Consider the following 209,369-nt stretch of genomic DNA (forward strand, 5'->3'; position numbering starts at 1 on the left):
GATTGGAGTTATATTTTTAACTATAGAGGCCTGGATGCAAGAAAAATGGACATTTTGGGGACAGAACTTCTACGAGATCTGGTGCCTGACATAAAAGACTATCAAAAAAACCGGCAAAGAGGAGCAGAGAGAGAATTAAGAGCCTCGGACGTGAGATCGCCAGGCTGACACTAGATAGACCGATGGGTTTTGGGGATTGAAACCGGGAAAGAGGGGAGGGAGAATGGGAATCCAAAGGGTGTACAATTATATTTTGAATTTTTCTTTCTTTCATATGTTGTTTTGAAGTGAATATAAAAAAGGGGAATTCGTGGAAGGGAACAGGGGTTGATCTTAGGAAAAAGAGGTTTATGTTTAAAGACGGTGGATTATGAAAGAGGGTAGGTAAAATGAGCTAAATTGAATAATGGGTCAAATATGATAAGGTCAAAAATGTGGGATAGGAACTTGTTGAATTAAACAAATAGAAATGGAATACAAGAAGGGGAGGGGTGGGGAAGTCCGGGAAAGATGTTATTGAAATTAAGGCTTGAAATGTAAATGTTTTCTATTTATTTTTTTCACTGTTTTTCTTTTTTTGGACTTTTTTCTTTTATTGTTGGAAAATTTAATAAATATGATTTTTTTAAAAAAATGCCCATCTTTGTTCAGCTATGATATAAAGGGACCACCATATTACATCAAATTCAATTTTCTTAGCTATCCCTCAAACCACATAATTTTGGGTGGCCCTTCTTTCCTCTAACATCACATCCCACAGTTTATCTAGCCAACCTTTCATCCAGCAGTCTTCCAGTGACCTGCTATCCTCAAGTGTGCTGCTGCCAGGAGTAAAGACACCAGGTCACATTGGATTACCTGTGCGTCAGCATAAGATGGGATCATTCGAAGTCATAAGGCTGAGTCGGGTGGGATGATTTAATTCATGGTGGCTGAGATTTTACCAAATTATGCACCCCCAAAGTCCTTAATGTAACAATACTTCTACCAGAGAAAGCAAACACACATTGCTTGTCTCTGGGCAGCCTAAGTTTGTTTTGTTTTGTTTTTTAATTCGTTTTTATTGGGTTTTTCATTTTTACAATATCTGTAATCATTACGTTACAGGTACATTCAAGTTTCAATTTCCCTCTTCCCTGCTGACTTCCCTCAACTTCCATCCCTGGTTTATTACATCCTGCTGTTTATATATACTTCTGTATTAACATACTATTAAGTTTCTTGGTTTTTTTATAAATAAAATTGCAAATGTTTATTTAAATCCTGCCAGTGACTCAATATTTTTTGTTGTTTCTGCAAATATGATGTAAAAGGTTCCCATTCTTTTTCAAAGTCACTATTGTCTTTTTCATGTAGTTTATCTGTTAACTTTGCCAACTCTGCATAGTTCATCAACTTCTCTTGCCATTGTTCCTTTGATGGTATTTCTCCAGTCTTCCAGTTCTGTGCTATCAGAATTCTTGCCACTGTTGTTACATACATAAATAATGTCTGTTTTTCTTTTGGCAGTTATCCTAAAATTCCTATCAAAAAAGCTTCTGTTTTTTTTTAGTAAATGTCATTTCAAACATTTTTTTTCAATTCATTATATATCATTTCCCCCAAAATTGAATATTCTTACATTCCCACCACATATGGTAAAAGGTACCTTCCCCTTCTTTACACCTCCAACAATTCTTTTGTTCTGGTTTATACATTCTTGCCAATTTTATTGGTGTGACATACCACCTGTATATCATCTTCATATAATCTCTTTTAACAATATACAATCCGTAAACTTCAAATCAACTTTCCAAAGTTTTTTAAGCAGATTTATGATGCAGCGTAAGGCTTTTTTAATGTTGTAAACTGCTCTGTGATTGTCAGTGCAGTACATACATTTCATTAATGATAATAATAATTTATCCTATGAACTGCTCTGAGTCCTGTGGTTATAGGGTGGTATACAAATTTAATAAACACACAAACAAGCAAGCAAACAATTCTTCCTATTTCTTCTTTGACTGTAACACAGAACATGCTTTTCATTCTGCATGAGTGCCAGGCAAAAGTAGCTTCTTAACATAGGCACAAAGAGAGAGGTAGCACAAGTACCTTCACACTTGGCAACCGGCAGGGATTTCTCGCTGCATGCTGATAAGCATTGCATCAAATGGATTGAGTTACCAACGAACTATATATAGAATCTGGAGAAATAAAACCCTCTGACTCAGCCTTAGAAGACTGGAGGACTGGGCTCAGCCAATAGGGGTGAGATGTGCATGTGCCCGCCGGGGATGATGGGAGTTGTAGTTCAAAGCCCCTGAAGGGCGGCAGCTTGACAAAGTATGGAACAGCCAATTGCCAGCAGCACACAACTCACATAGTTCCACTTGTAGACTGAATACAGTTACAGATAGGTAGCTGTGTTGGTCTGCCATAGTCAAAACAAAAAAAATTCCTTCCAGTAGCACCTTAAAGACCAACTAAGTTAGTTCTTGGTATGAGCTTTCATGTGCATGCACACTTCTTCAGATACACTTCTTCAGATACACTTCTTCAGATATCTGAAGAAGTGTGCATGCACACGAAAGCTCATACCAAGAACTAACTTAGTTGGTCTTTAAGGTGCTACTGGAAGGAATTTTTTTTGTAGACTGAAATGAGCCTTTTTCTCTTCACTGCTCTGCTGAGTAGTTTGAGACAACCCTCCAGATCTCCATACTTAAAAAATAATAATAATAATAATTCATTTTTATTAAATTTTCCACTTTAACAATCCAATCCAATCACATTAAATATTCCATATACATATCAAATAATCCGAATATTCTGCCAGATTATAAATAGGACTTCCCATGCTTCAAGTTTGGAGGGTTCTGATCATATCATATCTCTACTGCTTTTCATGGCCACTTCCGATGGTTCCTCTAATTCTTCCTGTTGTTAACCTTCGTTCTTTCACGGTCTCTGAGTTGTTCCCACAAGCGACTTGAAGCAAGCAATGATGTGTGGATTTTCTGTGTGGATTTTATGTCTATGATTCCCCTCTATGATTCCTCACACGCTGGTGTTTCTGCTGAATCAATCCAAAGGTCTTTACGCTGCTGGCAGCTGTCATCTTCACTCAGTTCCGATGAAATCAAGTCTAAGTGTCTGCTCATTAATTTCCCCAGACCGGTTGCATCAAACATTAGCCTTTCCAGGGGAGATTTACCAAATCAAACTGGAAATACAAATATAACAACATATTAAAGGCTCACCTCCTCCAAATTAAAATTGTGACACAGCTCCCACATAGATTCTAGGAAACCGTCCAAGGTTTTTTAACATCTCTCCAGCGGCTAATGAGATTCTGCTTCTGTCTGATGTCCACACCCTGGAGAATCTTTTATCCTCTTCCAGGCAAATCAAATATCAAAAGCCTTAATTATGTAGTATTATTATTTCCAAACAGTTTATAATTTTAGAGCCATATTATATAAACAAATGCAAAACTTTCCAATCTCGCTTGTTATAGTTAATGTAAACAGTTCTTCTGGGCTTTTTTTCTTTTGCCAAATAATATAATAAAGCAAAGTACATTAATAAGAGAGGCTCTCCCCCCCCCCTTTTCGTTCCATTCCAACATACCAACTTAGATGTTAGTCCTTCTTCCACTCAGTCTTTTTTGGCACTTCAGTGGCTGGGTTAATTGGCAGAGTAATTTCTCCCTCCTCGCTCGAAGCATGTCCAAACCTTAAATCCAATTTTTCATCTTAAGAAATGGAACTTGATTCGCTCGCAGAGACAGCGTCCAGGAGAGCCAGACTCTCTCGGGGGCTTTCCATCCAGTGCCCCCAGCCCCTCCTTCCTTCCGAATTTGGGGCTGGTTTGTTGGGCATCCCCGGATGAGACTGTGTCTTCCTGTACCCCCATGAAGATTTTGGGAGGCTGATTACTCCCATCTCAGCCTCTAATTACCCCGTGGGAGCCGGAGCGATGGAATTTTCAGCCATCTTCCATGGCGCCTCAAGCGGAAGTCCCAGATCCCCATACTTTAGAGGCTCTCAAAGTGTGTCAGGCTGGGGCTGGAGGGTCTCACTCCCATTGGCTTCTCCTCTGGCTGGGGCTGGTGGGACTTTCTGTAAACACCTGGAGGGCACCAGGTTGGATAAGGCTGTTTTGCATGATACTGGGGTGCAAGACAAGGTTGCACAAGCCATTCCTTTGATTCCCATTTCAACATTGAGTAAGATTGATTTGATTCCCTCCACCCTGTTCCCATTCTTTATTGTCCACCCTTGTTCTCTTGTGAATTTATTATTATTATTGAAACCCATGGATTTCATACACAATCTTATCTACATGTAAAGGGTAATAATGATGATAATAATAATAACAACCTTAAATGTTTTTACCATTAAATATTAATTTAAACTTATATGTGCTCTTTTCTTATATTTTCTAACTAAACAAAAATAAACCAAACTAGAATCAAATAAACTAAACTATGACTTCCCGTAATTTCCCAATGTACTTTACATTTACAATATTGAATGAACTTAGACTTATTACCTTACTCTTAATATATTTTCTAATACTTTCTTAAAACACATCATAGCATTTTTCCTTATTTATTAATATTCAATTTATACAAGGGTCATTCAGAAGCTGCCATAGATGTTATATTGTTATTATATTTTTGTAGGTATTTCTTGAACATATCCCATTTTTGAGTAAATGATTGTTTTGTATTTCCCCTTAACCTATTTGTCAATTGAGCCATTTCTGCATAGTCTAGTAACTTCTTCCGCCATTCCCTTACTGTTTCCCCCTTTCCAATTCGATGCAATTAGTAACTGGGCAGCAGCTATCGCAAATAAAAAGATTTCTCTTATATATCTCTTGTGCAATTTTTTCAGTAACCAGCTTTAAATTCTTGGAAGAATTTAATGCTGTTACATGACAGAGTGTGCAAGACATTTGTTTTTCAACTTTCCTAGATTTCTCAACAAACATAACCTGCATGATTATTGTGCATTATAGGTCTAATGGTTGTGGCTGCGGTTGCGAAACCTCCCACATACTGTCTAAGGCTGCGGTCGGGAAGGTTTTCCTCGCCTGGGCCAGTTCACTCCCGCGGAGATCACTCCGTGGGTTGGATCGCGTCTGTGGAGATGCGATTTTCAGCATCTATGGAGAAGCAATTTATGGCGCCGCAGAAGCAAGTCCCCGCTCCGTGCTGCACCGGTTTAGCACAACACGCGGGGACTCACCGAGCAGGCCGCTTGGTTCGGGGGTGGCTCGTGGGCCCTTTAAACGACCCCCATGGGCTGCTTGTGGCCCAACCCCTGCTCTAAGGTGAACCAGCAGTAAATCACATCATTATTAGGCTAATTGAATTCTTTACTTTTTTTTTTACTATACAGCTCTAGCCAGCAATTTGGAATTTTTATTACTTTGTTCAAAACATTCTCTTTTCAAGAAAATCAAATCTCTCTGCACTTTTCCCTTATCTTTATTTTCTAACTCCTTCCTTTTGTAATTGTGCATAACTTCTTTTATATTTATCATTAATATATTGATTTTCCAATGGTCCTAATTTCTGCCTCTACCTTTTTCACTGCTTCTTGTTGTTGTTTTTTCAATTTACTGGATTCCCTAATACCAATTTCCCTCATCACCACTTTCATTGTATCCCATATTATTGCATCAGTACTTTGCCCCTTCTCATCAATCTCCCATATGTCAAATAATTCCTTTCCTATCTTATTTACTGTTTGACTACTATTGAAGATCCTTGTATCTAACCTCCATCTTCTGGCTTCCTTATAATCTTTATTTTTAATATTGCATTAACCAATGTGTGGTTGGTTACCTTTACAATATTATTCCAATTTCCATATTCATTGTTTTATATATTAAGTTTTTTGAAACGAATCCTGGAATTGGTCTTATGCAATGGTGAGAAGAAAGAATTTCTCTCCATACACGTTTCATATCTTTCCCTTTCACAATTTTGGCTAATCCTCTAGTGTTACTACATCTTTCCTCTGGAGTAGGATTTGACTTACCGGTTTGTTTATCAAATACCATATTGAAATCTCCTGCCATAATCATATAGCCCTTTTGAATATACCTTGAACACTTCATAACAAAATTCCATCTGACTTTCATTAGGACCATAAAAATAAATCATAGTGTATTTTCCCCCCTGTTATTGTTCTCTGGATTATTATCATCATCATCATCATCAAACCTTCGCTGGCATCACTTACAAACATTCATAATAAATAAGCCAGTGTAATCTTGTCGTCGCCCAAGGGAAGAAGAGGCGAGCAATCTGTTTCATCTCTGTGGGTTTCCAGCAAGGGCAGGATCCTGTAGCATACTTCGGTGACAAAAAATCAAATAGAGAAACTGGAGGTAGTTGGAGGGTGGATGGAGGCTAACAGATTGAGGTTGAAGCCTGACAAGACAGAAGTACTGTTTTTTGGGGACAGGGGGCGGGCGGGTGTGGGGGATTCCCTGGTCCTGAATGGGGTAGCTGTGCCCCTGAAGGACCAGGTGCACAGCATGGGAGTCATTTTGGACTCACAGCTATCCATGGAGGTGCAGGTTAATTCTGTGTCCAGGGAAACTGTCTACCAGCTCCACCTGGTACGCAGGATGAGACCCTATCTGCCTGCGGACTGTCTCACCAGAGTGGTGCATGCTCTAGTTATCTCCCACTTGGACTACTGCAACGCGCTCTACATGGGGCTACCTTTGAAGGTGACCCGGAAGCTGCAATTAATCCAGAATGTGGCAGCTAGACTGGTGACCGGGAGTGGCCGCTGGGACCACATAACACCGGTTCTGAGAGATCTGCATTGGCTCCCAGTACATTTCCGAGCACAATTCAAAGTGTTGGTGCTGACCTTTAAAGCCCTAAACGGCCTTGGTCCAGTATATCTGAAGGAGCGTCTCCACCCCCATCGTTCAGCCCGGACACTGACATCCAGCGCCGAGGGCCTTCTGGCGGTTCCCTCATTGTGAGAAGTAAGGTTACAAGGAACCAGACAGAGGGCCTTCTCGGTAGTGGCACCCACCCTGTGGAACACCCTCCCTTCAGATGTGAAGGAAATAAGTAGCTATCCTATCTTTAAAAGACATCTGAAGGCAGCCCTATTCAGGGAAGTTTTTAATATTTAATGCTGTATTGTTTTTAGTAATTGATTGGGAGCCGCCCAGAGTGGCTGGGGAAACTCAGCCAGATGGGCGGGGTATTAATAAATTGTTGTTGTTGTTGTTGTTGTTGTTGTTGTTGTTGTTGTTGTTGAGTTACCACCAGCCTAGCAAATATTCATTGTTCCTTATTCATTGCTTGTGCACAAATATCCGGGACCGATGGGCCAGATGGGCGGGGTATTAATAAATTGTTGTTGTTGTTGTTGTTGTTGTTGTTGTTGTTGTTGTTGTTGTTGTTGAGTTACCACCAGCCTAGCAAATATTCATTGTTCCTTATTCATTGCTTGTGCACAAATATCCGGGACCGATTTCTTGCAGTTCTCCTGTGTGTTTCAGAGACGGCAAGGGATTAGCTGAATAAACTATTTGGTCAGATCTATGTTCTGAGCTGTGAGTGTATTATTAATAAAGGATGAGCTGTTATATGCCAGCCCACTCTCTGTGAGTGCTACAAGATTCTAAGGGTTGCAGGCACACTATAAACAGGAAATGAATGCATAGCCGCTGTGGTTTTAAACTCGTTCCGGGACCACAGTTCAAGAAGGATGTTGACAAGATGGAATGTGTGCAGAGGAGGGTGACCAAGATGATCCATGGTCTGGGAACCAAGACTGGTGAGGGAGCTGGTTATGTTTAGCCAGGATAAGAGGAAAATGAGAGGAGATATGATGTTGTTGTTTAGTCGTTTAGTCGTGTCCGACTCTTCGTGACCCCATGGACCAGAGCACGCCAGGCACCTCTGTCCTCCACTACCTCCCGCAGTTTGGTCAAACTCATGCTGGTAACCTCGAAAACACTATCCAACCATCTCGTCCTCTGTTGCCCCCTTCTCCTTTTGCCCTCCATCTTTCCCAGCATCAGTGTCTTCTCCAGGGAGTCTTCTCTTCTCATGAGGTGGCCAAAGTACTGGAGCCTCAGCTTCACGATCTGTCCTTCCAGTGAGCACTCAGGTCTGATTTCCTTAAGAATGGATGCATTTGATCTTCTTGCCGTCCATGGGACTCTCAAGAGTCTTCTCCAGCACCATAATTCAAAAGCATCAATTCTTCGGCGATCAGCCTTCTTTATGGTCCAGCTCTCACTTCCATACATCACTACTGGGAAGACCATGGCTTTAACTATACGGACCTTTGTTGGCAAGGTGACATCTCTACTTCTCAAGATGCTGTCTAGGCCTGTCATTGCCCTTCTCCCAAGAAGCAGGCGTCTTTTAATTTCGTGGCTGCTGTCACCATCTGCAGTGATCATGGCGCCCAAGAAAGTAAAATCTCTCACTGCCTCCATTTCTTCCCCTTCTATTTGCCAGGAGGTGATGGGACCAGTGGCCATGATCTTCGTTTTTTTGATATTGAGCTTCAGACCATATTTTGCGCTCTCCTCTTTCACCCTCATTAAAAGGTTCTTTAATTCCTCCTCACTTTCTGCCATCAAGGTTGTGTCATCTGCATATCTGAGGTTGTTGATATTTCTTCCGGCAATCTTAATTCCAGCTTGGGATTCATCCAGCCCAGCCTTTCGCATGATGTATTCTGCATATAAATTAAATAAGCAGGGAGACAAAATACAGCCTTGTCGTACTCCTTTCCCAATTTTGAACCAATCAGTTGTTCCATATCCAGTTCTAAATAAATAAACTCGTTCATTCCTGTTGATGGAAAAGCTGTTGATGTTACGCATGACCTGACCTGCTCCTATAGATCAGATAAGAAACTAAATAACTGATCAAGCTGGCCGTAATGAGGTCACCACAGGTGTCCTGTACTAGCCTACGCATAAAATCTTCTTCACAATTTTCTATTTCCTTCTGGAAATAGTCCTTTTGAAAATAGCAGGAGTAGCAAGAAGGAGCAAATAATTGACTCGATGAATATTGAAGAAGGCAAGCTGCCACCTGGTGTATACATAGTACTAAACTGGGTTTACCAACCACAAAAATGGGTTGTTCCACTGCCCTCAGAAGCCTGGGGTGGTGGCAGCCCAGGAAAGGCATTATTTGTGGCGGCCCCTAAGTTGTAGAACTCCCTCCCACCTCTTTACCCTGGTTTTTGACACGTGAGATGCGTATATTTTTAGAACCCACCTTATTTTTATAACGTAAAGTTGTTTTTCTGGGGGAAACCAGCCAGATGGGTGGGGTATAAATCATCATCATTATCATCATTGTATAATATTGAACCAGGCAGAGGGCCTTCTCGGTAGTGGCGCCCTCCCTGTGGAACCTCCTCCCACCAGATGTCAAAGAGAACAACAACTTACAGATTTTTAGAAGACATCTGAAGGCAGCCCTGTTTAGGGAAGCTTTTAATGTTTGATGTATTACAGTATTTTAATATTTTTTGGGAAGCCGCCCAGAGTGGCTGGGGAAGCCCAGCCAGATGGGCAGGGTATAAATTTTTTTATTATTATTATTAATTATTATTATCTTTAATAATCTAAATCCGCATCTCTTTGAAATTATACAGTCATACCTCATGTTGCGTTGACTTCAGGTAACGTCTTTTCAACCTGTGTCCCACGGCAACCCAGAAGTACCAGAATGATTACTTCTGGGTTTCACCGCTTGCGCAGAAGCGCTAAATTGCACCATGCACATGCGCAGACACAGCACTTCTGGATGCGAACACTTCAAGTTGCGGACGTGCCTCCGGGAGAGATTACACCCGCAACTCGAGGTTCCACTGTAGTTGCTATCCCTCTGGATTTTGACATACCATATGCGTTGCGTGGCAAATCCCCTCCCCCCATGTGAAATGAAGACACCGGACACATTATTTAAGGTTAATGGGCATAAAAGGCCACAACTTTATTGATTACAGGAATTGAAAGGTATTGGCCTTAGGCATTGGCTCCTATCGACTACCCGGCATGGAGACCGGGAAGGGTTATCCACAAGCCGTGGGAGTCCTGTTGAAGTACGCCAACTAGGATCCCATGGGTGTCACCGCTCGGGGGCGTGCCGGAGGCCCTTACCTCCTAAGGTTTTGGACAAGGCAGCACCCCCCCCGGAGTCCTCTACCGGACTACCCTTTTCCTTGGGGGAAGGTGATGGCGCTTCCTTCCCCCCTTCATTTGCATAACAATTACCCCTGCCAATGCCTGACCGCCAATTGAGCAAAGCTAGCCGCCAATACCTTCAAACCTGTAACCAACTCCTAATCCCTGCTATGATGTCCCCCAACCAGATATCATTTCCAGCATCTGACAGATGCACGCCATCCAATCTGTAGAGGGCTTCGTTGCTGTACTGGATGCCTGGGTGGCCTATGACGCACCCACCCAGAGCCGCCACTCTACGTGCCACAGCCCGCTCCAAGACCTTTCTTGCTTTATTGATTCCAACCGGGTTCAAACTATCCCTCCATGTCCTCCTCTCGAGCAACGAGGACCACAAGATGGTAATGTTTGGATAAGCCGCCATCAGATCAGCAAAATCGTCAAAAATGTTCCATCTCAAGTCTATAGCTTTGCGGTACGCTAGGTCGTTCTCCCCCAGCTGGATAACCAGGGCATCAGGTGGGCCTTCAGAGGCTGCTCTCGCCATCACGGCTGGCTTGAATTCATTCCAGCGCATCCCCCTTTGCGCTATCCATGCCAGCTCAACATTTGCAGGTAAGTGAACACTTCAAGAACACTTCAAGTTGCGGACGTGCCTCCAGGAGAGATTACACCCGCAACTCGAGGTTCCACTGCAGTTGCTATCCCTTTGGATTTTGACATACCATATGCGTTCTCATAATTATTTATACCTCTCAGTTTGAGTTCATTAACCACCTCTTTCATCTGATGCGTTTGCTGTAAAAGTATTGTATCTCTTTTGTCATTATTCGGTAATGTTTCTGTCCTTTTCATTAGCGCTTGGACCTATCCCTGGAATGTTCCTGCAATGTATACTTGATGTACTTGATGTACCGGCACTTGAAGTCCTTGTCTGAAACACCTTTGAGGTTTGGTAATTGTCACTATTGACAAATGTACAAATGCTGGAGGCAAAGCTGTAACGCCTTCTTTGTAGGAAGAATATGAAAAGCAACCCAACCTGCCTCAGACATCCCAGAGCAGAGCTGAGGCTTAAACCCAAGGTGGCAATGGAGATCAGCAGCTGCCTTGCAGTTCTGGCGGTGTCTCTCCTGAGTCTGCAGTTCTTGAAGCTGCAGTGGGCAAGGCGCCACTTCCCACCTGGACCACTTCCGCTACCTCTCCTGGGGACCCTGTGGTGCTTTGGCTCTGGATGGCATCAAGACACCCTCTCCAAGGTATCCTTTTTTACATATTAAGGGTTGTCTCCTAATACGAGGGTGTAGCAGCAGGACTTCCCAGCATCTGCTCTACTGGGGAATGCAGGATCCCTTGGGTCACAGAGGAAGGGCCTCTATTTGTTGCTTCAGACACCGACCCAGTTTCCTGAAGGCTACTGGTGGCATGTGAGGTGGGGTCCTTCACCACCCCTGAAGGCCACAAGCTGACTTATGGGGCACAAGGCAAACTGCTTATTGCTGTGCCTTCCAATACCTCCCCTCCTCTCTCTCTCTCTCCCTCTCCACTCTGCCTGACACAGGGGTGCCAACTTGAGTAAAACATTGAGGGTAAGCCACGTCCCGCATAATCAATCACAAGACACACATCATTTAAATGGCACTGTCCGTCAACTTTGGGGGGGGGCTGGCCCCCTCAAATATTTTATTGGGGAGGCTGAAGGGACCTTTACCCCTAGGAGTTGGCTCCTGTGGCCTGGCATATGCATTCTTGTCCCCTCCAACTCATGTTTCAATGCATGTTATAATTCTGCCCACCCTCCTCCAAATAAATAGTAGGGAATGGGTCAATCTGTCTGTTTCAGTTTCTCCCAGTTCCTCATGTTTCCCATCTTAAGATCAGCTGTCCACATTTTCCAGCATTTTTTCTATTTTTAAAAAAATTAAAATCTCATGAAAATCAGTTGGATCTCTGTATCTCTCCCAAACTCTCATTAAAGATTTCCTAATTATATGGTTAAGGAACCAAACTATTAAGTTGTAACACCCTATGCAGCAACTGAGTTATGAAACTGAAGTGAAGTAACTGGAAATTAGCTGAGCATTTGCCATCTAGTCTAGAAACTTTTGACATCTACCTGAAGCGTAATAGCGGAACATAAACAACTGAAGTTTAACAGAAGCTGTGCTTGATTAGAAGCCTGTAACATCCATTAGATTTAGTATAATTAATAATAGGTTAACTGTTTCCTGAAAAGGCATTATCTCCCGATACATCCTTTTTTTTTATCCACTTCATTCTGTTAAATAAATCTTTATTGCTTGTTCAACTTCTGCCTGAGTCTCCCAGTATCAAATTTTCCCCTCACAGAAGAACCAAAACATAACCTATGGTGGTTGAAAAATACATATTATGGAGTGTGTATGTGGGAGGGATCCGCTACATATTGGTATACAGCAGTGAGATCCACTACATTTTGGTGGTAGCGGTGGGATCTGCTGCACTAGTACATGCACTAAATAAGTTAGTAATGAAGTAGAGGAGATGTTTACCCAACAATTGGCAGTTTGACTGGGTGGTCACAGAGAATCGTAGAGCAGTTGAGTTGGAAACCAACCCCCTACAATGTGAAGTTCGGTGTAATGAAACAATTCAGAATAAGAGATAGCCTTGCCCTATTCTCGTTTTCCCCACCTACTCCCTGCCACCAGATACAAGTGGATGTGTCTCAGCCAAATTCAAATGGGGGGACATGAATTTACAGCTAAATAATGATCAAATGTGGACAACAAAGGAATCCTTGGGCTGCAGAATCCTCCACAATCTGTCCTTTGTCTTGTGCGTGGACCTCCGTTTCTGTATTGCTCAATATATGTCTCCTTTTGTGTGTGTGTAAAGCTCAACACTTTAAAATGGCTTTTAAAAATGTATGACGGGATGCTTCCGGACAACCCTTTTTATGGGTCATTTACTCTTAGGTGGGTTAGACAATACCCCAGGCCTTTGGATAATTAAACAACCTGGAGTGGGATAATTAAATAACCTTTAAAAGAGGGGAGGGGTATTGTTTTTGTTTGCTATGTTATGTGTTTTTATGTTTTCATATTGTGAAGTGCTCTGTGATCCTTGGATAAAGGGTGTTATAGAAAATAAACAAAACAAAACAAAATAAAAACTATCAGCTTATCCCAGGAGTTTGGAAATGTTGGAGGTGGAGGAAAAGAGGAAAGAACTGGATGACATTGCAACAAAGATGTACCGTATTTTTCACTCTATAAGATGCACCAGACCACAAGACGCACCTAGTTTTTGCAGGAGGAAAACAAGAAAAAATATATTCTGAATCTCAGAAGCCAGAACAGCAAGAGGGATCGCTGCGCAGTGAAAGCAGCGATCCCTCTTGCTGTTCTGGCTTCTGAGATAGCTGCGCAGCCTGCATTCGCTCCATAAGACGCACACACATTTCCCCTTACTTTTTAGGAGGGAAAAAGTGAGTCTTATAGAGCAAAAAATACGGTAATTACCCTTTGTTGCAATTTGGCTGTGGAATTTCATAGAGTTGGTCCTGAGCTCAGGTCATGAAGGTGAATGATGCAGAGCAATGTAAAGGTAAAGGTACGGCGCTCATCTCCCTTTATTGGCCGAGGGAACGGGTGTATAGCTTCCGGGTCATGTGGCCAGCATGACTAAGCCACTTCTGGCAAACCAGAGCAGCACACGGAAAAGCTGTTTACCTTCCCGCTGGAGTGGTACCTACTTATCTACTTCCACTTTGACATGCTTTCGAACAGCTAGGTGGGCAGGAGCAGGGACCGAGCAACGGGAGCTCACCCCGTCGCAGGGATTCAAACTGCCGACCTTCTGATCAGCAAGACCTAGGCTCTGTGGTTTAGACCACAGCGCCAACCGCATCCTGCAATGCAATGTAGCATGCTGTAAACCCAGTTTGTTGCTTTAACTGCACCTGTTTCTCAAATCACACCAGTCATGGACTTTTCTAAAGCATGGGGTTAGTTGGGACATGTTGCAGAGAAAGTTTTCAGCTGTGCACAACTGGAAGGGACTCATTGCAGGTGGTTGGCTATGTTTATTTGAACCCAATGGCCTGCACTTATTATGCTCATACAGTTATGCTTTTTAATTTTATTGTTTAAAATACTGAATTTTGCACATAGTGTAGAAAACAATACAACAGAATAGGGGAGAAATGATGAATCACATTTTGGTGGACAGTACATATAAATAATATAGACGACTAGTGTCCCCGGTGCTATTTTTCTACAAAAAGAAGTGCAGGAACTCACCACGAATGCCTCTCTTGTTCTCATATATGCCTTTTTAATTTTAAAATGACACAGCTGTCCAAGGTTTACGGGAAGGTCTTCACCATCTGGGTTGGGCACAAGCCGATGATTGTTGTGAATGGCTTTCATTTGGTGAAGCAAGTGCTCAGCAACTACTCGGAAGAAACCTCATGTCGTGTAGTAACGCCCTTTGTCAGAGACACAATGAAAGCAAAGGGTAAGTGTAACCCATAAAATCATTCCCACTGCCCCCACCTCAATGTTGTTGTTGTTGTTTAGTCCTTTAGTCGTGTCTGACTCTTCGTGACCCCCTGGACCAGAGCACGCCAGGCACTCCTGTCTTCCACTGCCTCCCGCAGTTTGGTCAAACTCTCATTAGTAGCTTTGAGAACACTGTCCAACCATCTCGTCCTCTGTCGTCCCCTTCTCCTTGTGCCCTCCATCTTCCCAACATCAGGGTCTTTTCCAGGGAGTCTTCTCTTCTCATGAGATGGCCAAAGTATTGGAGTCACAGAACAGTGCTTTCCGTAACCCAATAAGAAAGATATGAACACAATAAAATTCAATTAAAACTAGTTTAATTGATTCAATGAAATTGATCCAGTGATGCCAGCTTCTCAAAGCCTGGTAGTCATTTACACCTTCAGTGCACAGCTGCCGCCCTCTAGCCTCTTAGTGTTCCAACTTTGGGAACTACTGGTCTAAGAAATTATTCTTCTATTATGTTCTGGGTCAAACCTGGGACTCCCATTTGGATATCTGGGTAGCAGCCTTCCCATGATGCACAGCTCCCTGTGGAACATCCACCCATCAGATGTCAAGGAGATAAAGAACTGTACAACTTTTAGAGGACATCTGAAGGCAGTTTTTTAAATGTTTGACATTTTATTACATTTTTATACATGCTGGAAGCTGTCCAGAGGGGCTAGGGAAACCCAGCCAGATGGGAGGGGTATAATGATGATGGTGGTGATGATGATGATAAAAGGTAAAGGTAAAGGGACCCCTGACCATTAGGTCCAGTCGTGACCAACTCTGGGGTTGCGGCGCTCATCTCGCTCTATGGGCCGAGGGAGCTGGCGTTTGTCCACAGACAGCTTCCGGGTCATGTGGCCAGCATGACTAAGCCGCTTCTGGCGAACCAGAGCAGCGCACGGAAACGCCGTTTACCTTCCCACCGGAGCGGTTCCTATTTATCTGCTTGCACTTTGACGTGCTTTCAAACTGCTAGGTTGGCAGGAGCAGGGACCGAGCAACGGGAGCTCACCCCGTCACAGGGATTCGAACCGCCGACCTTCTGATCGGCATGTAACAATTCCTAAAGAAAATATGTGCAAGTAATGGTGTTCATTCAATAGCAATAGTGGGTCCACTTACAATATACTACATGAGAATCAGAAACTTTATCATGGATAAAGATATGAAGAAGGAAGGCCTGACCGGGGGGGGGGGGGCTGGAGTGGGGAGGGAGGGGGGGAGTAAATCGGGTGGTATTTTGAATTGATTTTGTTTTTCAGAAACCATATAGATTAATCTTATGTAGTTAGGCATTGTAGTATGAATGAATTTTGTTCTGTATTCTTTGTTTTATAGAATATATATAAAAATGTTCTGTTACTAAGCAAATTTAATAAAACAGGAGGGGGGAAAGAGAATCAGAAACTTTATTGTTAGTTAACCTTTGTTTTGCTTTGTATTTATATGCTTAAACCTTGATTTTAAAAAAAATTAATTTATTTTGTGTTTGTTAAATTGTTGGCTTTTGTCATTTTTGAATTTACTGACATGGTCTGTATTTCGTATATTTGTATTTCGGCGTTTTGAATGTTTGCTGCAAGCCACATTTGACACAGCTTGTTGCAGAAAACCGGCATATTAGTAAACTTACAGGGAGCAGTGCTGGCATCTGTCTATCTCGAGAAACAATGGAGGAGTGCGCCTTGTGGGTGAGGTCAAGCTGTTGGAAGGCTGCAGCGCCTGCTGTGGCCGTAGAGACCGATGTGGGAGAAACATGTTTTGTTGCAGCTGGGGCAGATGAAGGTGTCGGGTTGTGCCGCTCCAGATGCAATGTCCCACCTTCTCCCAATATCCACCTATTCCAAAGGAAGTTTGTGCCCTTAGGCCTTACTCACAGTCAGTTCAGGGGTGCAACCAATGAGCAAGGTTCTCGTAGACTCAGAATTTCAGAGCTGGGGGTGCGTTGCAAGAGGGAACTCCAGCAGGTGGCAGCAGAGAGGGTGCGGGCGGTGCATTGGAGTAAAGCACAGCAGTCGAGCGGCTGTCTCTTAGCCATGTTTTATACAGATGGTTGGCTTGCAAAATTCATTTCTGAACAATAATATCTTGCTGCCCTTAGGTATCCTGTTTTCAAGTGGCCACACCTGGAAGGAGCAGCGGCGTTTTGGGATATCTGTGCTCCGATCGCTGGGCCTTGGAAGAAGAAGCATGGAGTTCTGTGTGCAAGAGGAGGCTGGCCACATGGTGGAGTTCTTCGCAAGCAAGAGAGGTCAGGAATATCATTGATTCTAAGGCACTTTTCCTGACACCAGGAATGAACCAGATCAGCCACCACCAACCAGGTGCCCTCCAGATGTTTTAAGAATAATAATAATAAATTTTATTTATACCCCGCCCTCCTCAGCCAAGACCAGTCTCAGGGCGGCTAACAACCAATAATAAAAACAAGTTGATTGAAATACAACTTAAAAAACAGGATTAAAATACAACATTAAAACATTAAAATGCAGCCTCATCACAGGAGGAGAAAGGAAAAAAGAAAGAGGGGGAAGGAATCAAACTGATTCCAAGCCAAAGGCCAGGCGGAACAACTCTGTCTTACAGGCCCTGCGGAAAAAAATCAGATCCTGCAGGGCCCTGGTCTCATGAGACAGAGCGTTCCACCAGGCCGGAGCCAGTGTTGAGAAGGCCCTGGCTCTGGTCGAGGCTAATATGACTTTCTTAGGGCCCAGGACCTCTAGGGTGTTGCTATTTATGGACCTTAAGGTCCTCCATGGGGCATACCAGGAGAGGTGGTCCCGTAGGTACGAGGGTCCTAGGCTGTGAAGGGCTTTAAAGGTCAAAACCATCACCTTAAATCTGACCCTGTACTCCACCGGGAGCCAGTGCAGCTGGAAGAGTGAATATGCTCCCATGGCAAAGACCCTGTGAGGAGCCTCGCTGCAGCATTCTGCACCCGCTGGAGTTTCTGGGACAGCTTCAAGGGCAGCCCCGCGTAGAGCAAATTACAGTAGTCAAGCCTGGAGGTGACTATTGCATGGATCACTGTGGCCAGGTCGGGGCGGGAAAGGTAAGGGACCAACGGCTTAATGTGGCAAAGGTGGAAAAATGTCGCCTTGGCTGTTGCTGTAACCTGTGCCTCCATGGAAAGGGAGGCATCAAGGATTACACCCAAACTCTTAACGGAAGGCAATGGCACTAATTGGGCTCCCACAAGAGAAGGGATTTAGTCCTTCATCCCCATATCATCCTGGCCCAGCTAGAGGACCTCTGTCTTTGAAGGATTTAGATTTTGGACTGCAATGCCCATCATTCATAGAATCATAGACTTGTAAGGGATCTCAAGGGTCATCTAGTCCAGCCCCCTGCAATGCAGGAATCACAGCTAAAGAATCCTTGACGTATGGCCATCTGTCATGGACTGGTGGGATGCGGAGGACTGATGGGAGGCACCAGCTGGGGAACTCCCAAGGGAAGAAGGCTCAGAGCCCAGGGAGAGGTGGTGGGATGGTGATGAGTGGTCAGTGGGAGAAGATTGGGAAGAGGAGGTGTTGGTAGCCGAAGAGACAACAGGGTTTAGTGATCAGGAAGAGGCTGAGGCAGAGAGCAATCCAGAAGGAGAGGCAGAAGCAGAGGTTAGCAAAGAGAGAGGGCAAGAGGCAGAGATGAGGCTGGCTGCTGCAGAAGCCAGGAGGACTCCTCTTCCTACTGTGACCAGTTCCCCTCCCCGCTGGTCTCCCAGAACATGAAGAGGGATGAGTGAAGACAGGCAAGATGATGGAGCCTCAGATTGCTTGGGATGGAACTGGAGAAGGAGGAGATTTAGGGAGCTGTGGGAAACCGGGGACTTTTAGTCCTTGAAACTACCTCATAGCTGCAAATCCTACCAGGAAGCGTTGCTGTGCTAGGCCTGGCCTCCTGAGTTGTCTGTGTTTTTTTGAATAAAGAGTTAACCTTGCTGATGCCGTGTGAGTTATTGCTGACTCCAGCTGCCCAGGGAGTCTGCTCCACTGCCAAACAGCTCTTGTCTACACTGACATGGGCTGATGGGTATTGTTCTACAAAACATCTGGAGGGAACCAGGTTGAAGGCTGCATCAGGCTATGCATCTATGAGGACTGGTGTTAACCTGGGAATGTGAACAGTTTTGCTGGGTCAGAATAAAGGCCCAGGAGTGGCTGCATGGAGAAGCAAACAATCAAGTCACAGGGGGTGTGCAGTCTGTTTCTATCTGCTGTGTGTCCACTTGGTGCCACAATGATATCAGGTGATTGGCAGGTAGGTTGCCCTGCCCACTTGTCAAAGTTGGCCCCTTGGGGTGGATTCCTTTCCCCCTGTGATCAGAAGGCCTAAAGGAGCAATATGGTTAAAAGAAGAGCAAAACAAACAAGTTGTTCTTAGAAGGGAGCAGGAGCTGAACGATTATGCAGATAAACTGTGTGACCTTTCCAACACACATTCAACACTGCTCATAGTGTTCATTGTGACAGAGGACACCTGTATTTTTCTAGGCAAATCTGTAGACCCTAGAACCCCCCTCTTCCATGCCTTCTGTAGTGTGATCTCCAACGTAATTTTTGGACACCCTTTCGACATTGAAGACAAAGTGTATCAGAAGCTGATAGAATGCATTGAGTACGAAGCACATTTTTTCCTCTCCACATTTCATTTGGTGAGCGACTTTGCTATTTTGCTATATTATATTATTGCAAGACAAAATGCCATCATCCTGCAGTTTGCACAGCAGCTGATAAGCTGTGAGGGGACAGGGGTTAGGATGATGTTTAAAGGGAGAGGGTTGCAGGTAAGTGGGGTTGCTGAGCAATGCAAGTGGCGGGGAGCAGCCTCTAGTGTGTATTTATACCCGAAGGAACATCTCCACCCCCATCACCCAGCCTGGACACTGAGGTCCAGCACTGAGGGCCTTCTGGCGGTTCCCACACTGCAAGATGTGAGGTTACAGGAAACCAGGCAGAGGGCCTTCTCGGTGGTGGCACCTGCCCTGTGGAATGCCCTCCCATAAGATGTCAAGGCAATAAGCAACTATCTGACTTTTAGAAGACATCTGTAGGCAGCCCTGTTTAGGGAAGTTTGTAATGTTTGATGTTTTATTCTGCTTTTAATCTGTTGGGAGCCACCCAGAATGGCTGGGGGAACCCAGACACACACCACACACACAATCTTACCAGTTTTGCAAGGCACTTTCATGCCTCCTCTTGCCTGGCCTGATCCTTCTTCCGTTTGAGGGAGATACCAGTCGCCAGAGCGAATGTGCTGGAGAAAAGTTGATTCCATTTGTGAAAGCTTGATGGGACACCTCAGGCCTACTTGGTGTCAGCAATCCAATAAGCAGAATTCGAATCCCCACTCAGCCCCACCCTGGGAGACCAGGATTCGAATCCCCACTCAGCTCACCCCAGTGGGACACCTGAGCCAATGTGGAGCCGTGCTCAGAGTGTCAGACTAAGACCGGGGCTATTGTAGGGATTACCGTATTTTTTGCTCTATAAGATGCACTTTTTCCCTCCTAAAAAGTAAGGGGAAATGTGTGCGCGTCTTATGGAGCAAATGCAGGCTGCGCAGCTATCGCTGAAGCCAGCAGAGCAAGAGCAAGCGCTCTTGTTCTGCTGGCTTCCCAGCGAAGAGGGAGAAGGAACAAAAGGGAGCCCTTATGGAGGCTCTTCCGTCCCTCATCCTGCTTTGCTGGGAAGCCAGCAGACCAAGAGGTGCTGCGCAGCTCTCCCTCTTGCTGTGTTGGCTTCAGGGATAGCTGCTCAAAGCCTCTTCAGCGAAGCAGGAGCGTTCCACCTGCTTCGCTGAAGAGGCTTTGCACTGCTTTCGCTGAAGAGGCTTTGCGCTGCTTTCGCTGAAGAGGCTTTGCGCTGCTCTGCTGATGCCAGCACAGCAAGAGGGAGAGCTGTGCAGCGCCTCTTATTGTGATGCCTTAGCCTGATCCTCCCTCCTCCTTCCTCTTCAACAACATTCGATTCAGAATATTTTTTTTCTTGTTTTCCTCCTCTAAAAACTAGGTGCATCTTATGGTCAGGTGCATCTTATAGAGCGAAAAATACGGTAAATGAGGAGAGAACCATGTCAACTGCCTTGAGCTCTTTGAAGAAAAAGCTGCCCATTGAGGCATCTGGTTGGCCACTGTGAGAACAGGATGCTGGACTGGACGGGCCATTGGCCTGATCAAGATCCAGGACTCTCCTTACGTTCTCTCTCTCCCACCCCCCTCCAGTTGTACGAACTGTTTCCGTGGCTGATGCGCCACCTCCCAGGACCCCACCAGAAGGCCTTCTCATGCTTGGAGCACATCCATTCATTTGGAAGGAGTGAGATCAGAAGGCACAAGGAGAAGAGGGAAACAGATGAACCGCGGGATTTCATTGACTTCTATCTGGATGAAATAAATAAAGTAAGTGGCTGTTGGAATGGGGACAATTTGCTCTTCAAGGGCCCCGAAGGAACACCATTCTCTGTAGGTTGATGGGCTCTGTCCAAAGCATGGATGTACTGTATGAGTCTGCCAGTTTTGGTTTTCTCTTCTTCTTTCTTAGCCTCAAGTCCAGTTTGCCACGTTTCTGCATCAGCTTGTGGGTTTACTTATTTCATAAGATTTATATACTGCTTGATAGTTTAAAAAAGAGAGAGAAAACCAAAAAAAAACCTCAAAGCAGTTTGCAAAAGGAATAAGACAATGAATTTGTCTAGTGTTGGACTACTACCTGGGAGACCAGGATTCGAATCCCCACTCAGCTCACCCCAGTGACCATGGCCCAGCCACTGCCCCTCACAGCCTAGCCTACCTCACAGGGGTGTTGTGGGGATTAAATGAGGGTGGGGGAGAACCATGTACACCACCCCCCTTGAGCTGCTTGGAGAACAAAGATGGGATATCCGCGCAATAAATCAATATATATTCATTGTCGACAACAGAAGAAGGATGACCCCGAATCGACCTTTGACGAAGCCAACTTGGTTCATGTCATTTACGACCTCTTCACAGCCGGGACAGATACTGGTTCATCCACTTTGTGCTGGGCTCTGCTCTTCATGGTGGTTTATCCAGACATCCAAGGTGAGAGCCGGGATGTCAATGCTCTTGAAATGTTTCGGTCCAGAGGGAGTTTGTGCAGCATCTGGGCACCGGAAAAGCGGAAGAGGGCCGTGGCCCAAATCAAGTACAGTTTTTTTAATGTGGGGTGTGTGTGAGAAAACCCACATATTCATTGTTGGTTTGAAAAGTTCCTAAGCATTTCTGTACACCCACACCAACATGTAACAGCTAGGGCAACTCATTGTATCTTCTGGTATAAAGTCCTGTCCTGATGGCACCACCGGTTTTCAGTATGTCTTTCTGTGATTTGGAACTTAATATGGTGTCCATGGTCACCATATTGTATTACTGTCAAAATGTGTATATTCGGAGAAATATACACAGTTTCTCTCTTTTTTCCAGTCTTCAGGTCTCTGTATTTCTGCACCAGTTTGCAAATTCCACTCCCTGCCCCACGCTCCTAGTCCTCATGAAAATCTGTCAGCATTTTAAGTGCATATTTCTTCCCCCAAAACCACATTTTTGTATGCAGTGTTTGCCTAATATAGATACTTTTGCAATATCTAAATAATATAAAGCATTTTCCCCTGTTATTTTAACTACACCAGGCACACCTTTCCCTAATACACATATTTCTGTACACATTTTCTATTGGGGAATTGCATGACTTTCAGGGCTGGTGCTCAGCGGCCATTTCTGATACTTTGAATCACTCTGAGCTTGCGTTGGAATGCATTAATTGTTTCATGAATTTGTTTTTGTTTGTTTGTTTGCCTTATTTATACACTGTTGTGTTTTTTATATGATTATAGAGATTGTAATGTTTGTTAATTTTTAATGCTGTTGTTAATTGTGAGCCACTTTGCACTCAATAATGTTGTTGCAAATGTGGGATGCAAACCATAGAATGATAGAATTGTAGAGATGGGAGGGACCCAAGGGGTCTCTCTTCCAACCCTCTGTGATGCAGGAATCACTTTTATTATTAAATTAGGTCAAATCAAATGATTTGGAGAAGGGCACATTTTGAAGAGTAGTTATTGTTTTGCTACTTGTTTTGTTTTGAAAGGGGCAAAATGGGAATTTTAATGCAAATCAATCAAAATTTCATCCCCACCCGTATCCTTAGGGATTCATTTCCACCTCAATTACAAATGTATTTATGGACTGAGGGTGCCGTAGGGTTTCTAGAGCTGCGCGGTCATCGTAGTAAGATTGCTTTGGTTCTAAATGTGAACATGATTCCACAGAGAAAGTTCAGGCCGAGATTGATGCTGCCGTGACACGTTCCCAACGCATCTCCTATGAGGATCGGATGAACCTGCCCTACACCAATGCTGTCATTCATGAAATCCAGCGCTACAAATACGTTCTCTTGGTTGGAAATTTCAGGCAATGTGCAAAGGATGCAACTATTTTTGGTTTTCCCATGAAAAAGGTACAGAACTCCCCCCCCCCAAACAACAAAATTAAAATTTAGTGCACATCCTGCCAATAGCTACACCGATGAGAGTCTTCTAGATAATGGGCAGCATGTGGCCAGCAGATCAAGTCTCCCTGGTTTATTTATACTCCACACTTCCTCACAAATGAATCCCAAGGCTGCTAACAAATACATCATAATACAAAGTACAATCAGGGCTCTTTTTTTCAGCCAGAACTCGCTGGAAATCAGTTCTGGCACCTCTCAGGTGGGTGCCATTGCAAGAACAAGAGAGGTATTCATGGTGAGTTCCTTCACCTTTTTTTCTAGAAGAATAGCACTGAGTACAATGATAACAAAGCCCACCTAAAATACCGATTAAAGGCATTCAAAACAATCATAATGAAAGAAATGGTGGCAGTAGTCTGACTTCCTGCATTCCTACAATGTTTTCCTGAGCTGGGCTCAGAGATGAATTTCAGGAGTCACAGGTGCCCATATTAAATGAGAGCTGGATTCTTCACTGGCTTGGATCAAAATCTGAGCCTTGGGAGAATTACAGGATTCCTTCCATGTATGTCTACCAGCCGTCCCAGCCTACCAGAGCTCTCCTCCCTTTCTGTTTATCTGGCAACTCAAGGTACCAAAAGCAGCATTATACAGCGGTCCGAAGGCCAGGTTAAACTCAGGCAGTTTGTGTCTCTCTTTGCAGGATACTGTAATTATTCCTGATATAGCCTCTGCGCTATATGACCCTGAAGAGTGGGAGACGCCTCACCAGTTCAACCCAAACCACTTCCTGGATAAAGAAGGGAACTTCTTCGTCAGAGACGCCTTCATTCCATTTTCAATAGGTAAATGTGACTTGCCATTCAGTGCAGAGCGCATTGGAATGGCTGGTTCTAGAGCAGAGTTTCCCAACCTTGGGTCTCCAGCTGTTTTTGGACTACAATTCCCATCATCCCTGACCACTGGTCCTGCTAGCTGGGGATGATGGGAGTTGTAGTCCAAAGGCAGCTGGAGACCCAGTGTTGGGAAACACTGGGCTAGAGCAAGGAAGGGTGGGGCTACATTTTTTCAAACCAAGGAGCACATTTCCTTTTGGGCAAGACACAAATGTGGGCAGGGCAGCGAATACAGATGTTGCCTTGTGACAGTTTTCTACGCACACTCCCTCTGTATCCCCAAATCCAGGCAAAAACACCCAAGAAGGGTATGAAGAAGGGTTGTTGAATGGTGCGACTCAGGAGGGCATGGGATCTGGGGGGAGCTCCAAGGGCCAGGTAGAGAGGTCTTAAGGGCCACATACCTTAGGCCTGAGGTATCCCAATCCCTGGACTAGAGACGCCAACACAACATGGGCGAAATCTCTTGGAAAACCTTATGTTGTTGGTCACCCTAAGCTGTCCAGTTATTACAGTGGGTAGTATCTCCTTCCTTAGGGAAGCGTCTCTGTCTTGGGGAGAATCTGGCGAGGATGGAGATTTTCCTCTTCTTCACTAACCTGCTGCAAGCGTTCACGTTACGGCTGCCTGATGGCGTGCGGGAGTTCAACACAAACGCTGTGAGAGGAGGGTTAGCTGTGCAACCGTATCCTTACATGATCTGTGCGGTTCCTCGCAAGGTTACAGCTTGGAAGAGGGAACAAGAGGCTAGCCCAGAGAGCCTAGAAGCAGACGTCACCAAACCAAGCTGTTGTAGTTTAGGCGTTTAGTCATGTCTGACTCTTCGTGACCCCCTGGACCAGAGCACACCAGGCACTCCTGTCTTCCACTGCCTCCCACAGTTTGGTCAAACTCATGTTCGTAGCTTCGAGAACACTGTCCAACCATCTCGTCCTCTGTCGTCCCCTTCTCCTTGTGCCCTCCATCTTTCCCAGCATCAGGGTCTTCTCCAGGGAGTCTTCTCTTCTCATGAGGTGGCCAAAGTACTGGAGCCTCAGCTTCACGATCTGTCCTTCCAGTGAGCACTCAGGGCTGATTTCCTTAAGAATGGATGCATTTGATCTTCTTGCAGTCCATGGGACTCTCAAGAGTCTCCTCCAGCACCATAATTCAAAAGCATCAGTTCTTCGGTGATCAGCCTTCTTTATGGTCCAGCTCTCACTTCCATACATCACTACTGGGAAAACCATAGTTTTAACTATACGGACCTTTGTCAACAAGGTGATGTCTTTGCTTTTTAAGATGCTGTCTAGGTTTGTCATTGCTTTTCTCCCAAGAAGCAGGCGTCTTTTAATTTTGTGACTGCTGTCACCATCTGCAGTGATCATGGAACCCAAGAAAGTAAAATCTCTCACTGCCTCCATTTCTTCCCCTTCCATTTGCCAGGAAGTGATGGGACCAGTGGCCATGATCTTAGTTTTTTTGATGTTGAGCTTCAGACGATATTTTGCGCTCTCCTCTTTCACCCTCATTAAAAGGTTCTTTAATTCCTCCTCACTTTCTGCCATCCAGGTTGTGTCATCTGCATATATAAGGTTGTTGATATTTCTTCCGGCAATCTTAATTCCAGTCTAGCCTTTCACATGATGAATTCTGCATATGTTAAATAAGCAGGGAGACAATATACAGCCTTGTCGTACTCCTTTCCCAATTTTGAACCAATCAGTTGTTCCATATCCAGTTCTAACTGTAGCTTCTTGTCCCACATAGAGATTTCTCAGGAGACAGATGAGTTGATCAGGCACTCCCATTTCTTTAAGAACTTGCCATAGTTTGCCAATGAAGCAAAAGTAGATGTTTTTCTGGAACTCTCTAGCTTTCTCCATAATCCAGCGCATGTTTGCAATTTGGTCTCTGGTTCCTCTGCCCCTTTGAAATCCAGCTTGCACTTCTGGGAGTTCTCAGTCTACATACAGCTTAAAGCTGCCTTGTAGAATTTTAAGCATAACCTTGCTAGCGTGTGAAATGAGTGCAATTATGCTGTAGTTGGAGCATTCTTTGGCACTGCCCTTCTTTGGGATTGGGATGTAGACTGATCTTCTCCAATCCTCTGGCCACTGCCGAGTTTTCCAAATTTGCTGGCATATTGAGTGTAGCACCTTAACAGCATCATCTTTTAAATTTTTTAATAGTTCGGCTGGAATGTCATCACTTCCACTGGCATTGTTATTAGCCATGCTTTCTAAGGCCTATTTGACTTCACTCTCCAGGATGTCTGGCTCAAGGTCGGCAACCACACTACCGGGGGTGTACGAGACATCCATATCTTTCTGGTATAATTCCTCTGTGTATTCTTGCCACCTCTTCCTGATGTATTCTGCTTCTGTTAGGTCCTTTCAACTTTTGTCCTTTATTATGGTAATCTTTGTACGAAATGTTCCTTTCATATCTCCAATTTTCTTGGACAGATCTCTGGTTTTTCCCATTCTGTTGTTTTCCTCTATTTCTTTGCATTGCTCGTTTAAGAAGGCCCTCTTGTCTCTCCTTGCTATTTTTTGGAAATCTGCATTCAATTTCCTGTATCTTTCACTATCTCCCTCACATTTTGCTTGCCTTCTCTCCCCCGCTATTTATAAGGCCTCACTGGACAGCCACTTTCTTACATTTCCTTTTCATTGGGATGGTTTTCGTTGCTGCCTCCTGTATAATGCTACGAGCTTCCATCCATAGTTCTTCAGGCATTCTGTCCACCAAATCTAAATCCTTAAACCTGTTTCTCACTTCCACTGTATATTCATAAGGGATTTGATTTAGATTGTATCTTACTGGCCCCGTGGTTTTTCCTACTTTCTTCAGTTTAAGCTTGAATTTTGCTATAAGAAGCTGATGATCTGAGCCACAGTCCGCTCCAGGTCTTGTTTTTGCTGACTGTATAGAGCTTCTCCATCTTTGGCTGCATCAATTTGATTTCGATACTGCCCATCTGGTGATGTCCAAGTGTAGAGTCGTCTCTTGTGTTGTTGGAAAAGAGTGTTTGTGATGACCAGCTTGTTCTCTTGGCAGAACTCTATTAGCCTTTGCCCTGCTTCGTTTTGAACTCCAAGGCCAAACTTGCCAGTTGTTCCTTTTATCTCTTGATTCCCTACTTTAGCATTCTAATCCCGTATAATGAGAAGAACATCCTTCTTTGGTGTCATTTCTAGAAGGTGTTGTAAGTCTTCATAGAATCGGTCAATTTCAGTTTCTTCAGCACCGGTAGTTGGTGCATAAACTTGGATTACTGTGATGTTAAAAGGTCTGCCTTGGATTCGTATCGAGATCATTCTATCATTTTTGAGATTGCATCCCAGTACAGCTTTCACCACTCTTTTGTTGACTATGAGGGTGACTCCATTTCTTTTACCGGATTCTTCCCCACAGTAGTAGATATGATGGTCATCTGAACATTCGCCCATTCCCATCCATTTTAGTTGACTGATGCCCAGGATGTCAATATTTATTCTTGCCATCTCATTTTTGACCATATCCAGCTTACCAAGGTTCATGGTTCTTACATTCCAGGTTCCTATGCAATATTTTTCTTTACAGCATTGGACTTTCCTTTTGCTTCCAGGCATATCCGCAACTGAGCATCCTTTCGGCTTTGGCCCAGCCGCTTCATCAGCTCTGAATCTACTTGTACTTGTCCTCCGCTCTTCCCCAGTAGCATGTTGGACGCCTTCCAACCTGAGGGGCTCATCTTCCAGCATCATAACTTTTATGTGCCTGTTGTCTTTGTCCATGGAGTTTTCTTGTCAGGGATACTGGAGTGGCTTGCCATTTCCTGCTCCAGGTGGATCACGTTTAGTCAAAACTCTCCACTGTGACCTGTCCGTCTTGGGTGGCCTTGAATGGCATAGCTCATAGCTTCTCTGAGTTATTCAAGCCCCTTCGCCACGACAAGGCAGTGATCCATGAACCAAGCTACTTTCCCATGAATCCTGATGGAGAACACTCAACTGCATTGGTTAAGAAATCTGATGTTGCTGAACAGGAACTCCTCTGTGGAAACCCAGTTTGTGGGTACATGGCTTTCTAACCAAACTCAACAGTGATCTTCTAGATGTGAATGTCTTCCAGCTGCTAATTTATTTGCAATACGATTCAACACTTGTTTTCAACTGGGACCTTCTGCATGCCGAGCAGTTGATCTACCATGGCTCTTTTTCCTAATTGCCATAAGGAATAAACCAAGTCATTTCAATCATGTGTCGGCCATGTATTGATGAAGAACCTAGCATATAATGAAACTGGTCCTTGCAGGCTACAGAAAGATACAGCTCTTTCACATGAAGGATAAGCATGAGTGCAGCTTTCCCAAAAAGCAGCTCAGGTTTCGCACAAATTGTGGCCCCACGCATATCAATTTTCTGGCTCAAACTTCATCGTTCATGGGCTGGTTCATTGGCAAACCACCCTCTCAGCCTGAGCCCGTGTCTGTATTGTAGTAATAATACTGACCTGCTATACAGGATTGCTTTCTTGCCAGTGTAGGTGCCTTGCCAGTATCATGTTTGAGGCGTTCCCAAAGTAAAGGATGGATTGAACTCTGATTAATAAGAATACACACAGAGGCTTGAGCCAGCAAGACTCTGGGAAGGGTGCGTATAATAATCTCTCTCCCTCTACCCCTCGGCCCAGGTCGTTTTATTCACAAAAGAACTTTTTACACAGTGTTTGTAAGAACCAATCAGATTTCTTCTGAGCATTTCAACAAACCCCACGTGGGGACAAAGTTAAACTACCAAAACTAATTAAGCACGGGGTAAACAAAGAACAGAACTACAAAGGAGTACATTTGTCAACCCCTGAGGTCATAAACAAGCAATACACATGATAAGAAGGATGGCCAGGAGGACAGCGATCATTATCACCTTGTGAAACCTGTTTCCTGGCCCTAAGATTAACATCCTAGGATTAACATATCAGAAAGGCTACTTCCAAGAAACTTGCCCACTGTCTTTGATGACCCAGGATGCCTGCCTGGCTGTGTATGTGACTTGTCAAGAAAGAGAAATGGAACAGGGATGCAGAGGTGTGGATTGATCAAGAATCATATCAAAATAGTTCAAACCCAGTCAACGCAATGCTTTCATTGCTGACAAAGATGGCTTACTCTATATTTGTTATAATTCCTCATAGCAATCCCACCTGATCACCACATCTCACCGTTTTTATTAAATTTTTATTTTTTAAATTATGTATTTGTTTTGTTTTTGTTAAGAAGAGTTTAAGATAGTAGAGATTAAGGTAGCAGGGGTACTGTGTTCTCTTCATATTCATGTATGTGTTCTTGTATCACATAAAGACATCTAGCAGACATTCCTAAAGCAGAGTGCAACAACCTTTGCCTATTCTTTTCTAAAACTGAGCAACCAGGCAGGACCCATGTCAGTCTGTTGAGGCAACACTGAGCATCAGATAAATTTGCAGGAATGTAGTTATAACTTCTTTGATTACACGTGAAAAACCAGCTATCTGGTAAGCGCACATGAGCATAATTAAAAGTAATCTGCTGAACACGTGAACAATTCCAAGTTGGCCTTCCTCCTTTCCAGACAGTTATCTACTTTCTTACTGCAGTTCACAATCTGAACACAAGAGGTGTCTGGCGGTGCTGCAACTCTAGGTGTTTATAACGAGATTGCGTCCAGGGGTAACTTTTGTGTCACTGTTCCCCTATCATGGAGATTGGTATAACTAATGATACCTTTAGAAACCCATTTAGAGAACCACTTTCCCATGTGTGTGGCATGTGCCTGTTGGCTATTTGCAGTAGGGTAACACTGCAGAGAGCCTGCTGGGGAGACCATGCATTAAAAAGCGACTCAAAAAGTACTTAAAGAAGGTTTTAATAAGAAAAACAAAAACTCCGTTTACACTAAATACATCAACAACAAACATGACCCAACCACCAACCCATCCCCCAGGGCAATGGGAGAGCTAGGTGCTGCTCCTTATATACTACACCCAATTGCTGACACAGCTTAATCAATACAACTCAGCAGCACCTGCTATGTTTCACAGCTGTAAAGCTGGGTCTCGTTATTTTGCTCTGGCCCTTGCTCTGGCCCCTTAAAGACATACACATCAAGTGGAACAATGATGAACCTTTGCATTTAAAGAAACCATTCAACATTGCCATGTGAAAGGCTGTGTACAAACTGGGATTATACAATTTCCTAAGGTAGTGTGCATACCATGTTTCACTCAAACAAAAACGAGAGACTTTAGCAATTTCAGCTAAATGCATCCACATATTATAGCTATGACTAGAAGAAGTTTAAGGGGAAGATAGATACAATGAGTACTAGGTATCAAGAAAACAAATAATATACATGTTAAAAGCAGCATAGAGTTCATATTTAGCTGAGTAATTAGAGCTACTAAAAAGTCTCTGGTGCTTCTGGAACATCATGATGCTAAAATCGTGTCCTGGCATCAGAGGTCAAGGTCTTCAGCATTCCCCATGTCACCTTCGGGCATTCCTCAGCCTTTCGAGGATGAGGATGGACACGATGGACTTTTGCATGGGGCTGCTGAGCCTGTAGATGTGGAGTCAGGGTCATGGTCCTTGCAAAGTCCGGAAGGGATTCTGCAGGCCTTTGTGCCAGTGCATGTCTTGGCCTATAGGGATGGATACAGTGACTTGGAATCCACACAGGACCTGAGGAAGTACGAACAGTAGGGCATCCTTGCCTCTAGGTAATTAAAGAACCAGGTCCCTGTCACTGTGGGTTGGGGAGCTGCTGGTATGTCACTAGAGAGCGTTCCAGAAGTCGTTCCAGAGATACCTCTTTCCTAGAATGGCATTCCATAGGAGAAAATTTATTAAGAAAGGAAACAGTTACTGTATTTTTCGCTCTATAAGACGCACCAGACCACAAGACGCACCTAGTTTTTGGATGAGGAAAACAAGAAAAAAAAATATTCTGAATCTCAGAAGCCAGAACAGCAAGAGGGATCACTGCACAGTGAAAGCAGCAATCCCTCTTGCAGTTCTGGCTTCTGGGATAGCTGTGCAGCCTGCATTCACTCCATAAGACGCACACACATTTCCCCTTACTTTTTAGGAGGGAAAAAGTGAGTCTTATAGAGCAAAAAAATACGGTAATTGATTTAAGGTAAAGAGAATAGGAGTTAAAGCGCAGGAAGGACATCCACCAACAATATCCTTAGCTTGTGTCAGAGGAATGAAAAAATTGTGTTATCAGCTGTATAATTCCCTGATGAAAAAATGTGTGAGTATCAATTGCATTAGAAAATAATGGACAGAAGGATTTCAGAGCAGAATCAGCATATAGATTTCCTTCTGAAATTATATCTTTGAATCCTGTATGGGAGCAAAATGTGAGCAGCATAGAAAGGCATAGTTCTAGGCATTAAGAGATATTTCAGTGTCAAGAACAAAGAGAGTAGATTAAAATCTAGCATAGGAGAAAGATAGGAATTAGCCAAATGTGATTTAAAAAAATCCCACTTCACACAAAAATCACAAACTGCAGTGGAAGTGTAGGCTGGTCTCTGTCAGTTTTCTGATTAGCTGCAAAAAATATGCCAGTTATTTTCAGAATCCTTATACGTAGAGGTGTTGAATAGGAACCTGTTTTTGGACAGAAACCAATTTTCAGGGTACCTGTTGAATTAAAACTAGGCGTGACTCTTTAGGAGGGTTAAAATAAACTATCCCAAGTTAATCAGTAAAAGCAAACTGATAGGAAAGAGAAGAACTCATTAAGGATTCGTGCTCCTGTTTTAGAAAAAAGCAAATAACAAACAGCAATCTCAAATCCAGTGTTAGGCAAATGTAGCCACTTTAAAATCACTATTCTATCAGCAGCGTCTGGGGAAAAAAGTGGTTCTGTAGGTGAAAACATTGTATTAAGGAGAAATCACGCGTATGAAGTGACTCCAAAACTCTGCAACTGCTGTAAAGTAAGTTCATTAGGAATTGTAAGTTCAGGGAGGAAAGGAGAAAAAAACAGTCTGCAACAAGTGATGACGAATGAGTCTCACTGTCTGAGGTGGAATCAGACCTGTATGCTATGTCTTAATTTTATAAACCACCATAGGTGTGGGAAAATGATTGCTTGTACATGAGAGCATGAGCAAGGTTCTTATTGTTACAGGGTGATTTCATAGCTAGAAGCATCCTTGGAGCATGAACAGCGCGTGAACAGCTCGTGCTGTCCTATGATTGGCTAATGTGGCATGGCCTGATGCTCGCATAAGTCTAGTGCGAAGGTCCTTATCTGCTTGCTAGAACAAATTGTTGGCTTGTACTTTTGTATCTTTCTGATTTCACACAATAAAAGCTGCGCTGCATCAGCCCTAGGGAGCAGCCATATTTCGGAACCTAATAAGGTGTGAGACTGATTTTTCCCTGGATGCCGAGCTGCAACTCGACAATTGGTGCCCCGTGTGACTGACTTCGGATTTCACGTTGCTTCTCATCGTTCAGCGCTCACCACGCGTCTTTCATCCGCTTCGGATCCCGGTGAGTGCTCCCTTGCTACCCCGTGTGACTGCCTTCGGACTTCACGTTGTTTTTCATTATTCAGCACTCACCAACACGTCGTTCATCCACGTAGTGGATCCCTGGTGAGTGCTCCCGTGTGATTTCTTTCGGACTTCATGCTGTTTTGCAACGTTCAGCCTCACCTCGCCCGGCAGGGCTGCAGACGCGTCGTTCATCCACGTAGTGGATCCCCGGTGAGAGCTCCCGTGTGAATGTGATTCTGGACTACGTTACGGACTTATCAGCACTTACCTCGCCCGGCAAGGGCTTCAGGCGCCATTCATCCTTCCGAGGATCCCTGGTAAGTGCTCCCTGCTCTTTTTGCAACTCTTGCAATCATGGGAAAGTCTCTCTCTGCACCACAGAAAAAAATTTTTAAAGACCTTAAATTCCTTTTGGCCAGTAACAACCTTGCTGTTCGGAAAGCTGACCTTAAGTCCCTTATAAAAGCCCTGGACACTCACTGTCCCTGGTTTCCCCAGGACGGAAATTGGGAGTTAGACGATTGGAAAAAAATTGGACACTTCTTTCAAAATCATCCTCAGATTGATGTCAAGGTTTTGCATGCCTGGGGTAACGTCTACAAAGCTATGTCATGCTTAACTCCTTCAAACATTCTTCTGGCTGCTGAAACAACTTCTTCGCCCGCCCTCCCAGCTCCCGCTTTGCCTGCCTCAAACCTACCTCCTAAACCGCCGGACATTCTCCCTTCGCCTACTCCTGTCTCTCCCCTGCATTCTTCAAATTCTGCAGCACCCCCCGCTCTTCCACCTCCTCCGCCCAAGGCATTTGGCACTGCTTCTACTACTCCTCTCCAAGAATCTCTCCGTGCCGCTGCTCCGTTGCTAGCTTTTGATTCTACAACTCCTAATCTTTTTCCTGTGAGTGTTCCTGCCGCCCCAGGGGGCGGCCCAGCCCGGCACGAACAGTTTGATTTGAGATTCATAAAGGAACTGTATTCTTCTGTCAAAGACAATGGCCCTGCACCCCCAGCCCCCATTATGCTGAACCAAACTGATGTTCTTGATGGCTTAACTGGCGAAGGCAATTTTCTTACTATTGCCCAACAGTTGGCCCTTGATTCCATGTATTGGACAGCTACCACTGCTGCCGCCCAAGAAGCTTTGTCCTCTGTTCCTGATGACAAGAATGAGAGCGGTGGCAGCATCAGACAGGGCCCTACAAAGCCCTATGGACAATTTGTCGATCGCTTGGATAACACTCTTAAGCGGCAAGTTCAGGACGTAGCAGCCCAAGAACTGATTGTCCGCCAGCTTGCGTTTGAGGACTGTAAGCAAGCGCTGCGCCCTTTGATGACAACGCCAAATATAGCCATTGCAGATGTGCTTAAAGCCTGCCAGTCAGTGGACACTGAGACGCATAAAGCTCGCCTGCTAGCCACAGCTTTGTCTTCCACCGTGTCCCAGAATCCTGCAAAGGATAAAACCTGCTTTGGATGTGGCAAAATGGACTATTTTCGTGCGCAGTGCAGATCTACCGCACAGCAATGTCACTCCAGCACAAAGTGCTCCATCTTTGATACAGGCCAGGACTTGTCAATTTTATGAAGCACATCTTAGATTGGTCACCCTGGTTATTTGGCAAAAAGAATTTTACGCCTGCTGAACTTCATTTCTGGAAGGAAGAAATATTGCAGCGTCCTTTAGTGTCTTACAGGTTGCTTCCAGATCCACAGTGGAAGGGTCCAACTCCCTTGATTTCCTGAGGACCTCCCACTTAATCTCAACCTGCACTGCAGTTGGAGACATCGCCATATTGATGTGCCCTGGATAAAGTCACCTTCCACAGTTGTTCTAGTGTTTCTTGGCACGTTGAAAGACCATCTTCATCTCCACCGCATTGGCCCCCCTTTTCCCTGGGAAGCCACTTCAACCATCAAATATCATTACAGTTTTGTTGCTTCTTGTTTGGGAAATGAACCTGGCTTTGAAGGATGCCCTCGCCGGACTGGCATCGCTTGGATTTTATCCCCCAGATCTCTTCTTCTTTTCTCCCCCCTCAGGATTCCTGCCCTATGATGTGTTCCCCTGAGCATGTACAGAAAACTGTCTTTGAACAATTGTGGACTCTTGGCAGGCGAGGGGGTGAGGGGATTTCAGTGTGTTCCAGTTGTTTCATTCTTGTGCTTTGGCATGGTTCCCGGACAGAAAGCAAGTTGCAATATGGTTCTTTAGCAAGGTCTGCGAAGACAATGGACTCTGTTCTCTACCTTGTTGCAATCTTTTTAAGTTACAGCAAGCAGCATATGCTTAGCTACTGCCTTTTAGCTGCTGAGAAAAATGATTTTGAAAAGCTTTGAGAAGTTTTGAGCTTGTTTTGGTGGTGGTATTCCAGTAAATGCTTCATATAAGATTAGCAATAATAATATGGACAATTGTATATGTTCACCCCCTGTGTCTTATTAATAGCAATTAATTTTAGGTCATTATCCATATTGTAATTGGACATATGAATACATTAATGGATCTTCTTGTTTTCTTAATGTTACAACCATGAGTGGCAGACCAAAGGTTTTAATTAATAATGTTACAACTTACATGACCTATGAACAACAAGCTGCGTGTAGAGACTTTTATGTTTGGTTCGACTGGATGAGAAAGAGCAGCAGAACTACATGTTTGCTTCAATCTGATTTATGGTTATTTTGTGGCACACGTGCCTACAAAGAAATCCCCTCTGCCTTTTCTGGTACCTGCACGTTAGGTATAGTAGTACCCTTGGTATATAAAATAGATAAGCTCCCAGCGGTCCGTTTGCGTAACAGAAGGGAAGTACAATCACCTATTTCTCAATATACAGGGACAGCCATCTCTAGGTCCCTTCTGCCTTCTTTAGGTGTAGCCATGAATTACCGTGATTTGCATAAATTGGCAAACTGGACAGAAAATTTGTTTAATTCCACCATTTTGGCTTTAAAAATGATTAACAAAGAAATATCAGAAATAAGAAATGTAGTTCTTCAACATCATTATGCTTTAGATGTGATCCTTGCTTCTAAAGGTGGAATTTGTGCCTTAATTCATTCTCATTGCTGCATGTATATAACTGATCAATCGGCCAATATCTCTGCTACTATTGATCATATGGAACAAATGATAGCCCATAATCCTTTGAATCCACCTGAAGGTTTTGATCCATGGGAGTGGTTGTCTTCTTGGCTACCTAATGGATTATGGTTAAGAAAAATATTATTGATTGTAATTGCATGTATTGCTGGCTTCATTATGGTGTGTTGTTGCATTCAATGCATACCCTCTTTGATTTCCCAATGCACTGCATGGTGGTACCGACCACGGCCCACCACAGGGGTTACAAGAGGAATTTATGTTGCAAAGTGTAGACGCTTAGGCAATGAAGTGTACGATTTGGACTAATGGTCCCTCTTTTCCTCTAATAATATAAACAAGAAAAGGGGATATGTGGGAAAATGATTGCTTGTACATGAGAGCATGAGCAAGGTTCTTATTGTTACAGGGTGATTTCATAGCTAGAAGCATCCTTGGAGCATGAACAGCGCGTGAACAGCTCGTGCTGTCCTATGATTGGCTAATGTGGCATGGCCTGATGCTCGCATAAGTCTAGTGCGAAGGTCCTTATCTGCTTGCTAGAACAAATTGTTGGCTTGTACTTTTGTATCTTTCTGATTTCACACAATAAAAGCTGCGCTGCATCAGCCCTAGGGAGCAGCCATATTTCGGAACCTAATAAGGTGTGAGACTGACTTTTCTTTGAATGCCGAGCTGCAAACTCGACAATTCACTGTCTGAGGTGGAATCAGACCTGTATGCTATGTCTTAATTTTATAAACCACCATAGGGAACTGGAACTGAAAAGTAGCAAGTTCTGCTGTCAGTAGATTCAAGCCAGCACTGCCCTTAGTGGCATGGCACAGATTTGTCACAGGAGACTGTGTGTTAACAGCAACTGTGTTAGAAGAGATAGCTGGCTCTCTGCTGATTTAGCTTCAGCAAAAGACTGACAATCAGCTGGCACAACAGTCTTTGTTCTCCCATTTAAACTCAGGCTGGAAGGCCACCTGTCCTGGCATTGCCTGTCTTTAGCAGGATGCACTGAAGGAGACAAAACTGCTGCTAGGAGGGCAGATTTGTGAGTCTCGGTGTCAATATTCTGGCAAGGCTTAATCATTTGAGCAATCTCTGTTTCTGGCTTCTGGTACATCACTTTAAGAGCAGTCTTGCAATCAGCATTTTCATTTGCATAAGCCAATTGTTTCATTAAAACTTCAGAGGCTTCAAGGTTTGGAATTAAAGTACTGGCCGCTCTTAGCCCATCAAGAATGCCATGCAAGCCATTTTCTGTCACACTTCGCTTCAATTTCTTAAAAACTGTGAAGGACAATGGTTCATGGGCTCTCCGTCCCTGTGCATTCTGAACAACAGGACAGACTGATAATAACGGTAAGGTGTCAGCTATTTTTTCTTCACTGCTTCCTTCTGCCATATTTGAAATAACCAATTTTTGCATTGTGGTCTGAGCCCCTTGTGGGCATTGGTCCACGGAAGGTGGCATGGAATTTACATTTGACCCAGGCAAATCTTTAGCAAAAGAAGGTGCCAATGGAATTACCTTTGGCATGACCTCAGAGGAGAGAGGCTGGAAATCTAGAGGCTGAAATGGAGGGAACAATATTATGGTATTTTTAAAGGCAGCTAGGAGTTGCAACAATTTGGGAGCATTCACAGAGACAGTTGGTGGTTGCAGTAAAGGGTTAGAGAGCTTTCCAACTGCATCTGTACACAAATGCCAGGTGTGCAAGATTTGTACAGATGCCCCAGGATGTCTATGGAGTGCATCTCCCAGCTCATTCCATTTCTTAATGTCGTAAGTAACCCCCTCTGGAAACCAGGGGCACAGTCTCGCAATCTCTAACATCAATTTTTCTACTAGGGGTGCTAAATGCTTATCATGCCCTGCCTGAGCTAGCAAAAATAACAAATTATTCCTATGCTTTTCCTGCCCATGTGAAAGCTTGCTTCCCATGATCTCACCTGAAGGGTAATAGACGCGTGTCTTTTGGGCTCGTTCCGAGCGAATGAGATCCTAAGTCCGGGAATCGTTTTGCAGGAGATGATCCACCGCAACCGAAGGATAGCAGGCTGCTAGCTCTGAGGGGAGTCCAATCCTGGGGGTTTTCCTTTTGTTGAGGTTTCCTTTTTGCTTTGCCTCAAATGCTGAGGTTTCCTTTTAGCTTTGCCGCACATGCTGAGGTGTGTTTTTTTACAAGCCTCACACAGTTCCCTTTTAGGTTTGCCTCACACGGTTTCCTTTTTAAGTTTGCCTCACATGGGGCACCACTTGAGGCGTTCCCAAAGTAAAGGAAGGATTGAACTCTGATTAATAAGAATACACACAGAGGCTTGAACCAGCAAGACTCTGGGAAGGGTGCGTATAATAATCTCTCTCTGTGTGCCTCCAGCCCAGGTCGTTTTATTCACAAAAGAACTTTTTTACAGAGTGTTCGTAAGAACCAATCAGATTTCTTCTGAGCATTTCAACAAACCCCACGTGGGGAAAAGTTAAACTACCAAAACTAATTAAACACGGGGTAAACAAAGAACAGAACTACAAAGGAGTACATTTGGCAACCCCTGAGGTCATAAACAAGCAATACACATGATAAGAAGGATGGCCAGGAGGACAGCGATCATTATCACCTTCATGTGAAACCTGTTTCCTGGCCCTAAGATTAACATTCTAGGATTAACATATCAGAAAGGCTACTTCCAAGAAACTTGCCCACTGTCTTTGATGACCCAGGATGCCTGCCTGGCGAAGCAACTGGCTGTGTATGTGACTTGTCAAGAAAGAGAAATGGGACAGGGATGCAGAGGTGTGGATTGATCAAGAATCATATCAAAATAGTTTAAACCCAGTCAACGCAATGCTTTCATTGCTGACACAGATGGCTTACTCTATATTTGTTATAATTCCTCATAGCAATCCCACCTGATCACTACAACGTTCACCCAACTGCCTGCTTTCCCCAGGTTTCCACATTGGGGCCATGAGTTTCATTTAACATCCTAGAGCCAAAAAGGGTAGCAAAAACCAATCTTATCATTGTGAAACTACTGCTTTACTTCACCAGGGTAGTCCCTCTTCATGGTCCCTATGCAGGATGCAGGATGTGCTATGGGGGCCAGGAAGGAGGGGCCTTTTCAGTGGTGGCTCCTCCCATTTGGAATTCCCTTCCTATGGAGGTGGGTTTATGGGTTTGGGCAGCTGGTTAAGACTCGCCTTTTTTCAGTGGGCATTAGGAGGAGAAAAGACGTGGTTGGAGAAATCAGCTGGTTGCTGCTGCTGCTGCTGCTTTTAATAAATCACTGTTTTGTAGGTTGTTCTACCTCGTTGTGTACTTCAGGGACTGTGTTATTTTATGCATTCTTTTTTCCATGTTTGACTTTTATAAACCGCCCTTTGTACAAGCCACAGGGTGGTTTGGAACAATCACCCAACTGGATAAATGAACAAAATGAAAGAAGTGGACTCACTATCAGGGTTTGAGTAAACACTCACAATTAAGAAAACAAGCAAAAAAAGTTAAGTTGTAATAATGGGGAAATAACAAAGGGTAAGAAGTAATGTGGAAAATATGATACAAAATTGGTAAGATTATAACAATATTTAATTAAAAGATTATAAAATGAAAGTAGAAGAAAACAGGCAGGAGAAGTAAATATATAATGAATCAGAAGATTGGGGGAAGTGGGGGGGTAGGGGTTTATATATCATTTTTTTAAAAAAAACATTGATTGTGATGAATATAAAATCTGCAGAACTCAATAAAAACTATTTTAAAAAATGAATGAAATGAAAACAAGGTGAGAACATCAATGTATGTTACATATGCATTATATAAGGGTCTGGTGACTTCTGTTTCAGTGCATCTGAAGAAGTGTGCATGCACACGAAAGCTTATACCCAGAACAAACTTAGCTGGTCTCTAAGGTGCTACTGGACAATTTTTTAATTTATTTTGACTGTGTCAGACCAACATGGCTACCTACCTGAACATATGCATTCTGTTGATTATAATTTATTTTATATTGCTATATGAGGTCTCAGGAGAGAAAATGATCTACTATTTTATATGTAAGTTAAGAGAGGTGTGTGTGGTGTGTGTGTGTGTGTGTGTGTGTGTGTGTGTGTGTGTGTGTGTTTAATTTCTGTTGGGAAACCGCATAATGTTAATATAACCTCAGTGGAGGTCTTGCTCTGGCATTGGAGGGGACACTTTGAGCAGTATTCTACTAAATAGTTGAGCAACTCAGAAGACTTCCACTTGCAAAATGGGACTCCCTCCCATCTTCTCTCCCCCCATGTGACACCCTGCAGCACCCTCAGGTCTGTTCTGAAAGGTTGGGAAAACTTGAATACAGTGGTACCTCGGGTTACATACGCTTCAGGTTACATACACTTCAGGTTACACACTCCACTAAGCCAGAAATAGTGCTTCAGGATGAGAACAGAAATTGTGTTCCGGCGGTGCGGCGGCGGCAGGAGGCCCCATTAGCTAAAGTGGTGCTTCAGGTTAAGAACATTTTCAGGTTAAGTACAGACCTCCGGAACGAATTAAGTACTTAACCCGAGGTTGTTGTTGTTTAGTCGTTTAGTCGTGTCCGACTCTTCGTGACCCCATGGACCAGAGCACGCCAGGCACCTCTGTCCTCCACTACCTCCCGCAGTTTGGTCAAACTCATGCTGGTAACCTCGAAAACACTATCCAACCATCTTGTCCTCTGTCGCCCCCTTCTCCTTGTGCCCTCCATCTTTCCCAGCATCAGTGTCTTCTCCAGGGAGTCTTCTCTTCTCATGAGGTGGCCAAAGTACTGGAGCCTCAGCTTCACGATCTGTCCTTCCAGTGAGCACTCAGGTCTGATTTCCTTAAGAATGGATGCATTTGATCTTCTTGCCGTCCATGGGACTCTCAAGAGTCTTCTCCAGCACCATAATTCAAAAGCATCAATTCTTCGGCGATCAGCCTTCTTTATGGTCCAGCTCTCACTTCCATACATCACTACTGGGAAGACCATGGCTTTAACTATACGGACCTTTGTTGGCAAAGTGACATCTCTACTTCTCAAGATGCTGTCTAGGCCTGTCATTGCCCTTCTCCCAAGAAGCAGGCGTCTTTTAATTTCGTGGCTGCTGTCACCATCTGCAGTGATCATGGAGCCTAACCCGAGGTACCACTGTATATTTAGGGGGCAGTGTATTTGGGGGAAGAGCAGGGAATCCCCATTGCACAGGTGGAGGTTGTTCTGCTCATGCAAGGAGTTACTTATTGTGGCAGCTGAATGCTTTGGGAAGCATCTCCGGGACTTAATGATAAAACGAAATGATTCAATACGTTACTGGACACCTTGGAACAGAGGCCAGTTGTTCACGGAGCTGAGAAGCCATGACGTCACCAAGAACTTTCATTTGCCATCTGGACATACAAAAACCTCTGGAGTACTTTTGCATTTCTACAAAAACAAAAGGTCCTTCTTGTAATCAACAGGGGAACAAAAGAACAAATGAACACAGTAAAGTAAGGCAGTGTAAAAAAAAAAAAGCCCAAGAATTAACCAGATGTCTGGGGGAAGGGGCAAGACCGAAACCTGAGCTAGTGTTCAGTTTGCTGTTATCTAATATTTTGGTTGTGAAGTTGGAACAAAAGCAATTTCTGTAAGCTTAGATGGGGAGGGGGCTATCTTCTATCTCTCAGTTTCTCAATTTTCCGGTCATAATGTCAGTCTGCCCCAGTTCCACAGCCGTTTGCAATTTTTGTAAGAGTATGCATAAAAAATTCATATGCATGTTTGTTCTCGTGCCTCTGTATGTACCCCCAAAATATCCATTTTCATGACTTGCGCCATCCCAACATTTGCTTAAAAGCTTTGGTGAAAACTCCAGAACAGATTTAGGAGACACACAGGGCTTGAAGAAGGGGGAATCTTCCATTTTGCAAGGAGAAATCCTTGCCCTGATGGAACCAGTGACTTAGGACTGTAACCCCATGTAAAAAATAAAATAAAATACAATGACCTCTTAGAAACCAGGGGCTGAAAATCCAGCATTGTGATTTCCTCTCCCATCCATCCTCTAAGATCAAGAGCATGGAGCCTATGGCATCCCAGATGTTTTGGGAGCCCAGTTTCCATCAGCCCCAGCCAGCATGAAGTGCCCAAAGCCTTATGGGAACAAAAAGTGCACTCATGAAAGCATCTCAAAATCTTCTGCAACCTTGGACTTCTCAGGAGACAAATTCACCTGGAAAGTGTTCCCAGAAAGTAAAACCACTGACCTAATAACTTATGTACTTCTATGTCCCATGGCTTTCATTCTCTGATTTATCCAGTAACCTGGCCTTCTTTTCAAAAAATCACATTCCATTCAAACACACACCACATGCTGCAATCCTCCCAAAAGTATACCAGTTCTAATGGCAGACCAATTATTGTAAACTGTATGGTGGATTACTTCAGCATAGAAAGTGCTTGTCTGTGTGCACACATCTGCATTTAGGAGATAATTTGAGATGAGGGGTATGGTGACCATCCCAATGTTGCTGGACTTCAACTCCCATCAGCCTCAGCAAGCAGGGTCAATAGTTGGGGACGATGGGAACTTTAGTCCAGTAATTTCAGGTTCCACTGCCCTGTGCTGAGCAGCAAGAGTTCAGCACCCTGGAGAGCTCCAATGTTCTGCTTCAGATGGGGCAAGGAACTGGGTGGGCTAGGGGGGAAGGGCCAGGAACTTGGAACCAGTGGCACCTCTGAAATTGCTGGACTCCCAGCTCCCATCAGCCCCAGCCAGCAGGGCCAATGGTCAAGGGTGATGGGAGCAGGAGCCCAGTGTCCTCTGGGGGCGGGGGTGAGGCGTTCCCAAAGCAAAGGAAGGATTGAACTCTGATTAATAAGAATACACACAGAGGCTTGTCTTGGTGTTGCCAAGAGACCTCAGCAGAGCATGAACAGAAACAAGTCTGTCCCAGATACGACTGCTCTGCAGCATCCAGCAGTAGAACAGAGTAGGAAAATAATTCTCTATGCAAAAAAGAAAGCAAAGCAGAAAACTAAGCGACACAGGAGGAAATTTTTAACTGATTAAGATCTTCCATCCTTGTGGGTGCTTTCTGCACCTTTTTGAATAGAAGGCTGCAGCAGTGTTCATGGAAGCTGGACATGATGTCAGGTAAGGTCAGAAGAGAGAGACAATGCCCAGTTAGGGTGCCTATGGCTGAAAGACAAGAATAAAAAGAGCTGCGTAATGTTGAAGTCATACCTTAGACCAGTCATTCCCCAAATGTTTCTGGACAGTGACACCCACCTTTTTGGTTCCATAAACTCATCCCCAATGCCCTATCTGGCCCCACCCTCTAAAAAGGATTATTCATTGTAGCGGTTTGACAAACCCGCTAAGGAAGATAATAACACAATAAAATTCAAAATAGTAACAACTTCACATGTATTCAAAATCCAGTTTAAAATGTTTCATCTAATTAATTCTACAAAACGGAAGAACTTGACCCAGTGACCCCAGCTTTTCAAAGTCTCTTAGCTGCCCCCCCCCCCCCAGTAATGCCCCTGCCCCTGTGGGGTGATATTGCCCACTTTGGGATCCACTGCACTCAGACCTTATGCACAGGTATTGTTGTGTATTTTCAGGCTTTTCCTTTGCAGTCAGGAGGTCTAGAAACTTATTCCTTTGCTCACGACAAAAGTTTTGATTCTCAGGACTCTGAAGTACCTACGCAACCCCACACCAACGGCGGCTTTGGGTTAACAGTACAGCATGTTTCCACCTTGCAACTTTTCCTAAACAGATTTCCAAAGACATGAGATGCCGGGTCTATCGAGGGATAGCGCAGACCTCAAAGTAGTGAGGCTGCAAAGTGCCCCCCAAAACAGGCTCTGTGTTGACATCTTTCGTCCCTTCCGCCAAGTGGAAAGTGAACGCCTGCAGGAGGTTGGAGAAGAAAAGAAACATCTCCGTCTTGGCCAGGTGATCTCCCAAGCACACTCGCTGCCCTGTAGGAGAAGGAGAGAGGTGAAGTCAGGCTGCGCACCGTAAGGACATAAGGAGAGCTCTGCTGTTGGATCAGGAAAAGGGGGACCCACCTAGTCTGTTCTCACAGTGGCCAACTAGGTGCCAATAAATTTACATCCATTGCCATTTGGAGAACTCTTAAGTTGAAAAGCAGGGCATACCTTTCTTAGAAAAATAATATCTAGATCTTTCACAACACTTTTGCTCAGTGTTGACACAAAACCCCACCACCCTCTGCTGCTGCTGAGGGCCTGAGGCTAAGCGCTCATTAGTGTGAAGACTCAGCCCAGGGCATGAAGATGCATTGGGAGCCTAGAGGGGCAAACTGGATTCCCATGGGGAAATCTGCTGACCTGAGCCAGTGGTGGAACACCTCCAGGAATGGCTTAGAACAGGCATAGGCAAACTCGGCCCTCCAGGTGTTTTGGGACTACAACTCCCATCATCCCTGACCACTGGTCCTGTTAGCTAGGGATGATGGGAGTTGTAGTCCCAAAACATCTGGAGGGCCGAGTTTGCCTATGCCTGGCTTAGAAGGTCCTCCTTCCCTGCCCCACATCTGAAACCCTGGAAAGACACCGCCAGGGTAGACAAGGCAGCCCCCGTGTTTCTATGAAAATGAGCCCCTCCTAAGAAAACATGTATTCCTACTAGCCATGGTAGCTTGTCTCCACAGCTGGAGAGGCAGCAATGCTTCCAAATACCAGTTGCTGGAAACCATGGAAGAGGAGAGGGCTCTTGTGTTTGAAACCTGCTTTGTAGTGATCAGGTGGGATTGCTATGAGGAATTATAACAAATATAGAGTAAGCCATCTGTGTCAGCAATGAAAGCATTGCGTTGACTGGGTTTAAACTATTTTGATATGATTCTTGATCAATCCACACCTCTGCATCTCTGTTCCATTTCTCTTTCTTGACAAGTCGCATACACAACCCAGTTGCTTTGCCAGGCAGGCATCCTGGGTCATCAAAGACAGTCGGAAGTTTCTTTGATGTAGCTTTTCTGATATGTTAATCTTAGGATGTTAATCTTAGGGCCAGGAAACAGGTTTCACATAAAGGTGATAATGATCGCTGTCCTCCTGGCCATCCTTCTTATCATGTATATTGCTTGTTTATCACCTCCCGGGGTTGCCAAATGCACTCCTTTGTAGTTCTGTTTTATTTACCCCATGCTTAATTAGTTCTGGTAGTTTAACTTTGTCCCCACGTGGGGTTTGTTGAAATGCTCAGAAGAAATCTGATTGGTTCTTACGAACAGTGTGTAAAAAGTTCTTTTGTGAATAAAACGACCTGGACCGGAAGGTGGAGGGAGAGATTATTATACGCTGAAGGGAAGTTCTCTTTCTGCACATAAGTTCTCTTTCTGCACATAACTGTGGCCTTATGGGAAGTCTTGCTATGGGAAGTATTGCTTCTTTCCTCTGGCATTCTGGGAAGTCTCGCTTATAATCTTTTCTCTGTTTCTGCACACACTGTACAGACCTGTTCCAAATACCAAGACATTCCCTCCTTGCTCAGTTCATCTTAAGTTCATGATGACCTGTTCTCAATGCATAGCTGACCACATCTACGGAACTCGATTATTATATTCTTTCATGTTATGATCAATCATTAGTAATTGTTTTATGCTATATCAATCTTTAGTTATAATTTAATTAGGAGGTTTCATGCCTGTCTAGTTCCAACCTCGTTTCCCAGCCTTTAATCTATCGGTGATTAATGTTCACATGTAATTCCCACCTCTCACATGTAATTCCCGCCTTCTACTTATGTTAACCAATCAGCAACAAGTTTCTTTGTGTTTGTATCAACCAATCAGCCACAAGCACACCTGTGGCAATGTTTGTAATATTCAATAAAAGAGAGTTCCCGGGGCTTGCCCCGGCAGATGCCTCATGTGACACCTGCCTCTTGTCTGCCGTGATTTTCATTCCTACATCTGGTGACCCCGACGTGATTGGTTACGCACCCTTCCCAGAGTCTTGCTGGTTCAAGCCTCTGTGTGTATTTTTATTAATCAGAGTTCAATCCTTCCTCTACTTTGAGAACGCCTCACTGCTTGAAGGCATCTCACAGGCGTCTGGTTGGCCACTGTGAGAACAGAATGCTGGACTAGATGGGCCATTGGCCTGATCAAGCAAAGCTCTTCTTATGTTCTTATGTTCTTCATATATGCCTTGGGCACCCTTAGGCGTGCTATGTCTTTCGGTTCCCAACAATGCAAAGCAAAACCCTCAAGGAAACCACCAAGATTTTGTCTCCAGCCTTTTCATCTACCTAACGAAAATGGAATGAAGGCTTCTGGACAAACAAAATTTCCGTCCTTGTCAAGGAAGTGGTTGGGGTTGAAGCTTTCAGGCGTCGCCCATTCTTTGGGATCGTACAAGGCAGAAGCCATGTTTGGAAAGATCATGGTGCCCTGGAAAAAAAGAGTCAGAGATTGAGTCCTGCCTTGCTCCAGGGAAGCAGACCATACACTCAGCTCTCAGTTCAGTAAAACCCCTCTCTCAAATAATTGCATGATTCGCTACCAAACTGGAGAAGCAGAGGGCTCTGGCAAAGAGAGATTCAATTGGCCTCTTGTTGGCCAAAGATAGTGCTCTGAGCATCTTCACCTCTCAGGGATGGTGCAACATCTTCTGCGATGGGGAAAGACACAAAGGCTGTGTGGACACCATACTTGTACAGCACATTTAGTGACGATGGCTTCCCCCACAGAATTCTGCGCACTGCAGTTTATTGAGGGTGCGGGGGGCTGTAGCTTCATTGTGGGTAAACTACAGTTCCCCTGATTCTCTGGGGGAAGTCATGTGCTTTAGATGTACGGTGGGCAGAATGTCATTTCCTGCCCCATAAGAAACATGGCCAGCTTTCCTTTGATGGTAGAACTAAAAGTGGTATCTGATAAACCTCTGCTGCATTTTCTTAGACATTTGAAGGAAGCGAGGGATGTGGGCAGTGGAGGTTCACTTACCCTCTTAATGGTAAATTGTCGAATCATGGTGTCCTTCACACATAACCTGGGCAACCCAACTGCGATGATGTTGCTGAAGCGCTGGACCTCATGGATCACGGCATTGGTGTAGGGCAGCTTCTTGCGATCCTCGCCGCTGATCATTTGACCGGGAGCCACAACTGCGTCAATCTCCTTCTGGATTTTCGCTGAGTGGAATCCAAACACATTCATTTATTTACACACACAAAAAAGCGCATGCAAAACTTTTTAGAAAATTCATCCCAACACAACGGTTGGTTGGCATGAAAGACAACGTATTGTTTTCTTCCACGTCATTCAGAAGACGCAGCAGTTGAACATCATTTGCACAATTCGAAAGTGGTGCAGCGTTACATCATCTCACCTTGGATGTCTGGATAAAGCACCATATACAGAACTCCCCAGTAGAGAGTGGTGCTGGATGTCTCTGTTCCACCCAAGAAGAGGTCAAATATACACTGGATCATGTTACTTTCATCGTAGGCTGGTTTGGGCTGGTCTTTCGTCTGCAGAAGAGAAGAAATAGAAAAACGGACACACCTAATGTCACCCTTGCAGCTGTAAATTTCCAAGGGCTTGCAGCTAAACATTCATAAAGGAGCATTTCCCAGCAGGAAGAAAAATCCAAATTCTAATTGGGGATGCAGCAATTGCTCAAATTATGGAGAAGAGGATGAGGACAGCACATCCTGAGCAGTTCTGGTCATGAACAAAGAAGCTACTTACTTTCTCTATCTGAGCAAGGTAACTATAAATGAAATCTTGAGGGTCATCTGGCAGTCCTGCAATCTGGTGCTTGTTGATCTCCTTCCTTATGAACGAACACACAAAGTCTCGGGCGGTCAAGGCCTTCTTGTGAGGCCCTGGGATACACTTCATAAGCCAGGGTATGACATTATAAATCTGGGGAAAGAGACATGAACAGATGGAGGTGCGGAGAAAGTTGCTGCGCAGTATTAGAGCACCTGTCCTGTGCACAGAAGGGGACAGGTTCAATCCTTGTCATCTCCAGGTAGGTCTGGCAATGTCTCCACATCTGCAACCCTGGAGAGTCGGTGTGGACAATACTAGCTGGAACCGAGGTCTGACTCAGTGTGAGGCAGCTTCTTCATGTCCAAGGCAACCATGGGATCGCTTACCTCTATATGAACCTTCTCAAGCAATGTTCAGGTCATCTGGGAAAGCCCTGAAGAGGCTTAGGTGACAGCTATAAGGAGCTAAGCCTTCGTTGGAAATCCCTCCCTAGAGAGGCCTGCCACACTCTTTCAACTATAGGGCTGGTTGAGGCCTAGATGCTTCAGAAGACCTTTTAGGTAGTAGGCTGAAATAGGATACCCTCCAACACATCGAGGCGAAAAACTGGGTGCAGGTCTTCCAGGGCAAGTCATGTGACCCATGCGAGAGCGTGGCCCTGAGATTGCAGTGCCCAAAATGGGCACCATGCTCTCATGAGAAAAAGTGGGGTGTCCCGGTTTTATCAGGACACTTGAAGGGTATGAAATAGTTCAATAATTTCTGAACTGCACCAGAAAATACTTCCCATAATTGACGTGTGAACAGAACATGAATTAAGTTTGGTTTGGGGTAGAACTTTGAAAGATTTCTAGCTCATCTTCAAGTTCACTTACATGCATTTAAAAAAACCAAAAACTTTGTGGACTCCTTGGGCCTTCAAACTTAATTATCATAATTGTTGGGGGATATTGTAATTGTTAAATATCATAATAAATATGATTGTATTTATTTTCTAAGGAAATTCTTCCCTCACCACAAACTGTCTAGCAAAAGTGAAACCTTTTACTGCTGTTCCTTTCGGGAAAGGAAATATTGAAAAGCAAAGCAAAATAGTGGCTTGCTTACGTTGTGACCGAGACTGCCAGCAAATTTGAATATGGCCTCCATTGCTTCCAGGAGCTCGTGAAATTTCTTGTCCTCGGTAGAGAAGCGATGCCCAAACACCACGGCGCAAATCACGTTGGAAACGGCGAGGGTCAGAGCGAAGGACGGATTCATGGGTTTTCCTGCAATTGGAATCATCAAGTGCCCTTTTGTGAACCAACCCTGTCAATGTAGCAGAAGTGACAACCAACTTTTGCCCCCCTGGTGTCCTCCAGATGATTGGGACTACAATTCCCATGAGTCCCAGCGAGCTTCTGGATCCAGCTTGGTCACGGGAGGCTCAGATAGTTGTCGTGGCTAGAAATGCCTTTTACCAACTGAAATGTGTAGGTCAGTTATGACTGTTCCTGGACTGGGAAAGGTTGGCCAAAGCGGTTCATGCATTGGTTATTTCAACGTATGAATGCTGCGACACAATTGCTGCCAGGAGCGAGGCCTTGTCAGCAGATGACATCTGTGCTCAGAGACCTGCAATGGCTGCTCATTTGCTACCCAGCCAAGATCAAGGTGTTTCCATTAGTATATAAAGCCCTTAACAACTTGGCACCTGAAAGATCGCCTTACCCAATATATGCCTAATTTGTAAGAACTCCATCTTTTAGTTTCTTCCTACAGTGGTGCCTCGCAAGACGAAAAGAATCCGTTCCGCGATTCTCTTCGTCTAGCGGTTTTTTTGTCTTGCGAAGCAAGCCCATTGACAGCTTAGCGGATTAGCGCTACAGCGGTCTAGCAGCTTTTTGCGATCAGCTGTTAAGCGGGTTATCAGCGGAACAGCTGATAGGTGGCTTAGCGGCTTAGGAAAAGGGGGGGGAGCGGAAAAAACCCGCGGGGACGCACAAGATTTTTTCGTCTTGCGAAGCAACCCCATAGGGAAATTCATTTTGCGAAGCGCCTCCAAAACGGAAAACCCTTTCGTCTAGCGGGTTTTCCGTCTTGCGAGGCGTTCGTCTTGCGGGGCACCACTGTATTTCCACCACACTTTGCTTCCTGTTGTTGGATAAGTTGTTTTTTGTTTGGTTTTTGTCCAGGGTGGGGCAGGGGCTGCTTTAGGAAAATTTATTTGTTGTTATTCATTATTATTATTGTTGTTGATTAAATTTCTATACAGCCTTTCATCCAAGCATCACAGAGCAGTTTACAAGATAAAAACACAAAAATCCATGACATAATTTGTATACCTGCAGGTCTCAGGGTAGCTACACCACAAAATCACAATATATACAAAATACATAATAAAAACAAAAACAACTCAATAAGCCAGCCCAAAAGTTACAAAATAGTCAGCCAGCCATGCAGGATCTGACCCCAAGATAATTCCTACACAGCTGGCTATTTTGTAATTCTTTGGCTGGTCTTAATAAATATATTATTTTTGGGTGAGATGTAACCATAAACAAAAATAGCCAAAGTGTGTGTTGGCAACAGGTGGTGTGGGAGATGCTGCAGAAGAAAAGCCCCAGTGTGGGCCATGATGTGATTTCAGAACTGTAGAAAACTTAAATTCAGAAGTAAAAGAGAAGCATTTCTTTCATGCTACAAGTCTGAGATATCAAGAAGTTCTCATCTCACCCATGCTTATTATTTCAATGTGAAGCAGCATCGTTTGATTCCTGGGATACCTTAATTGCCTTGCAAGACCAAAATATTTTGATGCTGAAATTCTCTCATTGAGTAATGTGGCAACAGAGACATGGGGTCACTTTTCTGGTTTAATCTGAGGAATCAGCCATGGCTTCTGCACTCAGCCAACCCAGGATGCAGATCTGAAGAGCCAGCATGGGGCAGCAGTTAGAGTATGAAACTAAGATTTAATAGATCCAGACTCAGCCAACCTACTCAGCCTTGACTTTCATATATCACTCTCTCTCACCCTAACCTACTTCACAGGGTTGTTGTGAAGGTAAAAATGGTTGGGGGTAAGGAAGATCAGTGTATCCTGCCTTGAGGTCCTAGGAAGGAAGCTTGGCTATAATTGTAATAAATGCAGGTATCCAGTTCTTTTTTTTCTGGGGGGATGCTGGGGTACGCATGTCCCTAAACCAGGAGGAGGCAACCTAAGGCCCATGGGCCACAAGCAGCCCACAGGGGTTGTTTAACTGACCCACGAGCCACCCCCAAACCGAGCCACCCACTCGGCAAGTCTCCGCGTGCTGCGCTAAACCGGCGCAGCGCAGCACGGGGACTCGTTTCCACAGTGCCAGAAATTGCATCTGCACAGACGCAGATGCCGGAAATCGTGGCCATGTGCGCGATCCGGCCCATGGAGGGATTTCTGCTGGAGTGAACCGGCCCAGGCCAAGGTAAACCTTGCCGATCCCTACCCTAAACATTTTGTGAATCTAAATTTGGCCTCATTGAGGGGCAGGGATGCGGGTGGCGCTGTGGGTAAAAGCCTCAGCGCCTAGGGCTTGCCGATCGAAAGGTCGGCGGTTCGAATCCCCGCGGCGGGGTGCGCTCCCGTTGCTCGGTCCCAGCGCCTGCCAACCTAGCAGTTCGAAAGCACCCCCGGGTGCAAGTAGATAAATAGGGACCTCTTACCAGCGGGAAGGTAAACGGCGTTTCCGTGTGCTGCGCTGGCTCGCCAGATGCAGCTTGTCACGCTGGCCACGTGACCCGGAAGTGTCTCCGGACAGCGCTGGCCCCCGGCCTCTTAAGTGAGATGGGTGCACAACCCCAGAGTCTGTCAAGACTGGCCTGTACGGGCAGGGGTACCTTTACCTTTTTATTTCAATATGAGTAGGAAAATGAAAGTGCCCCTAAACATTTTTTTTTTAAAAAAAAGCTCTGCAAGCATCTATTGCAGTTCTTCATACAAGGTTTGAAAAAAGTATATTGGCTGCGCAATTCCAAAAACTTGCTGGTTTTCCCTTGGTCCCCAGCCAAAGGTATTTTGTTTGGTGTTTTTGTCTCCTCTTTGAGAACAGGAGAAGAAAGCAGGTTAAAACTGGAATCCAGTGCAATCAGTATTTATGGCTTGCAACCATTGGTCAAATCAGATGTCTATTAGCACAGACATAAAACGTGAATAAATGCATGTTCCATCTAAGATGCAATCAAAACTAAGAGGAACCGTAAAACTTCCTGAGGTTGCTCTTAGATTTAGCTTGGTGAAATTAATGAGAGCATAATAAGAAAACAGGGTTCTGGACTGGAAAATAAATTAAAGGGCACATTCTCCCTCCAACCCTGAGCTGTGCTGTACCTTTAGTGCTCTTAAAGTTCTCCACCAGGTGATAAGCTTCATCTTGGATCTGGTACTCCAAAGTCCTCTTCCCCAGCCCCAATGTCTTCAGAGTCATCAGCGAGAACTTCCTCTGGTGCTTCCATGTACTGCCCGTTGACAGCAAGATACCTGGAGGCATTGAAAGTCAGCAGTGGACTGCTGCAGTGACCCCTTATTTGCATTCAGAGGACAGAATCCAAACCTTTTGGAACTATGCCAGGAGGTTGCCACCAAAGCCCTGTTTCCAGTGCCAGGACTTTGACTAGCATAGACCCTGACTCCAGCTACAAAAGCTGAGGCTGCTAAAGAAGCCAAAGAGCATATTGGCTGTGAGCCCTGGAAGACCTCCTTCCATCTGTGCTGGGAGGGCAGAGCCCTGAAGGACTGACGGATGGATGGACTGACTCCAGCTACAAAAACTGAAGCTGATGAACAGACACTTGAGCTGGGTATTGCTTGGGTGTGGAAGGGCGGGTTGTTGCCCTTATTGATTTTTTCTTTTTTTGTATCTTTGTTTTATATCTTATGATTTATGCAAAATACATTTTATTTATTGTTTATGGCTAATTCTATCATGATCATACATGATATTTCATGCCATAAACTGCCTTGAGCATCAATTTGTAGGAGGGGATTGGAATTAAGTCCTTGTGAAAATTCATCAGCATTTGGGTGGAAATCTTTGCAAAACAGTTTCCCCAAATATAATGCAAAAGGGATCTGGGAGGAGCTGCAAGCCCCTCTCTCTGGAAACCGAGGAGCTTGTGGGGTCTTGCTAAGCCAAGATTTGCACCGTGTGAAGCAGCCAGTTGATTTCATAAGCAATAGGTTTTTGAGCACTTTATAACCAAAGTGTACTAAAGAGGAACGCCACTAAAACCACAGAGCCACTCCTTCAATTCCATTATGGGAACAAAATGACTCTGTGGTTCCTACGCAAGTGAGAGAGACAGCCTTACCTTTATTGTTTGCCAGAGCTCTAAAAAACGGGACGACTGGCCGGCCAACAACATCTTCTGGGTGGGTGGTGAGACCGTCTTTCACAGCTTGGAACCCATCCAGAACTACCACAGGGTGAGGACCAAACCATACAGTATAGATGTCCCCGTAGGATTTTGCCACCTGTAGGAAAACACCAGGGAAGCTCAGGCAAATAAAAACCACACCCAACCTTTGAGCAATTCTGTTCTTAATTTTGGGTTGGGCTAAGTTCATTAAATTCATGCATCGCTTCCCAGTTTTAAAAGCTCCAAAGTTTTTTGGTTGCAGCGAAGTATCTAGAAATGCCATAACAAAACCATCTAAACACATTAAAAACAGCAATACAGTATTATATCGCTGGCGAGGAAAACAAAGAGGTCTTTGCTTGGTGACTAAACGATGGCAAGGTTGGGCATCACCTGGGCAGAGTGAGGCCACTTTGCCCTCCATGCAACCTTCTAAAGCCATCAGAGCCACGTACGGTGGCTCACAAGGGGCTCGATAAACCTTACTGATTGCTTCACATTGCAATCGGCTATAAAGAGGAGATGGGCTGAACCTCGTTGCCAGACAGTGATGGGTGAATCTGAGAGTTTGGGCATCTCTCAGTTTCTCACTTTCTCAGTCTTAAATGCAACCCTCCACATTTCTGCAGCAATTTGAAATTTTGCTTTTGAATCCTCGTGAAAAATCACTCGGCATTTTAGAGGGAATTTCTCCTAATAACCCTATTTTTGCATGCAGTAGAATCATAGAATCTTAGAGCTGGAAGGGACCCAAGGGGTCATCTAGTCCAACCCCCTACAATGCAGGACTCTCAGCTAAGCCATCTATGACAGATGGCCATCCAACCTCTGTTTAAAAACCTCCAAGGAAGGAGAGCCCACCACCTCTCGTGGGAGACTGTTCCACTGCTGAACAGCACTTACTGTCTGAAAGTTTTTGCCAAACATTTAGTCAGAATCTCCTTTCTTGTAACTTGAAGCCATTGGTTCAAGTCCTGCCCTCCAGAGCAGGAGAAAACAAGCATGCTCCCTCTTCCATGTGACAGCCATATATAGGTAGAGGTAGAGGTAGAGGCAGAGGCAGAGGCAGAGGCAGAGGCAGAGGCAGAGGCAGAGGCAGAGGCAGAGGCAGAGATAGAGATAGAGACAGAGATAGAGATAGAGAGATAGAGATAGAGAGATAGAGAGATAGAGAGATAGAGATAGAGATAGAGAGAGATAGAGATAGAGATGATAGAGAGAGAGAGAGAGAGAGAGAGAGAGAGAGAGAGAGAGAGAGAGAGAGATAGAGATAGAGATAGAGATAGAGATAGAGATAGAGATAGAGATATATAGAGATATATAGAGATATAGATATAGATATAGATATAGATATAGATATAGATGATATAGATATAGATATGAAGATGGCGCTCATATCTCCTCTTTTCCAGGCTAAACATACTTTATGGATAGAAAGAAAAGTCAAGGTAGCCTATAAGTAAAATATAAATCTATGGCATGCACAATACAACTTTAAGATTCTAACTTAATAAAATCAGTATCCTAGCCTAATGGCCAATAGATTCATCTTCATATGCTACGCCACTGACAAACTGGAAATAACATGCAGAATCTCATGAAAACAAACATTGTGCAAAGCCAGTATCATACATGTTTTGATTGATCAGCCTTCTTCTGACAGATAAAGAATACAGAATTCCAACTTGAGCATGAATCCAGAAGGTATAGTTGCTTTTACGATGCGCTGCAGCAAGAATTTGTTTCTAAATTTCCAAATTTTAAAACGCAGAGACTTCTAACAAAGCACACTGACCAACCCCCCCCCCAAAGTAATAATCCTAAAGACGGCCGATACCCTAATTTGAAAATGAGGGGGCTGTGGCCACAGAGACCCCAGAATTAAAAAATCATTTGACAACCAAGACTTTAGCATATCCAAAGTTCCAAAACCTAGAGCATCAAAAGAAGTCCTAAGATGACTATTGGTGCATCCAGTGACTTGTCCATAGGGACTTGCAGGTGATTTTTAGGGTTTTAGAGAGAGAAGACTACCATCAGATGCTGGTGACTAAACCAAGGACCATCTGCATGAACAACGGATGCTTGACCACTGAGCTTGACCACCCTTCTCCTATCAATCTCCTCTTATCAACCCACTGGCCATTACGCTCCCTTTGCTACTGCCCATTCCTCTATCCTGTCGGCCAATCAAACTGCTGGAAACAGATACCTTGGTCAGGCTCTCACGAGTGACGTTGAAAAACTTCACCTGCCATAGGCATCCGATAAAGGGGAGAGGCATTGGTCCTGGAGGGAATTGTCGTTTTCTCCATTGCAGCTTCGCAAACTGGACAATCAGGAGGCAGAAGAGGAGGAGGAGGAAGATAGAACTTAGTGCCGGCATTTCCATGTCTCTGAGTTGCAGAGAGGCACAAGTCGGGCACCTTGCGCTCTGTCCCGTGGGTGTGAGTGCATCTCGTTTGCTGTGCCTGAATTTCAGGGCCTTCCCCCCCCCCTCCCCACGCGGATTTCAGATCCCGTCTCTGAACAGCTCCAGGCAGGCACTTTTCCTGCGTCGTAACATGTTCGGAAAATTGTTTTATGGAAAGTTTATGAAAGTCCTCCCTCGCCTGAATATCAGTCTAGGAGCGATTAAAGTTACGAATTAATTTAAAGATGACAGCTGACACATTTGGTTGAAGTTTACCTGGTGAATCAACTGCAGCTGTAAAAAGTATGGTTGGGTGAGCACTTCTTGGGTAAAAAAATCTGTCTTTTGTCATACTTCCTTGGTGCATTTGCTGTTAACAGGTTTTACGTTTTGTGTACTTTATGGACTCATTGCTCACTTTTCGTTTGGAAAGCAATTAAATAATAATAATAGTAATAATAGTAATATCTGATTTATCTAACCTACTTTACTGGAAGACAAAGAAATGCATTACAGTCTCAGGAAACTGCAAATAATCACAGTATCCATCAACATCAGATGCAGTTACTAAAAATGAGAACAGAAACAATGAAACATTCACACAATTCGAACAAAATGCCCCCCTCTTTTCTTTTCTTTTCTTTTCTTTTCTTTTCTTTTCTTTTCTTTTCTTTTCTTTTCTTTTTTACAATAATCACTGAAACATCTAATACTTAAACAGGTAACCTACTTGAGTGACTTTTCCCTCATTTTCGTTTTGGGAACCTATCATTTAAATAGTCAAAAGAGATCTGCCAAGTAACAACCTTATTTCCCACTGAGAGCAGTATTTTAGGGCCAGGGTGAGATCTTTCCCTGTGGCAACTGGTTTTCACTGGGCTGGGTATTCCTGCCAGGGCTGTGTGGCCCAGCCAGCCATGATATGAGGATGTAACTTAGCATTCCTACAGTAGGGCGTATATAGCAGACACAAGTCCTTTGGCATAAATTTGATTCATGGCAGGCAGTATAAGTTTTTGCCAAGGTTATGGCACCGTCCTGAGCCCCTTTAAAAAACATTTTAACAAAAAGCCAAAGCTCTTCACGCATCACTCTGCAACCCAGATCTGATGGGTATATTCCACTGAGTAACTGAGCACAGGTCACAAATGACATCTATTTTATTGGTATCAAATAACTGAACCAATATATTTTGAAGTGCAGCTTTGTAGGGGAAATGAGAGACAGCTGGTGCCAGAGAAATAATATTAATAATGATGAATAGCAATGAGGATGATGAGGAAGAAGTTGTCAAACCTTATGCAAACTAAGGCATATCAGTCTGGAATCAAAGAGATAGATAGGTCAGTTCAAGAGGTTGAAGATACAGAGATAATCCGGGAGGCCCTAATATAGGGTGGATCTAGACACAGAAAACCCCCCACTATAAATAAGTCAGAAATTAGATCGTTATAACAAAATAAAAAAATCTCTATGGAAAATCACATTTTAAAATTTCCTGCTCTCTGGCGCCATCTGGTATTGCATGTTTATAGCGCATTCAAATTGCTGTTTCTTTACTAATGTAGCTGAGTCCACTGTCTGTTTTATCCCACGCGGAACCCCTCTTCTGCAAGCTGAGTTGCATTCAAACATCCAACATGAACAACCACACAGAAAACATTCAAACACCTAAACATTTAAAACCAATCAGTTCTATGAACAAATCAATTAGTGAGACTCAACAGTAAATCATAGAAGCAAATTGAGTCATAAAACCAGCCTGTAGCCAATGGCACCTGACGACATGCATGCTGATATTATCAGTTGCGAACAGATTGCTTCTGTGGCCTGGAAATTATGCCTGTAGCTCAGGGGTCAGCAAACTTTTTCAGCAGGGGGCCGGCCCACTGTCCCTCAGACCTTGGGGGGGGGGGTGGACTATATTTTGAAAAAATATTGAACGAATTCCTATGCCCCACAAATAACCCAGAAATGCCTTTTAAATAAAAGGACACATTCTACTCATGTAAAAACATGCTGATTCCCGGACCATCTGCGGGCCGGATTTAGAAGGCGATTGGGCCGGATCTGGCCCCTGGGCCTTAGTTTGCCTACGCATTCTGTAGCTTTTCCAGGGATGCATTTCGTTCTTCACACCTTCTAAAGATAAAACAAATGGTGATGAAACTCTGCCTCCAGCTCTTCCATTCTGTCCACCCGGTTCCCTTCTGCCTTGACCAAGTTCCTTCCGCACAGGCCTTTCCCATCTCGTACGCCCTTCTACTCTGAGAGATCAGACTGACAACCAAAGCATAAATTTAGAAAATTGTTTTGCAATTATAATCAAAGGAATTGTAAATACATGAAAAAGGTGTCTTATTATGGCACTTGGAAGACCAGTGGATTTATTGTGGCACTTGAGGCCACATGTTTCTGATGAAAAACTTTGTGCAGCAATTAATCTTCCGTGTGTGTGTGTGTGTGTGTGTGTGTGTGCGCGCGCGCATGTGTCTGTTTGTGTACAATTGCTAAAACAGCTGCCAAGGCTCATTCAGTTGTCTTCAGCTGCTTCCGCACTGGGCAGACTAGGGAGATGTGAGAGAAATCTGATTCTGTTCACATTTAAAAGCAGTGCTATGTAACTTGCAATTTCCAAAACAGGATGTGAAGCGAAGTACAACCATCCCTGGAAATTCACACCTCTCCAAATTTTCCAAAAACGCATATACTAAGGTGTAGTGGTTAGAGTGTTGGAGTAGGAGCTGGAGGTCCAGGGCTCAAATTCCAACTCAGTCATGAAGTTCATTGGGTGATCTGGGGCCAGTCACTGCCAATCACTGCCAACCTATCTCTCAGGGTTATTGTGGGGACTGAATGAGGAGGGGAGAACCAGGCACACTGCCTTGAGTTCCTTGAAAAAAGCTGGATATAAAAGCAATGAATAAATAAATAAAACGAAGTGTGCATAAAATTCAACGTAAGTGAAAATAGCATACCAGAAAGATTAGGCAGAATTGCATAGAAACACGTGTTTAATTGAGGACATTTGCTGGTGAGTTTTTACGAGGACTTTTAAAAAAAATCAAACCAATCCAGAAATGTGGAGAACTGAAACTTACAACTGGAAAAATAAGAAACAGAGAAACCAAAATGAGCAGATCTGCCCGTTTCCCTCCTATACAGTAGCCAATGCTTCCTTCACACTTCTTAGAAGGCATCTACATATCATGATCAACAAAGAAGCTGAACAGGTCAACGGAGGAGCTGGACTAAGAAAATCACCATCGTCATCCTCATGCTCTCCAAAGGATGCTCTTTGCATGGTGGCAAGAATAATACCATTGCTCACTTGTTCTCCTCCTCCTGCAGACTGGGGAGGAACAGGTTGTGGCAACCCGTTTGTGGGAGGTTTTAATGTGCCTTTAATCAAAGCATATAATCAGTGGCTTGAGGTGGTTCCCAGAACTCAAACCTTCAAAGTAAAGCTGGCTGGGGAGAGATCGCATCACAACACCTGAACAGCAACTTTAGCCTGAGACTCATGTTAAGGACAGCGATGATTCATAGCTGTTGTCAGACCGGTTTCTCCAAACAAATCCATGAGGAGGGGCATGCAATTAGAACCAAAACCTTGAGATATCAATAATTGCACAAGCTTCAGGCCAGAGCTGGTTAGATTTCTGAGTTGTCATCAGACCCCGAGTCTGAGATGAGCCAGGAGCCAAGAAAATAACACCCGTGAGAGCAGCCAGCGGTCAGGATCTGACAGTCAATGAAGAAACCAGAAGCTGTGAGCAAAGGCTCCATTTTCAAGTTCTTGGTTTAAAAAAAATCCTCTTGTATGTGCCGTTTTTAATTGATGAAGTCAGCTGGCCTGGGAAAGGCCAGAGCTCACTGGGAGAGTATTTGCTATGCAGGCATGTATCCCAGTGTCACGGTCCAGTTTACAGGCGGGTGAAGTCCTGGCAGAGGAGATCAGGACCGGGGGCAAGACAGTGGGGTGGGAGCAGGAATGAGAGTCCGGAAGCCAGGAGTCCAGAAGCCAAGGGTCCGAGGGTCAGGAAGCAAGGAGTCAAGAAGCCCAAGGCAGGAAGCGTGTTGCTGTGGCAAAGAGCCAACGGGAAATGCTGACCTTATATCCCTTCCCAGCTCTTGCCACCAGGTACTGTGAGTTACCAATTGGCCTCGCCTGTGTGGCCACACCTTGCCTCTAGAGAACAAATTTAGGAAAGCCCCAGTCCTGCGAAGCCCTACCGGTCACAGGGCCTGGCTCCTGCACGCACTCCTGACACTGAGGCTCAATTCCTGGAATCCCCAGGTAGGGCTAGGAGAGACCTTCTGTCTGAAACCCTGGAGAGATGCTGCCAGGCAGAGACCTAGATCTAAAGAGAGAAAGCTGTGTTTCAACATTATGTAATAAATGTCTCCCACTGATTTCAATCTGACTAAAGTGTGGCTAAAGTTCTCTGGACTGGGGTCTTGTGGATGCTTGGCTGGCTGGCTGGCTGCTGAAAGTGTTTGCCACCATTCCACTATGCACCCAGGACCATAGCTGCCAACGTTTTCCTTTTTTTAAGGGAAATTTCCTTATTCCGAATAGGATTCCTCGCAAGGAAAGGGAAAAGTTGATAGCTATGCCCAGGACCCCCGGGGCCTCTCCCACAATAACAGTGACATGACATGAAGCGTCGTAAAATATCCCTGAGCCATAAAAGAGCTAACAAATTTTAGTAGAACGGGCTCCGCAGAAAAACCCAGCGGCAACTGCCTATTGTGGTGAGAATTCACAACACGAAGCATTGTAACACTGAACATTGTAAAAGGTTCAAAGGCGGCAACACCCTAAAGACAACAAAGTGAAATCTAATTTCAGTGGGTGCCCAACACTTTTATTGAATCAATGTGATTATTCCTCACATGTTTCACTGACAAGTTGTTACTTAGGAAGGGGTCCAGAGAGGGAGAGATGGTATAAACCAGCATTTTGAAAAGCTCTGGGGCTGGTTGGCAATTATCTGGGCCCATTTCCCTCTGCTTTCAGGTCCATTCATGGCACTACAATAGCCTTGGACCCATGGCTGATGACATTTTCTGAGAGAGAGACGGGGGAGTGTGATTCTGCTCAATCACCTTGATCTATCTGAAGGTTTTAAAACCACTGACTGGGGTGCTCTTCTGTAGTGGCTCTGGGCAGTGGTGAGGTTGGAGACCCTTGTATTACAGTCGTTCTGCTTCTACCTTCAGGTAGAAGAAGAAGAAGAAGAGTTTGGATTTGATATCCCACCTTTCACTCCCTTTAAGGAGTCTCAAAGCGGCTAACATTCTCCTTTCCCTTCCTCCCCCACAACAAACACTCTGTGAGGTGAGTGGGGCTGAGAGACTTCAAAGAAGTGTGACTGGCCCAAGGTCACCCAGCAGCTGCATGTGGAGGAGCGGAGACGCGAACCCAGTTCCCCAGATTACGAGACTACCGCTCTTAACCACTACACCACACTGGCTCCTAACAACAACAACAACAACAGTTATTATGGCTATCAAATTCGTATGTTGTTGAGAAGATGTACAAGGCACAGAGCTGGCCCAAGACATTTTGCTGCCTGAGGCAAAGGACAAGATGGTGCCTCCCCTTCCATGTTCATAAGGTGGCTGGTCTGAGAAATGACTCAAACATCAACACTGGCAACAGGATAGCAGCACCCCCAGCACACCTGAGGGTTGCTGGCTAGTTCAGTGGGGGCAGAGCAGCCACAGAGGCAGTACTGCTCCCACCCATCAGCAACTTCGCCCTGAGGTAGTTGCTTCCCTCTGCCCAACGGTTGTGCCAGCCCTGACAAGCCACTTTCAAATTGCTTTGCAATGTGCTGTCACAATCCTGCACTGGACCAAATGCTCATTGGCATTACACTGGCATTACATTGGCATTACATTGGCATTACACATTAGGAAGGATCAGAAAGCATTAGGTGGAGCACATTTTGTAAGCAGAAGGTCTTCTGTTCCATCCCTGGCATCTCTAATTAATAATAATAATAATAATAATAATAATAATAATAATAATAATAATTCTGGGCGGCTTCCAAAAAATATTAAAATACTGTAATACATCAAACATTAAAAGCTTCCCTAAACAGGGCTGCCTTCAGATGTCTTATAAAAGTCTGGTAGTTGTTGTTCTCTTTGACATCTGGTGGGAGGGCGTTCCACAGGGCGGGTGGCACTACCGAGAAGGCCCTCTGCCTGGTTCCCTGTAACTTGGCTTCTCGCAGTGAGGGAACCACCAGAAGGCCCTTGGCACTGGACCTCAGTATCTGGGCAGAACGATGGGGGTGGAGACGCTCCTTCAGATATACTGGACCGAGGCCGTTTAGGGCTTTAAAGGTCAGCACCAACATTTTGAATTGTGCTCGGAAACGTACTCAGAAAAGGACCAGATGACTGAAAATATTTCTTGAACGTCTCAAGAAGCCAGAGCTGGTCTTGGGTGAGTGTTACAACACAACTTGCAAGAAAGTGATCCAAAAGCTCAGGAATTTGGCACATGCTCTAGGTACATGCTACAGATCCAAGCTTGGGGCATGATACTGTTAAGTTTGAACATGCAAAATGTGGGCTGATATGGCTTTGTCACTCTAATTAAGAGAACTGGTTTAAATGAGACAAATGCCTAAATAATTAATACCACAATTTAGAAGATGTCACAATATGTTTACTATTACAACTTTACCATAACCTTGCTCAGCAAAATGTACATGAATCTATGCAAACTTCATCGCAACTCTGTGAAACTGGTTTAGCGTAGCCTTGGCAGCGCAAATGCTAGGAAATGTGTGGCTAGTCTTTCCCCCTGGCAAATATTCAGTTTACTGATGATGCAACTATTCTTTACCGTTGCTGTGTTGCAATGCAGTATTTCTCTTAATTAAAAGCTAACAGACAGACAAACAGACAGGGTTTTATACTTTGGAAATGATCCCAAATTCAGGGGGTGGGAAGCCTCATATTTCACTTATTTACAAGGGCTCTTGGGTCTGTAATAGTGTACAGCCAGTCTTGAGCTCAGCTCACATCTGCAGGCAATCTCTACGGATGCAGTTTAAAAGGTGGTTTTAAAAATGTGGGCTGGGGGCTTCTTCAGTAGGAGTCTGTCAATGGGAAGATCAGTAATGTGTTCCCCTCCACTCCCAGCTTCATGAATTGTCTGTCTTTCATTACCGTGAATGGGATCTACTGCCGATGGGAGTACGAGATATGATAGAAGTATGTTAATGGGTTTTTTATAGCTGCGGATGGTCCTACGAATGGGCAGGAGTCGGGGTCTGAGCTGAGTGCTTGGCAGATTTATTCATTCTTTTGGGGGGTTATAGGTCTCCTTTCTCCTCTGAGAAATGAAGTACTCCAACTGCAGCAAAATATTAGAAACAGGAGAAAGCAAAAAGTCAACAGAAAAACAACCTTTTAAATTATATATATATATGGGAGCAGTAAAGCATGGAAACCCCCAAAAAGCTAGGACTAAACAAAATAAATCTGTGCAACATATTCAAGAGAGAGCTGGGGAAGTGCAATGAAACCAGTAGAGGATGTTATGATGCTCCCCTGACCTCCTGACAGTTGTGTTGCTTCTGTTTATCGGGAAGAAGAGGTGGAGGTTCAGGGGAGGTCAGCACAGTGCATATGCACTGGCAGGAACGCCAGATTAGCCCTGATGGTGTAGACGCACCACATCCACCTCAGACCTCCTCTTCTCTTTCTTGGTAAGCAGCAGCAATACAGCTGTTGGGAGGTCAGGTGAGCACTGCCACCCCACCAGGCCATCTGCTGATGAATGGAACACCCCTCACACTCCAGGGAAAAGGCCCTTTCCAAGCATCCTGCCCACCACCTCAGAAAGCAAAGGCATGTGTGAAAGGACCGCCCCAGATTATCTCAGAGGGCAAGCAGATGCATGGCAACCGAAAAAGGCATCAAATTAAAAACATGCCAACTTTTTGGCGCAAAGAAAATATTGGGAGCACACTAATGAGTGGTCGTAGTTAAACCCTTCTGGGTCCAGGGAGCTTCACTTCCTTGATTTCCAGTAGCGTTGCCCAAAGAGGGAGGGAAACAGCCTACCTTGTTTCTGTGCTTTTAAAAGCACCTTGATTTGTAAAAATGATAGTGCCACCGATTGCTAATCTCTGCAAATCAAGCTGCTTCTAGAAGCACGGGTTCATAATTTCGCTTTTTAAAAAGCTGTTTCCCACACCGCTGACTTCGTTAATCGAGTGCACAAGTCTGAGTTTGTTTTTCAGATTAGAAACTAAAAAAGGTCACCCCAGTCCTCCTCTTCAGTTACTACGACGTTCCCCAGGTGCAGATCTCTTTCATCCACAGCTGTCAACTTTCAGATTTGAAAATAAGGGATCAGCAGCCTCACCTGTCCCCGGGGCCAGTCTACGGGATATCTAACAATGCGGGATAGCAGCGGGAAACGGCGCTGGAATAAGGGAATTTCACACAAAAAAAGGGAAGGTTGACAGCTATGGTATTTTGAATACCTAGATAATTGTTTTGCTAGAAGAGAGAGAGAAACAAACACGCTGATAAGATGTTGGTTTCCCAACAAAAGAGTTTCCCATAAGCGACATCTTCCTGTTCCCCTCAAGCATGGTGTGGAAACCCATTCTGTGAGTCACCTGGCAGATGCCTTGGCATCAGAGAATACTCATAAATCACACCTTAATTAATGACAGATTAAGGAACGATCTCGACAGGATGGCAGAGATTCGTGACCAGCTGTCCTGACTCTTTAAATCTGAGAAGAAAGCAGTTGAATGGGGAGCAAAAAATGAGCTCAGGTTATGGCAAAAAAGCTCTGGGGCTGAACGATGGGGGTGGAGATGCTCCTTTGGGTCAGCAGCAACACTTTGAATTGTGTTCAGAAATGTTCTGGGAGCCACGGTAGATCTTTTAGGTCAGGGGTTGGCAAACTACGGCCCCCGGGCCGGAGCAGGTCCACCAGGGTTCTAAATCCGGCCCGCCCGGCCATTTAAGAACCTGCCATGAAGCCGAGACTCCTGACAATGACGACGGGAGGAAGAGACGGAGTGGCGGCAGCTCTGCCAATCAAACGCCGCGCCTGGTTTACCTCATCGCGGGGACGTCTCTGCCGATCAAACACCGCGCTGTGCTGAGGTAAACCAGGTGCGGTGTTTGATTGGCAGAGACGTCCCCGCACCACGCTGAGGTAAACCAAGCACGGCGTTTGATTGGTGGAGCCGCCGCCACTCTGCCTCTTCCTCCTGCCACCCCCGCCCTGGTGCTCCTGCGGCTGCTGCTGCTCTGCGTCCCCATGAGGGGGGCAGCAGTGGCGTTCCTGGAGGACAGCCGACCCAGGCTAGGCCTCGGCAGGGCCGCCGCCGCCACACTCTCATTGGCAGCCAACGTGACGGTGGAGGATGGTGAGGCTGGCAGCAAAGTGGCCCAGGCGGTGGCCTTCACCTCTGGGGAGCAGGAGGACAAAGGGGCATAAACGCCCGCACGGGGTGGCAGCTGCAGGTGAGGCACCAGCTTGTCCTTGTCTCCATCTCCATGTTCCTTGGAGAGCGACACTGGGCAGTGCGCACCACTCTCAACCAGCTCCTGCAGGCTCCCAACTTTCGAGGCGCTCAGCTCCCGTGAACACGCCAGCCCATTCTCCAAAACTTTCTGTCTGGCCCCTGATAGTGTCTGAGGGACAGTGAACTGGCCCCCCATTTAAAAAGTTTGAGGACCCCTGTTTTAGGTCTTATAATAAATGCATTCTATCCTTAGAACAAAGGAAGGAAGTCAATATGTGTATATGTATGTAATGACTAGATTAGAATGATAATATGGTTTTATTTGTAGATGTGTGTTTTTGTTTTTTTGTGTGTGCTTTTTCTCTTGTGTTTTTTTTTCTTCCCTTGTTTGCACTGTTTTATTTTGGATTCAATGTTTGTAATTTTTGTTGTAATTTTGCACTGAAAATAAAAAAAATTAAATAAATAAATGCATTCTAAACGCATTTACTAAATGCATGCATCAGGATGAAGTGCAGGTGAATTTTCATGAGGAGTTAAGGAAATAAATAAATCATGAACTGTGAAGAACTGAACTTAAGATGGGGAAAATGAGAAGCTGGGAGAAAGCAACACTGAGACAGAGTCATTCATCCCTACCTGAGATTCATTGGGAGCCATCCCTCCTTTCTCCAGACCTGCCCAGCTGACCTCATCACCGGCCGCTGAGCCAGTGAGAGCTCAGAGTGCACAGTAGGTGTGGCTTAGTCAAATAGTGGGGGCCCCCACACTCATTAATGCCATTTTTAAAATAATAATAATAATAAACCAAAGAAAAAGGAAGAGAGAGAAAGAGAGGCAATGACTGCAGACACATCTCTTAGCAATAATTAGAACCAGGAGGTTTTCTGAAGGAGAGACCGAGGACAAAGGATGAAAAGGGATGTTTAGGGGGATGATTGGGCTAAGTGGACTTTTCCTACTCGCAGTCCTCTCTCTCTTCGTTATACAGTTTCTGAAGCTGCTATGGGCACGGACTCACTTCCCCCCAGGACCGACGCCTCTTCCCGTTATTGGGAATCTGTGGCTCCTGGATTTTTCCCTTAAGAAAGAGATTCTTGCTAAGGTAATTATTGGCAGTGGCTGGTGGGCAGGGAGGGGGAGGGGGACAAAGGCATGGTGCCCGGGGTCAGGATAAGGTGGGTCATTTGCCCAGAGCTTACTTCAGCATTGTTTGATCATTACTGTGATATTGGCTGAGCCCCCAGAGGACATCTGGGGAGAGATTAGAGACAGTCAAACCTGTCCATTTTGGTTTCTCAGTTTTCTGATATTAAGTTCAGATTTCCACATTTCTGCATTGGCATGCTATTTTTAAAAAGTCCTTGTGAAAGACCTCCTCAGCATTTTTCTGCAAAAATTTCCCAATACACACACGTTTGCAAGCGATTTCCCCTAATGTAATGCATTCTTGTATGTTATATCCACTAATGTATGTAATGCATCTCGATGCACACATTCCCCAGATATGCACATTTCTGGGTCACATTATTTGACTGGGGAACCACATTGCAAAACTGAGAGAGGTGCAAATTTCAAAGGATAACTGTTTCGGTTCACGTCATGGTTTCATGAAGTGTGTGTTCAGGAGTTTCATATTAATGAGGGAACGGAAGCAAATTTCTTCCCCATCTCAAGGAGGGTTGGACTAGATCAGGTCAGCAAAGTGTGTTTAGAACAAAGTTAGTGACCTTCAAACTGGGGAAAACAAAGATAATTAAGTAGAGGAAACAGAAAGAGAAGATTGCAAAACTGAGTCCTCTTACCTGTTTTATTGGTGCCTCGTGTTTCTATCCAAATTCACTATTTACTTTTAACCCAGCAAAGTTGAATTAGAAATCCTTCATCTCCCAAAAGAAAAGAAAAAATTTATCTGGGGTCCCTTGATTTTTATTTTCTGTAAATAAAAAGTTACAGGGACCCTGGAGAGCCACTGGCAGTCAGTGTAGACAATGCTGAGGTAGATGGACCATAGCTGTCAAGCGTCCCTTATTTGGTGGGACAGTCCCTTATCCCAGCGCCATGTCCCGCTGCTGTCCCTTATTGATGATGTGCCTTAAATAAGCTACTGAAGGTATTGGGGCCCTTTCTATGTCCAGCTGTCCTTTGTCAACAACAAATTGTTGCTTTTTTGTGTTGAATATATGCTACATGGTAATTTATGGACCTAATAGGTATCTAAAGCCATTTGCACGCAACAAAATATGTATTTTATCAAAGTAATTATTGATCCCTTATTTTGGCTGCTGGTCCCTTATTTTCGAGGCCGATGGTCCCTTATTTTCAAATCTGTAAGTTGACAGCTATAAGATGGACCATTGGTCTGACTCAGTAGAAGGCAGTTTCCTATGCTCCTATCCTAGTAGGTTCCCAGCTGACTGCTGCATGGCAGGGGGAGAGATCTTTTGCCCTCCCCAGAAGGCACCATGAGTCAGAAGGTTATTTAAAAAGCAACTTGTTTACCGAGACGCTCTCAAGTTGGTTAAGTAGTCTTTCCAAAGGCAAATAAGTCTTCTGTCTGGAAGAAAAGGACTCCCCAGGAAGGAGAGATGGTAATCTCCACACTCGTTCTCTGGCTGCTGCTTTAGTGCCCTGCAGGCATATATATCATAGTCCAGTTTGGGTGCAATGCTAAACCATAGTTTTAGCGTTATGCACATGGTCAGCATTGCGCCTCAGGCTGGAGTGCTCCCCCTAATGGTGGGTGGGCTGGGACCACGTCAATTTGCACGCATTTGCAAATTGCAAATTCATTTGTAAGTCTGTATATGTGTGCACACAAAGAATACAAACAGGAGAAACTTCTCAGAAGTGCCAACCCCCCCCCCCCCAAAAAAAAAGGTTGATTACAGCTCAATACATTCCAGAACACTGGTTCCTTCTTTAGGAGCAATTGTAAACGTTCAAATTGTGCCTTTACAACCTGGTGTTTTGGACCACGACTCCCATCAGCCACAGGCAGCACAGTCGCCAAAGTCGCACTGCAGTTCACCAGGAGACTTTGCGAGGCAAGACTTTTGGGAAGCCCTATGCAAGGCGTCTCCCCGTATTGCCGGGCAGCAGCCTGTAGGCAGCCAGCCTGATCTGGTCTTCTGAATGCCAGCAGTCATGGAGAACCTGGCAGGGCAGATGCCAGCACCCGAGGCTCTCTCTAAAAGTACTGCAGTTCTTGAGGGAGAAGGTCCACCATTGGTGCTCCATGACTCAGCAAGGAGCCAGCTGTGGCACACCCAAGCAAGCGGGATACTGGCTTGGTCCTGGAGTGCCCAACCAGACAGCTGCCAGCATCAGGGACCAGAGCAGAAGTAGCAGCCAGGAAGGGCGGGCCTGCTCCAGGGTTGTGGTCATGTGGCAGCAGAGCTTGGGCAGCTGGGATGGGATATGCCCATTTCACAGAAGGCCAATATGCCTCATGGTAGGGCTGGCACCCCTTCCTCTAGCTGCTACTTCTCCACTCCACATTGTACATACTAGCTGCTCCCAATCTTGTTTACACATTGCACTGCAGACAAGTAGATGTTGTTACCACATATGTACAAGAGTTTGTGTGGTTAGAGCATGGTGCTGATAATGCCAAGGTCGCAGAGTTGATCCCCCTACGGGACAGCTGCATATTCCTGCATTGTAGGGGATTGCAGGTGATCTTCAGGGTCCCTTCCAACTCTATGGTTCTGAGGCTCAACTATAGCAACCAACTAGACGACTGTACAGCTCAAATATTTGTGCACAAGGTACATAGATTGTACCTTCATTGAACGTTGCATGTGAAGAACCCTGCAGTGATTTGGGGTTAAAGGACTTCATGTTCCTGACCTCAATAATCTTTGTAACAGTCCTCTAAGGCAGGTCAGTGTCCATAAGAAAGTAGTCTCCAAATATTTTCACGGTCAAGGCAAAATCTGAACTCAGAGCTTTGTGGTTCACAGAACTGCATAATTCCCAGACCCCAATCCTTTATTGACCCCTTGCTAAAAGAAAAATGCCAGAAAATCTCCTTTCAGCTCACTTCTTCAGCTGTGGTTTTAACCACACTGTGCATAGCTAAACTATGGAACTCCTTGCCACAGGAGGCAGTGATGGCCACCAACTTGGGAGTCTTTAAAAGAGGACTGGGCAAATTCATGGAGGAGGAGAGGGCTATCAATGGCTGCCAGCCAGGATGGCTATGCTCTGTCTCCACATCTGGAGACTGTACTGTTTCTGAACAGCAGCCGCTGGAAACAGCAGGAGGAGAGAGTTGCTCTTGTGTTCAGAGCCTGTTTCTGGGTTTCCTGTGGGCATCTGGTTGGCCATTGTGAGAAGAGGACGCCAGACTAGATGGGCCATTGGCCTGATCCAATAGGAACCGTCTTATATTCTTGCTTTTTAAAAAAATAAAAATGATAATGAACTTTCTAGCTGGCAAACATCTATGGAGACATCTACACCGTCTGGGCGGGAACCATGCCTTTTGTTGTGCTGAATGGATACAAGGCAGTGAAAGAGTGCCTCGTCACTCACTCGGAAGAGACTGCGGGAAGAGCGCTCTCACCTTTCTATAAGGATCTGATGGGCGAAAAAGGTAAACACCGATATTATTATTTTCTTGGAAATTAGACTAAAGCAGATCTTTGGTGTCCTTCTGATGCCTTGAACAAACACATGACAAGAAGAAATTTGGTAAACTGCTGGCACAGAGATACTGCAGAGCTGCAGCTCTTTAAATTCTTCCTGCCAACTGAGGTCCAATTTCAGTTTTTGACATCACCCCATCTCTTTCTTAGTATCCAAGAGATAGATGATAGATAGATAGATAGATAGATAGATAGATAGATAGATAGATAGATAGATGATAGATAGATAGATGATAGATGATAGATAGATGATAGATAGATATAGATAGATTAGATAGATAGATAGATAGATAGATGATAGATAGATAGATATAGATAGATAGATGATAGATAGATAGATGATAGATGATAGATGATAGATAGATAGATAGATAGATGATAGATGATAGATAGATAGATAGATAGATAGATAGATAGATGATAGATAGATGATGATAGATGATAGATAGATAGATGATAGATAGATAGATAGATAGATAGATAGATAGATAGATAGATAGATAGATGATAGATAGATAGAGATAGATAGATAGACAGATAGACAGATAATAGATGATAGATAGATGATAGATAGATAGGTAGATAGATAGATAGATAGATAGATTGATAGATAGATAGATAGATGATTGATAGATAGATAGATAGATAGATAGATAGATAGATGATAGATAGATAGATAGATAGATAGATAGATAGATAGATAGACAGATAGATAGATAGATGATAGATAATAGATAGATAGATATAGATAGATGATAGATAGATAGATAGATAGATAGATAGATAGATGATAGATAGATAGATAGATGATAGATAGATGATAGATAGATGATTGATAGATGATAGATAGATAGATAGATAGATAGATAGATAGATAGATAGATAGATATAGATAGATAGATGATATAGATATAAACAACATGAATCAGGAATATGGAATCCTGTTTCAGGGATATTAAAAGAAATTGTTTTCTTTAATGCTTTTATGAATAGAATAGATGTTAACCTTTACAGGTTTGAGCACTATCTGTGTGGAGTATTTATTACAAACACACACATACAATGCTATTTTTCTAGAAAAAAAGAAGTGCCAGAAATCACCATGAACACTTCCCTTGTTCTCTTAGAATGGCAATGGAGAGGTGCCAGAACTGAGTTGTCATGTAGCATTACAAAGAATCTATCATTCAAATTTCTTTGTGACTGCCTAATAACTTAATTGTCACAATCTGTACCTTCTGCAATCCATTTCCCTCTGACCTCACTGCTTCCCATCCTGCCAGTAGCTGAGGATATCATTGTGCATCTTACGAAGTGGACTGTGGTCTAGAAAGCTCACACTGGCCTTTGTCAACCTGGTCCTCCCCAGATGTTTCGGATGACAACTCCCATCAGCCCATCCAAGCCACCCGGAGAGCCCCAGGTTAGCAAAGACCGGCTTGTGTCATAGTTAATTTGCCAGCCTTCAAGGCGCATCTTTATCTCTTTAGCCGCAATGGATAAAGGCAGTTGAAAGAATCTGTCATTGCCAACATTATTGTGGAGGGCAAAAGATATTGTCGCCCATCGTGTTACAGCTGCACTGCTTGACACAGAAAAAGGATTTTCTTTTGTGTCACACAGGCATTTATCCTACGAACAACCATAACTGGAAGCAGCAGAAATACTTTGCCATGATGGCACTAAGAAGTCTTGGGATGGGGAAGAAGCACCTGGAACACAGAATTCACAACGAAGCCCACCAACTCCTAATGGCAGTGACAAGCAAAGAAGGTAAACTCACGACCAGGCAGCTTTCAGTTTTTGCTTATGATAGCCCTCTCCACACGACACATGATCTGGGGTTCCTTGTTGCAATGGACCGATCTGCAAGGCACTCGGAAGACAACTGTGCAGAAATGAAAGGGTACAGCCCCATCCCTCTGGAATTCCTCTGACGGCTGATGCACTTGCCAAAATAACTGATTATCTTGCAAAGAGGGGGACGCAGCTTCCTTGCAGTGCTTGCCCTGCACAGCAGCTGTTTCCAAGTGATTCAATTGTCTTTTAATTTGAGATAAGTCCCTGCCCAATACCTTGAGCAGGTTTGTTTTGTGGCTGTGAACTCATCTTCTGCCAGTTCTGCAACATATGAATGCAAAGCGGAGTGTGGACAAAATGAAACAAATGAGGTTCGCTACAAGAGAGAGGGCCTTTTCAGTGTTGGCACCCCAGAGGGGTCTGCCTAGTGCCAACATGACAATCTTTTTAGGTGCCCGGTGAAGGTGTTTCCGGTTGTAAATGTTTTTTACTGCTTTAAAAAAAACACCTCATTGTTTTTAAAAAATTAATGCAAAATACAAACAACATTGAGCATATTTATACAAAGGATGGCGGGGGGGGGGAGGAAAACTAGAATATATAAGCGGGAGGGGAAGAAAAAGGAAAAGAATACCCTACATTAATTCATTGACGATGGTGTGTGAGTGTGTCTAAAGGTAAAGGCAAAGGGACCCCTGACCATTAGGTCCAGTTGTGACCAACTCCGTGGTTGCTGTGCTCATCTCGCTTTATTGGCCGAGGGAGCCGGCATACAGCTTCCGGGTCATGTGGCCAGCATGACTAAGCCGCTTCTGGCAAACCACAGCAGCGCATGGAAACGCCGTTTACCTTCCCGCCGGAGCGGTACCTATTTATCTACTTGCACTTTGACGTGCTTTTGAACTGCTAGGTGGGCAGGAGCAGGGACTGAGCAACGGGAGCTCACCCCGTCGCGGGGATTCGAACCGCCAACCTTCTGATTGGCAAGTCCTAGGCTCTGTGGTTTAACCCACAGCGCCACCCTGAGTGTGTGTACCATGCCACTAATTCTTCCTGCATTCACAGGTTTAGCCTTTGACCCCCAGACCCCCATAAACCACGCTGTGGCCAACGTCATCTGCTCTTTGCTGTTTGGGCATCGCTTCGCCAGTGAGGACAACTCTTTCAACCGATTGATAAAAGCCACCTATTTGATCGTCTTCATTCCGGCTTCTTTCAGGGGTGGGGTGAGCTTCCTTCTATTCCTGCTCTTGAACCTCTTGAAAGCCGCTTTCCGTTACGCTTCCTGAAATTAAGTGAAAACAGGGGCCTTTCTGCTCAGGGTCCTTGTGTTCTCACCCCACACAGTGCATGCTGCAAAACTCCACCTATTTTCTGGGTTTGGCACGACCAGCTGCTGCCTTCCTTTTTATTCTTTTGCAAGATCAATCTGCATCCTTTGCAGAAACATTGCATTCTTCTGAGAAATGGCCTGCCTCCCCTTTCCAGCACATTAAGGTTCTCTCAGAGCCGTTTTTTGGGCTCAGTCGGAATTAATTTCATGACACTCCTCCTCACTTGCATTTTCCTTTGTTGCCACAGGTATATAATGTTTTCCCGCGGATTATGCGCCGCCTACAAGGGTCGCATCAACAAGCGTTTGAATACAACAACTTCCTCCATGCCTTTGTGAAGGATGAGGTCCAAAGCCACCAGGAAAGATGGAAGGAAGGTCAAGAACCAGAGGATCTCATTGACCTCTACTTGGACCAAATGGCAAAGGTAAGAACATAGCTTCTGTCCAACTTCATCACCATGCCTGTCCTGAGGCAAAGCGACCTTGGGCAGGGCTCAGCATGGCTACTAAGAAGAAGCCGGGCTCTGATGTGGCTTCACCCACAGCCAGCTAGCTTTAGGGCACATTCAAACCAAACATTTAAAGCACTATCTGAAGAAGTGTGCATGCACATGAAAGCTTATACCCAGAACAAACTTAGCTGGTCTCTAAGGTGCTACTGGACAATTTTTAAATTTTTATTTATTTATTTAAAGCACTATGATACTGCTTTAAGCAGCCACGGATTCCCCCAAAGAATTCTGGGAGCTGTGGTTTGTTAAGGGTCCTGACAGTCGCTCAGAGGCCGCCATTCCCTTCACAGAACTACAATTCCCAGAATTCGCTGGAAATTAGGGGTGGAATCCCTACTACAGTGGTACCTCGGGTTAATAACTTATTTTGTTCTGGAGGTCCGTTCTTAACCTGAAACTGTTCTTAACCTGAAGTACCACTTTAGATAATGAGGCCTCCTGCTGCCACCGCTGTGCGATTTCTGTTCTCATCCTGAAGCAAAGTTCCTAACCCGAGGTACTATTTCTGGGTTAGCAGAGTCTGTAACCTGAAGCGTCTGTAACCCGAGGTACCACTGTACTCTGGAGATCACGCTAGCAAGGCCCACGAGGACCCTGACTGAGGTCGAATGGGTCCTAAATGTACCACCTCCATATTGATGAATTGCATTTATATGCCACTCACAGAACGTCAGAAGTCCTCCGGGCGGTTTAAAACTCAGTGCCAAATGCAGTCCAGAGTCCAAAACAATTAAACTGGTTAGCAACAATAGAAAGCAGCAGAAGACAAACTATCTACAAACAGGTCCACATGAGGCAAGATGAAGTGATTGCCTCAGGTGGGACGATCCAGTGGTAGCAGATCCAGTCTTCAAGGGATGCCTCATTTGTAGCAACAGCTATGAGACACCCCTTGGAGGCCGGATCTGCCTTTCCCACAGCACCCCCCCCCCTCACAATACCACCTCAACAGCAGCCTCTTGGTGAATAGGAGGGTCTGCTAGTCTCCTTCCTCCCCTAGGAAAGAAATGGCAGAGGCTGCCCTCTGTGGTCTCCTGGGGTCTGCACCCACCTGGCATGAGTCGGCCCCTTTCCCCCACACAACGGCCTTTGATTCCCAATTCAACCATCGGGTCAGGTTGATGTGATTCTGCCCCCTGTGTTTCTGATGTGGATCCCTGTTCTTTCCTGGTGGGGAAGCCCCGCCATTTTGTGGTTCACCACAGGTGCCAAAATGTCTTTGAGCTGGCCCTTCTCTACAAACCAGCCTAAGCACAGCAGCATAAAATCAATTTTGAAGCAGCCAAGAGAGGAAAAAGTTGGAACAAGAATCTGAAAATATCCGATAAATATAGCTTAGTGCTTACCCTTCTGAATGTTGCTGCTCATTATTTGGAAAGTTTCCCCCCAGGTTTCTGGGGGGCAGGGATAGGCTGGGAGTGGGGTATAAGTAGCTGCAGAGGAAAAGGAGAGTTTTGGGAGCCCTGGCTGCTCAGCAACTGAATCTCTGGCAACTGAATCTTTGACTCATGACCTGGCTCTGCCTCCAAGCCTGGCTGGCCAAAAAGGCCAAGGAAACTTCACAAGCAGCTCTTGTTGGATAGGGATCCACTAAGCTTTTGTGCATTCTGCCCACAGAGCAAAGATGAGCCAACGTCCACTTTCAATGAAGACAACTTGGTTCAAACTGTAGTTGACCTCTTGATCGGAGGGACCGTGAGCACCACGACTATCCTGTACTGGGGATTGCTTTACTTGTTAAAATATCCAGATGTTCAAGGTGAGGCACTCATCATCATCATCATCATTTTATTTGCAACCCGTCTTCCCATACTTAAAACCATGCTCAAGGTGGCTTACAACAGGAAGAGGTTTACATCTGATGTGAGGAAAAGGCACCAAGGGGTGCACAGCCCAATTGAACAATTTCCACATTAATCGTAACATGATCTAAAATAAAGATGTACAAAAAATTAAAATCAACAACAACAACAACCCCCACTGAACCCCCTGGGCCAAGGGTCTGTTCAGCAGCCTCAGCTTTTGTAGCTGGAGTCAATCCGTCAGGGCTCCACCCTCCCTGGCCAAGTGTAAAAAGGCTTGCAAGGCAGGCAGCAGGTCTTCCAGGACTCTTTTTTGCTGTTTCGAACAGCAAAAAAAAAAAAAAAAAAAAAAGTTGAATGCATTCAACAAATAGACTAGCTAATAATGACTGTAGAATAACACAATTGCACGTTCCGTCGACTACATGTGTGAAACTCCTAAAATTACAAAGCAAGCTGACAATGGTGCAATCCCAGATTAAAGAGCAGTGAGAATTGGGTCAGACTTGCAAAGCATTTTGCAAAATATCAAGAGAGTTGGAGGAAGGGTGTGAATCTTCTGTAACAGGAGCCAAATGAACAGGTCTAGGCAGAACCTTGAAGAGCTGGGTCTCACTTCCTGCTGAACCGCCGCAGGCAGAAAGTCAACCAGTGTAGCTTCCCTGTCGATGTGTCTCCTTACCCAGAAAACTGCACCGGGGGAAATACTGCCTGCCATGCGGCTGTGAAAGAAATAGGAGAGCTTGAGGGTAAAAAAGTGAGGTGACCACAGCATATTGGTATGGCCCGGGGCAGTGAGACATTCACAAAGGAAGGATTGAACTCTGATTAATAAGAATACACACAGAGGCTTGAACCAGCAAGACTCTGGGAACGGTGCGTATAATAGTCTCTCTCTGTGTCTCCAGCCCCCCTCGGCCCAGGTCGTTTTATTCACAAAAGAACTTTTTACAATGTTCGTAAGAACCAATCAGATTTCTTCTAAGCATTTCAACAAACCCCACATGGGGACAAAGTTAAACTACCAAAACTAATTAAGCATGGGGTAAATAAAACAGAACGGGACGCTGGTGGCGCCATGGATTAAAGCCTCAGCGACTAGGACTTGCCGATCGAAAGGTCGGCGGTTCGAATCCCCGTGGCGGGGTGCGCTCCCATCGCTCGGTCCCAGCGCCTGCCAACCTAGCAGTTCGAAAGCACCCTCGGGTGCAAGTAGATAAATAGGGACCGCTTACTAGCAGGAAGGTAAATGGCGTTCCGTGTGCTGCGCTGGCTCGCCAGATGCAGCTTGTCACGCTGGCCACGTGACCCGGAAGTGTCTCCGGACGGCGCTGGCTCCCGGCCTATAGAGTGAGATGAGCGCACAACCCTAGAGTCTGTCAAGACTGGCCTGTACGGGCAGGGGTACCTTTACCTTTTTAAATAAAACAGAACTGAGTTTATCACCTGAGGTGATAAACAAGCAATACACATGATAAGAAGGATGGCCAGGAGGACAGAGATCATTATCACCTTTATGTGAAATCTGTTTCCTGGCCCTAAGATTAACATCCTAATATTAACACATCAGAAAAGCTACAGCAAAGAAACTGCCCACTGTCTTTGATGACCCAGGATGCCTGCCTGTCTAAGTGGGTCAAGAAAGAGAAATGGAACTGGGGTGCAGAGGTGTGGATTGATCAAGAATCATATCAAAATAGTTTAAACCCAGTCAACGCAATGCTTTCATTGCTGACACAGATGGCTTACTCTATATTTGTTATAATTCCTCATAGCAATCCCACCTGATCACTACAGGGCAGTATGTTCTACAGCCTTGCATTAACTTACAAGGCACATTAACAACTTAGGGGCAGGATACCCCAAGGACCACAAACTCACTATATCGCTGCCTGATCACTGAGATCTGTGGCAGAGCGAGTGGCCCTCTGTGGCTCACAGCTATCAGGAGCTGTACATTCAGTATTGTGGGCCCAATCCTGTGGAGTTCTCCAAAGGCTGAGAACAGAGAGGCCCCTCTCTGTTGAACCCCTCAGGTGTTTTTTATTCCAACAGCATTTCTGGTTTTATGGTGAATTTGAACTGGCTTTGTATTTTGTAATTCAGTTTGTGGAATTGAGTTTAGTGCTAAGATGCTCACATTGAGCAATGGAATGTTCTCCTCCTACCAGACACCTCCAGGCACATTCCAGGGGTGTGTGAATCAATATATAACTTGTTGAAATAAAGCAATCAACCTTATGACTGCCCATTTTCCATATGCCTGAAATCCAAAGAGTCCGGGGCAGAAATGGGGAGCCTGCGGCCCCTCCAGATGTTGCTGAACTACAATTCCTTTCAGCACCAGCCAGCACGGCCAATGGCCAGGAATCATGGGAGTTGTAGTCCAGTACCATCTGGAGGTCCACAGGTCCTCCACCCTTAAAAATAAAATAAAAAAATCAACGAGATGGTATGAGGAAATGAAGACTAACAAGTAAGAAGAATTCTGCTGGCGTCCATTAAGGAAATTATTTATCTGCAGAGAAAATCCACGAGGAGATAGACGCCGTTCTGAGACCTTCCCACGTCATCACTTACGAGGACCGGATTAAAGTGCCCTACACCAACGCTGTACTTCATGAGGTGATGCGCCATTGCAATGTGTCCATCACCGGGCCTTTCCGGAAATGCTTGGAGGACATCACATTGCTGGGCTTCCCCCTTAAAAAGGTACACGATGCCCCTTCCCCCAAAGGCTGCACAGGCGGAAAGGCGGTGTATGAATAAACATACAATAAATATAATAATCCTTGTGACCATTATTGGCACCAGTCAGGAGCTGGGATGCTTTGGGTTCCTCCAGGCAGCCTGTTTATTTGATTACATGGAGGGCAGACAAGGTCCTGTCTTGCAAAAAGGATTGCCCATCAGTTGTTTCACACGATTTTGAATCATGTTTCTCGTTTGTTTTTATTTTGCTTATTTATTTCATAGAATTCATACGCTGTTCGATTTTTATTATTTTTTAAAAGCAGTACAGTCGTACCTTGGAAGTTGAAAGGAAACCATTCTGGAAGTCTGTTTGACTTCCAGAATGTTCAGAAACCAAAGCGCGGCTTCTGATTGGCTGAAGGAAGCTCCTGCAGCCTGTCAATAGCCGTGGAGGCTCGGTCAGACGTTCAGCTACCAAAAATCGTTCGAAAACCAGAACACTCACTTCTGGGTTTCGATTGTTCGGGAGCCAATTAGTTTGAGATCCAAGGTACAAAAAGGATAAAACAGTAAAATTATTTCTAGAAAGAACTAACAAGGATGTTCTGATGGCAACAATTAATTTGCAAACTCATCCGAAGTAATTCTCTCCTTCTCCCTTTTGCGCAGGGGACCCTGGTGCTGCCCAACCTTCACTCAGCGCTGTATGATCCAGAGTACTGGGAGACCCCCTGGACCTTCAACCCAGGGCACTTCCTCGACTCGTTTGGCCAGTTTGCGAGCAATAAAGCCTTCTTGCCTTTTTCGACAGGTAAAGAACCTGCTCCTTCTCCTTCCCAGGATGCAGATCTAATGGTGAAATCCCATTACTGTGGTGGTGGTGGTGGTGATAATGATAATAATAAATAATTAATAAATTAATATTATTAATAATAATAGTAATAGTAATAATAATAATAATAATAATAATAATAATAATAATAATAATAATAATAATTTATTTATTTATTTATTTATACACCACCCCCCATCTGGCTGGGTTTCCCCAGCCACTCTGGGTGGTTCCCAACAGAAAATTAAAAGCACAATAAAACTTCAAACATTAAAAACTTCCCTGAACAGGGCTGCCTTCAGATGTCTTCTAAAAGTCAGATGGTTGTTTATTTCCTTGACATCTGATGGGAGGCCATTCCACAGGGCAGGCGCCACTACCGAGAAGGCCCTCTGCCTGGTTCCCTGTAACCTCCCAGTGAGGGAACCGCCAGAAAGCCCTTGGAGGTGGACCTCAGTGTCCAGGCTGAATGATGGGGGTGGAGATGCTCCCAGGTATACTGGGCCAAGACCATTTAGGGCTTTAATGGTCAGCACCAACACTTTGAATTGTGCTCGGAGATGTACTGGGAGGCTTCTCCTGGGAGCCAATGTAGGTCTTTCAGGACCGGTGTTACATGGTCTCGGAGGCTTCCAAGTTAAACAGACCACCTTTGATGATAATTGGGTAACATCAAATGAGCATGACCAACACAGTAGGCGAGGGCTTGGAATTGTGTCTTTCTTTCATGGAAGCGATTCTGTTCCTTCGATTCTCCTGCAGGGCGCCGGTCCTGCGTGGGAGAACCTTTGGCAAGGATTGAGCTTTTCATCTTCTTCGCTAACCTGCTGCGTGCCTTCAAGTTCCACCTTCCAGACGCAGAAAAGGAAGTCAACATGGAAGCCATTAATGTAGGTACCTGTCAGCCACACCCGTATAGGATCCTCGCAATTCCACGCTAACCCAACCTGGCTGCAATTTCCTTCCAGGAGCAGCTGGGTGGGCCAGAAGGGGAGCTGTTGGAAGAGCCCATGTCATCCATTCTCATTGCCAGCAGTGGCTCGCAAGCTTCTTAGAGCTGCCACCCTCAACCTTAGTTACCTGTTGTTCAGGTGAACTTCAGCTTGCACCAGGAGAAGCCTCCCGGAAAGAATCGATGAAGGTGAGAGATCTCTCACCTCTCCAGGTGAGAGATGGAGAAGTGGCTGAGAGAGAAAGCCCAGGTGGGAGCTGGGAGGAAAGGCAGCCACAGGTGACAGGTTTGGCTTCCACCCAAGGCTTGCGGGTTATTGCAGTGAACTTTCTGGAATAACAATTCTGCACCTCCCCCAATTCTTATGCTGCCATTTTATTTCTTTGTTAGGCATTCTTCTCTCTCCTGTTCATTTTTAAGTGACTAAATTAGGTTAGTTTATTCGTAGTGTTTTATACAACTCAGTAGGGATTGGTTCCTTTGCATTTACTTATTGACAGTATTAAATCTAATTGTTCCTAGTATGTCTCTTGAAATGTTATCCTGACTCTTTGGGAACCGTTTTGTGGAGATCACACTTCGTGATCCCAATGGAAGTGGGCTGAGGTTCATAAAAGCTTGTGCCATAATAAATGTGTTTATTAAGTGCTGCGAGACTCTTTGTTGCTTTATCACAGATACCATGATAGCCCAGGTTTTGAACACCTGCCACGCTTAATTCCATGCTGCTTCCTGTGTCGTTTTGTAGACAGCAACCTGGAAATGTAAGTGTTTGCATTTCTCTGTAGCTAAACGGTTATAACCAGACCGCACCAATGACTGCAAGGAGGCGCCAAATAAACCATGCAGGGCTGGGTACTGTGCATATTGACAATCCAATTAGGAGAGATACCATCTCTTACCTCCAGGATCTTCCCACCCACCCTTTCCCACTAACAGGGAAGGAAAAGGAGATTGCATATACACACATACATATATACAAATACATACAGGCACTCCCTGGTCTCCAAGCTTGCTCTGCTTTTCCTAGTTTCCCGTGGTAGCATGTTGGAGCAAAGCAACAAAAGGGATATAGGGAGTGATTGCCACTACAAAGAAAATCATTGCCTTTGCTTTTAGAAAAGCTGCTCTGCAATCCCAGGCAGGTAATATTTTTTTTTTAGATGCCTCATTCTGTTTCCTGTACAGGCCTGTCAATTTCCTTTATCCAAATGGGGCAGACAAATTGAAAATGTAACAGTTGCAAAGTCTAGTGGGCAACACAGATGCCTGGAAGAGTTTTCTATAGCAGAGAAAAATGAGGCCATTTTCCATTTTCCTTACCGTTTTCAACACACACACACACACAACCGGCAAAGCATCATCATGAAAAAGCACCACAGTATAAAAGAACACAACTCCCCAAAAAAGCTCGTGTGAACGGAATGCCATTTAACATTTTAATATATTATTTTCAAAAGACGTTTCACCGACGACCTCATTTATTAAAAAAAAATACAATATTTTAAAATCTCACTTAAGAAATGGTTTCCAAGGAAATCTGGAAAAAGATCAGTTTGAACTATAGAGGCATAACTCTCCCCAACTAATAATTTTAAAATTATAGCTCTTCTTAAATCCGTCACGTGCGATTTCCTCCCCGCAAAGAGTTTCAAACCAATGCCTTATTACAAAGGGGATTATTCTCGCTTCTCCAGCTCACATTCTCCTGAAAGAAGCTCCTTAGAATCTCCCCAACCAGATAAACACAACTGTTTAAATAACTTAAATAAATAAATAAGACGTTCTGGGGGAACTGCAGCCCAGCTGCTGCAAGTTCAGCCCCACCAAAAGGCTCACCTATGCGGCTAACTAAGGCAGGAAATTCCAGCCAGGATTATTGGGAGGTTTTTCCTTCATGCCTCCCCAGATCCTGGCCAAGGTGGAGATGATCAAGTGGAGGGAATCACCGAAATCAGGAGGCGGAGGGCCTGAAAAAATGAACGTTGGAATGCGATGGAAGAGCGCAGTGGGAAATTGAGAAAAAGGAATGGGAATCCAACGAGGCAGAAACAGAAGCATGGGGTTGGGCTAGATGACCCTTGCAACTCTATTCTATGGAGCTGGGAGAGGAATCCAGTTTAGACAGAGCTGTTATACCTCCTGAGTCCTGTCCTCTTATCGCCCTCCACGCAATACTCATTTTTTGGGGGGAGCCTTGACCGTGAAGGACTAAGCCACTAAGGGATAGGATGAGAGGTTTGCTACGGGGATGGTTTTCCCAAGCAGTTTTGAGCAAGTCTGCCCAACAGCCAACCTGCCTTTGTGGGCTGAAGACAAATAGGTTTAGAAACGGATTTTTTCCACCCTTCGGTTAACTGTTCACAGGTGGAGACAGGCAGGCTGCTCACTCACTGGACCCCTTCACGGTTATTGTCTCGAGGCGATACTGGTTCCATATATTATTAATTATTACTATATAAATCTGGTTTTATTTTTTGTCTTGCGTGTTTTAATGGAGAGCAAGATAGAAATGCCTCAGATAAAATAATGTCAGCCATCTCCTGCATTTACACCTCGTTTGGGGCAGCCAATACAGTGGGGGGGGGGATTGTCAAGCACCTAAGACGCTGCACCCAGCTGCGAGTGGCGTCTTGCATATGTGGAAAGCATCGCTGGCTGCAATACCGCCATCTTTTTAAAAACTTCCTTCCTGAAAGGAGGGTAGCATTTCCTGTCTGCTTCCTCCTGGCCTCCTTCCCCTTCTATCTGTTTCCAAAGCTTACTTGGTTAACGGTTTGGGCTCCGAGAAACCGACTTCCACTAGGAACACACACACATACACACACACACAGGGCAAAAGTCTCACCACCACAGAATCAGAACAGATTTGAACACAGCACATGCACAGCGGTGCCTTTCCGCCGATATTTAGAGGGCACTGAACGAAATACAACGAGCAAAGTCCATGGATCTCGACACAGTTCATATGGGGGTATTTGAAACAAACAAACAGAAGAGGAAATGGAGGTGAGATGTCGTTCCGTTTGATTTTAAAGAGAGGGTGACTAAGAGGACCAGATGCGACTCTGCCTGGGGGAAAAACCCAGTTGGGCCCAACTTCCGTCAGGTTAAAGCAAAAACAGCGTTGCCCTTCCCAAGGCGCCCGCCACTTCCTCCCTTGCTGGGTGTGCCAATTCCAAATTACATTTTCATCACAGCTTTGAAGGAGACCTGCAGAAGGAAAGAAAAACAAACATGCACGCTGTTGGAAACAAAAACAGAAAACTGCTGTTTTGTGGACTCCCACCCAAAGCCTTCAAGAAAGAGTCCGAAGGAGAAATCCACACAGTCAAGATGTCCGACACGAATGGCATGGAATTCAGAGAAGCTGCACTCTTATAAACAAGCAGAGTGCCTAGTCCTCCTGATATGTCCAGAGAAGGCTTTCAGTACACGGATGCTAGTTAGAGAGAGGTGTGCTTCTAGGGCGGGAGTCTGAATCAGGTGCTAAGGGCCTTTTAAAGCAGATTTTAGCTTGTCTATGAAGCAACACACCTGAGCTCACAGCTACCAGGGCTGCATCATTCAATAACATCCCAAACCTCTCTGGGAGGGGTAAGATGTGTGCCCACTTAGCTGACTTGATCATCCAAGTTGTGTTGTATGTCTTGGGGAAGACTTGCATTGTTTGTTGATGCTAGATTTATAATGTTAGGAGTTGGGGAGTGCTTAATATTTATATTCCACCCATCCGGCTGGGTTGCTCCAGCCACTCTGGGTGGCTTCCAACACATATAAAAGCATAATAAAACACTTTTCAACACGGGGTTGCCTTTAAATGTCTTCTACAAGTTGCGTAGTTATTTATCTCCCATCTGATGGGAGGGCGCCACCACCGAGAAGGCCCTCTGCCTGCTTTCCTGTAACCTCGCTTCTCTCAGTAAGGGAACCACCAGAAGGCCCTTGGCGCTGGAACAATGGAGGTGAAGATGCTCCTTCAGATATACTAGGCCAAGGCCGTTTGGGGCTTTAAAGGTCAGCACCTACAATTTGAATTATGCTCAGAAACGTACTGGAAGCCAATGTAGGTCTTTCAGGACTGGTGTTATATGGTCCTGGCGCCCACTCCCAGTCACCAGTCTGGCAACCGCATTCTGGATTAGTTGTGATTTCTGAGGCACCTTCAAAGGTAGCCCCACATGGAGTCACATCGCAGTAGTCCAAACAGGAGACAACCAGTACTCTGGAGAGACAGTGCGTGGCATTAAGGAACTACTTTTGAATATTTGTGTGTGTCTAACTTGCACTCAACTGACCCCCACAAGAATTCTGGCCTGCACAAGCGTGTTTGGAAAATTACGAAGGTTGCTCTGTAGAAATAAACTTTAAAAAGGGATATTCTAGGTCTGTGTTTCTTGGCTCTGCTAAGGCTTCTCCATGGTGATTTAAAAACAAGCCAAGTAAGAACTGTCCACACAGGAGGGAGATTTGGCTGTCTGGCTCTGAGTAACACATCTGCCATATAATAACACTGACCTACCTCACAGAGTTGTTGTGAGGCCAGCAAGGCTTTAAAAAGCCTCTCCGCTGCCTTCGGATGTTATACCTGGCTACTCTCTGCCTTGCTCATCCAACTCATAAATCACAACTGCTGGCAACTTATTTAAATGGCTATTTTCAGGAGTGATTTTAAAAGCCTTTTTATTGTTCTGAGAAATCTATGCACATAGGCAACAAAAGCTGTAAGAGCACAACTGGAAGGGATGTTAATGCTTTTAAAGCAGGGATGAGGGGTTTGTGGTTCTCCAGATGTTGCTGAATTAAAACTTCTACCGTCCCCGGCCTCTTGGCTCTGCTGGTTGCAAGGGCTGATGGGAGCTGGAGTCCCTCAACATCTGGAGGGCCACGGGTTCCCCATCCCTTCGTTTTACAAAGTCAGCTTAACATGACCAAAGCACCTCACAGACCAGCAAATTAGTACTAGGGTGGCTTGTAAATTCGGGACTCTCAAGAAGACATGCAGCAGGATCCCATTTGGAGATTGCATTCCCCTTTTTTATATAGTAGGAAGATCGGGGGGGGGGGGCAGAACAAATATGGGGTGCCTGGAGTGTTTTGCTGTTAGATTTTCTCTGGGATTTTGGGTCAAAATAGCAATGCCAACCCAAAGGGCTCTTTCGAGCTCCTTATAACTTCATTGGGAAATAGAAAGGATAGCTCAGTTGGTTAGAGCATGGTGCTGATAATGCCAAGGTCACAGGTTCAATCCCCGTATGGGACTAGGCGCTCCTCAGGGTCCCTTCCAAATATGCAATCCTATGATAACTTGAAAAGAGGTGGCAGTTTGGCCTGATCCAACCCCTGGGCAGGCTTGTTCATAATAATAATAATTTATTATTTATAACCCGCCCATCTGGCTGGGTTTCCCCAGCCACTCTGGGTGGCTTCCAACAGAATATTAAAATACAATAGTCTATTAAACATTAAAAGCTTCCCTAAACAGGGCTGCCTTCAGATGTCTTCTAAAAGTCTGGTAGTTGTTGTTCCCTTTGACATCTGGTGGGAGGGCGTTCCACAGGGCAGGTGCCACCACCAAGAAGGCCCTCTGCCTGGTTCCCTGTAACTTGGCTTCTCGCAGGGAGGGAACCGCCAAAAGGCCCTCGGCGCTGGACCTCAGTGTCCGGGCAGAACGATGGGGGTGGAGATGCTCCTTCAGGTATACTGGGCCGAGTCAGGCAGAAGGCATCACCTGCCACTGCATTTCTCCTTTCCTCTCATTCACGTTGTTTTCCGAGCTACTCCAGTGGTAATTTTTCAGAGCGCTTGAAAGGTCCAGAAGAGTCTGCTTCCAAGGTCTCTTCCAGACAGTCTGCCTGTTCAGTATTCACCCTGATTTGTTTGCAGGGAGACTAGGCAACACTGGCTTTTGAAGGACATTGGCTACTGTTTGTGGGAAGGTTAGATGGTGTTGCCTCAAAGCAAGCAAGTGGCCCTGCACTCTCCTTTGCATTTCCTTATTGCACAATGTTTCTCTTGGGACTGCACAGTCAGCTACAGTTGCCCAATTTGAATTTGCCTGTGTGTGCTGGAATCCCACCCAAAAAGAACGACAGTCTGGACGTGCCCAGGAAGTACAAGGGCAGGGGAGAAGGGCACCCCTGGGAGCCACATCTGCAGTAACAGGGTGCCCAGAGTCAGCTGAGGCAGAAGGTCCCTCTGGGTTATTCAGGGAGGCACACGAAGGAGGACCCCAGAGGGTGATCTCAGGGTCCGGGCTGGTTTATACGGGGAGAAGTGGTCCTTGAGGTATTGCAGTCCTGAGCCATTTAAGGCTTTGCAGGTCAAAACCAGCACTTTGAACTGGGCCCGGAAACTAATTGGCAGCCAGTGCAGTGCATTAAAAGAGAAAGGTATTATTCTTATTATTATTACAGTAATACCTCTTGTTACGTTTGCTTCAGGTTACGTGTTTTCATGTTGCGTCCCATGGCGATCCGGAAGTACCGGAAAGGGTTACTTCCGGGTTTCGCCGCTCACGCAGATGCGCAAAATGACATCACGCGCATGCGCAGAAGCGGCGAATCACAACCCGCGCGTGTGCAGATGTGGGTTGCATTCCTTTCATGTTGCGAACGGGCCTCCGGAACGGATCCCGTTCGCAACCAGAGGTACCATTGTAGTACTATTATTATTATTATTATTAATTGAATTTATATACCTCCCTATACCCAGAGGTCTCAGGGCGGTTCACAGAATAAAATCAAAATATAAAACCACAAAATACACAATCAAAATCAAAAAAACAACCCACTCGTAAACCACTTTGATGTTTTGTTTTTTGTACAAAAATCAATCAGTGTATAAATTTTATGAAATAAATATAATGTCTGGATGGCACCAGACTGGGGAAGGCTGAACTCCATTCTGATGGGTAACAGCTCTCTTTCCAAGAATCTGGATAGGAATCTTCCAGCACCACTGAGGTGTCTCACTGAGCCAGACCCATGGTCCGCGGATACCTCAGTATTGTCTACACTGACTGGCAGCAGCTCTGCTCTCCAGCCCAGGCCTACCCGGCAATGCCACTGGGGTTGGAAGCTGGGGCGCTCTGCACATGCACAGCAGATGCTCTACACTGAGCTATGGCCCTTCCCTCCGCACGAGGCAGGAAGAGAGGAGAGGGGCAGAGACTGACACTGATGGGAGGAGCCTCGAGGAGGAGAGCCCAGACAAGCCTACAAGTCACTGTCCGCTCTTGGAATCAGGGCGTGCCCTAAGTCAGCCTCAGCCAACCTGAAGCCCCCCTATCTGGGGCTGATGGGAGTTGTAGTCAAAAACAGCTGGAAGGCACCAGGATGGCCTGATGCTGCTCTAAGCGGCTGCCTCCTGTGCCAAGGTGAGAATTTCAGCGCTTTAAAAATGCAATTAAAAACACAATTAATTTAACATGAACTGGTTTTAAAAAGTGTCACTTGCCTCTTGCAGCCTTTGCCCCAAGGTCTCCTTGCTCCGAATGCTCTTCCTGTGTAAAAGAAGATATTACTATTGCAAAATACAATGTAGGGCCAGTCCTACATCACTAACCAACAGCTTCAGAGATCTCCTGAAGGAGCCATTTTTTGCTGCTGCTGCTGCTTTTTTTAAAAAAATGATATTTATTAAAGTTTCAAACAAAATTACAATAAGAAAAAAGAGATAAGAAAAAGAAAAAAGAAAATACAAAAAGCAGAAAAATAAAGAACAATTAAAAACAAATCAGTCTTTCCATATCTTGTCTTTCATTTACTTGTTTCCCTCACCTCCTCACACCTCCCTTTTTTGCATTCCAGTTCAATTAGTTAATTCAGCAAATCCTTTCCCTCTTTGTTTTTATCTTAATCCTTTGTCTTGATATATTATAACTTTAGATTCACATCTATTAGCAATCCATTTTTACATACACCTTTATAACATTGCTGCTAAAACCACTTAACTTCATTCCAACATCGTTCTAACATTCAATGCTGCTGCTTCTTTTGCTTCACACCTTGCCAACACTCACCACCCGACTTTGCCATTAGAGGGGCTAACGAAAACATGAGCTACAAATGGCAATTTCTGTTGAGAATGGGAAATATTTATCTATTTTTTACAGTGCTTACACTGGCACCACTGGCATCAATAAAATATTATCTTAAAGATTTCAAAATAGGTAAGGTAAAGGGAGCTCTGGACGGTTAAGTCCAGTCAAAGGCGACTATGGGGTGTGGCGCTCATCTCGCTTTAAGGCCAAGGGAGCTGGTGTTTGTCCACAGCTTTCCAGGTCATGTGGCCAGCAGGACTTCTGGCGCAACAGAACACCGTGACGGAAGCCAGAGCGCACAGATTTCAAAATACAACATTACAAAGGAGGACAACTATAAAATGTGGCAAAGTTAAATATAAATATAAAAAATAAGAACGAGAGAACACATTTCAAAAGAAGACATTACTTAAAGGAAGTCAAATATACCGTATTTTTCCATGTATAAGACTAGGTTTTTTTAACCAAAAAATTAGGTTTAAAATTGGAGCTCATCTTTTTTTTTTTTTATACACGGGTAGTGCTGAGGGGTGTTTTCTTAATTTGGAGTCCCCCAAAATAGGAGGCGTCTTATACACAGAAAAATATGGTATTATGTTTTTATTATTTATTACTACGGATTGTTCATTGGTGTACGTGGCATTTTGTGCATTTTGTTATGTTATTAAAATTACTTTTAAAAACCTAGTAGTGAAAAATTGGTTTATATTTGTAGTGTGGATCAGTTCCTAGAACAGGACTCTCAAAGAACAGGACTCCCCAGCCAAAACGGGGGGAGACAAGACAAGGCAGGTGCCCAGGCCTGTTTTGCAAAGATATCCATGTGGTACCTTGGTTCTCAAACTTAATCCATTCTGGGAGTCCGTTCGACTCCTGAAACCGTTCAGAAACCAAGGCATGGCTTCCAATTGGCTGCAGGAGCTTCCTGTACTCAATTGGAAGCCGCAGAAACACTTCCTTCCGGGTTTGCGGCGTTCGTGAGCTGATTTGTTCGACAACTAAGCCGTTCGAGAACCAAGGTACCACTGTATTCTGAACCTGGTGCTCTCCAGATATTTTGACACTCCAACTCTCATCGTGCTGGAGCTAATGGGAATTGATCGTTCCAAACATCCGGGAGGCAACAGGTTCGGGAACACTGATCTAACAGAAGCAAACATGGCTTTACCTGTCTATTTTGGTAGCTACGATCACCGTGAAGCTGCCTTCTGTATCTGGCAAATACGTAGAAGGAACAATGGCGTAATTCCCTGAAGAGAGGCGGCACAGCTGGCTTACTTCCTGCGAGTAGCAATGGGGCACACAACTAACCACTGGCTCCAAGTGCAGGAAGGAAGACGAAGGCATTTTCACGTTGTTGTTGTCGCTGGGGACCTAAAAAGGATTGCAGGCTGTTAAGAAGGCTGTGACCTTCAGATATCGACTCCCTTAAGTCAATGGCTGGGCTCAATTGTAACACAAAACCGAAGTCTGCCCACAAACCATGGTTTGTTTCAGGCCAAGAAACCAGCATCTGAAACTGGGGTTTGAAGGAGCTTGCAAGTCACAGCTTGCGCTAACCACAGTTTGCTTTTATGCCCAAATTCAAAGATGGCTGATAAACCACATTTGAGGGTACCGGTCTGCCTCAGGAAGGAACTGAACTGATGAGGGACAGTCCCAAGAAGATAGGAGAGAGAGACAAAGACAAAGACACAGAAGCAGAGAGAGAAGCAGTTCCAAACCATGGTTTATCGGTTGTACTTATGGAAGCTCCAACCATGGTGTGGGTTCTTAATCACGGTTAGCCACGGCAGAAAAGGCCTGTTCTTGGGTTGCCACCATCTGGACCTCAGGTGAAGGAGGCACACGAAGAAGGGCCTCAGAAGATGAATGCAGGACCCGGTCAGTTCATATGGGGAGAGTAGGTCCTTGAGGTTTCCTACCTGGAAAATGTGAAACCCTATTGGGCGGCACTTGTTATCTGGGCAGTGCTGGCGGAGGGCAATCTTGATGCTGCTCTGCCCCACGCCGGCGGGGACAGAGAAAGGGAAGCAGGGGTTGGTGTGGAAGGACGGGAAGTTGCGGCTGCCGCCGGCGTTCTGCCCTTTCCTCCAGCAGCCCTCCAGCCGGGCTGTGTCCCACTCGCCCCCCGGGAGCTCTTCGCGGATGGCGTTGTCGGGCGACGGGAGTTTTATCTCACTGCAAAGGCAAGGTGAGGAGGCCAAAGAAAAGAGATGGGGGAGAGAAGGGAGAGAAGTAGGGTTAACAAAGGGCACTTCTAGACCACAGAACCCATCATGGTGGTTCTGCGTTAAAAGGTCAACCCCCATTGGTCAGAAAATGGAAAGCGTAATGCTGGTGGACAACAAAAGAGGTTCAAAGACTCTCTTGAGGCAAATCTAAAAAAATGTAGTATAAACACCGACAACTGGGAAACTCTGGCCTGCGAGTGCTGCAGTTGGAGAACAGCCTTGACCAAAGGTGTCATGGGCTTTGAAGACACTCGAATTCAGGACGCAAGGAAGAAACGTGCGAAGAGGAAGGCATGCTTGGCTTCCCCATGGTCAACTCCTACCCGGAAACCTATGTCCCAACTGTGGAAGGACATGTGGATGCAGAATTGGGCTCCACAGTCACTCACAGACTCACTGTTAAAAACTGTGTTTATAGAAGACAATCTTATTCGGCTACAAGGGATCGCCAAAGAAGAAGAAGAACCTGGGTCACCAAACCCATATGTGATCCCTTAAATTGAGATTCATCTGGACATGTTATGCTTCTCTAAAATAAATTTATAGCCTGCTCCTGCCCACTCCAACCTGGCTTAAGACCTGATCTTGGAGGGGGAACCGCACTGCTTGATGACCTGCAGTGGGGCATGGACCACCTCCTGGTTCTCTTGGAACCTCTTAGTGGCTTTTCATAGAACTGTAGAGTCAGAAGGGACCCCAAGAGCTTTTAGTTCAACCTCCTGCAATGCAGGAATCACAGCTGAAAAATCCCTGATGGATGGCCATCTAACCTCTACTTTGAAAACCTCCAGCGAACCGTGAACCCCACAAACTGCTGAGGGAGTCAGTTCCACTGTCGAACAACTCCTATGGGAGGAGGTTTGTCCTCTTGTTGGGGGAGCTGGGCATGTTTAACCTGGGAAAGAGGAGACTGAGAGGAGATATGATCGCCCTCTTCAAGTATCTGTCACACAGAAGATGGGGCAAGCTTGTTTTCTCCTGTCTTGGAGGGTAGGACTCGAACCGATGGATTCAAGTTACAGGAAAGGAGATTCCGACTAAACATCAGGAAGGACTTTCTGACAGTAGGAGCTGCTTGACAGTGGAACAGTCTCCCTCAGAAGGTCACGGACTCTCCATCTCCGGAGGATTTAAAGCAGAGGCTGGATGGCCGCCTGTCATGTACGAACTAGTTGAGATTCCTGCATTGCTGGGGGTTGGACTAGATGTCCCCTGGGGTCCCTTCCAACTCTACAATTCTATGATAAAGCACTTGCAGTAACAGTGCCCACCATTATGTAAATCAGAGGGTGGGAAATCTCAAGACGCAGTTTCACACCAACTGCCAAGCTCGGTGGCACAGGACCTGCTTCCCAACCCTCAGCATCTCCAGGACAGAACTTGTGTCTGAAACTGCGGAGAGATGCTGCCATCCAGAGTTGGGAAAACTGAGCTAGATGGACTCATGTACCACCCTCCCTCCCCACGCTGCATTTCCTTTCTTTCGGATGCACCTGAGGGAGATTCTTCCGCTGGAGAAGACCCGAAGCAGGAAGTTGCCCTCAGCATCGTTCAGGAAGGTGCTGGGGATGACCAGGTAATAGCCAGGAGGGAGGTCACAGTGCAGGTGCACCTCTCGGTTGTAGGAGTGGCAAACGGTGCTGGAGACTGGAGGAGCAGAGAGCGTCTTTGGGAGGCTGAACTGTTTCTTTTCGACCTGGAGGGTGGAAAAGCAATGGCAGTGCTGCAGAGGTCTTACAAAGTCCTACAAGTGGTCAAGGCAAACACAGAGGAGGAACACAAAAGCATTCATGTCCCCTGGAAAGAGCTGTTTGTGCTTTGCCCCAGAAACCTACTGCAATGTATACAAAGAAAGCCCCCATTACCTGACCTTAGAACAGGTTTTGTGCTCAGCAGTATTATTATTTATTAAATTTGTATACCGCCCACCACCCATACATTTCAGGGCAGTTCACAAGATAAAACTACAGTCGTACCTTGGATCTCGAATGGCTTAGTTGCTGAATGTGAGTGTTCCAGTTTCTGAACATTTTTTTGCAATCGGGAAGACCAAAATTTTAACAAGGAATGGGGAAAATTTATAATTTATCTTAAAAACCACTGTAAACAGCTAACATCATTAGTAGGATTGGAATAACACTTGTAGTTTAATGTTGAATTTAGGATATAATGGAGATGTAAAAGCTTTGGATTATTATAGAAGATGCAGGAGGAAATGGTTAACAAAAGGACCCACAAAGGGGAAGAGGGAATTTCAGGAGAATCTTGTCTTTCTGTTGGTTGTTGGATAATTGACTGTAAAACTTTAAACTGAAAAACTAAATAATTGTATTTTAAAAAAAGAAACATTCTGTATAAGGAGGCGGCCCAGATCCCCACCCTAGCTGCTTGTTACCTTCCATATGTGGAGTCCCACCGCGTGGTAATTTTTGCCTCGGATGCCATCGTTTAAAGCGGGATCCGCTTCCACTAAGCGGGGCCAGTTGCGGATCCTGCCCGCCCAGTCGGTGCTGTGCTTGCGGTGTTTCTGCAGGAGGGCAATGCACACCTCGCTCTGCTCAAAGACCCTCAGCCAGAACTTGGGGTTCGTGGGGAAGGTGCTGTTGTTGCGGCAACCGCCTGCGGACTGGCCCCTCACCCAGGACCCGTACAGTTTCTGCGTGTGGCTCAGCACTCTGTCTGTGGGGAGAGATGGGGGGGGGGAATACCGTATTTTTCGCTCTATAAGACGCACCCGACCATAAGATGCACCTAGTTTTAGAGGAGGAGAACAAGAAAAAAAATATTCTCTCTCTCTCTGCTCAGCGCCCCTTCAGAGAAGTGGCAGAAGAAACAGAGCCCCTTCCATTTCTCCTCCAGCTTCGCTGAAGGGGCGCTGCACAGAGAGAGAAAGCTGTGCAGCACCTCTCCAGCGAAGTGAAGCCAGGAGAGCAACGCGAAGCCTCCTGAGCACAGTGGGAGGAGCACTCCCGCTGCGCTCAGGCTTCGCACGGCTATCCCTGCGCACCGATCCCTCTTGCTCTCCTGGCATTAGGGATAGCTGCGCAGCCTGCATTCGCTCCATAAGACGCACACATATTTCCCCTTACTTTTTAGGAGGGGGAAAGTGCGTCTTATAGAGCAAAAAATACGGTATGCACACATCGCATCACTGAGTGGTCAAGGGGAGACTGCATCGCTTTCCTACCAGTGTAAAGGCTCTGAAGCTGTCCTTCTTCAGTAATCGGGTACCCGGTTATGATCTCATCAAATTCCGCAAAGAACTCCTCCTCTTCGACCCAAAATTCTCCTTCCTGGATCTGGGACAACAGCTCTGCAGCAACCACAGGGTCCAGTTGGCTCCACCCTGGACCACTGAAGAACAAGAGGCAACAAGGACAAAAATGAATGTCAGTGTGGGGGTTAGAGTGCCGGACAAGGACCTGGGAGACCAGGGTTCAAATCCCTGCTCAGCTCACTGGGTGACTTTGGGCCAGTCACTCAATCTCAGCCTTATCTACCTGACAGGGTTGTTGTGAAGATAAAATGGAGAGGGGGAGAGATATGGGGAATAAATATAATAATAGATACATTTTTTATTATTACTATTATCATTATTCACAATGTCGTTCAGTGTTTCCCAAACTTGGGTCCTCCAGCTGTTTTGGGACTACAACTCCCATCATCCCCAGCTAGCAAGAACAGTGGTCAGGGATGATGGGATTTGTAGTCCCAAAACAGCTGGAGACCCAAACTTGGGAAACACTGGACATGGTACTTTAACGAAATACAAAAGATTAAGTCCCTACAGCAAAATAGAAATTTCCCCTCAACTAGCCCTGCAATGTCACTCTGAGGCACAGTGGGAAATTAATATGGAAGCTGCCGTTTTAATTTCCCACAATGCCCCAGGACCAATGCTACATCCAGGGCATTGGGGAAGGGAAATTAAAATGGCTCCTCCAAGACACCCTACAAGAGAGAGGCCAGGGCAAGCAGAGTGTTGGCTCCAGCCAGACCAATGGTCCCCAGGCATCTGCCCAAGGATGCTGAATGCCAACTGGGCTGGCAAGTTGGGCTCCTGGGTGAAATGGAGAACTACAGCTCCTGTGGTTTTAAGAGGTGTATAGAAGACAAGGTATGCCATCTGAAAGTTCGTCTTGTCCACAAGTCCTTAAGGTGGAGGAAGGGGCTCTGTCCTCTTCCCCACCTGGACACCTTCCTGAGAGACGGCCTATAAGCAACTCGCTTCCTGGTTTGAGGACAGACCTGAATAAGCATTTATGGCGTTTGCAAATGGCATCCGATGAAAGGCCCACGCAGGGACAAAAGCATGGCACAGGAGCATCCTTAAGAAACTGGCATGTGGAACAGCCACTCACCCCTCCCTCCAGGGCCCTTTCCAGCAACGCCTTCCCCAAGGGTTACGGATCCGCAGCAGGATGATCTCCTTCCGGGACACTTTGGAGAGGTCCTGCATGTCCACAACGATGAAGGCATGGAACTCCCCCAGTTCGCTGGTACCTGGGCATGCGGAGAAGGCAAGCAGTGGTTTAAAAAATGAGCAGCATTCATTTCACCCCCCGGGGAGAGGGGAAGAAATGCCCCACAGACATGCAAACATCATCTCTTTGCAATGGCAGCTCCCAGTTTATGGAACCCCCTGCTGGGATATGAGTGCTCAGCAGCTGCGAACTAGCAGCTCATTGTTTACACCATGTGATTCATCTGATGTTTCTGAGTGTGAGACAGGATGTTCAACGCTCTTCTCAGGGTTGTGTTCTCAGTGTAACTTGAGACCTTCCTGTTGTTGCTGCAAAGGGGGAGTGAGTGAGTTGTACGGAGGTTTCTGAGAGAGCAGACATGCTTTGTGCAAGCTTGTGTACAGTGTACAGTCCAGGAATAAAGTAGAATGGATTAGACTACTTTCAGACTGTTTTTCTTTCTTCTGCTGACATGCAAGGGGAAAGGCAGTGTGCATCTCTCAAAAGGGGAGTGTCGCTTATTACCGATCTCCCTGGACTGACCGAAGACCAGCCAGGGGCAGATCACCAGCAACAGGCCCCAGTGCCTGGGAAGAGGAGTCAGCCTTTCCCGAGGGGGCCATTCGCCAACACCCCCTTCCTATTATCTTTCTCCAGGCATCATTTCAAAGTCTTATTTATTTGCAGAAAACTTCAGTGCAGCCAGAGTAACTATACTGGGATAACCGTATCGCTAATGGTTTTAGTTACGCTTCTGGTTACTGAACTGTGTTTTAGATTATGGTTTCGAATGCTAACTGCACCTCAGCAATGAAATACAAGGGTGTGATTGTCAAAACCTTGAAAATGAAAACCGCTTACAACAGACGCATTTCAGAAAGCGGCCTGGTCATCCACAGGCTTCTTGCCCAGCTAAATTCTGAGACTGAACAGGCTTTAAAGAGCTGCATGTTTACCTTGCCGTGAGCTGAAGACGGAGCAGCTCATCACGCATTTCTCTTTCAAGTTCATCAGTCTCCTGAATACCGCCTTCTCCAAAACTTTGCCTGCCCTCTCCCTTTCTGTGCTCCGACCTGGGTCTTTTAGGGACCACCTCTCCGCTAGGCCTCCTGTCAGATCCACGAGAGCGTCAGCAACCTGGCCTGCCCAGAGCTGTTCGTAAGATCCATGCACCCTAGAGAGAGAAAACACAAAAACTCCAGGACATCATACCAGTACTTCAAAAGAAAGCTGAAGTTGGTGAAAACATGTAAAGTCCCTGCCAATCCTTGGGAAATCCGCTAGTGCATCAATTAGTGGCTAATGTATCAGAGTTACTGAGGCGAGTCAAGCCTACTAAATATTTTTGGTGGCTAGAAGCTTTCGGATGTGTTTTGCAAGACCAGGCAACTCTGATACATTGGGCACCAGCAGCCAAAATTATCCACACGAATGGAAAACGCTATGTCATCCACACGTATTTTTGTAAGGAAGAAAAATAAGTGCACCGGATTTGGAAAGCATCTAGAATCCTGCTGAAAAGATTTTTGTTTAGAAAAATCTGAATAGGTAACTAACTTTTCCACAAATTCACAGTCCTCACTATGCAGAAAGCACAGCTAAGGGGAATTCTGGAAAAGAAAACAAGGGCTGCAAAAGACACACAGGCCATGTCCGCACATAACACTAAACTGTGGTTTAGTACTGCATACAGGAATGGGAATGAGGCTGAGCCAGGCCTTGGGCTCCAACACTCCCCACCCAAGTTACTCCCATGCTGCTGGGAGAGTGACTGGGCCAGCATTTCCTTCCAGTTCCTCCTAATCTTAGCTTCTTCTTGAGTGTGAACCAAGAGTGGTGTTTCATCACAAACCCTGGCCAGTTTAACAAGCCAATTCCACAACCCATAATTCAACAGGGGCTTGTTTTAAAACTGTACAATGCATAATTTTTCTTGATTTTATCCACTGGGAGAGCCCCATCAAGAGTAGCAGGTAAGTCTTTGCAAGAAGTTTTGTAAGGTGAATTATTTGAAATATAGCAAAAAAGACAATGAGAAGAATTATTAGTTAAGGGTATTAAAGGTAATATGAAATTAAGAAATGTATAAAGGTAAAGGTACCCCTGCCCGTACGAGCCAGTCTTGACAGACTCTAGGGTTGCGTGCTCATCTCACTCTAGAGGCCGGGAGCCAGCGCTGTCCGAAGACACTTCCTGGTCACGTGGCCAGCGTGACGAAGCTGCTCTGGCAAGCCTGCACCAGAGCAGCACACGGAAACGCCGTTTACCTTCCCGCTATAAAGCGGTACCTATTTATCTACTTGCACTTAAGGGTGCTTTCGAACTGCTAGGTGGGCAGGAGTTGGGACCGAACGACGGGAGCTCACCCCGCCGCGGGGATTCGAACCGCCGACCATGCGATCGGCAAGTCCTAGGCGCTGAGGTTTTACCCACAGCGCCACCCGCGTCCCAAGAAATGTATAATATATGATAAATAATGGAAAATCATCAGAGGCATTGACAGAAGTCCAAAAATATTGTATAGGATGAGAAGTTATGTTGTATGAATGTTGGAATTAATATGTTAAAAATTAATAAAAATGTACAGTGGTACCTCGGGTTACATACGCTTCAGGTTACAGACTCCGCTAACCCAGAAATAGAGCTTCAGGTTAAGAACTTTGCTTCAGGATGAGAACAGATATTGTGCTCTGGCGGCGCAGCAGCAGTGGGAGGCCCCCTTAGCTAAAGTGGTGCTTCAGGTTAAGAACAGTTTCAAGTTAAGAATAGACCTCCGGAACAAATTAAGTACTTAACCCGAGGTACCACTGTATTAAAAAAAAAAGAAAAAGGAGCAGGTAAGTCACAATAGGAACTGTCGTCCTATAATTAAGTTCCTGGGATTTCTGGGCTCGTTTCTCTCCCAGAAGTTAAGGAGACCTTTTGAGCCCTAGAGGGCAAATGTTTGGCCTGTCACTTGGCTCTGCCCAAAGAGGAACAAGGCAACACAATGGACTTATTGTCAGTCCTAAAAGATGAGCTGTTTGCCCTTAGGGAATTATCAGGGAAATCCTCTCATTTTGTATTAATTCCCGGTGTCAAAGTAATGAAGCCAGGCAAGCTTTCAAATGTTTACGCCCCTTCAGGGTTCTTCCGACCACTTCCATGTGTGGAAGATCACACACAAAAGGAACACTCAGCGCAACCAAGACTTGTTTGAAAATTGCTGTGTGCATCTGTGCAGCCGGGCACCCGGTTTGCAATCCCCTCCAGGGCAAGTCCCTCCACACGTACTTGGCATAGGCCTTTTCCAGGAGAGGGAGCCAAAACACATCTTCTGTCTGGCACTGCGAGAAGCAGAGTTTGCCCCCCAGGCAAGGCAGGCGGTCGTCTATGGTCACCTCCACCCAGTGCCCAAATTGCCAGACCCGGCAAGTGAAACAGCCTCTGTATTTCTCATCTCTCCAGCTGGGCTGACCCGGAGGTATCACCTGCGAGAACAAAATAGGAGCAAGTCAGAGGCAACAGGAGCAGGCAAAGGCTTTTGCATTCCGCATCTGTGGGCTCGCTGCTTGAGGGTGCAGGCGCCCGAAGACTCCTTTCCTTCCTGCCTTCTTAAAACATAGCAAGATTCTAGTCCTTATGGCTATAGGAAAAAATCTTAAAAGCATATGTGCAACCTGGGGAAATTGCACAAGGAGCAGGGCAGTGCTTTGGTAACTTATGGCCCCTTCTCTACTCTTCCAAACACACCTTGGCCAGACATCCGTATCCATTCTTCCTCTCATTTCCTAAACAGAAACTTCTGCTTAATATGTGAAGTTTAATCTGACTGGGAATCAGTGGTGAGATTTGCAGTGATTTAAAGGACCTGTTTTGAATCAAGCAGGTAATAATGCAGTAAATGTAGAAGTACCATCAATGAAAGATTGGCAACATAAATGTTTTGAAATGATTGAATTAGCAAAAATGATGGCAACAATTAGAATGCAATCTAATCAAAATCTCAAACAGGAATGGAAATGCGTAGAAGACTACATGACCAACAAGAATTTATTGATTTGTATAAACTGATTTCACAAAGTTAAGTTAAACAGATATATAAGAATGTATGTTTAATTATTAAGATACAAAAATACAATCACAATAACAAAGTTATAAAATAATAACAAGGAAGTTATGCACAGGTGGAGGGAAGACACAGGGCAAGAAATAAGAAGCAAATAAGAAATGGCTAGATGTTGGTACATAATGGAATGTGAAAATGTGAATTTATAAATATAATGTATATGTATTACTATGTAAAAATTTCATATTTTTATTGTGACATTAATAAATAAAATAAAATTAAAATAATGCAGTAAAATGCACCTTACGTTTCAGAGGCACTGTGCCAAGCTAGACTTCCTGGTGCCAGAACAGATAGAGAGTCAAACATCCGCAATCTGTTGTCCTCCAAGTGTTTTGGACTGAAACTCCCATCATTCCTGACCATTCATCATGTTGGCTGGGGCTGGTGGGAGTTGTAGTTCAAAACATCTGCAGAGAACCAGACTGTAAGAACACGGATCCTCTCCCAATCAAAGAAGCAGCACTGTCCTGTACCTTGGCCAACAAGTATTTACTCTTCTGCAAAGCGGCACAGGCACACAGGAACCAGCAGTCTCCCAGCATCCCTTGCTTGACTTGCCACTCATATTGATTGTCGGAAAATAATCGAGGTGTAGAACATATCTCCTGGTGGGGAGAAAGAGACAGTGCAAGTTTAGTGCTAACTTTTTATAGAGCCAATTGTATTTCAGGATTTAACAGCAAGGCTCTGGGATTCTGCTTTGAGTGGTTTTACAGAACAGGTTGGTTCTATTCCTTGGAGGTTTTTAAGCAGAAGCTGGATGGCCATCTGTCACGAATGCTGTGGTGGAGATTCCTGCAACTGCTGGGGGTTGGACTAGATGACCCCCAGGGTCCCTTCGAACTCTACGATTCTATAATTCTATTGCACGTTCTGTACTTCATCATTTGTGACTAAGCCAGTGCTCCCCGCTCCCTGCCCGATTCACTTGCTACCTATTTTGAAAAGTTGCAGAATTAGTTAAAGCATATAAGTAATTTTATTATTTTATTATTAATTTGGGCTGGTTTTTTGGTAGTTAAGGAACATGTTTTCCTCAAATTAAGCATGAGGCAATTGTGTAACAAGTCACTGCTCTGGAAAAATCTGGAATGGTGTGATCATACAGGTACTCATTATCTATAAATGGGCAGCTGCTGTCATGGGTCATAAATCAACCCTCAGATGCTGTGCACAGAGGTGGAAAATAAACCTAAGGTTTTAAGAATGAAGGAGGAAGTTCTGGGGCGAGAAATAAATGGTACTGTAAGTTTCCACCAGCTAAGACAGGAGCCGATTGTTTCGCACCAAAATAACCTCCGCTTGCCCCATCCCAAGCAAACCTGCATTTCCTAGTACAGCTTCCCCACTGTTTTTCAAATGTGCATGAATTTTTTTTTTATAGTAAGGGAAACGGGTGGCGCTGTGGGTTAAACCACAGAGCCTAGGCCGATCAGAAGGTCGGCGGTTCGAATCCCCGCGACGGGGTGAGCTCCCGTTGCTCGGTCCCTGCTCCTGCCCACCTAGCAGTTCAAAAGCACGTCAAAGTGCAAGTAGATAAATAGGTACCACTCCGGTGGGAAGGTAAACGGCATTTCCGTGCGCTGCTCTGGTTCGCCAGAAGCGGCTTAGTCATGCTGGCCACATGACCCGGAAGCTGTACGCCGGCTCCCTGGGCCTGTAAAGCAAGATGAGCATCGCAACCCCAGAGCCACCTGTGACTGGACTTAACTGTCAGAGGTCCTTTACCTTTATGTCTGCATAAAGACAGGGGTGCCCTGTTAAAAATAAAACGTGGTTTTGCAAACTTTTCACTTGAAGCACAGGAGCAGGAATGAGGTTGATCTGGGATTCTATTTGCACAATTAGAATGGAATGAAGGAGGGTGGGGATGAGTGTGTTAACAACCCTTCAAAAAAACAAAAAACCATTGGAGGTAAACACCGGCTGTACCCATGGAGGCTCCTCACATGATTTCTAAATCACCTGGGAAGCATCCTTCCCTACAATTGAAAAGGCTCCCTGTTTCAGAAGCTGACCCTCCACATTGGCAAGGACAAACAGACTTGCATCCTTGTTCCCACTCCGTCTGACCACATGGAGTACTAAAATCCACCATGGCTGCTCTTAAGAGCCTTACTCTTGTCCTCATCCTGGGATGATTTAAAAAAAAACAAAAAACAAAAAAACACCCCAACAACTTACTGTATTTTTCGTTCTATAAGACACACCAGACCATAAGACACACCTAGTTTTTCGAGGAGGAAAACAAGAAAAAGAATATTCTGAATCCCAGAAGCCAGACCAGCAAGAGGGATCGCTGCGCAGCGAAAGCAGCAATCCCTCTTGCTGTTCTGGCTTCTGGGATAGCTGCGCAGCCTGCATTCGCTCCATAAGACGCACACACATTTCCCCTTACTTTTTAGGAGGGGGAAAGTGCATCTTATAGAGCAAAAAATACGGTAAATTTGTTATTTGTTCGGCTACTCACTAGTGACTAGGATTTTGCTTTAAAAAACCCCCACATCAGTCAAATGGTCTCTATAGGCTGGTGGGTTTTGCATGTACTTTATTTATTAATTAATTTAATTTTAAAAATTACACACCACTTGACAGTAAAAAAAAACCCTTCTGGCGGTTCCCTCATTGCGAGAAGTGAGGCTACAGGGAACCAGACAGAGGGCCTTCTCGGTAGCTGCGCCCGCCCTGTGTAACGCCCTCCCATCAGATGTCAAAGAGATAAATAATTACCTGACATTCAGAAGACATCTTAAGGCAGCCCTGTTCAGGGAAGTTTTAAATATGTAACGCTGTACTGTTTTTAACACTTGATTGGGAGCCGCCCAGAGTGGCTGGGGAAACTCAGCCAGATGGGCGGGGTATAAATAGTAAATTATTATTATTATTATTATTACTAAAACAGATTAAAATTGCCCCAACTTCCTAAGCAGATGGGTAGGCTTGTCTAAACAAGAATGTTATTTGCAGGCACCAAAAAGAGTACAGTGAATGTAGTGATCAGGTGGGATTGCTATGAGGAATTATAACAAATATAGAGTAAGCCATCTGTGTCAGCAATGAAAGCATTGCGTTGACTGGGTTTGAACTATTTTGATATGATTCTTGATCAATCCACACCTCTGCATCTCTGTTCCATTTCTCTTTCTTGACAAGTCACAGTACACAACCCAGTTGCTTCGCCAGGCAGGCATCCTGGGTCATCAAAGACAGTGGGCAAGTTTCTTGGAAGTAGCCTTTCTGATATGTTAATCCTAGGATGTTAATCTTAGGGCCAGGAAACAGGTTTCACAAGGTGATAATGATCGCTGTCCTCCTGGCCATCCTTCTTATCATGTGTATTGCTTGTTTATGACCTCAGGGGTTGCCAAATGCACTCATTGTAGTTTTTTTTTATTTACCCCATGCTTAATTAGTTTTGGTAGTTTAACTTTTCGCCACATGGGGTTTGTTGAAATGCTCAGAAGAAATCTGATTGGTTCTTACGAACACTCTGTAAAAAAGTTCTTTTGTGAATAAAACGACCTGGGCCAGGGGCTGGAGGCACACAGAGAGAGATTATTATACGCACCCTTCCCAGAGTCTTGCTGGTTCAAGCCTCTGTGTGTATTCTTATTAATCAGAGTTCAATCTTTCCTTTACTTTGGGAACGCCTCAGTGAAGGAGCCTGCTTGCTTGATCTCAAGAGGCAGGGAGTTCCAACGTGCAGGAGTTGCCACACTAAACAATCGAGTGCTTAAAGATGTGGAACGGGTCAAAGGATAAACCAGGACATTTGTGGTATGAAATGTTACTGGATTTCACCTGGAAGTTACAGCACATGCACTGGTTGGAAGTGAAGCAGCTTGACTACTCCAAAACCTTGGCCGATGCAAACAGTATTGAAAGTGGGATTGCATTTAACTGCCCTGAGCACAAATCATCACGAAAGCACAATAAATAGGGTGTGTGGAGGACCCAAGACAAACCTGAGGTCTCAGCCAACAAATCTCCCCTCTGAAATGAGCCAGAGGAGTCGAGTAGTTAAAAAAGAGAGAGTCGTCGTTAGCCGGAAATGCGAGGTCCTTGTAAAGATCTCCCTTGAGATCCGACGGCTCCCGGTCTCCCAGCATCTTCTATGAAACAGCAAATATTTGCATCAATGTCAGAGGCTGCAGGACTCCAGTTTACACCTGCAACCATGTTAGAAAGGAGGGAAAGGGACCACAGTTATAAAGATACACACTGTCAGAAAAGAAAGGGTGGTGGGAGAGGAGAGAAAGCAAAGAAGACATAATAATAATAATAATAATAATAATAATAATAATAATAATAATAATAATTTTTATTTATACCCTGCCCTCCCTAGCCAAGACCGGGCTCAGGGCGGCTAACACCAAATATAAAAACAACTGATTAAATTACAACTTAAAAACAAGATTAAAATACAACATTAAAATGCAGCCTCATTTCAGTAGGAACTCAAATCAAAAACTTTTTGGGGATGAAAACGTCAAATCTTCACCAAGGCCAACTTTCCAGACTGGTCCTGCATGGGCCAGAAAAAAGCCAGGGAAGTCCCCGAATAGGAGTTCCATCACAGAAGGAAAAAGGAAAGAGGAAAGAGGGGGAGGAGATCAAGTTGATTCCAAGCTGAAGGCCAAGCGGAACAACTCTGTCTTACAGGCCCTGCGGAAAGAAATCAGATCCTGCAGGGCCCTGGTCTCATGAGACAGAGCGTTCCACCAGGCCGGAGCCACCACTGAGAAGACCTTGGCTCTGGTTGAGGCTAATCTGACTTCCTTAGGGCCCGGGACCTCTAGGGCATTGCTATTTATGGACCTTAAGGTCCTCCGTGGGGCATATCGGGAGCAGCGGTCCTGTAGGCCCCCAAAAAGAGGCTCCTTTCTAATACAAGAGCTCGGGATCACAGAATGGACTGGGCAGGAGGTTTTGAGTCAGATAAAAGGAAAGACTTCTTCATGCAAGGCATAGTTAACTTACAGAACTCACTGGGAATGGCCACTAGCTTTGAAACAGGACTGATCAGATCCCTGGGCTGGTTAGGCATGACAGTCAAAAGGAACCTCCAGCTTCAAAGGCAGTATACCTTTGCACAAAAGATTCAAGAGGCAGAGAGCAAGAGAAGGCTGTTGCCCTCACAACTTACTTGTGGGCTTGCCAGAAACTTTTGGGAGTCCATTAAAGGAGGGATATTAGAGAAGAGAACTGCAACGTCATTTGGGGATGACTTTGCGCTGTCTGTGGACCAAGTCCAGAGATGCTCTAAAATAGCAGAAGCGAATGCTCTCCTTACCCTATAGGTAGCCAAGAAAAATCAGACTCCTGCTCCCCCTGGCGTGAAATGAACGTTAAGTCACTTACCATGCCTGCTCTCTGTTTCCGTCCCCTTTACCTGCAATAGTCTTCATTCAGAAACCGCGGATACGTCCTAAAGAAGCCATAAGCTGGGTCTATACAAATCGGGGGGGTACAGAGAAAGGAATCAGTTTGCATGGGGAAAACCAGACTCGATACTAGTGATTCCCAACCTTTTTTTGGCCGTGTCCCACCTGAGCATCTCTAAAATCCTGATGCCCTCCCCCCCGTGACATATAATTCTTATTATTCAAAAAGGGAACTCCTATTCACGCGGAGGAAGCCTAAAAGGCCATTAACTTGTTCTAAACTCATTCTCGAATTGCCTCCCTTAAAAATCAAATTGCCCCCCTGTGGGGTGTGTGCCCCACGTTGGGAACCACAGCTCTATACAGTGAGGAGCTGAGTGAGAAACAATGAGGTTTTCCAGGCCTTTCAGGCAAAGCAAACAGAATCAAAACTCTGTAACCGGAAACTCCAAATTTCTGCCCCCGATATAAATATAATTTGCTGTTCTTATGAGGTTGGCCCTGGCTGAGACGGCGATGGTGATGCCAGCATTGTCAGAACAGGATAGGGAGATATGGCAAAATAAATGAACATTTTCCCATTTATTTGCAAAGAGCCCCATTGGCAGTATAGATATAAAGCAGTATTGTGCTTTAAACCATCATAGCTTCCCCAAAAGAATCCTGGGAACTGTAGTTTGTTAAAGGTCCTGAGAGTTGCAAGGAGACCCTCCTTTCCTTGGAAGCGCTACGATTTCCGGAGTTCCATGGGAATACGGGCTGGTTGTTAAACCACTCTGCAAACTGTAGCTCCATGAGGGGGAATAGGGGCCTCCTAACAGCACCATAAAGGGACGTGGGTGGCGCTTTGGGTTAAACCACAGAGCCTAGGACTTGCCGATCAGAAGGTCAGGGGTTCGAATCCCCGTGACGGGGTGAGCTCCCGTTGCTCAGTCCCTGTTCCTGCCCACCTAGCAGTTCGAAAGCACATCAAAGTGCAAGTAGATAAATAGGTATCGCTCTGGCGGGAAGGTAAACGGCGTTTCCGTGCGCTGCTCTGGTTCACCAGAAGCGGCTTAGTCATGCTGGCCACATGACCCATGTCTGCGGACAAACACCGGCTCCCTCGGCCAATAAAGCGAGATGAGCGCCGCAACCCCAGAGTCAGTCACGACTGGACCTAATGGTCGGGGGTCCCTTTACCTTTACCAGCACCATTAACAAACTACAGCTCCCAGAATTCTGTTTTTGCTGTTGCATGACTCGGCACAAATGTATCAGGTGTTTGGAAAGGAATGCCGCCTTTTCATTTATCTATCATTATTTTTAAAGGGCAGTGTTTATTTATATTTTATAATTTTATATTTAGACCTTTTATTATTATTAAACAACTATCTGACTTTTAGAGGACATCTGAAGGCAGGCCTGTATAGGGAAGTTTTTAATATTTGACGTTTTACTGTGGTTTTATTATTTGTCAGAAGCCGCCTAGAGTAGCCCGGGCAACCCCCTGTCAGATAATAATAATAATAATAATAATAATAATAATTGTATTTTTAAATGAATATTTTGGATTGCTCTTTGCAAATCGCTTAGGGGTTTTCTGTCAGGTAAAGCGGTATATAAATGTTGTACAATAAATAAGCCCTTCTCGTGTGGAGGCAGTTTGAAGAGGCCGCTCCCTTCATCGCCAAGACAACCCTGCTCACACTTCTTCCCCACACAATGCCAAGCAACAATGAAATGCTCACAATAGCCCCCACAGAAAAAAACCCATTTATGGGTCTTTGCGCCCACACCACACATTTAAAGCACATGACTTGCCTATGCCAAAGAATCCTGGGAACTGTAGTTTGGAGATGGCGCTGGCACTTGTGAGGGGGCAAATTACAGTTCCCAAGCTTCTTGGGGGGGGGAGTCTTGCGCTTTAAATGTACGGTGTGTGGATGCGACCGCAGGCATCCTTGGACACAACTGACCCCCCCCCAAAAGCGACATCAGAAGCGCAGCAGAGCATCTTCACCTTCAGCAACCCCAGACTCACCACAACCAACATGGATGTTGCATCGCCAACACCATGTTCTTTCATGCCATCAAAAGCCAGCGACACCTCATGTCCCTTGTCCCCCACAAACGCACGCGGGGCCACACCGGTGGACATGTCAGCCTACCCCCCTCAGGGCTGGATTGAGACCTTTAGAGGCCCTAAGCGCTTTAGATTTTGATGCCTCCGTATATGTCTAATTCAGCCGACACGACCAAGAAACATGTGAGCTTCAGTGGACTGAGTGGCGCTTTGCCAGTTGCCAGATTCTAATTTTGTTGTATTTCCAAGATTAATGTATAACATTAATATCTATTATTATTATTATTATTATTATTATTATTATTATTATTATTATTGTTATTATTATTATCATCATGTATGTATATGGATGGGCGGGGTATAAAAAATAAAATTATTATTATTATTCTTTTTATTACGCAATTTTTTTCATTTATGTAGGAGGCTTTAAATTGCTGTGGTGGCCCCCTTCTCTTGACGCTTATTTTGATTCATGGTTGATCCAGCCCCGATCCCCATCTTTCTCACCGCAGATCCAAGCTATTTCTTTATTTCTATCCTACCTTTCCTCCAGGGATCCCATGGCAGTCTCCTTGATTCTCCCCTTCCCCATTTCACCCTCACAACAACCCTGTGAGGCAAGGTTAGGTTGGGAGCCAGTGACAGGTCACCCGGTGTGCTTCATGGCTTCCCAGGGCCCGGTGGTGCAACACCCCAAGCCAGCACAATGCATGCCATCCCCCCCAGCCCCATCTTCTAAATCTGTGCTTTCAGCTGCTGTGCAACAGGCTGAACTTTAATCAGGAAAAAAAGAGAGAGGAAGGCAGCAACCCACTTCAGGGCATGATGATAATTTCCACAACAACTAAAAAGCCCAGGCGCCTTGTTCTGTGTTGCATTGCATCGCCATTCCAAGCAGAAACCCCCCACCCTGGACTACACCGAAGGCCTGTCCATCCCAGTCTTTCAGGATCTGCCCAGCAAGCCGGGCCTCCCCTGTTTTGCGCGCCCAGCACCTGTGAGTCACAGGTACAGTGCCTCGGAACATGGAGGCTCGCTCGGTGCCCTGCCCGATCGCGGCCGTTTGCGCACCCCCTTTTAACGCTATTCAAGCAAATGGCCACCTCCATTTCTGGATGGCAGCGAATGCCAGGTTCCCCGCCTGGAATCAAGGCAAAGCCATGCCTGGGGCAGCCCTACCTTGGCCACACACCAGCTTCCGCTTCCTCCCCTTGCCCTAGCAAACAAAGCCCCTCTTGCTCTCTTCCCATGGCAAAGCAACTCTGCATGCAGGCAGGCATGGTCGTGCAAGCAAGCAAGCAGCCCCCTTCGCCCCTTGCACAGCGCGCTCTGCATCCATCATCCCCGGTCCCACCTTTCAGCCAGATCGCAGCGGAGATCTCCTCTCTCCAGCCAACCCAAAGGAAGGTCCGAAGCACACGATGCAGCCACGACCAATGGCAAAACCCCCTTGTTCCCGGTGCAAAAAACACACACACACACACAAACCCCCGTGCACTACCTTTGTAGCCTAGAAAACTACTATTCCCATCATGCATCTGCGACGACGAGCTGCAAGGCTCCCAGCATGCCTTGCTAGCCGGAGAAACTACACGTCCCAGCATGCCCTTGGGGTATTTCCTCCCTCTCGCCTGTGCAAAACTGTCCCGGGGTTGTTGTTTTTTTCTCCTTTCAGATCTTTGAGCGTAGGCAAGCTGTGCATTTTCTAAAAACAGTAACTCAAGCTCTGGCACAGAGTGCCAAATAAGAGGAATGGTTAGTAGCGCACGGAAATGGAACCTCCCGGTTATTAACCCGCATCTGTTCCGGCGCGTAACAAAATCTGGGTGCCTTGAATTCAAAAACTGGGCTCCCTCGTCTTCTGCAATGTTTGCTGTCCTTGCAGTGCAGACCACAGCTTGTTAGGTTTTTTTTAAAAAAATAAAAATCTGCTGGCAAGATAAATCTTAACATTCCAGTTGTTTATTTGCACCCGCCTCGCCTCTCACTTAATTGCATGACTAAAGGTAAAGGTACCCCTGCCCATTCGGGCCAGTCTTGACAGACTCTAGGGTTGTGCGCCCATCTCACTCAAGAGGCCGGGGGCCAGCGCTGTCCGGAGACACTTCCGGGTCACGTGGCCAGCGTGACATCGCTGCTCTGGCGAGCCAGAGCCGCACACGGAAACGCCGTTTACCTTCCCGCTAGAAAGCGGTCCCTATTTATCTACTTGCACCCAGGGGTGCTTTCGAACTGCTAGGTTGGCAGGCGCTGGGACCGAGCAACGGGAGCGCACCCCGCCACGGGGATTCGAACCTCCGACCTTTCGATCGGCAAGTCCTAGGCGCTGAGGCTTTAACCCACAGCGCCACCCGCGTCCCAATTGCATGACTAGATGGACAGTATTCTGGTGTCACAGCGCCATGGGTCTGTTTAACATAATGATACCGGCAGTTTTGTTCTCATTTCCTTTCCTAATAATCCTGCACATGGAATTTGCCTTTTTCGCAGTTGCCACACACTGACCCCAGGATCTCTTTCTGATTGTTCGCCGCCAGTTCAGATCCTATTAGCATATACGTGAAGTTAATGCTGGCTGGGACTGATAAGAGGTGCAGCCCAAAACCTGTTAGGTGAAAGCTACCTTAAAACACCAACCAATTTATTTACTGTCCCCCCAACAAATATCCTGGCTATACCCATGGTCCATGCATACATTCCACCAGTGATCCTGCTCTGCATTGTTATGGTAAAAGGTAAAGGTACCCCTGCCCGTAAGGGCCAGTCGTGTCCGACTCTGGGGTTGCGTGCTCATCTCGCTTAAGAGGCCGGGAGCCAGCGCTGTCCGAAGACACTTCTGGGTCAGCGTGACGAAGCTGCTCTGGCGAACCAGCACCAGCGCAGCGCACGGAAACGCCGTTACCTTCCCGCTATAAAGCGGTACCTATTTATCTACTTGCACTTAAGGGTGCTTTCAAACTGCTAGGTGGGCAGGAGCTGGGACCGAACGACGGGAGCTCACCCCGCCGCGGGGATTCGAACCGCTGACCATGCGATCAGCAAGTCCTAGGCACTGAGGTTTTACCCACAGCGCCACCCGCGTCTGGCATTGTTATGGATCCGTTGCTAATCCAGCTTTAAAGAGCAAGCAGACTCCTAGCTACTTGGTCGGGCTGTGATTGTTCAGTACTTGAATCTCATTACTACTGAATATAGAAATCTCATTACAAAGAAGCAACCAACATTGAGCAAACCAAGAAATTCTTTAGGTTTGCTGAAAAATACTTGCTGAAGGGGCCTTACATCCTTCCCTGGGGAGGGAGTTTTGAACCTGGAATCACCGGGCTAAGCACTGTTAATTTGCCCAGGCATTTTAGGGATGACTGCTGTTAGGTTTTGTGCTGGTGATCTTAACAGTGCTCAAATTGATTTAGTGTGCATAGTGTTGTTTTAAAATTTTGTAACCCACCATGAGAACTGGATGGCAAGTGGTCCATTAATGCCCAGAAATAAGTAATTAAGTGCGCCTCTGGCAAAGTCTGTGAAACTTGCATCAATACTTTCGTGCCCTGGTGTGATATTTGTCTGGGGTGGTGGGGCTGAGGTTGAGACAAGCCTAGATGGTGCAGTGGGGGGTGGGAAAACAGGCAAAACAGAGATTCAGAAAGTCACAAAGTTTAGTTTAATTCAACATTTATCAGTGATGTTATCATAAGGCATCAATGTACGTTTAAAAGGAATTTCCACCAGGGTTACATACATTCTCTCCAGGTGGGGGGGGGGGAGGATTGCAATAAAACAGAGGCCCAAGGCAGCCCAGGTTGCAAGGTGGGTGGCGGCAAGACTCTGCCAGGCTGGAACTGCTGTCAAAGGGGGGGGGTGCATGCCAAGAGTGGCCAATTGTTTGCAATGTTTCAGGTGAGTGTGTGGAAAGGGAGGGAAACCCCCACCATATCCCCCACTAATTTTAACTAAATTTAATCTCTGTTGCGAGGGAGAGACGAGCTTGCTGTGACTTCAAGGTACCACAAATTAGGTGAAGCATCTTTCTGATGCCTGTAGTTCGTTATTGCTTTATCAAGCTTTGAGGCGAAACACTGATGCTGCCTGGAAATCAATTTAAAATCGAAGAATGGGTGAGGAGAACAGATATGTAAACAGCAAGCACCTACTATTTTTGTATGTTCAGAGTGCTGCCTGAGATGCCTCGCTCCTGCCTGCAATATGTGTCGAACGTGGCCTCTCTTTTTCCAGAACGGGAGACATTAACCAATGTTCTTGTTGAAATGCGGTGGCCACGAGCGCAGGCAAAACCCATGGCTGCTCCACACTACTTTGTGCAACAGACAGGGAAATGAGGAGGGGAATTGTGTGTGTCCAAAAACGGCAGAGGAATCACGACTGCAGGTCCCAAGGAAGAGTGCACCACGTGTTCGCCAAGTGCACGGGGACAAGACATCTACGGCAGGGGGGGAGGAAAACTCTTCGGGCTGAGAAAAGCAGTGACGTTTCAGCAAAGGGAGGGCCAGATACACGAAGTCACACACCCTTATCAGACAAAAACACACACGCTGAACATAGAGCAGCCTCCCCCCCCCCCACCTGCAATTTGCATTACCAAAACACCCCAACCCAGTTCATTTCACAGATACTTTTTTGGTGATGCAAACTGTAGGTGCTGGGAGCCTGATACAGATCGGAGCCATGGTGTGGGAGGTCAAGGGCTTTTATCCCCCTTGGTTACGCTCCCCATCTGCACCAAGTCCCAGTGCCTGCAGTTTGCTGCTTTCTCCCTCCCTCCTGCAGCCAGCACAGAACTCAAGTAGGAGGAGGGCCAAAGAGGAGACGTTCAGGGAGCCTGATGGGAAGCCTCTGAGGTTTGCATCCATCCAGCCCATGAATCAAAGGGTTCCCCATCTGTTCTTTACAGGATCACAGCAGCAAGCACCAGCATATTCTCGCCTACCATAAAGCGTTAAGCAGCCCTTCGGGCACACTCAACTCTCAAAAAGGCAAACAGAGTTAATTTAAAAACACACACACATTCCTATACTGCCTCCACCCCTGGAAGATATGGCAATTCCCAGCACCCTGTTTGGTTTTCGTTGGAAGCCTCTTTGTAGACCTATTTGTTCAATCCTCAGCTCTCTGCTTCTTGCAGAAAAAGGCGCTCAGAGAGAGATATTAAAAACACAGCCACTCCCACAGCAGGAAAACGTGACGCTGCACCATTTTGTCCACTTCCAGCCATCTTCTGAAAGATGCACCAATGCCTCTACATACGGTTGCCCTTCCATTCACTTTTGACAGACGGCAGTTCGGCTGGCTGGTCAGAAGGGCATTGCATAGTCAGTCTCTGTTTCTCTCTGCCTAATGGCCAGGAAGGAAAGGCTTTGCTGGTGGGCAGCATAGCTCTGATCTCAAGAGACGGCTTTGGAAGAAGCTGGCTTTCATATTCAACGGTTGCTTTCTCATCCAGAGAGAGAGAGAGAGAGACTTAAAAATGTCCTTAGCCAAGACACAGGCTGAACAGGACACAAAGCATATCATTCTGCACTCAAAACCTAGCCTGTTTGTCCATTCCTATGACCATTGGGAAGCACCAACAGACCAGAGAGACAATCCGACAGAATCTTCACTTCTTCTGGCCTCCTTTAAAATGAGCAGAATTTGCACACTTAACAAATGTGGAAAGTTACCGGAGGATTGTGCCTGAGTTTGCCATTGCATCCCATTTGTTAATTTGCAAGATGAGTTGGGGATGCGAGTCATCCTTACCTGCTGTTTTCAGAGCTGCGTTCCAGACACTAATGAAGGATTTGCAGCGTAGTTTTAGGAAAACAGGCCCCTGGCCCCACTGCAGTTAGCTGAGTGGGTTTGGGTGTCAAACGTCCCGCAACGGAGAAAATCAGAAGTGAAATGAGGGAGGATTTCAAATCCACCCCCTGTCTCCTAGCCTTTAACGCTTGACCAGCTTGATGAAACCAAGGCATTGCTTGAAGGCATTGTTCTAAACCCGCCACCTCCTGAGTAACACAGTAAAAGAGCACAAAAACGGAACAGACTCCCCCATCACTCCTTTTCTGTTCTTTGCAGAACGCTGCCAAACCTTCAAATCTCCATGATCCTGATAGTGTTCCCCACTCCCTTTACTTCCTTGTCAGTGCACAGCCAGTGGCGACTTTGCCTCTCTGAAGGCCTGGAGGACACAGACCCTCCCAAGTGCCCGCGAGAGAATTCTTCCCGTTTGCAGTGGGGGAACAAAAGTCACCCTGGAATCCACATTCATGATGCATCAAGTCCCGTAACAGTTCCAGCTTGCAGCTAGAAGGGGAGACATCCCTGATATCTGGCTGTGCCAACGAATCGGGCACCGGAAGGCACATTTGTGTGTGTAATGGGGGCGGGGGTGGGTGGGAGCGACGACAAGAGATCCAATCTCCCCCCCCCCCCAAGCTGTGGCACAGAGGGTCAGGAGGCAGCACTTGGTTCACGTTGCCCCTCGCCTGGCTGCTCCTCCACTTTCAAACGCCCAGCATGAGCTGGGGAGCTAAGCAGACACATTTACGTCCCTGAGAGAAATGGCACTGTGTGCAGCTTCTGGGGGCTTGTCCTCTACCACAGCACCCAGAGGGTCTGCCATAACAGCTGCCGCATCCATGGCAAGGAGCGGGTTCAGGCCCTGCGTCAAGATCTGCTGAATGGTCTTCCGCAAGTTGGGGTGCAACTGGTTCTGGGTCTGGTAGAAAATGTCCAAGGCAAACGACTTCAGGGTGCCGGTGCAGAGGTCCTCGTACAATGGAATCGTGTACATCCGCGACATCTGCAATACAAATGGGACTCAGTGACTGCACAAAAATAAATACGCATTCTGGTTTAGAGCTAACAAGGAAAACTGATAGATCGGTGGTACTGCATAAGCCAGCCAAAAGACTGGCCTATTTATTATTATTATTTTTTATTATTATTGAAATTTGTATACCACCCTTCATCCAAAGATCACAGGGCAGTTCACAACATAAAAATACAAAATGGAACACATAATACATAATGAAACAAAAACAAACCAATAACCCTCTCCCACAAAAACATTTTTATTATTGTGCAAACACATTATTCTTGTATCCTAGTAAAAGGGAAAGTACTAGAGAGCACAGCAGCAGGTATGTTCTATGCAAATGAGACTATTTTATTATTTTGCTAGTTATGCTGTTTCAAATGTGCCTTTTATATTTGACTTCACAGTTTTCTTTTGAAATGTTTAGTTTTGTTAACTTTGCTCTGCTAAAGATGCATTCTGCAGTCGACCTCCTCTGCAGTGTTTTTTAAAAAAATGTTTAGGATAATATTTTAAGTTTCCTGTGAATTGTGTTTGAATGTTAATTGTATTTAACTGTATACTGTATATTCAACTTTCTTCAGTAATGTTTTAATCTGAATTGTTTTATTTGCTGTTTTAATGTAGGTTGTAAACTGCTTTGAGATTTCCCCCCTTAAAAATATAAAGCAGTATAGAAATGAAATTAATAATAATAATAATAATAATAATGGAGATTCAAAAGTGAAGATATAAATATATTGGCTTCTTAAAATCTACTGAAACACCATGAGTTGCATCCAAGATACACTCAGACGCACTGAACTCTAAACAAAATAAAAAAAATCCTTCCATGCATGCACACAAAAGCTCATACCAATAACAAACTTAGTTGGTCTCTAAGGTGCTACTGGAAGGAATTTTTTTATTTTGTTTCGACTATGGCAGACCAACACGGCTACCTACCTGTAACTGAACTTTAAGTTAGCAACATCCATTAATTTCATTGAGTCCTCCTTCTTGTTACACCCTCATCTCTTATCCCTCCTCTTCCTCCTGGGCGATGCTTCTTCGCACCTTTCCCACCCACATCCAAGCTTTTCCTCCACCACTTGATTCCCTCCTCCGTGTAAAGCACCTCCTACGGATCAGGAAGTCTTGGTTTGGCTCCCAACCTTAAACTCGGCAGGCGGCCTTTGGCGAGCCACCCTCTCTCAGCATCAGTCCTCTGTCTGCGCTACAGGAAACATAATATTGACCTGCCTAACCTCATCCAGCCCACCAGTGAGTTCAGCCACCAGTTTCCACGTGCCGACAAACTGCACCACACACCTGATCCACACACTCGGTCAATCAGCAGGAGTTCCAGGGTTGTTTCATGCCCAAATCTCATGCCCCTGAGAGACGCAGGGTGTTTTTAATCTGGAAGTTAGTACCTGGTTTTCCAAGAAGCGCCGGACTTTGTGAAGATCTGGATGGTAGTCGTTGCGGACAATGATCTGTAGCCAGCGGATGCGAATCTCTGCGTTCATGCCATCCAACTGAGCCGAGTAGCACTCAGAGAGCTTTGATATCACCTCTGAAGAGCACATAGGGAAACGTTCAGAAATGGAACCAGGAGGCCTGGCAATTCTCCAACCCAGAAGGGCTTCAGATCCTTGAGAAGGCTGAATTTGCAAACCTAACCCAACCCAACCACACCTTAATGCGAAAAATGCCCCTAGATTTTGGTCTGCATCTGGTTTGCTCTGAAGTTTGTATGAGCGAAGGCAGCTAACATTCACTGCCATTCACAACATGGCCGCTTCAGCTCATATGGTGAGATGCTCTGAACAACACTAAGGAGGAAATGAAACTCACAGGGACATAGGAAGCTGCGGTGGATCGTGCAGGTCCACTGCTCCATCTAACTCAATACTGTCTGCACTGGCTGGCAGTGGTTCTCGAGGCACAGAGACCTTTCTCAGCTCTACCTGGAGATGCCAAAACCAGACCTGGAATTTTTTTGCATGCAAAACATGGGCTACCCTTCCAAATTGCAGTCCTACCCCCAAACTGGCTACAGGCATGCTGATCCCCTGGGTGAGAGTAACAGTTAGACCGGATCTTTGTAATTTATAAAAAGACATGCTTTTGCCATCTCTAGAGAATCCATAGCTGTGAAACACTGGCCAATTTGTTTCTCCAAATGGATGTGGCGAGATGCAGTGTCTTGCAACCATCTCTTTTGCTTAGGAGTTTGCAGTGTTTCCTTACTGGCTAATAAGCCACCTGGCTGTCAGAGTCTATTACTGATAACTCTGGAAGACCTGAATATTTATTATCTGGTTATTGAATTTCTATACCACTTAATATATTAAAAGTATCTCTAAGTGGTGTACAAAGGGCTTAAACAACAACAGACGACTTAAATATTACAAAAATAAAGTTACATATTAGAAAGCTACATTAATACAAAGTTTTGTGTGTGTGTGTGTGTGTGTGTGTGTGTGTGTGTGGAGAGAGAGAGAGAGAGAGAGAGAGAGAGAGAGAGAGATCAATTCATTTTCCTTCTGACACACCCACCTCCTCAGCCTCCGGGTTCTCACCCAGGGCCCAGACAAACACTCAGCAAGCCCACAAAAGTCTCACAACAAGAAGAGTTCCTGAAAACAGCAAACATCACCCTCGTCTCCCATTCTTTATCGGAAGGCACAAGGCATGTGATACCTCCTCAGGCTGCCCACAGCTGTGTCCCATTCAGCTGTACTCACCACACCCAGTTTCAGGTACAGCAGGTTTGTCGCGTTTCCCAGGGGATCCTGTCCTCTCCTCCTCCAGCTCCATACTACTGGCTGGTCACTCATGCTCCCGTTTTACACTTAGGTCTGTCTCCCGTACAAACCTTTTACTCGCGACCTTCCAATTTTTCTGTCTGAGCTACGTAGAGACTCAGATGCTCACCTGCCAGCTCAACGAAACTCACCTTCAGGCAACGGGGACCCGTCCAGCAGCCTGTCAAGGAAGAGCACGGTCTGGAACGTCCGCCATTCTGCGATATCAACGCTGCCAGCAGCAGCCACAGCATCCAGAGGCTCTGTAGTCCAGAGGCTGAAGAGCGTCTCCACGGGGCAGGTCAGACTGGATCCCTGAGATAAGTCTGGCTCAATTAAAGGAGGACCCGTCGCATTGAGCCAGCGTTCAAACTCTAGTCCTGCAACAGACACACAAACTGGAATCAGACAGGGAGCGGCCTGCACTTCTTTTCAGTCAGGTTTCTGTGAGCACTTGCAGCTATGTTATACTGGATCAGGCTGATAGCAGAACACTATCTGTACTGGTTGGCAGTGGTCCTTCAGCATCTCAGGCACAAATATTTCTTCAGTCCTGTCCCTGGGGATGTTTTTCGCTCGTGATACCAGTGTACCGTTCAGCAAAGAATGGTACTCACTAGAAAAGCTGTGGACTCTCCTTCATTGGAGGTTTTTAAGCCAAGGTTGGATGGCCATCTGTCTTAGACCCCTTAGTTGAGATTCTTGCATTGCAGGGGGTTGGACTAGATGTTCCTTGGGGTACCTTCCAACTCTACTGAAGGAATGATTGCCAGACGTGGAGCACACTTCCACCCGCAGAGAAGCCACAGGCTGTCTGACCACGTAACCTTTGGGTGTGGAGCACACTTTCACCCACAGACAAAGCCACAGCTGTCTGAACATCATGCCCTCTATCTAACCTTTGATCTCTTAGTGGTCTGCCGTGCCCTGTCTGTGAACTTTGTCTGCTTAGTCATACACTGTGCAAGGGGGAAATGACGCGGTGGAAACAGGTGCCAAAATAACTTTGTACCACCCCACGATCTCAGGATTGGAAGATGTGTAAAGGTCACAGTCCAAAATGTATCTGACTGGTTTTGCATATTGTGCTAATAAAAGGAGCCTCCCCAGAGCTGGCCGGCTGCTTGTCTTAGAGCATGCTTGCCAGCGTGCTTCTGCACAGCTCACCTGCAATACCAACTCCCACCTCATGCCTTCACTTCACTCTACGATTCTGTGATTCTATGAAACTGGGACCTTCAGAATGCAAGACATGTGCTCCACAACAAAGCAAAGCAACCAGAGCCAGGGCTTTTTCGGCTGTGGCTCCAATCTGGTGGAACGCTCTGTCACAAGAGACCAGGGCCCTGCGGGACTTGAAATCTTTCTGCAGGGCCTGCAAGACAGAGCTGTTCCACCAGGCCTTTGGCCAAGGCACAGCCTGACCCCCTCCTTTGATAATCCTCTTAGAACTCTAGCCCAATGGTTCCATTAATTTGATTTTGAATTGATTTTAGAATGAATTGAGTTTAGAATGCTGTGTTACTTTTATTGTTGTTAGCTGCTCTTGCCCGGCTTCGACTGGGGAGGGCGGGATATAAATAATAATAATTATTATTATTATTATTATTATTATTACAGACGACAAGTTCTTCCTGATGTTCTTGTAACTTGAAGCCATTGGTTCAAGTCCTACCCTCTGGAACAACATTAAGCAAGCGTGCTGCATCTTCCATATGGCAGCCCTTCAGATATTTGAAGATGGCTATCACATATCCTCCCAGTCTCCTCTTTTCCAGGCTAAACATCCCCAGCTCCTTCAACCGTTCTTAATCAGGCTTGGTTTCCAGACCCTTGGTTTCTCCCATTCCAGCCTCTTTACCACCTGACTGCCAAAGAGGCCCACACAAAGCACCACGACTGTGGAGCCGTCCCCTCTCTCTGTCCCTGTCTGAATGGCACAACAGCTGCTGCACTGCACACCCACGGAATGAAGTTGATGCTAGCGCAGAAGCTCCCAGAGTCATTTATTCTCACCGCGCTTCAACGAAAGCAGAAGCAGCCAATGTGTTCTTCTCTACCTGTTCTGCTCTCAATGCATTGTTCTTTCAGTTCTGGAAAGAAAGCCAGGAAGGAATCCAAGAGATCTTGGGCCACAACGCTAGTGAACTTGTACTTCTCGATGTAGGCCTGGAAGAGAGCCGGGAGAATGGGTCAAGGAGTTGGCAAGTTTCAGGGGAAAGAGAAAGACAGTTAAGTAGCAAAATCATATAAATAACGGGGAAGGAAGGGCAATAACGGAGAAGGCGAAGGGGGATGGAACAAGCATGCAGAGGAAAAAGTGAGATGCAACAGGTAAGGAAAGTCTATTTCCCACAGGAGACTGCATAGGGGAGAGAGACAGAGAGAGAGAGAGAGAGAGAGAGAGAGAGAGAGAGAGAGAGAGGAAGGAAGGAAGGAAGGAAGGAAGGAAGGAAGGAAGGAAGGAAGGAAGGAAGGAAGGAAGGAAGGAAGGACTTATGTAAACCCACATTACCACTAACACCCCAAATCATGAAACTCCTTCCTCCTAAAGATTCACTAAGGGACATTCATCTGTCACAAGAACTTCCTTTAAATTATTTGGCACTACAATCCTTTAGGAAGGCCAGGCTGAATGTAGAAATAAAATATATAATGCTCCAGAAAGTTGTTGGTATATTGGAGAGCAGGGATGCAACTGGCTTGCAAGACAGGCAGCATCTCTTGGCGTACGTGAACACAAGACTCAGGCTAACGGCAGAACGAGCCTGAAGCCAGGCCTGAGAAAACCAGTGGAGATTTATCTAGCATACATTGCCATATCAGCTGCTTAGATCAGATTAGAACAGTATGCCCCGCTTTTCTATTAAAATATCACTCAGAGCAGCTTACAGTGAAAAACAAAAATACAATATAAGGAAACTAAAATGAAAAAATCAACGTATTAATATTAAGAACAACAGTAATATATATCCCCGTTCCTGCTCCTCTTGCTGCATCCAGCCCAGCAGTTTCTGGAGCTCTGACTCAGGACCTCTTAAGCATTGCCTCACTTTCCAGGCATCAACTCTTCCCCTGAAGACCACCAGCACCAGCCTCTATTTTCTAACTGCTGCTTACTTGATTTCTTCCTTAACACTTGTGGGGATGGGGGGACAAGTAGTGAAAGCGAGGTCTCTGGCAACGTGTAGGCCACATTCTCAAGATGGGTGTTTGCCATGAAACCCCTTCTGTCTTGTCTTCCTTCTCCACTACCTCCCAACTCATTGCTTTGACCGGTCTTGAAAGACCTACACGGGCTCCCAGTACGTTTCCGAGCACAATTCAAAGTGTTGGTGCTGACCTTTAAAGCCCTAAACGGCCTCAGCCCAGTATACCTGAAGGAGCGTCTCCACCCCCATCGTTCTGCCCAGACACTGAGGTCCAGTGCTGAGGGCCTTCTGGTGGTTCCCTTCTGCGAGAAGCCAAGTTACAGGGCACCAGGAAAAGGGCCTTCTCAGTAGTGGCACCCACCCTGTGGAATGCCCTCCTATCAGATGTCAAAGAGAAAAACAACTACCAGACTTTTAGAAGACATCTGAAGGCAGCCCTGTTTAGGGAAGCTTTTAATGTTTAATAGACTATTGTATTTTAATATTCTGTTGGAAGCCGCCCAGAGCGGCTGGGGTAACCCAGCCAGATGGGCAGGGTATAAATTAATTATTATTATTATTATTATTATTATTATTATTATTATTATTATTATTGACTGAGTTGTTTTAACTGGGACCCTTTGCTGATCTATTTCACTGAGCGGTCTCCTGCAGAGGTATCCTCATCTAACAAACAGCTATTTTCAAGCCCTTGATTAAAGCATGCCAACTGCCTCTCCTCCTCCTTTTCTAAATTTGACTTCCCTCTCTTTCTCCTGGGTGTCTCAAAGGGAAATGCATACAGGCAAGAGTCTCACATACATGCACATGGACACACCCCGCCTCTGAAACCCAAGTTACTAACTCGAAGGAAGGCATCAAAGCGTGCTGGGTCTCCACAGAGCTGAGACAGGTAGTAAACAAAGCAGTAACCTTTCTCGTACGTGAAGAGGTTCATCAGATTGCTAGGATTCACACCTGTAAGAGCGAGGGATGGGGGATAGGCAAGGGGAGGGGAGGGAAGGAGAGAGAGAGAGAGAGAAAACACAGTAATATCTTGGTAAAGCTGCAAGCAAAAATGCCATCAGAAGCTTCCTTGGTCCACAGCTTTTCCCCCTCCTCCTTAGATTACGGCTTTTAATGACTTATTTATACAACATCATCAGTGTCTATGGTGCTCCATAAAGTTTCAGAAGCAAAACATGAAACAGGCCCCTGCAACCCCACATGCCAAGAGTTTGCAATCTAGAGCAGGAAATGGAGAAGGCAAGAGAGAGAGAGGGATGAATCTGTGGTCACAGCCACACTTCTTCAACCAGGCATTTGGTTGATTAGGATTCTATGGCTTTTAAAATCTGTTTGTGGGGGGGTATTGGCTTATTTTTGTTTTATTATGTATTTTATATTCTCATTTTCTGTTTTTCTGCTGTGAACCACCCTGGGATCTTGGAAAGGAAAGGAGAGGAGAGGAGAGGAGAGGAGAGGAGAGGAGAGGAGATCAGGAAGACCAACATTTTAATAAGGAATGGGGGAAATTTATAATTTATCTTAAAAACCATTGTAAACAGCTAAAATTGTTAGTAGGATTGGAATAACACTTGTAGTTTAATGGTGAATTTTGGACACAATGGAGAGGTAAAAGATTTGGATTGTTCTAAAAGATGCAAGAGGAAATGATTAACAATAGGACCCACAAAGGGGAGGAGGGAAATCCAGGAGATTCTTTGGAATCTTGTTTCTATGTCATATGTTGGATATGTGACTGTAAAATTTTAATCTGAAAACCCCCCACAAATAAATAAATTTATAAAAAGGGAAGGGAAGGAAAATAAAAATAAAATAGCACCCTTGCACCACTTTCATAGTTTCCTCTAAAGGATCTTGGGTACTGCAGTTTGTTAAGGGTCTCCTAAGAATTCTCATCACTCTTTACAAACTACAGTTTCCTGGGTCACTTGGGAGAAGCCACAGATGTGAAAGTGGCGTAAGAGTGTTTCCTGGAGGAAGCACACGAAGAAGGGCCTCAGATGGTGATCACAGGGTCCGGGATGGTTCATATGGGGAGAGGCGATCCTTGAGGTATTACCATCAAGTTATCTAGCAGTTAGGCCTTAGTAATCTCCTGAGGTTCTTACAGTGCAATCCTACAGAGTGCAATCCTACAGTGCAATCCTACAGTGGGGCTTAGGCTTACTGTCAGGCAGTAAGCACAATTCCAAGTGTTGGTGTTGACTTTTAAGGCCCTAAACTGCCTTGACCCAGCATACCTGAAGGAGCGTCTCCACCCCCATCGTTCTGCCTGGACGCTGAGGTCCAGTGCCGAGGGCCTTCTGGCAGTTCCCTCACTGCGAGAAGCAAAGCTACAGGGAACCAGGCAGAGGGCCTTCTCAGTAGTGGCACCTGCCCTGTGGAACGCCCTCCCATCAGATGTCAAAGAGATAAACAACTACCGTATTTTTCGCTCTATAAGACACACTTTTTCCCTGCTAAAAAGTAAGAGGAAATGTGTGTGCATCTTATGGCGTGAATATAGGCTGCACAGCTATCCCAAAAATCAGAACAGCAAGAGGGATTGCTGCTCAGCGATCCCACATGTTGTTCTAGCTTCTGGCTTAACCGCGCAAAGCCTCTTCAGGGCAGGGGGAGTCTTCATCCCGCTGCCCTGAAGAGGCTTCGTGCAGCTATCCCAGAAGCCAGAACAGTGAGAGGGATCGCTGCGCAGCGATCCCTCTTGCTGTTCTGGCTTCTGGGATTCAGAATTTTTTCCCCTTGTTTTCCTCCTCCAAAAACTAGGTGCGTCTTATGGTCTGATGTGTCTTATGGAGCGAAAAATACGGTACCTGACATTTAGTAAAGGTAAAGGTACCCCTGCCCATACGGGCCAGTTGTGACCGACTCTAGGGTTGTGCACTCATCTCACTTAAGAGGCCGTGAGCCGGCGCCGTCCGAAGACACTTCCGGGTCACGTGGCCAGCGTGACGAAGCTGCACTGATGAGCCAGCACCAGTGCCGCACACGGAAACGCCGTTTACCTTCCCGCTATAGAGCGGTACCTATTTATCTACTTGCACTTAGGGGTGCTTTCGAACTGCTAGGTGGGCAGGAGCTGGGACCGAACAACGGGAGCTCACCGTGCCGCGGGGATTCGAACCGCCGATTTACGATCAGCAAGTCCTAGGCACTGAGGTTTTACCCATAGCGCCACCCGCGTCCTGACATTTAGAAGACATCTGAAGGCAGCCCTGTTCAGGGAAGTTTTTAACATGTGACATTTTGATGTATTTTTAATCCTTGTTGGAAGCCGCCCAGAGTGGCTGGGGAAACCCAGCCAGATGGGCTGCGTACAAATAATAAATTATTATTATTAGTAGTAGTAGTAAGGATTGCAGCCTTAAAGACCCTTCTGTAGTCAAAGAATGTAAAGAAGCAGGGAGATGAGGGAAAGAAGGGAACCCGGCAATGCAGGGGCGTGTTGTGGGACTGAAATCCAAAATAACCACCTCCATACTTTATCGCGAAAGCTTGTTGCCTGCCCCTAATTTAGAGCAGCATTTTGATAACAACTTCCACTGTGCTGTGATATTTCATGCTTGGCCTCTCTCTGCCACACTGAATTTGCTTTGTGGAACTGACCCAGGATGCAGCCACCTATTTCAGGCTTCAAGGGGTGGAGGGGCGGGATGAGATGACAGCCGTGATAGCAGAAGCTCATGCATAACAGGAAGCCAGAGATGGTCAGGGTGAGCCGGCCTGTTTTATAAAAGCCGAGACCCAGCCGGCTAATCTCAACGCAGGACATACCTGGCTCCAGCTTCACCTGAAGCTTGCTAACAGGGTTGTCCTCCCCAAGGAGCTTCATCTGCCTGTGGAGGGCATCAAGGCGGAAGGCAGTCTCCAGGCACGTAAAGGCAGCACCTGCACACGAAAACAAAATGTGTTGGTGCCTGAAGCCTGCAGCCCAAAATCTGGCTGTGCATTTCAAATATACATGTGGACTTCAGCTTCCCTTCCCGTTGCAGCTCCTAGCCACCTCTTTTCTCTGATCATTCTCTCTCCCAGTCCCTCCGGCCCTCTCACACACCTCCTGTGGCCTTCTGCTTTTGCCTTCCCTCCTCTGGACCGCTCCCAGTTCCAAACCCCATTTCCTAACCTCCCCATGACCCTCCCTATTAGGCCTGCTCTCTTCATGGGACCTCACCATTCTGACCCAGTCCTTGCTACCATCTGAACAGCTCACCCACTGGCAGACTGTCCCCACCCTTCTGTGACATCATGGAAGGCCACCCAAACACTACAAGAAGCTACACTGCCAAATTGCAAAACCCCTCCATCTTGGCATTATAATTAACATTCAGGGAAAGTAACTAGTTCATTCAGCCTTACAACCATTTTGCAGAGAAGGGGTGGGCACACTTCAGGTTTGTGGCATCTGCTTCCTCTGTTTTTCACTAAAACCCCAAGGGAACCCAACTGGAGCCAACTGCAAAATAGTGGGTAGGATATAGACTTGGAATCGGTGCACACGCTTAGCCCAGGAATTTATATCCGGAACCTCAACTGAGCTCATAGTCCTTCCACACAAAAATCCGCTCCTGGTTTCCCCCCAAAGCTTTCTTTAGTTCAGCAGCTTAATTTAGAGAATTCTGATCTACTGCAGATTGTCCAGACATCTACCAGTTGATTGCAATCAATCTTCTGCCCACAACTGCTGTGAAGTAGGTCACTGCTTCAGGAACTGGTGAAATGAAGGCCAAGAGCAAGCAGCTAATCTGAGATAAATGACCAAGTTGAAATCCTGGGCTTCCCAAGAAACGCCCAGTATTCAGCAGAGGAGATGGCACAGGATCTCAAGGAAGCAGGTGATGGAATGGTGTAAACTTTAGGGCGGTCACCCTAAAGGCAATTTTAAATCACGTTATGTGACAGCTGCTACCACATGTTGAGCTGTTCAAGTGCATCACATAAACTGGGACATTTTCTGCATGGAATTGGAAACCTTTTTGTGTATCAGTTAACCAAGAATCAAGCTGCAACCCACAATTCATCGACTCCAGAGTAGTCTCATTAAAATTCAGTTGTTTCCGTTTCAATCTCTCCTCTGATTTCCTATCTTATTTGTCTTCAGAGGTCAAGGTTGGGTATGATTAAAAGACTGTGAGAGCAGGATTCTTGGTTCGGTACATATAAATAGATGGAGGGGGGATTTTGCTTGATGCTACTGTTACATGTGTGCTGATGTACCATTTGATTAAACAGAAAGAAAAAAGGTTAACAGCAATTGTGAGATGATACAGGATTGCAAGACTCTGCAACCTGACTACCCTTCTAGAATTAACGTACCGAGACAAAATACTGAAGCAACTTTTTTTTAAAGCTAGTTCCGGACTAGTTAAGCTTCTCTCTTCTTGCCCTTGGGATACTGCTTAAACAGCCCTCGTGTTAACTGTAAGGTTGTAATTGCACTTCACCAGATCTTAACCTATTATAGTATTTTTAAGAATGGATTCCAAATGTCACTGAATTTGTCCATGACAAGTCTGCGTTTATGTGCAAGTTGTTCATACGTTGTGTGAGTCTTCAATCCAATCGTAGAAGGGAATTAGGGCTACTCTTGCGTCGGGATCTAAAACCCACTTCAAATAATGGTTTCAGATCTTGATTAAATAATGATGGCTTTCGCCAAAGGACTGACAAACTGCTTTATGGACGTCGGGAGACGAAGGGGAAATTTGCTCCCGGGAGGGGAGGAGCCGTGGGGAGGTATCTTGAGCCTGGCTTCCAATTTGTTGAGAATGGTTATTTGGGAAGTATCAGGAGCTCCAAAAGATCTAGAGCGTCAGGATTGCAGCTCCCTGATGCTTGGTTAGAAACTGTAGATGCTATAAGAATGGCAGCTCTTGAGGGCCCCTGCTAACGGCACCCAGGTTGCTGAAACAAGCTCTTCTTTTCAAACTATGTAAACAAGGTCACGGAAGTGCCACCTACCCTGCCGCTTACCATAGGTCTCAGTGGTGATCCGGCGCTGAGCGTAAGTGGCCAGCCCCTCGCTCAGCCACATCTCTTCCCACGTGGCATTGGTGACGGCGTTGCCAAACCAGCTGTGGGCCACTTCGTGGATGACATCGATGATGAGGAATTCGTCGCTCTCCAGGATGGAAGAGATTATGAAGGTGAGGCAGGGGTTCTCCATGGCGACAATGGGGAAAGAGGGAGGAAGGAAAACGATGTCGTACCTGGAAGGGGCAAGGAGGGGGCGGGGAGGACGCAGGTCACTCTCAAGACCTTGGAGCCATAATTCTCACAATTGTGAGGAAATGCATAGAGGAGTCCTCCTTCCCAGCAGTGGAGGACTTTGGGCTCTCAATTTCAGCAGCGCCCTGTGAGAGCCTCTCGAGCTCTGTTCTAAAGCATTGTTTTGGTGCCCCAGTGCGACCTCACCAATCACGCCACCCTAAAACTGCCTCTTCCCAGTCTCTCCCAGCCCATTTGTGCACTCTGGGTGCAGTGGGAGGAAAATTGCCATTTAAGTGGTAGGGTTGGCTGTATGTTACACATCCACCACTTCTCAAAGGAGCTGAGAGCGGCAAAACTGAGATTTTCCCATGTTATGGGGGTAGATTAAGACAGGGACTGGCTTTGTGCAGGGACTCAAGCCCTGTAACACACTGCACAAAATCAGTTCTGGAGTTCCTTTATAACGGCACACAATCCAATGGACTAGCCCCTTATTTATCACAGTCTTTCTACTTGCAGTAGGAGATTGAAAGAAGAATGCAGCCCTCCACAGCTACGGCAATGCCTCCCCTCCCACATTCACCTGCCACAATTTAAGAAGGATGCTGACAAGCTGGAACGTGTGCAAAGGAGGGCAACCCAGATGATCAAGGGTCTGGAAACCAAGCCTGATGAGCAACAGTTGAGGGAATTGGGTATGTTTAGCCTGGTAAGGGGGAGACTGGGAGGAGATAGGATAGCCATCTTCAAATATCTGAAGGGCTGTCACATGGAAGATGGAGAAAACTTGTTTTCTGCTGCTCTGGATGGTAGGACCCGAACCAATGGATTCAAGTTACAAGTAAGGAGATTCCAATTAAACATTAGGAAGAAATTTCTGGCAGTAAGAGCTTTTCAACAGTGGAATGGACTCCTTCAGAAAGTGGTGAGCTCTCCTCCTTTGGAGATTTTAAAGCAGAGATTGGATGGCCGTCTGTCATGGCTGCTTTCATTGAGATTCCTGCATTGCAGGGGGTTGGACTAGATGACCCTCAGGACCCCTTCCACCTCTATAATTTTATTCTATGATTCTATGACTCCATGAAGAGCCTTGAACAATTGTTGTATTCTTGATTGAGGGAGGCTCATTATAGCCGTTTGAAAAACCACCATTTAAAAGTCTAACATTTCACCCATTAGCTCTGGATTCTGATCCTTTTGCACTCTGTGTCAGAATGAGCCAGACTTTATATTATTCCAAGTTTTCTGTGCAAGGAAACAGCGTGCTCACAATTTGCCAAAGCACCCTTAACTTCAGAATAAAACCCTTCCGGATGAGGCACCCATTGGATGCCTGATACCATTCTTGGTACCCAAGAGGTGCGGGTGGCAGGGTCGAAAAGAGGCCCTTGGAACTCCTGAATCACTGCCTCTACAGACACCTTCAATTTTATTCCAAAAGTGTGAATGCACCACACCTACCTTCCCCATATATAGGGCCCATAGAGGCTCTCTGCAGCGCTGAGCCAGCGCTCAACCCGACCCGAGAGTTTGCTGATAGCTGTTGACAGCAGGCATGGTTCCGCCCACACTTTGCTCCTGTAACAAAGACAGCAACAGTCAACTCACTGACTTCATGCTGGTTCCACCATTCATATCATTCACTAGTGATTTTGGATCCCTGTTACAAAAACTAAAATAGACATTTGCAGACAATTTCAAGGTCTAAGTCAGGAGTTGTCAACCTGGTCCCTACCACCCAGTAGTGGGCATTTCAGGATTCTAGGTGGGTGGTAGGGGGGTTCTACGGCACAAGCTGAATCCTCCTTCCATCGATCACTGGTGGGCGGTAAGGAAATTTAACCACCAAGAAATATGCATTAGTGGGCAGTAGGATAAAAAGGTTGACTACCCCTGGTCTAAGTAAAGTTCCTGACTGATGATTAGGCAAAAGCCACAAATATTTTCCTGGATATGGAGATGCCACACTGTGTGGCAGGTGTCTTGTGGCACAACCAGTCAGCAGTGTTCAAGCTGCACAGGACTGATCTACAAGTGTGCAGTGTCCCATGTCACCAGGAACAGCTTTTCCTGATCCATCCGGCTTGATGACTTCCAAGCACAAGCCTTGCATTTACGCATTAGCCTGGTTGCCGCAGGTGAGCAAGGATTCCGTGCAGGCGAGCAAGCGGGCTGGTGGAGGAGGCATAGACTGCTCCATCCTTCCTTGATCAGTCCACTTGGTTTCTGTGACAGAAACCATGAGAAGGAAAGTCTATTCCTCCACCACCAGCATGGAAATGCAACAGGCCAGAGGAAGGCACCTGGATCACTCTATCCCTTCTCCACCACTCTGCTCAGTAGAAAGCAGTTTTCTACTCTTCCACCACCAGCACGAAAATGCAGGCTAGTAAAAGAACAATGAAAACATACAGGCTAATGAACTTTGTGGGCGCATTTGAAAGGCTGCTAAAGCAGCTCCTCACAACGAGCACAGCTCAGGCAGACAAAAGTAGCTTACCTAGGACCAATGTCTGCAGGTACAAGGTCCCCTGCCACCAGTGCCACAAGGTAAGCAGGAATTGGGTATTCCATGTAGAACTGATAGGTGCCCTCTTCTTCCTCATAGGTGCTTTGGGTAGCACTCATCAACACTTGCATACCTGCAGGAGCCTGGGAAACAAGCAACGGGCTGTCAGGATGCTCTATGGGCCAAGGAGACTAATAGCTGGTTTCACAACACTCAGTTGCCTAGTCTGCACATCCCAGCAAGCTAAACTGTGGCTTACCAGGACTGTGTGCAAACATGCGGAGTCCTGGAGAGAAGCAAGCAGCCACTTTGCTCTTCCCTGGTCCTTTTTGTTTTTCTTGTGCTGCGCTGAGCTAAGCCAAGGTTTGACTTGGCATGACATCCAAGCACAAGGAGGGCTGTAACTCAGGGGAAGAGCATCTGCTTTGCCTGCACAAGATCCCAGGTTCAATCCTTGGTGGCTCCAGGTAAGGCTGGGAAGGCTCCCTGTTTAAACCCTGGAGAGTCGCTGCCAGCCTGTGTTGACAATACTGAGTAGATAAACAAGGCAGCTTCCCTAGTTCCTATGGGGTGACGCTCGCTCCTCTCTAACCACAAACTGTAGCAAAGGTTTTTTTCTTGCCTAGTGCTTGCAGTTGGTAAGGAGACAGTTTAACTACAAGTCTGGGTTTGGACAACAGGCTAAGCCAAACCTGGGGTTAGTTCAGCCCAGTGCAGGAGCAAAACCAAAAAAGGAGTGGGGAGCGGCTGTGAGTTCTTCTCTGGGAACTCACATCTTCACCGCTGTTTGGTGACATGCAAACCAGGCAAATGTGCACGAAAAAAAATAGAAATTGCCCATGCAATCCAAATTCCTAAGATAAACAGAACTCTATATAAACTGTGAAAAATGAGCAGATTTCCATAATTTATCCAAGTCTGCATAACTTTTTGTTGCTCTGCTAGTCACTGGTAGGTCAAAAGAGCAGTAAAGGGCACTAAAGCCCCAGCTCCTACCATTGGGAAATCCTTCCTGCCAACCCCCTGGCATCTGAGATAACAACAACAACAAGAGATTAGACAGCCGGACAGCTTTTTCTAGGAAGGATATTCAAGAGGTGTGAGCAGTTATCAATTGAAGCAAGATGTCTCTGCCCTAGCCTGGGGTGAGAAGAAGGGGAGATTGTGATCCACTAATATACCAACTAGCCAGTTTCTCATGGACCAGTATTGTCAGCCTTTCAAAAAGGATGCTGAATCAGACTTCAATTTGAATGTCAGGCAGCTACATTTGTGAGCCAGCGTTAATAGTCAAAAGCATTTAACGCAAATTAGTTATGCCTTAAGAGAGCCTCAGTGTGTACTCTTGCTTTTTAAAATTTAAAGCACACCCGTGGAACGCAGGGGTTCTAGTAATACACAAAACAAAAAAGCAATCCCGCACATGTCTGAAGTCAGCTCAGCCTAATCCTCCAACCACTTGAGTGAACAAGAAGAAGAAGAAGAAGAGTTTGGATTTGATATCCCGCCTTTCACTCCCTTTAAGGAGTCTCAAAGCGGCTAACATTCTCCTTTCCCTTCCTCCCCCACAACAAACACTCTGTGAGGTGAGTGGGGCTGAGAGACTTCAAAGAAGTGTGACTGGCCCAAGGTCACCCAGCAGCTGCATGTGGAGGAGCGGAGACGCGAACCTGGTTCCCCAGATTACGAGACTACTGCTCTTAACCACTACAACACACTGGCTCTCAGGAGACACAGATCAAAGTCTCTTGTGCTGCTTGAAATGGATCAAGAGGTATAAAAGACAGTGGCTCATGGACGCCCAATGTTTATTACAGAGTCCAACTCCTGAAGAAAAAGAACCAGAGTTCTTTGGGAAGAGGGGGATGCTTAGAACCTGACTGCCTACCTGCACATGGCCTTCTGGCAACAGACCCAGCAGATAAAGGAAAAGTTGTTAGCCAAACACCCATCCCAAATGTATTAATATGGTATAAGGGAAAGCACCAAACTTTTTCCCCAAGCAGGTCTGTTCAGACAGATCCCAACATTCACAGAGCACAGCAACCTGAACGACTGTTTCTCCTCCCTAAGGAAACGGTGGTTTGTTACAGGCTTCCTCCTACCTTGACGATGGCGGAGTAAGTACATTTCACGGCTGGCGTGTCAAAACAGGGGAAGAAGGAGCGGTTGCACACGGAATGGCCTTGCGTGAAGACAAATGGCTTGGCGTTGCCGTAGGTCAGCTCGGGATCCAGCCACCAGATCTAATGGAAGCAACAAGAAGGAATGTGTGAGAAATGACAGTAATAAAAGCAACGGCCCTAAGGGAGCAAAGAGTATTTTTTAAAAGAGTGAGACGAGTTTCATTTTATTAAACTGCACACATCACCCATGAGGGAAGAGGAGAGGGAGGCAGACAAGCTGGCAAATACCCTACCCTGTGCCTGTCCATGAGGAAGCCAGACTGTGTCCTTTTCCACTACCAACATTGGCACAACCGTAGTGGAGGACCAACCAAATGCCCTGTTTGAAAGTGAACCAGGAGAGGCAGGCAAAGACACCACCGCAGTTTATCCATGTTGAAAGCTGTCTAATTGTTAATAGTTAATTACTTAGCCAGTCCATACCACTACTACTTAACACACCAGAAGGAATGGCTCCTCCCAGACGTACCTCACCACCACTTCAGATCACCAATTCTTTGCTCTAGGAAACTCAACTGCCTTGAGGAAACATACCAAATGCCATCTCTGCATGCTTTTTGCCAGCAAGCTCAAGCATCAATTTTTGTTCAAGAAAGGTGTTTAAAATAACGCTGACAGATGCCCAAGCTGGTGTCATTTCCACATTGCTGCTGCTAGTTTTGAAGTACTGTTCTGTTTGTAACAGGTATTTTGTTTTAAATGTTTGATTCATGACTTTAGGCATTCTATCAAAAAGTGACAGTAAGCTTTATACATAAAAATGTATATTCAGAGGGCATCAAGAAGTCAAAGGCTGGCTGGTTTCTTCCGAACAGGCTTGTTTGTCCCACACTTTCCCATCATGCGTGCTTGAAGGTTTCCCGTTTTATCTTCTCCCTGGTGCCATACATCTGCTCTGATTTCACAAACCAGAATAATAGCACGTCTCTCTATGCTTGATTTATAGCAAAGAAATAACTTCTCTGTGTAATTGCAGGCAAATTTTCCCATGTGATTGTTCTTCTCAGCAACCCTGGCTCACCTGACCTTACCATAACTGGAATCCTCCGCACTGGACTAACCTCCACTGGCGGCATCACAATGTGTACAAGTGCCATTAGAAACAGAATTAAAATGCAATGCCAAAAACAGCAGCAGGACTTACATATATGCCTAATTTCTACATACACAGCAAGCCTTGTGCACTGTGAATCCAAATGACCTTTAGCCATGTGGTAACTTAACCTTTGCTTCTGCCGTCCAGATGTTTGAACTATTATTTATTATTTTTATTTATTAAATGTGTATACTGCCCCACACCCATAGATCTCAGAGTGGTTCAACTATAACTCCCAGCAGCACAAGAACATAGGAAAAGCTCTCTCATACTAAGAATGGAAGCCTTTTTTGGACTATCTCGGAAATATTATAGTTTGATGAACTCGCAAGCAGGATCTGAAATGTGAGCAACAGAAGGAATTAGATAATATAGTATTGATATATTGGTATAAGAAGGTACTGTGCAGCAAGCGGGGGACTGAAACACAATGGAAAATGGGGCGGGAAGTTGAGAAAAGTTAAAATTATTATGTATTGAAGTATATATGTCCAACTTTTGAAAATTCAACAAAAAATATCACAAAGGAAGCTACCTCATAGTGAACCAGGCCACTGGTCCACCTTGCTCAGTACTGCCCACACTGACTGGCAGCAGCCAAAAAGGGTTTCAAGCAGGGGATGTTCCAGGCCATACCTGGAGATGCCAGCGACTGAACCTGAGAACTTCAGCATGCAAAGCAGACAGCTAGGCTGGCTGGAGGTGCTGAGAATTGTAGTTCCAAACCAGGTTGGTAACTTTCCCCAGTGTGCATGCAGTCAGCTGGCAGCCTGGTCATCTGTCCTACCCTGCCAAGTGGTGAAGAGAATCTGACTATATTCCTGCCATTAATCAGAAACCCAGAGGAACAGTTAAAGAGTTTCCTCACTTATCCAGACACCACAGATTAGCAGAGGGAAAGTACTGAAAAGGCTGCTGCTACCCCTCAGCTTCCAGCACCAAGCCTGTTGGCAGCCACATCATGGACTTGGCATCAAAGGAATTATGCATGGTCAAAAACACACTACATTTTACATTCTTTTTCTGATTCAATGATTAATCTTTCGGTTGGAAGAAATAATCCAGGAGTCGTCCCAAACTAGGTTGCCCAGGCTCCAGACACAGACACCCCCATATTAGATCAACCCTCTCTCTCTCTTGGCCCTCAATCATAGCTGCATGTTGGGCCAGCTGTGACATCGGCAGCCAGCTGACCAATCCCTTCTCTTCGCCCTCTCCCTATTTTTTAAAATTCCAAGTTCTAAACACAATGGAGAGATTCAAGCATGCCGTTCATTTAGCGGGCATCTAGCTAGTTTCAAATCGTTTCGATCCCAAGGCTACAAGCCGATTTTTTATATATATTTGGACTTTTACAGTAAAGACAGTTCAAGCCTTTCTACAAATCTGTGCTTCATGCCGAACAGCACAAGGAGAAATGAAACGCTCATAAAATGTGTGCCTTGTTCACTTGGAAAGAGGGAGGAGTGCAGAGAAACAGAAGGAAATTAATCCAGAGCTGTGTCAACATTTCGAACGAAATGGCACAGAGGTCTCCAGCTGTCTTGACCACGGGCAGCCTTCCAAGAGGCAGCACAGAGAAAAGGCCTTTCCACTGCCCTCTTTTTAGAACCTGGTGGACAAGCATGGCTTGTTCCATTGTCATGAAAAGCACACAACAGTAAAGATAAGAAGTTCAATTGTCCGATTATCACAAAGAGAGAGAAAAAGATTTACGAGAAAAATACCAACCATTTATGGTTAGCTGCTCTCCTATAAGTGGGTTAAAGCCCTATTTTCTCGACCTCACCTATCAAACAGGGTGAAGAGGGAATGGAAACGCCCTGAGGATTTGAAATAAGGATGGGGAAATCTAAGTAAATACTATATTGTCCAGCAGTTGATTTCAAACAGATGGGAAGGAGCAAATAAATTCCAGCACAAAAAAGGATGATGGCCAAAGGCAACAGACTCTCCCAGGGAGGGGAGGGAACTGCCTCAAGAGTTAGCCTCAGCATTGTATAAGACCCAGTGCTTTGTTGTGGTGCACGATGCTATGGAGAGTGCTGGCCCTGTGCAACTAATCACCAAAGTATGTAAAAATAAAAAAGGGAATTATAGCTCTGCAACCCTCAAAGAGCCTTAGGCCACCCTACATCCACATGATCAGGAGACTGTTCCCTTTGAGACACTCTAGAACTGTGTCCAGCCCATGTTTTGTTTGCCACATTGCTCTCATGGCAGTATATGCAGAAATTAATAAGGAACTGGGAGTGCACACCCCAAATTAAGCTTTGGGGCATCATATACCACACACCCACCTCCAGAAGAGTGGTATCTATGAGACACCAGAACATTGTGTCCACCTGGTGTCATTTCTGAGCAATTCACCGAAAAGTAAACTAGATCTACATCGAGAACTGCCTGATATATGTGGAAATGAGTAAGAAACTGGGATTGTGCACCCTACAAAACCAAGAGACTACCACTTTCGGACTGCCCTAGCCTTATTTCCAACTCAACTCTTTCTTTTTGCAAAAGACACTGTTGGCCATGCTGCCCCATGCAAATCTTTGCAAATAAATATACAAATAAGGAACTGAGCTGCACAGCCCACAATAGGCTTGGGGCCACCACAAATCATACTCACCCAACCAGAAGACTGTCACCTTCAGGGTGCCCTAGCACTGCACCCAACCCAGCAGTCAAGAGCATTGGATCCACACTAATAATTGCGAATGCATGCAGAAATGATCCAGGAACTGGGGTTGCACATCTGGCACTAAGCTTTGGGGGTTGAATTAGAGGACCCTAGAGGACCCTTCCAACTCTATAATTCTATGATATCAAGAAGACCATTTCATTTTGGTGGAAGGGACTGCCAAGTGTGCTTCTCTTAGCTCCTTCTTTTTCGTTTTTATTGGCTATTATTTACATAGGAGCTGCCTGCCTGATCGTCTCTTGTAGCAGATACAACGTTAGGGTGACTCAAAGGCAATAGTCTCTTGCTTGCAGAAGTGCATAACCCCAGCTCCATATTTTCATATACGTTGGCCATTATTGGTGTGGGCACAGCCCAGCACGTGTGATGGTGTCTTGCACCAAAATGAAGCATTGATGTGGCGATTCAAAAGCAAGTCTCCTGGTTGTGACAGTGTGTGGTTTTGTGTGGCCCACATCTGTTGGGTGCACGCCCCCAGCTCTTTATCCATTTCCCCTTATATACTGATAATAAATGGAATGGAGGAAATACACTTCTCAGTATCCTGAGCCAAATCAAAGCACTGGGTGGCTGCAGTGCTAGGAGTGTCTCATAGAAGATACTCCCCTGGAGCTGCGGGTATAAGACTTATTATGGTAGCCCAAAGCTTTGTTTGGAATGCACAGCTCCAACGCCTTATTTGAAAGTAGGATTACCATGTGTTAAAAAGCACTGCACAAAATCAATGGCTTGATAGAGAAGAATTCTTGAGGGTCTTGAGGATCTAAAAGGGGAAAGTCACAGAAATATACAGCATCCCCCAAAGCTTATTTTGGGGTGCAGTGGAATGTAAGTCAATTGCTTACTGAAACTGCTCATCTAGCGTCCTTGCAAATTGTCTTGGGGAACTGGCAACTAGTCACCAACTCCAGTCCTGTTTGCAGTCCAGCTTTTCTAAAGAATCCTTTAAATTCTGGTTTCATGAGTGTGCTGAAAATTCTGTGCAGGGAGATCTCTAAACCCCCCTCACAGCATATCCAGGATTCTCTGGGGAGAGGGAATGACTCTTATTCCAAATCTCAGTCTCCTTGACTTAACTGGCACATAGCTGTTTTCTTGACAGAAGCCTTGTGATGGTACCATCCATGAGTGTCCTTGACAGCTGTTCCCCAATTCTGACCCTACCTTCTAGAAAGAATGTGGCAAGAATCAAAATCTGAACATCTTCTGGAAGTGATATAATATCCTATATAATAGAGAGGATAGAGAAATAGGGAGCGGAGGCAACATTTTAAAAAAATGTTATTCCATGAAGATGTTTTGTTATGCATGCAAGTTATTATCAGACACCTGTTAAGTCTTTGGGGTGGGGGGAGTTGAGTTCATTACAAATGCCAAGTTCATTGGAAAGGATAAGGCAGTGTTAGCAACTGTCACAAGGTGACCTGTAACAGATCAAGAGCAAACGATCGCTGGTTGGAGAGTGGGGGGGGGGGATTCAAGTGGATCCCTACCCCCACCTGTCCTACATGCCTACTTGCAGAGGAGACTTTCCAATATCTTAAACCAGTTGCATATGGTATCCAAACTGGGAAACTGTGCATTAAGGGCTCATTGGTCCTGGTTTGATATTCTGATATGAAGGGAGCCTTCAGACCAGTTTTCCAGCTCAGATGTCACAGGAAACTGTGGTTAAGAAACCAGAAATCTCCAATACAGTTGGGTGCACAAGAGGATGAGGGAAGCAGAGGGGAAAGGAGCAACTGAACTTTATTAATCATTTGTTCTTGGGTCAGCCCCATTACGTTTGATGCAGACCAATGTGGCATGACAGCTAACGTGATGGATTTGGAGGTAAACCTCAGAGAAGTCTTTTCACATATTTTTGCCTGCCACAAAACCCTTGCCTGTTGCGTAGGATGCTAGAATGCATTCTAGGAAACACTCACCGCTTCCACAAGGGTCCAGGCAGCAGTGCTGGATCTCTTCAAGAGGGCATCCTCCTGAATTAAGAGGAGGAACCTTTATGGCTCTCCAAATTGTGTTGGCCTCCAACTCCCATCAGCCCCAACCAGAAGGCCAATAGCCAAGAATGGCAGAAGTCCTAATCTAATTATATATGGTAGACCAGTTTCCTGTCCCTGCTCTGGAACATACATCAATTGTTCTGGTTTTCTACATCTAACAGGTTTTCCCCATCTAATGGTCTAGCTACCACTGTGGCAAAGTTCTCTACTTGTAATGTATTTAAATGCATTTATTTTTTTATTCTTTTTAGCAACTTCAGTTTCCTTAAAGAAAGCTGGCCTTTATAACTTCCTTGACTCTGTTGTTTAACCACGCTGGTATCCTCTTAGACCTTGCAGCATCTTCCGTACTCCAGCTGAGCTGCTGTCAAAGGGCAATCAGCTCCAGATCTGCACAGCCTCCATGACCATCACCCCCACTGCAAGTTATCCCCTAAAATGACACCACGAGCACCACCCACCCACCCAAAAAACACAATCTTTGGGGTTGCGCAGAGAAAGGGGCACTTACAGCGGGTGCATCAATGGTGGTGTAGCGGATGATGACCTGGAAGGGCTGGTGAGGCTCCAGGGAAGACGGTAAGGAGATGGTGAGGGCCGAACCGTAGTCCGTGAAGGGGTCCACCCTGAAGAAAAGTGGGCATGGGGCCACCGAGGCCGGCGCGGGGTCGTCGGGGAAGGTGGGAATAGGTGGAGGGGGCACCCCAGGCACGAGAGGAAAGTCGGAAAAGGAGCACGAAAAGTGGTTGATGGGGCTGGCCGGGGCAGCGAGGGGGGAGTGGGGGGCAGCCGCTGCACCCCTCAGGGCACCCTCGGGGTCCGGCGGAGGGGTCCCATCCTGAGAGCCAGGGGCAAGGGGGCAGTCTGGTGAAACCAGGAAGTCGGGGGGCCCTGCCACCGGGCAGCTGTGGTGGCAGCGGTGGGCGGCCAGGGGGTCTGCCGGGGGCCCAGGGCCCGCCAGCTCGGGGGCCAGGGGCGGCCCCAAGGCCGAAAGTGCGCTGGGGGTGCTGAGCGGGCAGTGCGGGTGGGGGTCCGAGAGGGGCGTGGGAGAGGGGCACCCCGTGGGCGGGGAAGGGCAGCGGGTCAAGAGGCGCCCGGGGGCCGGGTCGCTCCTCTCCGGGCCGGACAGCTCCGAGGAAGAGGAGGAGGAGGAGGAAGAGGAGGCGGGAGCGGGGTCCCAGGCGGGGCACCTCGGGGCGCCATCCCCGCCGCCGCCGCCGCCCCGGCTCTCCGCGCTGCCCGGCGAGGCGGCGTCGGGGAAGACGAAGCCGCAGCGTCCCCCGCCGCCGGCCGGGGAAGGCCGGAAGGCGACCGAGGCCACCCGCAAGGCCGGGTGCGCGTCCAGCACCAGGGCCTGCCGGCGGCTCTGGCTGCCGCTGCCGCCGGCTCGGCGTCCCCGGCGGGCGCACAGCTCCAGCACCGAGCAGCCGGCCAAGGCGCGGGCGTCGGGCCGCAAGTGCAGCCCCAGGCGGAGGTGCCGGAGGCGGAAGAGCGAGGAGCTGGAGGCCGAGGCCACGTCCGGGGGGCTCTCCGAGGCCGCCATGGGCGGAGGGCGCCGGGCGGAGAGAGGCGCGCGCGGCGGCGGCGGCGGCGGGCGGCCCAGGCGGCGGCTATGTGAAATCCATGGGCGGGAGGCGGCGGCGCGGCAGCGGCGGGAGGCTCGCGCAGGCCGCTCGGCAGCGCCAGGAAGAGGCTCGGCCCGGCCCGGCCTGGCCCTGCCCAGCGCCGGGGCCTGGCTGCCTGACGGACGGGCTGACTGGCTGCCGGGCTCGCGTGCGGCGCCTCGCCGAGGGTGCGGGGCCGTCGGCCGCCGGGAGGCGCCCGAGGGAAGCGGGAGGCGGCTCGGGGCCAGGAGGAGGCCGGCAGCGGCCAGCAGGGGGGAAGGGAGAGCGGCGGAGGGAGAGGAGGAGGAGCGGAGGCCGAGGCCTCGCCGTGTGGACGGCCACGGAGAGGATTCGGGTCGACCCTTCATATATTTCCCCCAGGCTAATTATTTCGTTCTCTCTTCTTTGGGAGACACGTTGCACTGAAAAACAAAGCCAAGCAGAAGAGACTCTGCACATGCTCTGGGGCATTGTGTGTTGGCAGGGCGTTTCAAAAACACACACACACACGGACGTTAATTTTAAGTTTGAAATCCAAAAAATAGGTTAAACACACTCTTTGGGCAGAGCAGCTTTCCCCTTAGTACAGGGGTTCTCAAAACTTTTTTTCTCTGGGCAAGTGATGCAGGTATATTTTTGTTTTGTAAACATGGGAGGAAATTCACACAGCTCTCCTGCCTTTCAGCTGGGTCACTTCCTGTGCGGAGAAGTGGTCCTTTTGGTACTTAGGCCCTGAGCCGTTTAGGCAAATCATTTTGCCTACTGAATCAGCATGCCTGCTTGTTAATAAGTTTTGTCTCCTTTATCTAATCTCAGGACACTACAAATCAGAGTGTTGCATCCAGATTATAAAGAGTAGACCTACTGAAATTACTGGTCCTGAATAAGTCATGGTCATTCATTTCAATGGGTCCACACTGGGTAGGGCTAATATTGGATACAAGCCAGTATAAAGATTTGTACCTACTAAAATCAAGAGCAAAAATGACCAAACATTCACAGAGCTGGATTTTTTTCAAGTGTTCAGTTACAATAATGAATCATCTAATACAGGAAACCAGCCTGAATGACTTTTTCCTTGTTTTTGTTTCGGGAGCCTATTATTTCAGTTGTCAAGAGATATTTGCCAAGAAGCAAGCTGGTGTTCTGCTGAAAGCAGTATTTATAAGAGCCCTGTGGTAAAAATTCCCCTGCGACAATTGTTTTAGCACGGAGTGGGGGCAGGGCTGCTTGTGTGCTGGATCCATCCCCTGGCCAAATTTCACCTAGCTCATGGCATCAAGTGCACATTCTTGTCGTGCCCTTTCCAGCCTTCCCCTTGGGAAAGTTGAGGTGGCGCAGGAGTGTTGGGTGCTGCTTCAAAGGCGCCCAATAGCATATGCCCCCAACCACCTGGCAGGTGAGGAGGCAAAGAAAGCTATCATACCTTTGCCTCTCCTCAGCTCTGGATTGGAGGAGCGGATTCCCTAAATGACTTTGTGGTGAGTAGTTCCCACTTAACTCAGTGAACTCTACTCCTGAGTAGACATGCATACAGCTGCTCAGCTTCTTTACTCCTGTGATAATTTGCTTTCTCAAACCATGCTGTTAACCAGTTAGCATAGAAATAAAGCTTGATCCTTAACTGCAAGGGCACCTTCCATCCTGGCATGGAACAGTTATTATTTCTGCAGAGCCAACAGAAGCAACTGTCCTTCTTACCATATACATTGATATCTCTGGTTACAAACTTAATTCATTCCGGAGGTCCGTTCTTAACCTGAAACCGTTCTTAACCTGAGGTACCACTTTAGCTAATGGGGCCTCCCGCTGCCGCACAATTTCTTTTCTCAACCTGGGGCAAAGTTCTTAACCCGACGTACTACTTCCAGGTTAGCGGAGTCGGAACCCAAGGTGTTTGTAACCCGAGGTACCACTGTACAGTGTTGTTACTTACCGCTGTCCCAGCATGGCTTGCTTTAAAACTACAAATGTGTTTGATGACATTTGTGCCCCGCCTTTGCTTAAGGAGTTCTGGGGTTCTCCCCTCCCCTCCCTTTTAGCCTCGCAACCACCCTGTGAAGCCGATTAGGCTGAGAGACAAGGGACTGGCCCACTCTCCCAATGAGCTGCATGGTGCAGTTTGGAGCACGGAGTCCTTAAATCTGGGTCTCCCACTCCTAGAGTCAAATACTTTAGCCGCAAAGAGACACTGGCTCTTCCTTACACCTCTGCAGAAGGGATGCAGCTTTGTGTCCCCTTTACTGCTTTGCACTGCTGTTGGGATGCAGTCAGTGCTTCTGAAGAAAGAGCTTCAGCTTGATGTACTAGGGAAGTTGATTTGTTCATGTAGCTGACACCCAGTGCTCCCCCCCCCCCCCCCGAAAAATAGGTGCTGTAGCCTTATTGGAGTTCACCGATTGGGTCTGCGTTGCTCCGGGACAGGAGGAAGGAAGTCAAAATGACACCGAGGTTGGTTCAAAGAAAGAGTTTATTCTGCTCTCCGGATAGCAGAAGGCACTTGCGTGATTAGTCCCGAGCAAGTCCAAAGAAATGACAGGTTTCATGCAGTTTGTATATCCTCCAGGCACCCTCTCACTCCTCCCCTAGGAGCCCAACCACGTCGGCATACGTACACAGGTTGACATCACATATGTTCCTGCTCTGGTACTCTCAACCATAAAAGGATCTTCCTTCCTGTACTTCTGACCTTAAAAGGATATTCCTGTTCCTACTCCTATCTTGGAGCAAGAGGTCACTACTTCCGAGAACATGCTCTGGCGTTAGTCCCAGACTTGGGTCTCTGCGTCATTTGTGGCCAGGACATAAGATATGTCTGTGTCTGTTCTACTGGTAAAGTCAAGGCCAGTCTTGCCGTCAAACTGATAAGGGAGAGAGCTGTGTTCTTGTTTTGCATTTGCTCAACGGCTAAAGTTTATGCATTTTAGCTAAGGAGAAATGGGGATTTTGGTGCAGTTTAAAAACTGCCTGCACAGTCAGTTTTGGGGTTTGGGAAACCCATTCCTTCAGTGCCAGTACTCACCATGAGGTTGTTAGAGTATCACACCTTTTAACAACAACAAAAAGAGGTGCCCGTACTGCATACCCTTGAGTACCCCCTTTTTAAAAAAAGCACTGTTGGCACCAAGTATCGGCAGCAGCAGGGCAAACTCCATGTACTTTATTGCTGGGAAGATATCCACCGCGGCCCAAATAATAGAACGCACACAAGAGTTTTACAAAGCCCAAAATAGTTTTTATTCACTTTTTCAGATTTCTGTCTCAACAAGACAATTTGCAAACATGCTAAGGCTATAAAATGTCCAACTGGACCAAAGGAAAAAAAAGAGGAAGAAAAAAAGACATGCAACGCTGACCAATTTTAAAATCACAGCTATTACAAGACTGACCATGCCCACCTGGGCTACTGGCCCCAGACAACAGGGATGGCGTACAGTAACCATGGTAACGTACCACACAGGACTCAGCACCTGAGGTAGGTCTCTTTACAGTAAGAAAATAAAATTTCCTACACCAGTGTTAAACCCTGATCAGCAGGAGCCTGCTAAAAATTGCAGTGGTGGTGGAGGGAGGGATAATTATAGTAACAAATATGCAGAAAATAAAAAGCTTGCACGCAGACAGAGTAGGGCAAAGAATTAATTGTTACAAACACCCAAGTATCTGAAAGCTTCCCAAGTGAAGTATTAGCGTATTTAGATCACTAGATCTATAATTCAGCAGAGGCCACTTTGAAAACTTTTGCAGACAGCACCAGGGTATCAATCTGATGGTGGTTAATTGCTGTAGTTCATTAATGATGGATGGGTGTGCTCAGCAAAGCAGAAGCAGTTTGCATTTCCTTTCTATAAAATATAAACCGAACTCTGCTGATAGAGAATGTGTATTCACATTCCCTTTATTGCACCAGAGCAAGTGGCAATGAGCTTTTCTTTAAAGGTACCTAATGCTAATGTGTGGTTCTTCCTCTCTTGCTACTGACAAAGCTCATTTATGAATCTCACAAGAGACACAAAGAAACCTGACCCCCACTGCAGGCGTGTTATAGGAAACAGCTGCCACTACTTCCATGTGCCCTAGCAATGTGCCAAAGAGCATGACGGGTCTGATGAAGCCAAGCCACATCAACAGAACCCATCTCTCCTCTGTGAAGGACAGTGACAACAGCCCACTTCCATCCAGAGATCTGGGAAATTCCAGCGCTAAGAGAAAACAGACTGCAGAAGACGAAACAGGGTCTAACGCAGCCTGGAAAAAGCCAGGTTCCCAGTACCGTAAAACTGTACAAAAATGATAGAAAAGAATATGCACTGGTATTAACACAGCGCTCATTTTAATATAAAATAAACAGCTTACATTTCCACTGTAAATATAGGCTATGTACAGAATTCTGTATAGATATAGCTACATGTATAAAGCTTCAATATAGGCCTCTTGATAAATTTATAATCATGGCTCCCTGAGCCATTTTGTAGAGTGCATTTAATAGCAAAAAACTAGTAACAAGAATATGGAATAAATACCATAATAAAAACCATAAAGAACCCTCCTTACAGTACTTTTTAGAAAAGAACTGAATCGTGACCCACAATGCTAAAAATTAAAAGATGAAAAGGCAATAATCTGCTTGGAGAACATGAAGACAGAGGAGTTCCTGCCACAGGCAGAAACTGTTACCCTCCCGATTAAAGTGACATTGCCCTGAATTTTAGCCCTTGACTGCAATCTTATTTTCTGCAGCAGCAAACATGGCATAGAAGCGAGAGTTCTCATTGGACAGGAGAACCGATGGAGTATCAAATTCCATCACCTAAAACAAAAATTAAGGGGGAGACCATTAGAGATACATGGAATGTATACCATTAAACCTTTCATTTACCAAAAGGAGTAACATTGAGTAACACGACAACATTAAAGCAGGTAGCTGAAAAGGATAATCTAGTCCAGCCTTCCTCAACCTAGTGCCCTCCATACGTTTTAACTAGTTTTAAAGCACCCCAACAAAGAACCTGTTCAGATTTTCCTTAAAAGTCTCCAATTAAGGATATGAAACCACCTCTTTAAGGCAGTGTGTTTCATTGCTGAATAGCTCAGAGGTTTTAACATTTAAACCAGACCTGAGATCTCTCCTAATTATGTGAGCATTGCACAATTCTGTCCCGGGTTGAAGAGGGGCTCGTTGCAACGGCTTGAGAACACTAGTTCTGTGTGATCTTCTGGGGGGGGGGGGAGGTTCATTTCTTGCTCACCTGCCCTTGCATCAGAACCATGATCCGATCAGAGCCCAGAACCGTATGCAGGCGGTGAGCAATTGTCAGCATTGTGCAGTCTGCAAATGCCTCCCTGATAGTCTCCTGGATCAGCAAATCAGTCTCTGTGTCCATGGCAGCTGTTGCTTCATCCAGGATCAAGATCTGAATAGAAAGCGTAACATGAACGTTGTTAAAAATAGACACATACACCTCTCACAGTGCTCCCAAGAAGGACCAAAAATGTAACAAAACAAAGCCCTAACAGAAGCTGCCAAGAAAACCGAAGTACAAGTAGGAAAGTTAAGTACAAATAAGAGAAGAGAATAAATAAAGTACTTTTCCTAGGTGAGGGAGAGAGACTAAACAGAGAGAGTAGTTACAGGGAGCTGTCTCTCATGGTGGGAATCCATAGACCTTAGTTGTCTGGAGTCCTCCTGCTCTGCCCCAGGGAACAGCCCACTATGAAAGGACTCAAAGGATCCACTGGGTTCACCAGGTGTTCCTGAACTGCAACTCTCATCATCTCTGAACATTGAACATGTTGGCTGACGGGGAGTTGGAAGTCCAACAGCATAAAGAAGGCACCATTTTGGTCACCCAACAGGGTCTTAACCCTAGGAGGCTGAATTCTGCTTTGCACTGGCTCTCTCAACACAAAAAAATAGCGCAAACTTGAAACACCACCTTAGTTGGGGGGATTAGAAGGGAGAAGCATATTAGGCTCTTGGGATACATTGGACCCCTTCTATTATTAACTGTGACTCTAGTATTTCACCTATGCATTTAAAGTTTCTGTTTGCTCCCTCCTCTGCTTCTTTTGCTCCAGGTCCTTCTAATAGCCCAAAGAGGACTGCCTAATTGGTGGGTTGGATCTTTTCCCTAGGCACAAGGCACAGGCTTGTTTGCCCCCAAAGAAACAAAAAATAAATTACAGGATTTTCTCTCTGTATGTGCTTCTTCACTGCAAAAAATTAAGTTGATATTGTGGGGCCCAGTGTACCACAATACATTTTGTGTCCAGCTAGGAGTCTGCTGGACCCCAATAGCAGATTGATACTATCAGAATAAATGGTGGATAATGGTTAAAAAAAATGGGACTGCCAAAAACTTCAAACATATGCTGGCTTTTATTGTTTCCTTCTTTTCAAATCCAACATGTGCATGCAATGTGCATCACAGTAGAAAAATGCCCTAGTAGCGTAACAGGAAAGGAGCTGAAACTGTAATGCACTCTTCTGCCTGTGTAGATGAGGATAGACCAAGCAAGGAGGTAGAGGATACAAGGAGGCGAAGGATACAAGGCGGCAGAGAGTAAAATGCAGAAAGCTAAACAGGTTTCACTTCTGGGATCAGAGGATGAAGGCGACATGTGTACTCTGAACAAAGACAGCATTCTGGAAAATTCTCAACAGTAAAAGATGTGGTAGCAATCCTGACATTAAAACAAGCTTTTCTCAGGGAAGAATTTAATTTGCCAAATACATACGGTCTTTGTCTTCTACACACCAGCTCACCTTACAACGGCGCAGTAATGCCCTGGCAATACAAAGCAACTGCCTCTCCCCGACAGAGAAGTTCTCGCCATTTTCCATCACTTCGGATTCAAGTTTCATGGGCATCTGAGAAATCTGAACCAGAACAAGGGAATAGAGATGGATCAATGCTGTGGTCTAGCACTGTTGCAGCACAACAGTGTTTTCCAGGGGCACCACAACCGGTTATGAGAAAAATGAAGTGTGTCACAAGAGTCCAAGCACCTTTCACGCAAGGAACACAACACACAGATCCAAAATTAAAAGTAAGCATTCTCTGATTTTTAGAAACCTCCAGCATGGACCACACCAGATTCACACAGCATCACCAAGGAAAAGCCCTAACTCAGTCAACAGTGTGCACAAGAATTCATCTGGCAAGGTCCTTTATTAATTTATAACATCTGAATCACTTTTACTCAAAAGTGAGTAATGATCTCTGACCCTGTAAGCGTGCAGGTCAGCAGTGATCTTGGAAACCATGTACAAATTGTATGCATATGTGTGTCTTAGAAGCTGTTATCCAGATGGGTTATGCTGACCCCCATTATGTGCATCACTGCACATCTGTGCAAGTCTCCTTCTTCCAATTTTCCAGTTGTTTATATGAGCCAGGCCTCACTCTAAAAAACAGAGCCAGTAAGGGTATGTGACTGTGAGGAGAACCTGAGCTTACAGGGTCAATAAAGCACATTCAGCTTACAGGGTTATGCTAACATTTCCGTTAACAAATGTGCTTAACTTCAAGCCAGATAATTTGCACCTTATTAGCTTTCCCTGCATTTTTTTTCCTTTTACAAAAGAAGATAGAGGATTCATTTCGGACAATCCTATCCACTTGCTCTATGCCTGAAGGAATGACCAAGGTACCCAGATGGGCGGGGTATAAATAATAAATTTATGATGATGATGATTGCTTGCTAGAAAAACTTTTTTCTCATGCAGAATGGGGCCATGGTGACACTGGCAACCATCTTACATGGCCAAGGTGCTGCACTTGGGCTGCTAAAGAACCCCCAACCCCTGTCCCCAGTCCCCTTACTTACACAGTCCTTCATGTGAGTCCTCTCCAAAGCATCCCAGATTTGCTCTTCACTGTACTGTGTGAAAGGATCCAAGTTATATCTAGAGGAGGGAAAGAGTGTAACAGGATAGGATCACCAATTCTCTTCTCGAAAGGCATGTAAGCACCCACCAACACACAAGCACCATGGAAATCAGGCCATCTTCAAAAGACAACCTCAAGGAAGCCAAAATCAAAGATGAATTGCTCCAAACCAGCCACTTTGCCCAATGCTCAAATGCCATACTAAGCGGACATGTTTTTGTGACTTTCTACAGCCAGCACCACTGGCTTAGAAGTCCCTAAGACTGAACCATCTTTGTTCACGCAGGTTAGGTAAAACTAAGGCGTGCTCCCAATAACAAGGGTCTAGAGTGGAGGTGGCGAACCTATATTGGCCTGAAGGCCAACCCTCCAGGGGCTGTAGAACTAGAGTTGGAAGGGACCCGGGGGGGGGGTCAATCGAGTCCAATCCCTGCAATGCAGGAATCCTGCCCTCAGCCGTCCCTGGGTGGGCTGAAACCACCAACCTTCTGGTTAACAGCCTGACACACTGACCCATTGCGCCACAGAGGACAATTGTGGGTGTGGCCACCATATACAGTTACATACAGAGAGAGCCACACAACCCTCCCTCCTCGGTTGAAAAACACAGATTAACTGTGGAGTGGGACTTATCAACTGGGTGACAGGGGAGAAGGAAATCTGTATCCCTCATAAGAGTGCTGGGCTCTGCCCAACCCACTGCTGGGTCTACAGTATTATCATCATCAGCTCCCACTCCCCAAATCAGTGATACCTGGGGGTGGGATGGAGGAGAAGATTACGCCCTTGACCTGGGGGATAGTCGCAATGGCAACCATTTATCACAGAATACTTAAACCAACTTTTCCCAACCTGGTGTCCTCTGGCTGCCGCCGGACTACAGCTCCCATCATCCCTGAACATGAGCTGCATGGAGCTGATGGGATTTTGGAGTCCAACAACTTCAAGAAGGCAACACATTGAGGGAGATCAAGTCAATATTTAAGCAGCACTAAGACCCTTAATTCAATTACCTTTTGCCTTACAAAAGGAACAAAATGGGGACAGTGGAAGTAGACAGCAGCAGTGAATCACTGCTCCATGTCCCAGGGCAATGGAACTCCCTCTTCTATTGTGGCTAAGGCAATTTCACTTGAAGGGTGGCAGGTGAGGGAGAGGAAGGTGCAAGGTCTTTTCTACCTCTTTGGCTATGGGTGAAACTAACCTCACGGTACCACTGAACAACACAGGCTCTTGAGGAATTATGGACAGCTTGCTCCGGAGATCTGCTAAGCCAATGTCATTGATTTTCACTCCATCAATTTTAATGCAGCCTCCTGACAGTTCAACCAAGCGGAAGAGAGCCATTCCTAGAGAGGACTTCCCTGGGGTGGAAAAGCAAGGAGGAATTAAGGGTTAATTGGTGACTTCTGTAACACACAGTCATGGTCCAAGTCCAGACAACAGACAGAAGCAAATACATTAAAAACTTACTCCATGAATGGTTAAAATTAGAGGTGCCGTGTCAGCCTTTTAGCAGCCAAAGTTACTTTTTAAAATTTGCCTAATATATTTAGATTCCACCTTTCAAGCAGTTCACAGCTTAACATGATGGCTTATAATTCAATAGGCATAATACAAAAGTGAAATTGGACAAGGAGAGGAGAATAATAAAATGCAGGTTCTATGGCCACCTCTGACTGCAATTCTGAGAGTGAAGGAGCCAAAAGACTGTAATAAAAACAACTCTGACCAGAGAAAAAGCCATATTCCTGGGAGGAACCCAGAAGACACTCAATTTATTTATACAGTGGTACCTTGAGTTACATACTTAATCCATTCCGGAGGTCCATTCCCAACAGGAAACCGCTCGTAACATGAGGCACACTTTCTCTAATGGCGCCTCCCGCTGCTGCTGCTGCAGCACCACCAGAGTGCGACTTCCGCTCGCATCCCGGGGCAAAGGTTGCAACAAGGGGCATCTACTTCTGGGTTAGCAGAGCACGTAACCCACAGCATTCGTAAGGGGGACAGTACGTAACACAAGGTACCACTGTATTTATTTATAAAAAAAATATTTCTATACTGCTATATCTTAATATATATCTAAGTCATTTAAAACAATACAAACATGCAATAAAAGCATTCGAAAGACAAAAAGAAACATCAGCAAACCATTTTGGAAGGATGTGCTCTTTACTGCCTGCATAGGCCTGGCAGAAATGAAAGGTTTTCAAGAAGTTGGCACAGAAGGTGCCTGCTGAATCTCTCCTGGCAGAGCATTCCGCAGGATTGGGCCAACGGGACTAAATGAAGCCAAACCATCAAGTTTTATTGTAGTGGGTGTGTCAACTGTACAGGTGCATATAGTTGCCAATGTGCAGGGTGTTCTTCAAAAAAAAACAAGACACATAAGCCACTAGGTGGCTCCAGTCAGCTTTCATTGGTACTGATGGCAGCACTTTCGCAAAGATACATGGGGATGGATTTTAGCTTCCTGGAGTGTTGCCTAGATATGTCCTTACCTGACCCTGTCCTTCCCACAATGCCAATCTTTTCCTTGGGTTTGATGGTGAAGGACACTTTCTTGAGGACAAGCGGCAAGTTCTCCCGATACCGCATTTCTGCATTTTCGAAGATGACTTCTCCTTCCTGGGGCCAGTCTGGAGGGGGAGCCTTGTTCTTAATCCGAGCTGGAGCCTCCAGAGAAAGAGTCTTAGAAAGTTGCAGAGGATTAAAAAAAAAAGAGGTTAGGTGTCAGCTGAGAACAGTGGCCCCAGGAATATGTTCTCATAAGAGACTACAGCTGGTAACTGACTCTTCAGCACAAGCAAGATTCAACAGAAACTGACACATCATGCATGGGAGAGATGGTGCAGCTCCTGACCTCGAAGCATTTTTACTGAGATCAAGGCACTCTTTCCCTCAAATCCTCAGCCATGGAAGCAAAATACCCCATGATGATAGGACAGCTCCTCTTGCATCCAATTTGAGAACAAAAGTGTCAGAAGCTTCTGGAGCAAAGAGCTGTCTCAGTTACAGCTACTGCCCAAGGTATTGGTTTCTCAGAGAATTCTCTCTCACCCCTCCTCATTGCATAAGCTGGATGGATTATGACTACATAAACTTTTGGGGATAAATATTGGCAATGCGGGGAATAAATCTAGGACATAGAGGTGACCTTCTGTCAAACTCTTTTCTCAGCTCTCTGTTCAATATTGCTGTTGTATTTCCAAATTTTATTTTTGAGAGCAGATTAACTGATATTCAGTTCTGACAGCCCCCAAAACTGAGGGGGCGCCTCCTCCCAGTGGAGATTTCAGACGCTTCCTGAAATGGCTGGGAAAAGTCACTATCACAAGATCTCATCCCCTTCACGAACAGAAGGAACCTCACAACTCAGAACATTCCTTCTTTCTTTATTTTGACAAGTGTTCTTCCTGGAGTTCAGTTGCCAATACTGTACGAGAGTTACACTGTGCCAACACAGTGCAAAGTAAAGTGATTTCATTTAAACAACAATCCTCCACATTTTTATGATCATGCCACCCACACGGTTAAGCTCATGTCACAATGTGTCAAATTAAGCCAATTTTAAAAATATATTTTTCAGTAATGCTTCTTAATGAAATTTTCTAAAAGAAATGAAAATTAATGCAGTCAAATGATACAGAATAAATCAAGACAAAGTGTTATATGCATACATGTAAAAATTAAGCCAGTATAGAGCACAGTTAAATGGCTGGAGGGACTTTTCTATAGAGAGGTCATCTAAGACCAGTAAAAGCAATAGAAAAATATTTTGAGTACCTTGATATAGTGGTCGATCCTCTCCACTGAGGTGAAGCGGGCCTCTGTCTCTGAAGCTAGCCTGACTGTGAACTGGAACAACCCTGTGAGCTGATGACAAAACAGACAACGATGTTATCTTTAAAAAATAAATGCATTTTAAAAGAGAATGCTTCTCAGGACTGGTGATAAACATTTTAAATTAGTCTGAGTAGTGATATGCAAGGAACCAATATGGAATCTGAACTATTGCCAGAACAGTAGAAGAACAACATGAGAATTATAAGAGGCTCTTAGATTTAACCTAAACAAAGTGATTTGAAACCTCAAAGATAGCAATTTCATTCTAGATTCCTAATCTTTCCTCCTGTTGTCCTATTAATCTGTAGGTAATAAGAGTCTGTGCTGGCAGCCTATTGAATTAATTGACCACAAAGGTGTGTTTTCTATCGAAATCTAATGGCATTTTAAAATGAAAAACACTATTTACTTTTTAAAATTAAAAATAACAGCTTCTGAACACAGACTAGTGGTTATGATTTCTCATCTTAATTTAAATCTTCTTCCAGTGGAATTATTTGTGAATTTAGCTTTCCAAGTAATCATCAAACATTAATGATTTCCTTATACTGGGCTGCCTTCAGATGTCTTCTAAAAGTTGCAGTGTTATTTATCTCCTTGGCATCTGACAGGACAGTGTTCCACAGGGCTGGTGCCACCACCAAGAAGGCCCTCTGCCTGGTTGCCTGTAACTTCACTTCTTACAGTGAGGGAACCACCAGAAGCCCCTCAGAGCTGGACCTCAGTGTCCGGGCTGAACGATGGGGTGGAGACCCTCCTTCAGGTATACTGGGCCAAGGTCGTTTAGGGCTTTAAAGGTCAGCATCAACACTTTGAATTGTGCTTGGAAATATACTGGGAGCCAATGTAGGTCTTTTAGGACCCGTGTTATATGGTCCCTGTGGCCACTCCCAGTTACCAGTCTTGCAGCCGAATTCTGAATTAATTGTGGTTTCTGAGTCACCCTTAACATAAAAAGAAAAAATGTTCCATGGTATTATGTAATATCATAGCAATCCAGCCAATGGCTGTGGGCTCAGACAGAGAGGGAAAGCAGGGTGGCCAGTTTTTAGCTTTATTATAGATATGGTCAAACAATATATTTTTGCTACTGCACAAGAATGGCGTTCCTACTTACAGCTGGAGTTCAAAGATTCAAATGCAATTTTGAAAACTTCAGAAGGGAAGCCATTACCTGAACAGCATAGGAGATGGCCAGCCCAGCATAGGCAGGCGAGATCTGGCCGTGCATGAGAACAATCATTAGGCCAGTGGTCGTAATGAGGGCAATGCTGACAATATCCAGTCTGACAGCGAGCCAGCGCATTGCACAGCTGAACAAGTAGAAGGGTGATTGATTGTCATCCAGCAGTTCTTGATATCTAAAAGGAAAATGACGAGAAATATTAGTAGGATTCTAGGTAGCTTACCTTTGTTTTAAATGCAGAGAAATTTCAACAAAAATTGACTGCAGTCAAATGACAGCAGTCAGTATATATGGAGTCCAGTAACATGCAAATACTGTGTTTCAGAGAAGTAGAGCAATAACCTGCGCAGAAACTCCTGCCCTTTATTGTAGGCATGGATGGTAGAGAGGCCTTGAATGCTTGATGTGATGTGTGAGAGGAACGGGGACTGTGTAATGTTGTCCAGGCGCTTCAGCTCCCGAATGAAGACTCTGCAGAAAGAAAAGAATCAATTGGAAGGGCGAGATATCTGGCCCTGCAAACTACTCGTGTCACCTGTCTGGGGGAACATGACTGCAGAATCCCTGAACAACGGTTGCGTTTACCTCGATACAACATGCAGCACTATAAAAAGGACGACAAGGGGCCCAACTGCCATCAGGAACCATGGAAAGACACCAGAGATCACTCCCACACAGAAGAACACCAGGATGACGTTCTGTATGAACATTTCCGCTTGAAATGGCAGGCGAACATCAACTGGAAAAAAATAGACGGAGATGGCAGTCTTCACATAGGAGACTGAAGACAAAAAGAGTTCTGATCTGGTAAAAGCTCTCCTTCAGAAATTCAGGTCTCACTTCTACCCAGGAAACAGAAACTTACCACCATATTCTTCCAACCCAGGCCATATCTATCCAGAACTCTTATTCTGGCTGTCACCATATCTACAACTTGGCTGTCACCATATCTACAACCAGGCTTGTTCAGCTACAGAAATACCAACCTGCTACTTTAGGAAAAACCCTGACCCACATCTTCATTTGGAGCCATGCTCTCCCCTTTCATCTACATGCATTTGAAAAAAACTCCTCGCTATATATATTGAATATATGGAAAATAACTGTTTACAGCTGAAAACGCTGGCAGCATTAAGATAAATTCAATAGAGTAAAAAAAAAATAATGGATGGATGTAAAAGTGGAAAATTGATTTGAATGGTTATAGTAAAATATGCAGGGATGTATATGCAAAATGAACCATGGAAAGAGAAGAAGGGAAGTCACTGGATATTTTAATGTTTGTAAAATGTTTATTTGGAATTGCAAAACCTCACTAGTTTTCATACTAGAAAAAGTCAGTAAGGACTTTCCCTGGGCTGCTTTGGGAGGCAGAGAGTGGGGTATAAATTTGACAAATAAATAAAAGAAATTACTCTGCCCCACCAGTCACAGATACGTTTCATATTTTGAATGCATTTTTTAAAGTTTCCATAACATCTGGCGGGGGGGATGTTTCAACATGCTAAAAAAAAAGCATGTGGTACAGTCTTATTGGAACCACACCACTTCAAATTGGCAGTTATTCTTGTATATTTATTTTCCACATGGGTATGGGTTACATGCTTGAATGTCAGCCAATTTTTTTTAAAAAAAGAATCTACACATAGAAAGCTTGCCACCAGAAGAGGTAGCCCTGGCAGAAACACATCCTTTCCACAGTTACCAGTTAGTCCGAACAGGTCACTTACAGAAAGCAAGTATAGGTCATTAACAGAGACCAATTACCTTCATCCATGTCTTTGGAGAACCTATTAAGAATTCGCCCTGCAGGAGTTGTATCAAAAAATTTCATAGGGCTGCGAAGAATCCGTCGGAAGAGCTCATCATGGAGCCTGGAGGAGGCTCGCAATGTCCCCTGAAATGGAAATAAAGGAAGTTTATGGAATTAGACAAAGATATCTGGTATATGCACTTAAAACTAGGCTGAAGAACCTACAGTTCTTCAGATGTAGATGAACTCCCAGCATCCCTGACCTGCCTGGGGCTCATGGGAGTTGGTCTAAGAACACCTGGAAGGACAGATTCCCATCCCTGGCTGACAGACTTCAAAATGGAGATTCACAGAACATCTCTCAATATCTTTCCCACCAGCTCCTTTCAAAAGAAGAAGCTAGGCTATTGCAACCACAAGGAAGCATCCCTCCTTTCCTTCCTCACAATGCAAGAAGCAAAGGTTCCAAAAGAAAAAGGAGACTGTGCAGAGAGCCCTGGGAATGCTTTCTAACTGATATCTGGGATGATCCAAACTAGGGTGGTGGCAACTGGACAGAGGGGGAGAGGGAGAATCTTCAGTCCATGGGTAAGCCAAACAGGGTTCTCATTTAGCTTGCAAGTCTATTTTCCCCAAGTCACCTGCTCCACACCTGACACTGTATGCAAAATCAGGTGCAGACACGGCTGAAAATGAACAACTGGGAACCTTAAAGGATGCACCCAATGTTTCCTTGGAAAGTGGGGCTTGTATTCAGTACTCTTTAAATCTTCCACCAAATGCCAACCTTGCTGGGACTCCTTGCTGCACTCAAGAGCAGCTCCCAAGCACAGGCAATACTGGACAAAGTCAGGTTGGCAGTTGGTGCAGATTAATGGTGGCTACAAACCCTGCTGGAGAGAGAGCTGGACCATAAAGAAGGCTGATCGCCGAAGAATTGATGCTTTTGAATTTTGGTGCTGGAGGAGACTCTTGAGAGTCCCATGGACTGCAAGAAGATCAGACCTCTCCATTCTGAAGGAAATCAGCCCTGAGTGCTCACTGGAAGGACAGATCCTGAAGCTGAGGCTCCAAGACTTTGGCCACCTCAGGAGAAGAGAAGACTCCCTGGAAAAGACCCTGATGTTGGGAAAGATGGAGGGCACAAGGAGAAGGGGACGACAGAGGACGAGATGGTTGGACAGCGTTCTTGAAGCTACCAGCATGAGTTTCACCAAACTGCGGGAGGCAGTGGAAGACAGGAGTGCCTGGTGTGCTCTGGTCCATGGGGTCACGAAGAGTCGGACACGACTAAACGACTAAACAGCAAACAACAACAAACCCTGCTGGGATCCCCTGGGCTCAGGAACTCCAGAGTGGAATGAAACCCAACCGAAAGCAGATTTGGCAGTCCAGCACCAATCAGCTGTGGCTGCAAATCCCATTTTCAGCAGGGATCTCCATTTGTAGCCCAGTTTGAGTGTGCTTCCAATTCTTTCCCTTGAATCTGAGTCACCTGACACATCACGGGTTGACAGGCAGGTGCCAAAAGGAAATGAAGGAATATTCCTCTGCGACACGACACAAAGCCGGCTCACCTCAGTAAACCTGGCCATTGGCCTCTGCTGCACAAAACGAAAAAAGAAGCCATTCTGTTCCTGCCTCTGGAGACATACCTTGACAAAGACGACGCCACGCACAACCTTCAGAATCAGCATGATACCCATTGAGAGCGCATAGATGCCAGCGTAGTAATGCATATGTGGGTTGTCCTTCATACTGCTGCTCACAACCGTTTCGTTTCCCAACATGAGAGTAGCATTCTATTAAAAATCAAGAACATACACAGTATATAGATCTGCCCTGTTTCACAGTCAGTTGACCAAACTTTGTATTAGCCTTGAATTTCTATATTTCTACGAATGAAACTCTGCTGGTGGAATTTTTAGAGTTCTTCTGGAAGTCTAGAATAATACAGCTAAATATGCACTTTAACGTCAAAGCAATTATTTAATTAAACCATCAAATCAGGCTCACAAGTTTGTTCTTGCAACAATATAAGGCCACGTTCCCTCTGAGAAAAAGTTATTTTGGCTGACAATTATCTTGGAAAAAAACTTTCCCTTGTATACATTATTGCACTTACAGATCTGTCATTCTCCATTCTTTTTCCTAGCTCTTTCTAGATACTGGACCAACAGACGCTGTCTCTCAGCCACCTGGTTCTGCTCCAGTATCAAAGCCTCCCTAGAAATAGTTATTAACAATTTTGATTACTAGCTCTCTAAGCTCATTTTGCATATGATTGCTATAAGCTTAAACTACCCCATCTCCCAAAGAGCTTACTTTCTTCTTCTTGTAAATTTCAACAACCTACAAGGAACATGTGGGTATAGTAATATTGACCTACCCTACAAGACTTAAGTACAGTCAAACCTCGGCTCCCGAACGCCTCCATTTTGGAACGTTTTGGCTCTCGAACGCCAAAAACCCAGAAGTAAATGCTCCAGTTTTAGAACAGTTTTTGGAAGCTGAATGTCCGACGCAGCTTCCGCTTGAGTGAAGGAAGCTCTTGCAACCAATTGGAAGCCGCGCCTCGGTTGTGAAACATTTTGGAAGCCGAACGGGATTATGGAACGGATTACGTTCGACAACCGAGGTTTGATTGTGCTGCAACAAGACGATGTATGTGAAGCGCTCAGAATGTCTGAAAACACTTTATAAACGACAGGTATTTGTGATCCACGGACTGACAGGATGGTGTTTTAGCAGAGCTGCTGTCTGGCTGCTTCTCACCCTTGTTATGGGAGGATTTGCAGGTGGGCCTGTAGTTCTGTGGGAGAGCACATGCCTTGCAGGATCTAGCCTGGCATTTACAGCTAAAAGAACTGCAGAGACCATGTGATCCCATGAAGACAATCTCTTCTTAATCCACTAGCAAATCAAATATATTGTTGGCTCTTACCCCACTGCCTTGCTTGATCCAGTAACTCAGCCACCAATTGCTGAATGCAGTGCTGCCTACATTCAATATAAAGAGAGCCATGATGATGATAAAAGCAATGGGGCCTCCAGCTGCTTGGATATAGACACCGTAAACTGACCAAGGGACAGAACCTTTGCCTTTCTCTTCCAGCTGCATGAGTTGACCTAAAACACACACATACACAGAAGGAGGGGGCGGGGAGAAAGAGACAGAGAAGCAAGAAGTGAGCAGACTAACAAGGCAAGACCCAGAGACTGCTATCTGTACTGTGAATGTTTCAGCATCATCCTTATACAGATTTCCCTATTTATGCACGGCATATAGTTTTAGAAAACAAGTAGATTGAAATGATTAGTGGGTCAGAATTAAGTTCTGCTCTTTGTTCTCTCATATAAAGACAACTCATATCAGTATTCAGGCCCTCACATCACTCACTGCAAGTTTACAAGTGTTAACACAAACTTCTCTGTCCAGATGCTGTGTTTTAATGATTAACCAGCATCTCTGTGGTACACAAGAACTTAAAGCTTCAAATGCCAAAGGGCAAGATGGGTCATCCACACCTAAACCAGGTTGTCAGCTGCATTGAAAACCATCTGGAATGTGCTAAATCCAAACAGAACACACTCATGGACTAGATCACTTTAAGCCAGAGTTCCCTTTGAGCAGAAGTAAGTTTGCATGCATTTCTGGGTGGAAAATGGTACCTTCTTCCTTCTTGACTGCTTTCTCTTTCTTCACAGATCCTGTTTTAGTGCCTTTATCTGGGTGCCTTTTCAATGAATTGTTTGTGGTTTTCTTTAAATTAATCTGCGGGGAAAACAAATGGGGGGGGGGGTAATTGGACACAACCAATTTTAACTCCAAAACAGTACATTCAACAAAGATAATTACAGAGACGGTTCTCAGTAGAAACGTCCCCTATCCACAAGAAAAAAACCACTGACTAGTCACTTTCCATGATAGCTGCAACAAATGGCTTGCAAGCATAAGAAAAGGTAGTAACAGATACCTCAATGTGTGGAGTCTCTCCCAGTTGCAGGTTATTAAAAATGGTTGCATAGTCACCATTCAAATTCATCAGATCCTCATGGCTTCCCCTCTCAGTGACACAACCCTCTTTCATGAAGATCACTTCGTCACAATCCACAAGATACTACAAGGCCAAAGACAGGGAGAGAATAATTACTGTGTGAGGTTGCTATGCCCAAATTCCTTTTTCATTTTCCCCTCCCCGATGTTAATGGGTTATCACAATACCATGAAGCAACTAGCCCCATAATATAGGTTTAATTTCAATTACACCGAACAGTACTTCCATTGTTTATCCTGAAACTGTGTCTAGTCGGCTTTACTGAAAAACCTTGTTATTGTTTTTTTGAAAGCAGTTTATTTCCGTCTAAAATGCCCATCCCTGTTTTATGATCCACTAGATTGTTCCAAACTTGAAAACCCAACTGCTGCAGCCTCATTTCCTTATTCTGCACATTAACCACCAGGTGTACTGTGCGTGTGGCTGCAGTTATTTAATTCTGGATGCATTTCCTTGGTTTCTCTCTGCAGACTCCCTTGGCTGCCTTCCTCTCTACGCTTACACTTAAGACAGTGAAGATGCCTCTTACCTTTCCCCTCTGTAGAGCAGAGCAAATCAGCAATTTGGGCTATACAGATTAACAGCTATTCTCAACAGCGGCATCTACCCTCATCCAAACTTACTTTTCCCACGTCAAACTGATGGAAAGGCTGAGGGCAGAACCACAAGCGTACCTGCAGCTGGTGGGTGATAAAGAGAACCGTTTTTGACTTCATGTGCTTCCGTATTGCACTGTTGAATATGTGGTTTCCAACATGGGCATCCAAGGCGCTGAGAGGGTCATCGAGGATGTAAATGTCCTTGTCGCTGTACAGAGCTCGAGCGAGGCTGATTCTCTGGCGCTGCCCCCCACTCAGGTTTGCGCCTCGTTCACCAATCTAAGTTAAAGATGCTTTGTTAAAGGATCTCCTTTTTTATCACTTAAGATGAAACAGAAAGACTTTATCTTTCCATTACATTTCTATCCTGTCATTCTTCCAAAGACCTCAGAGAAGTTGCACGATAGCTCAGCAAGATGGGAATTAGTGTTTATTGGCCCCAAAAAACCGAAGGCCTGCACTACGTTTCCTCTACATTTGAGCCAAACCACCTAACTGCTATAGCTCACTGGGCTTGTGAATCCTGGGAAGTAAGTGCAGTCAAAGGCAGAAAGAGAACATGACATGGCCAACAGACCAGTACACCAAAATGAGATGTGTGAGAGTGCCTGGCCTTATAGTGAGCTGTTTGCCCTGGGAGAGTGGCTGCCTAACAAGATTCCTACCTCTGTCAAGTCTCCATTAGGTAGGATAGCCAGATCAGGTCTGAGACAGCAGTCATTCAGCACAGTGTTATACCTGGAAAAAACACGTTTTTAAAAAGCAGTGAACAGCAACATTTCCAGGAATGGTGTTAGCTGCAACAGAGGAAGGAAGGACTGAAAAGGAGCTATGAAAAATTAGAAAAGGAGCAAATATACCAAAGAAACCAAAAGCCAGAAATTGCAAACTTTTAATCAGACTAAAGCAGGCAGTACATATTGCAAAACTGCTTCAGAAGGCATGCAATGATAGTACGGAAATAAAGGGACATATGGAGTATCTTTTTTAACTCGCACCAAGCTGGACCAGGCTGAGCATTTGCAATTTGTTGGTATATCACTACAGCTTACAAACCTTTCTTCTTCAAACTCCTTCCCGAAGAGGATATTGTCTCTAAGTGTTGCATTGAGAATCCAGGCCTGCTGGGCTGCATAAGCAAATGTTCCATCCACAGAAATGCTGCCTTCCAGCAGAGTCATCTGAAACAAGCAGAAGAAAGTCTAGAAATGATACCATTCCACAGAGGTATGGGAAAGTTTCTCCCTCCTTCCTTTCCTCTTATACTCCCTCCTGCCCCACTCAACCTCTCAAGCACAAAAAAAGCATAGCTTGTTTCAAGTTCAGCATGCATAGCTATTTAAAACTTTTTAAGATCTTAAGTATGCCTCACTTGTTTATGATCCAAGTCTGAGGTCTGATAAATTATTTATCCTGTGGACTAAAGGTACATTGAGCAAAATGCAACTGCTGGTGGCACAGATATTGTGCTCCTCTCACAGGCAGAATGCAAACGGAGCCAGCAAAACGGACAGTGTGAAAAAATAAGAAAACATGAGATTGTTTCTCACCTGTCCTAAAATGGCTGAAATGAATGAGGTTTTCCCACTCCCCACGCTGCCACAAATGCCAACAAGTTTCCCCTAAACCATAAAAAGAAATGTTATTGTAACAGAAATAGTATTTCATGCTAGGAAGCAATCTTATCCACCACATAAGCATTTAACTGAACAAGTGCAAGGGGTGGGGAGAGGAATCACTGACAATATTAGATTATACAATTGGGAGGGGGGAGAATGAGGGAGGGAGGCAAGAAATCTGCAGTACCGGAGAAGGCTGCCCTCAGCATTAGTATTTTTAGTCTCACATCAGTTCCCTTGCCAGGAAGTTGCCAATATATTCTGGACTTACTTGCCACAAAACAACTTCCACAAAACTCAAACTATAGTAAACTCAAAGCGACGACCAGCACAATTCTATGCACATTGGAGATTACTCCCATGTAAGCATGCACAGGAATGCAGCATCAGTTTTTGCTTTTTAATTTTTTATTTAAATACTTATATTCCACCTTTCCTCCAATAAGCTCAAGGTGGCATATCTAGTTCTCCTCCCCATTTTATCCTCACAACAACCCCTGTGAGGTAGGTTAGGCTGAGAGTGAGCGGCTGGCCTAAGGTCACCCAGTCAGCTTCATGGCCAAGTGAGGATTTGAACCCTGGTCTCCCGGGTCCTAGGTCCAACACCTTAACCACTATGCCACTGGCTCCACACTGTGTTGAAGGAAGTCACTTTAGCCTTTTGCTTATTATACACAGCACTGGTGTTTATGTGTGAAAACCTATAGGAGCACTCGTATGGACCCTTCCTGTGGGGCTATATAGTAGGTCACAGCTCTGTAGCATGCCTGACCCTCTTTTTAGGACTTAAAACGTGTATTATTGCACTGAGGTACTGAAACTGTATTTGCCGCAAACACAAAACACAGCCTTTTAAGTTCTGATGCAAAGGAGAGAGACTTTTGATTCCTCACCTTCTCGATTTCCAGGTCAACATTGTAAAGAACCCTCTGCAGCCGGACATTTGCTAGATGGACATTTTTGTTCTCCTCCTCCGGGCTTGGCGGGTCGTCGCTGTCCACTAAGAGTTGACCCTTCTGCTCAGCTAGCATGGCCTGCTGTCCCTCGCGTTGCTGCAACTTCATCTTCTCTTTCTTGCCCTTCTCTTTCTTGTCTTTTTTCATTTTAGGAGTCATCTTTGGGGAGCTCTGGACACTGGCATGGGAGGATTCCCATGCCAAGGTGGCATTTTTCACCTCTATGGCGGTGTGTGGGTTGGCTGGCTTTTTCCTTACCATATGAACCTCTTCCATTAGAAACAAACTCTGATAGGAGTTGTGAGAGAGGTGCAAAGATGAGACACCTGGTCAAGACTGGAAGGGGACAAGCCTACGGCACACTCACGCAGCAACACACATCAGGCTATACAGTGGAAGGAAGCTGAAGAGCAAAAGGTAGCTCATTAGTGAAAACTAACTCCAGGTCCACAAAAGGGCCTGGCTAGCCGTGAATGTGGTGGTTCTCAGACAGAGAGTCTTCTGCAGAGTCACCATTCTCTGGACACAGATATGGTTATGTTCAATATCGTCCCCCCCTCCCATTCATCTTGCACTTCAGGGTTTGGAGGATGACATAGAGTGACAAGAGGAAGCAGAGGAAAGGGTTTGCTCATTAGAAATCCCACAAGTCTTAGGGATGCAAAATGTTTCTTAGCCAGTGTTCGGGGGGGGGGGGCTGAATTCCCTGCACAAAATTCAGTTGCCTAAGAATTTGACAAGTTACAAGAAACTCTGAGGATAGTGCAGAGGCTCTTTATCATGTTTTCCACCACATCCATATACTCATATATTCTTAGGTTCCACAATATCTGTCAAACAGTTTAACACAGAAAAATCAAATGAAAACCAAGCAGTTTCCAGTTAGTTAAACCACTATTTCCAACCAAGATGCACCTTTTGCACTGGACTACTAAATTAGGTCTACTCTACTCTGAGTAAAACTTAGTTGATTCCTCTTTGTATATTTTTGTAATGATTCTGCTGCTGCTCTCTCAAATAATTAAAAATGATTAAAATGGACTAAATCACTAGCTTGCTTGAGGAATTTCTGAATGTTCAAGTGGCAGTAGCATAAAGATCCAAGAGCCATTTATGCATATAAAATGTTTATATACATACATATGGAAAATGGCTTTGGCTTTGGGGAAAGAGCTAGGCTTCAGCCAAAAACTCCCAGAAGCCCAGAGAAAAAGTGGAGGGTGTGACATATCTAAGCTGCAATGTGCATCCTGGTTGTGTTCTGAGATGCACTCTCAACACACACAGGACAATGATGAGGCTAGCAGGTCAGCTCTCTACTGCAAAGGACTGAACATGCTAAAATAAGCCGCAGAATCTCCTGCAACTCACAGGGATTCCACAGAAGAAACAGATATGGTTTTCTGAAGATTGAAAGTCACTGTTCTAAGCAACCAACTGATACTATAAACTATTATGGTTACCTATCTCCTTACAGTAGCCTGAAATCCTCACATTTGAAAATGCATGTATGACATGCTGTCCATGTTTCTCTACAGGCTTATGCTTAAGAAGGATGCAATCCTACACTCACTTTTACATGGAGGTAAGTGCATACTTTAAGGTTTGAGTCAGTATATTACAGTAAAATGGCCAATCTTGCAATTTCAAGAGAAGTCAATAATGTCTACATCACACCCTTCTTGGGCTGAAAGGAGCTAAGAAAGCTAAGAAGAAACTTAACGTGTGAATGCTCCTAGAAATACACCCTTGACTAAGTTAAAGGTCCCAGTCCATGCCAATTAAAAGTAGCAAGGTTGCGACTGCTCACCTTAAATCTGTCGGCTGCAACAGATGCTTCAGAAAGAGACTTCACAGAAAAAGGTGTGACTTTCAGAGCAAAGGTCATCGAGTTGAACACTGTAACCACAGTAAAAGCCTAAAACACAAATGGAAGAATTTTTAGCACAATATTTAAAAGGATGCCTCCTCCTGTATCAGCCTGCTTGAGCATTAACATCAGCAAAAGAAATCCTGCTTGTAGCCCCAGCCCCTAATGAAGGGGGGAAGAGAGAGAGAGAAGTGTGTGTGTGAGGGCCTTTTCTGTGGTGATAACCTGTGAAATAACCTCCCCTTTGAAGTACTTTGTGCACCCGCACTGCTGACATTCCACTGACAGGTGGAGACAATTTTGTCAAGGCCCTTGAGGATAGGAGAAGTTGGATCCTAAAGTTGGTAATTATTGCTTTTATTTGTTCACCCCCGATTTTTCAACTACCAAGGTGGAGGAAAGCTCTCTCCACCCAATGTAATGGCAATGGGAAGAAGCGTCACAGACCACTTCAGAAGCAGGTAAAGGATGATTTCAGCCACCCAGCCTGCTCACTCCCATATCTGAAGTTAACATTACCTGAGCTGCTGTTAGATCATAGCCAAGGATCATATGAACAGAGAAGGTCACCACACTGGCAATGACCACAACTATGGGAGCCACTCCTACAGTGATACTCTGGACATATCCAACACGTTCCAAGATTTTGCGTTCTTCCTCTCTGATTTCTGAGAATAGAGGACACAACCGCAAAACACATGAGACAAGCACGCAGCACATGCATCAAGCTCTCCATGTTAGTTAGAGAACTTTCAGTCATGACATCACAGATACGTTCCAGAATTAAACTTATAGTGGAACAAAATGATGATATAGATTAGTACTAATACCAAAGACAAATAATATGCCTATGTTTTAGGTTTTAAAATGCCCAGCATAGGAGCGCGTCATTTTTAAGACTAGCAATCCCAAGCATGAATGCAGATTGGCTCTCGCATTACAAACAGCCATACAAGTTCAACAACAGTGAGAAAGAAGTTTCCAGTGTCATGACCAGGTTTCAGCCGAAGCAGAGTGCTAAATGATCTAGCAAGGTCTCTTTATTGCCAAATTGTTGGGAGGTGGAGAGAAAGGAAACTGACACTCACTTTGAACATTCTGAGAGAAGGCTTTGACCCAGGCATACATTTTAATGAACTTAATGTAATTAAGAACTTCATTCATTTTCTGGACACGCTCATCGGTTACAGACACACACTGCCTTCTGAAATAAGCTGTGAGGCGGGATGCAAACATCTGCAACGAAAAGAGGCACCATAAAACCCAAGAGCGGACACAATAGGATCACCTTTGACAACAAACAACACAGATTAATAAAAATTCACCAGGGCTGTGCAAGGTGACTTAATGGTGGTTTTCTCATCTCTAGGGGTCTTGCTGCCCAAGAAAGAAGGAAGGCTATCTGAAAGCATCCAGACACAGGATAAGTGGCAGGGAGCATTAAAAGGAAGTAAAGTCTGCCACGAACAAACCACATTTCATTTCTCTTGCTTAAAGCTACAACTTTCTAAATGCAGTATTATTATTCAGAAAACTGGTTTTTTTTAGAAAACAATTTTGGGTTATGTTTTTGTATGTCAGTCATTGTAGTAGTTTTAAAACACTGTTTAGATATTGTATGTGATGTACTGTGTGCAATATGATTAACATTCTTTAGTGTGTATTTACTAAATATATTACATGGGGTATTTTTTTTTAATGTATATTTTTAGACTTCATGGTTTTTACAGACATTTCCCTAAATAGTTTCATCAAAAAGCATTGGGAACCATATCTATTTGTGTGGTTGACTTCTTTGCAGATTTACCACAACTGTAATTGATCCTTATTTCTGTGTATCATCTAGCAAAGAAGATCAATGTTTGACCTTCATATGCGACCACCAACATGCAGCTGACACACTTTTTCCTTTACACAAAGGAAGTGCTACTCATAAAAAAAAAAACGAATCACATTTGATTGAAGCAGACTTTCTGACCTTTCCTTCCTAAATACACATTCAGCTCATAGGCAGATAGGCGCCTACTCACCATCGCTGGGTAGAAGAGAATGAAGACTGCCGATCCCAAAAAACCTGTTGGTCCCAGTATGATGACGTTATAAACCATGCCAAGAATGGCAACGATAGGACCTCCAGCCAACAAGCTACCCACTGCTGTTGCCTCATACATTCTCTGTCCATCATTAGAACACATGTTTATGAGCTGAAACACAATGCAAATGAAAGATGACCAGGGAAAAGAGATGCAGATTATCCTCAGAAGATTTAACTCCTATTATTTACAGGTAGTTTTTCTGCACATGTGCATTCAAAGCAGTGTACAACAAAAATGCAATTCATTTTGTTTTAAAAAACAACCACCTGTCAATAAAACTGAACACTAAAAGACAGCTATGGAGCAATACGGCAAGAAAGAAAGAAACTCCAAATGACTTCAAATCCAAAGGTGGGGAAAGAAAACTCCCCAGCAAGGGAATTCCACATTTCAGTACCACTGCAGAAGAAGTCCTGCACTTGATATCCATCAATTGTATGGCCAGGAAGGGCCAGCCGTATAGCTTGGAGAGATTCATATGGGTGATGCTGGCCTTTCAGGTAAGTCTTCCACCACCCCACGGCCAAGCCAATTAAGATGAAATGCAAGAGCAAAGGCACTTGCAGATAAACACTCCTTGAAGCAAGCACAGTAGACCATTTTTTGCTTCCCACCTTCAGAAGTCTTGTTATCCTTCCTGGCTTTACTTTAACCGGGACTGGTTCAGATAATGACTAAACAGCATGTTATCAGAAGGCACTTGGGACAGGTTAAGGCTGTGGAGGGAACACACAGAGCCCTCTGCATAAACAGCTTGCCTGAGTTAACTGTCTAGCTGGGGGCAGTATCTGCTTGACTCGAACTGCAGGTTACTCTGAGTATGTGGGGGCATCCCCACACCACCCACGCCCACCTCCCCACCCCCCAGGTATTTTTCTTTTTTGCAATGGCAAAAGGATGCATTTCAGCTTACCTCTCCCAAAGACTTTTCCTTGATATTTTTCAGCTTGAGTATTTTCTTAAAAGCCATGGTAAGGATAGCTCCGCGCAGTCTGACCCCAGTGCGGTAATTTAAAGCCCAGGTTAAAGCCAAGGACCAGGAGCGCACTATCTCTGTCATTAAGAGGCCAAAGACTAACAAGAGGCTGTACTGCAGGTTGGGCTCCGTTTGCTGCGTGTATTCAAGGAGGTGTTTCACAACAAAGGCCTACAGGGAGAAATGCAAACGTGCATGAACACCTCAATGTGCCAGAGGAACCATTTAATTGTTTTATGTTAAGTTAGAAATAAGGAGCTACTTCATTTCCAGTAAGAAACATGTATTGTCGATTGGAAGTCTTTGGAACCACAGCTATTAAATAATCCATGCTGAAAACAAGCAGTAAAGTCAAAATTCCGCAAGTGAAATAATTTGGAACTTTTCAATGGTTTATAAGAAAATCCTGCTCCTTGAGGTAATCTAACTTAACATAAATCTGTCAGTTAGCTGAAAGCAATCCATCATCAAATTCTTTATAGTAATCTGTACTTATGCAAAAACTGAGCACATCTTTTTTAAAAATAAAAAATAAAAGATATACACATGACATTAAGACCTGTTTTATTTCTTTGTTTCAAACGTGCTTATTTGATAAAAAGGAACAAATGTACCTACAGTTGAACTGGGGAAGAGTGTGAGAAGGACATTTTGCAAAACATTCCTGAAAATAAACATCAGCAGTTTAATAGTAAAGAAAAGGACAAGCAAGAAAATAAAAAAGGCGATAGCAACAATTAAAAAAAAAAAAATGCAACCCTTCTCCCACTCCACCCCGGCCTCCCCCCTCAAAAGACAAAAACAATTTTACCTCGGCAATCACATTTCAAACACCACCTGCAAAGAGAGAGGGAAACAGCACCAAAGCACGAGTCCCCCATCGCGTGTGCTGACCAAGGGGCACAGTGCAGTACACAACTCACGTTCATCGCAATATTAAGTACTAATAAATGGAAGCAGTAACTTTATTATTATTTTGTAAAGTGCCACCATATTAAAATGGATAAAAACATCTCACAAACACTGTACAAAAGAAAAGAAAAGAAAGGTGCTGTGGGAAACATACAAATCTGCACACACAAGGAAAAGTTATACAAGGCCTGAATCCAACATACAGTCTGGCTTCCGACACAAAACCAAGTTAAAACTTCACATACACACAGAATTTAAACGATACATGAAAAAGCAGAGCCAGTATTTGTTCACAAAGTCCGAGGAAGAGCGAAACTTGTGCGGCTAGTCAGGAAGACTTGCAAGGCCAGGTGGGCTTTCGTGATTGGTTTAACAGAGCTCTACTACGATAAGGCTTCCCAGTCGGACTTTTTCAACGATGCCTACAGATGCGGGCGTTTAGGGTTCTTTAATCAGAGCTGAAGTACCTTTGCCAACCACAAAAATCTGAAACCAAGGCAGCGGATTGGGAAGGCTTTCAGAGTCCGCAGGAAGTCCTCTTGACTAAACTAAGGTTTGCAAATCAGAGTTCTGTGCAACACAAGAATGGATGGGAAACGAACGCACACTGCTTCAAGCAAAGGTAATAGCTGCCAAAGCCCAGCATCAAGTGACAGATTAAAAAATGGAGGCAGAAGAAGCACGTGAGTCCTGAGGTAGTAAACTCTGAATGTCATAATCGAGAACTCAACTGTATAGCATTTCTCCCATGCACTTCCACGTGCACATGTTAAGAGCCAGGTGTCCATCATGTTCCCAAAGTGACCATTAAAAGCACAAAAAGAGAGCCTTATACAAATTCCTGATCAAAGTGCAACAGCTCATGTTTCAAGGTTATGTAAGCCAGCTTTCTCCTCCATTGGCCTTGCTTTACATCCTTCATGTTCAAGACATAGCAGGCTATGCAGCTGGCTTGGTGTTACTTAAGCAAGAAGGTATTTGGTTCTTTCCTAGCATTCAATCCTACAAAGGCAGCTGAGTCAGTGGAAGAGCCAATAACTCCTGAGCCAAAACCTTACAACACACTGACAGGTGTGGTACAGGGGGAAACGTCTCTAGCAGAGCATGTGCAACATCAGAAGGAATTCTCTTCTTCTCTAATTTAGAGTGTTCCTTTTTACTGCACACGAAATCAGAAACTCCAGTGTAGAATAAGAGATGTTGCTTACACTTTTTTAAGATCTGAAGAAAGTTGTTATAGCGATATCAAGAGGGGAAATGACAACATTTTCAATCTTATAACATTGTTTTTGGTTAAAGCAATGAAGAGAATACCATCATATAAAACTGTACAAAAATTATAGCTACCAAAACTAGCAGAGGTATGGGAAATTACTTCTGAAAACTATCATGGAAATAGCTGCCCTTAGCTGCCTGACTATCTTAAGCATTCCCATGAATAAACGTCACCTTACCTTTCATCTTGGCGTTGGATTCTGCCCAGCTTGACTGTCTCATTCTGATCGCAGAATACAGCCATCCTGGAAATTCTAAAGAACAGCTTCTGTCATTGGTTCCACTACAGAGAAAAATCCCCCCCAGCTGCATCCAGCTTTTACAGCACAAAGGAAGCTGTGACTGGAGTTGAACTGGAAGAGTTGGAGGCTTACCTCAAATAGCTTCCCCTTCCAACCAACCCCCCTCCCCACACCCCACAATACACCTTCTTCAAAAACTAAATGAGGAATCAAACTGCACTTCACTGCAACAGGAACTTTTGCTATTCTTCCAAAGAGAAAAAGCTGCTTCTGAGCATCATCCAAACCCAAATTTAATACCTTTAGCAGGACTGAGCAAACCTGAACATGAAATGCTTAGCAGCCCCCACAATAGAACATATTTTTAAAAAGTTACATCTCATTCTGAGCTCTACAGGCATTAGACAAACCCATGTTGTCTCAACTGGATGAAGGGTTAACATGAGTCTGAAAACAGTGCCAGGAAAGAAATTTTTACAAAATATACTTTAAAGGGGGGGGCAGACTATTGCACATTTGGATATACAAGGAACTTATGGACAGTAACACCTCTATGTTTAAGAATTTTAAGAACTGCTGCTTCCCATTAGCATACCATATTTACTCCTGAGAATGGCAATTTGCAAAAATGGCTCATCTTTACTTAGCAATACAAAAGGGTAATTTGGGTGCTCTGTTTTCAAGCACCACTCTCACACGAAAAGATTTAAAAACAAAAAACACTGATATTTCAGCATGAACAGCAATTAGGTTTCAAAGTAGTGAGGTAGTAAGGATTCCTCTCTTGTTCCAGACAACAAAGTCAATTAATAGAGTTCTTCATTCAGAGAACACAGGTTACTGAGTAATGGAGGATGTGCACAGATTAGGTACATCCTAATCCAGCACGGAGTATATTCTATTCAGTTCCTTCCTGTCTTGCAGTTTGGGTTTGATGGATTGGAATCATGTAGTCCAAAGACATAAGGGGCAACTCTGCTACTGACTCTATGCTAGAGGTAAGAGCATCCACAGGTCCCTGTAGTGAAACAATGACAGAAGCTCTTCTTGGGGGAAGCTTGTTCTGATTAAACCTCATTCTTACTGGCAATTAAAAGCATTATCAAATAAAGCCACTTGCAAGTGATTCAAAGTTCCACCACCAACTATTAACAAACAAAACAGAACAAAGAAAACCAAGAAAAACTACTTACTCCCTTCTTAACAAGGAACGCAAGAAAACTTTCGAGATTTAAGAAAATGAGTGGGGTTTGGAAATTTTTTAAAAGAGAGAGACAAAAGACAAGACTGTTTTTAACATTAACCTCAGCTGTACTTACCCAAGCATTGAACCTTCCCGCTTAACAGCACACTGAAATGTGTACTACAAGCAATAACACTGCTCCTACTCCTCAAGGGAAATTTGTAGAGAATAGATTTAGTCAAGATGTTAAAGAGTAAATCTTGCACAGCACGTGCAACAAACAGGCGACAAAAAAAAATGCTGTGAATGTCAAGTCCTACATGCTGCATCTTCATTACCACCTACAAGTAGCAGCTACAGTCTTCCAATCATGCCACCAGAAGGATAACCTATCCGACTGCCTTGTCAAAGAAGTCGAACAACACTAGCTCTGCAGAATCCTGAGCCCTGTTTCCTACAGATCTTAAGAAGTGATTTAGTACCAGCACTCCATTCCATTTCTTGCAGAGAGCACTCAAAGCAAGTGACCTAACAAAGGACTGCTTTGCTGCTTTCCCCAAAAATTCATCACCCTCCCGTATCCAGCCACCTGGTACAAACAATAAAAACCGCCACATACACACAGAACAGTTTGAAAGCTTTAAGATTCCCGCAGCATTCTGAAAAGACTTATTCATTTCCTGCAAACTGCAAGGCATATTTCTAACTAATCAAAACATTTCGAAGATCCTCTGCAAGAACTTGGAATACATTAGCACTGGCCATGGGATGGAGCCCACTCTGGATGTTAGACAAAGGATGGATAGTACTTACTGGTCCACTGAAGCCAGCAAGTTGTGTGACCATCAAGCACACTATGGAAATGATGAGCCTGGTGCGACAGAAGACCCATACGACCCTTCGGAGAGAGGCATCATCTGGCCCACGTTCATGCAGTTCTCGCTGCCACAATCTTTCCAGCCTGGAACAACACAAAATACAGATGTAAGGAATCTCACCTCCATTTTCTTCAACATCAAATAACATGAACTAAATGGGACAAGAGTGGGAAATTTTTAATAAAGAAAGAAGGAGAAAGAAGAAGATCCAAAGGGGAGCCACTGGCATAGCCCTTAAGTAGGACACACACAAAAAAAGGTCTTCAGTTCATTTCTGAAGGAGAGGAAAAAGACAAAGAAAACAGATAGGAGAAATTTACAGAAAGAAGTATTTAGAACAGCCTTCAATCACCACCTGACACAACATCTTACAGAAGGCTATCCCAAGGAAGGCAAATCTTTTTAGAGACAACATAGCAAAAACATACCTTCTGCAGTTAACCTCTGACGACTCATGGGTTGATAAGGACCATACATCTTCTGTGAACAGTTCTCCTTTCTTATAGGCTGTTCGTGCCAGAGGAGTAAGCCAAGAGAATGTCAAATAGGAGAAAAGTCCGGCATTGTCTATTGGATGTCGATGTCTATAATTAGAGGAGAAGAGATATTATAACAAAACCAAAAGCATAAAACACACTACAGCTTTCAGAAGTAAAATAAGACATTTAATTATTCAAGATGGTGGCTGCCACTTTTTCTTAGCAAGCTTAGCTGTATGAGTGGGAGCTCACTTTTTAAAATCAAAGTTGCTATTTTTCCAACAAGCATGTGTCTATCACCTCTAAACACTTTTATTTTCAGGTCAGCTGTGCCTGTAGTTTAATACACAAAGTCTTACTTTGAAGTAGTCCGGATAGGTTTCATCAAGTTCAAGCCATGGTGATATTTTCCTCTGTGGTGGCCCTTATCCAACTCGCCCAAGTGAGAATTTGTTGGGACATCTAATGGAAGACCTTCTGCCCGAGCAGCTGTTTCCAATGCATCTTGGAATTCAAACGGCTTGACAGGAAAAAACAGAATGCAAATAAATTGGATTTAAAAGCATTATTTCTGCCTCAGTCCATTTCATATCTTCAGGGTCCTAGCAGAATGGCAGAGCACATACTCTGCATATCCCACTTCAATCTCTGACACCTCCAGGTAAAAGTGGGGAAGACTCCATCTAGAAACCACGGCTAGGCACTGCCAGTCAGTGCTGACAATGCTGAACTAGATGGGCCAGAGGTTTGAACCTGTATCAGTCAGCTTCCTGTATTCCAAGCAATTCCATGGCCCTGCTTGATGGGGGCTAGTGCATTCCCATCTACAATAGGAAAAGCACAGGATTGCTCTTTGCTGGAGGGAATGGCATCAGATCATCTTTTATCTTCTCCTCTGACTGAATATCTGGTGACTGGCAGACTGCATCATATCCCTCAGAGAAACGCTCTGAAGACCACCAGTAGTTTGCTTTTAAATTATAATCCCTCAAGCAATATAATCCCTCAAGCGACATTTCTCCTATGGGCCTGAGTCATGGAGCACCATATTGCCAGGGGAATTGAAATCTACATAGCTACAACACAGCTCTCCACCACCTAATCCAGTGGCATATGTAGAATCTACAGAATTCCAGCTTTCCAGGGCGAGATACCATAACTACTACTTCTTCTTTTTTTATTATTATTATTAGAGAATTTATAGAGCATTAAGAAAAGGCAATGCCAGTTCTAGGATAAGAAACTAACAAGGTCTTTTGTGGTGCTTTCAGCAAGCTGGAGCCAGGACTTCTATATGTCCTGCCAGGATTTTTCCTTGACCTTACCCATCCTTCCTTGCCTGCCTTTCCTGACTGATGAAAATAGTTCTCATCTGGTACATTGCTGTATCTGATTTGTTTCTTTCTGGCAACACCCAGTGAATACACCCAGAACAGTTTTCACACGATCCTGTTAGCAACCAAAGTTAGTAATTTCGAAACACTGGATGAAACAGGTGCGACACCATTTAGTTAAAGCTGCAAATTAATGTGGTTTCTCCACCCACCCCAGAGCAGCTTTTCAAAAATGAATTTCTATCTCGCTTTGGATAATTTGAAAAGGATATTCTGTGTCATGCAAACCCATTTCATTGATCTGTGCCAACCCCATTTCATCAGGGAGTTCAAAATAACAAAAAGCTTTCACTTCATTTCTCAAACAATTCCAAATCCTCCAATCAGGAGAAATTCTGATTGCTCATTAGGAGAGAGACATTGCTATGTACACACCAAAGTTTCCATAACTTTATCCATTTGTCCTACAAAAGTCATAGCGGACATGACTCTTAAAGAAACAACAATTCCTTCCTACTTGCCTGCAACTTGGAAAAAAGTATTTATTCTTCAAAAGGAAGGAGAAGTTATTGCATATACTACCAAGCTCTGGAGGCCGAGAAACTGTATCCTCTCTATATAAACAATCACAAACCATGAAGATACATAGTCTATACTGTATTAGGGTAGTCAAGTTAGGCCTAGCAACAAAGGATGCCCTTAATAAGGCAGTTAAGTCCAGCTGTTCCTGTTCCTTGGCCTAGATAGAATACCACTCCTGAAATTAACTAGCAAACACCAATTGTCAGGTTACTTTAGTTTATCAAAACTCACCTTTTCAAGCAGGGGAATCTGTAGCTATCAAACGTGTGACAGAGAGAGGAGTGTTCAGTTAGGATGTAGGAAACCCAGCCCACTGATTCTTGAAGTGGGGTTGGGCAAGTCACTAATTAACTTACAATAATGCCACAAAGCTAAAATACCACATGAAGCTGCTAGCAGCAAGAATACCCAATACTTTATACTTTACAGATACTTTTTAAATAATGTACTTTAAACATGTGCTTCATAATTTTACTTTCTTACAAGACAGATGACTTAATGACTTTTTACAGACAGGAGAATCTAACAGAATAATAGTATAATCTAATCTCCAATATATAATTAAACAATTGGTGGTGTATGACACAACCTTAGACTAGTGCCTATGAAAGCCCATGTGGTACAGAATACAAATTGAGCTGAAGAGAGTTAAGGTGTCAGAACATGCCATTCTTTTCTTCAGAAGAATAACGCTGCCTCTTCACTCAGTAACATGGCAAGTATTTGAAATTTTCCTGGCCACTGCTCTGCTCAAAGCACCAACCTCTCTAGCACATAACGAAGATGTTATTTTGCATCTTCATCTTATAGCCCAGTCGAGACACAAACGTGACTTGCAATAGCATAGCCTCAAGTGAATTACTCAAGCCCTGATTAACTTTTCAAAAACCTTCTCCAGTTTGCCTCAGAGCTCCCACGAGACACAGTAATTGAAAATCCTATCATCCTCTATAATCCCACACACGAAGCTATTACATGTGATTTGAAAATCACAAGGCCTTTATAGCTGTTCATTTTCTGAAACCATACTAAGAAGGTGGGGAAAAGAGAGAGAGAGAGAGAGAGAGAGAGAGAGAGAGAGAGCGCACTCATGAAATAAAACAGCCAATAACGTACTATACTGTATACATGTAGCTCAGCATAAGAGAAAAGTGGAGGTGCAGATGGTTAACCTTAGCTAACCTAAACAGGTATTGCTTCCGGAAAGAAAAATTACATTACAGTAGATATTTCATTTCAATGACTGAAGCAGATAAGAGAAAGCTGCAAGCACCTCTAACTGGTTTATAGGGTTTTCTAGGAAGGTTTTTTAAAAAAAAAACTATGAAGGAACCCTAAGATGGTTGGATAGCGCCTTATACAGTCATACCTCGGGTTGAATGTGCTTCAGGTTGAGCGCATTACTTCCGGGTTCCGCCGCTCGCGCATACGCAGATGCTCAAAATGACGTCATGCGCGGAAGTGGCAAAACGCGACCCACGCACGCGCAGGCGCACCATCTTGTCTTACGTTCTGTTCAGGATGCAAACGGGGCTCCGGAACAGATCCTGTTCACATCCCAAGGTACCACTGTATGCCTTAAATGCAACTCCTGCAACCCAGCTGGTGTCAAACGTATTGCTCTACTTTCCTTTGGACCACTTAAGCAAAGCCAAGAGAGGGGTATTTTGTCTGGGCAGCCCAGGACCTCCAAACACACACTGCCCATGCTGCCACCCTGGGGAGGTCACTATGGTGTTGCTAATGCAGCAGTCTGACTTCACCCCCAGAGGCACACTCCATTGTCTTTCAAGACAGACTGATGCCAACAACAAAGTAGTTAAGTTAATCCATGTATTGCCTGGTCTGGGATAATGGTTCACCAGAAAGTGAGGAGGAATTAAAGAACCTTTTAATGAGGGGGAAAGAGGAGAGCGCAAAATATGGTCTGAAGCTCAACATCAAAAAAACGAAGTCATGGCCACTGGTCCCATCACCTCCTGGCAAATAGAAGGGGAAGGAATGGAGGCAGTGAGAGATTTTACCTTCTTGGGCTCCATGATCACTGCAGATGGTGATAGCAGTCACGAAATCAAAAGACGCTTCTTGGGAGAAAAGCGATGGCAAACCTAGACAGGATCTTAAAAAGCAGAGACATCACCTTGCTGACAAAGGTCCATATAGTTTAAAGCTATGGTTTTCCCAGTAGTGATGTATGGAAGTGAGAGCTGGACCACCAAGAAGGCTGATTGCCGAAGAATTGATGCTTTTGAATTCTGGTGCTGGAGGAGACCTCTTGAGAGGCCCATGGACTGCAAGAAGATCAAACAGCCCTGAGTGCTCACTGGAAGGACAGATCCTGAAGCTGAGGCTCCAATACTTTGGCCACCTCATGAGAAGAGAAGACTCCCTGGAAAAGACCCTGATGTTGGGAAAGATGGAGGGCACAAGGAGAAGGGGACAACAGAGGACGAGATGGTTGGACAGTGCTCTCGAAGCTACCAGCATGAGTTTGACCAAACTGCAGGAGGCAGTGGAAGACAGGAGTGCCTGGCGTGCTCTGGTCCATGGGGTCACGAAGAGTCAGACACGACTAAATGACTAAACAGCAACAAATATGGGTCCTTTAAGGGAACATAGGGAGTGGCTCCATGCCAGAGAGTAAGTGCGTGGGCTTCTCTCCCTCAACTGTCTGTGAGTTAGAAACACAAATCCAGAGTTGACTGTTGAATTATGTGAGCTATAATCTGGAAGCAAAAGCTATAATCTGGAAAGGCACACAGAGAAAGAGAGCACCATCTCTGACTTCTCCTGGAATCTAAGGCTGTGGTGATGGGGGAAGCAATATCCTCTTAGGGTGTTAATGCTGTGAACCCCTCAGTCATAGGATCAGCTTGTATTGTTGACAATCACCTGTCTCAAGAGACAATGGAGTGCGCCTCTGGGGCTGAAGCCAAACCAATGGAGAATCACGACACCTGCTGTGGCTGCAGAGACTGGTGGCAGTAATAGTAGTAGCGGTAATAATAATAATTCATTATTTATATGCCACCCAGCTGACTGGGTTGCCCCAACCTCTCTGGGCAGCTTCCAACAAATTAAAATGGATCTGTGTAGGGTTTACTCCTTAGTTTTTCCCCCTGAAGATTTTCCACAAGGCAGTGGGTATGGATTTTCCCTTGGGGTATGTATGTATGTATGTACATATATGCATATACATATGTACATATACGTGTGTATATGTGTGTTGTATATATATGTAAATAAACCATATATCATAAAGACACCAAGTCTCCACTGTGTCTCATTCTGAAGAAAACATGAACTCTGGGTAAGCACCTGGAACCCCCAGAATCTTACAATGCTTGGAGATTGGGGTGGCGTGAAACAATATTTTTATTGTATGCCTGTTTATTTTACTGTGTTTTAATGTTAGTATATTTTCTTATCTTGTTCTAAACTGCCGTGAGATTCCCAAATAGGTGGTATGTAAATACAGTCGTACCTTGGTTCTTGAACAGCATGGGTTCCGGGAGTCTGTTCGACTTCCGGAACCATTTGAAAACCAAGGTGTGGCTTCCAATTGGCTGCAGGAGCATCCTGCAGCCAATCAGAAGCTGCTCCGGCCTTTCAGCTTCTGAAAATCGTTCGAAAACCAGAACACTCACTTCCAGGTTTCGACCGTTTGGGAGCCGATATGTTCAGGAGCCAAGGTGTTTGAGATCCAAGGTACGACTGTACGGTACTTTAATAAATAAAATAAATTACTTCCCCCAGTCATGTCACAAAGTCAACTAACAAAGAACCTAAAATAATGTAAAGGAGCTCTTCTACCTGGAAGTACTATATCAATCGTTAAACATTTCTGGGTCATGACAGCATAATGCATAGTTACTACACAGCTACAAGCACATTTCTCATCCTTACTTCAAGGCGTCACAGGCCATTAATGCAGGTATGAATAGTGCTCCTTTGGTCTTCAAGCCGCGGTGGAGCAGGTGGGGGACCATGCAGAAAAAGAGCATGTACCCCTGCAATTCTTCCATTTTAAAGTGTATAAATGGCATGCACCTCCTAAGCATGTATTTGCACTGTAAAAATATTCAGAACCTGCAACCCTGGGCTCATATGCTCCTAGCCCCGCCCCCATCACCCTTAAGGATTAACCACATCTTGCCACCTAGAACCACATAAACTGTCGTTAACTTATGGTTTGCTGAAACAAGACAACTCCAAACCATTAAGTAACGGTCTTAGCAAACTTTGATTAAGATTAACAACAACTTAGTGTTTGGACGCAATGTTAAACTGTAGTTAAACTAAAATGGAACTAGAAGGTTCTGATCTCTTCCTCACAGCCAGGGAGGGGGGAGTACACAAGGCTGAGGTTCAGTGCAGCTCACAATAGACATATATATTGCAATGTATAATCTCGGGATGGTGGTGGAAAGAAACCACAATCTATCTTTCAAAAAATATTTTACAAGGATTCTGCATTATGGAAGGGTACAGCTGCAGCTAGCGCTTTAGTGCCCTCATAGTTGCTGACAAGACTGAATTATGTGTTGTTTGTTTAATTATTACATTATTTCTACAATTAACTTAATACACTCTAAGAACAGAGTTTTGGCTGCCCACAAGAGCAACTCGCATTTCCTCCCTGAATTACTTAGCTGTGTAATCCAAAAGCTCTACTGATATTTTTTAATGAAATGCAACTCAAAGAGAACATTACAATCTTTTCTGAATATTTAGTTTTCATCAACCAGAGTACAGAGAATCCAGTCCATTTTACTCCTTGTTTGCAGAGAATTAGCAGGAGCTTCACCAAACTGGATTAAGTACCAACTTATTTGCACTTCTGCAGTCACACAATTACGGTAAGTTTCTGGCTCACTATTTGTCCCTGCAGTTAAGAATAATGAAAAGAACAGCAATGCGTCTGCCAGAAGCATAGTGAAATTTAACAATCAATAATGTTATGCAGGGCTGTTCTTCACAGATCGGGGGTTGGGGTCATAGTGCGCAACTTATCACAACTCTATGAGTAATTATTGAGAAGTCAAGACAGCAGCGAGCAACACATTCATGCAGCCTCCCACAACATCCTGCCCTCCAGATGCTTCGAACTACAGCTCCCTTCATGTCTAACCACTGGCCATGCTGGCTGGAGCTGATGAGAGTTGTAACCCAAAACATCTGATGGGCACCAGGTTGAGGAAGGCTGCAGTAAAGAGACTGTCACATCGTTATGCAAAGCTCCATCATTTTAACCTAGTTTAAATATTTGCCTAACATAACCAAAGCTTCTAGGGTTCTTCAGCAACATGCTTCCCTAAAACCACTGACGTAAAATATGAATACACCTCTGACAAATAGTTACTCAATTCAGCACATTTACATAATGTGTTCCTTGCACAGTCTCTCCTCACACTGTGTGATTTGTGGACTTCCTTGCCAAGCAAGGTGTTAAAAAGGCTTAGTTGCAATAAATTTCAAAAAACATGTAGCCTGGAGGAAAGAATAGCAAGAGTTTGATCACTTCAGCAACTTCGTTTCTACATGTCTTTTATCCTTCTAGCAAGGCCCTTCATTATTTCAAGTGACAATTTAATACTTTTGTTTTTCAACGAGGGCCACAGCCAAGTTTTGGGTTTGGTTTTTAAAAAAATAAAAAGAAAGAACGTGCAAGGCCGCCCTATTGCAACATTTCCCATGTCTACTCCATGGGATGCAGAAATGCATTCTGTCCACCAAGGGCATCTGCAAGGACACAGGAGGGGCCTGAATTGCAATGACAGAAAACAACAAGACCCACCTAGTGGCTGCCTGGCACAGCTGGGAGGAGAAAAGAGAAGGCAAGTACAGACCAAACACCCTCAAAAAGAAGAGGGCATGAACAATAGTTCTGCAAGAAAAGAGGAACTTAGATATATATTGTTAAGGAGTTAACTGGATAGCTTTGAACGGGATGCTAGGCAGATGACAGAAATTTCAACGGTAAGAGCAATCCAGGAGTGCTATGAAGTAGAGGCAAGCCAGTGATTATATGGCATTGCCATGTGGGGGGCATGAAGCTGCCTCTCACGCTGCAGTTTTATTTATCAAGAGTCTAACACAATAGAAAACTGAAAACAGAAGGTCAAATGTTGTGTGAGGGTAGGAATAAAAATAAATCTGTAAGAATAGCTTTGTAAGTTTTCTATACCGAACTGCAAACATCATGGTAATAAGGTACCCCAATGGAAAATGGACAGGTGTGAGAAATACAGTATTTAGAACCAACATAATTAATTAGGACCATCAGAAGTATACACAGCATTCGAGAGACAGCATTCCCCAGATTTATAAGACAACATTATGATACTGTGTTTTCAATCTCTTTTCTAATACTTCATTATGTGGATTAGCCTCTTTTTTTCCTGTTGCTGCACAGACTTGGAAGGCTCAAATGAAAACTCCAGGATAACAGCAGGTCATAGCAAGACTGATTTCCTATCTTGTTTCAGGCAAGAAAATTCTACTTGTGAATCATTCTGAACACAAGGAACATAAAGTGTGGGAGAGCATACTGTCATGGCCCAACATTTTTCCAAGCATGAATGATGACAAAAGGCTGTGTAGCCTACACTGTGAAGTGGAAAGGGCACAAGCAGACCAGCTAAATTTATAAATTTCATTGCTGATTCCAAGAGGATATTTCCTCCCACTCCACTGGATAATCGTTTCACTTTTTAAACTTTAACAGGGCCACAAAACTCTCTGTTCTGGGTTGAGTGGCAAGGCAGTTAGTTGAAGGGGAGTAAAAAATAGCCCCAGATCAGTTTAAATCCAAAGAAACTCAGTCTCCTCTGATGCCCTCTCACACCCGCAAAATTGGCTCCAAAATGCTGGGAGACGCTCTGGAGCAAATAGGGAGGAGGACACAGAAGAAAGAAGGGGAAGCCCTGTTGGATACAACCCCCTAATTCTGTTTTTGATAAATGTTTGGCTCAGCCCATTTTTGCAACACAATTGCAGCTCTCTTGATGTGTGTATCCAGAAATGGATATTGTATTATCCATGCTTTCGACACCTTCTTTTTAAACTCTTTCCTCCACAATTTCACAAACATTGTTCGCAGATACTTAACAGACCCACGTTCAATTGGCCAGATTATGATAAAGGAAGCCTCCAAGGAGAGCAGAGAACATTAAAAATATGCTACATTAGCTGCACAGTCCACAGGCAACAACCCCTAGCTGCTTCAAGCTTCTTTGCTGAGAATGTTACACAATGCATAAACCCAAGTTAGGACATAAACCAATCTGAAGAGCTATCAGACTACAGTGGCTGCAATGCTCTCAAATCCTTGTAGTTTAAAGAGAATGATGCCTGCCTATACAAACACTGTTGTCACCAGAAATGTGCCAGTTAAGTGCTACTATTGGATTCTGGATTTCACCAGTGGAACCAGCTTAGTGAAAGGTCACCACCAGCATTTGAACACAGGCATTCTAACTTCCCCTAACAATGAGAGCAATATTCTGCTGAGTCACAAGCAACAGCAGGAAGCCTATAGCATTAAGGAGAAGCTAAGAGCTGACACTGCACTTGAAACTATGACCCACAGCGCAGTCTTTGAGGTTCCAAGCTCTTATGGGGCACCTGCTGAAAAAAACAGTGGCAGGGGGAGTTTTCCATTAACTCACTTGAACACATTCCTTCATTTGGGGGCAGGAGCAGCAGCACAAAAGCACCATATGTATTGCAGCATAAGCTTTTATGGGACAGAGCTGCATCTTCATCAGATGCAACAAAAAAGAAGATGCAGCCCTGGCTCAGTTCACATTACAGTAAGAGTGTTATAGGGCTGGGCAATATTCAACATTTCAAACATATTCAGAATTTCCACATGGTGTGATAGGAATTTTATGGTCTTAGATATATGGAAATGTTCATAAATGTACTAACCAAGCATGTACATAGATCAGCACAGGAAGACCGACCTGGAACCATTTTGATTCCTAAACTGAGCAAATGTTTTCTCTGCAAGGTCAAAGTGGGAAACCTCCCCATTGTCTCTTTCCTCACAAATCCTGTCTTAAGGGCACATTTAAGATATGAATAGGGTGTGAGCCTGTGACCTGGCCCAGGAACTAAGTATTTGTCATTACAAAAGACTGGCCAGGCTACCCAGGAAATCCAATCAAGTAACCTGCCAGACAGGAGATAAACAACGACAGGAGAAAAACAACATTCAAATTTCTGTTTTAAGACCGACTTTTTCGTGATGTAGGTGTGATGTATCTGAGGGGTGGTCTTAGGTTACACCCCTTCTGTGATGTATGTATGATGTTTCTGGGGGTGGTCTTGATCTAAAGGGTGGCGATTTCAAAAGTCTTTATAAGGCCTTGTGCGTCATTTTCCTGGGTTCCTCCTCTCTCCTGAGGGCGAGGGGAGCACCCTGTTGCAACAGATCGATAAAGATCAAGCTTACTAGCTGCTTTGCTTCTCAATATTCTCTGATTGGCCTCTGTTATCTTCTCCAACCAATAGGGAACCTATGTAAGGACTCTATATGGGCTCTTGAATACCCCATAAGGGAAAAGGGCAATTTTTGTTTACAACAATGGCAGTGTATCACCAGCCAAACACTGGTCTGGTGATATACTGCAATGTTGAAAAAACAAGCTGCATTGGCCTCAGCCTGCAAGGCCCTGGGTGAAATTGCCGCAAGAGCTGAGGCGGTTTCACCCCAGCACCTAGCAGGCTGGGACAACACAGCCTTTTTCTATGGCTCAGCTGGGGCGCAGGAGGGCTCCCAGTAACAAGACTCAATGTGTTTGGGTATAGTATTTTCTATCATATAAAAACAGGAATTCTCATGCACAGAGCAGCCATAACTAGGTAAGGTAAAAGGTAAAAATTAGGTAAGCAACATGCCAATCATGTTATGCAATCATAAGCTGCTTTCTGTTAACATTACCCTTTTCCAAAGTTTCCCAGAGTATTGGTTTGTTGCTGTTGTTTATGCATCTGGTTGCAAAGCAAAGTATCCATCTCTGTCAAAATTACTAGGCCTCCCACACTTTCCAAAAATAATTGGATTTTCCCCCCCAACCTAGGCTGCACACATTGCAAGAACAGCGGTAGAGCAGCAGAATGACAGCAGACAATTTCCGGGGCAATTTTATTATTTATGTAAAACCCTATTTCCTAATTAAGATGCAGATTTTTTTAAGGCAAAGGCTAGAATGTCATAAAATGTGTACAATGAAGAGTCAGCACTAATATGATCTATGAAATGCATGGCTGTTTGCATGAAATCTGATTCTTCTCATTGAATAAACTACCCCTAAATCACAATTAGCCAAGAGTGTTCACTGGTTCAATTTGGTTTTCTTATGATTGCATCATGAACTTTTTTCTAATAAGTATTAATAATTTTAATAATAATTTTATTATTTATACCCTGCCTATCTGGCTGGGTTTCCCCAGGAAGAAGGATTTTCCATTTTACCAGCACTTTTCACAGAATATCTCAAAAAATCACCCATGCCTCAGTAGGTAAAAGTATCCCCTGGCTACATACAGCCTCCAGAAACAAGAAGGCCTATTAGAACTTCAACACTTCATGGGACACAAATGGATTCCAAACCCATGCTATTACCATTATAATTATGAATATGAAAGGACAACCACACTCACTGAAATCCTCATGGTACTAAATAATATGCTCATCCCAAAGAAGCCTAGGTAAAGGTAAAGGGATCCCTGACCATTAGGTCCAGTCGTGACCAACTCTGGGCTTGCGGTGCTCATCTTGCTTTATTGGCCGAGGGAGCCGGCGTACAGCTTCCGGGTCATGTGGCCAGCATGACTAAGCTGCTTCTGGCGAACCAGAGCAGCGCACGGAAATGCTGTTTACCTTCCCACCAGAGCGGTACCTATTTATCTACTTGCACTTTGATGTGCTTTTGAACTGCTAGGTTGGCAGGAGCAGAGACCGAGCAACGGGAGCTCACCCCGTTGCAGGGATTCGAACCGCCGATCAGAGACCTTCTGATCGGCAAGTCCTAGGCTCTGTGGTTTAACCCACAGCGCCACCCACGTCCCCAAAGCAGCCTAACTACCTGCAATAAGCAGGGTGTCTATGAATTAACCCATACTACTTTGACTGCCAGACATCAAGAGCAAACTGGTTGACATTCCACAGGTGCATGAATGATTCGAAGGATGCATTGCTTTAAAAAAAGCAGGTGATGAAGCATCAGCACCAAGACATACAAGGTTCGATCTACAGCACCTCCATTTAAGATCTTGGGTAACAAGAGTTGGGAAAACTAACGAAAGCAGCTGCCACACAAATCTGACTCTACTAGGCAAATCCATCAGCAAGGATACACCAGTACCAATAATAATAGCATATAAATAAGCCAGTGACGACCAACAATTTCATTCAAGCAGACAACAGGGAGAGTTTCTACTATCCAAGAACTCTCCTTCCTTGGAAGTTTTTAACAATTATATAATTCTATGATCTGTGAGAGTGTATCCTCATCACAGGTCTCTTTACTGCATGACACATAATCTACTGGAATCTGGCACACAGCATTTTCTGTGACAGCAACTGTGAAATTCTGTTTGCTTGTTTGTTTTTATTAAATCAGTGGTTTAATAAAATCAGTGGTTTTTATACCACCCTTCATCTGAGGATCACATGGCAATATAAAAAGACAAAAATACATAACATAGTAACAAAAATTACCAATAAAACACACCAGTTTAAAAGGCCACAGACGGGTTTAATTAGCCAAAGGCCCGAGAGAAGAGGAATGTTTTCGCCTGGCGCCTAAACATATGTAACAAAAGCGCCAAGTGAGACTACCTGGGGAGAACAATCCACAAGTGGGAACCTACCACAGAGAAAGCCTGTTCTCATATTGCCACCCTCCGGACCTCTACAGGCTCTTATGTTCTCATTATAATTACGAAGCTGACGTAATAAAATTAAAGCTACTAAACTAGGCAGTTCCAAAAGCTGCCACTCAAAAGACAAAAATCACAGCTCCTGACCTTGTGTTTGTCTTGCTGGTAATTCAGCCCATCTTGTTCTTCATGTTGGCCTGGGCTGCCTCTCTCCCTCACATTTCTATACCCAGGACTGGGTATAACATATTCTTTTCCTAGATCGATATCTTTCATCTTCTCCTTCTGTTAACGCCAGGGTTAACAAATGTATCTGCCACACAGAAAACTCTGGAGGAAAGAGACAAAGCAATCTTGCATTAGAATCATCACGCCCCGTATCTTCTTAAAGGATGTTTTAAACAGGCTTGGATTGCAGTTTTTGAATCCTATAGCAAAATATGACCATGCTACTATCCTTCCGTTACCCCTGCAGATCCATGTCAGAAATTAGCCAAGCACCAGGCACATTTTGTGACTGGTGCGGGTCCAACTGCTGTCACACAGAGATCTCTTAATGCCAGGTTGGTGATTGGGGAAAGCAAAATGTCACTTTGAGAAGGATCTGAAATATTTTATTTCAAGCTTGAATTTGATTTATTCTGGATTGTTTTATTTGATGTTTTAATGTGTTGTAAACCGCTTTGAGATTTGTTCTTTACAATTTAAAGTGGTATAGAAATGGAATTAATCATCACCATCATGAATTTGGAGGGGAGGCAGTGCAGAGACATTCCATTGTGGCAACTGTAACCTAGGTCTAAGGTGCCATTGGGCGATTAGATTATATACTTGAGTGTCTAACATTGCTGCAGATTATATATATATATATATATATATATATATATATATGTGTGTGTGTGTGTGTGTGTGTGTGTATCCCATGCACTACCCCAGCAGTGATCTCAAAGTAAAGAGAAACACACACACTACTCCCTAAAAAGTTTGTCATGCAAGTTTCAGAAGCAGCATTTGGAGTCCATGTGCCTGAAGATATAGCTTTATCATCTATTCTAAAACACTTCACAATTCTTAACATGCAGCAGGATATCTGCAAATGCAGAACCCAGCCATGATCTTGAAAAGCATAGAAAGGTCATGAGGGACTACTGTATTTGACTGAACAGACCTATCAACACACTCCTGAATTTCACTACATGATTCCAAAAGAAAAAAAGCACAAGATGTAGCAATATGAATAAAACTAAGCTTTTGTCGGACGGAACTATGCATTAGGAAGAATGGAAACCCAGCTATTCTAAGCAGCACAAGGCACAAAGTTGGCTACAACAAAACACATACTTTAGGTTCCTAGAGACAGAAAGTGGCAAAAAAGGGATTATGCCTCATGGTAACACAAAAAACACATTGCAGTTCTGTCCACAGCTGTAACATACTAGTCTATAAGGAGTTATGGTACTTCCAGGGACAGTATCTATGGGTGCCAATCTCCACAACAATTGTTGCTATTTCAGACTGAATATCCATATCAGCAAGGAAGGTATAATTGCCATTGCACAAATATAGCCTCCCAATGGGAAGAACATATTCCTTTTAGAAATCTGTTGTTTCATCTTTATTCTTATAGGACCCCACTCAAACTATTTTATGTTACTCATAACTAGCTAAGAATCTATTTTCCACATAAATCTGTCAAAGGAACAGGTTTATTTTTAAGGCAAGGATAAGAAGATGCAGTCACTTTTGAAGAAATGCACATGCAGAAAACAAGCTGTTATTCTCTGCAAGTTCATTTGAATGTTATCTTGCACTATGCAATAGTTGCAGCCAGTGCACTGTATTAATGCACCTCACACTGTGTCTCAAATGTGGTACAACTAATACAGCAACAGTGCAAGTTCAGTGTATTAGTCACTAAGGCTGCAGTCCTAATCTTATGTAATGGAGTAAACACCATAGAATTCAATTGGTCTTAGTTTCAAGTAGAAAATAGTTGGGATCACACTGTAAGCAACTATACCTCCCATAGGAACTCCTTCATGTTACTATGTTTTCATCCTCCCAATGACGGTCCATATTCCTTTCCTCACCCCTTTTTAAGGTTATGGCAACAAATCAACTGTCTATAAAGCCATCCCTTGGGGATGATCTGGTGTCATTGCCTTTGATACCCCAAGGGCATTTAAAGCAGTCTTTACAAAAAAAATTAATACATCATAGCAGATCTATGAAACAGCCTCAGAGTGCGTGAGTCTGCAAATCTTGCTACGTTGCCATGAAATAATCATATTTGTCATTGGTAAAAACTGCACAAGTCTTCACATGAATTTAAAGATCTTTAGAAAAGCTATTTTCCAACTGTCCTTTTCATTTGCAGCTCATCAGGGTAGCTGCATTTAACTTGTTCTAAGGGATCTATACTGAACCCCCTCCCCCAAGAAAAAAACATCCACAGAACACCACTCCCTTATAAAATTTCTGGGTAGTCAGGAGGATGATTCTGCATCCTCTCTCTGTGCTGCCAGATCTGATGCTTGGTCATCCATTACTTTGTTTGCAGCACCATCTGTGGGGCCAATTTATAAACAGCAGCAAGCAGTTCTTGTTTTAAACAACACTTTTAATGCATAATTTTAGAACTGTGGGGCAGCAGCGGCAGCGCCTATCCTCTGTTTCTCAACCCTTACGGCTCTTGAAAGGTACCCAGCACTAGACAGCCTCCCTTCTGCCACTGAAAAAAGCAGCAGCAGCAACGTAAACAAGGGAGGGGTCCTCAACCTGTAAACTGCTCTGCATAGGCCATTTCACAATCCCATTCACTTCCATGCAGATACCTGAAGAGGGTGAGGGACTGCCCTTTAAAAAGCACAGCAAAGTGAAAGAGGGAGGACTTGGATGACTGAAAAATCATTATTCTGCATGAAAAGGGAGAACAGGAAAGTCCTTTGTCACTAGATTTGTAGAAAGATGTGCTGTTCTGCAGGAGTGTGCAAGGGAGGGAGCATCCTAAACCACTGGTAAGGCAGGAGAGGAAAAACACCAGGTCTGACTCTGCACCTTCTAATCTCCCTCTCTCTCACACACACCAATTTCTGTATTCATTCATAGGCTCCCCCCACCTCCATAAATAAGTTAAAAACAAAAATTCAAGGAGTGCAATCTGAATCACACTTACTAGAGAGTAAGGCTGCGATCCTAATGCCAGCCACCTACCTGAGAGCAAGCCTATGTCACTATTGAGGACGGTGGGCCTTCCTCCCAAGTAAACAGGCACAGAAGTGATCAGCCAGACCTTCAGAAGGACTCCCAATGCCCTCTCCCCCCAGTTGCCCTCCCCACTTAAGGAAAGCGATCTCTGTTTCACTGCCCCCTTCAAGGCTCTGCCCCAAACGTCTTGAAGGGAAAGAGCGTGGGTGGCACAAGGAACTGCCCAAGTTTGCAAAACGAAGAGGAAGAAACGAATCTAGGCTCCTGAATAAACTGGGAATGATGGGGGAGGTGGAGGTTTTTTGTTGCTGTTTTTTTGCTTGGGGGAGAAGAAAGAAAGGAGGAAATGAGATTCCACTTCTTACTGGAACCGAGGCTGCATCAGCAATCAGGGAAGGCCGTCCTTTTGGTACTGTTAATCTTCTGGCTGCATATGCAAATCTATAGATAGATATGTATGTCCCCTTTCCAATCCTGCCCGTTCCTGGCCCCACCCCGCACGAAATGTCTCATGCATTGGTAGGCCGCCGCCCCCTCCCATAAATAAATTACAAACAAAAAACCCCAGCCCAAAGTCAAAGGTATTTGGGGGGGGGGGGGAGAGGGGCGCCTCCCCGGCGGATCTCTTTCAAAATGTCCTCCTTCTCTCCCCCCGCACCTTCCAAAACACCCCCCCCCAAAAAAAAACACCCAACAGCCTCCACCTTTTCTTTACAAGGAACTCCGTTCAGAGTCCAGGGTGGAGAGAAGGGAAGTCTTCAGGAGCAGCTCCCCCCAAAATATATATATAACCCCCCCTCACAAAAACGACGCCTGAGGTCCCCATAACAGCCCCTGCCCCCCCCAAAAAAGGACTTCTGAGGAAAACAAACCTCATTTAAGCCGCCCCCCCTCCTCAAGTGTCTTGTGAGGGGAGGGGGGCATTTCCCCAATTTAAATAAACGCCCCCCCCCTCTATTTGAATAACCGCCCTCCTACCTGGCTTGAGCGACAGCGCCTCTACAGCCCTCAGCGGCCCCGGAGCCACAACTGGGGTCAATAGGCAGCCCGAGAACCTCAGAACGGCTCCTCAGTCGCACTGCGCCTGCGCGGGCACCCGCGGGCAGCCCAGTCCGCTACCACTTAGCACCACCACCAGCAGAGTCTTCTTTTCCCCTCCTTCGCGGGGTGCTTCGGGAGATGTAGTCCGCGATCCCTGCCTGTGCCCCTGCTAGGGCTGGGGAGAGGGACTACGCATCCCACAAGGCAGCGCGCGGGGCGGCAAGCCGGCTCCTTTCCCCGCAGGCTCCTCCCACCTTTATCCTCTCCTCTCGCCGGCCGGGTCCTGAACGTTCTGAGCGCCTCCCGGGTCCTTCTGGGCGCTTCACACGTGCGCTTCCCGCTCCCGAGGGCGGCGCACGTGTTTGCTTGCTAGTCCGGTGGAGGTGGGGGGGGTGGAGGGTTCCCAGCTCTGATTTTGGGGTATATTGCAACGGGAGCTGCAAACGGCACGAGCCGGTTTTGAGCTGCGCGGACCCGTGCTCGCTTTCCCTGGTAATGGGGTCCCATTGAACTGAATGGGGTGCTGTGGGGCACTCTTCTGTAGGCCTGTTGTCGCTATTAATCTGCAGTCTCTGCGCGCGCGGTGGTTTGGGGGAAAGGGGAGCTTCTCCCCCCACCCGGAATGAGCTCCGTTGGATTTTTCTTTGTAAAAAACTCCCATAGGATTTTGCGCTGGTACTGAGCCGGCTTCATCGGATGCGCGGTGTGGATAGGAGTGGTTTAGTTTTATTTGACAAGGTTCATGTACCCTTTAATCAACCAAAACCTCATAAGTAGTTCAGATAATCAACGGAAACATTCAGTGCGAATACCAGTAACTTTAACAACAAACTGGTCTCAGGGTCGTTGCTTCTACCCCCACCTTAGGAGAAAGCTTTCCTGCGTTGGGGGGGGGGTGGTGGTCTAGGTGACGCTCTTGATCCCTTCCAACAAGTCTATGATTCTATGAAATGCACATCAAGTTTATCATAGAATCTTAAGAGTTGGAAGGAACCCCCAGGGTCATCTAGTCCAACCCCCTGCAATGCAGGGATCTCAGCTAAAGCGCCCATGGCAGATGGCCATCCGACCTCTGTTTAAAAACCTCCAAGGAAGGAGAGTCCACCACCTCTCGTGGGAGTCTGTTCCACTGCTGAACAGCTCTTACTTTCAGAAAGTTTTCCTGAATGTTTAGTCAGAATCTCCTTTCTTGCAACTGAAAGCCATTAGTTCGAGTCCTACCTTCCAGAGCAGGAGAAAACAAGCATGCTCCCTCCTCCATGAGACAGTCCTTAAGATATTTGAAGATGGCTATTACATCTCCTCTCAGTCTCCTCTTTTCCAGGATAAACATACCCAGCTCCTTCAAGTGCTCCTCATAAGGCTTGCTTTCCAGGCCCTTGATCATCTTGGTTGCTCTCCTGTGCACACGTTCCAGCTTGTCAACCTCCTCCTTAAATTGTGGTGCCCAGAACTGGACACAGTATTCCAAGTGTGGTCTGACTAAGGCAGAATAGAGAAACTATTACTTCCCTTGATCTGGACACTAGACTTCTGTTGATGCAAAGTAGAAGTAAAATCAGTAATATCAATGGGCAGGGAAACAAAACAAAAAAATTCCTTCCAGTAGCACCTTAGAGACCAACTAAGTTTGTTATTAGTATGAGCTTTCAGGTGCATAGCTTTTCTTGTGGCTGCCACACTGAAAGACTAATTGCTAGCAAGTGTGGCACAAACGTTAGTCGGCACTTGTAAAGGTGCCAGTTCCTCACACCAAATCAGTCAAGTGGGCATGTATTGAGAGTAAGGTGGTCTGTACTTTGTGCAATTCATTGCATTGCCCTCTGATAACCATTTGCAGTTCCATCCTGCCCACACTACACTGCTAGGAGCAATGATGCAGCTGATGAAGTGCATTCTAGTCTACGAAAGCATATGCTGTGATGTCATGGAACGTAAAGCTATTGATAGCAACTGGCCTTAATGGCTATATTTACCGTCAGTATCAGAAGCAGCGCATAGTTTCTGAAACTCACAGGAGAGGAGAGCAATGCAGTTGCGTTCATGTCCTGCCTGCAGACTTCCCACAGGCATCTGGCTGGCCATTAGGAGAACAGGGTGCTGGACTAGATGGGCCATTGGCCTGATGCAGCCCTAAGGCTGGATGTCTAGGATATGGGGCAGGGAGAGTTAAAACATTGGGGCTAAAAGGCCATGAATGCCTTGGTTGTGGCTTTGCTTCAAAGCTGCTTCTGTGTTTTATTTCTGTAGCATTTTACATAGTTACTATCTTAGTCTGCAATCAACACACTTGCCTGAGAGGAAGCCCCGTTGGCTTTAGTGTGGCTTACTTCTGAAGAAGACATGTCTAAGATGGCACTGTTAATTATTTTCCTGTATACTCCCCTGAGAGTTTTAACTGAAGGGCAGCGCTGACATTTTCTAAATAAATACATGAAATGCAAGCACTCCATTAGATCCTAGCAGGCCCAGAACTCATGCAGGAGAAGAACAAGGTGACCTACTTACAAGGATAGTATAATTAGCAATGGCTTCCTACCTTATTGACCACCTCACTTGAGGCTAAATATGTAGCATCTGCTGTAGGAAGGAAATGCTTGGGCCTTGATTCAAAATCCAAGTAAGTGAGAGTGGGAAACGGTTGCTGCTGAGAGGCAAAGCTAAGGCCAGGGGAAATAGAATAATAGTCATCTAGTCCAACTCCAGCAATGCAGAAATCACAGAATCCCTAACAGGTGCTCCCTCCAATCTCTGCTTTAAAACCTCCAGTGAATGAGAGGTCCATCACCTTCCAAAGCCCTTTCCACCCATTTAACAGCTCTTACTGTTGGAAATGGTGCTGGAGGAGACTCTTGAGAGTCCCATGGACTGCAAGAAGATCAAATGTATCCATTCTTAAGAAAATCAGCCCTGAGTGCTCACTGGAAGGACAGATCCTGAAGCTGAGGCTCCAGTACTTTGGCCACCTCATGAGAAGAGAAGACTCCCTGGAAAAGACCCTGATGTTGGGAAAGATTGAGGGCACAAGGAGAAGGGGACGACAGAGGACGAGATGGTTGGACGGTGTTCTCGAGGCTACCAGCATGAGTCTGACAAAACTGCGGGAGGCAGTGGAAGGCAGGAGTGCCTGGTGTGCTCTGGTCCAGGGGGCCACGAAGAGTCGGACATGACTAAACGACTAAACAACAACAACAACAGTTGGAAAATTCTTCCTAATGTTTTCTCGGAATCTCTTCTCATTTGAATCAATTGGTTTGGGTTCTACCCTCTGGAGCAACAGAAGACAAACTTACTTCATCTTCCATGGGACAGCTCTTCAGATATTTGAATAACTGGCCTCAGGGGTAGCTTGCAATAACAGGCCAATCAAAATGTAATTTGGATATTTCTCCTGGAGCAAAGTATGGGGAAAGTGCTATAGTTAATTTGCATATGTAAGTTATTGCTACAGATGATTTGCATACACTCATTTTTACAGTCCATGCTCCTCATATGTAGAGCAGGGATGGCAACCTGTGGCCTTTTGGATGCTGTTGGAGGGCTCCCAACAGCGCCAGCCAGCAGAGTCAAAGGTCAGCAATAACAAGACGGGGGGGGGGGCGGTGTCCAGCTCTCAGAGGATGACCTCCAAACCATCCTAAATATCTTCGCAGAAGCTTACAGAAAGCTTGGCCTATCACTCAACACCCAAAAAAACCAATGTGTTGCACTAACAAACACAAAAAATTTCAGAAATAGACTGGAAAGAGAAATTGCTGAATTGCAAATTATTACCAAACTTAAAACCATGGAGAGACCTGGTCTGAATAGAGAAATTGGATTCTTATCTCATTATACATGATAAAGGTATTTTTAGCCATTCTCACCCCTTGCTTTTTCCTGTAAGACCAATTGCAGTCGTTAACAGTCGTCAACAGGTTTACCACGCCTATCGCCAATCACCCCTCCCCACCCTCTCATTACATATAAGGGTCTGGTGACTTCTGTTTCAGTGTATCTGAAGAAGTGTGCATGCACACGAAAGCTCATACCAGTAACACACTTACTTGGTCTCTAAGGTGCTACTGGAAGGAATTTTTTGTTGTTGTTTTTTGTTCAAATACAAAACAACCCCTCTGCAGCACCACAAATCCAACTCAATAGTATAACATTGGAAAGTGTTGATCACTTCTCTTACCTGGGTGGTTATCTTTCCACATGGGCCAATATTGATGCGGAAATCTAGCATTGCCTGAGCTCTGCGAGTGCAGCTTTCTCCCAATTGAAGTGCAGAGTGTTTGAGGGACATTTGCTGGGAAATCAAAATGCTTGTTTACAGGAGCTATTGTACTACCAACCTTACTGCCTGCTTGCGAAACATGGACCACTTATAAACGCCATCTCCAACTCCTCGAAAGATTCCATCAACGGTGTCTCCGAAAAAAATGTGCATGTCACTTGGGAAGACAGGCAAACTAATGCCAGTGTACTGGAAGAAGCAAAGATCACCAGTGTTGATGCAATGATTCATCAACTTCATTGGACTGGTCATGTTATTTGGATGCCTGATTATAGTCTTCCAACGCAACTACTCTATTCCGAACTTAAAAATGGAAAGTGTAATGCTGGTGGTCGACAAAAGAGCCTTAAAGACTGTCTCAAGGCAAATCTTTAAAAATGTAGTATAAACACTGTCAATTGGGAAACACTGGCCTGCGAACACTCCAGTTGGAGAACAGCCTTTACCAAAAGTGTCATGACCTTTGAAGACGCTCAAATGCAGGATGAAAGGGAGAAATGTGCTAAGAGGAAGGCACGCTTGGCAAACCCTCACCGTGATCAACTCCTGCCAGGAAACCTATGTCCCCACTGAGGAAGGATGTGTGCATCAGAATTGACCTCCACAGTCACTTTCGGACTCACTGTTATGACCATGTTCATGGAAGACAATCTTGCTTGGCTTTGAGTGATCCATCACCAAAGAAGTAGAAGACTCCTCTCCCATTCACTAAGGACAGGGAGGGTATGCCCTTTTGTCAGCTATTTGCTAGTCATTGTACACCATTTACCCATAATTTCCCTAACAAAGGAGATACTTGTCAGGACCATTTAAATCATGGCTCCTTAGGCTCCTTAAGACAAGAGGGTTGGTGGAACCAGCAGTGTAGCTGATTGTTATCAGCAGGGAGGCATTTGTTAAGTAAATGGCTCACAAGGTCCGATAAATATTTGGCAGAAATTCCCTCCCCACCCCTTTTACTCCTTAGGCATGAACCTGGTGACTCCAACATGCAAATGTTCCAAGTCTAATGTGACAATAATTGAAATCACCCTTTGCTATAGCATTTCCTCTTTCAGATGCCTTCTTGATTCCATTCTCCATCTCATGATCACCCTCAGCATTTTGGTCAGGAGACCAAGTGTTCAATTACTAAACCATCTTAATTTCAACTTCCCCTTTCCTCAGCAAAACAGTGGACACTCAAATGGAGCAAAGGCTTATTTAATTCTTTTGCAGATGCGGTTGCTTTCCAACTCCCATCAGCCCTAGCAAGCAAGGGATAAGAAAGAGTTGTAGTTTATCAACACATGGAGAGCAGCAGGTTCTGCACTCCTGTTTTAAATATACCTACCAGCCCAGGGGTACTGGGCCTTCAACAAAACCAAGTGGGTAGGACATAGTGTCTGTCAATCACCTGACATCATGATATCAGATGTCTGACAAGTATGCGGGACAACACAGCTGTCAAAGTTTTCATTGAAGCTGCAGCTAACACAAAGCTTTGTGCTATTGGACCAAGGTGGGCTCCCTACTTGGGTGTTGGGAACAAACCTTCTCCAGCAGTTGGGAGCTCATGTTAAGCTCCCAGTTGCTCCTTTTGTAGCCAGGTGACATAGATTGTCAGGTATGGAGCAGGTGGGCATGGCTTGCAAGGAACAGCCTGGCAGGCAGTATTGGGACCACTGCCCGGCCAAATTTGGTCCATCATCCAAAAGTCCCCATCCACAACCAAAACATTGCAGTTGTGGAGCACTCTTGCCTTTTTTTCAGGATACTCCATTCCTGTCCCACCCTTCATTGCAGGGGGTAGGGCTAGATGACCTTTGGGATCCCTTCCAACGTGATAATTCTTAGCATTCTTTGGCCACTGAGCACATTCTGTCTTCAGTGGGTTGTCTGGAGCCATTTTTGCCCTGTTAGGTTTGTTCCCTCCTAAATAAATGTGTTTCTACTTCTCGAACATTAGGGTTCACCAAACACAGGGGTACCTCTCTCGTACTGAAACCTTACTCTTATTTCTCATTGGCCCCATGTCACCAAGTTTGCTATTTGTTGGTATATATATGATGATGATATCAAGGCTGAGTCAACAAAGCATAGATATTTTTAATATTTTAAAAAACATACCGCTCCAGGGTAAGAACCTGAAAAAGGGCGAGGGTGATTTAACACTTGGGAAAGTTGTCTCTTTACTTTGTGACTTGGGTGTTGGCCACAACCGTCTCCTGGCACCCTATGAGAAACAAGACACCAGGAAGGACAACATGAAGCCATAATTTCTGACGAAGAAATGCAAGTTTTGTTCTGACATTGTGTTCCAGAGCTCCTTTTTAAATGTTCTAACCCAGCAAGGAAGAACAGTGCCTGGAAGAAGCCATCTGGGGCTGCCAGTTGATACATGCACATAGTTGCCCGTCAACAAGAGCCAGATAGACTCCAATAAAACTCTCTTCTTTTGCCTTCAAAAAAAGAAAAAAAGAGCTAGATAGGAACTGTTAACTGCAATATGCTTTATGGTCCTCATGTCATCTGTCTTCACCATAATTTGAATGGGACCAATCTATATCACCTATATTTAATGGATAGAATCAATCAGAGTGTTGCACACGCTGCGTGTCATACACCACATATATTTAAGGCACATGATGCTTCCCTGCAAACAGTCCTGGGAACTGTTTTTTGCCCCTTACAGGGCTGCATCTCCCAGCACCCTTGACAAACTACAATTCCCAGGATTCTTTGGGGGAAGTCGTGGGCTTTAAACGTGTGGCATGTAGCCAGCCACAAATCTTAATTTTTCATGAGGTAATTCATATGTTGTGATGGCCTGGGATTCCGATTCAGAGAGTGAACTGGAGGAATCCCAGCCTGCACAGGAGTCCCCGCCTCCAGGGCCGGCTGAACTGGGGCAAGGCCTTGATTCTGAGGAGCCTGCACCTGTGCCGGATCCTCAGGAGCAGGCACCAGGTGAATCCACTCTGGCCCCAGAGGTGGTTGAGGACTCAGTGCCTACAGGTGAGTCTCCCCCTGGGCCCAGTAACCCTTCAGCCTCTCCTGAACTGCAGAGGCTTAGGGCAGAGAGGCGAAGGGAACTGGTTTCTCCCAGGAGGAGTGCTCGCCTTAAGGCCAGGAGAGGCGGGGCTCCTGGGGGCCAGGACCGCCCCTGGCCTCAGAGAAGATAAAGGCCAGTCAGCCCGGTCCCAGGTTGCGAGAGCAACGTCGTTGTTGAGTACCTGTTCTTACCCGGACCCAGACCTGATCTTCCAGTGTTCCTGTTCCCCGCCCGGCCTCCTGCTTCTGATCTTTGAGTGTTCCTGTCCCCTCCCGGCTTCCTGCTTCGGACCTCGCCTTGCACCTTGTGAACTATTTCCAGGCTAGTGACTCAGGACTGAACTTTGACTACGATAACAGTAACCTTCCCCCCGGGACCAGCACATATGTATAGATAACTCTGGGAAATTAAGATGGTGCGTCTCTGCACTTTGCAGTCTGCCAGGCTACCGTAATGGTCCAAACTTTAGCTTCATGGCTGAATGAGGGAACCTTTGACACTTGAAAAAGAGAGTAATTAAATTGCCTAAGGGCCACACTCCCATCTAAGCAATCTTCTGGGGACCACATGCAAATGGTGGATGCAAAGCAACAAATGTAAATGTTAACTTGGTACAGTAGGCTAGTTTGAAGGAAGGTGTGAAGTAGGGCTGGTGGGGTGTGGGGCCAGGAGAGAGTTGCGAGGGCCAGGTAGAGGGGTCTGGGGGCCGCATCTGGCATTCATGTCTGAGGTCTCCCAGCCTCACTCTGAGTGCTACACCATCAAGAGATGGGAGCCTTGGGGACAGTAAATGAGGTGAAGGGACAACAGCAACTGTTCTTTGAGTTATTCTCCTCCACAATTTCTCTTCCCTGGGGTGTGAGCCTGGGCAGCGTGTCTGGGGCCCTGGGCTGCTCAGATGACAAGGACATCCCCTCTTAGCCTTGCTAATGTGAGCCAAAGGAAAGGAAAGCAATATGTTTGGCACCAGCTTGGCTGCAGGAGTTGTTGGAAGGAGACAGTGTACAACACACCATCTAACCGCATTGAGGGCTCCACTCCAGATTTGCATCGGGTTTATTTTGCTTCTCCCAAACATATCCCACAAGGCAGCAGGTATGGATTTTTACTCTTGGATTTACTCTCAAAGCATTTCTGACAAATGAGGTTTAGGACCAGAGTTTTTGTCCTCCTAGATGGGCTCCCTTCCCAGGATGATGAGCCCCATCTGCCCCTCACATCCCTCTACATCTCATGCAGAAAAGATTACATTTCCATGGACAGAACTAGGACAGGAGATATATCTGATGCCATGGCTTCTGCCAGTTGTTGTGTGCCCCTTGCAGACTCAGGGGCAATTCACAGGAGCCTATTTTCCCCAGGGAACGCTCTTTACCAATCACTTTTCAAAGAGTTCCTGGTTTCATCCGAGGCTCTTATCTCTTGCAACTCACTTCGCCTTCTGATTCATCCCTTTCTGGCAGGTGAAAAAAACCAGCTGCTGTAAGCAAGATATGTTAGATTTGAATTCCAGGGTAAATGAGGGTAAACACAAATTGTTACAGCTTATAGTTCAGTTTTCTTATTATTAAATGGAGTTCTTGTTTCCTTGGACACACATTTCAAGTCTATTTAATTAGTATAAAGGTAAAGGTAAAGGTACCCCTGCCCGTACGGGCCAGTCTTGACAGACTCTGGGGTTGTGCGCCCATCTCACTCAAGAGGCCGAGGGCCAGCGCTGTCCGGAGACACTTCCGGGTCACGTGGCCAGCGTGACAAAGCTGCATCTGGCGAGCCAGCGCAGCACACGGAAACGCCGTTTACCTTCCCGCCAGTAAGCGGTCCCTATTTATCTACAACTGCTAGGTTGGCAGGCGCTGGGACCGAACGACGGGAGCGCACCCTGCCGCGGGGATTCGAACCGCCGACCTTTCGATCGGCAAGCCCTAGGCACTGAGGCTTTTACCCACAGCGCCACCCGCGTCCCTATTTAATTAGTATATTGATTGTTAAATTCCATTCTGATTGTCTTTATCGTTTTTTGTAAAGAACTACGCAGAAACTCTGGTTTTAGTATGCTGGCTGTTTGACCGTAATAATAAACATTAATTCATTCATTCCTACTAACCAAGTGGTGACTGAGGAAAAGCCTCACCACTAGCGAAAGCTCCCAGTCTTTACGCCACACATTAGAATAACAGGGGCAGGGCAGGGGGTGCATGTTTTTAATTGTTTACTTGTTCCTGCAGATGGTAAATTGTTTCTTTGCATTGGGCCTGATCTGGAGAAGCAAAAGAGCTGGTACAGTGTAAAGATCTGGTTGAAATGTCGCCGCCCATCCCTCACCTTGTTCATTTCTTGCCCTGGTGGGGTATCTTTTTATTCATTATATTTTATTAAATTTCAAAAAATTCACATATACACTCCAAAACACAACAAATTTTTCTTTTTTCTTTTACTTCCATTCCCGTTTTCCATGGTGTTTACAATTTCTCCCCCTTGCTTATAATCATAACCACCATACAATAACACTGTGAGCCAGTGTGGTGTAGTAAAGAGCGGTAGTCTCGTAATCTGGGGAACCGGGTTCGCGTCCCCGCTCCTCCACATGCAGCTGCTGGGTGACCTTGGTCTAGTCACACTTCTCTGAAGTCTCTCAGCCTCACTCACCTCACAGAGTGTTTGTTGTGGGGGAGGAAGGGAAAGGAGATTGTGAGCCGCTTTGAGACTCCTTCGGGTAGTGATAAAGCGGGATATCAAATCCAAACTCCTCTTCTTCTTCTCTAATTTCTTCTGTTGCTCATACTTCAAATCCTGCTCATTAATTCATCATACTATATTGCATTAAATATTCTGAAAAGGCTTCCTTCCATTCTTCCACATAACAATCCTCATTAGGTTCTCTTATTTTTGCTGTTGGCTCTACCAATTCCGCCTAGTCCATCGCTTTTCTTATCCATTACCCTGGTGGGGAATCTCTAGCTTATGGGCAACCATTTACCTGCTCCTGTTGCCACAGCACCCACTACAAAAGACAATCAGCACCAATTTTGGGTGAGGCCTCGCCCCAAATAGACGCAGTCATGCCCAAAATCGGCACAGATGGCAGCACCACTTCTCCGCTGGTTGAGGTGGCAGGGCAGGTGGGACACCCACAGGCGTGCTGCTTGGGGAGCTTCTGCCGCCTGAGGCAATGGTCTCACCCTGCCTAATGGTTGGGCTGGGTCTGTGTGACCCGACCCAGCAGGCTCTTCTTAGGTACCCAGCCAGCCAGAACCCTGATACTGAGCAAATTGATCTCAGAGGTCCCATTGGCTCCAGTCCAACCAACTGCAAATTACCTGGGCTCAGATTGCAGCCTGATTACGGAGTACTTTTCCCACACCACAATGGCGCCCTGCAAAATCCTTTTGCAAGTGCTTAATAGCAGGCTAAGAGGAAGGGTTGCAAAATGACCTGTAAGAAGAAAACCACAGAGGATGCATTATACAGTGGGAAACTTGTAATAAATAGCCTTAAGCACGGACTCGCCTGGTGTTTTTAACACACAGTTCAGCCGATATCTTATGCTTATTTTCGAATTCTGTCTTAGCTCAAGAGCACATTTAATGGAGTGGCCGGGTTGGAAATAAATTCTTCTTCTCTCAGTTAACCTTCTTCATCACTGTCTTTTGCTTTCTTTAAGATGAAGAACAATAATTTTTGATATAACAGGATGTGCTGCCCAGGGTTAAGTATTGTTATAATTTGGGGGGAGACCCCCAAACCCAACAAGACACCCCTCTCAGCCTCGCTGATGTGGTCCTAAGTAGAGTAAGGCATTTGGCACCAGCTTGGCTGCAGGAGTTGCTGGAAGGCAAGATTCCAGGCAAGTTGAAAAATACAGTCTAAGCTTCCTTTCTGAGGAATATAGCAGGTGAAATGGAGGAAAGTGGCTATAAAATAAAGGGTCATTTTTGTGGCAGAGAACCAAGTAGCAAAATAATGCAATTGAAAATAAAACAAAAACCTATTTTAAAACAGTATCAACTACAAACATTTTAATAAACATTTTAATGCTGCTTTTTAAAGATTGATTTGTGACAAGCAGCCCAGGGAATATTTGCTGAGAGACTGTTATATAAATGATAATAGTAACAACTTTTCTTCCTTCTCCTCTAAGGGCTTTTGTCTATTATTGCCCACCCAAATCTTCAAAACTTTCTTGATGCAAAATCCTTTCTATCATGTCCTCTGCTTGCTCCTTTTCAACGCCACACATAATGAGCCATGCGAAGTGTTTTTTGTTTGATTGTTGGTGCATATTTAAGTATAGTTATTATTGTAAACTAGAATAATGGCTTGAACTTTAACTGAGTGTGCTGGTTTGGCCACAGTTAATCAGATATCTTCCTGTAGAATATTCCACCGGGAGCTTTGAGCTTGCAAATTTAAACTGGTTGGGTTGGAATTTTACTGCTGTTTGGGGTTATTTTATTCTGAGTGGTGTGTTGTTGTTTTGTAAGCATGGTTGGAAATTCACACAGCTCTGTTCACCTCCTGCCTTTCAGCATTTGCCGCCTGAGGCAGCTTCCTCACTCTGCCTCATGGGAGAGCCAGCAACGTCTGGAGAGTACCGCTTGGGCACCATGAGTCCCTTGTAAGCAAATGCATCTATTTTCTGCCAGGGAACATTGTAGACATGCATGCTGTTTCCTTAGATCAGTGGTTCTCAAACTTATTTTTTCCTGGGCCACACTTTCAGAATAAAAATCTGCTTGTGCCACACCAATTTTTTTATTGATAAGAAATACATTTGGAAGGTGGGAGAAGAAACACCTCCTCCAACAGTGCTTGATTTATAACAAAGAACACAACTGCTTTATAATATCATCAACATCATCAATTTATTTATTTAGATGCCTCGCATCTGACTGGGTTGCCCCAGCCACTGAGGGCGGCTTACAGCAAATTAAACAAATCAAACCTATTGTCATGGGACTGCCAAGGAACGCCTTTGGGGGTGGGGAGAAGAGTCAGAGCGGGAACAGTCAGAAGGACACAGAGAGGAAGTGATGGAAGGGGAAGAGGGAGAGAGCCAGGAGGCGGGGAGGCTCTCTGATGCTGAAGCAGAGCCCCAGCACCGCACAGGGAGTTCAGGAACAGACAGAGACCCTATGCCTGTGCCTTTGGCACAGGAAAGGAGAGGGTTAAAGCGCAGGAATCAGAGACGTCCCATGAAGCTTCCCCACCTTTTCTGTTGGAGGAGAAGCAGGAGAAGACCACTCCCCGAATCTGAACCGGGCGATTCGGATGCATGATTGTACTGTGCTGCTTGTACATATGTAAAATAAAGAACTGTAAATATCTCTCTTAATATCACCTATTAAGCACAGTAAAATATCAAATATTAAAAACTTCCCTATACAGGGCTGCCTACAGATGTCTTCTAAAAGTCAGATACAGTGGTACCTCAGGTTACAGATGCTTCAGGTTACAGATGCTTCAGGTTACAGACTCCGCTAACTCAGAAATAGTACCTTGGGTTAAGAACTTTGCTTCAGGATGAGAACAGAAATTGTGCGGCGGCGGTGCAGCGGCAGCAGGAGGCCCCATTAGCTAAAGTGGTGCTTCAGGTTAAGAACAGTTTCAGGTTAAGAACGGTCCTCCAGAATGAATTAAGTTCTTAACCCGAGGTACCACTGTAGTTGTTTATTTCCTTGACATCAGAGGGAATCCAAAAAGCATAAAACAATGCAGCCACATAAGAACATGGCTGATTCCCAGAATACAATATTGATTGTCCTTGAATCTTCCTGCCACACTTGCCATCCTCTCGTGCCACACCAATGTGGCGTGCCACACCCTTTGAGAACCACTGCCTTCGATTCTTGCAATGCTTTGGTTCTCAGTGGATCCTGTGGAACAGTTCTACATGATGATATTGGATCAGGCCGAATGAGAGGGGGCTGCATCTGTGAGGTCACCAGGGGCCCCCAGTGATGTCTTCTTGGGTGCACACACATTTTTGCACACAGAGACCCTGCAAAAGCACAAAGCTACCACTTACTTCTGCATGGAAAAGCATTGAGGACAGTGTTGCCATGGGGTTGTACCTGCCCACTATTGAATGACCAGCACTGATTGCAGAGAAGATGCAATGCAAAGAATGTGTAGGCTCATTGAGCACACATCCTTAGCAGGGGCTGCAACACACCACCCTTTCATGTGCAACTCGCCTATCAAATGACTCAGCATTTTGCTAATCCCAAGATTACGTAAATCTGAGTCTGAGCATTTGTTCTACTGACCTCCTACCTGCTTACACACCCACACTTACCTAATAAAATCCCAGGCTCAGCTACCATTGTAGGGTGTGTGCTGTTATTTTTCTGGCTTATGAAACACTTTTACATGCTAACATTGATGCCGTTTTGCCATCTCAGTATAGCTTTTCCCTCAACAACCTATGTCACTATGATTCCTTCTGTAAAGATGATGAACTGCAGTGAAGATTGTGACTTGCCATTGGCTATGCAATAATTGTGTGGAAGATTTAGGACTTGCTCAGACTCCCCCGGACCTGTCACTCACAGAACCATGCTGGCTCCCAGTGCTGGGTTTCAAAATATAGGCTAAACAAATTTATTTGCATAAGAGAGCAATCTTTGCATAATTTACAAAGTGCCAGGTTTGTAGCTTGGGTGTCATTTCTCATCTCTGTATAATTTGGGCTTTAAGGAAATATGGGGCCTAGATTTCACACATCACTAACACCTAAGAGGCCCCATTTCTTTCTTTCCAGGAAAGGAAAAGCAACTTCAGTCATTTTAGCACAGTACATAGGCGCCGACTCCATGGGGCCTGAGGGGGCTCGAGCCCCCTCAAAAAAATTTTGGGGGGGGCTCAGCCCCCCCAATAATCTCGGGCGCCCTTCCAGCAGAGCGCCGCCGCCGTCCCCCGCCTCCTCCCCACTTGCTCCCTCGCCAGCCAGCCAGCCAGCCGCGCGCCCTAGTCGGAGAGCCCCGGCCGTCCCCCGCGAGATTAGGGAATCCCCGGGGGCGGGGGCTCCTGCCTCGCTGCTTCGCAGCACCACCGCCACTGCCAAGGCACTGCCGGGGGGAATTTCCTTCCTCCTGGCCCCCGCGAGAACAGGGGAATCCCGACTGGCCACACCTCCCAGCCAGCCGATTGGCTGGCTGGGGGCGTGGCTTGCCCTATTTAGGGCCGGAGCCACTTTATTTGCATATTCATGAGCTTATTTATTATTCATGAGCTTTCCCGGGCCCCCCCAATATTTTTTATAAGTCCGCGTCCCTGGCACAGTACAATATGGTTCTGTAACAATGGCTCACCAGCTATGACATTTTACACAAGAATATCAAGGGGGACTTTGTCAAAAGCCTTACTGAAATCAAGATATACTATGACCACAGCATTTCCCTGATCCACCAAGCTTGTAAAGGTAAAGGGACCCCTGACCGTTAGGGTTGCGGCACTCATCTTGCTTTACTGGCTTCTGGGTCATGTGGCCAGCATGACTAAGCCACTTCTGGCGAACCAGAGCAGCGCATGGAAACGCCGTTTACCTTCCCGCCGGAGTGGTACCTATTTATCTACATGCACTGGCATGCTTTTGAACTGCTAGGTTGGCAGGAGCAGGGACCAAGCAACGGGAGCTCACCGTTCGAACCATTTGCACCATTTGAACCGCCGACCTTCCGATCAGCAAGCTTGTAACTCCATAAAAAAAGAAATGATTCATCCGGCATGACTTGCTTATGAAAACCCATGCTGGATTTTAATAATCACAGTATCCTTTTCTAAGTGCTCACAGACTTCATTATATGCCTCCAGTCTGCAGGGACCTCACCCGTTCTCCAATAATTCTCATAGATTATAGGCATAGGCTCTGAAATTACACCTGCAAACTCCTTTGTTTTATTTTATTTCAAATTTATTTTTATTAAAGATTTTCTTGGTTTATAAAAGTACATGCGTTGTTTCTTTTTTCAGGTTATACAGACTCTTACAAATCAGTTACATTTGTTATGAGACATTAGTGTTGGGGAAGAAGTGGGGGGAGAGGAGGGGTGGGGTGGTAAGGCTTATATTATTTTGTGTTTTTTTTTTATAAATTTTTTATTGCGTTTCTTTTCATAATTTTGAACATTCCAATACAAAATAGATCAAATACAAGAAACAATTTTTTGATTTTTCTTAACAAAATAAGAAGGAAGAAAAAAGAAAGAAAAAACCATTGTACTTCCTCACACCTTCCAAATCTGCATTCTTTGTAATATCAATGTCAGCAATTTGTTACCTTATTTCAAACCTTGTTACAACTTTCAATTATTATGTATCCATATTCAATGTATTGTATCTCAAATTTGATATCTTTAAAATAAACATAATATGTTTGGTTCACCTTGTCCTCTTTTCTCTTTTATCACCTATTTTGCCATTTACTTTATCATATTTGCTAAAGCATAACATTTCCAATAACATGCACTGTCTTAGGATTCATACAACTTATAATGTTTTTGCAAATAGTCTTTAAATTTTTTCCAATCCGCCTCAACCGATTCCTCCTCCAAATCTCGGATTCTGCCGGTCATTTCAGCTAACTCCATGTAGTCCATCAACTGCGTCTGCCATTCCTCCAACGTGGGTAAATCTTGTGTCTTCCAGTTCTTTGCGATGAGTATTCTTGCTGCTGTGCTGGCGTACATAAACAACGTTCTGTCTTTCTTTGACACTTTCTGGTCTACCATGCCCAGCAGGAAGGCCTCTGGATTCTTAGGGAAGGTATACCTAAATACCTTTTTCAATTCATTATAGATCATTTCCCAGAAGGCCTTCACTTTTGGGCAGGTCCACCAGAGATGAAAAAATGTCCCTTCTGCCTCCTTACATTTCCAACATTTATTGTCAGACAGGTGATATATCTTAGCTAACTTGACTGGGGTCATGTACCACCGGTATATCATTTTCATAATGTTTTCTTTCAGGGCAGTACATGCCGTAAATTTTATTCCGGTGTTCCATAACCTTTCCCAGTCTTCAAACATAATGTTATGTCCCACATCCTGTGCCCATTTTATCATGGCAGATTTAACTGTCTCATCCTGTGTATTCCACTTAAGCAGCAAGTTGTACATTCTCGATAATATCTTAGTTTTTGGTTCTAAGGCTTATATTATTTTGTATAGTGTATGTGTGGGGTTTTGTGTCAGTGTCAACTGGGTAGGCTCTCTTTTTATTCGTTTATTACATTCCCTTGGTAGTGAGATTTATTGGGGGGCAGGTGTGGTTGGTTGGCTGCAGTGGGGTTTGTTTGCATTGCGGGGGGCTTGTTGGGTCAGGTAAGCCAGATTGATTCGTATGCTGTTGGTGAGTTCTTGTCATTGTCTTGTTGGGCTGTGTATGTGATAAAGGGGAGCCATACCGGGGTGAAGGCATCCTCTTATATTTGTCCCCGTGTCAGTTTCAGTTTATTGCTTAGCTTTTCTAGTAAGGCTGTTTCCCATACAATTTGATACCATTGGTCCATGTTTACTCCTGATAGGTCTCTCCAGTGTCTGGCTATGATGCTTCTGGCTGCTGAGAGTAGGTGGTTATAAGCTCTGTATAATGTGAGTGGTCATTATGTGATCTTAAAGATTTTCAGTAGGGCCACTTCTGGGGTGAGTTCTAATACCTGTTGAGTTATTTTGCATATCTCTTGTAGGACTGCTGTTCAGAATGGTTGGATTTTAGGGCCTTCCCACCACATGTGGAGGTATGTGCCTGTGGAGGTGCAGCCTCTCTAACATCTTGGTGAGGTTCCTGGGCGTATCGGCGCCAGTTTCCATGGTGTTAAGTACCACCTGCAGGTGAGTTTCAGAGTGAGTTCCCTTCTTTTGGCCAATATGGACTGAAAGGGAGGTTTAGACCACATTCTAGTCCATTGGGTGGAGTTAATTTCATAGCCTATGCTGTGCTCCCATTGCTCTTTGATTGTGTCAAGTGGGTTCGTGGAATGTTGGAGCAATATTTTGTATATTGTGGATACCATCCCTTTGCCATGTCCCTCTGCTGTCAGGAAAAGGTTTTTGAAGGGGGTCAAGATCCTAGTGGCGGCTGATTTTACTGCTGGATTGTTTAAGAAGGCATGTAGTTGATGGTGTGTTAGCCAAGGTATTTGGGTCTCCCCTAGTTTGTCTTGTATTTCTTGTGTTGGTATGGGTTTGTTGTTTTGTAGGTATCTTTTAGACAGTGTAGGCTTCCAACGTCTTTCTGAAGGTGTGGAAGTCATTGCACTCTCTAAAGCACAGGGGATTTCCACCGGAAAACTAATAGGTCATGTGAACTGGAAACCAGAATAAGGACATCCCCATGCAATGTTCCTAGTGTTACGAAGGCAAGAGTAACAATTGAGACTCTCCAGTAAAGTCAGCCTGGAGTGCGTGGGAGTGCTTTGCTCTCTCCGTGAAAATCTAGCAAATACAGAGGAAAGCTTTGCCCAGGAATGAAGTGTTTGAGAAACTGCAGCTGTAAACCGAACAGCATTAAGCCAGCACACATTATGTTGGAAATGTCAAATCTAACTTTAGATTTACCAAGCCACTGGTTTCCATCCATCACACAAATTCCTGTGAGGCGTTAGAGGCTGCCATAACTACATCTAGGTGTAATGTGCCTTGGGTGTGACGGATATGGGCGGTGATTAACTTACCTGCTCTGTTTGCAGCCCAATCCTGGAGGTCCGCTCTCCAGGCAACACACTGGAGATGCTGGTACCTTCACAACAGGAGTCACCCAGTGAGCTTCATGGCGAAGTGGGGATCTGAACCCAGGTCTTCTAAGCCCTAGCCCAACACTCTGGTTTCCCAAGCCACTCTGGGCTGCTCCCAACAGAATATTAAAAGCATGATAAAGCATCAAACATTAAAAACTTCCCTAAACAGGGCTGCCTTCAGATGTCTTCTAAAAGTCAGATAGTTGTTTATTTCCTTGACATATGACGGGAGAGCCTTCCACAGGGCGGGTGCCACCACCAAGACCCTCTGCCTGGTTCCCTGTAACTTTACTTCTTGCAGTGAGGAAACCACCAGAAGGCCCTTGGAGTTGGACCTCAGTGTCTGGGCTGAACGATGGGGGTGGAGACGCTTCTTCACTACATGGGCTGTTGCCCACACTGGATACATAATAATAATAATAATAATAATAATAATAATAATAATAATAATAATAATAAATAATAATTTTTATTTATACCCCGCCCTCCCCGGCCAGAGCCAGGCTCAGGGTGGCTAACACCAGTAAAATTACAGTAAAAACATAATAGGGGGGAAAAACCCAATTTAAAATACAGGTTAAAATGCAATTTAAATTGCAGCCTCATTTTAAAAGTAGCCCATAGATCAAAACCATAAGGGGAGGGAAACATAAGGGTCAGACTGAGTCTAAACCAAAAGCCAGGCGGAACAGCTCTGTCTTGCAAGCCCTGCGGAAAGATGCATTCCACCAACCAGATTCAGGCACAAAATTGTGGCTCAGGAGCCTTTATTCCTTTGATTTTGGAGGAAATCCAGGAGTGGAGTTTTGTGCAAACGGCTTGTGAGCTCAGTTCTGGTACTTGGGTGGCTCAGGAGAGGATTCCTTGAGCATGTCCTCAGAGGCACCCTGACTCTTCATTCCCAGTGTGTGAGTCAGGCTCCCCGAGCCATTTGACTCTGGTTGGCCTAATCTGTGAGCGGGGGACTTTTTGTTCTTGCTGCTGTTAAACATTTAGGACGTTTACCCCCTTCCTCCTGGCTTCCCCCAGAGGTGAAGACCCAGTGCCGTTTAGAGGAGGGGGTGAATGTGTACAGTATTTGTGGTTTCTGAACTGAGTGCGTAAACAGCAAAGACTTCTCAACGTCCACACAATTCCCAGAGCCCAGCCTTTCAAGATAAACATCTATGACCATGAGACTAAGGATAACATTACAAAACATTTGTGGTGGAGCAATGGAGCAGGAAATGTTTCTTAAAGGCACAGTCCTACACAGGAGTTTTCCTGGATGAGGGGCTGTTATCTTCTGGAGCCGCACTACACCTGTAGAATGACCGAGAGATGCTGGTGGACCACTCCATCCCCTTCTGCAGGTGAAGTCACGCTTCCCCTCCAACACACAAGCTGATGAAAGCTTGCTCTCTAGCAGGGCACAGACAGCAGATAACACTCTGACCGTCCCCTTTCCCAGTTTCCCAAAGATATTGCTGCACGCCACCCTAATCTCCAAGTGACATGAGTTTCCAGAGATTCCAAGTGCTTGCCCAAGATTCATATGCACCAGCAGAGACTGTGGTGTCTTTATGATATATGGTTTATTTACACATATATACAACCCGAGCCTACGATGAAGGGGTTCACAGCATGGACACTCCAAGAGGGTCTTGCTTCTCTATTTCAGGAATTAGAAGGTGGTCCAGGAACAAATAACAGTGTTATGCCCATTTCTCTGAAGCATTATATCCGTCCTGGGATTGACTGGTTGGAGCCACTCATCAATCAGAATCCCACCTGCGTCAAGCGGCCCTTATAAATGGAATCCATCTGACCGCCCAGAGGCAACTAGAAGCCTATTTGTAGGTAGCTGTGTAGGGCAGAGATAGAAATGTTTGTTTCCTTTCCTTCTCCCTTTTGTTCTCTTCATAATAGCGGCTGGAGTGCATTTGTGACAGCTTGTGGGAGGCTGTGTCCTTCCAACACTGCCTTGAACGTCTGGGCTGCTGCCACACATTTGTGTCTGGGGAGAATTGGAGGAAAGCAAGCAGTTCAGTTTCCTGGAGAGAAAAGAGAGGCGGGAGCTGGATGCCCCATCAACTTTCTAACTGATATTAATCGCTTGCAGCCTTAAGAACTGATTGCCCTTGTCTCAAGGTCGGAGGGGGGAACAAGGACTGTGCAAGAGCTCGCTGTAGCTTGACGTCTGTAGCAACTGTTTGTGCAAATAGCCTGAGAAATGAATCGATCTTCCTATGTTTTGTTTGGACATCACGTCAGCGGCTTGTACCAAAGGAATATACACGTGTTGCTGTAGATAAAAGCTTGAGGCATGGAGGCATGCAAGCCAAGACCTGCGCGATCAGTTAAAGCACCAAGGGGAAACTTGTGCCTTTCTTCCTGTGCCAGGATCCACACGGCACGAGTCCCAAGTTGCCCTGAGCAGAGCAAAAAAAAAAGGTTTCTCAAGTCTGCTTGCAACAAAACACTGACAAGAATAGACCAGGAAGGGTTTTTTTTGGGGGGTGGCAGGTGGGCTTCTGGTGGTGGTCGCAAGGAGTGGAAACATTTGGGTAAAAGGAAAACACCCATTCCTTGACTTCACTATCTTTATTAAATTATCTGTCACTTTGTATGGAAGAAAAACTTTCAAAGTGGCTTGACAAGATATTACGCTGATAGTATGCAGTGGTCTGACTTCACCCCCAGAGGCACACTCCATTGTCTCTCGAGACAGATGCCAACAACTGTGTTCCTCTCTTGATTTGCAAACAGGGACTGAAGCAGAGCAAGAGCTCCAGCTGGTGGCTACAAAGTGAACCATCTCTGGGGGAAGCCAGGGAATGCACTGGCTTTGGGAAAAGTTCCCACACCTTTTCAACAGCAGCCTGGAGACTGGAAAGGAATGTTTTTAGCACAGGGTTGGGGAACCTTATTTCAGCCAGAGGGCCACAATCCATTCTGGGTGACCTTCCAAGGGCCATTGGCCAATGCTAGGACAAAAGTGGGCAAAGCAATGAATACAAATTCAACCTTCCTACAAAAGGCTGGTTTCCAGACACAGCTCTCTATGCAGGCAAGAAAGAGGGTGCAACATAGGGGAGCCCTGGGGAGGAGATGTTGCCTGGGAAGAGTCTCAAGGGCCAGACAGAATCTATATCCAGAGCAGTGACCAGGGGAGGAATGACAGCTGGGAGGAGAGCAGAGAGAAGTGGGGGGGAAAAAGGTATTTTATATATATAATAAATGTTCATGGATGTGCCAGGCAAACACGTTCATAAATGTATGGGCCACATGTCTGAGGCAGCGCAGGAGGGCAGTCCTGGAGCCATTTTGGCTCCCAAACTGACCAAATGTTTTCTCTGCAAGGTCAAAGGAGAATGGAAAAGCCTCCCCATTGTCTTTTCATTCACAAAACTTTTCTTAAGGGTATATCTGTATATGAATAGGGTGAGCCTGTGACCTGGCTCAGGAACTAAGTATTTGTCACTACAAAAGACTGGGCAGGCTCCCCAGGGTATCCAATCAAGTAAGCATTAACAGGTAACCTGCCAGACAGGAGATAAACAATGCACTCAGATTTCTGTTGTAGACCGCCCCTTCTGTGATGTAGGTATGATGTGTCTGGGAGGTGGTCTTGAGCTACACCCCTTCTGTGATGTATGTATAGTGTTTCTGTGGGTGGTCTTGAACTCCAGAGCGGGCAATTTAAAATGTCTATATAAGGGGGGGAACACCTTTGTTTGAGGTCCTCCTCCTTCTCCTGCGTGTGAAGGGGGCACCCTGTTGCAACAGTTCAATAAAGATCAGGCTTACTGGCTGCTTTGCTTCTCAATATTCTCTGGTTGGCCTCTGTTATTTTCTCCGACCGATGGAGAACCTGCAAAGGACTTTATAAGGGCTCTTGTGTCCCCCATAAGGGAATAAGGGCAGATTTTCGTTTATTACAGAAGAAATGCCATGGTGCATCTGCAGCAGCACAGCTGGGCACCTTCATCTGCCCCAGCTACAACAAAACACATCTCTCCCATATGGGTCTCTACAGCCACAGCAAATGCTGCAACAAGCCAACAGTTTGCTCTCACCCGCAAAGGCACAATCCTCCACTGTCTCCTGAGACAAACAGAAGGCAACCTCTGGTTATCTCTCTCTGTTAAGAGACTGCTATTAAAGGTTGGAGCTGGGCCAGTGATCCGTCCTCCTACTTCCAGATCCCTAAATCAGCCTTCCATAACCTGGTCCCTAGAAATCACCTTTTTTTGACCTGCAACTGCTTTCTGCCCCAAGCAGGATTCCCTCAGAAATCCTCAGTCCCATTAACCAAGAGAGAGAGAGAACGTCGTGACTGTGTGATTTTGCTTCATTTAAGATTGCTGGACTTCTGATTCCAAACTGAACATTTTACTATTTCTTATAGAAGGTACCCCTTCATGGATCACTGCCTTGCCGTGGTGAAGGGGCTTGAATAACTCAGAGAAGCTATGAGCTATGCCGTGCAGGGCCACCCAAGATGGACAGGTCATAGTGGAGAGTTTTGACCAAACATGATCCACCTGGAGCAGGAACTGGCAAGCCACTCCAGTATCCCTGCCAAGAAAACTCCATGGACAAAAACAACAGGCATATAGTGATGTATGGAAGTGAGAGCTGGACCATAAAGAAGGCTGATCGCCGAAGAATTGAATTATGGTGCTGGAGGAGACTCTTGAAAGTCCCATGGACTGCAAGAAGATCAAACGTATCCATCCTTAAGGAAATCAACCCTGAGTGCTCACTGGAAGGACAGATCCTGAGGCTGAGGCTCCAATACTTTGGCCACCTCATGAGAAGAGAAGACTCCCTGGAAAAGACCCTGATGCTGGGAAAGATGGACGGCACAAGGAGAAGGGGACGACAGAGGACGAGATGGTTGGACAGTGTTCTCGAAGCTACAAACATGAGTCTGACCAAACTGCGGGAGGCAGTGGAAGACAGGAGTGCCTGGCGTTTTCTGGTCCATGGGGTCACGAAGAGTCGGACACGACTAAACGACTAAACAACAACAACATAGAAGGTAAGGCATAAGACTATAAACTTAGGAACCACTTCCTTGCTTTGTCACCAAGACCTGCTGATTGGCTTCAGCCAATTCTAACATTTGCTCCCCAGTTGATGGAGGGATGGTGAAGTATTCCCACAATATCCGAAGTGACATTTCCCCCATCTCCATCTGACAGGAAACACCAGGAATAGATTCACAGCTCTTGTCTTCACTGTGCTGTTGGCAAATGCTATCCCTCCTCCCACCCCCCAAACGATAGTACTTTGGGGTGTGATGTCCGCAAAGAACGCCTGCTAAAAACATTCTTGTTTAGACAAGCCTACCCAGATGCTGAGAAAGTCGAGGTAATTTTTATCTGCTTTAGCATCTGAACTTTTGTATGCTTTCAAGTAGGGTTGTGAATTTTTCTTGATTTGGCTGTTTTACCTTTCGTAAAACGCTTTGAAGTTGTTGGGTTTTTGTTTTTGTTTTTTAGAATCAAGTGGTGTGTAAATTTTATGAAACAAATTAAGTGAGTAGCTTCCCTTCATTTGTGAATCCTCTTCCAACCTGGCTACCCCTCTTGAACCTTCAGATAAAAAACAAGTAAGGTTTCCAATGCTCTTGGTGTCTCCCTTGACACTTTTGATGTATTTGGTTACACTTTCTATTATGACCGATTAGCACAGAGAATGAGGGAAACAAGGAAGCTGATGCTGGATACA

The 209,369-nt window shown here is 45.1% G+C and overlaps 7 protein-coding genes and 3 long non-coding RNA genes across 22 annotated transcripts; 5 read left to right on the forward strand and 5 right to left on the reverse strand.

The window, feature by feature from the left end:
• Nucleotides 1–11,276: 11,276 nt before the first annotated feature.
• On the forward strand, nucleotides 11,277–25,386 carry LOC114598158 (cytochrome P450 2J2-like). Its single transcript, XM_028731867.2, has 9 exons — nucleotides 11,277–11,444; nucleotides 14,523–14,685; nucleotides 16,825–16,974; nucleotides 19,217–19,377; nucleotides 20,947–21,123; nucleotides 21,645–21,786; nucleotides 23,016–23,203; nucleotides 23,901–24,042; nucleotides 24,631–25,386. The coding sequence occupies exons 1-9, from the start codon at nucleotides 11,277–11,279 to the stop codon at nucleotides 24,900–24,902; spliced, it is 1,563 nt and encodes a 520-aa protein (XP_028587700.2). The 3' UTR covers nucleotides 24,903–25,386.
• A 5,194-nt stretch (nucleotides 25,387–30,580) lies between these two features.
• Nucleotides 30,581–36,268, forward strand: LOC144328016 (uncharacterized). Its single transcript, XM_077930403.1, is given in 5 exon segments — nucleotides 30,581–30,795; nucleotides 32,673–32,712; nucleotides 32,814–32,930; nucleotides 33,700–33,919; nucleotides 34,961–36,268. Coding segments are annotated over 5 exon segments (1,656 nt in total). The 3' UTR covers nucleotides 36,025–36,268.
• Nucleotides 36,269–42,603: 6,335 nt separating this feature from the next.
• Nucleotides 42,604–55,313, reverse strand: LOC114598096 (cytochrome P450 2J4-like). The gene is made up of 9 exons (XM_028731776.2): nucleotides 55,045–55,313; nucleotides 52,785–52,947; nucleotides 51,805–51,954; nucleotides 48,564–48,724; nucleotides 47,430–47,606; nucleotides 47,068–47,209; nucleotides 46,683–46,870; nucleotides 45,986–46,127; nucleotides 42,604–43,686 (listed from the first exon to the last, which is right to left on the reverse strand). Exons 1-9 carry the CDS (start codon nucleotides 55,222–55,224, stop codon nucleotides 43,508–43,510), a joined length of 1,482 nt encoding a protein of 493 aa, XP_028587609.2. The 5' UTR covers nucleotides 55,225–55,313; the 3' UTR covers nucleotides 42,604–43,507.
• Nucleotides 55,314–64,664: 9,351 nt separating this feature from the next.
• Nucleotides 64,665–79,528, forward strand: LOC114598097 (cytochrome P450 2J4-like). Of its 2 annotated transcripts, XM_028731779.2 has the most exons (10): nucleotides 64,665–64,764; nucleotides 65,758–65,871; nucleotides 69,204–69,366; nucleotides 71,042–71,191; nucleotides 72,284–72,444; nucleotides 72,800–72,979; nucleotides 74,684–74,825; nucleotides 77,393–77,580; nucleotides 78,232–78,373; nucleotides 79,157–79,528. In XM_028731779.2, exons 3-10 carry the CDS (start codon nucleotides 69,249–69,251, stop codon nucleotides 79,333–79,335), a joined length of 1,260 nt encoding a protein of 419 aa, XP_028587612.2. In that variant the 5' UTR covers nucleotides 64,665–64,764; nucleotides 65,758–65,871; nucleotides 69,204–69,248; the 3' UTR covers nucleotides 79,336–79,528. The 2 variants fall into 2 exon arrangements, with proteins under 2 accessions (XP_028587612.2, XP_028587611.2); XM_028731778.2 differs by lacking the exon at nucleotides 64,665–64,764 and having other exon boundaries at nucleotides 65,504–65,871.
• A 1,229-nt stretch (nucleotides 79,529–80,757) lies between these two features.
• CAPN10 (calpain 10) lies at nucleotides 80,758–107,167 on the reverse strand. 5 transcript variants are annotated; one of them, XM_077929641.1, is made up of 14 exons: nucleotides 107,149–107,167; nucleotides 103,560–103,648; nucleotides 102,164–102,310; nucleotides 98,672–98,803; nucleotides 97,361–97,557; nucleotides 95,044–95,261; nucleotides 93,986–94,127; nucleotides 92,812–92,978; nucleotides 92,020–92,303; nucleotides 91,118–91,320; nucleotides 89,316–89,571; nucleotides 88,559–88,764; nucleotides 86,805–86,850; nucleotides 80,758–82,559 (listed from the first exon to the last, which is right to left on the reverse strand). In XM_077929641.1, the coding sequence occupies exons 2-14, from the start codon at nucleotides 103,560–103,562 to the stop codon at nucleotides 82,530–82,532; spliced, it is 2,031 nt and encodes a 676-aa protein (XP_077785767.1). In that variant the 5' UTR covers nucleotides 103,563–103,648; nucleotides 107,149–107,167; the 3' UTR covers nucleotides 80,758–82,529. The 5 variants fall into 5 exon arrangements, with proteins under 5 accessions (XP_077785767.1, XP_077785765.1, XP_077785768.1 ...); XM_077929639.1 differs by lacking the exon at nucleotides 107,149–107,167 and adding an exon at nucleotides 107,002–107,140; XM_077929642.1 differs by lacking the exon at nucleotides 107,149–107,167 and adding an exon at nucleotides 107,002–107,140 and having other exon boundaries at nucleotides 102,164–102,367.
• A 2,118-nt stretch (nucleotides 107,168–109,285) lies between these two features.
• RNPEPL1 (arginyl aminopeptidase like 1) lies at nucleotides 109,286–137,028 on the reverse strand. Of its 3 annotated transcripts, none has more exons than XM_077929647.1 (11): nucleotides 135,631–137,028; nucleotides 129,236–129,376; nucleotides 127,122–127,273; nucleotides 126,083–126,199; nucleotides 124,373–124,620; nucleotides 122,189–122,302; nucleotides 119,253–119,365; nucleotides 117,317–117,425; nucleotides 115,409–115,636; nucleotides 113,880–114,022; nucleotides 109,286–112,449 (listed from the first exon to the last, which is right to left on the reverse strand). In XM_077929647.1, the coding sequence occupies exons 1-11, from the start codon at nucleotides 136,660–136,662 to the stop codon at nucleotides 112,177–112,179; spliced, it is 2,670 nt and encodes an 889-aa protein (XP_077785773.1). In that variant the 5' UTR covers nucleotides 136,663–137,028; the 3' UTR covers nucleotides 109,286–112,176. The 3 variants fall into 3 exon arrangements, with proteins under 3 accessions (XP_077785773.1, XP_077785774.1, XP_077785775.1); XM_077929648.1 differs by having other exon boundaries at nucleotides 124,385–124,620; nucleotides 135,631–136,891; XM_077929649.1 differs by lacking the exon at nucleotides 126,083–126,199.
• On the forward strand, nucleotides 137,006–141,358 carry LOC144327925 (uncharacterized). The gene is made up of 3 exons (XR_013393096.1): nucleotides 137,006–137,901; nucleotides 139,095–139,174; nucleotides 139,976–141,358. It is a non-coding gene; the product is annotated as an uncharacterized LOC144327925 (long non-coding RNA).
• Nucleotides 139,937–185,695, reverse strand: ABCC5 (ATP binding cassette subfamily C member 5). 6 transcript variants are annotated; one of them, XM_028731761.2, is made up of 30 exons: nucleotides 185,538–185,695; nucleotides 181,500–181,682; nucleotides 168,906–169,066; nucleotides 168,496–168,651; nucleotides 168,003–168,150; nucleotides 163,515–163,748; nucleotides 162,536–162,709; nucleotides 161,594–161,741; nucleotides 161,025–161,173; nucleotides 160,446–160,553; nucleotides 158,573–158,923; nucleotides 157,611–157,682; nucleotides 157,117–157,241; nucleotides 156,726–156,798; nucleotides 156,136–156,339; nucleotides 155,381–155,524; nucleotides 155,076–155,178; nucleotides 154,348–154,532; nucleotides 153,059–153,205; nucleotides 151,418–151,547; nucleotides 150,236–150,389; nucleotides 149,993–150,121; nucleotides 149,639–149,825; nucleotides 148,405–148,494; nucleotides 147,120–147,309; nucleotides 145,820–145,979; nucleotides 144,554–144,632; nucleotides 143,490–143,603; nucleotides 141,973–142,137; nucleotides 139,937–141,533 (listed from the first exon to the last, which is right to left on the reverse strand). In XM_028731761.2, exons 2-30 carry the CDS (start codon nucleotides 181,626–181,628, stop codon nucleotides 141,432–141,434), a joined length of 4,311 nt encoding a protein of 1,436 aa, XP_028587594.1. In that variant the 5' UTR covers nucleotides 181,629–181,682; nucleotides 185,538–185,695; the 3' UTR covers nucleotides 139,937–141,431. The 6 variants fall into 6 exon arrangements, with proteins under 6 accessions (XP_028587594.1, XP_028587595.1, XP_028587596.1 ...); XM_028731762.2 differs by lacking the exon at nucleotides 181,500–181,682 and having other exon boundaries at nucleotides 185,538–185,670; XM_028731763.2 differs by lacking the exons at nucleotides 168,003–168,150; nucleotides 168,496–168,651; nucleotides 168,906–169,066; nucleotides 181,500–181,682; nucleotides 185,538–185,695 and adding an exon at nucleotides 164,196–165,492.
• Nucleotides 185,696–191,947: 6,252 nt separating this feature from the next.
• On the reverse strand, nucleotides 191,948–193,230 carry LOC144327927 (uncharacterized). The gene is made up of 2 exons (XR_013393098.1): nucleotides 193,105–193,230; nucleotides 191,948–192,094 (listed from the first exon to the last, which is right to left on the reverse strand). It is a non-coding gene; the product is annotated as an uncharacterized LOC144327927 (long non-coding RNA).
• LOC144327926 (uncharacterized) lies at nucleotides 192,747–199,698 on the forward strand. The gene is made up of 3 exons (XR_013393097.1): nucleotides 192,747–194,008; nucleotides 197,443–197,531; nucleotides 199,318–199,698. It is a non-coding gene; the product is annotated as an uncharacterized LOC144327926 (long non-coding RNA).
• The last annotated feature ends 9,671 nt before the right edge of the window (nucleotides 199,699–209,369 follow it).

The sequence above is a fragment of the Podarcis muralis genome, chromosome 6, assembly GCF_964188315.1.
Source record: "Podarcis muralis chromosome 6, rPodMur119.hap1.1, whole genome shotgun sequence".
Classification (NCBI taxonomy): Eukaryota; Metazoa; Chordata; class Lepidosauria; order Squamata; family Lacertidae; genus Podarcis; species Podarcis muralis.

Coding starts and splice junctions, on each gene's coding strand:
- LOC114598158 (XM_028731867.2), top strand. CDS start 11,277: ATGGAGATCAGCAGCTGCCTTGCAGTTCTGGCGGTGTCTCTCCTGAGT. Junction 14,686..16,824: donor AGACACAATGAAAGCAAAGG/GTAAGTGTAACC, acceptor TGCTGCCCTTAG/GTATCCTGTTTTCAAGTGGC. Junction 21,124..21,644: donor ATCTGGATGAAATAAATAAA/GTAAGTGGCTGT, acceptor TGTCGACAACAG/AAGAAGGATGACCCCGAATC.
- LOC114598096 (XM_028731776.2), bottom strand. CDS start 55,224: ATGGAAATGCCGGCACTAAGTTCTATCTTCCTCCTCCTCCTCTTCTGC. Junction 52,948..55,044: donor CTCGTGAGAGCCTGACCAAG/GTATCTGTTTCC, acceptor GTTTTCCTACAG/GTGGCAAAATCCTACGGGGA. Junction 46,128..46,682: donor GACAATTTACCATTAAGAGG/GTAAGTGAACCT, acceptor CTTTTTTTCCAG/GGCACCATGATCTTTCCAAA.
- LOC114598097 (XM_028731778.2), top strand. CDS start 65,689: ATGTTTAGGGGGATGATTGGGCTAAGTGGACTTTTCCTACTCGCAGTC. Junction 69,367..71,041: donor GGATCTGATGGGCGAAAAAG/GTAAACACCGAT, acceptor TGTGTCACACAG/GCATTTATCCTACGAACAAC. Junction 77,581..78,231: donor TGGGCTTCCCCCTTAAAAAG/GTACACGATGCC, acceptor CCTTTTGCGCAG/GGGACCCTGGTGCTGCCCAA.
- CAPN10 (XM_077929641.1), bottom strand. Junction 95,262..97,360: donor CTGGAAAAGGCCTATGCCAA/GTACGTGTGGAG, acceptor TTCTCTCTCTAG/GGTGCATGGATCTTACGAAC. Junction 92,979..93,985: donor AAAGGGCCCTGGAGGGAGGG/GTGAGTGGCTGT, acceptor CTTGTTCTTCAG/TGGTCCAGGGTGGAGCCAAC.
- RNPEPL1 (XM_077929647.1), bottom strand. CDS start 136,662: ATGGCGGCCTCGGAGAGCCCCCCGGACGTGGCCTCGGCCTCCAGCTCC. Junction 129,377..135,630: donor CCACCATTGATGCACCCGCT/GTAAGTGCCCCT, acceptor TGCTTCCATTAG/ATCTGGTGGCTGGATCCCGA. Junction 117,426..119,252: donor GCTTTGATGCCTTCCTTCGA/GTTAGTAACTTG, acceptor GCTCTCTTCCAG/GCCTACATCGAGAAGTACAA.
- ABCC5 (XM_028731761.2), bottom strand. CDS start 181,628: ATGAAAGATATCGATCTAGGAAAAGAATATGTTATACCCAGTCCTGGG. Junction 147,310..148,404: donor GGATCGACCACTATATCAAG/GTACTCAAAATA, acceptor CAACTTTCTAAG/ACTCTTTCTCTGGAGGCTCC. Junction 145,980..147,119: donor TGTGGGAAGGACAGGGTCAG/GTAAGGACATAT, acceptor TTTCCACCCCAG/GGAAGTCCTCTCTAGGAATG.